At 37.7% G+C, this 288,131-nt stretch overlaps 1 protein-coding gene and 2 long non-coding RNA genes across 43 annotated transcripts; 2 read left to right on the top strand and 1 right to left on the bottom strand.

The window, feature by feature from the left end:
* Positions 1-30,695: 30,695 nt before the first annotated feature.
* LOC138923622 (uncharacterized) lies at positions 30,696-47,107 on the top strand. Its single transcript, XR_011437503.1, has 3 exons — positions 30,696-30,857; positions 33,824-33,929; positions 45,752-47,107. It is a non-coding gene; the product is annotated as an uncharacterized lncRNA (long non-coding RNA).
* Positions 47,108-69,811: 22,704 nt separating this feature from the next.
* LOC106782996 (uncharacterized) lies at positions 69,812-82,328 on the bottom strand. Its single transcript, XR_001380444.3, has 3 exons — positions 81,918-82,328; positions 76,758-76,832; positions 69,812-70,724 (listed from the first exon to the last, which is right to left on the bottom strand). It is a non-coding gene; the product is annotated as an uncharacterized lncRNA (long non-coding RNA).
* A 129-nt stretch (positions 82,329-82,457) lies between these two features.
* On the top strand, positions 82,458-284,005 carry PTPN13 (protein tyrosine phosphatase non-receptor type 13). Of its 41 annotated transcripts, none has more exons than XM_070263463.1 (49): positions 82,506-82,989; positions 135,148-135,267; positions 141,165-141,385; positions 152,235-152,413; positions 164,733-164,798; positions 166,806-166,991; positions 170,948-171,035; positions 182,139-182,705; positions 196,440-196,535; positions 196,921-197,014; positions 202,679-202,901; positions 206,125-206,199; positions 206,324-206,498; positions 208,515-208,668; positions 208,939-209,077; positions 209,818-209,970; positions 212,990-213,172; positions 215,931-216,093; positions 220,731-221,148; positions 221,291-221,388; positions 222,963-223,019; positions 230,185-230,274; positions 230,608-230,715; positions 230,890-231,021; positions 241,313-241,779; positions 242,974-243,105; positions 244,369-244,462; positions 244,961-245,046; positions 245,737-245,896; positions 247,263-247,477; positions 247,592-247,690; positions 249,538-249,902; positions 250,790-250,973; positions 252,318-252,476; positions 253,014-253,185; positions 253,285-253,495; positions 256,589-256,659; positions 259,387-259,448; positions 261,771-261,915; positions 262,570-262,707; positions 262,806-262,894; positions 269,356-269,411; positions 271,999-272,099; positions 274,097-274,245; positions 275,731-275,821; positions 277,587-277,924; positions 279,459-279,674; positions 281,344-281,406; positions 283,283-284,005. In XM_070263463.1, the coding sequence occupies exons 5-49, from the start codon at positions 164,754-164,756 to the stop codon at positions 283,376-283,378; spliced, it is 7,203 nt and encodes a 2,400-aa protein (XP_070119564.1). In that variant the 5' UTR covers positions 82,506-82,989; positions 135,148-135,267; positions 141,165-141,385; positions 152,235-152,413; positions 164,733-164,753; the 3' UTR covers positions 283,379-284,005. The 41 variants fall into 41 exon arrangements, with proteins under 41 accessions (XP_070119565.1, XP_070119590.1, XP_070119589.1 ...); XM_070263461.1 differs by having other exon boundaries at positions 242,974-243,120; XM_070263462.1 differs by having other exon boundaries at positions 82,522-82,989; positions 202,682-202,901; positions 242,974-243,120.
* Positions 284,006-288,131: the final 4,126 nt, after the last annotated feature.

Raw genomic sequence — 288,131 nt, 5'->3', positions numbered from 1 at the left:
GACTGGAGTGTTTTCACGGCAATGACAAATGTGCCTTAATCATTGATCATGAACATCTCCACTAGATGATGGGGACAGAGCAAAGTATCAACCCTAAACCCAGGGGAAATAAAACTCCAGTCCAGGGCCAAGTGGTGTGCTGATGAATTTTTAACAAGCAACTCTACTGGAGAAGAGGAAAGAAAGGCCCTGACTTGTAGTTTGACAGTTCCCATGGCATAAATACTCCCTTTAGGACCAATTTCAATCTACCAATCATCACTGAATGTCGAGTTGAGTAGCGATGCTAACAGTCGGTCTGCACACCACTCCTCCGGCCCTGTGCTTAGAGCACCCCACTCTGGCCCTCGTCTGTGCAAATATCAGGGCCTGGACCAAAGGGAAAAATTTCCTTTCCTCTAAAGATTCTATGAGGATGGATTTTCCATGAGCGCAGCTGACTTCCCGGGCCATCCCTCGCTTCTCCCTGGGGGGTGAAGAGCTGGTGCATCTGATGGTGTGTGCTGATCGGACGGAACTGAGTGTGTTAGGCTTCCTCCCTGTCTCTCTGGGATTTGCTACCTGAAGAGAGTGTGCCCTCTGCTTTGGCTGCTGTCATGGAGTAAAAGTTAGTGCCCTTATTTCACAGTTTTCCCAGGACACTCCTAGCATTTCATCCTATTAGTGCTCCATTTAACTCTCAAAAGTCTCTTGGTTTGGACAATAAATTATGTCAGTTTCAGTAAAAGGGACTACCCCTGCAGGTCCAGGTCTCAGGCAGCCAGGAGAAAAGCTGCCTATTTCTGGGTGCCGTCCTCAGAAACCCATTGTTACCACAAAAATGAGCCATATTTTGATCTTCATCTGCTTGTCTTTTTTATCCAGCTCTAATTATGTTCCAAACAAGGAAGTAACAGCAGAAGCACTATTTTGGAGACCCTTAAAACTTTAACAAACTAAGTGCCCTGAAAATTGACAGGTTGTGGCTTCTGAACAGGAAGAACATGCAAGTTCACACACAGAGATATAAGGGAGACCAGGTTATGTCAAACAAGGACCCACAAGCTTCTAAATCCACATTAAGTAAACAAAAGGTAAAAAGTTTTAGTGAGAACTGACCGACCAACAACCCTGCCATATTAAGTTTAAATTGAGGTGACTTTCTAAGCTGTAAGTCACCCACCACAAATATGTAGGATACACCAAACTACGTGTTGTTATTTCAGAATGTATCTCCAAACTACCCTCTCATCTTAAGTCAAATTTCACCTGGTGATATGTTTAGATCAAATATGGAACTTATCATTTACTTTTTAAAGGTCATATCCAATTACAAAGAATCACAAGTGGCTCATACAACTCAATAGAAAAACAAATCAAATAACTCAATTAAAAAATGGGCAAAAGACCTAAATAGACATTTTTCCAAAGAAGACATGCAATGGCCAATAGGTACGTGAAAAGACACTCAACATCACTAATCATCAGGAAAATGTAAATCAAAACCACAACAAGATATCACCTCACATCTATTAGAATGTCTATTATCCTATTAGAACTAATAAACAAATTTAGTAAAGTTGCAGGATACAAAATCAGCAAACAAAAATCAGTTGCATTTCTATACACTAAAGACAAACTATCAGAAAGAAAAATTAAGAAAACAATCCCATTTAGAATTGCATTAAAAAAATACTTAGGAATAAAATTAACCAAGGAGATGAAAGATTTGTACACTGAAAACTATAAGACATTGATGAAAGAAATTGAAGAAGACACAAATAGGTGGAAAGATATTCCATGCTCATGGACTAGATTTAATATTGTTAAAATGTCCATACTACCCAAAGCAACCTATAAATTCAATGGAATCCCTATCAAAATTCCAGTGGCATTTTTCACATAAAAACAAAAAACAATCCTCAAATTTGTATGGAACCACAAAAGATCCTGAATAGCCAAAGCAATCTTGAAAAAGAACAAAGCTGGGGGTATCACATTTCCTGATTTCAAAGTATATTACAAAGCTATAGTAATCAAAATAGTATGGCACTGACGTAAAAATGGACACATAGCTCAGTGGAACAGAAGAGTCCAGAAATAAACTCACACATATATGGTCAATTAATTTATGACAAAGGAGCCAAGAATATACAATGGGGAAAGAATAGTCTCTTCAATAAATGGTGTTAGGAAAACTAGACAGCCACATGCCAAAGAATGAAACTGGACTCCAATCCTTGACATCGGTCTTGGCAATGATTTTTTGGATTTGACACCAAAAGCAAAAGCAAAAAAAAAAACAAAAAAACAACCAAGTGGGACTACACCAAACTAAAAAGCTTCTGCACAACAAAGGAAACCATCAACAAAATGAAAAAGCAATCTACTGAATGGGAGAAAATATTTGCAAATCATATATCTGATAAGGGGTTAACATCCAAAATATATCAAGAACTCGAATAACTCAACAGCAAAAAAAAACCCAAACAAACAATTCAATTAAAAAATGAGCAGAGGACCTAAATGGACATTTTCCCAAAGAAGACATACAGACGGCCAACAGTTCATGAAAAGGTGCTCAACATCGCTAATCATCAGGGAAATGCAAATCAAAATCACAATGAGATATCACCCCACACCTGTTAGAATGCTATTATCACGTGTTGATGAGGATGTGGAGAAAAGGGGCCCGTCTGCACTTTTGGTAGGAAAGTAAATTGGTGCAGCCACTATGGAAAACAGTATGGAGGTTCTCAAAAGATTAAAAATACAACTACCATATAATCCAGCAATTCCTCTTCTGGGTATTTATCCAAAGGAAACAAAATCACTATCTCAAAGAGATATCTGGGGGCTGGCCCCGTGGCCGAGTGGTTAAGTTCGAGCGCTCCACTGCAGGGGGCCCGGTGTTTCGTTGGTTCGAATCCTGGGCGCGGACATGGCACTGCTCATCAAACCACGCTGAGGCAGCGTCCCACATGCCACAACTAAGAAGGACCCACAACGAAGAATATTACAACTATGTACTGGGGGCTTTGGGGAGAAAAAGGAAAAAATAAAATCTTAAAAAAAAAAAAAGGAGATATCTGCACCCCCACGTTCACTGAAGCATTATTCACAATAGACAGTGTCCATCGATAAGTAAATGGATAAAGAAGACATGGAATATATATATACACACACACACACCCCAACACACAGTAAAATATTCAGCCATAAAAAAGAAAGAAATCCTGCCATTTGCTACAACGTGAGTGGACCTTGAAGGCATTATGGTAAGTGAAATAAGTCAGACAGGGAAAGACAAATATTGCATATTATCAGTTATATGTGGAATCTAAAACGTAAAAAGTCAAACTCATAAAAACAGAGCATAGAATAGTGATTGCCAGGGGCAGGAGGATGCAGGAAGCCGAGAGAGGTTGGTAAAAGAGCGCAAATGTTTAGCCAAAACATGAATGAAGTCTGAGGATCTATGTATAACATTGATTATAGTTGATAATACTATATTGTAAAATTAAAATTTGCTAAGAGAGTAAATCTTAAGCGTTTCCACCAAAAACAAAAAAAAGAATCACTAGTGGATGTCCACATCCTTTTTCGATTACAATTTTGTTAAGCAAAATATTCCTTTCAAGCAAGTAAGCCACCAGCTATGCTTTCAGACTCCTCTCAATGTGTGTCTGGGGAGTGCAGAATAGGTGGACCTCAGGATAACGCACACACAGAGACACACTCATAGAGAGCACAGTACAGAAAGTGGCACAAAATGAAAGCTGCTGTGTATTCCAGGTCACTGTAGTCAAACACTGAAGAGAAGGTTTGCGCCGTCCTGGCTCTGCCCAGCAGCAGCTGAGGTGTAAGCACACCAGGAGCCTAGACTTAAGTTCACGTCCAAAGGCGGGGTGGGGAGGAGTGCAGCAAGAACACTTCCAAACCACTCTGCTGGGGCACTTGTCGATTCGGTTATTTTCTTGCCAGGGCCACACATACACACCCATAGGCGGTGCCTCCAGATCACGAAACGCAGTGGAAATGTGTCAGTTGTTCAGTCAATATCAGCAAGACAAAAAGCCAAACCATATGATTCACTGTTCAAAGAGGATTCCTTTTTTTGCTTTAATTATTGATTTTGATTTCTTACTATAGCCAAGACCACAACTAACCTCCTCAACACGTACTTTCTTCTTTTTCCTTAATAAAAGAACTGCTTTTTTATTCTAAGTACTGGTGTGCCCAGCTAATTGACGGCACTTACTAACCTTTCCTGGAGTTAGGGAGGGTTGATGAATGGTAGGTGGATCTTTACAAAAAGCTCCTTAAGACAGACAGCTAAACAATGCCTTTTTGTCCTTCCCGCTTCCTGCCTGTGACATGTATGTGATGTCTGGAACGCTAGCAATCATCTTGGACAATAAGACAACCTTGGGGACGGAAACCATATGCTATAGATGGCAGAGAAAAAAGAGAAAGAGCCTGGGTCCTTGATGCCACTTTAGAGTGGCCATATCAGTCTGGGATACCTCTCTTCATCCCTCCTTTATGAAAGAAAAACAAATAAAAATCTTGTTGAATTCGTATCTGTGTTACTAGCAATCAAGTGAAATTTACAACTGATACACCGGCTGTCTGAATCACCCAAATTACCTGAAAATTGCTCAATATCAACTTCATTTGGGGATATGGAAACAAAGCTTTAAAACTAGCTATAATAGCTATGGTTCAATTCTCAAACCAGAAATTAGGTCACACAATAAGAACAATTTGAATCTACTTATGGGAGAAGCAGATCAGCTTACTTGAAATCAGGGCTGTGCTAGAAGACCCAGATCATATGATTCTATTTGGGTTATTAAGTTGAAGCACGTTGCAGTAATCCTGACCTGATTTTCCACTTCATCAGGAAAAAGATAAGTTTGGGTACTGAGTGATACACACTATTCTAACCAGGAGCTTCAGTTTAATACCTAATCTCCAAAATTAATTTCACAAAGGTTTTTGGGACTCCTAAAATTCACATTCCCCCATAAAACTTGGGTTATTTTGTAGTAATTATACCTATGCTTCTCCCTCTGTACCCAGGAAAAAGTGTTGTTGGCACCCTTATCCTATAGAACTCAGTGCTATATATTTATTATTTGCCTTACCTAAGCCTTCTGTATCTGTTTCCCCATAAAAGGATAATAATACTTACCTTTGCTTCAAGGTGTGTTGTGATGTTTAATTAATGTTTGCAAAGTATTTAGTAAGCTGCAGATGAAAGATGCTAAAGAAGCATAAAGTAATATCATTAGTCTGACTCATCAGTTACCTTTATTATGTATGCAAAATGAAAGCCATGTTGCTGCAACTAAAATAATTATGAATACACATTAGGTCAAATATAAATCCCAGAACAACTTAAATCTACTGCATCCACAAAGCAAATACCTGAAGCTTCTTATTTTTAGAGCAATAGCCTTTTTTTTCTGTAATAAGTACTTGAAACCCCTTAGCATTTAAAAATATCAACTGATTAGAAGGTTAGGGTAATGATAAAAGCACACCTTTGATTAACATCTAAAGTTCTTTATACTTTAATGTGAGGAGAAAGATTCAATCTGTAGTGATATGAAACTCTACACAACTTGAAAAAAGAGAAAATTGATTTGATTGTTTGCAATTGAAACTGGAAATAGTAACCCGAATTTCATAGGCAATTTAAACAATAAATTGATAACCTTGAAGCTCAGATCAGCTGATGTTTCTGGAGTTCCTAGTGCGCTATGTTGAGGCACGTGCTTTTTTGTATACAGTCTTCAACAATTTTTCACTAAGTATACAAATATATTTACATAATAGTAAGTATATATTAAGATTTTAGTTTATATTTCTGAACCGAGGAATCATTTACATCATATATTCTGTTGTAGCACATAAAACTAGAATGTCATTTTACTGTGTGACACAGGGCTCTTTTTCAAGCTCAAAGAGCTCTATATCCTAATGCCCCCTCGATGTGTAGCAGAAAGAAAATTAGGAAATAGGCAGAGCCCTGCTGATGAGAAGAGCCCATTCTTCTGCAGTTAGCTGGGTAAATCCATGCTATCCATCCACAGCTTCCCCAGTGTACAGCTTTAAAGAGAACTAATAGTCTTAAGAGAGAAAACACAACACACACACACGTACACATATGCACATATATTACTGTACAGTAAAGAACAAATTCCATGGCAGTTCTGAAAGACATACCAACTGGGTCCATCACTACTTTGTGTCAGAGAATGAAATGATGACTGTCCTTCACCCGGAAGCACATACTTGAACTTTTCTTCCAACTTCCACACAATTTGGTCAATTTGGAAACTTATGATCTATCAGATTTACATGGAAGGTAAAGGAGGCTCACATCCACTTCACCCCCCAAAAGCGCAAAGTTAACATTCTCTCAAGTAGAAAGTAAAGGCTATTTTGGATTCAATTAAACCTTTTCCAAAAAAAAAAACCAGGTAGGTCATAGCATTACAGGACTAGAATGACTTTGAAAGGTCAATGAATTCAACGCAGCTTAACCAGTCCAGATACAAAGTGATCCAAGTGTTGGAAATAATCCGAAATTATTTTCTTCTACCTCTCTGATGACTATTTCTCTGATCTCCATTTCTTCTTCCTCAAATGTGTTGTGACCCATATGCTTACAAGCTGGATGTCCCCAAAATAGTCACCACCCTCTTCCATTGGCACATATTTTTGAATATATTATGTGAATCAAAAAGGAAAGAATTCCTATCCTGCATATGATAGAAAACCAGCACCTCCCACCTCATCCCTAATATCTTCAGGAATTCCAAAGGCGCTTACATTACCATGAGTCACTTCCTCAGATTTCTTGCTTCTGCTGAATCCTCTAGTGTCATCTCTTCTGAGTGTTTCCTTAGCTTTACTCCATATTGACTCAACATAGAATACATCCCAAAACACTAATTTCCCCAAAACATTAATCTCGTAAGACCTCATCACACTATAGCTGTGATCATACATCTTTATGGAAGTTTCAATGAAAACATGAGGTAAGAGGGTGTGCTATATCACAGAATAGCAGAGTAAAAGATTTAAAATTGAATGCAGTATTTTTACCACTCTAAGACACATTTTCCCTATTTTAATGTTTTTGGAATTTTGGTATATCTTACAACTAATCTGTACATTTAATGGATTGTCACGTTTTCTCCTGAAAGGCTTTTATCAAGTTGACATCACATCACATTATCCATGGTATCCTAAAGCCACTTGATTAAAAAAAAAAAAAAAAAAGAGCACCTTTGTTCTTAAAAGTCCAAAGCCATACCCACAGTCAGGAACTTTTTGCTGATCATCTCCTTAGGGATCCTAGCTCCTGGCCTACTCCAGCATCCACTCCACCCCCTCCCGCTTTTTCCTATCTCCCAATTTTTCCCAGTTCCTGGACTTCTTTATACTCTTCCTCCAGGCTGCTCTTTCAAGCCTCCTACCTTCTCATTTATGCGTCTTTATATCACCCCTAGAGCACCCTCAGCATGCTCTGGGTTGTATCTTCCACTACAATATGGCCCATCAAGGTGACTGACTAAACAAAAAGTTTCTTTTTGAGAAATTTTCTCAATAGCTGTTTTTTTTTTCCTCTTTACTTTCCTTTTTTCAATTTATAAAAATTTTTAATTGACATATAACTATGTAAGTTTAAGGTGTATAACATGTTGATTTGATAAATTTACGTATTGCAAGATGATTAAATAACGTCTCTACCATGTCACATAATTATTTCTTGTGGTGAGAACATTAAAGGTCTCAACAGCTTTTAAGTGTACCTCTCCTCCCCCCACCCCACCAATTTCTCAAATTAACTTTCCTACTACAGAGAATTCTTCCAGCACCTGTAATTAATATTTCTCTCTTTTTACATTCTTTCCCTTGGAATTCTTATCCAGTTTGACAGCAAATGGCTCCCACATTTCAATATTCAACTTTGATCTCTGTTCTATATTCTGGACTTATATTTCCTTTCTGAAGGATGTCTTTGCTAAAACATACCACAGATACCTTAAAGTTAGCACATAAAGGAAATAAAGGATTTTTGTGAGTCTCTTACGCTGTGTAGGTCATCAACATAGACTAAAGAGTAAAATAACACAGATTTATTCTAGGAAGAAGCATGGGGTCCAGTTGCCAAGACCCCCAAGGTTGTGAAGCTACTTTCTGCCAGCTGCCTGGAGTCTCAAAGGAGGGATGGCTGATAGAGGATTGTAGAACGATAATCTAAAGGGGAGGATTGAGATCAACCTAGATGTCGAGAACTTCAAAGTCATGGGATACAAAATTAAAGATATTGCCTTCTGTTCCTCACTTTTCCATCCCTGTTAATGGAGCTATGATTTTCCTAGTCACACAATTTCAAAAAATTTAGCTTTGACTCTTCCATCTCTAACCTATCCTATAGTACTTCAATTGTTCAGTTCTTTCAGTTCAGACTCTTAAACGTCCTTTCTATTCCCACCTTTGCTAACGCATAGTCTTTCAATAAAATGCGCACTTAAAATGTCTCTCAGGGCCGGCCCCTGTGGCCAAGTGGTTAAGCTCCAGCGCCCCACTTCAGAGGCCCAGGGTTTCACCAGTTCGGATCCTGGGTGCAGACATGGCACCACTCATCAGGCCGCGCTGAGGCGGCATCCCACATGCCACAACTAGAAGGACTCACAACTAAAATATACAACTATGAACTGGGGGGATTTGGGGAGAAAAGGAGGAAAAAAGAGGATTGGCAACAGTTGTTAGCTCAGGTACCAATCTTTGGGAAAAAAAGTCTCTATCCTCAGATTTTTTTCATTTAATCTAATCCTTTCCTTCCATTGCTAACAATAGATAGATTTTCATAAAGTACAACAGTGATGATATCACTTCCCTATAAACCTTCAAAGGCTCTTTCTTACCTATCAAATTGAGTACATACTCCTTAGTAAATGCCCCACTGCCAAATCCAAGGGTCAGTTCTCAGTCTTTATCTTATTCAATCAATCAGAAGCATTTGACAATTAATCTCTAGCCTGGATTTATACAATTGGTCTCCTGCTTCAACACTCACCTAATAATTTATTTCATAAGCAGCCATGACGATTCTTTTAAAAGATGTCAGGATTTTTTTTTTTCTGCTTTATCTCCCCAAATCCTCCACCCACCCCCCCACCCCCCGCCCCGTACATAGTTGTATCGCTCAGTTGTGGGTCTTTCTAGTAGTGGCATGTGGCATGCCTCCTCAACGTGGCCTGATGAGCAGTGCCATGTCCACGCCCAGGATCCGAACCCATGAAACCCTGGGCCACTGAAGCAGAGTGCGAGAACTTAACCGCTCAGCCACGGGGCTGGCCTAGATAAGTCGTTTCATGTCACTACTTTAATTAAAGTTCTCCAATGGCTTCTTCCTATCTCTCTTAGGGTAAAATTCACAGTGCTGACAATGGCTTGCAAGACCTTATATGACGTGGCTGGCTACACACTACCTCTCTGACTCATCCTCTACCACAGTCCCCCGTCTCTCTAACCCTACTCTAGCCACACCTGTCTTCTTGCTGTTACTCAAGGATAACACACACGCTCCCACCCCTGGCGCTTTGTAATACCAGTTCCCTTGACCTGAACGCTCTTCCTCTGAGAGCTGAACGGCTCACTCTGACTCATTCAAGTGTCTATTCAAATATCACCGCACTAGAGAGCTTTGCTCTCTCCACTCTAAATGACGTCCCCTCAGCCTACCCAGGCACTCCCTGTTCTCCATAACACTTAACACCATTTGAAATATTATAGTTACTTGTGTATTATTTTTTATTGTCTTCCCACTAGAATATAAGCTCTCTGACAGGAAGCCTTTGTTTCTTTTACAGCAGTATTCCCAGAGCCTAAAAGAGCACATTGCCTTAGTAGATGTCCAATAAATATAAGTTGAATGAATGAATGAATCTCTCACGGAATGGTCCTCCCTACAAAAACCCTGTGCTAGACCAGTGGAACCCAACCTGCGCGCCAAGGAGCTAGGAGGTTGGAGTAATGTAAAGAGGCCTGTGAATCCACATAATTGCAATTATTGTCCGTAAACTGAATAAATCCCTAGTATATATATACTTTATTTAAAAACAACTATTAATTTAAAATATGTTTTATTGCCATGTATTTTCTCAATCAAAAGATACTAAACATGCAGTCAGTATTATGTAGGGGCCTATCGATTTGTCTCTTATTAATAAGAGATTATCATACTCAGTAATACTAGGAACCCCACTGTGCTAGCCAAAAGAAACCACTGTATTTCCCCTGAGTTGTGTGTAAACCTTCACACCTGTGCCTTTGCTTACATTGGTATCTTAATGAGGAAACCCTTTTCCTCTCTTCCTCCTCTTCCCACCCCACGCTCCAATGGCCTTGTCTTTCCAAATCTTAAATCATCATCATCTACACCTGGATGAGCACGTCCCTGCAGGAGAGCTGGCAATGAGACAAGAGGTGACTGCCTGGGGTGAGAGATGGGTAGGAAAGAAGTGCCAGGAGGGGGAAAAGAGTTGCCGACAGACTAGTGTGGTAGAGTTCCCGAGTCCAACTTCACCCACCTCGCAGTTTGCCTAGTCCCCCCTGATTAAATGTCCCCAACGGAGACTTGCCACCAGCAAACCCCATCCACTCTGCATCCCCCATGAAGACAACATACTAATTCTTGACCAGGCACTATTTTTTCATACCAAACAAAGTCCTCTGTCCACTGCTCGCTGCCAAATACCACCCATCACATCTTCATTATGATTCAACCTTCACCCATGTCTGGAAGTTTTCCTGGTTAACCAACACCACATTCTTATCATTCCTCTCTGGCCTTCACCAGTTTAAGAAACAATTTTCCAAGTAAATTTTCTACTCTGATAACTTGTTTTGCAAAAGGTTCCTTTCTTCATTTGTTCTCTTAAATGTGAATTCCTGCCTAAGATGTAAGTGCCTCATACGTTGCTTTTCTTGACCTCTTCCCATTATATCACAGTGCCTAGTACTGTACCAGATGTAGAAGAGATACTGAAAAAGATGCTGTGGACCCACTGTTCTACTAAAACTTTCTCTATGACAGAGATAACATAGGCAATAGACTAGAAGAAAACATTTTATGTATGTGTGTTTGTACACACTGTTGCAACAGCTGTGTATAACTTGTAGGGCCCAAGAGGATATGGGTGAAGCCCTGACCACAACTTCTACAATGTACATACAAATATGTGCATATATATATGTGAGAATATATGAGGAATATGTCAGGAAAAGATTGACAAAGTAGATCAAGGAGAAACAAATGAGAAATAAAACTTTATGTATTATAAATAATACCCTTGGCAATGTTTTTAAAAGGAGCAATAATCCAGAAAAAATATTTTCCACATATATAACAAACTAATATCCTGAATATACAAAGAATTCCTACGTATCAAACATAAACAAAAACAACCCAAGAGAAATGAACAAAGAATATAAACACGGAAAGAATGAGGCAATTCTCAGAAGAAAAGATAAAATGGTCATTAAACATAAAAGAATGAAAAACCAGGGAAATAAAACTAAAAACAACAATGAAATACTAGTTCTTAGCTATTGAAATGACCAAAAAGAGTAAAAGTTTTATTATATCCAGCTGGCAAATGTGTGGACAAAGAAATGTGAAAAAAGAGACCTGCATTTCAATTGCCACTTCAGAAGGCAACAGCCAGTATCTATCAAAAAACACACATACAGGTGCCAGCCCAGTGGTGTAGCAGTTAAGTTCACACGCTCAGCTTCAGCAGCCCTGGGGTTCACTGGTTCGGATCCCAGGCATGGACCCACATACCACTCATCAGGCCGTGCTGTGGCAGCATCCCACATACAAAATAGAGGAAGATTGGCACAGATGTTAGCTCAGGGCTAATGTTCCCCAAACAAAAGGAAGAAGATTGGCAACAGATGTCAGCTCAGGGCCAATCTTCCTCATCAAACACACACACACACACACACACTATGGACCAACAATCCCACTTCTCAGTTTCTCTCCTGGAGAAATATCCATGGGCACAAGAAGGTTTACCACAGCATTGTTTATAATTCTGCAAACAAGCCTAAAAAGGAGACAGGCTAAAAAATTATGGAATACTATGTCACTATCAAAAAGAACAAACTAGATATATATGTAATATCATGGGTAAATCCCAAAGATATATTGCTAAGAGTCAAAAGCAATTGCATACAGTGGTACAGTATTTTCCTATTTGTGTAAAACATACTCGTACATACATACACTCCTACTCAAGCTCACAAAAAACTTCTATGTGTAGATTTACCTGTATGTCACAGCTTAAATAATATCCAGAAGGGTCCACAAACCTACAGCCATGGTTAGTGCTGGGAGGAAGAGAGGATTACAACTGGGGTGCAAGTCAAAGGAAAATTTAGCCATTTCTGTCAAGTTTTAATTTGGGGAGAGAAGAATTATTCATGTATCTGTGTAGTTGACACGAAATGTAAAATAATGAATGTAGTTTTTGGTGACATGTGAATTAAAGAGTCGCTCCTTGAAAGCAGGTGCCAAGGCTGATGGGTTTGCACTTCCCACGGAGCCCAGCCCAGCACTGTTGACTGGTAGGCTTGTTGAATGGATGAATGAAAGGGGATGAAACAGGAGGTTCAAGCCAGATCATGAAGGGCCTTGACTTCTGAGTTCAAGAGTTTGTAGTTTATTTGGCAGGACAAACTGTGTTAGATTTGACACAGTTCCTGTCAATACATTTTAGCTTTTATGATTAACATCGCATTTCAAGTCTATCCTGTTTTATGACCAGAAGATGGAGCTCCAAACACTTAAACCTTTTTTTTTTTTTCTTTTCTTTTTTTCCCTGTGTTGTTGGAGTCTTGGTAGAGGCTGTGGTTTTGTTTCTTTGATTCTTTTGGGGTTTTTTTCCCTTCCCCATTTAAACGCTTCCACTTTCATTTAGTTCTCAGATTATCAAAATCCAATTGCTGACTGCAGATAGGAGGAGTAATATATAGGGGAAGCTACACCCTAGGGTCTGACTTTTCCACCTCCGGGAACTTGTTTGTTTCATGCACTAGTTCCTATGTTTTTCTCCACCTCTTCCCGCCTTGCTCCTCCCTCCTCACAACGGAAAAGCCCACTGTAAATATGTGCTGACAACTTGTGCTGTCCTCGTGGGAGGGAAAATTCCAAGCCTGCTACACGTGGACTTCGTTACTATACGCAGCCATGTACTTGCGCATTGAAGGAAGAGAACATGGCAGGGCAGGGATATATACTTCGGACTGTTCTCCAGTTTCTATGCTTTTCTAACATAAGTTCCTTACTCACAGAATACTTCCTTGAGACCTCTAAAGACTCATGGGAAATAACGAATTTTCTAAATTTCTGTAACATTAACTCTATTACCTTTACGCTGATATTGTTAATACAGCTGTATCTCTACCTATTTATTCAAAATTCATTCATTTATTAACTCTTTTTTTTCAATAAGTATTTATTGATCAGAACTGCAAAAGAGTTATGGATTGGTGGGACACACACACGGACACACTCACACATGCACACACGCACCCCTCTAAGCCCTCAATATATTTAACCGAGAATACACAGGCTAAGAAGGCCAGGAGCGACTCAAGCAGGAACAGCATCACCTATTAAGATTTTTCCTTACCGTTTATTCCCTATGCTGAGAGCAAACTGTCAGGGACTCCGATAAGATTCTGCAAGAAAAATTTCTTGCTTCACCACTGCCCTGTTATACTCAGGCTTACATCACCGTTTTGAAAAAACTTATGCTGACAATACATACACCCTGTTCAAGGGGATGCTTACATACATTTGGCTCCTCTGCTTCTTGTTGAATATTTATATATTCATATTCAGAATTTACCTGGGTCAAGAACTAGGTAGATTCCAGTCAAAATCTTTCTCCTCCCTGCTGCCCAGAGTCCTCGTAGCACTCCTGTGTCTGTACCCACCAAACCTCTCCTAGGCTCTAAGCTTGTATCCCTAAATACCTACTGGTCATCTCCACTTGTAAATTCAAAAAGGCTTAAATTCAACTTATTTTTGTCCTCCATGCCTTTCCTCTCCCACGTACACCCAGTCTCCTCCCAGCTTTCTGGAGATCCCTCTCTGCAGTCATCTACTTGGGCACCTAAATTTAAAACTCTGCAGAAATTCATTTCTCCCTCGCCTCTCACATGCAGTCCTCAAGTCCCAGCCGTCTTACTGTCACAGTGTGCCCCAAATACAGTCCTTGCATATTCATTGTCAGAAACCCTTCTCTCCCACAATAATTTCAGTTGTCTCCTAGCTACCGCCATTTTCTTCTTACTCAATCTTTACAGGCTATATTAACACAATATTAGGCATGCCGGATAAAATAGAGGGCATCTGTATTTTTATTTGCTAAATCTGGCAACCCTGCACCATACTCATCTTTCTAAACACATTTCTGGTCTGTAAGGCTTCTATTGAAATTCTCCCTCTTTTCTATCGCTGAATTATTTTTTTGGTTTTTGACTTTTGTTGTTGTTTTAGTTTCCCATCCACTAGTGAATTAAAGCTAAACCCCTTAGCCCATCACTCAACAAATACTGTATCTGTCACCTGCTATGTATAAAACACTATGATTTGTGCTGTGAAGTATGTAAACTAAATAATTCATAGTCTCTGTCCTTACAGAATTTACAAGCTAAAGAATGATCACTGACATAATGAACCACAAGCAAACAGAGAGCAGTAAAATCCAATTTAGGGCTGAGGGACTTAGGGTTGAGGAGGTTCCCAGGTTTATAATCTTGTTACCTGGATTCTAACTTGGCCTTAAGCCAATGAAAACTTTTCTTAACCCCACCTACATCCTAGTCCTAAAATCCAGTCACTCAACTTCTTAACATCCACCCTTGGCCTGTGACAAAGCCAGCCCTGGCTAATGAAGCTTTTCCCCACCACAAAAAGTAGAAGAAAGCAAGTTGTCTTTATTCAATTTCATAGCTGAGAAAAGCAAGTACAGAGGTTTCATGACTTACACAGAATCCTAAATGACAAGAGGAGGCAGAAATGGAGTCCAACAGTTAGTGTTCTTTCTGAAGACAAACTCATCTCTGAACAGGACTTAAAACCTGCAGTGATGGGGGCCGGCCCCGTGGCTGAGTGGTTAAGTTCGTGCGCTCTGCTTCAGCGCCCCACAGTTTCATCAGTTCGGATCCTGGGGGCAGACATGGCACCGCTCATCAGGCCATATTGAGGCAGCATCCCACATGCCACAACTAGAAGGACCTACAACTAAAATATACAACTATGTACTAGGGGGCTTTAACGAGAAGGAAAAATAAAAAAAATAAAAATAAAAAAACCTTAAAAAAAAACCTGCAATGAGTAAAGCAATTTTATCTGAATAAGCAAAATATAAGGGGTGATAGAGGAATAAGCAAATCATAAGAAATAATTAATATAGGAATAGCTGTTTCAAATGTTCAAGATTAAAAAGCAAAACCCAGGGCCGGCCCGGTGGCACAGTGGTTAAGTGCGCACGTTCCGATTCTCGGCACCCCCCTGGGGTTCGCCGGTTCAGATCCCGGGTGCGGACATGGCACTGCTTGGCACGCCATGTTGTGGCAGGCGTCCCACATAGAAAGTAAAGGAAGATGGGCACGGATGTTAGTTCAGGGCCAGGCTTCCTCAGAAAAAGAGGAGGATTGGCAGTAGTTAGCTCAGGGCTAATCTTCCTCAAAAAAAAAAGCAAAAACCAGAGGATGTTCTGAACATCTGCTTCTGGGGAATTTCAAACACTGAGATTCAATGGGTCACAGAGAAATAACAAGGATGAGATGATGCTGTCTGGCAATAGATTTCAAAAAATAAACCTAGAATATGGAAATGTATCTAGCCCATATATTTCTTGCATATGTTCATCAGTGCTATAAGAACTATACAACCATTTTTGGAAACTTTAATATAAAGCAATTCTGTAATATTTCCAGAAAGAAACATAAGGATTGCATGGTTGGGAGAAAGGAGAACGGAAAAAACTTATCTTTTACTTTTATTCTTTTATATCTCTTGAATTCTGTAAAATGTGCAAATATAATTATTCAAAAACATTTTTTTAAACAAAACCTTGTCTATTAAGGAATATCAATTCTTTATGGATATGTAACAGTTTAATTTTCCCATTAAGTTTCCCAAACAAACACCACTTTCTTGATCCGCAAATACATCTTGCATAATTATATGTTTTTCAACCAAATATGGTTATTAAAACAATTTCATTGAGCTATTTCAGACTCAGTCCTGTTCCTTTGAACACTTCAATTGTACATTCAATAAAACTCTACCTGCCCCATGACCCAGAAAGACTTCTTCCGGTGTGAGCTCCTTTGGGATTGAGGCAGGGAGGTAAAAGAAAAGAAGCATGAGCATCTCCTCATGTGACTGGGCAAGTTGTGTTCTTCTTTCCTGATGACCGTAACTACTAGTCTGGTCTATTGCCTGTGGGCTCCATGAAGACCAGTGGTGGCTCCAAGATTCCACTCCGGTGAAAGATTTGGTTACATCTTTTGGCAGATGCTGCCTTGGTGGCTTTCCCCTGCATGTGGGCCCCTCTTCCCCGACCCCCACCCCACCCCCCCACCCCACCCCCCCACCCCCCCACCCCCACTGCATCAATCTTGAGACAACTATGGATCCCAATTTCATACATTTCTTAGAGCCAACTCACAGGTCTGCAGGCATGTGAGAACTTTCTCACCTCTACTCTGAAGGAGGAGACCCCCCTCTCCACCTAGATGTTGCTCTACTCATGCCATCTCCAGTCAGTTCTCTTTTCCCACATTCTCAGAGTACACAAGGCATATCAGCAAGTCTGCTACTTAAGAAGGTCATAAAGCCAGGGAACAAAATGTCTGTTTACTTTTCTTTTCAAGTGATTTACTTGAGCTCCCAACCCTCACATACTTGACTTGAGATAGCAATAGACTCTATATCCACTCTCCAAAAGGCTTTCTTCCTCTCCCAACAACCCTTGGGAGGGATGGGTGGTTGGGCCAGTTCTCTAACTATGGGCCTCTCAGTGAGCCCTGCGGAACGGTGGCTGACCGCAACTGCTGGTGACTGCATAAATTTAGAATACAGAACAAATTGTGTCTTTTGTCTTCAGTTTGAGTTTTAACAATAGTTATGTGGCCAAAAGAAAATTCCTACTTGAATCTTGTAATACTCGCCAATAGTTTCCATCATCCATATATGGTTCAGACACCACTGCAATTTCAGCTCTAAATGATTAGAATGTTTTTGGTAATAATGGTTCTCAAACCTAGCTGTACACCAAACTACCTAGGGGGACTTTTTGTTTTAAGTACACAGATCCATCCTAGATCCACTTGATCAAAATATCCAGGGCTAGGATCAAGAAATCTGCAATTGATTCAAATACAAGCAGCCTGACATTTAGGAAACTCTGGATGAGAACTCAAAAAAAAAACGAGAGAGAGAGATTTAGATGAAGGTCAGGAAACATTTGGGTTAATATATAAACCCCATAGACCAAAACCATATCTATCTGATTCATTTTTGTAGTTCCAACACTTAGAACAGTGCTTAGCACATAGTAGAATTTCAATAAATATTTATTTGCATGAATGAATGGATGAGCAGAACATTTCCATTTCATGGGCAACGCGACTATCCATCTCACCAACGTGTACCACAGCACATAGTGAATCTACTAAAGTAGATGTATTTTTTTCTGTAGTTATCTTAATATAAACAGATAGGTCTTTTTTGGACTGAGATATAGCTAAATTAGGTGAGATGAGAAATGCTACTTAGAGAGGCTGGCTGGCCACTTGGGTAAGACTTCTCAGGGCTGCCTCATCACCATGATGAGATCTCAACCATGCAGGATCTGGAACTGACCAGGAGGGAAGATGATCTCCATGATTGCCAAGCTAACAATCACTCACTGCATCCTCTTGCACCATAACAAAATACCACACGACCAGACCATTTAGATTTAAAGAGTGCTGGAGATTTACTGAAAAATTCTCTCTCACTGGCTACCTCTTCTCCAGATTCCATTCTGTTTATCAGATGCAAAGGTTAACCAGTCTTTGCCTAAGCAAGTTCTAAAGCAATTGATTCTATTTGAGCCTACTACATTACGGTCATGTTTAAGACCCCCTACTCTAAGAATACACTCAGATCCCTTTGATTAGAGTATGTGGTGTGTAATCAGATAAGTTAATAAGAAGAAAATTAACTCACACTTGGGGTTTGTTTTGAGGTGGTGGTGGTTGTTGTTACGGGTTATTTTACTATAGTTGTTGATATTGTATTATTGCTAAAGACTCACCAAGAAAGGATCAACAATCTCTTTTCCCCAACCCACTGCAGGAAAGAGGAAGCACTGGTTTCTAAATGTTGAGCTCCTTGTCTCTCCTTCAGCAGGAGAGAGGTAAACAGTTCTGTGTTTGAGGTAGATTGGAGGAGATTCAGCTTGCTCCCCTAGCAGAGGTGGTGCGGAGGAGAGACAGTGGAAGTTACCACCAGGGGAGGAGGGCGGAACATCTCCACCATGGAATGGGAACTGGATTTGGGGTTGTTACAGATGGCAAGTCATGGTATCTCTTGGAAAAAAGCGCCCAGAATTGGGGGAACTGGAGCTGCATGGCATGAGAAGGAGGCTGGACACCAGGCTGGGGAGCCTCAGCAACAGATCCCACCAACCAGTGAGACGGAAGGAGAAGAGACACCCCTCTTCAAAATGGATCCCAGGGACTTAGATAACAAGCTTCTGGGCCAGTCCCATGGCCTGGTGGTTAAGTTCAGCACCCTCTGCTTCGGCAGCCCTGGTTCGGATCTCAGGTGTGGACCTACACCACTCGTCAGCCATGCTGTGGAGCAACCCACATATATAATAGAGGAAGATTGGCACAGATCTTAGCTCCAGGGCTAATCTTCCTCAAGCAAAAAAAAGAGCAAGATTGGCAAGAGAAGTCAGCTCAGAGCTAATCTTCCTCAGGAAACAAACAAACAAACAAACAAGCTTCTGGGCAGTTACCAAAGATAAACTCTTAGGAAAGGGGAGGAGCCCTCAATAATGATTGACATTTGGCATCTCAGCACCCATCCCCCTTCATGACAGGTGACTTAGATCCAGATTTCATTTATTTGGAAAATGAAGTGCTGTGATTTTTCTTGTGCCAAAGTGTTATGGAGAAATTTTTACCCCCTAAAGTTTGTCCAAACTCTTTAGACCCAGGCTTACAGGCAATTTCTCATGGTTTACTTGTACAGGTGGCTAATCTACTGCTTGTGGATGATTTTATAGGATTAGCTCAGCAAGTAATCTTATTTCTATGTAACTAGGAACACCTCACTGCGCGTGCATGTGCCAACAAAAATCTTGTCAAATATAATGTTATATTCTACTGTTCACAGACAGTAGGAAACACATTTATGAAGAACCCACAGGGCCACCAACCAATCAGACAAGTCCAAAGAGAAAGTGAGAATGATTAGATTAATTTTACTTTCTGACTAATATAGACAGTACTTTCTAAAGAAGCACTAGCTTCTGTGATTTCCAAGAAAAAGAAACTATATTTGTTGGCCTTATGGTAAGTAACTTGTTCAGGATTCCACAGAAGAAAATATGCAGGAGTAATTGATGACTCATTCCTCAGCTTTTTCTTTTTTCTTCTTTCTTCCTAACCTTTGTTTTCAGCTGCCACTGAAAGACTTACTGGCATGTAAAGACTGGATAATCTGGTATCAGATTTCTCTTCAAATCCTTGCTTTCTTGTCCAGGCCCAGGAGAGAAATGCCTTGGGTTACCTCACCACTTCACTATTGTAATAGCTTCCCCACTAGTCAACCTGCCTCCATCTTCTCTACTTGTTCTCATCAGACTTAATCTTCCTAAATTACAGCCTCACCATTTTACCCCGTTCTCCCATCAAAACCCCCTAATCTAATATCATGCCATTCAAAGAATGCTTACTGAGGAACTAAGAAATTCAAGACATTGTGGTTAACACCCTAAGGAACATGAACTTGAGTGAAACAGCTCTGCCTTCAGGCAGTTTATATTCTCATAAGAGATATAGACATTTCCCAACCTACTGTAAGACAAAGTATGCTAATCGTTCTAATTAAGGTCACGATGAAGGTCACGGGAGTCAAGGCAAAGGAAAGGATAAACTGGTCCTTTTCTGATGATGTCCATTGTTTACAAAATAACCTGAATCGATTATCTAGCAATAACTGTACTCTATAAACTGGCGCCATCAACCTGTTCCTATCGCCTGCATTCTGTACACACCCTCTGCAGAGCCAGGCAAATCAGTCTATTCAGCTCCAAAAGCATCTTGCAGTTGCCACCTCTTTACCTCTTCTAATGCCACTTCCTCTGAGAAGATCATCACCCCAGTCCTCTCTCCTTATCTAAATTCTACCCACTTTATATCCCACCTTTTCTATGAAAACTTCTCCGTATCAACCAGCCGGAGTGGCCTCTCTCTCCTCAGCATCTGTGTGACTCACTGGAGTCTTTCCCTCCACCTTTCAGAATCTACAGTAACATCCAAATGCAGCATGACTCTCGGACTCACAGGATTTCGGTCCTCCCTGTCTATATCTCTGCCTCAGCCCAGCATCCTAGCTTCATATCACTGACCTTGGACCTTGTGATTTAGTCCTTCATTGCCCACATCCTACTGCTATGCCTGATCCTCAATCTCCAACTCCACCTCTAGCAGCTAGGGGTCTGGGACCTCAATATCCTGCCCCTACTTTGGCGCCACACACCCTTCCCCTCCAACTTGCATTTCATGTGTCCTCCTATTTACCTCAGGCTATGAAACTGCCTCAGGAAAAAAGCAAAAACTCAGTATAATTTTACTGTGTCTACTTTAGGAATAAAAGCAGAGCAGCACAACATGGAGGAAACTTGAAAGATATTATGCTAAGTGAAATAAGCCATTTACCAAAGGACAGATATTATATGATTCCACTTAGATGAGATACCTAAAGCAGTCAGATACACAGAGACAGAAAGTAGAATAGTGGTTGCCAAGGGCCGGAGGGAGAGAGGATTAGGGAGTAATTGTTTAATGGGTACAGAGTTTCAGTGTGGAATGGAGAATAAGTTCTAGATATGAACAGTGGTGATGGCTGCACAATAATGTGAATGTACTTAATGCCACTCAACTGTACACTTTAAAATGATTACAGTGGTAAATTTTACGCTATGTGTATTTTACCATGATAAAATAGATAAATAAGTTTTTTAAATGAATCATTTACAGCATGAAAAAGCAAAGTACAGCACCGAGAGTTTGGTAGAAAATCAAAACAGAGATGTCCATCGGCACTCATTCTTTTGAGATTCCTAACCAGCCAGCTAAAATCTCCCCCACTAAGATTTCATAAGACTGAACATTCACTTGGGATGCACCTTTGTTCTCTCTAGCTCTTGGCTCTAGTTTCTTCTAGGCCACTTTGTGGCCTGATTCTGAATAATGTACTTTAAAATAGAGTGTATAAGTGGTTTAGAGCCAAGGGTTACTGAACAAATATATTTCACCAAGGTATTTCTTCCTCCTCGTGGTCCTACTGTTTGATTTTCCCACTCTCTGTGGACTTCATGTCCCACGGACTCAACCTCATTTGCTCCCTGACTGCTGAGTATGTTTCTCCCATGAGAGAGAGAGGAACCAATCTCCTTTACTGTCTCAGTTTCTCTCTTCATCTCACAGATGCACCACCACTCCCTACTTAGAATCATGAGTCCTTGGCGCCTCTAAAGACGCAGCCCTCTACTGCTTCCTCAGGGATCCCGTTGCCATAGCCACATTTACCATACAGCTCCCAAGGCTCTACATTAATGCTCGTCCTTCCCACCATATGATGTTTCCTCGTACTATTGACCTCTTTGGAAAACAGACGGACTGTCTTATATGTCTTTATAGCCTTCGCACTGCCTCGGACTATGCATGCCACATTTTTTTGAAATGTGACTAGAATGCCATTTAGACGTTTTCAAGAATCACACCATAATTATCCATCCAGAAAAAATTACTTTTTAAATTAAGCATACAATTTCTTTAAGTATGAATCTATCTATTACTTTTAGAATTTGCTCTTGTTTACCTAAGTTCCAACAAAATTCATGCAAGCTGTTCTCAGAGTCCACTGAATTCCTTCACAACGCCCCTCAGGTATGAATCACAGAGGTTTAATATGCTGTCAGTTTGATAAATCCTGCTCACTCTAATGAAAATTTCCAAGATGATATAATGTGAGTACTGTTCTTCAATCCTATAATTCACTTAAATGCCCTTGGTGACATTTTCATAAAATTCCTCAATAGGGTGGTTTCCGGTAAAATTCCGAGACTTTGGATCATGCCTTTGATCACTCTTTTGAAAACTGTCTGAGCTCTACCTGTCTAAGTCTACCTAGGCTATAACCCATTATAAAATTTCATCCAAATATTATTCTCCAATAAAGGAACCCAGACTTTTCAGAAAAATGTTAATTCTAGGGCTGGGGTAAGACAAACACATGACAAGCCCAGAGCGTCTTGTGGTACAGAAAGCGCAAAAGACAGAAGGATAGGGGCATGTCAAAGGTACACAGAGGCCAGCCTGAAGAGTGCTGAAGGGCTAAAGCTGCAACAATTTGGGCAACTAAATAAGGTGGTAGTGGATTATAATCCAAAGTATAACATAAATACACAGGAGTCCATACTGATATAAATGAACGAGTGAATAAATAAATAAATGGGGGAGAAGAGATGAGATTTTCCTTACAGATGACTTCCAGACAATATATGTATATACTTCCCTTCCAGGAGATGAAGATTGATTCCCCACATGCCCCTTCCTCCTTGAGTGTGAGCTAGACTTAGTGACTTGCTTCCAAAGAATAAGGTTTGGAAATGGGAAGACAGTAATTTTCCAGTGGAGAAACCTGGCAAACAACAACAGATATGCTTACCATCACCAGGATCAGTCGTGTTGATGGCATGTACTCCTGATACGACGTGAGGAGAAGCGGGCTTTACCCCTGTGATATTCTTTCCAAAAACCTGTAACCTCAGGATAATCATAAGAAAAACACAGACAAACCGGAATTAAGGGATATTATACAAAATACCTGACCAGTACACCACAAAACCGTCTAATTCATGAAAAACAAGGAAAGAGTGAGAAACTGTCACAAAGATAAGGAGATGTGATGACTAAATGTAATGTGGTATCCCGTACTGGATCCTGGAAGAGGAAAAGGACATTAGTAGAAAAAAATAGTGAAATCCAAGTAAAGTATGAAGTTTAATTAATAGCAATGTACCAATGCTGGCTTCTTAGTTATGACAAGCGTACAATGGTATTGCAAGATATGATCATTAACGGAAACTGATGAGAAATACTGGATACAGAAACTCTGTACTATCTTTGCAACTATCTGTGAATCTAAAATTATTCCAAAATAACAAGCTAAATTTTAAAAATCAATTAATACTTTCTCCAGTCATCTTTAGAAGCAAATGGAAAAAGTATGACGCTGCTCATGGAAGAGGACACTTTTCTATTTGGAACTTAAAAAGCCAATACGACAGATTCATGTCCATCTGTATATACGGCTTATTACTTTTTCTCAACATTGTCATAACTGGCTTTTTGGGTCCTTGTTTCCATTTTGATTTTTGTTGGCAACAAGAAAGAAATGGCCCCTTGAACTTTGTTTCTGAGAAGGGAGCACCTGAGATTCTTCTGCCAAAGCTGGGAAATTCCAGAATAAGTTTACAAAATTCTAAAATTTACCAGAAAATAATTCAAGCTAATTACTGCCTAACTGGATTTAACAATTTATTCAAAATGGGCAACCCAAGAATCACATGAAGACACAGCCTAAGTTAACTGTATTATTTTCTATCAACGATATACTTAATTAATCCAAGAATACATTTAAATGTATGTACTGTTTATTCTATGAGATATCTACGTCTCCATAAGCTCTTTAATCTACTTTGGTAGTTAAGCAATTCTCAAAGGGAAAAGTACAAAGCAAGCTGAGCTAAAACAATTTGATCTGCCAAATTCCCAGGGTGAAAATTTTGAAATGTTTGCTCATCTGTTATAATATAGTACAGGATACTTCAAAACATTTTATTAAATATGATACAAATAATCCACAAAATTTCCATTAAGTCGATGCCCATTGTACTCTTGGAGAATAAAGGAGACCCAAGAGAATTATGGGATATATCCCAGAAGTTCACAGTGAGTCTCTAGTAATGTAATAAGGAGGAATGTAAAGGGGACATTTTCTTTCCCCGTGTCCTGAGAGACTGACAACTGTGAGGTTCCAGTCAATTGAAAACTAATATAGGAAAAACTAGAGGAGATAGTCTGGCTCAAGGCAAGATTGAGGCAATAAAAGTATCTACTAAAGAATTTAGTGTTTTATAGAAGAGCATAATCTACACCAAAAACCTCTTAAACACTCAGCAGGCAATCTTTTTACATAATACTTGTACTAGTAAATATGCTTATATAAATCCGTGCTTTCTTTGTACAGATATTAGTTTTCAATGTTTAATTTTACTTGACATAACTCAAAGAAGTGGAGCCAAGGGTAAGAAAGGGCTTTTTTGTTTATTTTTCTAGATGGAAACAGATGTGTTTCAGAGAACAATCCCTCATGAGCAACTAATGTCGTGCAGTCACAGAGCCCAGACACGATTACATTTATTCATCCCGAGGTTTCACATTTTAGCGAATAGCTTTCTCTATTTGATTTTAATTTTAAACAATTTTTTTTAAAGATTTTATTTTATTTTATTTTTTTCTTTTTCTCCCCAAAGCCCCCCAGTACATAGTTGTATATTCTTTGTTGTGGGTCCTTCTAGTTGTGGTATGTGGGATGCTGCCTCAGCATGGTTTGATGAGCAGCGCCATGTCCACGCCCAGGATTCGAACCAACGAAACACTGGGCCGCCTGCAGCGGAGCACGCGAACTTAACCACTCGGCCACGGGGCCAGCCCCTTTCTCTATTTAATTTTAATTTTAAAACTTTCCTGAGTTAAACCTTACATACTGTCTTCTTAAAAGAAAAATTCATCCTTGTTAAAAATTCAACTTTATTTTTCTTCTTTCTGCTGTAAACGAAATCTCAAACAAATTAGCTTTCTTGTTCCCAGAGATGTCTTTCTACCACTTTCATCAAAAGTAAAAACTGTCATTTATTTCAACATTGTACATTATACTAATCAAAAGGTATTTATATGGGAATATAAAGAATTATTTAGCAAATAATGATTTGATATAAGTAAAATTATCTTTAAATCGTACCATATTCCCATGAGTTAAAGAGATAATTATAAAAAATGAAAGCAGGGGCTGGCCCCTGTGGTGTAGTGGTTAAGTTTGCGCACTCTGCTTTGGCAGCACAGGTTCACAGGTTCGGGTACCTACACCACTGGTCAGCCATGCTGTGGTGTCATCCCACATATAAAGTAAAGGAGGATTGGCACAGACGTTAGCTGGGAGCTAATCTTCCTCAGCAAAAAAGCAACAATAAATTTTAAAAAATAATAAAATGAAATAAAAAAATTTTTTTAATGAAACCATAAAGATCTAGAGATAGCTCTTCTTTTCCTCTTCCTCTTCCCTTCTTTTCCAGAAGAATTGAGTCATAAAGTCGTTTGATAGAGACAAGAAGGATAGGCATTCGCACCAGGCTAGGGAAAGCTGTGGTGGCTCAGAGTGAGGTAAGATGAGCATCTGCATAGGAGGAAGGCTTAGCTTGGGAGGTGGGGACTGAGCAGGGTGAGGAGGGCGCCCACGTATGAGGGTGGCCTTGCTCAGGACATGGGAGACTGGGTAGGGTGAAGAGGGAGTCCACATGGTGTTTGCCAGCTGCAGCAGCCCTGCAGCCTAAGTGGTGTAAGGAAGTCATTGTAAGGAAGGTGGTGGTGGTGGCAGCAAAGGGAGACTAGTACATAAAAGAGAATTGATTAAACAAGTAACCGTGTTAAGGACAATGAGATCCAGGGAGAAAATGGGACTGAACTTCATGATAATGGGTTGGACCTGCAGGGTTGGTGTGAACACAATGGTTTTCAGTATTGTAGATATATGGAAATAACCATAGACGTAAATGTGTATGTATATATACGTGTGTGTGTGTAAGTACAAATATTCCCTACCTCTGTCCATAGAAAGGGAATGGGAGCAGTGACACTACAATAGCAATTGCACCCCACAAGCAGATCTTGGGTTCCAAATATAACTTTCCCCTAAAAGGAATCAGGTTTAAATGGAGAAATGGCTGATTCCAGGGCTGGGAAAAAGAAAGTGCAAATGAGCTTGAAATATCTTATTGTGGCATTAATAAAGAAGTGCTCCAAGAATGATGGGTAACGTGTTAACAGGACAGAGAAGCCAGCTAACAGGGACTCGAGTCTCAAAGCCTCCCTAAGACAGACTTACAGTTCCTAATTTGCCTAATTTTCTATCAGGTTGTTTGTATCTTTATCATATTGCTTTTCAAGATTCTTTCACTATTCTGTAAACCAATCTTTTCTAGGCTGTACGTGTAGAAAGTGTTGTTTTCTCCTTTATGGCTTATCTGGTCACTATCTTTTGATAAACAGCCGTTATTAATCTTAACGTAGTTGACTTTATCAGTTTTTTTCTTTATGGTTTGTGTTTTATGGACCTTGCTTAGTGAATTTTTTCCTACCCCACTTTCATAAAGATAGCATCCTATATTGTCCTCTCAAAGTTTAGAAGTTTTACCCTTCACAGTTTGGTCTTTAATTCACACAGAATCTTCATTTACTCATGGAGGCTGTAGAGAGACAATTCCTTTAATCGCATATGGATAACCAGTTATCCCAGCACCATTCACCATCCCAAGGGACTAAGCATTAGTCCCCCTTTTCCCACCTGAGTGTCTATCCCAACGCTAATACCACACTGTCTTAATTACTACAACCTTATAATAAATCTTAATATCTGGTAAGGCAAATATCCTTGTTTTGCTCATTTTCCTTAAGCATATTTTGGATGATGTTAGCCCTTCCATATAAATTTTAGAATAAAGTTGTACAGTTTTACATACAACCTTTTTAGATTTTGATTAGAATTGCATTGCATCCATAAACTAAATTGGCAGTAGAGATGTCTTTGCCATATTCACTATTCCTATCCCTGCACATCACACTTCATACAAATGGTAAACTTTCGTACATATCAAAATAATCGTAAAAAGACAAAAAAAAAACCAGGGGAACTGTTTCTAACGAATACAGTATTTCAAAGCTTTATATATCTGATATTGTTAACTCCCATACTAAAATACCACGGAATAATGAGAAAAGACTTGAACAGACAATTCATAAGAAACACAAATTAGAAATAAGTATATGGAAAAATACATGACAATTAACAGTAAAAAAAATGTAAATTTAAATACCCACAAGATACTATTTTCACCTATTAAATTAAAAATTCTTATTTTTAAAAAATTGTATAATAGACACATTAGCTTGAGTCTAAGTGAAAAATCAGCCCCCATCAGGGTCTAGGTCACGGGGTGAGCTTCTTAAAAACCTATTTGTATGCAAACTGAAGAGCCTCTTGGCAAAGGACACATTGGAAGGAAGAAATTGGGAATGATGACTTCAGGCCAGTGAAACAGCCGTTCTCACTAGTACAATCCGGTCTGTCTTTCAGATTTGTCTTCTAGCCCAGTTTCCCCATTTAACTCCTACTGAGGAAGGGAGAGAGGCCCTACAGAAAAAGAAGAAATAACCTGAAAGAGCAATTTCACCATTTTTGAAGCAGTGGAACACACCAGCGCAGCTGGGCCTGTTAAGAGTGACACACTGCACGCTGGGAGAGAAGGCATCCTCCTGCACTTTGCACAGAACGCTCTGAAGCTCCAAACCTCAGCTCCTGGGCTGAGGTAAAGCCAAACAAAAGAATGCTGGTGTGTAAGCACAAGAGTGAAGCCCCTGGAACTTCTAGAAAAACTTGATCACAGAGCTTAGGGAGAATTTCCAAAAGCACTAAGGGTCCCACATCCCCCTTTCTGGGTTGCAATTCAAGCTGGACACTTGTGCTCCAAATACGTTTCGGGATCTGAGAAAAGACGATACTTTTGTTCTACTTCCTCCATGAAATCCGGGAGGAGTCACTTTCAGAATGCCCACTGACAACGCAGGAAGGTATCAATGGCAGCAGGTCAGGACTAGAGACGGAAGGGGCCTGAGAGAGCCACTCGCCCCGACAAGCCCCATAGATTCTGGAGAAGGAAATAGAAGGGGGCTGGGAACAATGGGGCGGCCAGCTAGCCTGTGGGTGGGGGTGGGGGATGACCACAGCAGAGGATAAGGAGGCCCCACATTAAAGCCAGGGGCAGCTGGCTCGCAGTAGCAGCAGGGGAAGATGACAAAACTCCTGGCAGCAATCGTGCTGCGCTGCACTGCCCCTGCCAGAACATAAAGGGCGTGCTACACCAGCAGCCGACCGGCGGGGTCAGGGACCCTTGGGCAAAATCCACACAATCCAAGTCCACAGCCAGAAAAGACAGGAGGGTGACACAAGGACCAGATTCCTGTCCCCTGCTGGCAGGACGGCAGCATGAGCCTCCTCTGTCCCCAGAGGCCATGGCAGGGCGTGGGGAAGGCAGGGTGGAAAGGAGAAAGCCTAAGAGGGAGGCTGAACTTTGAAGGTAACAACGACCTAGAAGAGAGAGTTACTCTGAACTGGCAACAAACTGACTTCAGTTACAGAGAAATTTAAAGTTATTCTTTACTCATCCAAGATATGACTGTAAATTTCAAAACTAGAACATCTATATACAATGCTGTGTGGGCCTATCCAGTATTTATTCTCTCTTCTGATAAAAGCAGCTGAGTTTCCTGGACCCTATGTTTCCAAGCCTTGGGTGTTCCTTTGACTTTGCAGCCTGCCAAGAAATTCCTTTCCTTCCTTAAATTTGAAACTAGGTCAGTTTCTGTTATTTGCAACTAAAGAACGCCAGCTGATACAAAATATATAATCCCAATTTTGTAAATGCCCAAGAGCACACTGGCACACACACACACTTCTACACGTGAAAAAGATTAGAAGGAAATAAACAAAATGTTAATAATGATCACCTCTGTAATAGGATTACAAAATATCGCTACTTTCTTCTCCCTTCATTTCTAAATTTTCTACTCTTTACAACAAGTATGCATTATATTTTTATTCAGAATATAGAGACATAGAAGTATTATCCATAATGTCCGGAAAAATAGTGTAAGGAAAGCCACTTACATTAAAAAGACATGTCATAGGACTTTGTCTCTTGGCATCCTGGGCCAGCCAGCAGCCCCGATCATGTGAAAGGTAGGGCAGCACACGGCAATGGAAAGAACACTGGCTAGAGAGCCGAGAGACCTGAGTTTTAGCTCTGGCTCTGTCACTAAAGAGCTGTGGACCTCAGTAAGTCTTTCAGCCTCCCTGAACCTCAAGCTTCTTTATCTGTGAAATGAAGGGTTAAACTCCCTGTCAGATCACAGAGGTCACTCACCTGTCAACCAGACCCTAGCTCAGGTTCCATCTCCCAATATTTTTCAGAAATGTGTGTGACAGAACAAAATGTCCCAGTTATGCCTGCCCAAGTTTTAACTTTCAGAATACTTCCAAGGGAACTCTACGGACATTGCTTGTTTCGCTTCTGAGACTGAAACCTAACAATATTGCTTTGATGTTCTCCATCTTGTTTTCTTGCTGTCTGTGTCAGACAGCATTGCCTGTCACAAGAATGGGAGTGCTGCTAGGGCTCGGCCCTGACATCAGCCTAGCACCCGAATACCACCAAGCCCGATGGTGCCATACCTCTTCGTACCCTTAGCACACTGCCTCATCAGGCAGTCAGTCATCAGAACCACGGACTGGCAGGGACAGATTTATGGAGCGATCTAGTAAAGCCAGATTTGCCACTGCTGCTTCAATCTGGGAGATCGCAAAGCCAAGGAAACCCAAAGGGACGTGGCGTGATGTTTCACACTGCATCCTCAGTTAGTGGAGGTCTGTCTGGGTGAGGGACCTCGAGGGACCCAGATGAAGTAGATGCACATAGAAGAATGGAGCAGGGATGGAGCTGTAGGTAAAACAAAGACCAAACTAGCAACTTTTACATCCGTTCTAAACTAACCAGGACTTCATCAAACTACTTTCTCAGCTATATTTTTCCCTCCCATTCTTCTATTCATGTCTTTCACTTCCTCTGAGAATTTCCTTTCTCTTTTTACATATAATGCCGAAAAGTCATCTTTGGCTTGCTGAGGACAAACTCCCCATGCCCCAGAGTGACGCATGACCTGAGGCTCTCCACCCTGTGTCAGGAGACACCTACCTCGCAGGGCTATAAGGAAAATATAAGCCCTGAACCTTTTAATTCTGTACAGCAAGAAGCTACTGTTCTTTTTCCTGCTCGTCTTAATTTCTAACCTAAGAGAAGGAAACAGAATGGAAATGGGCTGGGTACTCTTGTCCAAGAAAAACTCCAATTCTTTAAACACTAAGAGGAGGAGAACTAAAATCTGAATGCAGAAAAGATACAATTAAGCACACTTGCAACCTTGGCAAGGACATGAAGGGGAGTGTAAAGGGAATTAGACTGCGTGGGAGTCAGGCTCGCTCCAAAGAAAACAGGCCCCGGAATGTTTCAAGATGGGATCTACAGAGAGGGAGTGAGTCACTAAGAGAAGAAGGGAAGAGAGAACAGAAAACACCAGGAGACACAGTCATTCCGGTGAGAGAAACCACATAACCAGCAATGAGGAAGTTTAAAGGGTAGAAATGTCATTTAAACTAGGACTGAAGAAAAGCAAAGAGGGAGAAATGGTGATTTGTCTCTTTGCCAAATTCAGTGTTGCTGAGGGTGGGGAAGAGAATGCGTAATGTGGGAGGGACTGAGGAATTCCAATAAGAAGGTTATCTCCCCCAAAGAATGCCTGAGAAGGGTTTTTTCCGCAAGAGATTAAGTCATTATTCTTAAATAACCCAAGAGGTCATTCACTGCCTTTCTGGTGCTTACCAGTATAATCCCTGAGCAGAAAATAATTTTCTAATATGAAGTGGGGGAGCAGGAGGCAATGCAGAAAGGATAAAGATCCCTCAAATTAAAAACGAGAAGCCAGTTAAATGGTTTATGGTTAAAAAAAACTTTTGGAGAAAAACTGCTGACTTTGCAGACGATGCTAACATTACAGACTTCATCATAGTTCACTGCCTACCAACTCTCCTTACTGAAAATGCAGCCAGATAGGAAGCCACAAACATCTTCTAAACATTCATTTACCTCTCTCCCTTGTAAATTACTTCGTCACAAATATATTTTTAGTTCAGTGAATCAAAGCCTCACCTACTTACATTCTCTATTTTCAAATCTATCATCGAAATTAGTGAGCAATGCAAGCTAATTTAATAAACAGAAAATATAAATAAAATAAAACGTAGCCACTTTGAGAGGTTTACTTCGGTGATCATAAACAAGATCATTTCTATTTTGTTGCCAATGGGGATTTCTGGTAGTGGGTCTATCTGATAAGCTTCAGAAACAATAGTTCTATTGAACTGCTAGAAAGGAAGTAGTTATGACCGGATTGCTTCCTGTGGTGAACAAAGGGCTTTTGCTGACATCGCAACTTGATGGTTACAGAGACAAGCCCGCCAGTTTTGTCCTTCAAAACTGAAAGTTGTTGGCTTTTGTTTTTTGGTTTTTTTTAATTTCACCGTTTCGAGAGGAAGCAAAATCTTTAGACTTGCTTCCTAAGGAACAGTTTAAAAAAGAAGAAAAGAAGGGAGAGTAAGAAAGGAGAAAGGAGAGTAAGAAGGAAAGAAAAAGGAAGCAAGGAAGGAAGCAATCAAGAAAACAATGATATGGTCATGTTCCTGAGTGTTGCTTTTTCTATTACAAAATAAGAAGACGTTGGATAATAAAGAAGCCAAAAAATGTTACAAGGCCCATGTGTGTATCATCATAAGGCTAAGAATACAAGGCAAGGCCCGCAAGGCCAAGCATGCAGGGTTTTGAAATGAGTGCAAGGATTCGTTCACCTGAAAACTTTTTAAGGCGTAGAATCAACATAGGTTAAATGGCTGAGTCTCGGGAATGGGTGCACGAAGAAACAGGATACTTTCTCCTTCATGCCCTTCATTTCTTTCCCGTCATCCTTGGTGTGGAGAGAATCTTTGGTAAGACAGAAGGAAGGGGGCCACTTTAGCGAGGTTCGGGGCAGTCCTGTGCTCTCCCCAGAGCACATTCTCCAAAACAGACATCTTTTCCACGATGGTTAGACTCTGACGAAAAGACCTCAGAGGAATTACTAAAATACCATATGAGGTTGCTCTCCAATGGCACAGTGTGGGTCTCTGTGGTAGTGGAAGAGAAAGCAAATACGTCTCGATAGGAATGTCTCTAAATGAAAATATACACGCTTGTTGCATTTTCCATGGCGGGACACGAGGGAGAGGCCTCGGGAAATCCAGGAGGAGGAGAAAGGCCCTGAGTATAAAGGAAGGAGAAGAGCGGTGTCAGTGAGAAGAAGGAACACAGTTTAGCACTTGAAACATTTGTTTGGCTTCAGCTCTGACCAGAGACGTTTTCCTTAGTGCCCAAGTACATCCAAACAGAATAAGCACCAATTTCACGTTAAAAAAAAAAATTAGTCATGCATTAGACACACATTAGAGAGTGTCTGTATCATTCTTCCTTTGAAAATAAAAGCAAACCACTGCAACAGAACTGGTTACATAATTTGCAGGGCCCAGTGCCAAATGAAAATGCTCCTTGATCAAAACTTATTAAGGATTTCAAGAGGGCAACAAGCAGAGCATTAAAGCAGGGAAGCGGCCTTGCTGAGTACGGGTCCTGTGTGACTGCACAGGTCATACACCCGTGGAGCTGACCCTGCCCTACAATTAAGGTCAGATTTGGTTAGGTTCAGTAAAACATTTCGGAAAAAACAAATCCTGGATGTAGATTCCCACTGTAAAAGTTGAAGAGGGAGAGCTTGATTATTGAAGTCAGAAGACCAGTTGTCCTCTGCTTTCCTACGAGCTGTAGAAGGTCTAGATGCCCTCAATGCTGCTTCCCACCCCAGTACTTTCACAATTCCGCTAGACCAGAGCCTGCGCGCTGCGAACAATGAGCAGGCTCCAAAGGACACCATCGATAGCGCTCAGATGTGGAAAAGGCTGAAAACATGTTCTGGGTAGTTTGGGTTCCTGTAAAATACCTTTACATTCTTGTAATACTTTGAGCCCAACTAAATCCATGCTTTCACTGTAATGGTTTACTGATTTCAGCTCTGGAGCAAAGTGAAAATACTACTGGTAATTCAATGTTTATTTCACATAATGCTAAAATCCTAGTATAAATGCTAGTGTTTTATTTTAAAATTTAAAAATCAGTGAAACTAAATATTTAATACATTTAAAATATAAACGTTTATAAATATAAAACAAATAAAAATGAAAATTTATTAAAAATATGTTAACCATTCATTATCATTGTGATAAAAATTATTCATAGGTGAAATTATTTAATAATATTTAAAAAATGTATTAAACACTATGTTTGAATTAAGATAATTGAATTAACCACGAAAAGTTGGAAATGAAGCAATACACTTTTAATTAAACGCAGTATAAAAACAAAGGCATCAGTTATGTCATGTTTAATCTTTGTGCAAAATTTTGTGTAATTTTTTTCAGCTGCTGTGAAAGTGTCATGACTGTATCTTAGTTGGAAGAATGGTGAGGAATAATTACAGGTGCCAATTCCAAATAATTTCCTCTGGCCCTTCATTTTCACTTAATCGTATGTATTATTTGGTAACTTTGAGATAAACTTTGGGACTAACTTCTTTTCAGGGACTACAATGTTTTGATTGATAATGATTGTTTTGTTTTACTGATATTTTATTATTTTTTTTCTCTTTTGTTTTTTGAGGAAGCTTAGCCCTGAGCTAACATCTGCTGCCAATCCTCCTCTTTTTGCTGGGGAAAACTGATTTGGAGCTAACATCCGGCCCATCTTCCTCTGTTTATATGTGGGACGCCTACCACAGCATGGCTTGATAAGCAATGCCTATGTCCACGCATAGGACATAGGCATAGGGATCTGAACCAGAGAACCCTGGGTTGGTGAAGCAGAGCACGCGAACTTATTAACCACTACGCCACAGGGCAGGCCACTGTTTTACTGATATTTTATTTTTATTTTTTTACTTTTTCCTTCTTCTCCCCAAAGTGCCCCCCGTACATAGTTGTATATTTTAGTTGTGGGTCCTTCTAGTTGTGGCATGTGGGATGCTGCCTCAGCATGGCTTGACGAGCAATGCTAGGTCAGTGGCCAGGATCCAAACTGGTGAAACCTCAGGCTGCCCAAAGTGGAGCACACAAACCCAACCACTCGGCCACAGGGCTGGCCCCTTACTGATATTTTAGAACAAAGTATTTTAAATTTTTTTCCTTTTTCCTTAATTTTATCATGTAGAAATAAGACTCTCAAACAGAGTTAACTGTATTACTTTCAAAATTATTATTTTTATATTCCACCTGTACAGAAAATCTTTGAACTGCACTGAGAATTGATTTTGCAGTAGAAGCCTTCCGATACCGCAGTATGGTTGCTTATTGAGACTCATAAATATAAATCTGTCTGGAGTAGAGCTATCCTCAGTATAAATTGAATTTGGGGATCATTGATCTTGATCTTAAATCATAAATGATTCAGATATCAAATATTTTAAAACATTAAAAAATGGTATTACGTGAGCTAAAATATCACTATGTAGAGGATTACAAATATCACCACGTAGAAAATTAGTAGGTTACCAAACACCAGTTTTGCCATCATTATTATGGTTCATTTGCTTTTGTAATCCAACCCTTCACATATACACAAAAATTAATTTTATTTTTAGAATTTCAAAGTTATCCTTGAGAAAAGTAGAGATACACTGTAGTATCAAAAAGCTGAAGTTAGAACTATTGTAATGAAATTTCAGATCAATGAGTAATTAATAAATATTTCCATTTTAAGACAGGAACAGTATGACAAAGAGCTAACATAAACAACTTTCCATCATCAACTCATTTCTCATTCTTTGACAGCAGCCAGCTTGGGCTATGAGGTAACCTTGGGAACAGAGGTTCCCCCACAAGGGAACAAGATGGAGGACCCTGGATCCCTGACAGTGGAGTGCCAAACTGGCCTGTACTAACTACTTCAAGACATTCATAAGAAAGAAAAACCTACTTTTAGGCCACTGTCATTTGGAGTTCTGCCACTCGGAGTCAAATCTAATACTAACTAACACAAAATTCTGTATACAAATTGAGCTGCTTCAGATACAGAACCTGAAATATGTGGCACTGGCTCCATGAAAGCAGTGGGAGTACTTTCCTACGGGCTGGAAAGGTAGCTGCCCTTGTTAAGTCTTAGCTAAACATTTAATAAAACTGCTATCTATTATAACTCGGAAGGCAGACCACTTGCTAGTTAAGAGTGTAGTACACGGGAAATGGTTAGAAAAAAATCAGAATTCCGGTACTTGTTGGCCACATTAAATTCTTACAAGCTTGAGCTAGAGCTAGGCAGACAGACTTAAAGCAAAGGTGGAAAGGACTTCAGCTCTGCTGAGAGAGGCTTACTCTGCCTACAGCCAGTAACCAGAGGAAACTGAAAATCTGATAACTTAGATTTACAAGATTTACAAAGCCAAGCATTCTCTCCCCCAACTGAAGCAGAGTTAGCAGTGTCTTAGGAACTACAGTCTTAACAGTGCATATGTCCGATCTTACCAAGGCTGCTTAAAGAGTTGAAGTGAAGACTTTGCCTTCTCCAACCAGCCCATTGCTTTAGTTGACTTCATAGCCACCATTAAGCTGAGTGATCGAAATGAGCAGGACTCAAAGGCTACTGATAGAGAACCAGAGTCTTCAGGCGAAAAATCATGTCTAGACAGGTATTTTGGTTGTGGTTACTGGCATAGGAAACTGACCAGTAGCAAATAGACTGGAAGTCTACTAAATTATTGAGAATTTTATTGCCAAAGAATTCCCACAAGTCTAGCCTGCAAAATGCTGTGATTAACTCTTAAAGCACACTGGACATCTAACTCTGAACCAGCAGAAAGTGACAAATGTGGTGCAGTATACTCTTAAATGCCTATCTCATTGTGGCTATGGAAGATAATGGACAAGGAAGAATCTCCAGAGGGCAGTGACAGGGCCTACAGAGGAGGACGGGCAAGGGACTTACTCGAAGGGAGCAGAGCCAGGGCTTCCAATGGGTGGTGGGAGGAGGAGGAGCTAACCCAGAAGCTTTGCTTCCAGAGAAGACCGGCTTCCCTGTTTCTGCATATCGGGATGTGGGCGTTGTCTATTCTCCCAGTTCCTAAATGGGTGTTTCTATTTTAGTTACCCTGTTCCTATACTACTGTAGTATAGGAAAAGGAAAACAAAAAACTTACCCTTTAATTTATGGGTCGCTGGACCGAAAGGAGTCAAATTTGGGCCTGGTGGAAAAAATTGTACATCATTTAGATCCTAAACTTTGAGACTTTGATCTGAATGACACTTTGGTATTATCTCTCTTAGAAAGATAGTAGACATGTATTATTTTTCAACATGAGTAACTATCAGGGAAATGCAAATCAAAACTACAACTAGATATCACCTCACTCCCATCAGAATGGCTAGAATTAATAAAACAGGAAACAAGCAGTGGAGAGGATGTGCAGAAAAGGGAACTCTCACACAGTGCTAGTAGGAGTGCAGACTGGTGAAGCCACTATGGAAAACAGTATGGAGATTCCTCAAAAAATTAAAAATAGATCTACCATACGATCCAGCTATTCCACTGCTGGGTATTTATCCAAAGAAGATGAAAACAGGAATACATAAAGATACATGCACCCCTATGTTCATTGCAGCATTATTCACAATAGGCAAGACTTGGAAGCAACCTAGGTGCCCATCAAGAGACAAATGGATAAAGAAGATGTGGTAGATACACCCAATGGAATACTACTAAGCCATAAAAAATGATGAAACCTGGCCATTTGTGACAACATGATGGACCTTGAGGGTATTATGCTAAGTGAAATAAGTCAGAGGGAGAATGTCAAATACCACATGATCTCACTCATGAGTAGAAGAGAAAAACAACAACAAACAAACACATAGAGACAGAGATTGGATTAGTGGTTACCACAGGGGAGGGGCGGAGGGAGGAGGGCACAAGGGGTGATTAGGCACATGTGTGTGGTGATGGATTCTAATTAGTCTTTGGGTGGTGAACTTGATGTAATCTGCACAGGAATTGAGGTATAGTTATGTACACCTGAAGTATATATAATGTTACAAACCAATGTTACCACAATAAAAAAAAAAACAGAAATGCATTATTTATGTAGAAAGAAAGGTGTACAGAAATATCAGGTGGTCTAAAGAGCAGACACTGGCAAAGACTGATGATTGTACTCCAGGAGGTTCTGTAGTAATAGAACTCTTGATTTTTCTCTAGTCAGATGGCCACTTGAAATAAAAAGTACATTTCCCAGCCTCCCTTGATGTTAAATACATGGTCATCAAGCCATGTGACTAAATTCTGACCAAGAGGATGTAGATAAAAGTGGTATATGCATTTCCAGGAAATAGCTTTGGAGGGAAAAAACATACCTTTCTCTTTCCTTCTCTTTTTCCCTGCTAGGTTGTTGCAGACTTGATGAATGGAGCTGCATCAGCCATTCTAGATTAAGAAGTGACTTTGTAAATGGAGGTCATGCAGAAGCAGCCCGGGTCTCTGATACTGTGAAGTGCCATGTCAGTCCTTGATTTCTGTCCTCTAGACTCGTGCTGTTCCATACAGCACTCCTTAGCAGTATGTGGCTACTGAGCACTTGAAAGAGGGCTAGTCCAAACTGAGCCGTGCTCAGTGTGTATAAAATACACATCAGATTTTGAAGACTTAGTATGAAAAAAAGGATGTAAAATATCTCATTGATAATTTTATATTGATTTCATATCCAATTATAATATTTGGATATACTAGATGAAGTGAAATATATTATTAAAATTAATTTCCACTGTTTCTTTTTACCTTTTTAACATGGCTAATTGAAAATTTAAAATTTCATATATGGCAGGGCTGGCCCAGTGGCATAGTGGTTAAGTTTGCGTGCTCTGTTTCGGCGGCCCGCGGTTCACCAGTTTGGATCCTGGGCATGGACTTACACACTGTTCATCAAGCCATGCTGTGGTGGCATCCCACATAGAAAAACTAGAAGGACTTACAACTTAGGACATACAACTACATACTGGGTCTTTGGGGAGAAAACAAAGAAGAGGAAGATTGGCAACAGATGTTAGCTCAGGGCCAATCTTAAGAAAAAATAAAATAAAATTCCATATATGGTTTACATTGTATTTCTATTGGACAGCACTGTTCTAAACTTTTATGTGGGAAAAGTCTTCTTTGTTAAGCTCTTGTTATTTTAGATTTTCTGTCACTCACAGTTGAACTCAATCCTAAGAAATTATCTACAAGTACATTTTTAAAAAATTCTATCTCAAGTCTCAGACCTCTCAGTTCCAGATATATTTTCTCAAATGTCTACTTAAAATTTCCCCTTGGATATCTCAAAGTCATTTCACACCTACAAGTCTCAGGCTTAATTCACGATCCTTGCCGACATACACCCTAGTCAAACCATTTTCTCTTCCACTGTAACCTCAGCGAAAATCATCGCCATCCATCCAGTTATGCAAGCCCGGGACCTAGGAGTCTCCCTTGACATCCTCCTTTCCCTCACCAGCACACCCAATCGATCATGAAATCCTAGAAATTGAATTCAAAGGATCCTCTAGTAGTCCACTTTACTCCACCACCACTGTCACCGCTCTAGTCTTAACTCCCTTCATTTCTTCTCAGGTCTAATACAACAGTCTCTCAACTGGTCTCCTTTACATCCAGCCTGGCCTCCTACCAATCCAGTTTTCACGATGGCACCAGAACATTCTGTTCAAAAACTTAATCTGGTCACATTAGCCTCAGGTTTAAAATTTTCAATGGATTCTTATTGCTCTTAAGGTAAAAACTAATCTCCATTAAAAGGACTACAAAACTACATATCTGGCCGACTCTCCCCTTACTCCCTATATTCTTGCCACACAGAATGTGCCATCCTCCCTCATGTCAGAGGGCCTTTGATTATGCTGTTCTTCCAGTAAAGAATGTGCTTCAATGCCTTTCCTTTATCCTCTGTCTGCCTAGTTCACTCTCATTCATACTTTGGAAATCAGGAAAACCTTTTCTGACCTCCAATTTAGGTTAGTTTTCTTCGTTACATGTTCTCACAGAATTATATTTCTCTCTCTTAGACTACAATCTCAGTTTATAATTACACATTCATTATTATGATGATTTGTCTGACTCTATGAAAATTGGAACTCTGTCTGTTTTTGTTCCCTATTGTATTTTCCAGTGCTTAGCGCAGTTTTTGGTAGAAAACAGGCACTCAGTGACTATTGGTTGAAAGAGTTAATGAATTTTTATTTATTATTTCCATTCATAAACGTTCTATTTTAAATACTCGGGATAAGAAAAGGATCAGAAACATTATAACATGGCATTTTAAGTTTATTTAAATAAAATAGTTTCCTCAAAAACTATATATACACCCAACCAAAAAGCACAAAAAAAAAAAAAAAAAAGAGAGAGAGAGAGAGAGAAAGGGCCTGCCTTGGTGGTGTAGTGGTTAAGTTCACATGCTCTGCTTCAGCAGCCTGGGGTTTGCAGGTTTGGATCCCAGGCATGGACCTAGCACCACTCATCAAGCCATGCTGTGGTGGCATCCCACATACAAAAAATAGAGCAAGATTGGCACAGATGTATGCTCAGGTTCAATCTTCCTCACAAAAAGAAAAGAAGAAGAAGACCTGAGACTTATTACACCCTAAATGTCAGGCCTCTCAGAACCTCTCAGGGCAGAAAATCTCACAAGTGATCTACAAGTTTTTATGTATTGTTATCAGTACCTTTCAAGGATAGCTTCCAAGCCACCACAATTGCCTGGTGTGTAGACTTACTATCTGCCTCAAGGACAAGAAACTTCTCTGTGTAAGTGCATACTAAGAGACATCTTTCTCACAATCATTCTGAGCTTCAGAAGGTGGACCAGTTCATTCAGGACTCAAGAGCACACACATACAGAACTAATATCCACACCCCCTCAAGAGTCTGGATCTCACAAGGAGATCCAATGGCATTAAAATACAACAATGCATACCTGTAATTGTTTTAGTGTGTTAGATCTACAAGGCTGATTTAGCATTCAATATGTATCAGGATTCAGAATACAAAAGATGCAGTAGCATCATTATGAAGTAGGGCTTCCATTAAAAAAAAGAAAAAGCCCAAATAGAATTAGTAGAATTAATTAATTAATTAATTAAAGTTAGTTCTTGCTCACATGAAGGCCTCTGAGGCTCTCTTTTCTTTGTGTGTTGGTCCACTTTCCAGGCTGCTCTGGCATTATGGCATCTCCTTATCGGAATGTTCTTCCGTAACACTGGTAATAAATGCTTTCCCCGGAAAGTGACATACATCACTTCTATACACATTTCATAGACCAAAGCTAGCCACATGCCTACACCTCACTTCGAGGTAAGTGCAATCGTCTTGTTTGCCTGAAAACAGAGGAGAAGAAGAAGTAAGTGAACAGGGTAATGCATTCCATAGTGTGTTACAGTTATCACATTTGTGGCAGTTCTTTTCTTTTCTAGGAAGATTAGCCCTGAGCTAACATCTGCTGCCAATCCTCCTCTTTGTGCTAAGGAAGAGTGGCCCTGAGCTAACATCCATGCCCATCTTCCTCTACTCTATACGTGGGACGCTTACCACAGCATGGCTTGCCAAGCGGTGCCATGTCCGCACCTGGGATCGAACCAGCGAACCCCCGGCCGCCGAGAAGCGGAATGTGCGAACTTAACCCCTGCGCCACCGGCTGGCCCCTGTGGCAGTTCTTATAGTTTGACCTTGATCTTCTAATATTTACAGTAAAAATGATGGATAGTTCACCAACTGTGTATGCATACGTGTTAGTCCACCAAATAAAACTATTTCATTGATGTTATTTTATAGAAATTTATGTTTTCTACTATTTAGTGATCACTTCATATATGCTGAATGCAGTAATGTGAATTTGTTAAATTTTGTTTTTGCTTTTTGTCTATAAATTTTCTAACAAGGCAAAACCAGACCAAAGAATTTCATTGTTCACTCACAACTAGAATATACAACTATGTACTGGGGGGCTTTGGGGAGAAGGAAAAAAAAGGAATTTTGTTGTGATTTTAGAAATTGTCTTCACTCAACACATAATTGTAATTAGGCTTATCTCATAACCAATGAGTGATATTTTGTCAAAAAGATCATTCCTCATTTTACCTGTTTTTTTTTTTTTGAGGAAGATTAGCTCTGAGCTAACTGCTGCCCATCCTCCTCTTTTTGCTGAGGAAGACTGGCCCTGAGCTAACATCCATGCCCATCTTCCTCTACTTTATATGTGGGATGCCTATCACAGCATGGTTTGCCAAGCGGTGCCATGCCCGCACCCGGGATCCGAACCGGCGAACCCCAGGCCACCGAAGCAGAACACGCGCACTTAACTGCTGTGCCACCAGGTCGGCCCCTCATTCCTCATTTTAATTTTCATTAAAGTTTGTAAAGTATATACTTAAAAAATAGCCTAAGTTTTCTTTTTCCTAAATATTCTCTTGCAATTTTTTGCTGCCATAACAGTTTTGGCCTGAATTTTATTTTCACAGGTTTAAAGATAGATTTTTATTTCTGCTGAATTGTGTCATTAGAGAATATCTATTATTAAAAAATAATTTTAGCAGATTAAATTGTATCTTAAAAAGGAATAAAGAGGAGGAAATAAGAAATATAAAAAGGGAGGGTTTAAGAGAGTGAGAAAGAAACAAATACTTAGAACCCACTTGTTGGGAAACAATTCTTCACGGATCTCTGACATTTCTGCACATCAGACCAGCAGAGGAACTGACTTTTTCTTTCGGGATTATCTTCTCAAGGATGTTTGTAGAGAGAACAACCTTGGAAGACAGAAGGAGCTTATCTCTTTAGAGCAGAGGGCAGATTTGGTTGCTGCAAAGTATAATTAAGATAATACTTCCCTCTGGAACAAAGGTTGGGCAGGTTTGCTTGCAGGCCCCTTAAATCGACTGGGGTTTCCTAAGCTCAGGGTTCCTCAGCTGCGACGCAAACCTGCTGCATGTGCAGCACTCACCTGGGCACGTCACCTCCGTGAGATCTGTGGGGCACAAACGACATAAATGGGAAGCTCGTGCTGCCTGGTGTGCTATGAGTAACAAAGTCCTTTTTCTCTGACCTAGGAGTCTCATGTCTTTTGCCAGCATCTCGAAAATGGTGGCAGGTGAACTTGACAACAAGAATGGGATACTGACAGACATGGCTTTCTGGAAGAGAAAGAACAAGGGATCCTAAGGACTGAGTCAAGGTTTATGAGATGATTCCCTGAGACCCAGTAGTGAAGTTCTTGCCCAAGTGGTAGGCAAGGGCTGACTAGGGAGGGGAAGTCTCCCATTGTCTTAGCTGGTCATGAATGTTTAGAGTCTGAGTGGCAAGAGGTAGGATTGAAACAAATCACCTAAATAGTGCTTTATCTGTTGCTCACTCTCTTCTGGGAGGGAAGAGAAAGGGTCAGGGAATCCCCAAAGCTGACAGAGGGCTTTGGGTGGTCTGAAAACATGGGAACGTAGTTTTGGCTGAGCCATGAGCAGCCACTAATGTGCTTTGCCTACTGGCATCGAGCCACTTTCTTCATACACACCTCCAAATTCCTCCTTCCATCGCCTCTACTCCTACCTCAGGCACTTTCAAGAAAAGGGTAATTGGAGGTGGGGTTGAGGTCTCCCTGTTCCCAAGGGGGACAAAAACTATAGACAAACTTCAAAGTATGCTGGGGAACTTGAGGGAAGTGAAGGACTCAAACTCCCATGGCTCTGGTGGACACAGACACAGCAGTCAGCCATTCTACCAGTTCCGTGAGGGGGCCAGTGCCCAAATCCAATTTACAGTTTGATCAGGGGATGCAGTAGGGATGTGACACTAATATGACCTTGTCTTCTAAGATTTCCCCCACTCCTGATTTTCCTCCTACTTCTCTAAGAGCCTATCAGTTTTATTCAATGGCTCCTTCTCCTCAGACCACTTCTTCAATTAGAAATTCTTGAAAGAAATCGTTAGAGGGGAGGAGAGTACAGGAATTGGGGGCTGTCATGGGCCTTTAAGGAGAAATTTTTGAATTGTTAATGGTTAGAGGTAAGTTGAGATTTTCATATTTTCAAAAAGAGGCATGGGTTGAAAATGAATAAGGGACATTCTCTTACATGCTGATGTTTTCCACAGTTTCATCCTTGCTGACCTTTCCTTCTATACTTTTAGATATATGATTTGATCCACATTCTAGAAGCTATTTATATGCTCAGGGTTCCCAACTCTGTTTCTCCAGTTCCACCCCATCTTCAAGTTCCAGACCAGCTTTTTCAAATGCTTGTCAACTTAGCTATCCCACAGACGCTTCAACCTACCACATTAAAAAAACTAACATAATCATAATCTCCTTAAATATCCCCATCTTTCCCATCATGGTTAATGGAATCAACATCCTAAAATCTCCCAACTAAGAAACTCATCCTGGAGTCCTTCCTCTTCTCAGCCATCCACAACCAAATGCTATCCATTTTCTTTCAGAAATCCATCTGAAATATAGCCATTCTTCCCCATTTTTACTGCCACTGATTCAATTCGGACTCTTATGGTTTCTCTCCTAGACTAATGAGACAGTACCCTATCAGGTCTCTCCTCCGTCAATCTCTCCAAAGTCCAATTTTACACTCCTGCCATAATTATCTTCTTACCAAACAGATATGATTATACTCTTCCCTTTGTGTAACCATTTCTCCTGATTTCCCACTAGCTGCCCTATAAAAGCCAAGCTCTTTTGTCTGGGTACAGTGTCCTTCAAGATATAACCCCAATATAGTGCTCCAATTTCATTTCCTTCCACTCCCCACCACAACCCTAAGCTCCAAACCACAATGAACTTCTCAGATATCTTTTCAAAACGCTTTGCCTTTGCACATTTTGTTCTCTTTGCCTCAAATGCCCTTTCTTCCTCTTCTGTATACAGCAAATTCCCATTCTGTCCTCAAGACTATCCATCATTCACCTCCTCTGTCAAGCCATCCCTCACATTCTTAGCATCTACCATAGCATTTATTTCTGTGTATTCAATTTATTTCTTTATGCATTTGCCTCTTCCACTAGACTGAAGTATTTAAGATTCAGGATCATAGGTTTTTCATTTTTGAGTCCTGGTTGCCTAAGCAGAATGTCTTGAATATGGTTGAACAAATGCTTATTGGCTTAATAACTTCATTTCTCGTGCCAAGTTAGGATCCAATGAATGCCTTAGCCTAGACTCAATTCTTGAGCAACCAAATGCTGGTACTTTACATATTTTCCATATTCTATATTACATAAATTTTATTCTTTGGACCCTTCATTCCTTGAATACTTTCATTTTGGTTATTTAAATGAACATGATGAACTACACATGGGGGAAAAAATTTTAATTTTGCTCCTTATTAAAAGTCTTAAGAGTCTGGTAAGGGGCCAGCTCCGTGGTCAAGTGGTTGAGTTTGTGTGCTCCGCTTCGGCAGCCTGGGGTTTCTCCAGTTCAGATCCTGGGTGCGCACCTGGCACTGCTCATCAGGCCATGCTGAGTTGGTGTCCCACATAGCACAACCAGAGGCACTCACAACTAGAATATACAACTATGTACTGGTGGGCTTTGGGGAGAAGAAGGAGGAGGAGGAGGAGGAGGAGGAGGAGATGGAGGAGGAGGGGAGGGGGAGTGGGAGGAGGAGGAGGAGAAGGAGGAGGAGGGGAGGGGGAGTGGGAGGAGGAGGAGGAGAAGGAGGAGGAGGGGAGGGGGAGTGGGAGGAGGAGGAGGAGGAGGGGAAGGAGGAGGAGGGGAGGGGGAGTAGGAGGAGGAGGAGGGGAAGGGGAAGAGGAAGAGGAAGAAGGAGAAGAAGAAAAGATTGGCAACAGATGTTAGCTCAGGTGCCAATCTTGAAAAAAAAGTTTGGTAAGGGAAAATATAGAAACTATTAGCTAAATTAAGGATGAGGAGCACCTATGAGTTATCCTTGCATCCCTTAGGGTTATAAAAACTCAAGAATGTGACAATCTGACCATATATGAATGTATTACTAATCACATCATTCCATAGAATATCAGCAACCCCATTACTAAAATAAAAGTGTAATTTGAAGATCCCAAGATTCTGGCTACCAAGATTATATTCTTTTTAGGGTGTGGCTTTCTTTGGTTTAGGCCACAGCCTTTTACAGTCCACTGCATTTTATCTGGTCATTTTATCAAACTGATCAAACACCTCCTGTGCCATCTCAGAAACACACAGGTGGGAAATGAGGGGCAAGGAGCAATTCATGAAGAGAGATGGAAAACAGCCAACACAACACGTGTCTCTATATTTAACGTAACCTGGTCTGTATCCTTAGGCTGATGAAATTTGAAGAAACCTGAGTTATCTACATCAGCTACCCTGAGAAATTACAAGTGCCTTGAGGACAGAGAGCTTTTACTCATCCCTCTTCCTCTCCAGGTAAAACATTCTGAATATGCCTTTGTTGAATTGTATTCATTGGAATGCTTTACTCTTTCTTTACAAAATTCTAGATGATATTCATATGGGGCAACCAAAGACCCAGAATTGCTAAAGCAATACTGAGAAAAAAGAACAAAGCTGGAAGCATCACAATCCCTGACTTCAAAATGTACTACAAAGCCATAGTTATCAAAACAGCATGGTACTCGTACAAGAACAGACGCAGAGATCAAGGGAACAGAACCGAAAGCCCAGAAATAAAACCATGTATCTGTGGACAGCTAATCTTCAATAAAGGTGCTAAGAACATACAATGGAGAAAAGATAGTCTCTTCAATAAATGGTGTTGGGAATACTGGATAGCCACACGCCAATGAATGAAAGTAGACCATTATCTCACACCATACACAAAAATTACCTCAAAGTGGATCAAAGATGAAGATAAGTCCTGAAACCATAAAACTCCTGGAAGATAATATAGGCAGTACACTCTTTGACATTGAACTTAAAAGGATATTTTCGAATACCATGTCTTTTCAGACAAGGGAAACAGAAAAAATAAACAAGTGGGACTTCATCAAATTAAAGAGCTTCTGCAAGGCAAAAGAAACTGGGATCAAAACAAAAAGACAACCCACCAATTGGGAGAAAATATTTGCAAATCATATATCTGACAAGGGGTCAATCTCTATAATATATAAGGAACTCACACAACTGAACAGCAAAAAAAGAAACAGCCTGATCAAAAAATGGGCAGAGGATATGAACAGATATTTTCCCAAAGAAGATATACAGATGGCCACTACGCACATGAAAAGATGTTCAACATCACTAATCATCAGGGAAATGCAAATCAAAAGTACACTGACATACCTACCTTACATCTGTTAAAATGGCTCTAATCACTAAGACGAAAAATAACAAATGTTAGAGAGGATGTGGAGGAAAGGGAACCCTCATACATGGCTGGTGGGAATGCAAACTAGTGCAGCCACTATGGAAAACAGTATGGAGATTCCTCAAAAAACTGAAAGTAGAAATACCGTATGACCCAGCTATCCCACTACTGGGTATCTACCCAACAATTTGAAACCAACAATCCAAAGTAACATATGTACCTCCATGTTCATCGTAGCACTATTCACGATAGCCAAGACATGGAAGCAATCCAAGTGCCCATTGACCGATGACTGGATAAAGAAGATGTGGTACATATATATACAATGGAATACTACTCAGCCAGAAAAAAGTCAAAATCATCCCATTTGCAATAACATGGATAGACCTGGAGGGAATTATGCTAAGTGAAATAAGCCAGACTGAAAGACAAACCATGAGATTTCACTCTCATGTGGAATATAAACAAACACATGGACAAAGAAAACAGTTCAGTGGTTACCAGGGCAAGGGGGTTGGGGTGTGGGCACAGGGGGTGAAGGGGAGCACTTACGTCATAACAGACAAAAAATAATGTACAACTGAAATTTTACAATGATGTAAACTATTATGAACTCAATTAAAAAAATACGTAATCAAGGGTGAAATAATCACATAAGCCAGAGGCTGATACACACTCATTAATAGTTTTTTGCTTTGTGTTGTTTTACAATTTGCAATGTGTGAAAAAAATGTAGTGTGCTTTGTGTGTGGTATTTGGTATTATAGAAAGGAAAGCTAGTATGGTAGCAGAGCCAGGAGTCAGAAAGCCTGAATCATACTAATTCTACCTCTAGCTGAATGAATTGGGAAAAGTCCCTTAATTTCCCTTTGTGTCCAATCTGTATCTGTAAAACGTGTGTGTGTATGTGTGTGTGTGTGTGTGGAATGTGATTATATGTGTAAGTATATTTGACTGAGAGATTGAGGAGCAGAATTAACAATTTCTAAGATTTTTCCAATTTCTAAAAACTATATAAAACTGAAGTTGTGCTATGTTATCCAATGTTGTTTTCGTTATCTTTTTATCAAGGTAAATGTTTCATACAGTGCAAAGCACAAATTTTAAGTGTAACTTTCAGTGAGCTTTGATTAAATTATAAGATAGATGCTAGTGAAATCAACATCACAGTCAAGATCCAAAACATTCCCACCACTCAGAAATCTCCTGGCTCCTTCCTGTCGTACCTCTCATAGGAACCATTGATCTGATTTTTATTACCAGAGGTCATAAACTCTGTTCTGAACTTCAAAGAAATTGAACCAAACAGGAAAAAAAAATCTAGATGATATTCTAATAAAGCATACTCATCTATTGTCTGATAAAATATAAAACACACATGCATCAAAAAAGAATAAAAAGCGGGGCCAGCCCGGCTGCACAGCAGTTAAATTTGAACATTCTGCTTCGGCGGCCCGGAGTTCACCTGTTTGGATCCCGGGTGTGGACATGGCACCGCTTGGCACACCATGCTGTGGTAGGCGTCCCACATATAAAGTAGAAGAAGATGGGCACGGATGTTAGCTCAGGGCCAGTTTTCCTCAGCAAAAAGAGGAGGATTAGCAGCAGATGTTAGCTCAGGGCTAATCTTCCTCAAAAAAAGGAATAAAAAGACTTGCTTTCACTCTTATGTAGTATTTAGCAAAAATAGAGAAATATTGTTAGACAATCTTGGGGTAGAGGAACCTGCAAAATAATTGCTGACTCAGTCACTGGAGATGAAAACAGTTTATTTCTGTCAACTAAAAAAGGCAGTACATAAAACAGACCCCAGGGAAAGGAGAAATATTTGTGTTTCACAGAATACAAAAATGCAATTGCAAAAAGAATCAGATGCTGAGTAAGGAAAAAGATATGGTGTTTATTTACTATGGAGCCCTTTTAAGTCTGAGACACAAAAAGAATAACTAAACCAAAAGATAACTTGGAAAATATCTCTTAAAGTCTGAAAATCCTTAACAGTTAAAATTTAACAGTATGAGAAAATGAGAACCATTTTTATAACACTGGCCAAATAATCAAGTTCTAAGATGTCCTTACAATTCCATGCTCAGTCTGTTCTCAGCTGTAACTTCCATGACTTTTATTTTCTCTGAGTGGGCAGGGCAGTGAGACCCAGAAGATTCGCCTTGTGGGCCAGAGCCATGTTAAATACAGTTCTTTGCCTACTCATCAGACACAAGAAAGCAGTGAATCATTCATCTTCTAACCAAAACTAAGCTGGTTAATTGCATGGCTATCAACCTTGACAGTTAATGTTTACATTCAAAATTGGGGGTAAAAACCAAGGGAGTTTTTAACAAAAGAAATATGAAGTGGACCATTAATGAAATTCTAACTGGAGTGAAACTAAATCTTTTTTTTTTTTATGGCAATAGTAAATGTTTTAAAGATGTAGTACTTCTTGTTTTCCAGTCTGTGTTTTCTTGACCACAGCCAGTATAGGATATAATAATTCTAAAATAACAACCCCCTAAGTTATGTTATTGTAGAGTGGTTTTACAGCCCAACCCAAGGCAGAATAAACATCAGTAACGAATTGTTCCCATGAACTGACCTAAGGAAAGACTGTCGCTACAAACTAGTACACTTTCAAAAGCCTAAGAAAGCAGAACTCTGAGGTATGACAGTTTCATTGCTAATTTATGTCATCGAAGATGTCATCCAACTGAGCAATTATTTAATTAAGAAATAATATCTCAAGAATCGTCTTGGCTCTAGCTGGAATCACTTACAAACTGCTGATAAATTTAGTGATATTCAAAGTGTAAAACTGTTTATTTACTCAGCACTAGCTATTGAAATTCAACGAAACCAAAATGTTATTTACTTTCAGTCAAAAGTAGGTGATGAATATTATTCCTTATTACAGAACGTGGAGGTGATTCATTATAATGTTTTTTTTGTTTTCATATTAGTCATTTGGCATCCGAGAAACTCAATATGTCATGGAGGGGGAGGGTGCAATAGGAGTAACTTTTCTGAAAATGAAATTGCTGTTTTCATATACTCTTTCTGTTGGCTCCTAAATTCAGGCAGTTAGAGAAATGTATTTCCTTGATTAAATGTCCTGACTCAGGCAGATTTTAATAACATCTTTATTCTAAGCTGAGTCGTTGTAACCTTGATGCTAAATGGTGGCAACAAATAAAATGTTTCGCTCTTTCACATACCCCTAATAAGCTCTTCTAGAAGCAGTCATTCTTTGGGAAAAAAACACCTGATTAGCTTATTGATGACATACAGAGTCATCAAGTAAATAAAATATATTTTTTTAACAAAAAGTAAATAAAATATGTTTTTTAAAATTCTAACTGGTTATAGTTTCTATTTTCAAACTAATATTTTCTTCAATTCTTCAATAAGCCGAGGTTGAAAAATTAAGTATACAGCATCCAAATAAAACACATTTATGAACCAATTCATAAATTTAAGTCGCATAAATCCAGAAAAGTGTATTCGTATTTGATGTTTCAGGATTTTTCCATCAATAAACGAGTTTTTATGTTCAACTTCAGGGCTAATGGCGAGGTTTTGTACTTCATATGGTGTCTTTCATCTTTGGCCTTGGAAATCCCTTATGGGACTTAATTAATTCTCACCACACCCCTCTGAGAGAGATTGGTATTATTAGCCCCCTTTTATAGTTGAGGAAACGAAGACAAAAGGAGATTAGTAGGAGATTTCCCCAGTGATATAGACCACATCAGGAACACATTGACATGAGCTACCAAACTCCTCACCAATAACCATGTTATTGGCCTCTTCACTTCCCCTTGTATCGGTATCAATATCTTAACATCCTCAACAGAAAAAGTGTCTCATTTAGCAACATAGTTAAATTGAATTACTTTCCCATTCTAAAAATTTTACATTGCCTCTTTGACGATTTATTTTATTGCTTTCTCCTTGCTACAAAATGGATTTTGACATTTTGCAACTAAACGTACAACTTAGTATCCTGAGAAAATTAGAGCATGCATTACCTACAATTAGACATAAAATTTTCAGGAAATGTCAAGCACCAATACCAGATCATCTGTAGAAACATTTTAGAGTCCACAGAGGCCATTCACCCAGAAATCTTTATGGTAATATTATTATGATATAAACTCATGAAGTGACTCATGTTGGCTTGTTCAGACTTGTGCTCTTTGTGAACTGAAGACCTGCCATAAACCCAGTTACAACTAGTTTCTCTGTTCTTGCATTATGCCTCAAATTGACTGTGAAAGTAAGTCTGCATATCCATTTTTCTGTTAGAGTTCAATGGCAAATATCTGCTACTGAAGCAAAATGAAAACAGAAAACTGACTCTTTTTTTCTAACATTTATTTTTTTCCATTTTTTGTTGAGACATCCCAAAAAGTTTATCTTCAGGCTTAACCAAATCCAGTGGCTTTGATTTTCTATCCCTTACATGACGAGCATCTCTTATTAAAAGAGAAAATGTCCATTTTTCAAAAAAAAAATTTTTTTTTTAATCACAGGATTTAAAAAATTATATTTAACTCCTTCGTGTAGCTAGGAATGCTTATTGGAAAATATCTCTATTCTTAGATTTATTCCAAGTTTCGTTTCTTTTTGCTGTTTGGTTTTTTTGTGATATTCTACTCCATTGAATTGTATCACGTCATGCTACCAACAAGTGGTCTCTCTCTCTTCACAATGAACTCTTTCTTTGCCTGCTCTACTTTGGATAATTTCTATAAAATAAATGCAATGATGACCTTTGAGGAAAAGGTAAAGAGAGGAAAGGCAAAATCGGATGATTTTAGTTCTGAAACTTTTGAAACTAAATTATTCAAATATTTTATGCTTCAGCCTCCATGCGCACTCACCTTCTTTATATAAAATTCCCAATTTTTAAATTTAGGATAACTTGTCTTATGTCATATGATTTTAGCAGTAAACATTTTGTTTTAAAATTCTGCTATACTAAATTAAATCACAGTACAGTTTACCATATTATATATAAAGTTTATATATATATGATATGTGCAAGAAATGAAGCCCTTTTGCTCTTATAGAGTTCATGTCAGAAACAAAGCAAAGCACATTGAATTCTTCTCACATTATAGTACAAGCCTATATATTTATATATATGTTGTATATATGCATTTTTTTTCCTAAGGAAAATAACAAGACTTTTCAATATGAAGAGATAATTTACTCCAAGTCTCAGCGTCAGATTCAACCCTGTCGTTAGCAAATCTCACTTGCTGAATATTTTAAATATTTTCCAAAGTCTACCAGTATGTGCCCATATAGCTTGGACATGCTACAAAATAATCTTTCCTCTTAAAACAGAAACATACTCTATATTCCTCACATGAGAGCTTTCAAAAGAAGGACACATCTTCTTTCAATATTTACTGCAACTTATAATGGAATTTCTATTCTAAGGTTTGGATAGAATTAGTTATACTCATTTGTCATATACTCCCAAATATTTATTTTAGGGAGTGGTTGATAAACCTGCTGTTCTATCTGGTAGCTTAAAACTAGGCCAATCTCACCATTTGGGGCTGAGCACCATTCATCCCCCTTATCTCTCTAACAGCCAACCTGAAGCAGTTTGGTAGAAATATATCGGCATTCCCCCTTTGAACTGGTACAGCAAGCTTTAAACTTACCATTGCAAAACAGAAAGAAAAAAAAAATTCTGTGCAACAATCCTCTCTGATTTGGAGATAGAAAGGTTGATAAACTATTTCCAATTCAAAATAAAAAAATGTAAAATCATTTTCACAGAGTTAGTGGATTCTTTCCAATACAGTGACAGGACATCATGGACTAAATTTAATGAGCTATGCAAGGAATGAAGTCTTTTTGCTCTTAGAGAGTTTATGTCAGGAATAGGGCAAGCACATTAAATTCTTCTCACACTGTAGTACAAACCCTGTTCAATTTTCTAGGTGACTCTGTCAGTTGCCGTGTATCATGACTTTTTATGATATAATGCGAATAATATAAGGCTTATTAGTAGTAGTGGTAGTATTTCTAATAATCATCCCCTCATGCCTTAATAAACCAGACTCTTATGTACTCAGGCATACTTGAGCTCGGTTTCAAAAGCTCTTTCATTTTTCACTGAGAGCAATTCACCAAAACCTCCTCCCTCTTATCCAGAATCAACTCTTCATTGTTGCTTCTCTTGTTGACTTACAGTGAAGGAAAAACCGCTGTGGTGTTATTAGGTCTGTTTTTTAATGGAAAACTAGCTGTGCTGTATACATATATATATATGCATGAAGATAATAGTCTATGCAAGACATAATTTCTTGAAAGCAGACAATACAGAAGTGGATGAAATGGATAATAAAGGAGGATAATTATTTATCATACAACATTTCTCTACGCCAAGCAACGAACCAGGCACTGGGAACACAAGACACAGATACAATCCTTGCTCTCATCCTTGCTCTCAGAAAACTGACAATCTAGTTAGAAGAAATAGAAGCTGTTTCTTCCTTTGCTATTTATGATGAATCATTCAATTTTTTTCCCCCATTCTAATTTTTATCACTTTAGTTTGGGCAATTACCACTTCCTGCTTAGATGATCACAATGGTCTCCTCTAAAACTCCAGCCTCCAATAAATCCCCCCACTAGATCCTTCCTGGATTGACTATTAGTTCTAACTTCCACTTTGAGTATATTCACAGAGGATTGTAAAATCCTGTTATAAAAGCTCAAAAATTAACATTTTTGGAATAAAGTTTTGGTTTCTTAGTCTAGAATCAATGCTTTTAAAATCAGATGGCAATCTATCATCAGCTGTAACTGTTGCAATATCCCCACACACACTGTGAGTTAAACTCTATGGCAAATCAGTCCCTATATGTGACACACACTTTCCCATGTTTCTACTTGGATTACACTGTTCCCTGTGTTTAGAATTCCCTCTATTGAAATCCTACCCATGTAAGGTCAAGTTCATATGCCACTTCTTCCATAAAGCCTACCCAGAATTCCTCCAGCTGAAACTCACTTCTCTCTCTTTCTCCATCTAATCTAAAAGCTTTAAGTTCTTTCTTTGTATCACTCTTATGACTCCTGTCAAATACTACCTTGTATTGTTGTGTTTCTTTCTTCCTTACAAGCATATAAAAACCTCCACATAACTCTTGGCATGTGTCATGTATATTGAGCACTTAATAAATAGTTGTGAGGTCTTGAATGAACACAGTGAGAGAAACAAGCAAGTGTGCAGAGATGAGAACAAATACTTAGGTGGAGATAAATACATGGAAAGCTTTGCAAAAATTAAAGAAGTGGAGCTTAAATTTAATATTGAAGAAAGGAATTTTATTCATAATTGTATCTTGATTTATAATTTCCTTACAAGAAACTTCTAATTTCTCATGTAAACATTTCATTCATTTACAAAATATGGGGGAGGTACAAAGAGATGTTGAGGTCAGTTTGTGAAATCATTATGAAAATCCCAGGAGAGAGGAAATTCAGAATATCTAAAAGAGAACTTGTTCAAAGTAGTGGTATTATTTATACCCAGACAATTAAATGATCAGATTTTATCTGACAAAATATCTATTTACTTTCTGTCTTCTACGTTTATGGTGTCATCATGGTGAGTAGGCCCATTTGGGATGAAAGTTAACTTTTCTGATTACTTGATACATATAACCTACTTCCTTCTGGTCCACAGAGCTGTGAGGTGAGTAATCTCCTGGCCACCAAAAGGTGTTGAATGTACAGTGTTTTGAATAAGAAACACCAGGAGAGAAGAGGAAAGGGGCAGCAACTGTTAGAAGTAACAGGAATTGCCTCTCCCCAAAGCAGCTGGTTTCAGGGCCTCTACCTTGCTTCCCCACTGCTGTCCTTCTCCCTTCCCACCCTTAAGATATAGTACACAATTCAAGAGGAATGCTAGCTGACCACAGAAAGAAGATAAGAAACACTTGTGGAAAGCACTTATTTGCCTGTGGATGAAGAAATGCTGCGACCCCCCCCCCCCCCCAAATGAATCTCGTTCTCCCACTTCCCACTCTGCAATGAAGAGAAGTCTGTGTGATCCCACATAGGTATTGGAGCCATGGGGAGAGATCCCTTCCCCTCTTCTATCACCATTTTAAGGACATGAAACAGGCAAATGTCCTTTAGGCTGGATTTAGGCCTCCAAGCTCTGAAAAGGGTGAATTTCCGGTAGAGCAAGATAGTCTTGGGAGAAATTCTTCAAGAATACAAGGTCAAACTACTCCGGAGAGTAACACAATAGAGTATTTGCCTAGGCTTGTGGAACAATTTGCATCTATTCAAGGCAGAGATGGTGGGGGAGGTTCAAGGGCCTCCCACACTGGAAAGAGTGCTTAATGATCTGGCGTCCTGAGAACTTATCCGGACTAGCGGGAGGAAGGCCAACCCTACGAGTGTGCTTCTGTGGGAATTCTCCTTCCAGTTCCCACTCCTGTTGAGAATGCAGCTGGCTGCACATGTGGCAGCCAGATGGCTCCCCGGTTCACTGAGAATACGAGGTGGTAGGGACAGAAGAGAAGATAGGTCGGCCTCCTACTGTACGCGAACACCACATTAGTCAAATCAAACTCGTCTATGTACAACTTCTCTTTTCAATAGCTCAGAGCAATACATTTTTATTGATGAAATCCAGAGTAGATTTTCAAATTATATACATACTCACTTCTTACTATGCTCAGAAGAATAGATCCACGTTAAAAATGAAAAAGAACTTTTAATTCCTAGCATTTTCATTACTTTGTAACGATATTGAAATAGTAGAAGGATACAACAATCTTAAATGTATAAGATATTAAGTAAATATTTCCTAACACCATGATAGACTAAAAAGATGCTGTCGAACACACAAATTTTCTCTAAAAGCTAGCACTTCAACTCATCGACAATATCGTAATAGATCCAAAAATGAGACACACAGTTGAGGCACTGAAAGAACTTCAAGTTCCTTCTGAATCATTAGAGATAAAATTGTGTTTAGCTTTTTGAAAATCAGCTCTAAGGGAAATAAAGCACAATGAAAAACAAGTACATGGAGGTGGCATTTTTATGTAGCACACATTTACGTAGCAAAAATAATCCAGTATTCCACCCTTCAGTCCAGGCGTAGATAAGATTCAGCTTCCCTCCAACACTTGTTGCCTTTCCCACCCCCATCTTCCTGTTTAAATTTCTTTGAGAGCTCACCATTTCCTACATTAAACTTCCAAGCTCCTTCACTTGGCCTTTCTCCTCGCATTCCTCCCTAACACTTCAAATGTATCTCCAACTACTTCCTTACATAAAACTCCTGCTCAAGATAAAGTGGTCTATTTATTGTTTCCTGAACACATCATTCACATTCTTTCTAGCTTCATGGTTTTGCTCAAACCCTTCCTCCAGTGTTTGATCACTTCTCCATTACGTTTCTTGAAGACGCAGTTTGAGTGCTCCCTCTTCGGGGAAGCCTTTCCCAGCCCTCTCCCTACCAGCAGCTCGGCACACACTCACTCTCGTGGACACTCCCTTCCCCGTGGGACTGCTCTGGCAGGCATTGTCTGCACCACCGCTGGGTCTCTACTTCATGCCTCCGTCCACTGCTATACTGCATATATTTATTCCCTCTTCCCAAGGTCAAGAATCATTTCTACTGTCTATTTTTATCCCCAGAAGCTAGAATTTTTTAAAAAGTACTCAATAAATACTGCTGCTGCTAACAATATTGACGTGATGAAAATGGACCTATGGAAAACAAAGACTAGGGCAGACTCTCTTGGGGAATTATTGGCCACCCAAAAAACCATGAGTTTACCTCACTGAAAACACCCTGTTGCTTTCCTAAATTCACCAGATACAAAAGTAACTTAGAGGGGCAAGTTCCGTGGCCGAGTGGTTAAGTTCGTGCGCTCCAGTGCAGCGGCCCAGGGTTCGGATCCTGGGCGCGGACACAGCACTGCTCGTCAGGCCATGCTGAGGCGGCATCCCACATCCCACAACTAGAAGGACCTGCAACTAACATATACAACTGTGTACAGGGGGGTTTGGGGAGATAAAGCAGAAAAAAAAAAAAAAAAAAGATTGGCAACATTTGTTAGCCCAGGTGCCAATCTTAAAAGAAAGAAAAAAAAAGTAATTTATAACATATTTTGACCCATAGACACCTATTATCTTCATTTCTTCCTGGTAATTACATTCATCTTGGTATGCATCTTTTAAGACTACATTTTAAAATTTGCTATATTGCACACTATACATAAAAATATTATTCAAAAGTATGGTATCTCACATTTGAAAACTCAGTACAGAACATTATTTCTAAGGATTTAAGTTGTAGTCAAATTTCTAGTGGTTTTCCCCCCTAAGTGCTATGGTAATTTCCTTATCTTTGCCAGCTCATGCTGGTTTACTTACACCTCTGAGTTTTCTGATAATTCATAATTCTTGAAATGTACAGGAGACATATACACCTGAGAATATCTGCTGTAATCCTTTGAAAACTCTCTATAGCTGAGAATCAGAATTCCTAAATTCCAATCTTGGCTCTACCACTATGTCACTTTCCAATCAGTAAAATGGGAATAATAACATTAATTCTTTTCTTATTGCAATTTAGCTAATAGACATTAGATAACAGATCTGAAAATCCCTACAGAAAAGGTAATACATAAAGTCAAGGTATTACCTGTTAAGAAAAATGTCAGAGGGGCTGGCCCTGTGGCCCTCAGGGCATTGAGCTTCAGTGATCCAGGTTTGGTTCTTGGGCGTGGACCTACACCACTCATCTACTAGTGTCCACGCTGTGGCGGCGGCCCACATACAATATAGAGGAAGATTGTCAACAGGTGTTATCTCAGGGTGAATCTTCCTCAGCAAAAAAGAAAAAGATAAATGTCTGAGGTAACCAAGACTCAAATCTCTTCATTGCTTGAAAAAAATTTCTTTTAACTTACTAAGTACCTGTAATGTGCCAGGTAGTGTGTTGCCTAAAAATCTAAAGATAAATAAAACCAAGGACAGGTCTCAGGTCTCAAAATATAGTAGAGAGAAAGAACTAAACAAATAGAACAGACATTAAGAAACTTCACTGGCTGTTTTTATAAGGCTCAGAATGGTTTTTACAGAAAAACATTTGCAATCAATTTGACGAATAGGAATACTAACTCTGAACCACAATTAAGAGAAATGTTATCCCCTCCAAAAGAATTCTATTTTTCAGATAAATATATCTGTATTACAAAAAAATGTACTCAATTGTTATTTTATTTTTAATTTTGTCAATAAAAAAATCATTAAAATTTGTTTTCTCTCTTGTTATATAAGTACCGACATAATAGCCTTGATTTTGCCTCTTGGCCTGCAAAGGCTAAAATATTTACTAACTGGAAACTTTACAGAAAAAGTAGGCTGACCCCTAAAATAATTAAACATATAAATATAATATAAGGTGGTAACAGTGATAGAGAATATAACTTGAGATTTCAAGTTATTATGAAAATATTGGGGAGAATGCCTAAATCAGCTTGGTGTAACGGTTTCAGGGTAGACTTCTGGGAGTAGATGGCATGAGACTGAATCTGAAAAGCTAAGTAAGAGTAAACAAAACAAGAGGGATGGGTAGAGGGATCACCAAGCGTGGCTGGTAGGGGAGCTTTAGGTAGGGTCAGTTCAGGTCCCCAGATAAGCAGATGCCTAGGTGGGATTAGATACAATTAATTGTAGGTGTTGATGCCTCTTAACTTTATACTCCTATCCTAGACTCGATTCCTATTATAAGCAGCTGCCTGATGGTGTTTTTAACCAGCTGTGAAAGAGCTCTGTGAGTGTGGTTGGGATCCCTACTGAGAAGGCACCATAAGTTCTATTCTTGCTATGGACATGGGTCCTTGTTACATGTTGTCCTATCTCTGTGGGCCTGCCCTGCCTTTAGTGTGTTCACTGTTCATTTTTTAAAGTTGCATCGTTTTATGTAAAAGAGTGAAACACTTAATTTTTTTTTTCGGCTGGGAAAGATTCACCCTGAGCTAACATTTGTTACCAATCTTCCTCTCCCTGTATATTCCAGTTGTAAGTCCTTCTAGTTATTCCATGTGAGCCACCACCACAGCATGGCTACTGACAGATGAGTGGTGTGGTTCCACACCTGGGAACAAAGTCCAGGCCGCCAAAGCAGAACTCACCAAACATCAACCATTAGGCCATCAGGGATGGCCCCTTAATTTTTAAGTGACAGAAGTCTGTAGAAAATAAAATGAATTAAAAATAAAGCCATAGAAGTTTTTGCAGTGACGTCCAACTTTTAGATACATATTCTAGTGACAGTGAATAGAACACACATATATGCTTATGCCTTCTCCCTCACAAGACCTCACAAAAATAATGGCAGGAAAGGCATTTTTAAAGATATAAAACCTCAAAGAAAAGAAGAACTGGAGAGAAAATGGCAGAGAGAACTGTCAAATATAAGTTGAAAGCTGGAAAGCATCTGATCAGGTAAGTATAACTGACTTCTTAGCAGACCAGAGGAGGCTGGAAGGTAAGTGCTCGTAACTGGGAAAGTCAGGAAGCAAACGGATTCATGTGGCAAAACCTGGGAAAGCCTCAGGAATTGGAGGCGCCTAGAACCTCTAAAAGGTGAGTTGCCAGCGAAGCCACAAATATGAGGCTTGGTTAAAAGTCCGAATAAAAAACAGTTAGGTCCCTCTGTCCCTAGCTCCTAACAACCTCAGGAAGCAAGGGGACCTCCATCCCACCACTCCAGGAAGACTGGAGGTTTACGCTCCGAAGATTTTGAACCAGAGGGCCTAGGGACTTAGAGTTACTAAGCACAGATAAGGGCTAGAGAGCTACACTAACAACAGGTGAATTAAATTAAAAATCTGTATTCTGAATGATGAAAATTAACCTGTTCTCCCAGTCAGCGCCCAGAATGCTGCTTGTAGCATGCTGGGATATCTGGGGAGAAATCTCCTGATGACCCTACATTGAAGCCCAACAATCGATTTCTTGGTCATACGATAAATGTATAATTTAATTTATACGGCTTTAATCATACAATTTTTTTTTAAACTTTTATTTATTTATTTTTAAAGATTTTATTTTTTTCCTTTTTCTCCCCAAAGCCCCCCAGTACATAGTTGTATATTCTTCGTTGTGGGTCCTTCTAGTTGTGGCATGTGGGACGCTGCCTCAGCGTGGTTTGATGAGCAGTGCCATGTCCGCACCCAGGATTCAAACCAACGAAACACTGGGCCGCCTGCAGCGGAGCGCGCGAACTTAACCACTCGGCCACGGGGCCAGCCCCTTAATCATACAATTTTAACATATAATTAATTTATACAGGGTCAAGTATATAATGTGTCAGGCCACTTGTTCAAAAAGCAGGAAAAAGTGTCATCAAAAATATTGAAAGATACTGGACAGCCACATGCAAAAGAAGGAAAGTAGACCATTATCTTATACCACTCACAGAAATTAACTCAAAATGGACTAAAGACATGAATGTAAGAGCTGAAACTATAAAACTTCTAGGAAAAAACATAGGGGCCGGCCTCGTGGCACAGCAGTTAAGTGTCCACATTCTGCTTTGGCGTTCCAGGGTTCCCCAGTTTGGATCCCGGGTGCAGACATAGCACCACATGGCAAGCCATGCTGTGGCAGGCGTCCCACATATAAAGTAGAGGAAGATGGGCATGGATGTTAGCTCAGGGCCAGTCTTCCTCAAAAAAAGAGGAGGATTGGCAGCAGTTAGCTCAGGGCTAATCTTCCTCGGGAAAAAAAAAAACATAGGCAGTACCCTCTTCAACATCCGTCTTAATACCATCTTTTTGAATACTGTATCTCACCAGGCAAGAGAAACAAAAGAAGAATTAAACAAATGGGACTACGTCAAACTAAAAAGTTTCTGCACAGCAAAGGAAACCATCAACAAAACGAAAAGGGAACCTAACAGGGAGAAGACATTTGCAAACCACATAACTTATAAGAGGTCAATATCCAAAATATATAAAGAACTCATACATCTCAACAAAAAAACCCCCCAAACAACTCAATTAAAAAATGGGCAAAAGACCTGAACATTTTTCCAAAGAAGATCTACAGATGGCCGACAGGCACGTGAAAAGAGATGCAACATCACTAATTATGAGAGAAATGAAAATCAAAACTACAATGAGATATCACCTCATGCCCATCAGAATGACTATAATTAACAAGACAAGAAATAAGTGTTGGAGAGGATGTGGAAAAAAGGGAACCCTCACACACTGTTGGTGGGAATGTAAACTGGTGCAGCCACTATGGAGAACAGAACACAGAGTGCTCAAAAAATTAAGAATAGAACTACCATATGATCCACCTATTCCACTTCTGGGTATTTATCCAGAAAAGATGAAATGTGTAAAGATATATGCACCCCTATGTTCATTGTAGCATTATTCATAATAGCCAAGACTTGGAAGCAAGCTAGGTGCCCATCAATGGATGAATGGATAAAGAAGATGTATATATACACAATGGAGTATTACTCAGCTATTTAAAAAAGACGAAATCTTGATATGTGCAACAACGTGAATGGACCTTGAGGGTATTATGCTAAGCAAAATAAGTCTGATGGAGAGGGTCAAATACTGTATGATCTCACTCACAAGCAGAAGATAGAAACAACAACAACAAACAAACACACAGATACAGAGATGAGATTGGTGGTTACCAGAGGGGAAGGGGGCAGGTAGGAGGGCAAAAGGGGTGACAGGGCACATGTGTATGGTGACGGATGGTAACTGGTCTTTGGGTGGTGAACATGATGTAGTCTACACAGAAATTGAAATATAATGATGTACAGCTGAAATTTATATAATGTTATAAACTGTTACTTCAATTAAAAAAAAACTAAAATATAAAACTTTTTCCTTTCTTCCTCAGTCTCTCTTCCTACTTATCATGGTATTTCCTATCTAATATTTTTCTAAGGAAAGAAAAATTAAAAATTTAAATTATTAGCTCAAATTTCACCATTCATCTATATTGTGCAATGCCAGTTTTAAACGCAAACATGAGAGTATGTAATTCATATACAGAAGAACCAAAATTACATAATTCATATTTTGTAGCTCATACATGCATCAGTATTTTGCTCTTACTGAAACAGTGGAAACGCTACATAAAATGAACTCAATTGTTTCTTTCCTTTTTTTTTCTTTTAAAGATTTTATTTTTCCTTTATTTCCCCAAAGCCCCCTGGTACATAGTTGTGTATTTTCAGTTGTGCATCCTCCTAGTTGTGGCATGTGGGATGCCACCTCAGCATGAGCTGATCAGTGGTGCCATGTCTGTGCCCAGGATCCGAACCAGCGAAACCCTGGGCTGCTGAAGCAGAGCGTGCGAACTTAAGCACTCGGCCACGGGGCCAGCCCCTCAATTGTTTATTTCAAGTCTTAATATACACACATTCTACCAACACTCTCTATTTTGGCCATATTGGCATCATCACTGTCCCCATAAGTGTTTTACTAATACTGAAAAGTAACTTGAGTAAGAAAGGATATGATAGGCTTCCTTGCTCATTTGTTTCTTAGAATAGTATTGCCTCCTTTCTACATTAGAAACAATTCTGGTTCAAACAGAAACTGTGGCTTCTAGAGGCTGTCTGTCCCCACTTATGCAGTCATAGATGTAGCTTGCTTACCTCATACTATCTCTGAGTCTCACTAAACTCTCATCCATCATGGGTCCCCTGGAATTTTGTGTTTGTAGGGCATCTTGAACTCTACACACGAATGGGGCAGCAAGTATGGCAGACATATTGCACATGTTCCAGTGCCCCAACAGACTTTAATTACAAAACACAGGTTAAAGATAACATTATTAAGAATTTCAAGGTAGCAAAAGTAGAAAATTAAACCAAGTGTGGGGCTTTTCTGAGCACGAGGCCTTATTCAGTTGCACAGGTGTCATCTCCATGAAGCTGGGTCTGACTTTATAACAAAGCACCAAGTTGTCTTCCAATATGGTTGTACCATCTGCATTCCCACCAGCAAAGTCTGAAAGTTCCAGTGATCTCCCTCCTTACCAGTAATTGGCAGTGTCAAACTTTTTAGATTTAGCCATTCTGATAGATACATAGTGATATTGCATTTTAGTTTTGATTTGCATTTCCTTAATGAATAACTATGTGCTTATTTGACACCGGATATCTTCTTTAGTGAAATGTTTATTTAAATCTTTTGCTTATTTTATTTTTACTATTTTATTTTGAGGAAGATTAGCCCTGAGCTAATGTCTGCCACCAATCCTCCTCTTTTTGCTGAGGAAGACTGGCCCTGAGCTAACATCCGTGCCCATCTTCCGCTACTTTCTATTTGGGATGCCTACCACAGCATGGCTTGCCAAGCAGTGCCATGTCTGCACCCAGGATCTGAACCAGTGAACCCCAGGCCACCAAAGCAGAACATGTAAACTTAACCGCTGTGCCACCCGGCTGGCCCTAGCTTATATTAAAATTGGGTCGTGTTCTTATTATTGAGTTTTGAGAGCTCTTTATATATTCTGGATATAAATTCTTAATCAGATGTGCTTTTTGTGGTTTGTTTTTGTTTTTGTTTTGAGGAAGACTGGCCCTGAGCTAACATCTGTTGACAATCTTCCTGTTTGTTGTTTTTTTTTTTTCTCCCCAAAGCCCCAGTACATAGTTGTACATCCTAGTTGTGAGTCATTCTGGTTCTTCTATGTGGGATGCTGCCATAGCATGGCCTGATGGGTGGTGTGTAGGTCCATGTCCAGTATCCAAACCAGCAAACCTCACACTGCTGAAGCAGAGCATGCAAACTTAACCACTCAGCCATGAGGCCGGCCCCTCAAATGTGTTTTTAACAGATATTTTCTCCTAATCTGTGGCTTATCTTTTCATTTTTGCAACAGTGTCTTTTGAAGAGCAGAAGGTCTTAATTTTGATGAAATTTATCAATTCCCTTCTTTTGTGGTTCATGCTTTTTATGTCCTAAGAAATCTTTGCTAACCAAAGGTCACAAAGATTTTCCTCTATGTTTTCTTCTAGAAATTGTTATAGTTTTAGGTTTCACATTTTGGTCTATGATCCATTTCACATTAATTTTTTTATATAGTGGAGGTAGGCTTTAGGTTCAGTTTCTTTGTATATGATGTTGAAGTGTTCCAGCATCGTTTGTTGACTATGTATCTTTCACACCATTAAATTATCCTGTCATCTTTCTTGAAAATCATTTGACCATATATATGTGGGCATCTTTCCATACTCTCTTTATCTATATCTCTTTCCTTACTCCAATACCACACTGTCTTGAATACTGCAGCTTTATAAGTCTTGAAATCAGGTAGTGTGAGACCTTCCACTTTGTTTTTCTGTTCCAAAATAATTTTGTCTATATTATGTCCTCCGCATTTCCAAATAAATTTTAGAGTATGCCTGTCAATTTCTACCCAAAAAGTTGCTTGAGTTTTAATTTGAATTGCAGGGATTCTAGAGATAAATATGAGATAGATTGACATCTTAAAAAGAGCAAGTCTTTTGATCTACGAACATGGTATATCTCTCCATTTATAAGGTCTTCTTTCATTTCCCTCACCAATGTTTTGTAGTTTTCAGTATATAATCTTCCACATTTTCCTTAGATTTATTCCATAATATTCATGTTTTGATGCTGTTATATTTTTAAAAGTTTCAATTTCTAATTGTTCATTGCAAGTATATAAAAATATAATTGATTTTTACCTTGTGACCCAGCTAAATTCACTTATTAATTTTAGTAGATTTTTTTGTGACTTTCTTGGGGTTTGTGCAAGGGACATGATCATGCCACCTGAAAATAATGATAGTTTTTTTCTTCCTTTCTGTTCTGGATGCCTTTTATTTGTTTTCTTGCCTTATTTTTCTGACCAGTGTGTCCAATACAATATTTAACAGAAGTAGTTAGAGCAGAGATCTTTCCTTTTCTCCTCAGGGAGAAGTAAACGTCTTTCACCATTAAGTATGATGTTAGCTCTGTTTTTTTTTTCCCCCTAGTTTATCAGGTTGAGGACATTACGTTCATAATTTGCTGAGTGTTTTTCTTTTAAAATCATGAATGGATGTTAAATTTTTTCAAACACTTTCTCATATACTAATATGATCATATGGTTTTTCTCTTTTAATATGGTGAATTACATTGACATTACATTGATTGCTTTTCAAATGGCAAACCAACTTTGCATTTTTTGGAATAACTCTGTTGATTATGATGTAGTAACTCACTCTTAAACATGAAAGAGCAGACAAAGATCACAAGACATTTGAAAGAAGTCTCTAACTTGAAAGATAAGAACAAAAGAAAAAAAAGGCACTTGGAGGAAACAGAATACAATGAGGAGAGAAAATATTAGAAAGTATCATTGGTACCTCCAGAGAGAGAAGAAGATATTGCATCCTAGGAAAAATAACATAACACTATATATTCTTAAAAAGATCATTCAAAGAACTTAAGCTCCTAAAGATATAAGATTACAACATCAACAACAAAAAGATGACATTAAAATATTTCCCAGAAAGTAGAGGGGGAAAGACAAAGAGAATTAAGTAGGAAGAGTATCAGAAAATGAGAGGTACAGCGTGTGATTAACAGTAACTCCACAGAGAGAGAGTAGAAATACTGAGGGACGGGGCACAGGCAGAGGAATCAACGGAGTCATATTACAAGAAAAGTTCCCGAAACTAAAAAGCCTGAATTTCCAGTGCCCAGCAGAATGATATCAAAAAGACCTATATTATGCTCATCACTGTGATATTTCAGGGCACCATGGACAAAATGGACATGGATCTCAAATGTTCCACTGAGGAAAAAGAATTTGCATATAAAGACTCAGGAACTGGAATGGCATCAAATTTTACAACTGCAACCTTGAAAGTTAAGAGATAAGGGGACAATGACTGTAATATTTTGAGGGAAAATAATTTCCAATATTATATTTAGAATAAATATATTTTTAGACATTCAAAGGGTCTACTGGAGGATGTATTGCATCAAATCAAAGGAGTAAACTAGACAGAAAAAGGCATAAGACACAGAAATAGGAGATCAAACACACAACAAAGATAAGAGGAATCTTAGGACAAAGATGCACAGACATTCCAGAGCCTACCTATGCAGTAGGCCTAGAGAGCAACAAGCTCACGCGGGAGCGGAGAATGCAAAGCTCAGGGAAGAAAGTATTCAAGGTGAAAAAAAATTTGTTAATTTGTCAAATGTGTCCAGTCCTACTGAGAGTAGATTTATGTTTTTAATCAACAGTTTAAGGATGTTTAGCTACATAGAAAGCTAAGCAAACAAATAAAAAAGAGGTAATTATTGACTCTAGGAGAAAAAGAAAATAGTACAAGAAAATGAATATACTGAATAGAAATAAATATACTGATAACACTATGTGACAGTTTTGTGTAATTACATGATCATAATCATTATAAAGGCTGAATATTGACATAAACAGAAATTGTGATAACTGTATTAGAAAAACAGGAGGAATGGAAGTCTAATGGATAAAACATAAAGCTGAAAAATTAAAAATATAATTGTATTTATCTAGCAAATGTCTAGAGAATTCTTACTGTGTGCTAGGCAGTAAGTGCTTCACTTACTATTAAATGCTATTCATTTAATTCAAATTGGTCCTATGAGTTGGTACAATTATTGATTCCAATTTGCTGACGAGGGAACAAAGTCACAGGAAACTTAGTTAACTTCCCCAAGATCAGTGGTTCTCAGCTGGGAGTTAGTTTGTCCCTCCTTGGGACATTTGGTAATGACTGAAGACAATTTTAGCAGTTACAGGTCGGGTGGGAGTGCTGCTGACATCTAATGAGTAGAGACCAGGGATCTTGCTACACACCCTACAATGCACAGGGTAGCTCCCCACAACAAAAAATTATCTGGCACAAAATGTCAGTCGTGCCTGTTAAGAAACACTGCCCAAGATGAACAAAAATGGTGAGTGGCAGAGCTGGGATCTGAATTCTAGCAGCTCTTAACCACCTCAATACGCTGCTTCTCAACAGCAGCCTAATGACGTTACTTAGAAACATGAAGGTTAATATCAGAAGAAAGAGCTGGGGCCGGCCCAGTGGCACAGCGGTTAAGTTCACACGTTCCGCTTCTAGGCGGCCCGGGGTTCGCCGGTTCGGATCCCGGATGTGGACATGGCACCGCTTGGCACACCATGCTGTGGTAGGCATCCCACGTATAAAGCAGAGGAAGATGGGCACGATATTAACTTAGGGCCAGGCTTCCTCAGCAAAAAAGAGGAGGATTGGCAGTAGTTAGCTCAGGGCTAATCTTCCTCAAAATAAAAAAACAAAAAGAAGAAAGAGCTGGAAAAGTTGAAAGTATTTGCCTCTATGGAGAGAGAACCTGGGGTGGGGAATAAAGGCCAGTAGACTTTTTTTTTTTTGAGCATTGTCTGTCATTTTTTGGGGGTTTTTTTCTTTTAAAAGATCTGAAAAACTACTTGAATTATACTATATTTATGCTCAAATGTTAAAAAAATTACAAACATTCAAATCATAGACTATTTTCAGTTTAATCATTTTTTCCAATATTTTAGAAGTATTTAGTAAAATGCAGCTTATAAGAGTTGTTTCTCAGTGAATTTCGGTTGAATGAATGAAAAATGTTCATGGAGGACAGAATATACAAAAAAAGAACTTTCATCTTGACTGACATCTTGTAGATCAAGTTCCAACTTGCAGTATAATAATGCATTTCAGACAGAAAATCCTGAAGATCCAGATTCCTAATGGAAAAGCTATTTCAGACCTTATTATAAGCAAACATGAAAAAATAGCTTTATTAGATGATAGATTACTATCATTACATATATAAAAGCATCCGTATTAAAGGAACAACAAAGTTATTTTAAAAAACATTTAAAGCAAGTAAAATAAAGATGACACTGTTATTCTTAATAACTATTTTAAAGTTCATAAATATCAAATAATCTTTTAAAATCCATATAGAAAATACAAATCTAACTTGGAAACTCACCCACTCCCCAATATCTTGTACCAGTAACAATATATCTTTAATTTAACAGGCTAACCTGCGAAGAAAAAACAAAGATACTAAGTCCATGTCACTACTATGGCAATGTATGGGATCAGCAGATTATCTCACTCTACTCTCAGAGGAAACAAGAGCTATCTGCAAGACTCTTCCCATCTCTACTTCCTTCCTCACATCTCTATTTTCTTTCCTCAGGTATCTTTTTTCCTGTTTAAGGTTCTCCACATGTGCCTTTTTTTTCCTGACTAGGTAATTTCATGTATTTCAAAAACCAAAAAGACATCGACATGTATACAGTAAGAAGTGCTGCTCCTGCTGCTGTCCACATTCAGTCCATTCCTCCCTGTCCTCTACAGGTAACCATTTTTTTCCCCCTTTTTTCTCCCCAAAGCCCCGGGGTACATAGTTGTTCATTCTAGTTGTGGGTCCCTCTAGTTGTGGCATGTGGGACGCCGCCTCAGCATGGCTTGATGAGCAGTGCCATGTCTGCGCCCAGGATCAGAACTGGTGAAACTGGGGTCGGCCGGGTGGCTCAGCGGTTAAGTTCACACGTTCTGCTTCTGGGCTGCCCGGGGTTCGCTGGTTCGGATACTGGGTGTGGACATAGCACTGCTTGGCAAAAAGCCATGCTGTGGTAGGCATCCCAAATAGAAAGTAGAGGAAGATGGGCATGGATGTTAGCTCAGGGCCAGTCTTCCTCAGCAAAAAGAGGAGGATTGGCAGTAGTTAGCTCAGGGCTAATCTTCCTCAAAAAAAAAAAAAAAAAAAAGAACTGGTGAAACCCTGGGCAGCCGAAGCAGAGCGAACTTAGCCACTTGGCCATGGGGCTGGCCCCAAGGTAACCATTTTTAACAGCATGAATCTTTTCAGTATTTCTTTATGTAAATACAAGCAAATCCAGATATATCTGTATGTATATACATATATATTCTTTTCTTATATTTCCCATATGCATTGTTCTATTTCTTGCTTTATTTCACATAACAATATTTTGGAATAAAATTTAATATGTTAGCTAAAGTCTGGCCATCTTAGAGATACTCGTCACTCAACAAATGAGAAAATTTAAACCAGAGGGATTATATTGCTATTAAAGATACTGACTACCATAATAATTATTTAACAATTATTAAATAATTATTTAACAATTTTTAAAAGGTTTTCAGTTTTCAGATACACTGAAAGAAAAATATTTTTAAAGTCAAGTGTACACTTTCTACATCTTTAGGATTTTTTTTTTTAATTACTACCTAAGCCAACTTAAGGAAAATTTGTGCTATAATAAAAAGCATGTTTGGAAACAAATTCATAATGAGACCTAAAAATATCCCTTGTATAAAAATAAATCAGTGGTTTTAAATGTTGGAGAGGATGTGGAGAAAAGGGCACCCTCATACACTGCTGGTGGGAATGCAAACTGGTGCAGCCACTATGGAAAATGGTATGGAGATTTCTCAAAAAATTAAAAATAGAAATACCATACGACCCAGCTATCCCACTACTGGGTCTTTATCCAAAGAACTTGAAATCAACAATACAAAGAGATCTATGCACCCCTATGTTCACTGCAGCATTATTCACAATAGCCAAGACATGGAAGCAACCCAAGTGCCTATCGACTGATGAACAGATAAAGAAGATGTGGTATACATACACAATGGAATAGCACTCAGCCATCAAAAAAGACAAAACCGTCCCATTTGTAGCAACACGGATGGACCTTGAGGGTCCGATGTTAGGCAAAATAAGCTAGACAGAGAAAGACAAATACAGAATGATTTCACTCATATGTGGAAGATAAACAAACACATGGACCAAAAGAACAGATTAGTGGTTACCAGAGCGACAGGCGACTGGAGCGGGTGGGTGAAAGGGGTAAAGGGGCACATACATACGCTGACAGATTAAAATTAGACTACTGGTGGTGAGTACAATGCAGTCTATACAGAAATTGATAAATAATAATGTACACCCAAAATTATACAATGTTATAAGACTTTACTATTTCAATAAAATAATTGGGGAAAAAAAGAAAATATGCTGAAATGTTAAAAAACATTAATCACATCAGGGTGGAATTATAGTGATCACCCCCCCATTCTCCAACCCTACCCTACGCAGGCCCAACTTCTTTTTCTTTTATGTACTTACCAATTTTCTATCATAAAATGCATCATTATGTTTCATAATCATTAAAAAAATTGCTAATTCCACCCGAAAAATAAAATAAATAAAAATAAATCAGTGGTTTTAATTTGGCTAAATTTTGTATCATTTTCTATACTGCTAAACAGTAATTACTTAAAATTGAAATAATATGCTGCTCTCTCAAAGATTTAACTTTCTTATATTTTAAAAAAATCATTCTTGATATAGTCAAAGATCATAAAACAAATGCTAAAAGCCTAACGAACCACATTGAAATCAAATTATTATTTTCTTTTCTGAGGCAGAGTCACCCTGAGCTAACATCTTCTGTCAATCTTCCTCTATTTTGGATGTGGCTCACTGCCACAGCATGGCTGACAAGTGGTGTAGGTCTGCACGTGGGAACCGAATCTGGGCCACCACAGTGGAGCATGCCGAACTTAACCACCAGGCCACTGGGGCTGGCCTGAAATCAAATTTTTTCAACAAGATTTTAATGGAAAGCTAAGGAGCTTAGAATTTTGTAAATAATTAAACCTCTCCACCTTTCTTTCTTCCGTCAATTTCCCAGCCCCCACCCCCATGCAACTTGGACAGTTTGGTTAGAAACACATTTGAGTGGAGCTCAGAGGGGGGACTTGGTAGAGGAGAGAAAGAAAAACACAGTGCATAACAACCGTCCGCTGAGTTAACCCAGGAATACTCCTCTTCACAGGGCTTCACAGTCGGGCTGCTTTGGCCTGGACCTGTGAAACGAAAGGAGAGTGTGAGTTTCTCGGTGGCCCTTTCAAGATTCTTCCCAAGAGCAAAGCCTGTTCTGTTCTACATTCACAGGAAAATCACTCTTCTATGGTCAAGGTGCTTGAATGAATGGTCTTCTATTTCAATTCAAAATAATATTATCTTTGAGGTATATATTAAATTTGTTGGCCCTCTTTTATTTCAGTCGAGAAATTATTTTGAACACAGGGAGATGACCTAGCACACAATCAGAAGTCATTGGACAATGTCTGTTTGAATTTATTAAGGCATATGGACATATCCTTGTCTTAAATAAAAGACTATAGAGGGGCCAGTCTGGTGGCACAGCAGTTAAGTGCGCACGTTCCACTTCGGTGACCCGGGGTTCGCCGGTTCGGATCCCAGTGCAGACATGGCACCACTTGGCACGCCATGCTGTGGTAGGCGTCCCACATATAAAGTAGAGGAGGATAGGCATGGATGTTAGCTCAGGGCCAGTCTTCCTCAGCAAAAAGAGGAGGATTGGCAGCAGATGTTAGCTCAGGGCTAATCTTCCTCAAAAAAAAAAAGTGTAAGAAATATTTGTCAGCTGTAAAAATGAAAGTAAAAACAAATATCAAATCCACTTATGAAAGAATAGAAAAGGTAAGCCAAAAGTAATCTCTAGCTCTTTCAAAGTCAAAAACAGTCCCTTTTGGAAGGAGAAATTTTAAAAGTTCAAGGCAAAATAGCTAATACATTTTTGTTTACGCTGTTAGAAGTACAGTATAAAATATTATTTTCAAGGGCTAGATGCCAAATTACTAATGTAAATATATGCTTTTCAGAGAATGATGACAACAGTAGTATGAAACAGACAAAATTAAGCGAGAGTTTTTGCACATATCGTACAAATATAAATTTAGGACTTTGGTTTTACCAAAACTATACAAACCTTAACTTCATTCATGATCATATCAAATTAACTACCTTGGTTCCTCTTTGTTGTCCCCTCCAAAACAGGCCTCTTGTGCTTTTGAGCTATTACATTTTACTTGGCTTAATCTATAACTAGAGCAAGACTGAAATAATCATCTGTGTCATCTAAAAAAAACACACTTATACAACACTGTCGGGGGGGAGAGAGAGAGGCAGTGGCCTGGCACTGATGACCATCAAACAGAAATTGGGGACTAAACCAATGGACCCTGAAAGACTAGTAATTTGACAGGAAATTTCAACAGTAACTGAGAAACCAATGATACTTTACATAAAATTTAACCTTTTGTATGATTTTTGCTTTTTAGTTGATAACATACATTTATAGTTTGATCTTACTACTGTGGGTATAGTTGAACATGTTATTAATCCAATTGTTGAGATGATAAAAAGAAATTAATATATTATTTTATAAAAACATTCTATCATTAAAAAGCAATTCATTTAAAGTTTGTTTTAGGGCCAGCCTTGTGGCCAAGTGGTTAAGTTCTGGGGCTCCGTTTCCGGTGGCCCATGATTTTGCTGGTTTGAATCCTGGGTGCGGACATGGCACTGCTCAATGAGCTATGCTGAGGTGGTGTCCCACATGCCACAACTAGAGGGACCCACAACTGAAAATACACAACTATGTGCTGGGGGGCTTTGGGGAGAAAAAAGGAAAAATAAAATATTAAAAAAAAATTGTTTTAAATTAAAATAGCTCATAAAGTTCTTGCTTGTTTACTTAAAGATTCATGGAAAAACTTATTGTTACTACATCCATATAACCTGTTCACTCTACTCTTACCACCCACTAAACCTTAACTCTGCCTGTAGTACCCCCACAGTGGGGATACTCAAGTAGCAGACACTGATGATTGCCTAAATAAACCAATATCCATTTCTTTCTTTTTTTTTTTTTGAGGAAGATTAGCCCTGAGCTAACATCTGCTGCCAATCCTCCTCTTTTTTGCTGAGGAAGACTGACCCGGAGCTAAGATCTGTGCCCATCTTCCTCTACTTTATACGTGGGATGCCTACCACAGCATGGCTTGCCAAGCAGTGCCATGTCCGCACTCGGGATCTGAACCGGCAAACCCTGGGCTGCCAACAAGTGGAACAGGCGCACTTGCTGTGCCACCAGGCTGGCCTGGTATCTCTCTTATCTTAATTAAAGAAAATGGTACTGATCTCCCACTGCATCCTCCTGCGATATTCTGCTTATCAGAGTCTGGCTGTTTGCTGAAAGAGGGGGCAGGTGATCGCTCAAAGCATCTATTTGAATGCTTTTTACATAGAAGTGCTTTTACTTTTGGCTGAATAACAGGGAAAGAGTATCTGTGTGAGTGTGTGTGTATAGGGCGATGACAGTAAAAGGACAGGCCTGGCATGGTGACTACCTTCCTTCACCTCTATTCACTTAAAATAGTTAAGTTCAGAGACATTGTGATATAATGATCACAAACATCACTGCTCCAAGAACCAGGTGACAAAGTGTGGCAGAGTGGTGGCCTTGCTTCTGCAGTTGAGCCCAGCCCAGCTCTGGCTCATCCATGGGAGCTTTGGGAGCACTGAGAGAAAATTCCCTTGACACCAACCCTGACTCTCTCAAGGAGGGCAGGAGCAGTGGTGGAAGTGACAAGCTCCCTACTGCAAGTAATGTTCAGGCATCAGACTTTCAGGAGGAGGTTTGAGTACAAGAACAAAGACAAACATTACAGAGCATGTGTGAACTGTCTCTTGGAGAATCCTGGAAATATGGGGAGTAGGTGAGGCATCTTCAGGAGTCTGGGGGTCCTATGGAACGTAATTTAATGTAGCTGGAATCCAATCCATAGCCCAAGCTGGTGAGAGTTTTAAAGACAGTGATTTTTGGCTAACAGACACTTTAACTCTTCATCTAATTCAAGTTGCCATTGGTGGTATTGAGAAGGCTTTTCCATTAAGAGAACTGGACAAGAGAAAGGAGGATCATTCAAACTACAATGAAGCAAGAGAATGCTTATTGACGGCAGAGTAATTGGAGTATATTCTCTGACCAAAGGGAATAGAGTTTATTCTTCTTTGAGTTCATATTAATGGCATAGTTTAGTAACTGTTTCGAGAGGATAGAAAAGTCTCTTTCTCTTCTACACTTCAAGATTATATATGCAATATTAGCATCTCGTCTATTCTCCCTCCCCCCCTTTCTCTCTCCCTCCCTCAGTAGAATAACAAGAATAAAGAGATCAACCAACAATCAACAAAGATTAATATTTTCTGAACACATTGCATATAAGATATTATGCCAAGCTCTTTAAGGGGATTTTTCAAAATAGAGTAGACACTCTATTAAGCGACTTTCACTTAGTCAACTCACTAGATTAACTAATGCTGGCTGTTCCCTCTGTAAAACACACAGGCTGACGCCTGCAGCCTCTGAGTGGTTACCAATGGGCTATCTCATAGTAATCTGCATATTTATGCTTCTTGCGCCTGAGTTATGACTATCAAGAGCCATTCATTCCTTGCCCAGATAGTATCTGAGTGCCTACTATGTGGCAGGCACTGTTCTAGGAGCTAGAGACACAGCAGTGAATAAAACAGGCAAAAGTTCTGCCCTTATGAAGCTTACATAAAACTCAGTTTTTAGTTTCCCAAACTCTTAATGTTAGTTAGTCTTGCTAATGTAATTAGGTAATTTAATTTCTACATACTTTATTAAATGTAAGTGCAAAAGATATTTTTCCTATTGAAGTTAAAAAATGGTTAAAGTGGTAAATTTTATGCTATGTATATTTTACCACAATTTTAAAAAAATGAAGTTGCATGCTATGGAAAGACAAATTACTGCCACAAATTAACCAGAGGGAAGAAAACTGGAATATTTTACACAAATATGGAAGTATTCTAACTTATATTATTTCATGAGTGTCCTCAAGTTCTACATTTCCTTTAACAAAAACCAAAACAGAAAATTGTAGATTTTGCATTTGGAAAGGGTTTATGTAAAAAAGGCAACCTGGAACTCTCAGCAGCAGATTCACAGTCAGGAAGGCCCTGGCCCAGCATCAAAAGATTGGCTAATGAATGTATAATGATAAGTTTTTAGTAAAAATAAAATGCTTAAGTTACATATGTATCATTTTTTATAGTTCTCTACTTTAATTTTTTAGATGGACTAAAGAACTACTCATTCTAACAGCTTCAACTCTCTAAGACGAATTTCCTTTCTTCATGTCCTTGTAAAATGGGGCAGATTCAGCATTTCTCCCGTTTATATAAATATCATAAGTCTGGATTTGGCCCTAAAGTGACGGCTAGCTTCTGTAGCTAAGACCATTTCATCCTAAGTTTTCTATTAGTCATTATAGGGGAAAGGGTAAAAATCAAGGCAATTAACTTTTAAGAAATATTTTACAAAGTGATGCTTTGTTTTATTAAACACCCCAGCTCCACCAAACAAAGCCTTTAATGATCAACTTTCTTGCACAGCAGCTCCCTCCCATCAGACCGTGTGAAATAACCCTCTTTAAAACAGAGCACAAACGAGAAAGCTTAACTTCTGATTTGGTTTCCATTTCTGGGAACACTCAAAAAAATCAAAATTAGCATCATGAATCCTAAGGCAAGTCCCTATAGGTCAGATTTAGAGACAGCGTATTCCTATTTAATTACTTTTTGTATGTTCAAACATGGATAAGTTTCAAAAAACAGAAGGGTTATGCTTGTTTGCCATACTTCCTTCAACCAAACTGGATAGGCGGTTACATAACTTGCCAGGACAAGTAGTAGAAATGAGTCAGAGACAGAACCAGCCCTAGTAAAAATTGTGAATTAGGCAGTTTGACTTCAGTGCCACACCCCTTCAGTACTACATACACTTCCCTGATCCCCTCCCTTGGTATCATCAGCCCTGGGGTCACCCTCATACCACATACCTCTCCCCCACCAAATTCCTGTCTCTCCCTCTCATTCTCTTCACTCACACCGAAACTAGTTTCCCCTCTTTCCTCCTTCCCCTTCATTAATTAAAATTTACTTCTCCAGTATCTCTCACCCTCAGGGTTTAATGTGATAACTACCTAATCTGATAAACCAATCCACACTAATGTGCAAAGCAAGCAAGCTGGAAGGTGAAGTGAATTTTAACTTGACCTTCTAAAGTTAACACCTTTGCAGTTTCACTCGTTAGGAACTAGAAGTGAGTATTTCCAGCTGAGGCATTCTGGATGAGGGAAATATTTTAGTTCGGGTAGAGCCAATAAGCACCTGCCAAATCAAGTGGGAGCAGCTGAACGCTTTTAGCCTAACATGCTGCCAGCCCTGATTAGGGTAACCAACAAGCCCTGGTCAGTTTGGGGCCGGTAGGGATAAATTGGAAAAGAGCTAAGAATCTGGTTGGCAAAGAAAAGTGAAAGTTATAGGTGCATCACAATTAAATTTTTCTGACTTCACCATTCATAGGACTAGCTAGCCCTGGTACCTAATAAATATGTTCTAAAGTTTCTCTTCAGAATGAAAGAGATTATTTAAAAATTTTTTCTTAATAAGACTAAAACACTAACTCCAAATATCTGCACAGCTTTCGTTGTTGCTGTTGTTTGATTCTTAAAAGTAGCGCTTTAAAGTTTACCAATCGTTTTCATACACATATTTCATTTCATCCTGTTGAATGCTGAAAGAACATCACAGGCTATTATGCGTGGAACATGTCCACTAGTCTTATTTCCGCACTGTATAAATGAGGAAGATGATGCTCAGAGAAGTGAAGTGGCTTGCCAAGATTTGTACTTAGATCTTCTGGTACAAATGCTGTGCTTTCATTGTACTGAGCTACCAGGCTGCCTCCCAACACTTAGTTATCTGTGCCACTGTGGTCACGTAACTCCACATCCTAGGGGAATTCTCACATTTTAAAGAGAGTTCAGCTACTACCAAAAGAAAGTAACCTATTTATTCAATGGACCTGAGGGTAACTGTAGTCCTATCTGGTTTCCATCCTGCATTTTTTCCCTAGCTAATTCTCGGTTCACTTGGAAGTGTTAGGACTGCCTCACAAAGTCTTCCTTAAGCGCCGTCAGAGTTTGTGCTCCAATTACCTGCTCATGTTTTAGTGGATAACTTATCTTGCTTCTGCTTCTCACCTGGGCCAAGTTCCCATCACAGTCCTTACTCTGTAAGCAAGAAAGGATAATATGTTTCTGGGCTTAAAGGCGGAAAACACTAACATAGTTGGTACAAGCAGGAACGCACATATTTCACACTGAGATGAACACAAGAAGCCAGCTGGGTAAACACCGCTATTTACAGATTTAGATTAGCCCAGAATTCATTTCAACCTTTGAGGGGAAAGGTGGCATGTTTAAATCATTGGCATTTAAAGCACACAATCTTAACATTTTGGAGAGATATAAATCCCTTTTCGAATTTGTCAAAACATATGGATGCATTCCCTAGAAACCTGCACAAATACACATACTTGGAATACAGTTTCCAGGGGTCCATTATGGGGTGATCCATGGGCCCCACATAAAATATTCCTGACTTAAAGTGTGTCACAAAGATGGCCCCTAAGCGATGAAGATTCTGAGGCTCCTGGGCCCCTCGGAAGCCCAGTTAAATTTGTGTTATGGTTAGCTATCTAATTTCTTTACTATTAGTAGTGATAATCCATGTTGACCTTTTCTAACAAAAGTAACACACACTTGTTGTAAAGATTCTAAATAAAAGCCTTTCAGAAATGCAATGTTTTCTGTAATTCTAATCCTGAGAAACCACTGTTAATAGTATAAATATTGCCATATATAGATACTTGTACATTTGAACAGAAATCAGACCATACTGTACAACTTGATTTTGTCACTAGATAATATATATGAGTGGACCATAGTTTATTTAATCCTTCCACTATTATGGACATTTATTTTGTTGTTAATTTTATGACTACTAACAACACTGCGATGAATATTCTTGATCATATCTCTGGTCATGTATATAAACATTTCTATAGGATAAATTTCCAAAATGGGATAAATTAAAGGATATAAACATAAATTATAAAAGACATTGCAAATGCACTCCAAAATGGAATAAGCCAACCTATAATCCTACCAACAATCATGGGACGTTATCTATTTCACATATTTTCACCAATACCAGATACAGTCATGGTCACACAATATTTCAATCAACGACAGACCACATATACAACAGTGGTCCCATAAGAATAGTACTGTGGAGCCTGGGTGTGTAGTAGGCTATACCATCTAAGTTTGTGTAAGTACACTCTGTGACGTTTGCTCCACAAGGACATCACCTAACAAGGCATTTCTCAGAAGAATCCCCATCATTAAGCGATGCATGACTGTATTGTCTTTAAAAATATTTTTCCAATGTGATAGTTATACATGGTATCCTACTTTTGTTTTAATTTTTCTTTTTCTACACAGTTGTTTTATTTTCAAATACTAATTGCTTTTCTGAATTTCTTTTGTAAATTTCTTATTCATTATTGTTTTTTATCACTATATAGAAGCTTTATATTTTACATACTAAAATTTACAAGTTCTTTTAAGGTTTTTGGAGACAACTAAGTAGCTGCTGCTACCACCAAAATAAATTTCATATGAATCAAAGAATAAACTGATCAAAACAAAGCCATAAAGGTTCTAGAAGAAAACAAGGGAGAATATTGTTGGTAACAAAAAATAAAATGGCTTGTAAGCATACAAAAAGGTGCTCATAATAGACATGAAAATTATAGCTGTAATGAGATAGCATTTTGTACCTGTTAGATTGGCAAAGGTCAGAAAAGTTTGATACTGCTGTGTTGGTGAGGGGAAGGGAAACATCGTGTTCTGTCAAACTTTCCAATTGTGCTGGATGACTATAACTTGTACTGCTTCTCTGGGGGCAGCTTGCTTTTGTCCATCAAAATGTAAAACGTGTATACTCTTTAATCCAGAAATTATACTTCTAGAAGCTCAACCTACAGCTTTATTCCACATGTAAGCCAGGATCAGGTACAAAGAAATGTATTTCACTGGTAAGGAATGGCAAAAGATTGAGACTAACCTATGTGTCCACTAAACAGGGAGGAGTTAAATAAATTACCCTACATGTGTAAAAGGATTTCAGTCTAAATGGAACTGGAGGATATGAAATGGAGAATCTCACACATGCGCCCTCAGAAGAAGGGAACGGAAGAACTCAGAGACTGATTCCTCGTAAACACCTGGTTTATAGAAGACCGAAACTTATCTCCTGACCAATGAACATCCATCAAGAATCTCTCCCCAACCTCAAGAAAATGAACTTATTGTTTGGACTCTGGCTGGACTTCTCCCTCTTTGCCTTCCTTGCCTATAAGTACAGCCTGCCCCAAACCTTCAAGGGACTCGCCTGTAGATTGCTACAGCACATGTTTCCCGAATTGCAATTCCTGTGGCATTCTCAAACTCAATTTCTGGTCATTTGAGCTTGCCTCAGTTTACTTCTTCATTTAGGTTGACACATCTAAGCAACAATACTATGGAGCCATTCAAGGAACCAGGCCCATGTACAGTATCTGATAATAGAGATCCAAGGGCTATTAGGAAGTTAACAAAAAGCACGGTATTATATGAGTATGTGAGCTAACATTTCTTTGAAAAAGGATATGTATCTGTGTGTCTGAAAAAATACACAAGAAATAGCTAGGTTTGTCAACATCAGTCATTAAATGATTCACTTTTCTCTGTATCCAGTCAACCACTTTATCTACTGCTAATCATTGTGATTCATCATTTATTTTAATATCTTTTAGTGAGATTCCTCATTTATTTTCTTTTTTAGAATCTTCTTGGTTATTTTTGAATAGTTAATCTTCCAAATGAATTTTTAAATTATTTTCTCGAATTCTGAAAAGTATTCTGTTAGACATTTGATTAGAATTCTATTGGATATGAAGATTATTTTTAAAAGATATTATAATTATACAATGTTTGAATCTCGGTATTTAATCTAAAAGTATATCTCTTCTTTATTCAAACATTTTCATGTCTCATAAGTTTATCATTTTTAAAGTGTTTTACTAATTTCCTTTAGTATTATTTTAAGCTATTTAATTTTTTGTGGTTGTAAATAGGATTATTTTTATCTTTTATTTTCCAATTGGTTATGGTTTACACATGGGAAAGCTTTTGATTTTTGCATTTAATTTTTATAACTGATTACCTTAACTCATCTTTTTATTGCTTCTAAAAGTTTTTCAATTCATCTTTGGGGTTTTCATATCATCTGCAAACAAATGAAAATCCTGACTTATTTTCAGTATTTAATTTCTTATTTCTATTCCATATCTAATTGCACTGGCTATCATTTCCGTACAGGGTATGATGGGCATTCTTGCCTTGTTCCTGACTTCAAGGGGATAATTATAGTGTTTCATTATAAAGCAAGTCTCTAGCTTTGGTATAAAGCATACATTTTTAAATTATCTATTCTAAATTCTTCAAGTTTTTATTAGGAATGATGCTGGATTTTACAAATCCTTTTCAGCATCAGTTGAGACGCTCATATAGTTTTTCCCCTTTGACTTATTAATATAGTCAACTATATGAATAAATTTTCTATTACTGAACCATTCTTTATACCTGACATAATTCCTCTTAATTTTGGCATATCATTTGTAATGTAGTTCTGGGTTCTATTTGTTAATATTGTATTTTAATTTTACATTATATTCAAAAGGAGATTAACCTGTAGATTTCTGTTTTGTGTACTCTTTATCAGGTTTTGGTATCGCAGCCATTTACTTTAAAAACAGCCTTTCAGCTCATACAAAACAGAAGGATTCCTGGTGAAAAAGCCTTGAGGGCAACCACCTGAAATGGCCTTAATGCAAAAAAAAAAAAAAAGCTCACAACACTGTGGTTTGTCTACGTTTGTGAAAATTTCCAACACTTTACTCTTTATACCTTCTTTCTGACATGAATCCACAAGCTTTTCCAAGTATTAAGGACATTGCTTTTCTTTCCAATAAAAGTGTGAACTTCCTTTCAGTGGCAAACAGGCAGATGTTCCATGAAGGTTTTATCCTCACAGACCTACCTCTCTCTCTCCCCTACATGAATCAGAACATTTAAAAACTTTCATTTAAGAAAACGGGGGAGAACTGGGGAAAGGGCTCCAATCCTTCACTTCTGTCTCCAGTTCAACTAGCCTGATCCTTTCACTGTTATTTACTTTCACCACTCTACTCCCGCTCTGCTCTTTAGTTTTATGTGTGCCCTTCAACCGTCTTCCTCATCTTTGCTTCACTCATCTGGTGACCTACCTTCAAAACCCAGTTTAAATTCCCCTCCCCCACAATCTGACTAACCCAGCCCATTCCACATACCATAGACCTTCTCTCATTTACTACTGTACTCAACGTTTGGCTGTACATTCTCGCTATAATTGTTCTCAAATTGTTTCAAGAGCAATCGTTTTCCTTCCTAGGCTCTGCGGTTAGCTCCTTGAGGGCAGGGACCTTATCTTACAATTCTGCTGTGCATTTTCTATTGCGTTTAGCACTGTGAGTTCTCATTCAATGCACATGCGCAAGGCATATTTGACTGAAGACATCCATCACAGTTATTCACTTAGTAAATGAGATAATGAAAACTCAGCGCTGGCCAAAGGTAAATCATTACTATTAATTCGCTTATTCATCATACACGTACAGCAGCCTCAGGGGCTGGGAGCCTGGGTCTGCAGCTTTAACTCTGCCTCAGAGCTCCCCACTTTGGAGCCAGCCATGAAGTTTAGATTCACCCACGGCTCAACACTAGGGGTTCAAGACTAAATTTGCCCCCTGGTCCCCTTCCCAGATGGAGGAGGTTACCTTATACTTCTGAGAATAAACTCAATCTTTTGAAACACAAACGACAAGATACCATTTGCTCATGAATTCAGCAAGACTTCCTTGAAAATCGTTGAAACCCAAATCTCTTAGCTTGCAGGATGGGAATAGGTGCTGGAGCGTGCCTTTGCCAAGCTGTAATGTATAGTCCTAGATAACAAAATGGATGTTCTTTATTTTATTCGATTATGTTAAACCTTTCAAAGTCTTTAATTTTAGGATTATCTTAGTTTCAGAGGGAAAATAACAGGACAAGAACTTACATACTGTTTTTTGGAAAAATACGAGAATTTGAGTTTTCCTGAGGGCATTTGGGGTTGATGATGTGCTGCCGCCACACCGTTGAGGATCACTTTACACCTGTGGGAAAACTCACCGAGCTGTTTTCGTTGACCCCGCCATTTCCAAGGTGCTATATTGTTGCAGGGGGTTGGCACCGCTTCTCTCTCTTTCTTTCTCTCTGTCTCTCTGTCCCTCTCTCCCCTTCTCACCCTTTCAAAGCCCGAATCCTGGAGGCAGGCGAGAGCACCGGGGAGGACGGGTTATTTAGATTGATAAGGGGGAAGAGCCAGCAGTTAGGCATTCTTCACTCTCCTTGGCACACCCCAGGGCCAAAAAGAACTGTTTCTGAAGTTGGAAGTGTGGGGGCGATCGGCTGCATTTTTAACTTGGCGTGAAATTAGGAGCCCACGCTGCAGGGGCTAAGAACTTTGCTGCCGTGCCATCAACCTGGACGAGGGGCTGGCCAGCAGAACGCAAAAGCCAGGCCCAAGGCACCGGTTGTCATAGGAACCGGGGCGCTGGTCTCCCCGGCGACTTCGTCCCTAGGGAGGGGGCGGGGCTGGAGGCCCGGCGGGCCAATGAGGCCGCAGGGAGCGTAGGGTTGGAGATCCGCGATCCTCTCGGAGCCCGGGAAGGGTTGAGTGACAGGAGCGGGGGCGGGGCCGGCGCGGCCGCTTGAGGTGGAGCCGGACTGGGGCGAGTCGCTCTGGCGGCCGCGGCGCGGCGAGGGTGACACGCCATGGTCTGGGCCCCTAGAGACCGTCGTGTTGGCGAGCCGCGCTCCCTGGCTTCCCGGTCCGCCTCAGCCTCCCGGGCAGCGCTCGGAGCCGGCTGCAGGGGCTGAGCCGCCCCGCGCCACAGGGTCTTGGCGAAGCGGTCGGAGGCGCGCAGAGCCCAGGAGGGTGGAGAAGGTGCCCGAGCGCTCGGGGGTCAGGCGCTCGGCCGGCCGGGGTCGCCGCGGGAGGGGCGTTTCCAGGCGTGGTGGAGGAGGAGGAGATGCTGCTCCGCTTCTCCCCCTCCCCAGGCTACTTCTCCGGCTCCTTCGGCCCACGCCCGCAGCCGCTTGGGGAAGAAGAGGGGGTGGCTCTCGGCGGCCGCCCCGACGCCGCGTCCCCGCAGCCCTCGGCCCGCGCTCCTGCAGCAGGACCGCGTCTCCGGACGAGCGGGTAAGGACCGGCGCGGCCCGGGCTCGGCGCTGGAGGGGCCGCAGCGCAAAGCAGAGCACACCGCGCTCGCTCGCTTCCTCTTCTCTCTGCTTTTGCTCCAGCCCCGAAAACCAACTCTTCTGGAGGGAACTTTTCTTTGGTTTTCGTGGTGGGGTGTTTTTAATGTTCGAGTGAGGGTGGGGTGACCGGGCTGGAGAAGGATGAGATAAAGTTTAATTGTGAGTTAGGTAGATCCACCTCCTCCGCGAGGGAAAGCTGGATTCTTGGGAATGAAACCCCAGAGGGGAAGTAAGAGATTGTGGGATAAGATGGAGTGACATTGCCCCATCGTGCTAGTGCAGCTCTGCTCTGTGCGTGCTGAGGGAAGGGCTCCCGGAGTCTGTTTCTAATTTCTGTAAATGATTGTGGACATGGTGTGGTTAGAGGCCGCCCAGAAGAATGTGTATATGTAAGGGCTCGAAGGAGAGGGGGTGGGGTGGTGGGGAAGGGAGGCAAAAGGAGAGACACTGTCTGATGCAAGCTCTTTTATTGCTTTTCTCCTCCGTGCTCTAGTTAACCGCCCCCCCCCCCCCCCCCCCCCCGCCCCGAGCTCATTACAGGGTATTGTAGGACAGAAAGCTGGAAAGCTAAAGTTGGGTAAAGTCAAGAAAGTTCTTAGGAAGCTTAATTTCCCTCTGCTGTGAATATAGTGGAAAAGGGGGAATGGGGAGAAATATTACCACTAAAATAGGTTTACAGCAATGCAGTTTCATTTACACATATACGATCGACGCCTCCACAAACTTCCAGCTAATCTCTTCGACCAGCCTTGTGTCATTTTCGTTTAATTGCATCTTTGAAACAACAAACGCGGTGACTTCATAGGGAGCTGCCTGGAGCTGAGTTTACCGCTCAGAAAATGGGGCAATCGGGTTTGTTTTCAAGGCGGAGATCTAAACAAAATGTAGGACACCTGATCTGTGGGTTGAGGGCATTGGTAACTAATTAGCAAGATTTAAAATTTTTATCTACAGAGTTTACTAAAGGATGGGAAAAAAAATGAAAGTCTCTATTATGAAACGAGTCTTGGTATTTTCCCAAATTCTTGATGACTGGGTTGGCAGGGGCAAAGTGAAAACTTGCTTGGTGCTATGATACGAATTATTTCTCATTTTAATATCATTAGGAGCATTTTTTATTAAGTTCATGCATATATTCAGTAAATTCATATAGGGGCAAATTGACTGCTTTATCATCCAATCCTAAATTTATTATGCTTTTTTCGTAACATTGTGTTCTAACTTTGTTCTAGGGGCTTTGTGGGAGTAGCTGTGGGGGAGAGGGTAGGATGGTAGCAGGAATTAAAAACAGAAAAATATCTAGGGTTAGTTATTAAGAAAAGGAACTAATTTGTAGTATCTTTCAGTTTTGCAATTAGAGAATTAACAACTTCCTTTTCTGTGTTGTAGGTTTGTCTTCTGAATTTACATTTGTCCCACCAAAATTTTTACTTGCGTATTTTTTGGAGGGTGATTACCAGCATCCAAAAATATTTATAAATAGCTTTTCATGTCACAAGTAACACACACGTACACAAACCATTAAAACCAGTGCTAATTAAAGGATAGCTTTCAATGCTATGACAGGAATCAAAAGTTGTAAAACTTAGATTATCTTTTCTGGAGGCGTGCCCCTTAAATGCGGGACGTGAATGTGAGAATTAGCTCGTCAGTTGTTGTGGGGTGGATGATAGGTGTCAATCTTTAAATGAATGGAATTTACATATTTTTTATTATCAAGAAAAACAGGGCAAATCCTTGCTTTATTCCACTTTTAATAGGTTAACGATTGGCTGGGGGAGCAGTTTACTCAGTTGAGTAGTATCTGTTTTTCCATCTCATCTTACTGCCCAGCCCCAAACGCACTGGAGGAAAGACTACTGGGGATAAGCTACTTGCTGCTGCTTCCTTTTTTTTGACAGAGTTTGTAATTTTTAAATAAATCACAAAACATGTTTTGTGGTATAGTTAAACTGGAATTAATACCGTTTGAAATGGAAAAGAAACACTACTATACTCCAAGCTCTGTCAACATTTCTTATTTTGGAATGTGCTTTGGGAGAAGTCTGTATCAATTGGAAGTGTGAGTTGAAGGTATTCTCCTAGCCTGCCTCTGAGGTAACCAAGTGTGACCCATTTGAGTTACTGTAACTTTACAAGGTAGGGGCCTAGCAAAGGAGAAAAGATGTTGGGTCTCAGGACAGGAGGGTTAGTGCTGATGGGAAGGGTGACAGTCTGTTGCTCTGGTTTCTCCTTTTTTCTTGGAGAACCTTTCTCTCTAAATTTGAAAATTAAGATGAGTTGATCAACTCAGGAACTGGATTTTAAAAAGATAGCTTTTAATGAATAAATTAAAGTAAAAGTTGCATATTCTCACTGTCAATATGTCACATCAAAACTGTGGTCTGTAAACTGCTCTGGGAGGAAGGAGTTCCTGTGGCCCTGGGAGTCTAGGGAGCAGAATGAAAACATCTTTAAGACCCCTGTCTTATTCTTCCTGTTTAGTGTCAGGCGCTGTGAATAAGCATCTGTCCTGTCCTGTCCGAAGAATGTGTGACTAGCTAATAACTTGTGAGGCAGTAGGAGACCAGTTGTTTAATTTAGGATTAAAAGGCAGCAACTCCTAAATGGTCTCCTTATAGAGGCTGGTATAGATTTGAACCATAGACCAACATGCTTTTCCTGGGATGTGCCATCGGGTGCTTAGGAAATACAGGAACAGGCATGCGTTTAAGTACCTCATTAAGTGCCTTTGCCTTGTCCTGTGTTCTACCACTGAATCCTGCTTTTTCTTTTTTGTTTGATTTCAGTGTGAAAATTTACTGAAACAAACTTCCTCAGAGAGAATCCTTCTGCTGAAGTATAGAGAGTGTGGATTTTATTTTATGACAAACATGTCCAAATCCTAGAGAACGTTTTAAAATTTACCTTCCACATCTGTAAATAATTTAATAATATCCACCTCCTAAGGTAATTTGAGGATGAAATTAAATAATATATGCAAAAGTGACAAGCGCAAGTTGACACTCAATGTTTAGTTTATTTCCTTCCTTTTTAATCTCTTTTATGTAGCTAACATTCAGTAATAACGAAAACTGATAGTTGTCTACCCAAATCATTCCTGAATGTTGAGAACATGTAACTCATATTTAGCCCTCAGCAGTTTCAGGATGAATCTGTGTTGTCGAAGGCCCTCTTTGCCTACCAGCAAAGAAATGTCTTGGGTTGCATTCTGCAGTGATGCTTAATAAACAGTTTCTTATTTTCTTTCTAGTTCATTGGTACTCAACCCTGGCTGCACGTTAGAATCACCTGGGTAGCTTTTAAAAATCTTTATACCCAGACTCAGACCAGACCAATTAAAGCAGAATCTTTGGGGGTGAGACTCAGGCATCCATATTTTTGGAAGCTCCCTAAGATATTACAACGTGGAGCCAACTTATGAACCAGTACTCTAGTCCTCTCTAGATGGTGAGTATGGAAAATTTGATTCCCACAAATGCAGCAACATTTTTATGTTAGTCCTTTCCTCTATATAAATCACAAGAATTAAAAAAAAAAGCCTGTGTCTCAGAGGCATCTATGTATATGCCTGTCTACAGGACTTTTTACTATTTGAATCAGAACTTAAGGTACAAATATTTCCCTAGTTCCTTAAAGCTGCACTGTCCAGTGTAGTAGTCCCAGCCACATGTGGCACATTTTAAATTAATGTAATTAGATACAATTTAAAATTCAGTTCCTCATTCCCACTAGCCATATTTAACTGCTCAGTAGCCACTTGTGGCTAGTAGCTATTGTATTGGATAGCTGAGATATGGAACATTTCTGTCACCACAGAAAGTTCTGTATTACCTAGAGGTTTTGAAATTTGTATTCTAATTTCTCATCGTCTGAAATGGAATATTATGTATATGTATAGTCATTTGTTTCAGATATATAATTTTAAATATATATATTATTTTTGAGTAATAATGGTTTAAGTGAGGAGAAATACCACATTTTCGTATTTTATTTTACCATTCTTCAATCTGTTGTACCTAGTTGTAAAGTTTTCCTTTTCAAAGTTAACTGAGAGGAGGAATTTTAGTGTCCTTGTATTTATTATTTATATCAGTATGCTCTGAATCTAACCAACGGCTTAATTGCCCTTGTGTACTACAACAGTTTCAGGTCTGGAACTAGAGAAAGTCACCATTTCAACTCAAGTGTTGGGGTTTGGTTCAAGGTATTCCTATCTGGTGAAGGTTTTTTTTCTTTTACATGTGGAGACTCTTAATTGTCCTATATGATTGAATTTTCCAACAGAAAACCGTCTTATTAATTTTAACATGAATATACAGATACATGAGAGACTTTATTATTTCCCTATAGGGGAGTCAACTCCTTCAAGAAAAATAAGGTTCCTAAACAATTTGAGATGGTTGGAAGCTAACATTATGTCATGAATTTTAATGGTGTTTGCCACTTGTTAACTTCTGATACACAGCTTAGAAGAAACTGCATCCTGAGTTCATCTCACCTGCACCTTCTCCTTAACACACCTAAAAGAAGAAAAGTTTTCTTTATTGGTTTAGTGTGTTCTGAGTAGAATGGAAACATATTATTTTCATTTAGGAATATTCTTTTTTTTTTCCTTATTGGTAGATGGTGCGTTTCCTTTTTTTTTAGCCATCCATGGTGGTCTGGTGGTTAAGATTTGGCGCTGCCGTGGCCCCAGTTCATTTCCTGGTCAGGGACCCACACCCCATGTCTGTTGGTTGTCTTACTGTAGCATCTGCATGTTGCTGACATGCTGAAAGCCATGCCACTGGGATTTCAAATACCAGTAGCGTCCCCCATGATGGAGAGGTTTCAGTGGAGCTTCCAGACTAGATCGACTAAGAAGGAGGATCTGGCCACCCACTTTTGAAAAAATTGGCCATGAAAGCCTTAGGAATAGCTGGAGCATGATGTCAGATAAAGCGCTGGAAGGTGAGAGGATGGCGCAAAAAACCTGGGCAGGGTTCTGCTCTGCTGCATACTCGATTGCTAGGAATCGGAATCGAGTCCACAGCACAAACAGCAAACATTTCTGTTTACATAAGTTACATAAACGCATGCTTTTTATCTACATTGAGAGTTATTTGTTGAAAGGATGCCTGAGGGAATGCTTTGTATACAATATCATTTTCATGTTTTCATGCTTTTTCCACTTAATTCTAATGTAGTCTCTGGGACGAAAATCAAACAATCTTGTTGAATAATTTAAATTAAGGTTAGAACGATTATGTAACCTGAAAATGTGGTAAATATATTCAAAGTTGTTCAGGTTTTTTTTTTGGAAGAAAGATACAGCCTGGGAATTTTTTAAAATAAGAGAACACTTTTAAGAAATTTAGTTTCTCTTACATACTGCTTGAGTATTACTTAAGCAATTTTTCTATAAAAGTGTAATTTTTAAAATAAACATTTAAACTATTAAAGGATGATTAATTTGTTTTATTTTATTTTATTTTGGTGAGGAAGTTTGGCCCTCAGCTAAATCTGTTGCCAATCTTCCTCTTTTTTTTTTTTTCTCCCCAAAACCCCAGTACAGAGATAGTTGTATCTCCTAGTTGTTAAGTCCTTCTAGTTCTTCTCTGTGGGATGCCGCCACAGCATGGCTTGATGAGCGGTGTGTAGGTCTGCACCCACAATCCAAACCGGCGAACCCTGGGCCACTGAAGCAGAGCACGTGAACTTAACCACTACACCACCGACCAGGCTTCTGATTAATTCTTTTAGGTCTTAGTGTAGTAAAATATCTCTTCTAGAAAATACAGTGTAATTCAGTTTATGAAATGATTCAGATGTAACGTATGTAACATATCTCAGTTTTCTAAGTACTTTATGAAAATATACCAAAGCTAAAATGTATCCTTATAACTGTACTTCATGAAAGCTGGAATGGGTATTTTGTTAAAAAAAAAATTTTAAACCTGATAATTAAAAAAAATATATATATATAATGATACAGTGGAAACCTTGGTTTGGGAATGTTCAATTATCAAATCTAAACTAGATAAAACTGTACTGCACATATGTAACATTCAGTTGAGTCCAATCAGAACCTTGAAATTCTGACACTACTTTGAGGTATATAGAAATGAATAGCAAATAGGATATGTGTTATTACATAGTATCTGGCAATACTGTTACTTCAGTTATGATTCAAGTCAACGTATCCTCCAATGTTCTTACTTATATAATTCGTACAGTTACACTGAAAAATCTAGATTATATTATTCTCCATTATTAAAATTTAATGAAAATTTCCTTCATTTTTTTTTCTTTTCTTTATTGAGGTAACATTGGTTTATGACATGATGTAAATTTCAGGTCTACATCATTATATTTCAGTTTCTGTGTAGATTACATCATGTTTACCACCCAATTACCATCCATCACTGTACACATGTGCCCTATCACCCCTTTTGCCCTCCTACCTCCTCCCTTCCCCTCTGGTGACCACCTGTCTAATCTCTGTATGTATGTGTTTGTTGTTTTTTTACCTTCTACTTATGAGTGAAATCATACGGTATTTGACTTTTCTCTCACTTATTTCACTTAGCATAATACCCTCAGGGTCCATCCATGTTGTCACAAATGACGGGGTTTCATCTTTTTCATGGCCGAGTAGTATTCCATTGGGTATGTATTCCACATCTTTATTTGTTCATCCGTTGATGGGTGCTTAGGTTGTTTCCAAGTCTTGGCTATTGTGAATAATGCTGCAATGAACATAGGGGTGCAAATATCTTTACATGTTCCTGTTTTTGTGTTCTTTGGATAAATACCCAGAGGTGGAATAGCTGGATCATATGGTAGTTCTAATCTTAATTCTTAAAGGAATCTCCGTGCTGTTTTCCATAGTGCTTGCACCAGATTATATTCCCACCAACAGTGTATGAGGGTTCCCTTTTCTCCACATCCTTCCCAACACTTGTTATCTCTTGTTAATTAAAGCCATTCTGACAGGTGTGAGGTGATATCTCATTGAAGTTTTGATTGCATTTCCCTAATAATTAGTGATGTTGCTCATCTTTTCATGTGCCTGTTGGCCGTCTGTATATCTTCTTGGGAAAAATATGTGTTCAGATCCTTTCCCCATTTTTTAATTGGGTTGTTTGTTTTTTTGTTGTTGTATGAATTCTTTATATATTTTGGGTATTAATCCCTTATAAGATATATGATTTGCAAATATTTCTCCCACTTGTTGGGTTGTCTGTTCATTTTGTTGACGGTTTCCTTTGCTGTGCAGAAGCTTTGTAGTTTGATATGGTCCCATTTGTTTATTTTTTCTTTTGTTTCCTTTGCCTGGCCAGGCATGGTATTCAAAGAGATACTGCTAAGACTGATGTCGAAAAGCATACTGCTTAGGTTTTCTTCTAGATGTTTTATGGTTTCAGGTCTTATATTCAAGTCTTTAATTCATTTTGAGTTAATTCTTGTGTATGGTGTAAAATAATGGTCTATTTTCATTCTTTTGCATGTGACCGTTCAGTTTTCCCGATCCTATTGATTGAAGACACTTTCCTTTCTCTACTGTATGTTCTTGGCTCCCTTGTCAAAAATTAGCTGTCCATTAGATGTGTAGGTTTATTTATAGCTCTTGATCCTGTTCCGCTGATGTGTGTGTCTGTTTTTGTGCCAGGACCATGCTGTTTTGGATACTATAGCTTTGTAGTATATTTTGAAATCTGGCAGTGTGATACGTCCAGCTTTGTTCTTTTTTCTCAGGCTTCCTTTGGCTATTCAGGGTCTTTCGTTGTTTCATATAAATTTCTGAATTCTTTTTTCTATTTCTGTGAAAAGTATTTTTGGGACTTTGATAGAGATTGCATTGAATCTGTAGATTGCTTTAGGAAATACAGACATTTTAAGTATGTTAATTCTTCCAATCAAGAGCATGGAATATCTTTCCATTTCTTTGTGTCATCTTTGATTTCTTTCAACAATGTTTTATAGTTTTCAGTTTAGTGGTATTTCACTTCTTTGGTTAAATTTATTCATAGGTGTTTTATTCTTTCTTCTTCAATTTTTCATTTTTTTGAGGAAGATTAGCCCTGAGCTAACATTTGCCACCAATCCTCCTCTTTTTTCTTGAGGAGGATTGTCTCTGAGCTAAACTGTGTCCATTTTCCTCTCTTTTGTATGTGGGCCGCCGCTGCAGCATGGCTTGACAAGTGGTGCATAGGTCCACGCCCAGGATGTGAACCCGTGAACCCCGGGGCACCGAAACAGACTGTGCAAACTTAACAACTAAGCCACTGGGCCAGCCCCTCTCCTTCAGTTTTTAAATAAAAGATTATTTTAACATGGCCACATAGTATATCACACTCACTGTGTAACTGAAGACCAAACTGAGCTATGTTTTTAAAATAAGGTTTCAACTGAATCTTTCTCAGTGATTATGTTAGTACATCAAGACAACTTCTGACTTCAAAGGAATTTCAAGACTGTTTTGAGAGACTAAGATTTAATTCGAAAATGGGTAATGCTATTCTTCCACCTAAGGGGATACTCAAGAATTACTCTTCGTGAGCCAAGCTAGTTTTCTAGTAGCAGTAATGATGAACCTGGACGGATCTAACCACATTCTGATGCCCAGCTCCTTTGTAATTGTTCCTTATTCAGTACATGTACATTGAATTCCCGTTCTCTGCCAGGCACTCTACTAGGCACTGATGATACACAGATAAGACGCATTTCTGAGACAGCAGATAAGTGCAATAGTCTGTGGCCACATGGCTTTAATCATCTGAGTTCATGCCTAGGAAATCGATTGATTGACAGGCTATATTGACACACAGCAGCTGTGAAGATAAAATTAAATAACATGTAACATTGCCTGGTAAAACTTTACAAACACGTGGATACCTGTCTGAATGTGTGTGAATTGTTCACAGATGCAGCTGTGCATGGTGTTAACACTCCTGTTGGGTTTGGAGAGACAGTAGAGCGTGGCCTTTAGAGCATAGACTCTGGAGCCAGGCTGCCTGGGTTTTGAGTTCTGACTTTATGCTTTACTAGCTCTATGACCTTGTGCCAGTTTCTTAACCGTGCTGCCCTTTGGTTTCCTCATCTGCAAAATAAGAATGATAACCAGGCCTCTTTTAAGGGATTGTTATAAGGACTAAATGAGTCAATACGTGTAAAGCACTTAGAGCAGTGCCCAGTGCGTGCTAAGTATTTAATAAATATTAGCTGTTATTATTTTTGGTATGCTTAGATTTGATTTATAACAGATTTTTTTTTAACACTAGGTAAAGGTAATATATGAACTTAAATATAGTTTTTTTGTTTCAAAGTTTATGGCCCTCCTTTGTTCCTTGGGCTACATGTTTCTTCTACTTATTGCTTGGGCTCGTTGATAAATTAATGTGTGCTGGATTTTGACACACTTAGTGGAACTTGTAAAAATAAACGTCGTCCTCTCCAAACTACTCATTTTTAGAACACTGCATCTCCTGTTTTGGACTACTTTTAGAGCATATGGCCTGTGGTTTTGAATATCTTTGTGAGTGGCATATCTCTTCTTGGAGAGTGGGTTTGATTCAATTAAATCATTATTTGTGTTTTAGAAAGGTGAGTAGTTAAGGAGTATATTTTGAATTAACATGAAAAATGATTATAAAGTAAAAGGAGTGATTTTTTAAATAATGCTCTAAGCATAATTAGAAAAGAGGGTCTCAGAACTGTTTTTGATAACATTATATTCGTGAACAAGGGTCTGTATCCCCTCCAAGTGACTATTTTGAAAGGGAGCGCTCTCAGACGTATAAATTCTAGTGTATATAAATGTGCATATTCACAGTCTCACAAACAAGGAGTTATTACTTAATGTTTGTGAGCCTTTTGTTGTTATACTCCCGGGAGTAAGTTTTGTGAAGCGTAACTAAAATTCTTCAGAAAGTATTTGTGGGCACATTTCGGAACTGACATTGTGCACACTTTTAGAGCCTGTGATATACTAACATGTTATGAATCTCCAAGATGATATCATATATATCATTTTTCATTTATTTGACAATTTAACCACAGAATTCATAGTACATCTCTTAGCATCTCTTGTAATAGTAGCACTGATTTGGAGAATGCTGCTTGAGATATTTTTTGTGCTTGCACTACCCACGACCACTGCAATGAGTTATTTGTTCTGTTTCTTCCAGTCAGAAATTGTATTGGGTTGCTAGTACAAGAGACCTAGCATAACATGGCCTAAAGAAGGTTTTTTATCTTTAATGTATCATTAAGTTCAGGCATAATACTCCAGAGCTGATATGGCAGTTTCCAGACATGACAGTGAACCCAGACATCTTTTATTTTTCTTCTCCACCTCCTTAGTACATGGCTTTTATCTTCAGGATGGCCTCATGGTCACAGAATGGCTGCCAGCATTCCATTGATAATGTCTTTCCTGGTAGACATAGAAGAAATGAGGAAAATGGCTAAAAGGGTATGCCTTCCAGCTGAGTCAGATCCTTTTAAATAATTTTCTGAAAAGCCTTACCTAGTGACTTCTGTTTGTATTGGTCTCTCCTACTTGCAAGGGAAGCTGGGAATTGAGTTTTTTTGCTGGGCACTGGCTGTCCCAAAACTAATTGAAGTGAGTAGATTTTGGGGATCCAATTATTGTTCTCTCCAGAGTTTCTAACATCTGATCTCCATTTATTTCCAGTTCAGTACAATTTGGTTATAGTATGCATAGGTAAATTATAGACCATGTGCTAGGTTTTTGGGGAGATGGGGTAGGGGGCTTGGTTTTATTGACTTACCACTTGATATCCAACATGTAATTTAGGCTTATTAAAGTGCTTTGACCTAGAGGGTATTTAAGAAACTGGATTTACTCTCTGTGCAGGCTTCTTCACAACCATTAAGATTATCTGGTACTTTTATACTTTGTATTGTTTAATACTTAATTCTTTGTTATAAAATTGTCTCATTCATATAATTTAAAAATTCAGTATTTGACCTATCATTGAAATATTAAATTGTTATTGTTAATCTTTAACAAGACAAAATTAATATCTTTATCTTTTAGCTTTGGTGAAAACTAAATCTAGGTGGTGTCATGTTTATTCACATTCAAACATAAAGTAGGAAGCATAATATGGGAGAAAGAGCACAGATTTTGAGTTTATCTGATAGTCCTTGGTTTGTGTTTTAGCTCTTTTACTAATTAGAGTCATTTTCGATAAATAGTTTAATCTCCGTGTCTGGTCTGTAAAATGGAAATAATAACAACTACCTCATAGGGTTTTGTGAGCTTTATTCCTGGGTCATTATACATATGAAATGACAGAGACAGCCCACTGATTCAGTGTACAAGACTTCTTTACCTTTCGCTTTCCTCTTCAGCTGTATGTATTGGAGGAAGTAGCAACCTAAGAAATAAGGTTAATAATACTGAGGCAAAAGTTTGGTTTATCCCCTTCTCACCCAGATTTCAGCGTCTCTTGTGTACATTGTTTTCATTAGGTCCCCGACTGTGCTTTGGTTTTCAGGTTGTTTTATATGGAAAATCTTTAGATGTGGTAGCTACATATAGGCCACGTTAAGATGTTTGACACTTGAAAGGAAACAAGATGGGCAAATATGCCAGGTCCCCTTGAATATGTGAAAAATACAGAAATTAGTAGGAAAAAAATACCCACAGAATTGTTTGACTATAGTTAAAGTAGCAACAATTAGAAATATTTTACAAGTAGTATAAATTTATTTTTGTTTTGAATGTCTTTTGTTTCTTATCTAAACTAACTGTACAGCTGTAAAGTATTTGACTGCTCTGTGTTTAGAATTGTTTTCTGTATTTTGAGAAGTACTGAAAAATAAAAGGAAAATGATTCCTACTAAAAAACTTAAAATCTAGATTAAAAAAAAACACAGATAGGAAAGTATGAAATCATAATATATTACAAAACATTGAATAAGTGCAATGAAAGTTTTAAGGAAGAAGGCGTGGCTTGATTTAGTCAGAGGATTCACCTGGGGGTGGAGCCCGAGCTGCCTTGAAGACATGATTAGATGTCTGGGAGTGAGCGTAGTGTATCACAGAGCAGAAAGATAGGACTAGTGAATGAATTCGGGAGAGAGGACGTGTTTAAAAAGAAGTGCTGAAGATGGCGTGTGAAGGTGAGGAAAGTAGGGGGACAGAGAAGGAAGTATCTAAAGAGTCAATGAACTAGGAAAGGGTGATGTGAAAGTGCATTAGGAGAGCCTGTCAAGGAGTATGTGACCAAGAGTGCCAGATGCCACAGGGAGCCAGAGAAAGATGACTAAAGAATTAGAAGAAGAATGGTATGATTGGTTGAATATTATTACCTTCAAAAGAACCATTTCACTGACAAGGAGGGGAATAGGAAGGAAATTGAAATTGAGGATGATATTTGGGGGTAAAATAGATGAGATTTGCATGATCTAGGAGATTTCATAGATCAGGAAAAAAATTCTTTATAAGACTGAAGATGATAGAAGAACAGATTCTATGTGGTTAAGAAACTTAAAATGCCAGAAAGAGTGAAAAAGAATAATCTCCTTTTATGAGGCTCTGTCAGGATGGGAAGGAATGAGCCCCAGGGAGAGCTGTTGGCTTTAGTCGTGAGGAGAGCAGCTCTTCTCTGTAAGATTGCAGGGAAGGCCACAAAGATGGAGGTGGGCCTGTTGATGAATGGAAATGAAAATAAGGTTCTGTAAGAGAATTTACACTTAATGCCATCAAAGGAGGCAAGTCTGTCTGCTTTTAAGTATGATTTGAGTAGTGGAGAAGAGTTAGAAGTTTGAGGAGAGAGATGAAGGTTAGAAATCATCACTGTTGGGAGTGTAGTGGGAGGTTGATAAAGAATTTATAGGCTGTATCATTTTGAAGTTGAATAATTTGAACAGTGATGGCCTAAAGCCGTATTTGCAGCAAATGAAGAGTAAAGTGGAGGGATTATTGCAATCTCTGACGATGAGCAGAACATGAGGCCTGGAGTGGTAAGGAAACCTCACTTATGCCGGGAGGAGTGGGTGAAATGGACAGCGATTTTACTCAGCACTTTCTGAATTTGCTCAGTAAGCCAACGATTGATTGAATCAAAGATATTTATCATTTGATGCTATCTGCCACTTTGTTAGAATAAACTGACAAGGGATCTTGACTCTAAGTGAAGTGTTTGTGATGTTTGTTCAACTGAAAATGCTATGTGGGTTAGTTACTGCCTGGTTCACTTAATCTGGGGTTGGGGATTGTATTTAAAATGAGCCGTCTAGACTAGAAATTCAGAAGTGTTTAAATAGAAATTTCGACCTGTTGTTTAATATTCTGCTATCATCGTTGGGTATTTTATTTGCCACTAGTGTGACTTTACTGTCAGCCTTTATACTTATTTATTATGATGATAGTTATCACTAGGATTCAAAATTTAAAATTAATTGGGAATGTTTTCTGCAAATTCTTTTGGCTACAGAAGAATTTTTTTCCCTCTTCTTAGAAGTTAACATTATACTTGGCAGATATCAATTCCTAAAAAGTTTTCAAATGTCTGCTTTACCAAGTGTGATCTAAGAAGTACAATTCAAAAATGTATTTAGTATTTTACCACCTCAGGGCTTGGTTTATTTTTTAATTCCCGAAACAGAGTATTACAAAACTTCTGGGCTGTCTACAAATACTTGGTTGATTGCCTTAAGTCACCTAGTTGATTGTTAAGTAACAGCAGAAATTCAGTGTAGGCTTCTAAAAATAGTGTCCAGGCTGGCCAAATCATCTAAAGGATTAATTGTCATTGCTGTGATAATGGTTGGCTGGTGCATTTTCCTTTTCTGCTGCTCTTTATATTACCAAATATTTCTAAGCAACAAAAATCTAGTGGAAATAATATCACTCTAGCTTATGAATTACTCCTAGTTCACTTAGTATGCTATTAAATATATTGGACCTCTTACTCATGTGAAAAAGACTTAAGAATTTCTTATTCTCTCTGAAGAAAAACAGTTTCAATGGTATATGCTGTAAACAGCAAAATTCATGTTTATGATTCCTTTAAAACTATTATTGAATCTTAAAAATTATTTAAATCCTCTTTTACAACCTTAATGAGGGACATTATAAAGATTTTCATATCCCTATCTATATTTTGACAGTTAGCTTTTTAGACTGAACAATATTTTAAAAACTACGATGTAGCAGTTTGTAAACATACATCTGTGCCATCATAATCTGTAAATTAAGCCAATTAATGTATACACAAATTACCCAGATAAATGCTTATGTCTTTCAAACCACCTAAATGAACGCTGAAAATAGTTACAATAAGTAACTATTTGTGAATTTACTATGTGCTAGGCATTATTTGAAAAATTTGACACATATTATCTATCTTTACAACAATCCCATGAGATAAGTGCTATTATTCTTATTGTGCAGATGAAAAGACTGAGCCTGAGAGAGGCTTGATGAGGTGCCTCGGGTCCCACGGCTGGCTGTGGTGGAGCAGGGATTTTGAAGCCACGTCTCTGACTCCAGAGTCAGTTCCCTTAACCCTAACTTCTCATCTGAAGAGTATCTTTTAAAATGAGCGGTTCCGAGGAGGGGCAAAAAGTTACCTTAATTTACATAGGAGATGTGAAAGAGAACTCCACAATCTATATTGAAATCTAAATTTATGAAATTGTTCCTGAGCTTTTAAACAATTGTTCTTGCGGTGGTGGTATATGTTTCCGTCAGCTTTTTTTCCACCAAGATGTCCCTCAGCTGACCTGTGGTCTTGATAGCATCAAGTTTCTATAAACCGTTGAGTAAAGTGAAGGTAATGAAGTGTTCTTTTGGAAATCTTTAAAAAATGTTTAAATGCTCATCACGGCATTGTTTGTAATGGAATAAAATTGGAAACAGCATGTAGCTTACAGAGGAGGAATGATTTGAAGTATTCTAAATCCTTACAATGGAATTTTGTGATCATCAAAAATTAGGTTAAGGTTTTTTTTAACATGGAAATACAATGTTAAATAGAAAAAAGATAAAACTTAGTAAATAAACCATGATTATAACCATAGTTTTTGTTTTGCTTTATTTTTTATGAAAACTTAGATTTTAAAAAAGGCAGAAAGAAACAAAAATGCCCCAAATGGTGATATATAAGGGAGAAGCAACCTGTTTTAAGAGTAGAAAGATGAGTTTGTGAAGAATTCATGACAGGCAGAATCTGTTCTGCTGAGTTGAGGAACAGATTATGATGTTTTGCCTGAAGATTTTTTTTTTAATATGGAAGAGGCTTACTGACTGAAAGGCATCGAATTATCTTAGCCAATGCTTTAGACACACTAGAAGATGTACTTGAGGCTGGGTTACTGTTTTGCAAGGATGCTTAGATAATAATAATGATAATACACACTTACGTACTGTTTAATGTAGTAAAAATTTAATTCCTTAAAACAGCATTAAGGTAGATACTACTCTTTTCTCCATTTTTTACAGAGAAGGAAACTGAGGAAGAGTTAGATTTACCCAAATATATAGATAGTGGGAGAGCCAGCATTTTGAATGTAGGCTGTCTGGTCCTAAAGCCTGTGTACTTAATCACTGCAGACTAGATATTTTAATAGTGAAAATCATTTTTAACTTTTAGTTCAGGGTTAGAAGTAAGGATCTTATTAAGGTGTGGTCATTAATAGTTCATGACCAACTCTCCATCCCATTCTTAGTGCATTTAAAAGTTGTCCTTTGGTTTGGTTGACAGTTCTTATCTATAGAGCCCCAAACAGTTGGTGACTGCTAGCAAAGTTTCTTTTCTTCTCCTTTGAATCAGTTCTTTCAGTTGGCTTGCATGCTTTCTGTGTGGTGGTATAAAGTGTGTCTGATAGGAGAACTACAAAAGTTTCTAAATTTTAGTTTATCATATGGTTTTAAAATTCATTCATAATATAATTGGTTGACATTTGCTTTTATTTGGAGAAGTGGAATTTCTATCCTGCAGTTTTTTGAGACAAAATTAAAATCACTATTAACTCTTTCCCTTAACTGTCATCACATCTTTTTTTTTCTTTGCACTTAAGAGTTGTAGAATATTCTTATGCAGATAGTTTAGATGATCATGCAGTTCTTTTATGAAATAAATGGTTTTGTTGCCCTCTGAAGGGGACGAGTTCTGCAGACTTTAATTATTATAGGAGATAAAGTTTAATTATTTGTAAGTATCTTATTTTTTAAAATAGGTAAAACGTTATATTGTACAAAGATTGAAAAGTAACATCTTTCTGTTCCTATCTCCAGGTCCCCTCCCTGGGGTGGTCTTCTGTATCCTTCATTTTCTACTAAAGCCAGAAGGAAACATTAATGAGTGATGTGCAAACCGATGTTTAGGTTTCCTAAAGGCGGAACTTTACATGCACCCTCTTAGTATGCTAAGAAGTTCTTTGCTTTTGAAAAAAATTTATACAAATAAAGTCGTCTTTTTTTATATATTAAATAGTACATCTTCATTTTTCTAGTTTTCTTTTTTTCCCCTCAAATTACCTCATTAGTCAGACATTTCTCATACTTGTGACCTTTTAGTCCCCATTCTTTTATTAGCAGTTAAAAATCTGTTAGCAGTAAAACGCAAACTTAGATGTCTTACCACTACAATACTGTTTTAAGTTGAAAATTTTATTTTAACTGAGGTTGACAAATATTGAGTACAGCTGAATTTGGATCATTTTACAGCTGGAAGGGAAACTTAGATCTGTTTCAATTCTCTTCTTTTATAAACCACTGAGGTGTAGAGAAACCCCAATATATAGAAATTTTTGGCATATAGAAATTTAGTGTATAGCAATTAAAAAAAAAAGTTGTTCTTCTGGTTTTCTTTTCTTGGTTGAAACATGAATACTGAAGACTAAATATAGAGTTACTCTTATTGTGTACCTAAAGTTCAGATTTTTTTTTTTTCCTGTTTAAATAGAATGCATTGGGAGGAAAAGTGTGCCAGAGCATAATTTTCTAATAATGTTATTTCAGCTCTTTCTAATTATGCTTTCTTTTGTGTACACATAAAGGAACGTAGGCAAAGTTAGGGTAGATTGTGGTTTCTAAATGTGAGTTATATTTGAATTACCTGTGAATTTATTAAAAATAAACATTTTGGGATGCTTCCTAGACACCCAGGAATCTATAGTTTAAAAATGTGCCCCAGATATAACTTCCCTACAATTGGTAGAAAATAAGGACTCTTTTCAATGTATGTTTCTAGGAATCCTATTTCCCCTTTAAAAAAAAATGGATATTTTGGTTTTGCTTTTATGTTTGTTTTCTAATTTTAAAAATAGAAGTTAATTTGTTGGGATATTGTTATACATACCCTCAATCAGGTGTCACTAACTTAAATACCTGTAGGGGCAAGAAGGGCCAGAAGTAAGGAAATCTGGTGGGGGGAGGAAGTGATCATGAGCGATGGACACTGTAGTGAACTAAAGGCTCCGACTCCAGCTGAAGTGGACATCTGCTGCCTCCCTGAGCACTGCCGCATCTTCTTTCTCCCCAGGATTTTTATATGAAATCTCCAAATTGTGAGATCTTCCAATTTATAAATATGGTCATGAATTCACACTTTGGTAAAATATGGTATGGGCCATCGCTCTGTAAGCCAAACACAACATGTCTGCAGGCCACATAAAGCCCGTGGGCCACCAGTGTGCAACCTGCGCCCTAGATTATCATAACTACCGTACACTTCCATGAACTTGCCTTATTTTGTTTTGACATTCGTTAAGGGATAAGAATGATGATAATGTTTCCAGCTGTCTGCTTCAATATTTCACCTTAGCAGATTAGTTAAGTAAAAACTGGATTTTTGTGTGGGAAGAAAGAAAAGAACAGAAGACTATTTCCGAAAATATATAGAAGGCAATGTCTGATGTGTAAATGTATCAGAGATTTGGTTTCCATAATTTTTCTTAGAAAAATTTTATTCTCAACCCCTTTTCTTCTTGAGGTCTACCATTCTTCCTTTTTCCTGCCTCCACACTCAGCATCTCCATATTCCTCCCATAAATGTTCTTTTCATTTGCAAGAATTATAAAAGAAAAATCCTTCTTATAGAAATTCTATAGGATGAAAATCACTTTGTGACTTACTTAGCTGCACAAACTTTTAGACATTCTTCCTCATAGTACTAAAATTCCTTAGCCTTAACACTATTTCTTTCAAATGTGCTTTTTAAACAGAAGAATGACTGCCTTTAAGGCAGTTAGTGAAAAGACCCACACAGAAACAATCTAGAGGGGCAGCCTCATAACCATGTAAGATTTGACCCCAATTCATCAGGGATGATTGAACTGAGATGCCATTTACAGTGTTCAGTACAGAAAAATAAACATAATAAGCTAGCGAAACTTCCACTTCTGGCCAAGATGGAATAACAGGGAGAAGATTTACCCTCCTGCCCCTAATAGTTAAAAAATGGACAAAATATGTGCAACAACAATTTCCAAGACTATTGGACATCAGGCAATGAAAGATAGTGATATCCCTGAGAGGTGGAAACAAAGTGAGCTTTATGATTGCCCAGCTTACCGCATTGAGAGAGAGTTTCTAGGCTGTGGTGCAAGATGTGGGAAACCAGGAGAATGGTGGACTTCCTGAATTCAGGAGATGTTGCTTAAAGTCTAGGGAGACTCAGAGGGGCAGCATTAACAGGACAGAGTACCAGAGAGGTGAGAACCACACAAAGAGGGAGCCTCAGAGATCTACAGAGGGTCCCTTTTGAGTGTTCAGCTGAGTACTCAGTAGTACATGCATATGAGGAAACTTCCTTTGTTGGGAAGGAACCACACAAAAGGATTAGAGGGAACAGTACTTGTGTGTGCAGGACCAGGAATAGTGCCTGTTTCCCCAAACCAGACTGGAAAACCTCAAGATTCATGGGGTACTAGGTAGAGTACACAAAAGAATTTTGCCCCAGTAATGAAGAATGATTAGCCCAAGACTGAGCATTGCTCTGGGCCAGCCTAACAAATCTTAAAGGGCCCAAATAATAATTCAAATAACTTCATCCCCTACCAAAACTCAAGAAAACATATTCAGCATCCAATAAGATAAAATTCACAATATGTGGCATCCGGTGAAAAATTTTCAGGCATGCAAGGAAGCAGGAAAATATGACCTATAATGGGAAGATAAATCAATCAAACTGACTTAGAATTAACACAGAGGTTAGAATTAGCAGATAAGTACATTAAAATAGTTTTTATAACTGTATTCCATATGTTCAAAAGTTAAATAGGAACAGACTGAAGTTCTAAAGATGAAAACTATAATGTCTGAGATGAAAATTATACTAGATGGGATTAATGACAGATTAAACATTATAGAAGAAAAGATTAGTGAGCTTGAAGACCTACTAATATAAATTATTCAAAGTGAAACACAGAAAAAGAAAAATAATTAAAAAAATGAATAGTGCATCAGCGAATTTTGGGATAACTTCAGATGCCCTTATATATATGAAATTTGAGTCCCTAAAAGAGAGGAGAAAGAAGGTATAATGGAAAAATATTTGAATAAGTAATGGCTGAAACTTTTCCAAATCTGATGAAAACTGTAAATCCAGATTCAGAATCTCATTGAACTCCAAGCATAAGAAATATGAAGAAAATTACACCGAGGCACATCATAAAACCTGTGATAAAGAGAAAATTTTGAAAGCAGCCAAAGAGAAAAAGACATACTCTGTACAGAGGAGCAAAGATAAGGATGACACTATATGTCTTGTCAGAAACAGTAAAAACAAGAAGACAGCGCAGCAAAATCTTTAAAGTACTGAAACTGTCAACCTAGAATTCTCTACCCAGTAAAAATATCGTTTAAAAATGAGGTGAAATAAAGACTTCTTCAGAGATAGAGTAGCTGAAAGAATTCATCACCAGCAGACCTGCAGTACAAGAAATGTTGAAGTCCTTGAAGCAGAAGGGCAGTGATACCAAGTGGATCTACACAATGAAATGAAGAACACTGGAAATGCTCGCTACATTGATACATATATATGATATTTTTCTTATTCTTTAAATGTCTTTAAAAGATAATTGATAAAAGGCTGAGAAAAGTAGATTAATGGTCCACTTCAGAAGAACTCCAAAGTGTAGTAATGAAATAATAATGGCTAACGTTTTGACCACTTATTATAGGCAGAGTTTTACCTATCTCATTTCATTTAATCCATCTAAGAATCCTATAATTAAGTACCATTATTGTTTTCCTATTACAAATGAGGAAAGCAAGCTATAGGAAGGTGAAATAACTAGTCCAAGATTACACAGCTATTAAATGGATTACCTGGGACTTAAACTCATTCCTCCTGACTCTAAAGCTTAGACACTTTACCATTTTTTTACACCGCCATCAGGGAAGTAGGAAATAATATAGAATAGTTGGTAGGTCAAAGAGGATCAAGTAAAGAGTCGAGGAAGAAGGAATAAAGAGGAGTTGGCAGACAGCTTGGTAGATGTCATCAATTCCTCACATATGTATCACAGATTATTTCTAGTTAGACAGTCAAGGCTATGACCATCCACACAAGTTAGGCAATTTTAACTCTAATATTTTCTTAAACTCAAAATTTATACAGATATGGGAGCCAATGAGTTCAGTTCTCCATTTCTAGCTTAACCTGGTTCAGAATGTGCCCTCTAGAGCTATGGGACGGGGAAAAAGGTATCTTTCTCTGTCCCAGGCAGGCGATGAACCCTTCCTTTAGGGAGCCAGCCCTTGCATCAACTCAGTTAAATCTCTCACCAGTTGGTTGGCCTATAGGCCTAAATTATTTAACATTTTTTCTTTTTCATTTTTAATAACAGTTGTAACATTTTAGGAATTTACTTAGAAGATTAGCTAACTGGAAGAAAAAGTTTAAGTTTGAATAATCTGATTTGAACTACTAATGGAATGGTTTAAAAAACATGTATGTCTAAAGATTGGTACTTTTTTTTTTTAAATTAAGATTATGATAGTTTACAACCTTGTGAAATTTCAGTTGTACATTATTGTTAGTCATGTTGTGTATACACCACTTCACCTTGTGTGCCTCTCCCCAGCCCCGCTTTCCCCTGGTAACCACTGATCAGTTCTCTTTGTCTATATGTTAACTTCCACCTATGAGTGGAGTCATACAGAGTTCGTCTTTCTCTGTCTGGCTTATTTCACTTAACATAATACCCTCAAGGTCCATCCATGTTGTTGTGAATGGGACAATTTTGTCCTTTTTTGTGGCTGAGTAGTATTCCATTGTATATATATATGCTGTATCTTCTTTATCCAATCATCAGTTGCTGGGCACTTAGGTTGGTTCCACGTCTATTATAAATAATGCTGCGATCAACATAGGGGTGCATGGGACTTTTGGAATTGCTGATTTCAGGTTCTTAGGATAGATACCCAGTAGTGGGATGTCTGGGTCATAAGGTATTTCTATTTTTAACTTTTTGAGAAATCTCCATACCGTTTTCCATAGTGGCTGCACCAGTTTGCAGTCCCACCAACAGTGTATGAGGGTTGTTTTTTCTCCACAACCTCTCCAACATTTGTCACTCTTGGTTTTGGATATTTTTGCCATTCTAACAGGTGAAAGGTGATAAAAATACCATTTTTTTTTTTTTGAGGAAGATTAGCCCTGAGCTAACTACTGCCAATCCTCCTTTTTTTGTTGAGGAAGACTGGCCCTGAGCTAACATCCATGCCCATCTTCCTCTACTTTATACATGGGACGCCTACCACAGCATGGCATGCCAAGTGGTGCCATGTCCGCACCCGGGATCTGAACCAGCGAACCCCGGGCTGCTGAGAAGCGCAATGTGTGAACTTAACTGCTGCACCACCAGGCCGGCCCCCTAAAGATTGGTACTTTTTTTTTTTTTTTTTTAAAGATTTTATTTTTTCCTTTTTCTCCCCAAAGCCCCCCGGTACATAGTTGTGTATTCTTCGTTGTGGGTTCCTCTAGTTGTGGCATGTGGGACGCTGCCTCAGCGTGGTCTGACGAGCAGTGCCATGTCCGCGCCCAGGATTCGAACCGACGAAACACTGGGCCGCCTGCAGCGGAGCGCGCGAACTTAGCCACTCGGCCACGGGGCCAGCCCCAAGATTGGTACTTTTTAATGTACTTATATTTTCTTATGTGCAATGAATTTTTTTTTAAGGTAGCGGACTTTAAACAAAAAACACTGGTGTAGGAGTTATAACACATGTAAAACTAAAACGCGTGACAATAGCACAAAGGTTGAGGGGGAGAAATGAAGGTATAAAATTGTAAGTTCTTATATGAAATGTTTAATATCACTTGAAGGTAGACTGGGATAAGTTAAAGATGTGTACTATAAATCTTATAGCAATGACTAAAATAACAAAACAGTTATAGCTAAAAGCCAACAAAGCAGATCAATGGAATCATAAGAAATATTGTTAATCCAAAGGCAGAAAAAGAAAAAAGGGGGAAAAAAATCCAGATGAGACAAATTAAAAAAATAGCAAAATGATAAACCCAAGTATATCGATAATCACATTTAATGTAAGTGCCTTAAACACCCCAATTAAATGGTAGAGCTTGTCAGATTGGATTAAAAAAATCAAAACCCAGCTATATGCAATCTTGGTTAAAAGTAAAAGGATGGTTGGGGCCAGCCCAGTGGTACAGTGTTTAAGTTCACACATTCTGCTTCAGTGTCCTGGTGTTCACCGGTTCGGATCCCGGGTGCACACCTGCACACTGCTTATCAAGCCATGCTGTGGCAGGTGTCCCACATGTAAAGTAGTGGAGGATGGGCACAGATGTTAGCTGAAGGCCAATCTTCCTTAGCAAAAAGAGGAGGATTGGCGGCAGATGTTAGCTCAGGGCTCATCTCCCTCAAAAAAAAGGGTAAAAGCATGGAAAAGATATACCATGTTAAAAGAAAACTAATTGAAAGAAAACTAACTTTGTTAACATCAAAGTGTATCTCAGGACGAAGAATGTTACCAGGGTGAAAAAATATCATTTCCAGTGACAGTGGGGTCAATTCATCAAGATGTAACAATTATAAACATTTGTGCACCTAATAGCAGAGCTTCAAAGTACACAAAGCAAAAGCAAAACTGTGAGAAGAATTGTTCAAATCCACAGATGTAGTCAGAGATTTAAAAATGTCCCTCTCAATACTCAACAGAATAAGTAGAAAATCAATAAGATATAGAAGATTTTAACAACACAGTCAACTCACTTGACCTGACGTTTATAGAGCACGCCACCCAACAACAGAAGAATGTGCATTCTTTTCTAGAGCACACAGAATATTTACCAAGATAGTTCATGAACATTCTGGGCCATAATACAAGTTTTAATGCATTTAAATCTATTCAAGTCATATAAAACATCTCTGGGAAATCTTTACATATTTGAAAACTAAATAACATTCCTAAATGACACGTAGCTCAAAGAGGAAATGAGAAAGTATATTGCTTGGGATACAAGTGAAAATAATATATCAATATGTGTGGGATGCAAGACTTAGGCGAAAATTGATAGCACTAAATACCAATAGAAGAAAAAAAATGTTTCAAACCAATGACCTCAGTTTTCACCTAGAAAAAAGAGCAAAGTAAGTAGTAGAAAAGTAGAAGAAAGGGAAAAATAGAGATCAGAGGAGAAATCAAGTAGAAAAAAAGGGAGAGCGAGAAAATCAATGAAACCTAAATAATGATGGTTCTTTGAGAAGAGCAATTAAGTGTATAAATCTCTAGCCAGACTGATTGGAAAAAAGAAGACACTAATGACCAGTATCAGGAATGAGACAGGTGACATCACCGCAGATTCTGCACTTATTAAAAGAATAATAGAATATTATCAATGATTTTATGCCAATGAATTTGACAACTTTGATGAAATGGACAATGCTTTGAATAATATACTGAAATACAGGCACTCTCCGACCTTAGATATTACTATTTGAAGAGATGTTATGAAATGAAAAATCTTTTGACCATATTTCTTTTATTTTCTTGCTTTTCTGGAGAAATTAAAAGAAATCCTCAAGAGTATTGCCTTCAGATAGCCCTATTTTTCTTTAACGTGATCAGCTTTTTTAGAATGCTTGGAGAAATGCTTATGAGGATTCTTTTCATTGCAAATGATAAAATACCTCATTTTAGAATAATGAACATAAGTCTGGAGGTGGGAGGTTCAAAGGTTTGTTCAGCAGCTCAGTCATGCATTCATAAGGTTCCTAGCTTGCTCTATCTTACTTTTTTTCCTCCACTACTCTTCTGAATGTTATCTTGAATCTTTCAGGCTTATCCTCTAGTAGTTGCAAGAAATAAGGCTGCCACATTTCTGAGATCGTCTCTAGACAGCCCACTGCTAGTTTGGGGTTTCCCCAAGACCAACCCAGGTTTCATGACTTAGTAGGAGGACTCACAAGTCTCAGCACAGTAGGTTTATTATAACAAAAGGGTACAAAGCAGAATCAACAAAGGGAGAAAGGCAATGGGGTGAAGCCTGGAGGAAACCAGGCACAGCTTTCCAAGAGTTCTTTCCCAGTGGAGTCACACAGGATGTGCTTAATTCCTTCAGCAGCAAGTTGTTGCAACGTATGTGAAATGTTTTCTACTGAGGAAGCTCATTAGAGACTCAGTGCTCAAGGTTTCTATTTGGGGCTGGTTACGTGGGCACCTGCCTAGCATGTACCAAAAATTCCAGACTCCCAGAAGGAAAGCAGGTGTTCAGCATAAACCGCATTGTGTATGTGAACAATTTAGACATCATGATTCACTCTTGAGTTCTGGGAATGGTGGGAACCGTCCCTAAATCTAAGTTTCCAGACTCCAGCCAGAGGCCAACTTTGCCAACAGACCTATGTTAGCTCTTTTCTGTATAACTAGACAAAGAATAAAGACATTTCCTCTCATGTACCTTTTTATTAGGAAGGAAAACCATACCTGGTTTGCCTCTCACTAGATTCTGTCTTAGTACCATTAGCTAGGTTGGGTTGTTGCCTATATGCTACCTGCAGTGAGGCTGGGAAGTTAAATATCTGGCATTTCCAGGCTCTGTAGTACAAGACAGATACTGCCCACAAGGAAGAAGAGCAGTGGAGGTGGGGAGGAGGATGTCTGTTACAAAGCTGAGTATCTTTCAACTCATAGATATATGGCTAGGAAAAGTAAGTACCATGGGCATTTACTTTGAGTGTGAAAGATAATAGCAGTAAATTTTTGGTTATTTAGAGTAGTTTTTGTTGTATTCTAATGTACAAGACATTTGCATACAAATTGTTTAATGCAAAATCTTTATCAGTAAACTGAGCAGGAAAACAAAGTCTTAGAGTATTCCCATTTCTAAACAAAACAAAGTAACCCCATTCTAAATTGCTCCTATGGTTGATTCATTAGTTTAAAAGGAATTGCTCTTTATTATAACACTGAAATTTTATTTTCACACAAGAATTATTGCCTACAATATTATGTGGTTGCTTTTCCGAATTGATGAGATATTAGTCTCCACAAAAGATCACCTTATTTCCTAGAAGAGCTTTCATCATTCCTCAGTGAAGTTATTATTTCTTGGTTTGACTTTTAAGAATTTCCTTTCCCTTTGATAGAATACTTTTGCCATGGTCAATTAAAAGTCAACTCAAGTAAAAAACGAGTAGGAATTATCAGATAAATGTAATCACTCTCAGCTTTTACAGTGAAACAAAAACCATCAGAATTCGTTTCCTGCTATGAAGGTTGTGCTGTTTTGGCCATGGATTAAAACAGAACAGTCCTGTATAAAACGTACTTAACAGAAATCTCAGTACTGAAGGAATGCTACCACTTCCAGTAAGGTATTGTTGATTTTGGAAATACTTCTAACATTAGACTGCTAAGATGTAGATTTACGTTAAGAATGCTGGAATGCCTTTTATAAAACAGCAGACTTAAAAAATATGCTTGACTTTTGAATTAGGAAAAAACCTGATAGGAATATAGTTGCACTCATTACCTAAGGTGCAATTACTAATGGAAGTAAGAGATTGTCATCCAGGTTCTGATTATTCACTAACAAGTTTGAATCTGCTACTAAACTGTGTGGTTAGTACTAACATATATTTTAGTATACAATTTGTTTTTAGGTGTTTTTTCAAGATCCTAGGAATTATTTGATCTGTTCATTGTAGATTTTAAGACCGACTCTCTCATGGTCTACTGATTGTAACTATCTACTTATGTTTTGTTGGCCTAAGTGAAATTTTAGAAGAAGGCATATGCTATTGAATTGATCTTGTTTTCCTTAACTGAATGTTTTTAAGTTATGACTGACTCTTTAACAGTGCAGATGCAGAAATTACATAGTGACTGTGCTAATAATACCTGGCAAGTCATTTTTAACTTGAAACGTAAAAATGGTTAAATATTGTCAACTTCATATAATTTAACCTAATAATTGGGTATTTTTCTGCAGTACAGGTACAGAATGTTCTTAATTATTCAGTAGAATATTTGTTAGTTAACTCTGTTTTCGTTCTCATTTTTATTGCCTGCTGTCTGTCAATCTTGAGAGTTATTACTTGTAACCAGCAGGAAGCAACTTGTCGGAAAATGACTGATGTATTAACCAGCATTCATTATAGCATTTTACAGACAATATAATGTTAGACTTCGAAAACATGTTAGAGGTCAGCTAAGGCCACCTGAGATACGAAGATCTCTCTGCTTGACTACTTTAGAACACTACCTCAGTAGTTCTTCTGTATTGTTAGAAAGTCTGTATATTGAACTGAAAACTACCTAATTTTAACTCATTCATCTCAATTCTGCATTCTGTTAGGAATCCCATAAAATTCAACTCCCTTCAGATGGCAGATATTTTAATCTTAGAAGATAGGCATACTCTGTACTCCTACTCTCATCTCCAAGAGAAACAGTCCCAACTATTTCCAATCAAATTTTAGGATTTAAGGAGCTTTTGTGATCTGATTTACAAGGTCTAGGCTGCTGTCAATGTGAATTCTACACATTGTCTGATGCAGCACCTTATAAATAATGAGCACTGAATAAATATTTGTTATATAAATGTGAGACAGAGAGAGGGTAAATGAGGTTTAAGTTTGTTAAGCCGTTCAATAAATATTTATTGAGAATCTGCTGTGTGCCAGGCACTGTCCTAAACATTTGAGGATACATCAGTTAAAAAAAGACAAAGTCTTTGTCCTCGTGAGTGTTGTTTACATTTTGATGTGAGAGACATTCAATTAAGATTAAATCTATAATATATTGTCAGGTATTGTAAATGCTGTGAAGGCATTATAGAATTGGTTAAAGGTATGAGAGAAAGGGAGTAAGTGATACTCCTATTTTAGATTGGTCAAGGAAAGCCTTTCCAGGTAATAATTGATCAAGAACTGAATAGAATGAGGAGGCTTAGCTGTGTGGATGTTTGCGGCAGGAGTGTTGTGGAAAATGCAGGGATTGAGTAGTGTGGCTGGAGTTTAATGTGTCAGGACTAAAGGGGAGAGTGAGGAGTTGAGTTGCAGTAGCCTGAGGAAAAATCATGTAGGGAGCTATTAGCCTGAGTTGGGATTTGAGGTTTTATTCTAAGTGTGCTGGGAAACCATGAAGCAGAGGAGTGACGTGATTAGATGTTCATTTTAAAAGGATCACTCTAGGTGCTATATTGAGAATAGACTACAAAGGGGCAAAAGAGGAAGCAAAGAGACCCATTATAACCCTATTGTCATAGTTTTCTAGACCTTCACTGTCCAATATCATAGCCACAAGTGGCCACTTAAATTAATTAAAATTAAATACATAAAATGAAATTGAGTTCATCTCTTGCATTAGCCACATTTCAAGGGCTTAATATCCACGTGTGGCTAGTGACTTTACTGTATTAGCACAAATATAGGATGTATCCTTATCACAGAAAGTTGCGTTGGACATCATTGTTCTAGACAATATAGAGTGGCTGAGATTATAGGGTAGCAGTAGAGGTCATGACTTGGCAGATATATTCAAGATATATTTTGAAAGAAGAGTAACAGCCTTTTCTAACAGATTGGTTGTGGGATATGAAGGAAAGATAGAAGTCAGGTGACTCCAGATTTTATGGCCTGAATAAATGGCTCAGTTTCATTTCAAAATGGGGAACACTGGAGGAGAGGTTTAGTAGTTGAAATCAAGAATTCACTTTTGGATTTCATCAATGATATGCCTGTTAGATTAGTCTAAGATGGGGATTGTTGGATTTGGCAACATGGAGCTCACTGTTCTTTAAAAATTGTTCGAATTACTAATTTTTCTATTTATTATTTGCCCTATGATAATCGGGTCTATGTACTTTTCCTATAAATGAGGATACAATTGTTTATGGTGTAAATTAATCAGAAAAGTGGTCAGACTTCCAATTTAAGAAGGTTCAACAGGGGCCAGCCGTGGGTTGGCAAGCCATGCTGTTGTAGGCGTCCCACATGTGGGGTGGAGGAAGATGGGCACAGATGTTAGCTCAGGGCCAGTCTTCCTCAGCAAAACGAAGAGGATTGGCAGCAGATGTTAGCTCAGGGCTAATCTTCCACAAAAAAAAATAAATAAATAAATACATTTTAAAAAAAGAAGGTTGAACAGATTTATCAACTTAATTTCCTAAGTCTCTGTTTAAATGAGAGTAAAGAAATTCAAATGTTACAAACTCACAATAAAAAAATGAACAGACCAGGGACCACCTGTTTCTAGAAATTTCAGACTTTTTTAAATGATCATAAAAAGCAAACGACCTGAGGAAGCAAAGTGGAGGAAATCAAGTGCAGAAAATGAACAGCAAAGAGCGAGGCCTTTTTGTCCCGTAGAACCTGGAGAGGCTTGGGCTTTAGAAACGTTCGGGATCAAGGGGAGCAGGAGTGGGATGTGCTGCTAGGGACAAGGCTGTGAAGTGAAAGATTTAGTCTGTCCTAAGTTTATTAGTCCCTCATTTTCATTTTCCTCAACCTGTTATCAGCATTTTAAGGAATATTTAACATCAATCAATGAAGTTCAAAGTATATACGGTATATCATTTTTTACGTTTATATTTTTCAGAGCGTTAAACACAAGTAAAAGACACTCCATGCCTTGACCGTGAGCTCGTTGTATGCTGAATCCCTATTTATCTTTAGTTTGAGGGGGAAAAACCCTGATATGTGTCTCACGTGACATAATTAGAAAGGGGTCGAGGGAATTAGAGTGGATTATTAAATATGAAAGAGTCATTTTCAAGTTCTTCCTCTCCCATTTCTTACCCTTTGCCTCAGACACGGGGAATTAGGAAGAATTACCTTTTAGCTACATGATTGGGCAAATTCAATACAATTATCCACCATGTCACTCTTTTGCATGCCCCCTTCCCCGCATTCTCTCTGTAATTCCCAAAGGTGAAACTGGTTAGCCTGAAATCAGACCCATTACAAAGAGCAAGAGTTATGCATTCATTTAGGGAAAATCATCTTGTAAAAATAGTTTCTTTTGTTAAATAGGGAAATATAAAATGTATATAAAGAAATACATTTTATGATCTAATTAGAATATTAAATTTAATTGAGGTGTAGTATGTGTTTCAGTATATCATCAATGTTGGCTATTTACACGTGAGGTTCTGATGAATAGTTCTGAGTCATGGAATTTGGACAAAGAAGTTCTAGAATGTTTTTGCTGTTCCCCTACACAAATAGCTCATAAGTGTTAATGAGACCATTAGTAAAGCATCTTCCTGTCATTTTCCTTTGAGAACAGAATTTCCTTAAGCTTGTATTTCCCATAATTTCTTTATTAATTCAAGTACTACCATCATAATCTGTGTCATATCTTAATGTCATTTACTTAATATTTTTGCAGTATCTCATTTTTATGCTTGATTTATTTATTTAAAAAGGAAATTTTAGATCAATGTCATTTCTTCAAATGGAAAATGGAAATGTAAAATGTTCCATAAGTAGAGGGTAAGTGCAAAAATCAATACCATTATGATACATGAAAACATATTAATGTTATTAAGTACAAGCTGTGATAGGGTGGCCTGCCTGTGCAGGTCTCTATTTGTTAAAAAGGGAGATTAGCACGTAAAACAGACTAGCATGAAACTGGGATTTTCTCCATGACCTAATCAGAAGTATTCAAAGAGAATTAAAAAACAGAGTATCTTGCTTATTGTGGAGTTCAGTTCTCTAAAATTTAGCTACAGAAATTCTCTCAACCAGTAGTATTACTCTTAAAAGAATTCTACTTTAAGCCAAATGTAATAATCAGAGATGTTAGAAAAGATAGGTAGAAATATGGAAATGTGATATGGTAATAGGAGCTGAATTTGGGTCTCTTCTCCACCTTCCCATTTCCACTCCTAAGAAATGAAAGGCTTCAGGATATTGAAGGCTTCCAGAATTGTCCCTCATTCCTATCTGTTTGTTTTTTTTTGAGGAAGATTAGCTGTGAGCTAACATTTGCAGCCAGTCCTCCTCTTTTTGCTGAGGAAGACTTGCCCTGAGCTAACATCAATGCCCATCTTCTTCTACTGTATATGTGGGACGCCTGCCCCAGCATGGCTTGATAAGTAGTGCCATGTCCGCACCCAGGATCCAAATGGGCGAACCCTGGGCTCCTGAAGAGGAACGTGTGAACTTGACTGCTGAGCCACTGGCTGCAATTTTAATGCAGTTTGTGTTTGCTTACTAAAACAGCAAACAATGCCTTTTTCTCCTGTAAGTTAAAATTTTCCTTTATATTAGATATTTAAAAGATCAAAGAGCTTGAATTTTCTTTCTTTATTTGTAGGTTAAACCCATCTCAGTCTAGTGTGATTGCAAATGTAGCCTGTGTTCTCCTTTTCTTTATCAAATTTCCATCTGTGAGCTGCCAAAAAGACTGAAAATTCCAGGGGTTTTTTTTGTATTTCTTCATTGAGATCTCTATTAATCTAATTTTTAATAACAATTACTAACATATTAGACAATTATTATGTGCCAGGCACATGTTCAGAGACTATTGCACGTTTTAACTCAGTAATCCCCATTTTTCAGATGAAGAAATTCATAGTGCTGGAGTTCACATCCCAGCTCCACAATTTGCTAGATGTGTAATCTTGGCAAGTTGTCTAATCTCTGTGCCTCAGCTCCTCATTTGTAACGTGGAATAGTCATAGTACCTACCTCGTGGCATTGTTGAGATAATACAGTGACTTCCTGTGCTGCCCAGCAGCACTGTTAAAGAGCTAAATGTCTCGTGCTGTATATACTCAGTCTGCCCATTAGCTCAATTCAGATGCCAGACCTTGTTGGTTTTTTTATGGTTTGGCATTAGAAAAATATAGTCTAGAACTTGTAAAGTTCTTACAAGACTGAAGGGAGTAAAGATCCTTCTCTTCCCTATTTTTGGAGATATTGGAAAAAGCTTCCTTACTGGCAATTTTGACAGCTTTCTTATTCTGTAAAGTTCGGAAAATAAAGAACCAAAATTTAATGATACCTTTCTTCTGAGTCTGTAATATTTGAGCTGGTACATAGATATTTGAGCTATTTAAACAATGTCAGTAATTGAGTGTTCATTCTTAGATAAACCGTTTCACAAAATTAAGTCTCTTTAACCAAAACCCAGTTTCACGTGAGGAGTTTGGAAATGAAGAACTTTAAAAAGAAAAAAGAAAATTATACCTTTTGAGCCCTGTAGTGGAATGATCTTTTATGGTATTTGCATAGTGCCCCGATTTAAAAGTTAGCTTTCTTTGAAAATGAAAATGGAACTGTTCAAGGAGAGTACTGAAAGTTGAGAACATGACCAGACATTTCATCCATGTATAGATACATGGAATCTTTGGTTTATGTGAGTGCAGCAGAGGTGTGTTTGAGGGTGTTCCATCTGTTTAGGCCATGACGTTGTTAGCGAACCAGGTTCGTTTTTGGCTGTTGCCTGAAAAGTCGAACACCGAGAGGACAAGATTGCAGCAGAGAGAGGGTTTAATCACAAGGCAGCCAAGTGAGGAAATGGGAGAGCAAGTCTCAAATCTGCCTCCCCAAAAATGGGGACTCAGGCATATATATGGGGTAGGGGGCAAGGTGGTCTCAAGTTTGGAGATAGATGATTGGAGGTGAGGAGAGGTGAGGTAATTGGTGATCTGCACAAATGTAGTCAGACTTCATGCTTGGTAGGGTGCATGTTCACAAAATGGTGAGGTTAGCGTGATCTGAGGGTGACGTCAAAAGGTCACTTATCAGGCATCTGCGCAGACCCAGTTGATGAGTTGGTGGTCTCAACTGGCCTGAACTGGACAAGGGGGTCCTAATTCCTGAAAAATAGCTCAAACACCCATTACCATGGTGATCCAGGCTCCAGGGAGATGTTATCTATAGGAACCCGGTGGGAGTCAGATAGCATATTGCCTAAACAGCACAATTAACAATGGGCGGTGAACAACTAAAAGCTATAATCAGTAGTTGCAAAAAAGAAAAAAACTTTAATTACTAGCTGCCTAATCATCCATGGCTGTTTACCAGTTTCAATGTCACTAACATTACATATGATACAAGTAACAGAAAACCGAAGATGTTAAGCATCATGTTCTTTGAATCATAATGATCATATATACTTGTTCACTTCTTGAGTAATGAACAGAACATAATTAACTCACCACTACGCTCATTAATCAAATACCAGTATTTAAGTCATGTTTATACAGTCCAGATTATTGGACCCCTAGCCATCTGCACGTACGCCTAGATATTCTCAAATAGATAAAGGCACTGCTCTGGAGGTGATTTTAGAAATAAATGTCCTATGACTATGATTACTTTGCCGCCCTCCAGCTCTGTTTCCCTTAGATTACCCGAGTGTTTACAACTAATTGATCACGGCTGAAGATGTCCCTCTTTTTGTTTAGGCATCTGTTGTCTCTGGAAGTCTCTCCTCTGTTTCTCTTGAAGCCTCTCCTGTGTGTCCCTAAAACACAGATTTACAACATACCCATCTGTCACATAGGCTACCCACTACGTCAGCTGGATCGTGTGCTTCCAGTTTCTCATGGCTTACTGAATTCCTTACACTTGAAAGGCAGACACACAGAGCCTGGGCTGTGGGCTTCACACTGCAGGCGGCGAATATGGATACAAAGTCCTTTGTGGGGGTGTGATCATTTTAACAGTTAGTGGGTCAAAACTCTTATATTCACAATAAGCAATGGAGTAATTTTTTTAAATTTTAATTTCCATTTTTAAAAAGATAGCCCTTCAATATAATCTTGACTTTACCGTATAAATTTTAATTGGGTTCAGTTCTATCCTCAAGTCCCTAGAATTATGCCGAAGTGTTCTCAAAAATAATAGAATTGTTTTTATAAAGCTAATGTGCCTCTTTAATGAAATGTATGTTCACAATCCCTTATCTGCAATTCCAGAATCCAAAAATGTCTAAAAAAAACCAAGAGTTTTTGTAACCCATTTGAAGGCAAACCTGACCTGAACTTTTTTGGTGACACAGCCTGACTTGAATTGACATGAGGCTATTTATAATTTTTATTTCTCTCACTTAGTGTGAATATTCATAGGTTTGCTGCAGAAATGTTAATGTATTGGGTTACTGGATGCTGCCCTAGACGTTTTGCAGGAGGTATTTCATTACATACAATGTGAGCCCTGCGTTACTCTTCTAAGATCTAGGAAGGTCCCCACTACTGACACACGGCTGGTCCGGAGTTTCTCATAAGTGGTTGGGACCCTGTGCATAACAAGAGTACACAGAAGAGGTAAAGCACAGCTAGATTGTTTTTTTCCTTTTTCTTTTTCTTTCTCATTCTTTTGCTGCTGCTCCTTTGTCGCTCATATTCTTCTTCTCCTTCCCTCCCTGCCCCCACTCTGTCCTCTTTCTTCTTCCTCCTAATGCACAGTCAGTAGCTATAACCCAACCAGCAATATCAAATATCCTGAGTTCTGTCTTTAGTATATTTTGCTTGACCTTACTAAGTTCTATAATTCGTTGTTTATAATGGAATCCATAACAGGCAGAACCTTAAATAAACACTATTCTTTCTTAAAATTGTCTCTGCTTTGAGTCTCCAAAAGGTTGTTTGAGTTACTCCGTGACCCGTCATTGGTCATTTTATTTTCTTCCGTCTGAATTGTGCATTGGGTAATTACCACATGGTAAAATCCTGTTAAATTAATCTCCAGACTGGTGCAGTATGGAAAGTTGGGCTATTGCCCGCTTGCATGACCTATGGACCAGTCTGAACGTAAATTATAAGTTTTACTTTTTGTCGTTTACTTTAGCTTTGATTTTTCTGATAATGTTAATAAAGGCTAATTTTTCAAAATCAGATACTGTAGTTTTGAGACAGATAGTTACAGAATACAGAATGCAGGATTATGAAGTCTTTGGTAATAACTAAGTACGTAAAATCCTTTTTAGAGTAAGCAAATGAAGGTTAGAAAAATTTTCCTTATTTGCTGTGAATTTAATTTATCAATTTCTAATGATAGGACTCTAGAGCTTAAAATGAGAGGAAAAAAATTGGACTTTGGGCCAGCCTGGTGGCATAGCAGTTAAGTGCACATGTTCCTCTTTGGCAGCCCAGGGTTCGCCAGTTCGGATCCTGGGTGTGGACATGGCACCGCTTGGCAAGCCATGCTGTGGTAGATGTCCCACATATAAAATAGAGGAAGATGGGCACAGATGTTAGCTCAGGGCCAGTCTTCCTCAGCAAAAAGAGGAGGATTTGTAGCAGTTAGCTCAGGGCTGATCTTCCTCAAAAAAAAAAACAAACAAAACTCACCCATTTAGAAAAATAAAAATAAAAAAATACACAACTGTGTACTGGGGGGCTTTGGGGAGAAAAAGGAAAAATTAAAAAAATTTCATTTAGAAATTAGACATGTAAAAAAAAATTGGACTTTAAAAGTGTAACCAATTTGTGTTCAACAAATCAATGACATAAAATAACAGGGGTTACTGTTTTAGAATAAAAGAGATGCACAGTGTGTGGATCTTGTTTGGATCCTAATTTGAATAAATAAATTTTTTAAAATAGTTTTATTCATTCTTTCTTTTACTTTTTTCTTCTTCCCAAGTCCCCCCAGTATGTAGTTGTATATTTTAGTTGTGGGTCCTTCCAGCTGTGGCATGTGGGACGCCACCTCAGCGTGGCCTGATGAGCAGTGCCATGTCCACGCCCAGGATCCAAACCGGTGAAACTGTGGGCTGCTGAAGCCAAGCACATGAACTTAATGACTTGGCCACAGGGCAGTCCCTGAATAAATAAAATTTGAAACTTACAGGGGCTGGCTCGGTGGCACAGTGGTTAAGTTTGCGTGCTCCGCTTCGGTGGCCAGGTTCGCAAGATCGGATTCTGGGTGTGGACCTAGCATCGCTCATCAAGGCACACTGTGGCAGCATCCCACATAAAATAGAGGAAGATTAGTGCAGATGTTAGCTCAGGGCCAGTCTTCCTCATACACGTACAAAAAAACCCAAACCTATACTGAGACAATTAAGAATCTCTGGAAAAGGTGGATTTGGGGCAGAGCCACTCTTACTCGGTCTCCTTTTCTTTTTAGTGTTCATTCCTCTATCCTTGGATATCTCTTCTATCTGCATGTTCTGCCTTAGAGATCTCATGGAATTTCAAAGCTTTAAAATGCCATCTACATGCTGACAAAATCTAGATATATATTTCCATTGCAGATAAACTCCAACCTTATATATCCAGCTCTCTATTTGGCATCTTCACTGGAATGTCTAATCAGCATTACAAATGTGACATGTACAAAATTGAACTCTGAAATTTTTCTTCCAAACCAGCTCCTCACAGCCTTCTCCATGTTAGTGAATGATAAGTCCATCCTGCCAGTTTCTGAGGTCAAAAAGCCTTCATATCAGCAAATCCTTTTTGTGCTTGCTTCAGAATATTTCCAGAATCTCATCACTTCCTACCTGTCCCATAGCTACCATTTAGGGCCAAGCTACCATCATTTCTTGCCTGCATTATTGCTGTGGCTTCCTAATTGTCTCCTTGCTTCTACCCTTGCCCCTAGATAGTCTGTTCTCAAAACAGCAGCTGGAGTGATCTTTGTAAAACAGGTCAGTTACCTCTCTCCTTAAAACCTTGCTTATGCCAGAGTTTTTTCAGTGATCTAGAAGATCCTGTATAGTTAGCCTTCTATGTTTTTCTTTATCTCACTCATTGTGTTTCTCCTTGCTATTCCTGGAAACATCCTCTTGCCTCAGGGCTTTTTTACTTTCTGCCCAGAATGTTCTTTCCCAGGTATCTGTATAGCGTACTCTCTTACCTCCTTCAGAGTTTTGCTCAAATGACAAATTCTCCACAGGGACTTCCTTGACTATTTTATTTTAAATGTGTGCCCTCTACCCTCCCTGGTATTCACTAATCCTCCTCCTTGAGTTATTTTCCTCTGTAACATTTGTCACCATATGAAATTCTATTTACTCCTTTACTTACTGTCTCTTTTTTTCTAATGGAAGGTAAACTTCATGCGGCCAGGTGTTTTGTCTGGTTTATTCACTGCTGTATCTTCAGTGTCTACAGAGGGTCTGGCTTGTAGTGAGTACTCAATAAATACTTGTTGATTGAATGAATAATAACCTAGTACCTACTAAAGCCTAGCACACAATGGAGTTTTAATAAACATTTGAATGAGTGAATGGTTAAATGATCTAGTTGATGGATCGTCTCTTTCTCTCTTAATCTATTTGGCTTTCTTCTAGCTTTATTTTCTTTTTTTATCCAGTCTAGACTCCCATGGTCTATCCCTGCAGTAACTCCTGGTACAACTCTCAATTCTTGCTCTTCTATCATATCCACAAAACAAAGTTTGGCTCTGTTCTTATTGGTTGCGAAGTGCAACCAGGAAAAATCTGAGATCTGACCTCTGGCTCTAGGGGCAGCCAAGAAAGAGAACACCTAGGGACCAGTATTCTCGTTAGGAGATGATGTATGATTCTATAGCTATATGCTGCTACTCCAGCAGTCCCTTTGCTTTGGTTGGTTTTCTCGTTTTCTACACTGAAAGGATACCAGTTAAAATAACCCTTTATTCATTAGTTAGTTCAAGAGTGTCCTAATTGCTGGAAATCAAGGATGAGCATGGTAAGGAAGTCCTCAGCTGGCCGATCTCTGAGTCATAGGAAAAGTCTGACATTGACCGCTCTCGTTTTCAAATTGGTATCAAGATGATAATAGGACGTATTGGAATTGAGAGTTAAAGCTTTATCGAAAGATGCTTAGTGCAGTGATTCTTTAACGTTACTGTGTATGGGGATTACCTGGAGAGCTGCAGGTTCCTGAGTACAACCTGAAAGAAAGGTAGTTTGGGGCGTATGTAAGCAAATGGACACTTGTACTAAGCATTTTGAAACAGTCATGAGGACTGCCTCACTCAGCCAATGAGGCTGTTAGGCAAGAAGTCTTCCACCGAAGTTATTTTCACCTGCACACATGCATTTTCCCCTTTGACTTCAGTGGACTTGATGAAGCATCTGAAGGGTAATCACTCTACCAACCTTTGTGACCTTGACCAGCCTTTGTCACCCCACTCCTCCTGTATCTTAATCCTCTTTACTAGCTCTTTCCCTCAGCATGTAAACACAAAGTCCCTTACATATTTAAAATCAAAGCAAACATCATCCAACCCTCACCTTCAAGTTTGTCATCCTAACTTTACTCCATTACTGACCAAGTTTCTAGAAATTAGTCAACACTTAAGATTCTGTTTGCCTCTTGTTCTACATTAGTTTGCTTTCTCTCCTACTTGACTAAACCTTCTTTTGATGAAGTTCCCTATGACATCCCCAGGGCCAAATCTATGTGCTGTTATATTACATGACTTTTCTGTGTTGTTTGAAAATGGTGATGAATAACAATTATTCATTTGTTATTCTGTGTCAGGCCCTGAACCAGTGACTTCATATGTGTCTCATTTAATTTTGGCCAATATCCTGTAAGATAGAAATGGTTAATAACTTGATTTGAGAAGAAAACTGAGCCTAGAGATATTAAATAATTTGCCAGAAGTTACAGAGCTAGTGATTTGAACCCAGACAACCTGGGACAAAAATCCACGTTCTTAGTCTTATGTTTTACCTATCTCCTGTTTGAAACTTCTCTTTCATCCTCTCCAACATAACAGTCTTTGGTTTTCTTCTTATGTCTCTAGCTATTTCTTTGCAGTTACCTTTGCAGGCTTTTTTCTCTCCTCTTAAGTGTTAAATGCTAGTGTCCTCTAGGTCTCTGTACATGGCTCTTTTTCTTTATATGCTCTTTCTGAGTGACTATATCCAAACTCATGATTTCGTCCATCACTTACATCCTAATCATTTCTACATCTGTAGTTTAAGACTTCTGTTAGTTCCACTCTATAATTGAAATGATCCTTTAAAAGTTGAAATTTCATCGTTTTATGCCTCACCCTGAAATTTGTCAGTGCTTCTCCATAAGTTTCAGTATAAAAGGCAAACTACTTAGCAATCACAAAATTAGCTTTCATGATCTGTCTCCTATTTACTGCTGTAGCCTCGTCTCTTGTCTTCCCTCCCCTTTTTCTAGGCAATCTACAGAATTTGTACACCTCCTACTGTTTCGTATCTCTCTCTTCACACACTTATTTCCTCTGCCTGGAAGACCTTGCCAGAACCGCTTTCTGTCCTGTTCATCTCCCTTCCTCCTGTTTATCCCTCCATATTAACTCAAAAGTCACCTTCCCTCAGGAAGTGAATCATTTCTAGAGTCTTTCTTTATGGTCTAATTAAATGCCCCTTTTGAAATCCCTCGCACTTTGTCCATTAGAAGATTTGACACAATGTAATACAGTCATTGATTTGTTCTCTTACCTACTAGACAATGAGTTTTTTTTAACGTCAGGCACCACGCCTTATTCAGTTATCCCAGGGCTCAGTATAAAACTTATTATATAAGAGAGAGTCACTGAACATTTAAGTAGGGAGTTAATGAACTTCTGGATAAGTTTGGAGTTTATTTGGTAATCAGTATGGCCTTAGTGGAGGTTTGTGAGGAGAATAATGATCTGATGGCAGCTCTGCTTTAGAATTGCTACTTTAGAAATGTGAAGCAGATGGGATGCAGTTTGTATGAAATTAATCTTTTTAGTTAGACTTTAGTAGATAAATCAAGAAACAAAGGCATGTTACAGTTCTAATGGTAAGTGTTATGGGCTAAGTTCTGTGCCCCCAAAATCCATATGTTGAAGCCCTAACCCTCAGTACCTCAGAATGTGACTGCATTTGGAGCTGGGGCCTTTAAAGAGGTCATTAAGTTGAAACTGGGTTCAGGGTAGCCCTAATCCAGTATGACTGTGTCCTCCTAAGAAGAGGAGATTAGGACACAACACAGACAGGGAAGAGACCATGTGAAGACAGGGAGAAGATGGCCATGTGCAAGCCAAGGAGAGAGGCCTCAGAAGAAACCAGCCCTGGCCACATCTTCATTGTGGACTTCTAGCCTCCAGAACTGTGAGAAAATTAATTTCTGTTGTTTAAGCTGCCCAGTCTGTGGAATTTGTTATGGCAGCCATAGCAAACTAATACAGTAACTAAACATAAAAACTTAATGTTAAACCTCATTAATAATTACAAAATATAAATTAAAACTACAGTGTGATACCATCTCATATGTACCAGTTTGGTACCGAAAACTCTGTCAGTCCTTGGTGCTGGGGTTTGATACACAGAGTCTCTCATGCTGCTTATTGGAGTGTAAATGGTTGATCACTCTGGAAAGCACCTTGGCTTTACCCAAACGTCAAAGATGTGCATAGTAGGACCAGGATTTCTATTTGATTATCTTGCATACAGGTACAAAAATGTCTATAGTAACTTTATCTTTATTAGCAAAAGGCTAGAAACAATCCAAATTCCAACAAGGGAATCCTAGTCAGTGGTGAAGGTGAGGAAGCAGCACAAATGAATGTGGTTGAATCTCACAGTATAATTAGGGGTGAAGAAGGCAAGTCACAGAAGCATATTTACAGAATAATGACTATTTTTTTTAGAAAAAACTCAAATATGTGTACATACAAAAGGAAGGGAAAGAATGGATGGCAAAATGAGACTTGAAAGAAAGATTAATTTGAGAAGAGATTAAGAATGAATAAGCAAGGGGAAAAGGAGGAAAAAAGAAGTCAAAGAAGAGGGACTTTGAGCCTGGTAGTTAAAGCAGTAGTGGTCCCATTAGTATGTCTGGAATAGTGAGAGTGGCTAATTTCAAGAAAAAGATTATGTTTTAGACTTACTGAATTCGACATACGAGGACAGTATTTATCCAAGCAAAAATGTACAGTACATACTTAAAATTGAAAATCTAGAATTTGGAACAAGGCTATCTCAAGGCTAGAGATATATTTAGGAATAATCTGCCGTAAGGTGATTATGTAAAGTCTTGGCAGCAGGGGATTCTCCCGTAGGAACTGGGTATAGAGAACACTAGCTTTATGAGAATGAACGGAGATTGTATGAGTAAAAATTAATTTTGACACTGAGTGGCGTTGCTTAGAGTTAAAGGAGGTGTGGTATAATCAGAAATTAAAGTCGTAATTTTGACAAGTGAATTGTAAGGAGTACATTATTCCAGTTCTAATCTGTAATACATTAGTATTAAATTTGAATAACTTATCCAAAATATTTGTCTATAAGCCAGAATTCCCTTATCTTCTCAAGTAAATAGGGCTCCTTTACTTTCACATATTAGTCATTCTTATTTATGACAGTTGCACAAGAGTATTGTGTACTTAATTAAAATGAAAATTATAGGTCTAAAAATTAGACCTTGAGAAATACATCTTTTTTATGAAGTTAGTTGGATTGGCCCCAAATAAGAAAGTAGTCCAAACCACATGGTTTGAGATTAAATTGATTAGTTCTTGCAAGCTGTGTCATTATTTAAATTGCAAGCAATTATCTAATTGAGTTGTCACAATTATGTGAAATAATATGAAAATGGGATAATGAACAACATTATTCAACATGAGATCTCGTGTTACTGCTTAGATATAAAAGTTATATATTTTAAAAATTGAAATGTATAAAATGTTTCAGGATGGAAATTGGTAATGTCAAATCATTTTTAGAATAGAACAATTTGAGTAGAAGTTCATTTTTTTTTAAATTTTTTCTTGCTTTATTACAATGGTCTCCTCAGCACTCTTTCTTTCTTTCTTTCTTTCTTTCTTTTTGTGAGGAAGATTGGCCATGAGCTAGCATCTGTTGTCAGTCTTCCTCTTTTTGCTTAAGGAAGATTGTCGCTGAGCTAACATCTGTCCAATCTTCCTCTGTTTTATGTGGAACATTGCCACAGCATGGCTTGACAAGTAGTGCTAGGTCTGTGTGAGGATCGGAACCTGCCAACCCCGGGCCGCCAAAGTGGAGCGTGTGAACTTAACCACTATGCCACTGGGCCGGCTCCTGAGTAGAAATGTCAACTGTCTCCAGATATTAAGTTGGAACTGTTGCAATTTCTGGAGTATGCCTGGATTTATTATGCTCATCTGTGACTTGAGAAGTTATTTGGGTTTACTCTTTTCATTTATATTCTGTAGAATCAAATTGATTTTGCTCCACATTAGTATAGAATGACACCTGCCACCTTATTTTATCACAGTATAAATTTACCCAAAACGTTTTAGATTTAATAGACTTGTAAGAAAGGACAAGAGAAGAAAACAGACATCACCTTCACCTTCAATATTCATCTTCTAGCATTTGCTGAGTAGATAGTGTTTGTTGCCTTCTGCCTTCTAACGCCTCTAAAAGCTGGCTTTTTGCTTATCAGTTGGCTCATAACTGCAGAAATATTGCCTGACCTTTGGAATGCTGAATGGTGGAAAATCAGAAGAGTGGCAGGAACCTCTTTAATAGGCTGTCACTGTTGGTTTTGCTTGTATTAGTCGCTTCACTTTGGAGTGGAGCAAGTTTTGGTTAACTTTCTGGACCATCTAACATTACATCCCAAACAGAATATGATCAAAGGCACCTCAGTGCAAATTGCTCAGTCAGTTACAACCTGAAGTGATAGGTTTGTAAGAAGCTTGAGGTCTAGAGAGACAACGATTAATTTACACAGAATGTTCCCAAGCTTATGAGATCCTTTTTAATAGTTTGAAAGCATTATCCAGGAAGCCTAAGAGCAGAAGTGTAATAAGGGGGTTTACTTTGTTACACACTCGCGCTTCAGTCGGCAACAGACCACATATACGACAGTAGTCCTGCAAGATTATTACCATATGGTCTAGGTGTTTAGTGGACTATGCCATCTAGGTTTGTGTAAGTACACTCTATGATGTTAGCACAACAATGAAATCACTTGACGCATTTATCAGAACGTATACCTGTTGTTAAGTGACACATGACTGTATTTGCTTGAAAATCTATGCTCTGGTTGTATTAGTTTTCTATTGCTATATAACAAATTATCACAAAGTTAGTAATTTAAAACAATACAAATTTATTATCTTACAGTTCCTATGGAAGAGTCCAGGTACAGGTTTACTGGTTCCTTTGTTTGGTTACTCCAGGCTGACATCACGATATTTGCCAGAGCTGAAACCTCACCTGAGCCTTGGGGTCTTCTTCTAAGCTCACTAGTTGTTGGCAGGATTCAGGTCCTGCAGCTGTAGGTCTGAAGTCCCCATTTTCTTGCTGGCTGTCAGCTGGGTCTGCTCTCAGCTCATCAAGGCTACCATCAGGTCCTTGCCATGTTGCCCCCTCCATAGGCAGTTCACAACATGGTTATTCGCTTCTTCAACGTCAGCAGGAGAAATCTCCCTGTGTTTGAATCTCTTTCCAGTTAGCTCCAACAGAATCTTCTATAACAGTCTAATCAAGTGATTATCCCTTGATAGTCATAGGTTCCACCCACACTCAAGGGGAAATTATACAGAACTGCTATACCAGGGGCCAGGAAGGGGACCATCTCAGAATTCTGCCTACCACTGTCTACCCTCTGGCTCCCCCCCGCCCAGTTATTCACCCCTCACCCCAACAAAATACGCTCCCTCTCACAGTTCCCAGGGTTCTCATCCCACTAAAAACATCAGTCAAAGTTAAAAATCTCATCTAAGTCATCTCAATTAAATGTGTGTCAACTATCTGTGAACCTGTAAAAACTTAAAGAGACTGTCCCAACATTCCCAATGTAACATGGTGGCACAGGCATGGGGTAACTATTGTAGACATTCTGGTTCAAAAGGAGGAAGGGAAGAATGGAAAGTAAAAAAGGAGTCACTGGTCCATAACAGTTCTGAAATCTAGGTTGGCAGACTCCAGCTGGAGTTTTTGATTAGGTTTCCAGGCCTGGGAATAATCCTTCCTGGCTCTCGTGTCTACTTTCTGTGCCTTGCTTCTGACTTCTGAATCATTCCTGTTCAAGAAGGCAGCACATGTTTGCAGCTGAGGGGTTTTATCAGCCTTCTTCCTGCCAGTAGAATTTGGGGGAATCCAGTAGCTGCTTTCCAATTTGTATTCTTTCTGTTTCCTTTTAGACCAAGCTAGAGGTGTTTATATTGAAACAATTTTCTCAAGAGCTCTAATTTTATGTGGATTTCACAGGGATTCACTGCATTAGACAAAAGCTACACCTACGAATTTTTTCAAGATAATGTTTTTTCTGTCTTTGTCTGCTGTTGAAATGGTTAAGGGACAACTTTAAAGCTAGCCCCAGGCCCTTAAAATCTTGGAAGGGTCCTTTGTGTGACTGAATCCTCTGACCTTTTGATCTTTATGAAATTATTTCCAAAGGTCATCTTTTTCTCTATTGTGTTTTTGGCAGCCATCTCTTATTTTTAGCATCATTTGCTATTTGGAGAGGGTGGGCATTTTCAAATTCATCTAGTCCTGATTCCTTTCTCTTTAACAGCACTTTCCTCAATTTATCTCTCTCCTCTTTCATTTTACTGTAAGAAGCAAGAGGAAGCCAGACAATACCTTTAACACTTCACTTGGAAATCCCCTTAGCTATCCAGCTTTGTCGCTCTTAGGTTCTACTTTCCATATAACTACGGGACAGAGTGTCGCCAAGCTTTCTGTCACTACGTAACAAGGATGCCGTTTCCTTCCCTTTCCAATAACATCTCTCATTTCCTTCTGAGCACGCATCAGCAGCATCCAGATTCAAGTCCAGATGTCTATTAAAAATCTGTTCAAGGAAAATTAGGTTTTCTCTATCACGCTTCTCAAAATTTTCTTCCAGCTTCTGCTCACTATCCAATTCCAAAGCCACTCCCACATTTTTCATTGTTGTTGCAGCAGCATCCCACTTTTAGGCACTAAAATCTGTCTTAGTTTTCTCTTGCTGTGTTAACAAATTACCGCAAATTTAGTGGCTTAAAGCAACACAGATTTATTATCTCCCACTTCTTATTGCTCAGGACTCTGAGTACAGATTACTGGTACACCTTTTCAGGATCTCACTAGACTGAAATCAAGGTGTCAGCCGGGACCTAGTGTAGTCTGAGGCTCAGAGTCCTGTGCCTCACTGGTTGTTGGTGGGATTCAGTTTCTTGTGGTTGTAGGACCATTCTCTTGCTGGTTGTTGGCTGGGGTATGTGCTGTCAGCTCCTAGAGGCCACCCTCAGGTCCTTGCCATGTACCCCCTACGTAGGCAGTTCATTACATGAAAGGAATCTTGAAGGTAATCTCATAATTCTGCCTACCACATTTATTTGTTTAATATAGTATAAGGACAAATACGAATTTTTTACTTGGTCTTTTCTGCTTTATACATATTTGTTTCCTTTAGTGGTTGCCCACTCTGAAATATTTTAAGTCTACACTTTTTGAGGAAGACCAGCAATTATCCTAATGCAATGGCCTTAACAAAAGTTGCTGGGTGCAGAGGAGGGGACATATAGAAGACAATACTCAAAACCAAAGTTCTATCATTACATTGTTTTCTGTTGCTACCTCTCAGCTAGTGAGGAAAAATAGAACACATGTGAAATTAGGAGTTTTCCCTTCCATTTTACTTTTCTCCTAAGTTTAAAGGCTACTGAGAGGGATTAGAAGAATTCCAGAGTTTTTCTTCTGGTTTTTTGGAGCTGTCCTTTGAAAGCAGGGAACAGGCATCTATGATTTCTATTTAGATAAGTATTGACATGAGCCAGAGGCCCAGAAAGGCAATTTAGACTTTGTGTTTGTTTTCATTTCTCTTCTCTCACTGGGAAGGTATAATGGAAAAATTGACAAATGTTAAGCATGCTCCAACTTCAATAAAAATGTTTAGACACAGGCTGTTTTCTACCTTGAGACAACATCCAATTAAAACTTCACTGAATTTTATCTCTTTTTCTCTTTAAAACCCTAAATCTTTCTTAGTTTTTTCTAACTATGTTAGGCACTAATTTTTTTTTCTCTACTACCTGATCTGTACGTAACCCTAATGGAAATAAATATTCATGTTTTTATTTCATTAGAGAGATTAGCTTTTAGTCTTCTAGAGCTCTATTAGTTCTTTTATTGTTTCTACTCTGTATACATCTGTCTTGGTGTTGACCATTCTGGATCAACAGTTAAAAAGTAGACTAGGGCCTGGCCGGGTGGCACAGCGGTTAAGTTCGCATTTTCTGCTTCGGTGGCCTGGGATTCCCTGGTTTGGATCCCGGGTGTGGATATGGCACCACTTGGCAAGCCATGCTGTGGTAGGTGTCCCACATATAAAGTAGAGGAAGATGGGCACAGATGTTAGCTCAGGGCCAGTCTTCCTCAGCAAAAAGAGGAGGATTGGCAGCAGATGTTAGCTCAGGGCTAATCTTCCTAAAAAAAAAAAAGGTAGAAATAATTTTACACTATTTAAAGTGTCCTGTAATTATTGTAATTATTATTTCAGCTCTAAGCGCTTTAGGAAATTAGAAGTTGAGAGAAAAACAAGAGACTGCTATCTTGATTAATGGATTCTTAAAAAAATGATTGTGTTATCAATCCGCAAATTTTAACTTTAATATGATAGAAGTTACATGGCATCTTAGCTATGCTTTGACTATTTGGGCGGGGAGGATCTCAGACTTTAGCCATGGATTTTGTTTCTTCCATTTTTTTTGTTTTTTTTTTTTGAGGAAGACTGGCCCTTAGCTAACATCCGTGCCCATCTTCCTCTACTTTATATGTGGGACACCTACCACAGCATGGCTTGCCAAGCGGTGCCATGTCCGCACCCGGGATCCGAACCAGTGAACCCCAGGCCACCAAAACGGAACGTGCGCACTTAACCGCTGCACCACCAGGCCAACCCTTGGTTTCTTTAGTTTTACAGGTTTTTTAAAAATAGAAGTTAATTTTTAGACAACAATTCCCTTTTTCGTTTCTTTCTTTTCTTTTTATAGCATGTGTTACGTGAAGCTGGGGCTTGGATTCTTCTGACAATAAAAAAAGTATATCAAATTCTGGCTTTGGTCAGGTTTAGTTAGTTTTTCCTCTTCTTAACAACTTTATTGAGGCATAATTGACAGAATAAACTATACTTGTTTAAAATGTACAAATTATAAGTTTTGACATATGTCTGCCCCTGTGAAACTATCATCACAATCAAGATAATGAACATATCCATCATCCACAAACGTTGTCTCGTGCCCTTTTGTATGTAATCACTCTCATGCCTCTCCATGGGGCAGTGCCATCCTCAGGCAACTGATCTGCCTTCTGTAACTGTAAGTTAGTTTGCATTTTGTACAAAAATAATCATAAAGCATGTACTCTTTTTTTTTATCTAGCTTCCTTTACTCAGCATAATTATTTTGAGATCCATATTGTTGCATGTATCAATAATAGTTCATTCCTTTTTATTGCTGATTTATATTCCATTGTGGGAATATACTAAAATCTGTTTATCCATTCACCTGTTGATAGACATTTGTCTGTTTCTGGTTTTTGGCTGTTAAAAGTAAAGCTGCTATGAACATTTCCATATGTCTTCCTCTGGGTATATGCTTTAATTTCTATTGCATAAATGCCTTGGAGTGGAATGGCTAGATCATATGGTAGGCTTATATTTAACTTTTTAAAAAACTGTTTTAACAAACAGTTTCCCAACCATTTTATATTCCCACTAGCAATGTATGAGAGTTCCACTTCCTCCATACCCTTGTCAGCACTTAGCGTGGTCAATCTTTTTCATCTTAGTCATTCTGATAGCTATGTAGCAATGTCTCATTGTTTTAATTTTCATATTCCTAATGACTAATAATATTGAGCATCTTTTCATGTGCTCATTTTCCATCCATATATTTTCTTTGATGGAGTGTCTTGATCTTTTGCCCATTTAAAGAAAAGAATTCATTATTTTTCTATTATTGAGGTTTAACAATTCTTTATATATTCTGGATACAAATCCTTTATCAGTTATGTGATCGGCAAATGTTTTTCTTTAATTTGTGGCTTTTCAAAGAGCAGAGATTTTACTTTTGATGAAGTCTAATTTATCATTTTTTCTTCTATAGATCACACATTTGATGTTGTATCTGAGAAAACTTTGTTTAACCCAGGATCACAATGATTTTCTCCTAACTCTTTTTTTGTGTGTGAGGAAGATTGTCCCTGAGCTAACATCTGTGCCGATCTTCCTCTATTTTTTGTGCGTGGGTTGCCACCACAGCATGGCTTGTTGAGTGGTGTAGGTCTGCACCTAGGATCCAAACCCGTGAACCCTAGGCCGCCAAAGCAGAGTGCGCAAACTTAGCCACTATGCCAGCAGGCCGGCCCCTCTCCTAACTTTTTAAAATGGCCTCTAAGGTATTACTGTATATGGAAAAGCTTATTGAAAATTATTTTTTAATATTCTTATTAAATTAAAAATTCTAAAACCTAGTTCTTAAGCTTCTAAGGTCAATTTAATTATTTTATTCTACTTGGAGATGTAAAAAATTTTAATAGCCACTTTTAAGGAGCCCTTTGATTAAGCGTATAATCTTATTTTCAAAGTTCATTAATTTAGCTTCCTTACATGTTTTTAAAATGCATTCATACAATTAAAAGCTGGTTTTTAAAGTATTTCAATTGTCTGACTGAAAAAAAAAAATCTTCCTGAGTACTTAAATAAATCTTCTAATGAATGAAAACTTATAAGTGTGCCAACACTTAAGTTCTCTTGCGTGTCCCAGTGGTATTTTGTACATTTTGAAATACAAGTCTGAACTCATTTTCTCTATTATGTTATTTAAATTGGAATCACAAGGCTAATCTGTTATTCTAACTGACCTATTTCTCTTAAATGTTATAAACACCTAAAATACCAAATATGGACGGATTCTTTAATTTAAAAAATACTAATATATGGACTTTTTTCTCTTAAAATTTTATAAACTTGTGAATCTTACTGGGTTAAAAGATGCTTACAGTTTTGGGGGTTGTCTTCTCAGCTCACTGTGGTTTCTTAATAACAGAAGAAGTCCTTAGCCAGGATTCTGAGTGGGTCTTCACCCAAAACAAGCGGCATACGCGGAGCTCTGTTTTATAGTTGCTTTGTTCTTGAAACAGGGTGCTCTTATTGCCCTGTCTCCTTAGAATTAATCTAAACATTCCTAATTCATTAGTCTCCCCCCAGACAGGCTGTTAGATGTCTTGATTGGATTCAGTTAATCTGTTTACTGTTTCATTCTGTTTGGAATCACTTTTATGTGCTTCCCATTTGTGAGTGCCACAAATCCTTCAGGATTAAAATGACATCTGTTAGAATCCCTTCTGTGGCTTTGTCTGACTCTGTGGACACAGTTTTAAGGTCATGACAATAATACTTATAACCAAAAACATAATAATGATTCTGGTTATGTAATATAATTAATTTTTCTTATTTGAAAATCTTTCCAAAAATTTAGTTATCAGGTAGCCTACCACTTTCAAGGAAATAAAAATGAATAATATGGTTATGTTTATTGTAAGGCAGGACCTTTTTGGTACTAAAATAATGCTGGTCATATATCTGTCTCCCAAGTTACCTAATACTGTGTCTAAAGGAAATAATTGAGGGAGTAAACTCTTAAGAATTTTTATAACTAATTGTTTCCCTCATATGTTTGTCGATTTCAAGGGTTTTTTACTTCACTTCCTTTTTTTCATCCCTCTTCCACTTCCGCGTTTCTTTTATTTCCCGTCTTCTCATTTCTTTCAGAGCTAATGATCTGGAGAGCTTTAATAAAGGTAAATAAAAATTAGAGAGAGATGCTGATGGTAGGCAGTTGCCAAACTTGGTGATGGTAGGCACTTTATAAGCTCAAGTTTTGTTCTTTGTTTGCTTGCTTGCTTTTTAGAAAGCAGCTTTAATATTACACTAAGTCTTGAGATTGGGTGATTAGCGGGATGAGGCCATTTTAAAAATCGTAAAGTTCTTTTCTAGCAAAACTATAAATTAAAACTATCAAATCTGTTAGCTAGATAATATTGCTTTAAAAAACATGTTCCTTCTATGTTTTGAAGTACCAACAAATTCCAACCAGAGAGGCGTAGAGATCCTACGCTGAATAAACAAAAAGTTTTTTAAAATAAAAATTAACAGGGAATTAATAAAATATAATTCAGATCTGATTGAAATAAGCAAGAGAGGTATAATTAGTGTTCTTTGTAGATACAAAAATCAAGCACTGTAAAACTTCTGTTGTATTGAGAAGTTACTTTTACTTTTTTATTTTTGTTTTTATAGGAAATAATTATATTTTAAAAACCAATTTCTTTAAAAATAAGTAAAAACCAGTATCTTAAGATTTAAAACTCTTGGGTTTGTGATATATTTATCATTTGCTTTAAATGAAATACATAAGGTGTAATCATAAGCAATTTATATTGCCCATTACTATTCTTCCTTTTCCTTCCTCCCTCCTTCCCTTCTCCTTTTCTCCCTTCCTTCCTTCCCTGCCCTCAGCCTTCCTTCCCTCCCCAAGGGAAATTCTTCGGTTGCCTCTATATAAAAACTCTGGTCCATAATTCTCTCCCTACTCTTTGATAATAATAACTGCAGTCACTTAAGTTGAAAACACAGTGTCAGTTCCATAATTAAAAGTGCGAAGTCAGTATAGTAATCAATATTTCAAACTTCGTTCCAAGCTAAAACTGTTCCCTCCCCTAGCAGGGATTAGCTATAGGTGGGAGGCGGTGTGACTGGCTTCTTGTTGCTTTTCTCCTCACTCACTTGCAAATTGCTCTGACTCTGTCAAGGTTTAAACCCGGGGAAGGAAGAAGATAGAGGGGAAATAAATTTTTTACCTGACTCCTGTTGTAAAATGGCTGCACTCTTTAAACTTGATATATGCTTAAGGCTAACCCTTCTCTTGTTTGTACTTTTGTGGGTTCTTCAGAGTCCTTCCTGTGACACTTCAAAAAATTTTTCCTCCTACCAGCCAATCCCTAATTCTTCTTCCTCTTCTGCCTCTCCCTCCCCACTCATGCTTCCTCTTCTTTCCTCCTCCTTCTGGTGGTACTCTGGGAACCTGGGGTGCTACTCTGGGTAGGAATTTTTCTTTTAACAACTTTATTGAGATGTAATTGACATACCATAAAATTCACCCCTTTAAAATGAAATGTACCTTCAGTGGTTTTTAGTGTAGGCAAAGAGTTGTGCAGCCGTTTCCACAATCTAAATTTGGGGACATTTTCATTATCTGGGTAGGAGTTCATTAGCTCCAGGCTGGCCTTCTGTGTGGCCCTGCTTTTTGCCTCTCTCCGCCCCCACGTTCTCTTAATGGAAGAGTGGCTCCCAATAGGGCGTGCTCCCTCATTCTGACTCTCCAGTGTGCCCTCCCGCCCCTCTGGCTGCTGCCTAGTGAGAGCCAAAGCCTTTAGATGCTAAAGTATCAGACCCAATCTGTAGTGTGCTCCCTAGTCCAGGGAGCACATATCAAGCTCTCCCCAGGTCTCACCGAAGACTCTTTCACTGGCTTGAGGTCAAACAAAGGCACCTTCCCACACCCCTCCCGCTTTGGGGGAGGCATGAAAATCAGCACAACTCTCTTCAAAGAAATTCTCAGTGTGCAATTTTCTCTCTACTCTGCATACCCTGGGTGTAGGCTTTAGAGCTATCTAACCGGTTCTCAGACATAAGACTTTGGAAATTTGCTGCAGGGTAGTCTTTCTCACAAGTCATGTTGGTGTCTCTTTGCTAGTAGTATCTTGATGCCTCTATTGAAACTTCCAATTTAGTAAATAGTTTTTTAGGTAGAAGGTAACTCAGATGTCTCTTAAAAAGGAATGAAGCTTCTTTTTTTCCTCTTTAGTAAATATGCTATCATATAATAAAGTACATGAGAAACCTAGAGAACTTTGGTGGTAGGGGGAGAGGTCTGAATAAATAATCACACTTCTTGTACAAGCTGAATAAAAACTCTTTTGGCTTTTTCAATGCAATATTTTATATCTTCCGTTTTGACTACCAGGTTGTGCATTTAAGTAGACACTCCTCACTATAGTAAACATTTGAAAAGGAAAGTAACAGGACAAGACTGGCCTCGTTTGTAGCTGGAGTTACTTATTTCACTCTGAGTTAAGGTATCATAAATGTAAATTAAAATAAAATATTAGTTTTTCCTGTTAGTTGAGCAAACAGAGTTAACTTTTATCTGAAACAGATTTTTTAAATAGGTTAATTTTAAAATGTAATGAAGGATATAATTACCGAAAATAAGTATTTAACATTTTTCATTTCCTCTAGATTCTTTCCCCAAACCCATCTGCTTCTACCTACCAATAGACATATATTACACATTATGTTTAAATGGGTTTGATTTGGGTAGAACTCTTAGTGGTCACTGTAAAGAGCAATTTTGTTTTCAAGGAGTGTCAATTCACAAAAATTTGTATAGGAGGTTTTTGACTAGCTGCGTTTCCCCCTTCCACAATGAAAATAGCATTATTGAGCCCCATAGAAAAACCTTGAATTTTATCTGTAGATTACCTACTGTCAACACAAATAATCCATAACCAACCTATAAATGAGAATTGAGGAGAGTTTATTATGAGCCAGAGTGAGTATTAGAACCCGGGAGGGCCTATATTCAGATTGAAGGCCATCTTGTGAAATTAGATAGACCGGGACCTCATAGTCTCTCATCGCTGATGAAGACCTCTAACTACTGCAGGAGCAGTGAAGTTGCTGACGTGTAGACCATGCTTACGTTTGTTTCCTAGGTAATATGCACGTGTCACTAGCAGAGGCCCTGGAGGTTCGGGGTGGACCACTGCAGGAGGAGGAATTATGGGCTGTATTAAATCAAAGTGCCGAAAGTCTCCAAGAATTATTCAGAAAAGGTAAGTTTAAAAAAAAATTTTTTAATTTTGAGTAACAGCTAGCTGAAAAAGAGATAAGAGGGTAGAGTATAGAAAGGAATACTTCCTCGTATCTCTCTTAGGGCTAAAAGCTCAGATCCTGTCTACCTTCATTTGAACATCTTCTGTATGCCTGATGTTGTGCTAGGCACTAAAAATATAAGTGTGATCAAAACCAAAAACATTCTCTGCCTGGAGCTTACGGTCCAGTGCGGAGAATAGCTATTAATAAAATATTTGTACAAACAAATGTAAAAAAGGCAACCATGATAAGGACTACAAAGGAAAGGATTCAGTGACTCTGAGAACCTGTAATAGGAGGGTTTGACCTGGTCACGGGGAAGAAAAGAAAGGCTTCCCTGCGTAAGTCACCCCTGAGCTAAGACCTGAAAGAAGAGTAGATGTTAACCAGGTAAGAGGGTTGGAGAAACATTCCTGGTAGAAAGAATAAGATGTGCATCCTTGTAACTCTAAATTGGGATGATGTAGCCTGAATAAGTAGTTTGGTGCTTCCCTGTAGAGGTGGCCCCCTCGTCCAAATGGTTGTGTGGCATTTTGGAGCTGGAAAAGTTAGGGAGTCATCCTTTGGTTGTCCAAAAACATTTGGTGTCATGCTGAAAAGCTCCACATGAAGATGGTGTTTGCCATTCACACCACATGGGCAACACCTGTTTGCAACAGTAGGCGAAGAAGTCAAGCTTTGTCTAAGGGAAGAATTAATCTGTGAAACCGATTTGAATGAATTAATCAGGTACAATAAGGTGACACAAATAGAGGAGGATTTGAGGGTAGTAAAGGTTTTCAAAGTGTGGTCCCTGGACGAGTGCATCAGCATCGCCTGAAAACTTATAAGAAATGCAAATAATTAGGCCCACACTAGACCTACTGAATAAGAAACTCTAGGGGTGGAGCCCAGCAATTTGTGTTTTAATAAGTCCTTAAGGATAATCTCATGCTTGTTAAAGTTTGAGAATCGTTATAGGATTGAACTGCTGAAGACCAGGAGCCATGGGAATGTTTTGAAAGATACAGGGTGACCGCTGCTTGAGTACAGGAAGTCTAGAGCACAGGGGCAGAGTGTTTGGGAACAGACGTAAAGCTTTGTTGTTGTTGCTGATGTTTTCCAGTCCAGGGACACGAACTTGAAATAGTGTTAGGGACCATTCACTTCTACTATTACCTAGATGTTTGACGATCTTTGATTAGAATTAGGATTAATCTAAAGAAAATTTATTCATTTTTATCTAATGCAGCTTACCTAAAATCTAGCTATTTTAAGTAGGTTTTGTTCCTTTGCTTCGTTTTTTTGTCCCCTTTTCTCCCAAAGGGGCACCCCCCCCGTACATAGTTGTGTATTTTCACTTGTGGGTGCTTCTAGTTGTGGCATGTGGGATGCCACCTCAGTATGGCCTGACGAGCAGTGCCATGTCCATGCCCAGGATTCTAACTGGCAAAACCCTGGGCCACTGAAGCAGAGCGCGCGAACTTAACTACTTGGCCACGGGGCTGGCCCCTGTTTGCTTCATTTTAAATTTTCAGAAAATTTGAAAGTATAGGCACTCCAGAGTATAGAGCAGACAGCCATATGCTCCAAAGGTGGTGTTGAAGGAAGTATATGTTGGTGGCTTTACTCAGTTAAGTAACAATAGTCAATTAATATTTAAGAAACATCTACTTGTGAGTTATTGTGTGGGAGATCCCAGTAGGTAGAAGGTGTTACTGTTGCCCTAAAGGGGTTCATTCAGATCATACAGATGCATGTGAAAAGTGTACTACTTCAAAATAGTGTGCCAGATGGGTGATAGAGACAATGAGTACTATAGATGTTCAGAGCAGGGAGAGATAATACCTCTTTTTATTATGCTAATGGAAGGATCACTGCCCTGGCCGTGACTCATAGAATATAAAACATCTTGCTCACTGTGAGTACCTACGGGTTTTCCTTCTTTCAAATTTCGTAATGTTAATAGAGATTGAATGTCTGAATGTAAAGCACCTGTCCCTGAGATGCAGTTATTGTGTAACATATTGGCACATTACAATAAAGAGATATACTAGATGTGATATAAAATTGTGAGGCAGCTATGTCTCCAGCACGTCCAATGGGAGCTGGTACCACAAGGCCTTCAGTCCAATTCATAGAGTAACATCAGTCATATAGAAGAATTGAATTTGGCTTCTTTGGCAGTCTGGAGACTAGACCAACTGTTGTGACTGACGATTGGAAATTTCTGTGTTTTTGGAGGAAATTCATGCTTATTTGATTTAGTTTATCTGAAATCTAAGGTTTTTCATTCTTTGTATTTGATAGCACAGTGTCCTTTTGCAGCAAGTTCTTCTCCTGACTATTAATAGCAAACTGAAATAAAATAATTAGGTTTGCTTATTTTGTAGAGGAATGGTGTTGGTCTTGGTTTTCTAGTAAACACCCTTAAGAATAACACTAGGAATGTTACCGGGGAAAAAGTAGGTAAAATACAGTGGTCTCCAAGAAGTGTGTTTTTCTAAAATGTGTTTTCCTCTCTTGGTTTTCTTTGTCTTTCTGTGTCTGTTACATAGAGCTTTGCTTTGGTTCATATGGATGGCTTTTCCCCCACTGTCTTCTTGAGCTTGTATGTTGCTCCTGTGTCTTCTTCAGTGTATAAATGCAAATTGATGTTCCTATGAATAGAATGTTAGAAATAAGCATTTCTAATGGAGAATTATTGAACACAGGTCAAGAAAAAAATCTATTTCTTCATCTTTTTGAGCCTCCTAGCAATTTAACACTTTTAGCCATTTTTAAAACAAAATTGTTATGGTTATTATTCATAGAATAATGATATCTAAGCATGACCTTGCTGAAAGATACCATATTCAAATGAGTTTCTCTTCAGAGGAGGAAAAATGTAAAACTTTTTGAAAACGTGTAATTCCAAACATTTAGATGATGATAATGATGATAATTGGTTCTCCTTGTGTTATAAGTTTCTTAGTTTTATTGTCTTATGATTATTATTCAAATGTGCAATCTGTGTGATTACTTTTTAGAATTTTTTGAGCTTTTGTTGTGGCCTTGCGTTTGGTCTCTTTTTGTAAATATTCTGTATGAATTTGAAAAGAATGTATATTTTCTGTTTCTAGGGTATAACTTAAGCTTGTTAATGTTTGTGCTTTTAAAATTTTTTATAGCCTTGTGTATTACTTTGTATACTGGGTTGTCAAATTCTTAGGGATAGTTAAAATCTCCCACTATAATGATGTTTTTGCCCATCTTCTTTTTACTGTCATTATGTGTTTTCATGCTGTTTTGTATGACACATATAATGGCTAATGACTAATTTAACTAGATTGGATTTTTTTTTTTTAAGATTTTATTTTTTCCTTTTTCTCCCCAAAGCCCCTGGGTACATAGTTGTATATTCTTCGTTGTGGGTTCCTCTAGTTGTGGCATGTGGGACGCCACCTCAGCGTGGTTTGATGAGCAGTGCCATGACCGGGCCCAGGATTCAAACTAACGAAACACTGGGCCGCCTGCAGCCACATATGAGTGACATCATACAGTGTTTGTTCTCTGTCTGGCTTATTTCATGTAGCATAATATCCTCTCTATCCATTCATGTTGTCACAAATGGAAAGATTTCATTCTTTTTATGGTTGAGTAATCTTCCATTGTGTGTATATACATATATATACATACACATACCACATCTTTATCCATTTGTCTACTGATGATACTTAGGTTGCTTCCATATCTTGGCTGTTGTAATGTAATGTAAGTAATGCTGCTATGAACATAGGGGTGCATGTATCTTTTTGAATTAGTGTTTTCGTTTTATTTGGATAAATATCCAGAAGTGGTATTCCTGGATCATATGGTATTTCTTTTTTAATTTTTTGGGGAACTTCCATACTGTTTTCCGTAGTGGTTGCACTAATTTATATTCCCATCAACAGTTCAGGAGGCTTCTCTTTCCTTCACATCCTCACCAACATGTGTTATTTTTGATAATAGCCATTCTGACAGGTGTGAGGTGATATCTCATTTTGGTTTTGATTTGCATTTCCCTTATGATTAGTGATATTGAGCATCTTTTCATGAACTTTAGGCCGTCTGTATGTCTTCTTTGGAAAATGTCTATTCAGGTCCTCTGCCCATCTTTTAATTGGATTATTGGTTTTTCTGCTATTGAGTTGTATAAGTTGTTTATATATTTTGGATATTAACCCCTTATTGGATGTATCATTTGCAAATATCTTCTCCTGTTCAGTAGGTTTCTTTTTTGTTTGTTGATGATTTCCTTCACTGTGTAAAAGCTTTTTAGTTTGATCTAGTCCATTTGTTTATTTTTGCTTTGTTGTCCTTGCCTGAGAATACAAATCCAAAAAAATATTGTTAAGACCAATGTCAAACAGTTTAGTGCCAGTACCATACTATTTTGATTACTATGGCTTTGTAGTATAGTTTGAAACCAGGGAGCATGATACCTCCAGCTTTGTTCTTCTTTCTCAAGATTGCTTTGGCTATTCAGGGTCTTTTGTGGTTCCATACGAATTTTAGGATTATTTGTTCTAGTTCTGTGTAAAATGCCATTGGTATTTTAATAGAGATTGCATTGAATCTGTCGATTGCTTTGGGTATGCCATGGGAAGCATGGCAACAAGATGTTTAGAAAAACAAGATCAGGTGACAAAAGTGACGTCACTTCAGATTCTAGAGGTATTAAAAATAATAATAAGGGAAAATTATGAACAAAGTTTTTGAAAAAATTAAATTACGTGAAATGGACACCTTAAAAGACACAAACTACCAAAGCTCATTCAAGAAAAAGTAGACAACTGGAATTGCCCTATATCTTGGCTGTATCTATTAAGATGATTAAATATATACAAAGAAAACTCCAGGCCCATATTGCTTCACTAGGGAATTCTAAAAATTTAAGGAAGAAATAATAGCAATTCTATATCAAACACTTGAAGAAAATTGAAGAGAAAGAAATACTTCCCAACTCATTTGATGAGGCCAACATTGCTATAATATTAAAATCAAAGACATTAGTGAAAATAAAACTGTAGACCAATGTGCCTTATGAACATAGAGGCAAAAATTCTTAACAAATGTAATCCAGCAATATACAAAAATGATAATACATCATGATCAAATAGATCCCAGGAATACAAGATTGGTTTAATATTCACAAATCAATCAGTATAATTCCCATTATTTACAAACTAAGAAAGCAAAATCATATGTTCATCTCAGTAGATGCAAAACATGCTTTTGATAAATTGTAACATCCATTCTGATAAAAAGCTCTCTGCCAAGTGGGAATAGAAAGGAACTATCTCAACCTGATAAAGGGCATCTACGAAAAATCTGTCGTTAACATCATTCTTATTGGTGAAACATTGAATTTTACCCCCTAAGATTAGGAATAAATCAAGAATATCTGCTCACATTACTTATATTTGACGTTGTGCTTAATGTTCTAACCAGTGCAGTAAGGCACGACAAGGAAATTAAAGCCATCCAGATTAGAAAGAAAGAGGTAAAACTGTATTTATTTGAAAATTACATGACTGTTTACATAGAAAATTTCATAGAATTTACCAAAAAAGCTACAGAACTGATAAGTGAGTTTAACAAGTTGCAGGATACAATATCAATATACAAAAACCAATTATATCTTTACATAGTAGCAATGAACAGTCAAAAATTGAAATTTTAAAAAATACCATTTAAAAGTGATAAAAATATGTAGAATGTGAATTGTGAAATAAAAAATATAAAATAATCTGGAATAAGTCTGACAGAAAGCAGTCTTCTGTGGTTCAGAGATTTCTACAATTCCTACCACTACCACTTGCCTGAGGAGTCATTTTCCTTCTTTCCTTAACAGCTGTGTTCATCTTTACTGCCACAAAACAGTGTCCTTTGATGTGAAGATATGAAGACTTGTTTAGTGAAAACTAAAAAACAATGCTGAGAGAAATGAAAGAACATCTAAATAAATGGAGATCTATGCTGTGTGCTTAGATCAAAAGACTCAATGTTGTCAGTATTCTCTGAATTGATCTATAGATTCAGTGCAATCCCAGCAGACTTTTTTTGTGGAAATTGGTGAGTTGTTTCTAAAGTCTGTATAGAAATTCAGTGGATTTAGAATAGCCAAAACAACATTGAAAAAGAACAAAGTTTGGGGATTCACAGTACCTGCTTTCAAGACTTATTTTAAAGTTACAGTTATCAAAATAGACAAATGAATTAATGGCATGTTATAGAGTCCAGAAAGAGGACCCATATTTATATGCTCACATGTTTGTTGGGAAAGATAGGAAGGGTGATCTTCTCCAGGAATGATGCTGTAACAGTTGGATGTTCCTAAGGCAGTGTGTTATGAACTGCATTTTGTTCTCTGAGAAGTCGTACATTGAAGTCCTAACTCCCAGTACCTCAGAATATGACTGTATTTGGAGATAGGGTCTTTAAAGAGGTAATTAAGTTAAAATGAGGTTATGAGAGTTGGCCCTAATCCATTATGACTGGTGTCCTTATAAGAAGAGGAAATAAGGACAGACGCACAGAGGGAAGACCATGTAAAGACACAGGGAGAAAATGACCACCTGCAAGCCGAGAAGAGAAGAAGGCGTTAGAAGAAACCAACCCTACTGGCACCTTGTTCTTAGACTTCTAGGCTTCAGAATTGTGAGAAATAAAATTCTGTTGTTGAAGCCACCCAGTGTGCAGTGTATGTGATGGCAGCCCTAGCAAATTAATACAGGCAGGATGAAAAAAAAACGTCTAGAAACAAAATACATAGTGACTAAGTTTACAACTTCACTGGAGACTTTAAACAACTGAATTACACAGATTTTCTTTTCTTTTTAAAGTTAAAATTCATAAACTGGACTAACTAATAGTGCTGAGATTACCTGGATATTAAAAATGTAAGGGGGTTTAGGTGCCTGGAGGATTGAATGAGAAGGTCCAACATACCCCTTCTGTGAGTTCCGAAGGAAGAGTTGAGAGAACGGGAAACAGGATGAGAGAATGAAAAGTATAATGGTAAAGAAGTTTTGAGAATTGACGAAGTACATAGATCCTAATACTCTAGAAGCTTAAGTCATAGTCAAAATAAATAAAAATATATCCCATACCTAGATTCGTGGGATTGGAAGTACAGAACATTATAGATAAAGAGAAGATCTTTAAAGCAATCAAAAAAAGAAAGTGGATTATTTCCAAAGAAAAAACAATTAGGCCAATAGCGGACCTTTTTTTTTTTTTCTCCTTCTCCCCAAAGCCCCCCGGTACATAGTTGTATATTTTAGTTGCGTGTCCTAGTTGCAGCATGTGGGATGCCACCACAGCATGGCCTGATGAGCAGTGCCACGTCCGTGCCCAGGATCCGAACCGGCAAAACCCTGGGCCACTAAAACGGAGCACGCGAACTTAAGCACTTGGCCACAGGGCCGGCCCTGCTAACTTCTTAACAGCAACAGTAGAATCAGAATTTGATAGAATATCATGTTAAAACTGCTATGAGAATACTTCATAATTGTTTTTAAAACAAAAAAGAAAAAATTATTAAAGAATATAATTCAACTTAGAAAAACGGTGTCTAATGGAAATATATGTCATATATATAATTTAAAATTATCCAGGAACTACATTAAAAAGGTTAAAAAAGTAGATGAAATTAATTTTAATAATATATTTAATCCAACATATTAAAAATATCATATCAATATAAAAAGTATTCATAAGATGTACACTTTTTTATACTAAGTCAATATCTATTTTACACTCACAGCACATCTCAGTTGACTCTAAATTTCATCAAAAATGTTCAGATTTCATAAAATTTACTGATGAAAAAGTAGATTTACATACTCAAGTTGTTCCAAGCATACTCTAAAAAAATTTCCAATAACTAATTAAGTATTCATTTTAAAATTTACAATAAATTTCAAATTCAGATCCTTAGTTATATGAGCCACATTTCAGGTTCTTAAAAGCCATATGTAGCTAATGGCTACTGTACTGGAATGTGTAGATAAAATTTATTGTCCTCTTAAACTGTAGTTCAAGAAAAAGGTCAAAACTAAAGCATTTTTGTACGAAAACCGACTATTTACCATCAACAAACCTTCACTGGGGAAATTAGTAAAAGTGTATTTCAGGAAGAAGGAAAGTTAACCCAGAAGGGAAAAGAAAGTTTCAAGAAGGAATGATAAGCAAAAAAAATTAGTCAAGTTGATGGTAAATCTAAATAAGCATTGGCTGTATAAAAAAATCGTGAGTAATAATGATGTCAAATTTAAAATTTTTAAGAAAATAGTAACATTTAGCCTGGGATGGAGTAGATAAAAGTTAAAACAGTTTAAGGATTTGATTCTGTTCATGAGAAATGTAGGTCTATTGACTTTATAGTTTGCATAGTCAAATATCCTTAATGTTTGTAAGGATAATCACAAAAAGAGAGAAAATGTAAAACTGTCAATCTGGTAGAACCAAAGGAGGGTAAGTAACTCGATTAATTCCTGAGAAGGGAGACAAAGCACTAAACTTCAAATTGACTTCCTGGTTTATTTGTTTTTTTAAGCCTTTATAGGAAATATAGAAAGTTTTTATGGATTAAAAGCTTTTGAGTAAATCTCTGTATAGTCTATGCAGCTTTTAAAAGACCAAATCCTAACTTGCCTCTTTATACTACATTCCTAAGTATCTACGATCATAATTCTCCTGATTAACAGGGTGTATCAGTTGTCCTTGACATGCTGCATCTTGCCTTGCCTTCTTAAGGCCAGAATTAACAGGTCCTTCAAGTTAAATGTGTTTGAATCAGATAAAATTACCCCATTTGTTCCCTAGAAACAAACTATAAAGCATGAAGTTAATTTAATGTCAGCATTCTTAAAATGAATAAAGTGTGTTGTTTAACAAGTGTATGAGTTACTTATAGTAAACCACCCCTCCCCCACAAATGCATAGTCAATACACTGTGTTTTGCTTTGAAATTCTTTTGGCTCTAGATGTGACAACATGGACCATTTTATAAATTTAAAAAGTCTTACATTTAGAGGGGAAAGTTGCTACAGGTCATGTTCTCTAGTTCCATCCTTACTGATAAATGCAATTTTACTCACTGTATTTATTGTTTTAATTTTCTAGTTAGAGATTTTTTAAAAAAGATATTGAGGTATAATGTATATGGTAAAGAGCATTATTCTGAATTGTACAGCCTGATAAATTTCATGAATGCCCACACCCATATAACCACCACCCAGATCAAGGTATGGAACACTTCAAGCACCTGGGAAGGCTCCTTCTAGTCAGTTCTTGGTTACCAAGAGCAGTCATTATTATGACATGTTGCATAGATAAGTTCTGCCTGATTTTAAACATCATATAAATAGAATCATACAATTTGAACTCTTTTGTGTCTGGTTTCTTTTACTCAACATTCAGACTGACATTTATCCACAATATGTAGCTAAACTTTTAGGAGAAAACATTTTACAATTCTCTTTTTCTTTTCTCAAATATACATATTGAATTGGGGCTTTATGCTTTGTATCATTTATCGTATATGCCTTGTATCAGTAACAGGTTAAGATTTTTAGTTTCTTGAAGTGATGTGTATCAGTCGTGGTGAACATTTTTACAAGAAATGTATCCTAATAGTTATTTTTGAAAAATGAAATAGTCTATCATTCAAATAAGCCTCCTTTTCCCTTTTCTCTTTGAAAAGGAAAAGATTTTAAAACTGTAAATGGGGGTGTGGTATCTGAAGAGTAGCAGAGGATGGCATTAGTGGTCACAAAGATATTTTTCATAAGTAGCTACAGATCATAGTTATGTGGAATCATGTCATCAGAAATAAAGCCAGTTCCTCTCTGGAAAACTATGTATTTCCTTCCTCTGGAAACTGAAAATGTACACTAATCTTCATGACCTTTTCATCCAGTTCTCCAAAAGTGAAATAAATGCCAGTCACTCTTGATATTATTGGTTTTTCGGTCTTTGTGTAAATTCCAGGTCCTTGAAAGTAAGGAGAAGTTGCTGAGTTCATTCGTTAAATTTTGTGTTCTTTTTCCCCTGACATTATGCAGAGAGCAGGGTGTAAGAGGATCTCCTCTAACTCAAAACTTTGTATTGGGGAAAAAAACACAATGTGGTGCTATTTATAAAGGGCCTTTACCATGAAAGTTTGGTGCCATTTATTCAGCTTCCTCCTTATAAATAGAGAAGAGCTATTTAGGTTTCACTTCTAATCTAAAGTTATTTCTGATAGCCATTCTGCCTTTCTAATACAAAATGATTTTATTATAATTTGGGTAAGATAGTTACTTAACACTGTCTGGCTTGCCCTATCTCTTGTAAAAAAAATACCTCACTCGTGGCTTTATGAGCTGAACAAAGCAATTTTTTAAAGCATTAGGAAAGGATATAAAATTATACATACTGCATCTCATCGTGTTCTTAGTATCAGTAAATTGACATAGAAATGGAACAAGTCCAAGGTCAAGAAGCAACTTAATTAAGCTATGACACTATTTTATTGACTGTAATGAGGGTAGTGGTTCTTGGCTGTGTGTTGGGTAGATGGATATGCACATCTGAATCTCCAGGAAACTTTTAGAAAATGCTGTGTGAAGTCCTGTGCCCCGTCTCCAGAATTGACCCCAAAATCCTGTGATTTAGGAGACAGGAGGCATGTATGCTTTCCTAATTATTTCCTAGCCCCCAAAGTCAGACACTTTGTAAATAAGTTTTTTTCAATATTCCAATTAGCAAAGCTGATACTTCCTTTGAATCATACTTGAAAAAATAACTAATAAAGAGTTGAGAATAAAGATCCAGTATATTTTCCTGGTGAATAATTAAGAGTTCCTGGTGTTTGAAAGTTGAAAGAAAACTTTGTTTTTCTTCATCATGGAGCTCCACAATAACCATTTTTTGCTAACCAGCAAAATGTAAATTGGTAAGTTATAATCATAGCAACCAGGGCAGAAGGCCACTTTAAAAGACTGTAGACCTGTGCTGTGGAGCTGGAATTGTAAACAATTTCATTTTTTCATGTATTGCAATTACATTATTGTAATGGGATTTTACCTGATCTTTAGGAAATTCATAGTTCCTGTCTTTAAACCACTTTATAGTCACAGAAAAAATCTGTGAAAACAGAGTTACAAGAGCATTTTGTTCAGTATTTTTGTGTATAATTTTTGGATGTGCAGTTTTTATTGATGAGGATAAAGAAGGTGGGTAACAAGGGTGAACACAAAAGGAAAATCAAAGAGGAGGATCTTCATATATCAGAGGAATCAAGTGGGCAGCGTCCTCAGAATATAATGCAAGGAAGAAATGAAAGAATTGCTACTATTTCTTCATGCTGCTTGGATCAGATGGCCAAGGAAGTTTGCTGAAGAAGAGAGCAAATTCTTAGAGACATGCTTCCTTCTACCCATATTGTCCAGCCGTGGAAGCCCTGTTACTTTTAATAATCATAACCAGTTTAGTTTTACAGATTGCCTGTGTTTCACTTTTGTTAAACTCAGATCTCATTGTGTTTTGTTACCAAGATGCATTGTTTGGAATTTCCTCAAGAGTCTTGCAAGTACATAACAAACAAAACTACTAGAAGCCTAATTGATCAGAAGCCATACCAAGATTCCAGTGGTTGTGGTTTGGATGAGTGGCTTGCATGTGTTTAGCGTTTAAAAAAAAAAAAGAAAAAGACTGTGTGTGTTTGTGTGAGTAAATGTCATCACGAAATAATGTCTTTTCTCTGCTATTCTAGTGAAGAAATTTATCACTAAGTTTTACTGTCAAGAAAATGTTAAAGTATAGTGGAAATATTCTAAACCATTTATTTTTTTCTGTTTGTGCATTGTTATACCAGATGATTGTTTTAACATTGTATATATTTTTATGAATACATGAACTGAATTTTTGGGAGAATTCTGTTTTATAAAGTGACTTCATCAATCCTTCAGAGTTTGGAACAGTGACCTCTGCATAGATTTTTGCCAGGCACTCTGATACAACATGTAGAATGAGAGGACTATAGTTTCTCTGCATGTGCTTAAATAGGCAAAGGGATTTTTCAGGTCAAAATGGTGTCATTGTTGTTTTAAGTCTTTAGATGATTTCCTGATCCTTTTTTGTTGTTGTTTATAAGAAAGATTGTCCCTGAGCTAACATCTGTTGCCAGTCTTCCTCTTTTTACTTGAGGAAGATTGTCCCTGAGCTAATTTCTTTGCCAATCTTCCTCTTTCTTGTATGTGGGATGCCACCACAGCATGGCTTGATGAGCAGTGTAGGTCTGTGCTCAAGATCTGAACCCACGAATCCCAGGCCGCTGAAATGGAGCATGCGAATTTAACCACTGTGCAACTGGGCTGACCCATCCTGATACTTTTGATTAGTGTTACCTTATCATACTTGTTACCTAGTTATGATTATTTCCCTAATTTTTATACCGTAATTGGAAGTCCAAAAAATAAAATGAAGGGGACAGTCTAAAGGAAATGGTAGGATCCGTTAGGAATAAAATGTGTGAATATGGATCTTCGTTTAAGGGAATATTAGAAAGAAGCTCTAAGATGTTTCCTTGCATATCAAATTTCTGCTTGTTTTTCACTTTGCCTCTAGCTGCTTGAAATTCTGTTTAAGGAACTTTTTCTGTGGAATGTTGGTAAAGGTCTAAAAATAGAACCATTTGCCAACTGGAATCAGTTCACATCAGGTTTACTCTTTCATAATAATAGCATTCTTGAGGGCAATCATCACAAAACTAAAACACTATAGGACTTCAAATTACAAGCTTCTGGAATTCCATTTTTAAATATTCTTTGGTTAGCATTCTTTGACGGATTTTTAATACATTTGCTTTAAATTCCTTCCTTTTAGTTAGACAAGGAGGGTGAATTAGACTGATTTTAGCCACAACTCTAAATTTCCTCACTTGTAGGTTTGTATAATAATTATAGGTTTACAATTATTGAAAAATGTATTTTGTTGTTTGACTGTTTTCTAAAGAATCCAGTACTTAGAATGTTGTGTGTGTGTGTTTTGGGAATTTGACAGCAATGTAGTTTATTGTCACAGCTGCTTTAACTTTATTACAAGACATTTAAAAATCACATTTGAATGAAATATGATGAAAATATTTGCATCATTTCTTTGTGTATGTGTGTTTTTTAACAAGCAAAAATATGACCCACCTTGGTAATTCTGTTTCTCACTGCTCTCCACCGTTCCTCTGCCTAAGATTCTTGCTGCTCCTTGTACAAACTTAATCATTTCCTGACTACATGCCTTTGCTTTGGCTATTTCTTCTCTTTGGAACCTCTCCCTTAACCATGGTCAAATCTTAGTCATCTTAAAAGGCCACATATAAAAAAAAGAAGTTAGGGGGCCAGTCCCGTGGCTGAGTGGTTAAAGTTCTGCGCACTCCGCTTTGGTGGCCTGGGTTCTTGGGTTTGGATCCCAGGTGTGGACTTGCTCTGCTTGTCAGCCATGCTGTGGAGGCAACCCACATACAAAGTGGAGGAAGATTGGTGCAGATGTTAGCTCAGGGTGACTCTTCCTCACCCTCCCCACACCAAAAAAATTGATTCTCTCTTCATCGTAGCTGAAGTAATTTTCTGTCCTCTAAACTCCGTTTGTATTCTCTTTTTCTCTCTAAGGTGCCTTTTTATTTTCTGTCTTGTATTTGTTTGTGAATACATTTCATCTCCCCAGTAGTACTATAGACTCTATGAACAAATGACTTGTAAAGTTGGGAAGATTATATTTAAATATGTATAGTGCTTAAAATGATATACTTTAGATGTTCAGTAAAAACGAACAAATAAACAAAAACCTATTATGTAAAGCAAAAGTTGAAAGATAACAGTTCTTGGTAGAATAAGAGTAATTTTTCTGACCTTGGCTGTGCTGGTAAGTGAATAAACCTCTTAACTTCGAAGTGATAAGCAATTACAGATTGCTTTCACCTTCAATGGTTACTGTTCTGTGCTCCCCTGTCACGGAGCGGGTAGGGTCAGTCTGTGGCCTGGGCTGAGGAGGAGGAGGAGGTATAGCCAGCTCGTTTCTGGTCTGAGTGGATACCAGCATCCAGATGCCGGGTCAAGACGTAGCGTTTAGACTTCTGTGCGTCATTCATGCCTCTGTGTTAGCTGTGATCCTGAATAATTTGTAAAGTCAAATGGTAACAGGTATACTAGAAATCATAATTCTATCCCCAAGGAAGGCTGACAGGAATTAAACATGAGAGTTAGTATCCCAGCTACCTCTCAATTACTAATTAAAATAGTGGGGCGGAGATTGGCAGTAATGAGTGAAATGAGAAGTGTGAGAGGGAAAGTACAGCACCATACTTGCATGGATGCCCAAGAGAAGAACAACCTGGAAAAAAATGCTGAGAAGGAGCATCAGTCTTAATGTTGGAGTACCCTAGGGCACAGTCCTTGTCTTGATTTCTTTTCTATCTTAACTCACTCTTTGGTGATTTCATCCAGTCACAAGGCTTTAAATAACATCTGTTAGGCCAATGAGTCCCAAAATACTGTATCTCTGATTCACACTTTTCTCCCCATCTCTAGATCCAACTGCCCTACTTGACACCCCCATTTGAATATCTAACAGATATCTTAAACTTAATAGGTCTAAAGGTAAAGTTCTAACTTCTACCACCATCTCCCAACCCCTACTTCAGCAACCTGTGCTATCCTGAGTCTTCTTTATCAGCTGATGACACTCCATCCTTCCCATTCCTGAGACCAAAATCTTGGGGTCATCCTAATTCGTTTTTCTCTCATTCCACATCCAATCTGTTGACAAATTCTGTTGTCACTATCTCCGAAATACATTCAGGTTCCAACAGGTTCTCACTGCCTTTACTGCTACCCCTGTGGTTCCAGGCCATCATCATCTCATACTGTATTAGTTCATTGCTTTCCTCATTGGTCTCCTAGTGTTTGTTCCCTTTAGTTGCTAATTAGAAAGGAATTGATTGTAGACTGTGTTATAATATCTGTGACATGTGAAATCTCAATTTTTTGTGTGTATGTGAGGAATTTTGGCCCTGAGCTAATATTTGTAGCCAATTTTCCTCTTTTTGCTTGAGGAAGATTATCAATGAGCTAACATCTGTGCCAATCTTCCTCTATTTTATGTGGGATGCTGCCTCAGCTTGGCTTGATGAGCGGTGTATAGGTCTGTGCCCAGGCTGCGAACCCATGAACCCCAGGCTGCTGAAGCAGAGCACACAAACCTAACCACTACAACACCGGGCTGGCCCCAGAATCTCCATATTTTGAATAGCGTCCTTTGACAAAGAAAATATTGTTCTGCCTTTTTTGAGTGATTGCATAGTATTTGTGCATGAAATACCCCAAAAGCTTTTAATAGAAAATGTGTAAAGTGGCCATGAAAGGCAATAATATACCTAGGCTTACCAGCTACGATGATTCATTGAAATATATTCTACCATAAGAATTGTGAGCTATGTTTCTAATAGCCAGATGTGTGGTTGGGTAGGTCTTTGAGGACCACTCGTCAGTGACTCGACTTCAGTGCAATATAAGATGTGCTAAGTGATTAAAAGGTGTGTTCAAACACATTTTCCTTTTTTAACACAGTTATTGAAGACGTGTTTCATATTTATAAAAATACAGGAGAACATATAGTTGGCTTTTTAATCTTCAAAGGAGGAATGAATTTTAATAGTTTACTGTTTTATTAACATAAGTCAAATTCTGATGGTCAGAATCTTGACCATAAGTAGAGGTTAATAAGTCAGAAAGGATGGATGATTCAGTTCTAATAGAAGTTGTTTTCAGGAAAGCGTAAACACTGTGTTTGATAAACTGTTCCATAGACTTCTGTCAATTTCTTATGATTTCACTTAGAGAGATATCACTATAACCCATTCAGATTGAATAATAATGGTAGAGACAGTCACAGGCCTTTTGTGACTCTCCTATAGCAGTTTCTTGAGTCTATAACTTAGTTCACTTAGCGGCTACCTTAAAACCTATTAATAGAGGTTTTCAACTTCCTTTTGAAATAGGACAAAATAAAATTCCCTCTAATAACTCTGTTTTGTTGAACCTAGCGTATAGCTTCTCTTTGAGGAGGAGGGCTGATGAAATCTATGGAATTTTTTTTTTAATACTCTTAAACATGAGTTCTTAGGCACCCATACTGGCAAACATTAAAACAAAAATACTAGCGACCCCATTGGTCACATTTGGTAATACATAAGCTGCCTGAAATTCTAGTGCAAAAATGAACAAATGCACACAAGACAAAATCCAAATTCCAGACAAGTACGTGTTTTGACACGGGAAAGAAATTTTCATTGTGGGTAGAAACTACTAATTCCAAATCCGATGAATTATCAAAGGAGTTATTTTCTATCAGTTCCAGAATACTGTGGTCTAAATCAGGAAATCTTAACCTGGAGTCCATAAATGGGCTATAAGGAGATCCATGAATCCTTTTTGGTGAAGAGTTTTGTATTTATGGTCAATTTCCTTGAAAGAGAGATCATAGTTTTTACCAAATCCTCAAAGAAATCCATGATCCCATAAAAAGTAAGAACTATTGATCCTTATCTGTGTCTCTGTGTCATTGTGATGAAGTATTTGAACCAAGTTTAATTCTTTTGACTGAAAATGAAAGTTCTCTATTTTTATTTTCTAAGACCTACCATCTAAGTTTTGAAAGAGTAAGCCAAATCAAGGCATTGTTGTTAATAATGCTGGGAGTAATAGGTGTATGAAACCCACTATCTTTTTGTAGCATGTTGATTTGGTATATATAACTGCATATTAACATATATATGAATAGCCTAGGATATTCGTTTATGTTTAAGTGATCTGTAGTTCCTCTGATTATGATTTTAAGCAGTTATCTTTCTTTTTTCTTTTTATTCTGTGTGGTTAAAAACCAGTAAGCATAGCTGATCCTGCTGCCCTTGGCTTTGTCATTTCCCCGTGGTCTCTGCTGTTGCTGCCATCTGGTAGTGTGTCATTTACAGATGAAAATATTTCCAATCAAGATCTTCGAGCATTCACTGCACCAGAGGTTCTTCAAAATCAATCACTAACTTCTCTCTCAGATGTTGAAAAGGTAACTGTTAAGTCTTTTTTGCTTAATTTTGTTTCTTATTTTGGTGGGGATAGAAAAAGTAAAAACACTGGGCTACCTGTGAAAAATCCATTGAGTTTAAAATGATCATGTATTCCAAGAAGTTATATTTATTTTATTGAAGAGTTTAAAACAGTTTTGTAAAAAATTTATGGACCTAAAAAACAGTATGAAAAAAACTGAGCTGTTATTCATGTTTAAAAATACTTATTAAATGCCTGCTGTGTACAAAACACTGTGCTCAGGAGGAAGATACAAAAATAACTAGATACTTGCTCCTGATCATCATGTATAGAACAATCTATAATATACGGCAGATTGAAATAAATGCTGTATAGAAGGATAAAGTATTTTGGGAGTCCAGAAGAGGAGCAACTAATTTTTAGTTTGGAATGATATCACAGAGAAGGTGGCATTTGTGTTGGGCTATGAAGAGTGAGTAGAGTTTAGAAAAGTGAAAATAGATGGAAGTGGGCATTCCACGCAGGGTTATTAGTATGTGCCATGATAACGGGTAAGAAATTGTCCACTGGGTTAAGAGAATGTTTGGTCAGACCAGCTAGGCTAGAGCGTGAGCTCCCTGGAAGGCTGTGGTTAAGGAAGGGGAGGCTGTAGGTCAGAATGAAGAGGACTTTGCCGGAACTTGAGACTTTCTTCTGAGGCACATTTTTAGGAGGGTGATAGGATGCGCTTTGTGATTTCGGAAGGTAAGTTTGATGAAAGTGAATAAGTAGGTGAGATGAATGATTGTATAGGAATCTAACTGGGGAGTTTCAGTAATCTGAGAAAAGGACTGAAAAATGTGTCATGCCTTGAGAATATAAAGGCGTGGATGAAGGGGATGCAGTGGAAGCAGAGCTGACAGTTTGACAATTCGTTTGATGGAACAAGGAAGAAGGGATAGTTTATGACAGAAGTATCCAGTCCGAGGATGCTGATGCCGTTGACTTCAGAAAAAGATTGTGTGTATGTCTGTTGGTTAAGCTAGAAGAAGGTACCTTGACTTGAGCTATTGATTGTGTATCTGAAGAAGGACTGACAAAAATTGGGAGAGAATCCCAGTTTATCTACCTTTTATATTCCGTGAGCTGCTTAAGATTTTTGGGAGGTACAAGCAAAGCAACCAGTGAAGGGAGACGATAGCTATAAGGTAGAGGGAATGCTTAAGGCATTAGCCCTAAGAAAGTTCCCATAACATAAAATGAAGTATTTGAAAGGGGCTTTGTATACTGTAGAGTGTATACATTCTGGTTGTTGTATATCATGAAGACATTCAAATGTACTGATAGTGTTTTATTAGGCTGGATAACATATATATAGTTACTCATTTTTTATTATATAAATAGTATGCATTCATTTTGTATATGACTCATTTAATAATAAACTTTTAAAAGATAGAGGGTAATTAGAACATTGGAAATAGGCATGGTGTGTGTGCAAATTAGTTAACTCTTGACATTTCTGGATCTTTATCGAGCTTCAGGATGTCTACAAATCAGTGACACAGCAGGGTAAGCTTTGTGTGTCTGAGCACTTTTGGAGAAGGGTGTCCATAACCTTATCAGTTTCTCGAGGGGCTGGTGCCCTCAGAAAAACTCAGAACTGCAGCAGAGTAAAGCCGTGGATGTCTTAACTTTAAAAACTTTTACTGAATTATAGGAGAATTTTCTCTAATTATGAAAATTTCACATAGGTGTTTACAGATTCTTTCTGTAAGGCATTTAAAATCAACAGTCAAAGGGAACAAATGCTTAGGAGAAATTTCAGGTGCACAAGTGCTCTTCTGGTTTGCTGAGGGCATCCCCAGTTTGCCCTGAGATGTCAGTTCACCCAAACAAGCACACTGCCCTGTGTTAGGTCCAGCTCTTAGACTGGGTGTTTGGAGAGGTGACTGAAGCCTCCTGATTATTAGACCAAGTGTTCAGGAGCATGTGTTGGGGGTGGGATTGTTGCCGTTACTGTGTTAAAGCTGATTTCTCTGTGAGTCTAACTGGAACTTCTAGCTTACCTCATGCCTCAGAAGCTTCAGCGTGATTCTAAATACAAAGAAAATCAAGGCAAGTTTTTTGATCCCATTACTGTTTGCAGTATAAACGAAAAGCAAAGATTGGAGGAATAGCCATTATGTCTAGTATTGTGGTTTTGATGGGGCAAGGACATTTTGAAAAAGAAAATAGTAACTGCATTCCATGACTTTCATGAGTTAAGATATGCCGTTAACTAGGACTCAAGAAATGCTTGCTGTTGATGATATATAAAACTTTTTTTTATAACATTCAACGCCTAGCACAATATTGTGAATAATAGTGGGTACTTGGTAAGACCTTGACACATTTCCCGTCATTCAGTGGAACTTGTTTTGTAAATTGTATGTGTACAGCTGTATGAAAAAAGTTTACCTTACTACCAGCTATATAAATAGCACCTTCATTTATCTGCCATAGAATTTTACTTTTCAAGATAACTTTAAATAACTAGACAGGCTTATGCAGGTCACAGTAAGCTTTTTGATCCTCTGGCTTTTCCCTTTTACTGGGTAGTCGTTTGCTTCCTTCTTGCTTGGCAGACAATGTGCTTGATTTGGCTGTTGTTTTGAAATTAGTTTGATAGCATTGGAACTTGAATCAAATTCTCATTGTGATTTCTCTTCAAGAATATTGATATGCACCAGGGATTTGTACTATGTTCCTGATAAAATAAAGGAATCTTAGCTTAAGTGCTTATCGCCACTAATTTGCACTTTAAATATCAGGAATTATGGCTCCTAGCATCTGTGCTTCCTGAAAATCAAGGGTTGTCTTTATTTTTTCTTTGTTTCCCTTTCCCAAGTGGACATGGTATTCAAAAAGATCCTTCTAAAGACCAATGTCAAAGAGTGGACTGCCTATATTTTCTTCTGGAAATTTCGTGGTTTCAGGTCTTACATTCAAGTCTTCAATCCATTTTGAGTTAATTTTTGTGTATGGTGTAAGATAATGGTCTACTTTCATTCCTTTTGCATGTGGCTGTCCAGTTTTTCCAACACCATTTATTGAAGAGACTTTCCTTTCTCCATTGTATGTTCTTAGCTTCTTTGTCAAAGATTAGCTGTCAGTAGATGTGTGGGTTTATTTCTGGGCTTTCAATTCTGTTCCATTGATCTTCATGTCTGTTTTTGTACCAGTACCCGGCTGTTTTGATCACTATAGCTTTGTAGTCAGGGACTGTGATGCTTCTAGCTTGGTTCTTTTTTCTCAGGATTGCTTTAGCTCTTTGGAGTCTTTGGTTGCCTCAAGGGTCATCTTTAGAACAATACTAGTAAATCCACTTCCCCAACCTTAAAAAAGTCTCAGCTGAACATGTTGAAAAAAAGACCAAGTGCCCTTAACCACACTATACTATACTTATTCTATGTTCAATCTTATTAATTCATTCTTTTTCCCCTCCTTCCCATTTGTTTATTCACTCATCCATAAATTTGACAAGTATACTTGTTGTATGCCGGGCACTGTATGAGTCACTACAGAAGAAACTTGAGGACTGTCCAGTACCAGAGTCCAACATGTAATAACATAATTCAATTGAAAATTTAAATACTGGGGTTGTGGAGATACCACCTCACACCCACTAGGATAGCCACTCTGAAAAGAACAGAATATAGCAAGTGTTGACAAGGATGCAGAGAAATTGGAACTTTTGTGCACCTTTTTTGGGGAATGTAAAATGGTGTAGCCATTACGGAAAATAGTATGAAGTTTCCTCAAAAAACTTAAGAATAGAATTACTATCTGATCCAACAGTCTCACTTCTGGGTCTACATCCAAAAGAATTCAAAAGGAAATCTGAAAAAGACATTTGCACACCCTTGTTAGTTGCAGCATTATTCTTAATACACAAGAGGTGGAAGCAACCCAGATGTCCATTGATGGATGAATGGATAAAGAAAATGCAGCATATGCATGCAATGGAATATTATGCAGCCTTAAAAAAATAAGGAAATCCTGTCACATGCTACAACATGGATTACCCTTGAGGACATCATGCTAAGCAAATAAGCCAATCACAAAAAGACAAACACTGTACGATGTATCATATGAAGTATCTAAAGTTGTCAAAAACGTAGAAATAGAAAGTAAAAACCTGGGAGGGGGAAGGAATTAGTGTTTAATGGGTATAGAGTTTTAGTTTTGCAAGATGAAAAAAATTCTAGAGATCTGGTGCACAACACCATGAATATACTAACACTACTGAACTGTACGCTTAAAAATGGTTAAGATGGTAAATTTAATGTTATATTTTTTACCACAATTTTTTTAAAAGAATCAAATGCTATAGTTGTATAGGTACAAAGCTATAAGATTCTAGCTCTTTTTAAAGTATCATCACTTCAACATACTATGTTCTACTAGGTGATAAACTAATTTCTGGTACTATGTGATTGAGAGCTCATGGTATAATATGTTACTCTTGTCAGGTAACATATTTTCATCATATCAGTCTATAAATACATAGAATCTTAACTTGAGGAAGTAATTCTTATGATGATGGAAACTTAGCCCCGTAAAGCGGGGAGAGAAAGAGAGAGAGAGACACATAAGGGAACAGAATGGAAACATTCCACTTTAGCAGAGCTGGGGCTATTGTACTCTGAATGGGTCTCCTCCAGAGCACGGAAGCACATTTTGGCTTGTAGTGTATGTAAACTACTGTTCCCAACCCTACAGTTGATATAGGAACAAATGAGTTGTCAGATATATTAAGATATTTGGGTGTATCTCAGAAACTAGCTGAGTGTACTTCTCAGATATATAAAGTGTGATGAAATGTAGACAGTAATGGGTGAGGGGAGATGTTACTAGAAATGCTAATTTGAGCTTTTAATATAATTTTGGGGGAGGTTCTCTTCCCCTTAGGAAATTATGAAAGAAAAGTTATGACCAAGTAAATTTGTACAATTGCTTTATATATCAGGGGATCTTAACCCAAGTTCCATGGTACCCTTAGAGGTCAAAGGAATGGGTTCAGGAAGCCATTGAAAATTTAAGAATTATATTCCCAAACAAAGAATGTATATGTATTTTTCTGCACAGAGGGTCATAGTTTTTATCAGATCTTTTTAAAAAGCTAAAAATTGGTCGCTATATGCTGCCAGCTCCTGAATTACATATCTTTAACACAAAGCTCTTGACTTAAATATATAACCACTTTTTAGATTATCTTTTCTGGAATGTCCCACAGGCATCTCAGACTCAGTAGATCCAAAACTGAACTTAGTATTTCTTCTCACCCGCTGAAGCCTTTCTCCTCTTCTGTGTGTTCCTGTAAATGAATGGACCATCATTTCCCCAGTTTGCAAGGAAGGCTCCAAAGTGTTATTCTTAATTTTTCATTCATCTCAGGCCCTCTTTCCTAAATCCAGTCAGTGATTAATTCCTGTTGATTCTGCCTCTTTAATATCTCTCACATCTGTCTGTTTCTTATTCCTCACTGCTTCTGCCTTGGTCAGTCCGTCATGAATGACCAGTGCCTCAAACACTTTCTAATAATCTCCCTGCCCCCAGGCTTGCCCCTGTGCAGTCTGTTCTTTAAACTACTGTCAGTGCATTTTTGAAAACTCATATCTGATCTGGTCTTTTTGCTGCTTAAAATTACTCAGATTCCACTCCCCTTGAAGAAACTAGATTCCTTACCATGGCCTTTGAGGGCATACTGTACCCACCCTTGTCTGAGTAGTCCTTATCAAGCTCTGTGTTTCAGCCATTCTTAATTTACTTCAATGTCCTAGGTGTGCCAAGCGCTTTCTTTCTTCTTAGGCTTTGTGTGTTCTCTTCCTTCAGCCTCACATACTCTTTCTGCACCCGATCATGCCGTCTCAGCTCTTCCTGCTTCCCTCATTGCCTGGCTGACTTTTACTGCACATCTGACCTTTCTCTTATGCTCTATTGTACTCCCTATGTACACTCTTATATGTCACATTATCCTGTTTTGCTTACTATGGAGGGTTTGAAATGGAAGGGACCCTGCATGTCCTACTCTATTGTGCCTCCTCTGCTCTATACCCTGGTTCTCAGAGTGTTATCCCCTGACCAGCAGCATCAGCAGCGTCCGGGAACTTGTTAGGAAAGCCCGTTCTCAGGCCTCACCCCAGACCTACTGAATCAGAGACCTGGGAGGTGGCAGCCTGCAGTCTGTGTTCTGTGAGCCCTTGAGGTGATTCTGACATGTAATAAATTTGAGAACCATTGCTCTATGCCAGATTTGCCACTGAGGAGGCTCTCAGCCCTTGTTGAGTGAGTAAAAGTAATTCATGATTTTTTTTTACCCAAAGATATTTATGCTTTGTTGCTGTTAAATGCATAGCCACACATTCTCAAGGGGTGTTGCTAAAAGGAGCTGTGTAGCAGAGACGAAGCAGCTCTTATTTCTTCAGAGACCCCTGAGTGGGAGGCGTCTGCATTTGAGACTGCAGTGTCTTACCCAGCCTGCGTCTGATGGTCAGTGAGCCAAACCTTTGAAGGCTTTCTGTCTCCTCGCTAGAGAATGGATGTAGAGGTGGAAAATACTCTGTGAGTCTTCTCGGTGATTCAACAAATATTTATCAAGTGTGAGTTCTGGGTAGAGTTTCTGGCTTTGTCACTTGATATATGACCTCAGGCAACTTGCTTACCTTTTTATGTCTTAGGTGACTTATCTGTAAAGGGACAATGACAGTACTTGCCCCATGGGTTTTTAGACAATTAAAAAAGAGAGTACATGTGAAGTGCTTAGAACAGTACCTATCATAGAGTAAGCACCATTTAAATATTATCTGTTACTACTATATGTTAAGTGCTGCCCTAGGTCCTGGGATAGAGTGGTGAATGGGACAAAGTCCTTCTACTCAGGGAGTTTACATTCCAGCCCATTATAACTATAAAGACAAAAACATATTTTTGTTCCCCATGAGTTATATTAATTAGCTCCCTCAACTCCCTTCTTTCCATATCACATTTTCTTTGTATCTTTATCTCTGACTCCTCCCTTTCCACATATTCACTTTGCCTGAATTTCTCAAGTCCACTTTCCAAGCCCAGCCATTATTGTCCTTTCCTCTTCAGCCCTCTTGCCAGGGCTGTGGTCAGGTCCTCATTTCCTTTTTCTTGAACTTTTGTCATAATCTCCTCCTACCTCTTATTTCTGCTTCTTGACTCTTCTCCCTGCTACTGTCAGACTGATCCCTCTGATCATGTCATTGTTCTCTTCAAAAATGTTCTGCTTTTTTTATGCAGTGAAGTACAAATTCCTTAACCAGGCCTAGAAGGCTCTCCAGAGTCTGATGCCAACTACCTTCCGACTTCTCTTTCAGACTCATGAGTTGTAGCCAGTGACTATTAAAACAAGTCCTGTGCTTTCTGACTTTACTCTTTTGCATAACAGTGCCCTTCCCCATTTCTGCGTGTCCACATCCTATGCACCAATCATTCTTTCAATGAGCATCTATTGAGGACTTATATATCCAACACTGTGTCAGGCCACTGGGATACAAAGATGAATAAGAAACCAGCAAGCTAATGGTGAGACAGACAACAATAACTAAATTAATAATAATAATGTAGAAAATACATACAATGACAGTAGATCTGTATAGAATATTAAGAGAGCATGGAGAGGGGATGCGTAACCTGCATTTAGGCTGCAGCTTACCTCTCCTTGTTTTAAATTTTTTCTCATTCCTCTATAATCAGAAGTGACCTTTTTTTGTCTCATTGAATTTCCTTAGCATAAACTTACCACTTCTACTTTGTTTACTACATGCATACATATATAGTAATATATTTTTCCTGTTCTTGGAAAGGTAATAAAGATTAAAGCAGTGATTTTCAATCAGAGGCAGTTTTACTTCTCAGAGGACACTTGGCAATGTCTGGAGACATTTTTAGCTGTCATAACTGAGAGAGGGTAGGTAAGTAGTGCTACTGGCATCAAGTGAGTACAGGCCAGGGATGCTGCTAAACATCCTACGCAGAATCAGTATGCACAGGACCACTCCCCAAGGCAGAGACCCCAAATATCAATAGTACTTAGCGTGAGAAACCCTAACTTAGAGGATAAGAGCATAGCTCTGGAGCCAGAGTTTGAATTCTGCCTCTACTACTTAACTAGCTGTGTGACCTTGGGCAAGTTACCTCCTCTTTCTGTAGTATTGAATGAGTTAAAGTATATAATGTAAGTTTGGCACACAGTAAGTATTATGTACATCCTGTCTATTAACATTCTAATATATAATGATACATATTAGTATATGATAGTAGTATTATTGATGCCAGGATCAGATATTTGTATCTTACCACAATCCCTAGCTTAGTGATTTTCAGAAAGAATGTTGAATGACTAAGTGGATAGTTAACTAGCTCTTCTATAAATGCATATTTTCTAGAACCAGCTCCTTTATCTTTTTCTAGAACCCTATGGACAAACCATTCTTATCAAAAGCACCCACCTCTACAGGACACCATCCTGGCCTGCTAAACGCTATACGAAGGGAGGGGAAGAGATCCTCTCTGTGCCATCCCTAGGGTACAGATAGGTACCAAGAGCTGTGATACAATAGGGCCTAATCAAAGATGACAAAACCACACATTCCCTGGGAAGCTAAATGAATAAGCAGAAGTGAGAGGCAGATCAAGAACATTCTTTTTAACATCTACTGCCTGATTTCTTTCAGGCCTTGGGCCTGTTGATATCTTTAATACAAGGTATTTGTTAGTTGGCCTTTCATGAGCTGTTGTTTTCACCTTTTTTACTAATTCAATGGAAAATGTAAAAACCAAATCCATGCCTGTTTTAAATAACCTTCCCTTGCCTGACCTTTCCCCTTTCTATCAATGTCTGTTAGTGGACGATAGCCCATCTATTGCTATTTACCGGATGAACTGAGCGCTCTCAGCGGTACAGCAGTGTTACCGTCTTAATTTAATCACACCCTAGTATCACTGATCTCCTTGTGCCGGCGTCTTTTCAGGCTGCACAAACAGTAGAAACTCTCAGCTTATGAATAAGGTGTGTGGAAGTATTATCCACTTTTACTCTATAGGGTATTTTGAAATAAATGTAAAAGTAAAGCATTTTTCTTTGTGTCCTATAAGAAATATTTCTCTAATATTAATGTTCCTCTAATCTTGAGTTCCAGATGGTATTATTATACATTATTTTAACAAAGATCTGACATAGTCGGAGTTATTTCTTTAACAAAATTTTAAATGATTTAAAAATATTATTAAAAGTTTCAAATCCATAAAGCACCATCCTAATGAAGTAACAATTACCATTTTTGTGTATGTTTTCTATATATTGATGTTTCATATCTATATGTATTAAGCAAGGTTCTCCAAGGAAACAAGATCAATAGGATGTGTGTGTGTGTGTGTGTGTGTGTGTGTATTTAAAGATATTTGTTATAACAAATTGCCTCATGCAATTATGGAGGCTGACAGGTCCCAAGATCTGCAAGGTGAGTTGACAAGCTGGAGACCCAGGAGCACTCATAGTGTAGTCTGAGTCCAAAGGCCTGAAAACCAGGAGAACTGATAGTGTAGTTGCAGTCTGAAGGCTAGGAGGCTCAAGACCCAGGAAGAGCTCATGTTTCAGTTCACATCTGAAGGCAAAAAGAAGCAGATGTCCTAGTTTCAAGGCAGTTAGGCAGAAAGAATTCTCTCTTACTTGGGGGTGGGTAAGCCATTTTCGTCTATTCAGGCCTTCAACTGATTGGATGAGGCCCACCCACAATAGGGAGAGCAGTCCGCTTTCCTCAGTCTACCAATTTAAATGTTAATTTCATTCAAAAACATTCTCCCAGAAACACCCAGAATAATGTTTGGCCAAATATCTAGGCATCCCGTGGTCAAGTCAACTTGGCACATAGAATTAATCAATACGCTGTGTACATGGATGATCAGCAAGTGTGCAATTTTATAACCTCGTTTTAAGAATTGTGTTAATAATTTTATATAGTTGTGCATAAAAATTATTAGCATATGGTAACTCATTTAGCGTACATAGAAGTAAATGTAATAAAGAATCTTAAAGCACTGCCAGTATCTTAAAGAATCACAAATCAAAATTGATATCTTAAGAGAAATATCTTAGCGTATTCAAGTCATCCTTTATAGTAAAGGTATGAAAAATGTTTTTCATATATGAAGCTCTTTGAAAACTTGTTCACATATGAGGTTCTTTGAATAGAAGTATAAACAGAAATGTGACACAAATAGTCTGCACTGTGCTGTCTTGAACTTCATGTACGCTTAACTGAATTCAGCAGGCATTTGTTGACTATCTGCTATGTACAAGTTCTTTCTTAGTTGCTAAGAGGAATACTAAGATGTGTAAAAAAGACTCCTTCAAGGAAGACAAACAAGGACACATCTTAACTATATTACAGATAGCATTAGTTAACTGTTCATTAGAGATACAGATGAAATAGAAGTGTATCATGTAAGAGGGAATGCTTTATCCTGAGAAGAATTATATGGCATATGTAATAGATAACGTCATCTCTGGACTATCAGTAACGCATAGGACTTTTATTGACAGATGAAGAAAGAAGTTCTTGGTAGAAAGAACTGCTCAAGAAAAATTGGGGAAAAAGAAAGATTTTGCCGACAGAGAATTATCCAGTAGTGCTGAAGTGTTTAGACTGTGATAGGAAAGGAGTGATAACAGAGAAAAACTTAAAAATCTCTCTGGAAAATGGAAGTGGAGGCAGGTCAGAGTGAGCTCGCCTATCATTATAAAGATTTTAGATTTCTTTAAAACTGGGAGCCTTGAAAATATTTGAAAAGAAGAGCAACTTTTCTTATCTGTAATTTAGGAGGCAGTGTTAGAAGATTAAAGTGCTGTGAGATTATAAGGAGTGTACCCAGTTTTATGTGTATATTCCTCACCTATTTCTAAAGAGGATTTGAGACAGTTTATAGAATTAAAAAATAAACGTGAGAAAATAAGCGCGAAGTGAAAATACAGGCAAGAAAATGAGATGATGCTGGAGTAAGATTGTGCAAAAAAATGCATATGATGAGATTAAGCAGTATTGACAGAGATGGGCTAAAAGTTTGGCTCTGAATCTCTTGAACAGAAGGAAAAATGGAAAATGATTACTTATTAACTGTTCACACTTTCAGCTGATAATCTTTTTTCATAAGAAAAAAGTAGAGTAATCAAGAGAGACTTACCCCAGGATCCCACTACTGGCTTATCCGCATAGATTCCCATATCCTCTGCCTCCTTACTACAGATGACCTGTCAGTGCTCCTCTGTGAAGCCACCTCCTTCATTGTGCATTAGCTTCCACCTCCTCCCACTTCCTCCACAGTGTTCTCCCAACCATTTCCAGTCTCTCCTGCAGGTCCAGTTTTCTCTGTTGGAGCATTCCTATCAGCATAAAAATATGTTATTTTTCCAGTCTTTGACAAGCAAACAGACAGGGGAAAGAAATCTTTTTTGACCCAGCTTCCTTCTCCATCTACTACCACATCCATTCTTAGTAAGAAAAACGCTGATCAAAACGGCAGTGAGGTTTTTTCTCTTTTCAGTTTGGCAAAAATCCAAATCTTCATAACACATTGAATGGAGAAGACTTGTAGAAAAAAACTTACATATGGCTGATAGAAATGTAAAATGATCCAACCTCTGTGTAGGGGAATCTGACAGTATGTATCAAAACTACAGATGGTTTACCCTTTTATTCATAATCTCAGAGAATCAATTCAAGAGAAATACCCGCATGTACAAAATGTCATATATCACAAGGCTGTTTGCTGAAGCATTATAACAGCACAAGTTTGGGAAAATCCCAATTGCCCATTAATCACAGATGGGTTAAGTAAACAATGCTACAGCCGCAAAATGAACTTCTGTGCAGAAGTGAAAAAGAATGAGAAGATCTCTAAGCACTGATATGGAAATACCTCTCTGTTAAATTAAAACTGCAAGGTCCTGAGTAATTTTTGAAGTTTTTGACCTTTTGTAAAAGAAGGGGGAAATAAGAATATATGTTCATATTTGCTTGAGTCTGTATAAAGAAACTTAAAATAAATAAGAACTAATTAAAATGTTTACTCATTGAAGGTGGGCTGGGGAATTGGGAAACAAAGTCTGTTCTGATCGTTTCCAGTCTTATTTTCTGTTTTAAGCTCTCACATACTTCTATGCAAAATATGAAATGATTTTCTCAAATCATGTGTTGTACTTTCTTTGGAACAAAAAGTCATGAATGTATCGTACTTGCTGAGTTTTTAAACTTTATTTTACCATAAAATGATTTTTTAAAAAATTCTATTCCTAGATCCATATTTATTCTCTTGGAATGACGTTGTACTGGGGGGCTGATCATGAAGTACCTCAGAGCCAAGTAAGTCAGGTTGTCTCGTTTGTCCGACTTAATGCTTTTGAACAAGCTCTTCCATGTATCTGTATGTGTTCTACAGCATGTCAGGCACACCAGCATTTCTGTGCTGGTTGTTCACATTAATAATGTCACACTCTCGAAATGAGGTAATAATAAAGTACTAAAGAAATTATTTTTCTTAAAATGTTCCTAGAATTATAGCAGTCACCACCGAGGTTTCAACAGTTCAGTCTGTGAAATGCAGTGACCTCTTCAAAACATAGCAAGAGAAACGGGAGTCCACTTTATTTCTCCTAATGTAATGATTGATAAGAGGGATTGTAACATTTTTGATTCATTCTTGAACTGAAAGTGATAACCTTTTTTGATGCGAAAAGTAAAGTAAGGTAACACTTTTGGGGGTCTTAGGCTCTGATGACCATTGAGCTGCTTTTAGTCTTTATTTTCTAAAATAACTCTGATTCCTGAAGACTCCTTATAAACGTAGTGAATAGTAATTCAAAATTTTAAAAATAACTATATTTCATCAAAGCAAAGATAGAGAATATAGAATTAGGTTTTATTTTAGGCATTTAGAAGTCAAAACCAAAAATAACTAGGTGTGTTTTTTTAAATCAAATTAAGAAGTAACAAGCATTTTAGGTTTTTATTCTAAGATTCAAACGTCTTAAGATCTATGCAAGGTGAATGATAGTCTTCAACTTGGTTTGGTCTAATTTTACAGCATGAAAAATACTGTGTATTTACCTTCTCTCCTAAGTTTCCATTCTATAAATATAAATGAGAAAGTTAAATTATTACTGGAAATATTGGTGTCATATGTTATACAACCTAACTTACATGTAAATTGTGATGCCAGCCTATAATTAAAACTTTATAATCTTTTCTGATAACTGAAAATGAAGTCAATATCAATAGTGTATAAATTGGAGGGGAAGTATAAACTTTTACTTATGTTTTGCTATCAGAAATCGTAATCACTTTAGAAATATTTAATATTCTAAAGTATTTATTAAGCACTTCCCTTGTGTCAGACACTGTACTAGTCACTAGGAATATAATGACCTCTGGAGTCCATTTGTGGGTACAGACAACTAAATACCCAATTACAACACGATGCAATGAGTGCTATATTAGGGAAAATAGAGAGTGCTATAGAAAACCTGAGTTGGAGCCTCTAACCAGCCTTGGAGGTTTAAGATAGGTGTATTGAGGACCTCGAAGTTAAGCTGAGATCTAAAGGATGACATAACACCCAGATGGATGACAGTGGAAGAGAAGGGTCATGGGGAAAGTGTATGCTGAAATCAAAGTGGATGTACCGGTTTAAACTCCCATCAGCAGTACTGCACTCCTCACCAATACTTTGTATTATCATTCTTTTTATTTTTAACCATTCTGTTGAGTGTGTAGTGGCTTCTTTTTTGCAACTTTAATTTGCCTTTTTTGGTATGCTTATTGGACATTTGGATATACTATTCTACAAGTTATGTCAGCTAGTTAAAAAAACTCACATCTGGCTTCTCTGTTTCACCAGCATAATGAGAATTTACATTTAAATAATCGTGAGTCATTGTAATAGTTGAAATGTCTTCTAAGTTATCATGAGAGTATCAAATTATATTTATATGTATTGAATATATTACATTTCATTGAATGTTAGGAAATTGTTGATTGCCCCCAAATGGTATCTATATAGTAACTGCTTACCAAAATATTTGAATAACCAAAGAATCTCATTTCTTTATCATATAAGAAAACCCCAGAGTTTTTCTGTAGTACTTTCTATCTTGGGAGACATATGTTAACCATCTTCTGCTAAGAATTTTTTTGGATTATGAAAAGGCAAAATGCAGTAAAGCATATATGCTACTAGATAAGGAATTCATTTCCTCCAAGTATTTGAAGTGTGTTTGGTGTGTCTCCTCTTAACTCCTGGAATGGCTTGTCTCCTGTTAGATAAGATTTACTTACACTTACCAACATGGCTTTTCCTTCCTTTATGTTCAGCCTATCAAGCTTGGAGATCATCTCAACAGCATCCTGCTTGGAATGTGTGAGGATGTTATTTATGCTCGGGTTTCTGTTCGGACTGTCCTGGATGCTTGCAGTGCCCACATTAGGAACAGCAATTGTGCACCTTCATTTTCCTACGTGAAACAGTTGGTAAAACTGGTTCTGGGAAATCTTTCTGGGGTAAGCTACAATTCCCACTGGTACATAGAGTCATATTTTAAAATCTAGCAGCATGTCACAAAATTTTCTTTAAAGATATTATATAGGTAGCGTTTTCTCAATGAAGACCAGGAACAGGAGATTGAATTTCTTGTTGTAATGTTAATTGTTTCTTTGAAACAACAGTTAAAATTTAGAAGCCCGGTACAATGACTTAGTCCCATAGATTTTATGAGAATTAGTCTTTTTTGAGAACTTTAGTCCAGCAATTACCACAGAATCACAGCATTGCTGAAATTGAATATGTCTCCTCTTGCCTCCTTTCTTGCATCTTTTCCTGAGGAGCTTTCTGCAAGTGGTTCTATCTATTGTGAAAAATGCATTGACATGCAAAATATCCGTTTAGAATTATTTAAATGCACTTCTTGTTGCTTTATACCTATTTCTTGGCTACTTATTTGTCTGGACCCTTTACGTATTCCCAAAGCCCTCCCCACCTTCTCTGAACACTGGTGCCTGCTGTCTAGAGGGGGTACGTGCTTGAATCCCTGCTAGATGCCCCAAGACCTGGACTCCTTAATTTTCTCTCTCGTCTTTGTTGTGAAGAATCCCAAGAATAACAAACTCTATAGTAGTCATACCTCTGTGTTTCTTAAGCTGTATTCTATCCTATTTGTCCTAGTTTGGGTAGTCCTTGGTTCTCAAGGTCTGGTTTAGATCTAAACTTTATCTGCACTTCCCCTTTAGGGTTGTGGTGCCTGAGTGGTGGTCCCTCTTTTTGTTTGGACTACAGATTTTTCCACTGTCACTCAGTGTTCTTGCTGGCTTCCTCTTAATTCCTCCTCCGTAGGGGTTTAGTTCTGCTGTCTTAACCAGGGTGTTATATGGCTGGCACAGGTATGTCCAGATTCCACGCACTTTGCCAGTTGATGAGAAACAGACTCATAGATTCTTCTAGGCAAGTGGGTTGTAAGCTGTACCCCATGGAGCCTTTGTGGTCCTGTAGTGAGAAGAATGCCGGTGGGAGAAGCTGAGTGAATGGAGCTCTTGGCTGCTTATTTCCCCTCCTTGACTAGAGCTACTCCAGTTTTACTTGATTTATTTGTTTATGTTCCTGCATGTCATTTTTTTGAATGAAGGTAAAGCTATTAAAATCTGAAAACCCTCTATCCAGGCGAAAGTTTCCTACGTATTTTCAGATTTTTTTTTATTTAAAAAATTCCTCTATGATCAAATAAGCTTGAAGAAAAACTCTTTAGGCGAAATTAAATATATTTTCGCTGCAGAACTTCTCAGAGCCTTTAATACACTAGACTATATTACTAACCTTCAAGAAAGATAGACATATAGGTGAAACTTTTCCCAGACTTATTTGGGTCTTTTTTCACAGATCTTCTCATAATACTAATGTTTTATAAAACTCTCTTTGAGAAATGTTGGTCTGTACTAACTCCTTGACTTTATAAATAAAGAAATTGAAACTTGCATATCTCGCAGGACTTATGTGTCCGATTAGTCCAGGAATCTTACTATTACACTGCGCCTTCTCAAAGACTTTTGTCCTGTTTGCTGATTTTACTGCTATAGTAAAATTGCTGGAAATATTTTTTCTTCTGTCTTTCCATGAAGAAATATTCCTCCATGAAATTCTGTTTACCATCCAATAATTGCCCATGTTAGATAAAAGGTCTCCATCCCTTTAAGTTTAGTATTTAGTTCAATTTATTAATTGCTGTATATTGCTCATCTACATATAAAACCGGTGCTAGATACTATAGAAGATACAAATTTGAATATTTGCTCTATCTTCTAAGAGCTCTTACTTAAAGTTATACAACCATTTACTTAACTATAAAGTGCAAAGAGAAGTATGAAAAGTAACATAATAAAAATTTTAAAAGCTGTAAGAGTTTGAGAGGAAAGGATACAAGTTATGTCTACACTGAAAAAGACTACTTTGACTAGATCCTATAGACTAGATAGAGAGAGGAATAATCTAGGCAGAAGGAAGTAAACTTGGGTAAACGCTGTGAAATGGGAAAGAGCAGTGTGTGCTGGAGGACCAGCTGTGGGGTGTGCCGTGGGCTTGTCTGGTGGGAGAGACGAATAGAAGGCTCAACTGGAGCCAGCATATAGAGAGCCTGCCCTTCCAGAGACACATTTCTACTAAGTAGAAGTGATAATGCTCCCTTCACCTTTTATCGCTCTTGCTATTCTGGACATCAGTGGACTGAAGTAAGTCCAACAGCTACCATTTTTAAGTATTTACATTGTGCCAGGCACTGTGCTAAACGGCTTTTGTGCTTTCTCACGTTTATTCATTACAACAACCCTAGGTTATAAGAGATAATTTCGTGTTCATTTTAGAGATAATGAAACTAAGGCTCAGAAAGATTAAATACCCATGACCATACATGGTAAATGACAGAGACGCAGTTGGAGCCTGGATCTCTCAGACGCCACTGCCCGTGGCTTTACCTCTTATGCTCCTCTGAAGCTGTTGTTGCTGCCCGTACCTGACAGAATGAGCTAGTCTTTCACTCAGTGTGAAGTTCATTCTAAGTGACCATAATTCTTACTTAAAATTAATTAGCTTAGAGTAAGTCAGCAGGCTAGTTGACTTATTCTGGTTCTTCCACTGATTTAATTACTATTTTTGACCTCAATTTTGCCTATCTGTAAAATAGGATTAATAATACATACCATCCACCCATATTATTGAACAGCTGTGAAGATAATTATTTCAATGTTGATGAGCTGCTTCAAGGTCCTTAGAAGTTTTCTTTCTATTTCTCCCTTTATGTGTAATATGAGGATAATAATATCTACCACATGAGGATTTTTTGAGGATTAAATAACATAAAGTATGTTAAGCGCTTAAGGTAGTGCCTGCCTTATAGTAATTACTTAATAAATGACAGCTGTTATTAATAGTAGTGTCAATGCAGGGGTTCCCAAAGATGCAGGATGCTCTTTCTTCCGTTACTGACAGTATAGTGCAAACTGAGCTAATATTTATGTCATTTGAATGATATCATTTCAGAAATATTTCCATTTAAGTCTTCTTATAGGTAGGAAACATAATGCCTTGAATACAGTTCTTTAAATGAATTTTTAATCCATACTCAAACTTAAGTTTTGCTAATGGAGGAATATTAAAATGTGTAGGTGTGTATAAACAGATATGTATGCATGCTCTTGGTGCCAGATTTAAGTAATTTCTTTTCACCATTCTCTCTCCTTCTATTTATTTCTTGACATTTCTATTCTGATTGATCATCTGAATAAACCCAGTGTTCTAACTTTTTATCCCTTGTAATGTGGAATTTGATCTAATTTGGCATGCTTTATTGTAAACGAGTACCTCGATTAAGGAGTAAAGTTATTAAAGTTTAAGACTACTTAAACATTTTGTTATAAAGGTGACTCAAAAGAATGTGGACATAAATTTAGCAATCATCCCTCAATGTGTCCATTTAGTTTAAAGCATTTTTCAAATGTGTTTTCCGGCAGGTAAAATCTAGAGAATTATTTTTTAAAATAATTTAAATCAGTACCCTCAAAGCATAGTTATAATCAGGAGAAAGCCTTACTATACCAGAATTAACATCGTTGTAAAATTATAATCTAACTTGAGAAATGAAAGTAGTTATAAGTTTAGAAAAAAAGAATACTTCAGTTTTACTCTTTTCAAGTGGAAGTCATTTTTAACTACTTTTTAGGCTAGCTTTGTTCCCTAGTTAGCAGGTGACTCTTTGATAACTGTTTCTTGCCTTTTATATCCTGAAGATGAATTGGCCAGAATTGAGCTAATGTAAATCTTATTCAAGGAATACAAATTAACAATAGCAAATGTGGAGTGTCTACTTAATGCTGTACTCCAAAAATTGTCTAACTAGTGTCATTCTGTAGACAATTACCATGAAACAAAAGGGAGATTCTTTTGTCAAACTTGATTTTTGATTACCTGTGTACAGACGGATCAGCTTGCCCGTAACAGTGAACAAAAGCCTGATCGAAGCCAGGCTATTCGAGACCGATTAAGAGGAAAAGGATTACCAACAGGTAAGAGTTTACTAATAGGGAATTTTAGGTTTAACCTTATTTCATTGTTTCCTCTATGAAATCATACTTACCTGGCTTAGAAATCTGATATTTGTGACCATAATTAGAATATAAGTATCCAAAGTGGAGGCAGGGAACAGATAGGAACACTAGCTGTATTAATATACAAATTCATTAAAGTTATGCAGAAAACCTTATTAATAGAGTCAAAACTCCCACAGTAAATCATTTCCTTTCCGATATTGTTATTACAACATTAAATCATTTATTTACTTTATCATGGCATTTTTATATTAAAAATATATTTTAAAGCAAGACGAAACAAATACATACATGTTTATGAACATAAATGCTACTGAAACAAAAGTTTCAGGAAACAATATTATTCTTACTGCACTCTGTTGTTTTTCTGTTTCTTTCTTTCTTTTTTTTTTTTTTAAAGATTTTATTTTTCCTTTTTCTCCCAAGGCCCCCTGGTACATAGTTGTGTATTTTTTTAGTTGTGGGTCCTTCTAGTTCTGGCATTTGGGATGCCAGCTCAGCACAGCTCAACGAGTGGTGCCATGTCCACATCCAGGATTTCAACCAGCGAAACCCTAGGCTGCCGAAGCAGAGCGTGCGAACTTAACCATTCAGCCTTGGGGCCAGCCCTCTCCTATTTCTTTTCTCTTTTCTTTTTTTCCTGAGGAAAATTCTCCCTTACCTAACATCTATTGCCAATCTTCCTCGTTTTGCTTGAGGAAGACTCACCCTGAGCTAACGTCTGTGCCAGTCTTCTTCTATTTTGTATGTGGCTCGCTGCCACAGCGTGGCTGCCAATGAGTGGTGTAGGTCTGTGCCTGGGAACTAAACCTGGGCCACTGAAGTGGAGCACCCTGAACTCAACCACTAGGCCACAGGGCCAGCCCCTTCTATTTCTTTTTTTTTTAATCTTAGTCACAACCCACAAAATTGATTTCATGACCTACTAATTTCATGACTAGCCATTATCAAATACTATTTTAGGTTATATGATGCTCAGTAAATAAAAACTAATAAAGAGTGTTTTTGCTCTTTGCCAATAGCATTAGATAATTATGGGTCCTATATAATTATTAATTTGATTTTTTAAGGAACCAAGTAGAAATTCCAAACACATGAAATGAAAGTAATTTTTTACATGAAGATTTATTTTTCAGTGTTGAGTTTCAAGCTTGACTTATTTATAAAATGAGCTTTTGCTTTTGATGATTATCTTTGTTCTCTTTACTTCTCATCAAGCAATATAGATAATTATGGTAATCTAAATGTGAACAAAAATATTTTGTGGGTGAAATATTTTATTGTCTTAAGTCTTGGGGCTGGGAAGAAAGAAGTAAATGTAAATATTGCTTAAACATATTCCAATGGAACATTCTAATGGATATGGTCAGATTAAAAGGCTAACTTTTTAATTTAATTAAATAATCAGAGCACAGCTGTCTTATATACCTAGTGAGAAACTCTCATTGTGAAAACTACATATAGACACTTGATTATCTGGACAATATGTTTTGCAGAATTCAGAACTCTTGTATCTGAGAGGGAAGAATGTACCCTAAGAAGTGTTCTGCTTGAGAAGTTAAGAAAAGTAATAAAATCATTTCTAATGGAGTGATTCTGTAATGGTGCAGTTACTTAAGTGTCTATTTTGGTACTTCTCTTTTACTTCTTATGAATAAGGACTATTTTTCTGAACAGGTATCTTAGCTTTCATATCATCAGTATAATCAATTTATTTCTGGTTACATAAGATTCCTTTTCTAATATATATTTTATTAGTTTATGTGGGAGCCAGAGGGAAAAGAACCAGAAGGCAGACTTTGTTTAACTTAGTTTTTACAGTGGTTTGTTGGCAGTTAAAAAAGTATTTTTAACCCTTTCTTGCAAGTGTTTCCTTATTGTACTTATGTCCCCTTATATATGTAGACACACTTTCCTCTTGTAGGTAAAAATCTGTTTCCCTTTATTTTAAGACTATACTAGGATTTGAGATTTAAAATTACTCTAGGATTTGAGATGTGTCTAGTGTGAACCTTGGTGCTAAGAATAGTAGCATTTTGTTAATCCATCAAATTTTCAGTCAGTCTCCTGTTTTAGAACTGATGATAATAGAAAATTATAGATGAATGTCAATAGCAAGCCAAAAGGGCCTTTCAAGGAGACAAAGTGAATATTAAATTCAAAGGAAATGATTTCTGTTTCTCTTATTTATCATCTTTCCAGTTTCTCCCTCCCCCCTACACCTTCCCTTCCTCCCCCGCCTCACCCTCCCTCTCCCTTTCTCCCTTCCTCCTTGCTTCCTTATTTCTCTTTCCTGTTCTTTCTCTAATCTCTTTCTAGAGTTCCATTCTATCATCTCCCGCTCTCCTTAAGTGGCCATGTTATGGAATTGAAGTTTGTTTGCTTGTTGACTTAGTAAATATAATGTTATGTTATTAATTATTAGTTATTAATTTTTAAAGACAGTTTGTGTTTTTCTTCTAAGAGGAAAAAATGTTCTTGTGTATATGATGACCTCTATTCTATTCCTATCCATCATGAATTAACAAATTAACAATATATATAAGTACGGAAAGTATAGAAAGAAAAATCACCTGCCATATTTAGTTTATCGAATTTTAAAGACTATCAAGTGTTAACATAGTTTAGATTAAATTACTTTCAATGATTGAGTCTTACTGTTACAGACATTAATTATTACGTAATATTTTAGAGGTAGTAATTAGAGATTTAACTAAATCTATACTTACTCTATAATGTACCTTAAATAACAAGTTATTAGTCATTTACATATATACATGTATTTTTAAATAAAAGCCATATACAAAAGTTAAGCATTCTGGACAGGTAGATGCTCAGGATAGGGAAAACCTATTATATTAAGTGTATTAGTTTTTGTAGGTGTTAAATGAATATTTGTTGATTGAATGGGTATGACAAAAAGTTTTATAAAAATATTAGGTATAATACAGTTTTTATGGTTTCATAAAGAAATGAGACTCTGATTCATTCTTTCTAGATAATCTATTTTAAACATTAAGTTGTATGCAAAGTAAAGAGAAAAAGTATAGTTCACCAACTGTAGTTGGCTCATCTTATTTAGACTATTTTCTTCTTATAACAACAAATAAAAGGTTTAAACCAAATTATTAATGCCTTTTGTGACTTTGTTTTTATGTTAAGAAAGATTTAGTATTATTGTCTAACAGGTCGTTAGAATTCTTATGGCTAATAGACTGTCAAAATGTAGATAATCTAGGGTTGACTGTAGTGACTTTAAGAAATTAACAGAGAAATCTTTAAATAGACTGTCCATTGATTTTATTCTCTAGTAGTCATATCTCTTTATTGGAGAGTAAAATCTCTGTATCTAAACTAAGAGAATTTGTAAGGAATTACAGTTTGTCACTCAGAATAAACCAAATTTTGTTATATTTCTATTTTGGGTAGAGTTAGAGGTCCTTATACTTAAAGAAACAATAGCCTTTTTTGAATCAAGTGTAAGGAACGATTCCTCAGCCTATCTGAGCAACAGTACTGCTCAGGGGCTCTTTTAATTCACTTTTACAGGTTTATAAAACCACATTTCAAGGACAGAATCAGCATAATATACTAACTATAGCTATTACCAGACAGAAGCAATTACTACCTAATAGTCAATGGCATATACTAATATAATATAAAAACTTCAAGATTGAAAGAAATCACCTTGTAAAGAAGAAAGACACTGCTGTTGCTTTCGTGCAGTGCCAGTTCTTAACTATCGATGGTCACTTGCAGCAAAGCAACCTTGTCATTCTACATTAGTAGGAGAATGTTCTCTTTCTTGCAAACCAGCCTAACACCTTTTTTGTAGTGATCGCTGTAGTTTGTTAGGCTCCTGAGCACAGTTTCCAATAAAGAAGATGTCGTGATGGGCAGTAAGATACAGAACTCGATTAAAGGAAGTAAGCAATTTTAGGTATAATGCCTTATATCGAAGTGATTTGATTGTTCAACTAAAACTTAACACAATTTTTTGTCTATGAATAAATGACCTTAAAAGGTCCCTCCTTCTATCTCACCTCTGAGGTCTGTTACAGAAGCCAAACCTAAACTAGTGGGCTGTCTGCCCCCACTTTGTTATTTAATACTGCCAGTGCTGATAAAATGGCTTCACTAAGCACAAAGAAATCAGACATCTCCTGCCAAGCTTAAGGTGGAAACCTGCACCACGATCAGATCACTGTGCTGGTGCTTCAGAACTTGGACGTACCAATAATATCATGTTCCCTTCTTTATGTATTTGAGCATGTTTGTGAGCACAGATGAGGAATCGGGAACCTGTTTTAATACTGAAATGTCATTTTGAAGTTAGCTTCTAAGAGATGCTGTGAATGTTTTAAGTCTGTGTGTGAGGGGAAAGGTGAATGATGGTATCCAATTAAGGATGATGTTAATCATATATAACAAAAATAGTTAAAACACAGAGTACTTTACAAGGAAGATTTTTTTCAAGTTAACTAAAGCAAATGGAATGTGTTCTATTATGAAGACTTTTTATGTTCTTAAAATCTTTTACTCTTCAAAATAGCTCTTCAAAGTTTATTTAGTGTTCCCTATTTAGTTTTTAGCAAAAAATGCAATCTCCAAAAGGAAAATGTTTATGGTTTTGTTTTAAATTTGGATGCTTAAAATTGTATGTAATCTAACATTGTCTATAAACTGTCTTTGAACTCAGAGCCTCCTCAAGAGGTGGAAAATCCGCTTGTAGTCACCACTTATCCTATTCTGAATAAGTTGATTTTTTTATTATAGAATCTAAAACTTTTGTGGAAGATCTTTTGATTTCTGGTTTCATGATTTCCTCTCAAAAGAGCTTTTAAATTCCCCCTCAGTAGGTAATTATATGCTGAGGAAAATTAAGCAGAAATAAAAGGGAGACAAAAATGGGAATTTTATGTTGCCCTTGTTCAGAAAAGCTCATAATAGCTCATGGGGTAGTTCATTTATCCTGTCATCTCTCAGAAGAAGGTATAATAAATTATATCCACATTTTTGTAGGTGAAGGAAGTGAGAAACATGGAAATTCACTGGCTTGCCCAAGCTCATGGATTGGATGGTAAAACTAGAATTAAAACCCAGGTCTTTTGACAGTCATCTTTCTGGTAGATTATACTACCTAAATTGGCTTAAGAAGGTTTCAAAAAGTTATGTAATCAATCCATTCTACAAGTATTCTTTTGGAATCTCTTTTATCAGGAACTGGAAATACAAAAACAAGACATGATTCCTTATATTATTGTTATTGTTACAGTTGGGGTTGGGGGTAGGAAAATGAGTGGGAGTAATCACAGATATATAATATAATGGATAATTTTAATGCAGTGAAAGAAATGTCCTAGTAGAGGTCCAGCATGCTCTGTGAGGATAGTGGAAGGAGCTACCAGCTCTGCCAGGATGGGGAGATATCAAGGTAGGTTCCACCTGAAATCTTGTAAGAGTAGCTCCATTGGGATTACTTTCAGAAATAACATGAATTTAATTTCCTGTGATCAAAATGGGTAGGAAGCCCAGCTATTAGGTGTACTTAATTAATAATTTCAGCGCTGTTTATTGCCTGTTAGCTAAAATAATTATAATAGCTCAAGCACACGTTTAGAAAGATCTGGAAAGCAGTGAAGAAAGTACGTTTTATCTAGTCTCAAGCACAGTTATCAAGTGGCATTGGTGGTAACAACAGTACTTGGTTTTCACTGGTCTAGCGGACTTAAGCATCTAATAAATGAGGCTAGAATTCCATGTTTCTCCTCACTTCTGTGGCCAGATTTTCTATGTTTGAACTCTCATTTTGAGTTTCCAGATTAGTGGAATTTTTTCCCTAGTGCTTTAGCAACATAAAGTAACCAGATACTGTGTTGCTATATGTGATATTATGTATGTTTTCTCCACCTGTGAAGTATTAATCAGGCAGCTACTTACCTAGTTGTGTAGTTGAGGGTAGTGAGTATCATGGACATGACAAAATGCATTGAGACTGCTACCAGTTGGGAATATGTGATTTAAGAACCGTGTGTCTGTACCAGCTGAAATCTACTTCTCTGTGTCCTACCTAAAAGATGTGTCTCCCTTTTCCTCCAAAAAGTAAACAAAAGCAGCCCTAGGCTAATAGGTCACTGGAGAAACCACTTAGCTTAAAACATTTCCTACTGCTTCCTTCTCTTCTTCAAAAGGTCATGCACACTCAGTTTCTGGCTTCAGCACTGTTGTGGCTCATAGCTTCTTACAGTTTTACTTTAGACTGTCTCTAACACGTGCATCCGTGTCACTTTGAACCTTGTTTCACACCCCCACAACTTACGCCCATTTTCCTGAGGGGAACCACTCCCCTTCCCCTTCTTCCTTCTCACTCCTCTTCCTGTTTCACCATTCCTTTCTTTGTCCTATTGGCTACCAGAAGAGACCTTAAATATGGTTCAGAATCATTTATAAGTAACAGTCATGAGATTTTAAGTTAACTATCATAATGTGATTTTCAAACATGTAGAGCAAATTGAGCCATAGTTAATGTATTTTGTAGAAACAGAGTAGGAAGTTAGTGCAAACTTTTACATGAATTATTTTCATTATAATTTTGTAGTACCTTACAGAATTTTAAATGACAGCTGTCTGGAGTTGTAATAAATATCAACTGAAATATTTTTATATCTACTAATTTGCATGAAGACAATAAAAACCTAGCATTTATAAAGCAGTAGTTATCCAACAGCCACCTAATTAGCAATTAGTTTTAAGCCTCATATGTGTGTGTGTCTTTTTTTTTTTGGAGGAAGATTAGCCCTGAGCTAACCTCTGCTGCCAATCCTCCTCTTTTTGCTGAGGAAGACTGGCCTTGAGCTAACATCCATGCCCATCTTCCTCTACTCTATATGTGGAACGTCTACCACAGCATGGCTTGCCAGGTGGTGCGATGTCGGCACCTGGGATCCGAAGCAGTGAACCCCGGGCCACCGAAGCAGAACGTGCGTACTTAACTGCTGCACCACTGGGCTGGCCCAAAGTCTCATACGGCTAGTGAGAAGTCGTGGCTCTCTTAGGCTACCATGGCCCATTCATATACTGTTAGTAAATACTAATGACCCAAAAAGGAATGATAAGTTTACCTGTTACAAATAGAATAGACTTGTGATACATTTGGAAAATGATCTATTTCAATAGTGGTCAGGGTAGGCTTCACTGAAGAAGTTACATTTAAAATAAAACTATAGGATAAGAATCAGCTAACCGTGACAAAGATCTGGAGTGGACCATTCAGGGCAGAGGAAACAGTGTATGTATAAAGGCCCTAATGTATAAGAGAGCTTAACAGAGAAAAACTTGGGGCCTAGATGGAATAAGGGAAGTGGAGATGAGACTAAACAGAATTCAAGGGGCAGACCTGAGAAGGTCTAGGTTTTATTTAGAGTACAATAGTATGCCTTTGAGACTTATTAACACGGTAGTAGCATCGTGGAATTTATATTTTGAGAAGGTCATTCTTGCTGCTGAGTGGATAGTTGTATGAGGAAGGAAGAAGCAACAGTAGGCCTGTCTAGAAGCCATGGCAGTTATCTAGCCATGTGATCATCTTAATTAGGAACAGGGCCATGCCACTGGAATTGGAAATAATCACCTGGGGTAAGGTTTCTTTGAGAATTTAAATAGCCAGCACTTTCTGATAGATTTGATTTGGGGAATAAGGAAGATGAAGGATTTCAGGATGGTGCCCATATTTCTCTTTTCAGCAATCAGTTGGATAATGGTGCCACTCACTAAAATTGAAAGACTGGGGTGGAAAGTAAGCAATTACTATTAAGCACGCTCAGTGTGCTGTGCTTTTGAGATATACTGGTAGAAGTCCCAACCGTATAAAATTGGAGCTCCCAGAAGAGATCAGTGCCAGGAATATAAATTGAGGAGTTGTCAGTGTGTACATAATATTTAAAGCTTTGGTAAGAGATGAAATTGTATGAGGAAAGAGTGAAAAGCTACGCTTCTAAAATTGACACTTGAGGAAATCCAGCATTTAGATACTCAGTGGAGGAGGAGGAAAAAGAATAGTCTGAGAAGTGGGAGGAAACCAGGCTTGTAAAGAGAGGAAAGTGGTTCTTGAAGGGGTTGTCATCACTATCAGCCAGCCCTGGTGGTCTAGTGGTTAAGATTCAGTGCTCTCACTGCCACCACTGGTATTTCAAATACCAGCAGGGTCACCCATGGTAAACAGGTTTCAGCAGAGCTTCCAGGCTAAGACAGATTAGCCCCCATTTCTGAAAAAATTGGCCATGAAAACCATATGAATAGCAGCAGAGCATCGTCTGATACGGTGCTGGAAGATGAGAGGATGGCGCAAAGACCAGAGAGGTTTCTGCTCTACTGTACACAGGGTCACTAGGAGTGGCATCAGGTTGAAGGCTTTAACCACATCATTATCAGTTGTTGGCTGAGAAATAAGTAAGATATGGATACAAAAGTGTGCATTGAATTTGGCAATATGGAGGTCATTAGTGATACATGATGAAAGTTGCCAAGGTGTGGAGGAATTGGAAGGTAACTAATGTGGGTAGAATGGTGAATGGGAAAGGAGAAATTGGAAAAAGCAATAGCTAGAGGGAAATGTGTTAATAGGGGAGAAGTTTAGTTGGTTTTTATTATGGACATATTAAGAGGATATTATATACTGATGGAAATGAGTCAATAGAAAGGGAGGATAATGAAGATGAAAGCAGAGAGGGGAGACGTTAACCAAAGAAGTAAACTCTGATAAAGTAAAAGGAGCCAGGAATTGGACACATTGAGAATTGCCTTCAACTGGTAGGAAATTTCATCTTTTGAGAACAGCATGATTGCAGACATGGGTAAATGTGTAGAATTAGTCATGGAAAAATGAGAAAGCTCTCTTTGGACAGGTTTCTTGGTAGAATGTGGATAAGATCATCAGACAAAAGAGAGGAAGGAGTTAAGGTGGGAAATTTGAAGAACAAGGAAAAGTGAAGCATTGTGGAAAGTGAGTCAACTTACTGTTAACACATGATGTTGAGTGCCCAAAGTGGTTGACCAAGAGTTTATGGTGTTGCCAGAATACCTAGTTGTTTGATTTTCTTCAAGTTTTGACTACTTGTTTGTAGTCAAAGTAGTAAAAGAAGGCAGATTGTTGAGTTCATCTGTGGTCATATGATTGTTAAATCCTTTCCATTCTTATTTTTTATCTAATGTATTCTATCAATTTTCAAGAATATCTCTGTTCTCTATTTTTTTTTTTTTTTTTACTTTTCCCCTGTTCCATTTTTTTTTTTTTTTTTATTAATGTTATGATAGATTACAACCTTGTGAGATTTCAGTTCTACATTTTTGTTAGTCATGTTGTGGGTACACCACTTCGCCCTCCGTACCCTCCCCCCACCCCCCCTTTTCCCTGGTAACCACCGATCAGATCTCCTTCTCAATATACTAATTTCCACCTATGAGTGGAGTCATATAGAGTTCGTCTTTCTCTGACTGACTTATTTCGCTTAACATAATGCCCTCGAGGTCCATCCACGTTGTTGTGAATGGGCCAATTTCGTGTTTTTTTATGGCTGAGTAGTATTCCATTGTGTTCTGTTCTCTATTTTTTAATAAAACTTTAATGAGTTTCAATATGTGGTTTAAGGATGTAATTTACCCCTGTAACAATGACATAATGTTTATCAATTTTAAATTATCTTAGATTAGAGCTAGAATCTGTGACAATCCATATGTCCGGAAAAGGTATGGTCAGTGTTCTTCATATGACATGCCCTAAGTTGATGTTATCCTTATTTGCACTTAAGTGGATCTATATTCAGGGGAAGATGAGTTGAAAGAAAAGCAAAATGCTTGAATCTAATTCTCAAGTAAGCAATTATTGGTTGCCATTCTGAAATGAATTTACTTTTCTAAGATTTTTGAGGTAAAATTTGTAGTCAGAGAATTAAAGCTTATAGTTGTTACTCAAAAGAGGCAATTGACTTCTTTAAATGAGTTAATAAGCAATTTATTATTACTAGGAGGGTTTTAGTCATTATTTGATATGTATACATAGCAAATAGGTTATCAAAGAGGGGTCACAGAAGGTCACACAGGAAATCTTCAGTGTTTATGGGCTATTAGGTTACAAACTATCAAGTATTTTTCTACATCTCTTTTTTGAATAGTGGAGCCATATATATATATATATCTGTGATTTTTTAATTGAATCTATGTACTCAAAATATTAATTTCTTGTTGGGCATTTTTGCTGGCTCAATTCATTTATAGACTGCTGCCTTAAAAAAATTAGAATGACTTAGTGGTTTTAGCTACATCAAGGACTAAAGAATAAATAAGAATTGGTACTTTATTCCAGTGGCCGAATATTGATACATTATGTTCGAGAGGAAAATCTATTTTAGTACATGATGTCTGCCATGGAAAAATTAAATTTCTTAAATAATTTAAGCACAATCAAATTATCTGGATTTCGTACACAAAGTTTCTAAAAACATATCTAATAGTAACAAAACTTGATATTTAATAATTCAAAGTGCTACAATCTTTTTTACCCAGAATTTGGCGAGAATTTTTTTGTTTCTTCCTTAAACATATTTTTTTAAATGACCAGAAAATACCAGGGCTTTATATTGAAGTAATACATATTCGAATTATACCTTTAGAAGTTAAAGGAATACATTGTTGCACTCTATGATTAGCCCAAATCATTTCATGGATAATTAATATTCTACCAAACTGGATGGGATCAGAAACTATTACCTATCTTTTTAGAACCAAATAATTCACCTTTGATGAACATAAAATTAAACTACTCAAAAAAGTAAGCTCCATATATTATTAATCTCATTAGATGAGAAACAATGGACTATGAAAAGTCATACAAACGTAGCGTCTATTTCCACTTCCACTATCATAACCACCACCATCTATTTCATCTCTGATCCTCCTCTAAGAGAATTTAGAAAATTGCTACCACTTTTGTTGTCAGTAGTAAGGTTACATTCTAGTTACTTTCTAAAAATTCTATGCATACATGATAGATTCTTATCATTCCAGGAAGAAGCTCTACTTCTGATGTACTAGACATACACAAGTCTCCATTCTCTCATCAGACCTTTCTTAACAAAGGGCTTAGTAAATCTATGGGATTTCTGTCCATCAGAGACACACAAGATGAGGAAGATTATTTCAAGGACATTTCATCAGATAATAATTCTGGACACGAAGATTGTGAGAATACCTGCTCCCCTTACCAGTTCAAAACTAGCGGCCCGGGAAAAAAAGCTACTCCTGGCATTGACGTGCTTCCCAAGAAGAAGATTTGGGCTTCATCCATGGACTTGCTTTGCACAGCTGACAGAGACTTCTCTTCTGGGGAGACTGGCAGGTATGAACACTGTCTCCCTGAGACAGTAACAGTGCGGACTTCCACTACTCCCAGAAAAAAGGAGGCAAGATACTCAGATGGAAGCATAGCCTTGGATATCTTCGGCCCTCAGAAAATGGATCCATTGTTTCACACACGAGAACTGCCCATCTCCTCAGCAATATCAAGCGCTTTGGACCGAATCCGAGAGAGACAGAAGAAACTTCAGGTTCTGAGAGAAGCCATGAATGTAGAAGGTTAGTAATTTTGTGTGTGTTTGAGAGAGAATTGAATTGAAATATTTAAAATTGTGTTTTGAAATAAAGAAGGGTTATTAAACCATTCCACAAGTCTTATTTCCCGTGGCAAACCTTTGCACCTGGTTAATCTCTTCTTCTCTGTCAATTTCCGTTCTGCCTTCCACCAAAACCCTGATCAAAGTTCACTGCTTCCACAAAGCCATCCCTGCTCTGCATGCCCGGTCCCGTCACTTTACAGCTGCTCAATGTTTGGGGCAGGATGCTTTTAAACTGTAGGCTTCTCAGGGGCAAGAGCCATGTTTTCTACTTCTTTTTAATCCTCCACAGCACCATCTGTCATGCACTATCTTGCGGGAGGCTTCCATCAAGGACTGGCTCACGGAAATGAGACGCAGTTAATCAAAATCCGCAATCCTAGGGAGGCAGAGTGGCGTGGTGATGGTGCAGCCATTCCCGAACGACCGGCTTCAAAAAACAAATTTTGGGACAGGATTCCTGGAGATTATAATTTCTTTGGTCTGAAATGAAGTTTTAAGTCAATATTTAAAAAATCACAGTCTTTAGGTTTATACAGTCAGACAGTCTAGGTTTGAATTATGTACTCCACTCAGTAGCTTTGTGATCCTCGCTTCAGCCATTAGGCTGAATCACTCCAAGTCTGAGTTACCCCACCTGTAAAATGTGCTTAACAAAGATAGGTTAATTGGGTAATGAATGTAAAGTGGTTAATAAATCAAATTACTTATTGAGAGGCATAAAATATGTGAGGCATGAGAATAGCTTTATAAATGATAAATTCTTATTATTTGCAGGGCAAAGCTCTGTTTCAAAAATACCTGATTCACACACAAAACTCAATATATTGAAGAGAATAAGATTATGTTCTAGATATGTAGATAGAGGCTTTTTTTTTTTTTTAAGATTTTATTTTTCCTTTTTACTCCCCCAAGCCCCCCGGTACCTAGTTGTATATTTTTTAGTTGTGGGTCCTTCTAGTTGTGGCATGTGGGACGCCGCCTCAGTGTGGCCTGATGAGTCCGAACCAGCGAAACCCTGGGCCGCTGAAGCGGAGCGTGCGAACACAACCACTCAGCCACGGGGCCGGCCTCGATAGAGGCTACTTTTAACATAGAGAGGTGGAAAACAAAATGAGAGAGAGTTTTCCATCTAATCCTCTCCATTTTTGAGGATTATGGTTTTATAACCTCCCTTGCCTCCTAGACAAACCATGGGACACAACTGACTAAAGTGACTTGAAGGCACTGTCCCGTTTGATGAGAGTAGGGACGTAATCCAGGGTCATATTCCTTTTTAAAGTGATTGTTCAGTAGAATATTTTTGATTCATAGATTGCCTTTAAAATACTCTGCTGAAAGGTCGTTCTGTTACTTAAGTTTCAGGCATAGTTCTAGAACTGAGCATACTCTCCACATTGTGCTTTACTTAATAAAAGAAGCGTTGCAAATTTTTTTTTCAATTCAGGAATTGCAAATTAGTAAAGAATTTAAAATTATGGAGGAAATTATTAAACACTCAATTGATTTATGAGGTTGTGTATACATGCATTTTTAAAAAACATTAGCCAACTTTATGAGATGGTCATGTATAATGTTGATCTGAAAACTTTCAAAGACAGAAAATAAAAGTCTGGAAATTTGTTTTATGCATGATTTCACTGTTTAACTCTGATCATTAAACCTTTAGAGTTGTGACAGCAAAGAATACGCACTTCCTGTAACTTTAAAATAAAGTCTCCCCTTTCAGAAGTTGTATTTTATGACCATTTAGTGTTGCACAACAGCTAGCATATGAATAATAATTTAGCCTGACCTTTTTATGAGCATGCCCTCACAGAGACATTTATGTAAAGAAATCTTGCCCATTGTGGGGGGAAAAAATCCTCAATAATTCAAATAGATAAAACCATGATGGTTTCAGAATATAAATAGTGAAGATACATACCAATCTAGATGACTATTTCCAACATTTAAAAGGTTGAGTAATGTCTTTTCTTAACATGCGAGTATTAAAAATAATTTCTAATGTTCTCATCTGTGTGTTTCAGAAGATTACTTGACTTAATATTTGGTAAATTAATAGTGCTGTGGATTAGTGAAGCTTGAGGAAAGTGTTTTTTACACTTAAACCTTGGTTTGAGAATTAAACGGTGAAGAAATCAAACAGTAATGAAAATATACTTAATCTGTTAAATATTGCCACAATAGTCTGCTTAGTATACTTTGTTTGAATAGGTGGTTTTTTTGATTACCTATAAGATGGGTATTAAGCCAAATTATGTTTAAGTTTGTATATGAGCCTTTTATCTTCTCAGGTAATGTATGCGTGTGTGTGTGTGCAAATAGACCAGCTTGTTTCCAAATGTGCATCTATATCTGCAAAGATGATGTATAATCTTTGTAGACCCTTACTTGTTAAAAACGGTAACTTGTTATAAAACAAAATCTCCAGATTTAGAAGTTTTGAATTCATTACAAGAGATAAAAGAAACGAAAAGATTTCTTTTTAAAAATAAAACACTTTGAATTGTTTGATGCAGGATGGTTTCCATCCTGAAATCTTTCTTTGCTTTTGAAGAGTTTTTAAAAGCATTTGCTCCCACAAAGAAACTGCCCATTTTCCCCCAGAGTATGTTTTATAACCGAGTTAAACAAAACCCCTTGATAATGTTGGTTTATTGTGAAAATGCTTACGCCACCTTTAGTAAACTCCCTTATTATATAGTAACTTGTAAGTAGTAATAAGGTATATTTGCTTAGACTAAAAGCATTATTCGAAAGGAATGTTTGATTTTGGAATCGAAAACAATAATTCTTACTAGTTATATAGTTGAGTAATTTGCTGGTTTATGCTCTACTGTCTTTTTCTAAAGATGAGATAATTTATGTTAGCTGTGCAAACAGAAGTGCAGATTGCTAATATGAAGATTTTAGCTAATAAAGAAGAAAAAAGAATAGAAAATAATATACATCCCATTTATCTCATTTAATTCTCATGAAAGTAGGCTGCACCAATCTGTTATGTGATAAATCAAGCAGAACAGTAGATATCACTAATGTGCACATTTTCTTGTACACATTTCTTTTTAAATATTCTTCTTTTAAAGAATTTTAAAATATTAATAATGTTCTGCACAATTTTTGTAATCTTTAAATTTGGCAGTTACTACTGGCTATCAGTAATTTCAGAATTAGAAGAGGGCATAGAGCTCAGGTTCCTGGGCTTGTGAAGATTTATTAATATAACAATTGTAAGAAAAGAAATTGCTACATTTCAGTTTGTCCTTTTGGGCATACAAGGAGGCTCATTGATCTAGTAATAGGAAAGACAGTTGTCTTCTTTAGCCTCAGATATATAACTTTTTCCTTAGCCTAGGCCCCATCATTGAAAGGAGCCTTTACCTAAATTACCTCCGCAGCATCTCCTCCAGCTGATGCCATCAACCAGTCAGCCAGCACAGGGGAGAACCAGACAGCCCTTAAAATCGTGGAGTTTGGTACTGGGAGGAATCTGGATACCATTTAAACCAAACATCTCATTTTCAGAGGTCCAGAATAGTTTGCCGAAGGAGACACGTAATTGATAATTCATAATAGAGCTGTATTTAGAATCTAGGTCTCTTGAGCTCCAGAATAAGATTTTTTCCACTCTACCATTCTCATTTCCAGCAGAGACAAGATACATTTCAGATATATTGTTGAGAAAACTTTTATCACTGCCTGGGAAGTTGGACGTTCAGCTCACTGCCTAGCAAACTGCCTGAGTCTCTTCCTAATAAAATTATATAATTTTTAATACAGTAAAACAAGATAGTATAATGAAAGAAAGGCTCAAAATGAGGCACTTTTGGTTCTTTCTGCAGTAAACCACACTGGATGGAGGTTTAGATGGAGGGAGCTCCATCGTGTCGCGGGCTTTATTGTGATAGTGTTTTGATGGGGGTTTGCCACCGTTACATCTGTTGAGATGGTTATCCTGTGGCTGACGAGATAACGGAGTAAAAACTATCAAAAAGCAGTGGTTGGCATTGAGTGCTCTGATTTCTTTGGGAACAAAATAAGAAAATTAGGAACAAAAAAGATTCCCAAGAAAGAAATTGTAGTTGAAGTTTTAAAATTATAAGATTATTACTATGATTATTAAGGTAACGCTTAACCTTTCATATAGTTCTCTATGTACATAAAGGAGTTGGGAAGGGGTGGGAAGACACCTAACAGATTTCTCTCATAGAAACTAGCTTTAAAATTTGATGTTACTCTCTTTTTGTTTTATTCTTTTCATTTTACTTTGTTTCACCTCAGCATAGGACTGTCTTATTCTTCTCTTTTTCTTTCTTCCTTGTTCCCAGTATTTTCTTTTCCCCTCTCCCTACTCCATCTCAAGATCTGAGAAACTGTCTGTTTTCTAATTGGAGTATCTGTCGCCATCTCTCTTGTGATGCAATTATCACACACTCACTGTCCATTGCTCTGTGGGTTGGCAGCACATTCCTAATTATGAGAAATTGACTTGGAAGCAGTACTGTGAGTATCGTGTGAACAGCACTCCACGCCCTGGGTGGGACCATGAATAGCATTTTGTTTCCAATAGTTAAAACTCCTCTGCATTCTGTATAATACAAGGAGAGAAAGTATGAAGAACAGATATGAGTAAATCCTACAAAAGTGACTATGGTTAAATACTACTTATTTAAGAAGTTTTAAGTCAATCTCCTTTGTATCAAAATTAAATATTGTTTCCATTCTTTCAATGCTGTGGCTTCTGTCTAGCCTCGTTTTGCTGTTCTGTGACAGGCCTGTGAATACAGCTTAAACTCTGTGTTGTGCAACTAGAATATGTAAACACTCAAGTATGTGAGCCAGTTCTCATTATTGAGGCACCTTAGTGTTTCATTTCCATGAGAAGATTGAATTTGAAAGTTCATACATTTTTATAGTTAGATTTCAGAAAAGCAAGGGGATGGACTCATAAATGTTATAGTTCATCATGTAGGATACTTTCTAGTAACATTTTATGGAAAGAGGAATTATTTTCAAAACTTGTCTCTCTTCTAAAATCCAAAACTGGTAAAGATGAACTATTCAGGTTTTTTTTTATTAAGATTATGATAGTTAACAATCTTGTGAAATTACAGGTGTACATCATTATTAGTCATGTTGTAGGTGCACCACTTCACCCCTAGTGCCCTCCCCCCACCCCCCTTTCCCCTGGTAACCACCGATCAGTTCTCTTTGTCTGTGTGTTAACTACCACCTATGGAACTATTCAGTTTTTATTTTTCACCTTATTTCTCTTTGAATAGCAAAAAAATATATACATGTATATGTGTATATATATAAAATTCAGTTGTTATTTGGATTACTCCATGAACTAAAATAAATAATTTTAATATTCACTTTCTCTTTCACTTATATAAGAAGGGATTTTATGTGATATTGGTCAAATATCACTTGTATTTCAGGAATTAATAACTTAATTATTATACTACCATGCAAATATATTTTATATCTCTGAAGAGTACATTATTATAGATGGCTTCAACATCTTAGTCAGCCAAAAAGAATCAAGTGGCTACTATGTTTCCAGGGCTGAGTTTTAAACAGATTTGTATTTTAGATCAGCATTGTCCAGTACAACTTCTTCAGTGGAGGAAATTTTCTGTATCTACAAAGTCCAACTCGGTAGTTACAAGTCACATGTGACTATGGAGCACTTGCATTGTGGCGGGTGTAACTGAGGGACTGAATATTTTATTTAAATTTCCCTAGCTACATATGGCTACTGGCCACCATGTTAGATTAGTGCAGCTTCAGACCATTCTCGTGTAAAGTTAGTCCATATAAAATATCATTATTCAATTGAAGTTTGGTTTGAGAAGCGTTTGAGAAGAGGTGTGCAATAAGTTGTTCTTTAGTTTAAATACAACTGAGAATGAATGTTTACTTCTTTTGATTTATCCAAGTGGAAAAAGTGAAATTGGTGTTTTTTGTTTTTGTTTTTTTTTTGCGGAGGACGATTCACCCTGAGCTAACATCTGTGCCAATCTTCCTCTGTTTTTCAGTAGGTAGGCTGCCAGCACATCATGGCTGCCAGCAGAGCGGTGTAGGTCTGCAACCGGGAACCAAACCCTGGCTGCTGAAGCAGAGTGTGCTGAACTTAACCACTAGGCCACCATGGCTGGCCCAAAATTGCATTTTTAAACACTAAGGAAAGTTAAACATGAAACCAATACAAACTTTCCAGCGTCTATATTCATAATAACATAATACTGATTTTGTAGTCCACAGAAATTGTAGGCTACTTTATCAGAAATTAGGGACCTCATTTAAATCTAACTCACACATAGTTAACATAGACCTAGTTTAGTTTTGACATAGACATCTTCTGAACAGCATGGATTTTGATATGTTTTAAGAAGGATTTAAAATGTATCTTTTTAACAATAGATGTCATCGCAATTTTTAAGACCCAGCAATTTTAACCTCCAAAATATTTTTTCATTCTGTCCCGTTCTCTCATTTCTCTGTTGCTCATGGGCTATAGAAATAGCTTTCTAAATCGATCTCTCGGCTCTAGTTTACCCTCCATTTCCCTGCCGTGCAAATCTGAATACATTTCTTCTCTGCCTTCAGCCATTTAATAGCTTTCCATCATCTAAGCAGGATCAAATTCTAGCTCCTTAGATCATGGTTAAAAAGGCTCTCCATGATTGTATTCCCAGTCTCATCCCTTAACATTTCCCATTTCATGCCTCACTTCAACACCATGTACATATTCTCTACCCCCCGCCCTGATTCCTCTATTTCTTCCTCTTTCCTCCCACCAGATAGGCCATTTCATATTTCCACGCCTTTATTCTTACAGCTTCCTGCCTTCACACTCAAAACTTGCCCTCTCATCTTCCCAGTTTAGGATGATGGCCTATGTTTTTTGTTGAAATTATTTATTTTGAGGAGCTTGCTTCTCCTCCTATAGAATCAGAAATTTTGCCTGGTCTAATTCATAGCTGTATCTTTAGCATCTATCACTACACCTGACATATAATAGATACTCAATAAGTGCTTGTTAATCCAAACTGAGTTTGCAGTGTGGCTATTAAAGAATTTTAATATATTTAGTGGTGCTATTTCAGATATTGGATACAACACTAGTCTCTGATGAATTATACATATAGTGAGGAGAAATCCCACCTACTTCTCCTCTGTTTTGTCCGACTCTAAGAGAAAATCACATACTTGTCAGCCATAGCCTGATTTACCAACAGCAAATGCAGTCAGTTTTCTTTAGAACTCTGTACTGTTTGAAAGTTTTAGAGGTGGCAGTGAAGTCGTAACAATGGGGGATCCTGGAGGATGCTGAAGGAGTGGTACAGCCAGCCCAGATGCGAGTCATGGCCCAAGTTTGTGGCTACAGAAGACCCCCTTGCAGGAATTTAGAGACTGTTCCTTCTTTTTGCCATTCTTACTCTGTACCAATTTTACATCTATAAAGTAATTTAGCATTTTTCTATATATCTTTCCTCATTTATATATATATTCACACTTACATGAGTTCTGTTCCTCCTGGTTAAAAATTTCATTGATTGTGTCTAGCTTTTGAGAGATTTCAGAATATATTCAATTCATATATCCGGCACCATGGTGTAATAAAGAATACCAGTGGACTCCAGTGAACACGTAAAAGATACAATCTCTCATCTCTAGAAATTAATCCCCCGAAAAGAAAGCGTGGAGAAAAGCACTTCATATATGAGTACATAATGTTACTACTTGGTTTCTCAGCTTTATTTGAAAAGTGAAATATGTTATTTGTTAGGGCCCGTCACCTTAAAAATGCAGGGTTTAAAATTTTTTTTATAGTTCTGAGCTGCAAAACCAGTCATTTTAGTGCATTTCTCTTTGAAACTTGTATCTGTAATTCGAGTCGTGAATTAAAGGTAAAGAAATGGCAAGGTGAAAGTGGTTATTAATTCCTGATGTTGCAGTTGGTGAGTCTCATTGTCTGCTTGTTACTTGTCTGAGCTTGTATATGTGTCACTTGTAAATGGTGTTTTTAGACTAGTTTGTGCTGGCTTAGATTCATTTTAATGTGAAGATTGTAGATTTGAACATTTCATCTGAAATAGCTTCATGTAAGCTCAGAAATGATGCAAATCTTCATAATCTCCTAAACATTGAAAGTGTAGTGTTCATGATCACATGCCACAACTTTGTATGTTTGAAGTGTTAAGTGTGTTAAGTGGTGGTGGAAATTATGACTCTTACTTGTCAGGAACTTATGACAAAACACTTTAGCCTGTTGAAAAGTTACTTTTTATTGTCACTTTATAAGTGGAGTCAATGTGGTATTAGAGTTGGGGTGAATTTTGTATAGAGGATTAGATTACAGTTAAAGGATAATAAAATATTTGTCAGGTCTTTGTACCTTGTATTCTGATGAAAAATAGTATACTCTTAATTATGGTAAAGTAGTGCTGGAAATTAAAAGATATCTTCAATTGTCAGAGTATGTATGATTACAGAATCTCTATAACTGGACTTCTTTCCAAATGTTAATTCTTTAAGTCATTCTTCTGTAGTCCGTATTCTTCTCATCCTCTCATCACTATTCCACAAAATGTTTTTTGGAGAGAAGATATTTCTGCGTGTTTTATGTGTCTATGTGCATATATTCACACACCCAATTTGGTGCTTCTTTTTGGTGACATGTGTCCAGGCTGATTTTACTCCCCTGTTTGTTCTTTTGCGTTCGTTATTATTTCTAACACAAAAGTCTATCTTCAGACATCATTTTCCACAACCGAAAACTAAGTACTCAGAGCAAGTCAAAGAGAAGGAAATTGTCTGGTGAAATGAGAAATAATCATGACTCTAAATGGACCCTAGTACACTGATTTGTACAATGTGGGCTTCATTTAAATGTTTACCAGCTGAGAAAATAAATCTGCAAACTAACAAATTAGATATTGAGTTTAATTTTATTTTACAAAAGGCAAATAAATTCAGTTCTGCAATTGTAATGGTGAGAGCTTAAAATTTTGCTATTACAGTTTTAACATTGCAGTGAAAGTGGCCACATGTGCATTTTATAAAATGTCTATTTGAATATTCTTAAGAGCTTCATTGTGCATGATTCAAGAATTTTGGCATTCAGAAAACTTTGCAATATTCTATAAATACTTAGAGCATCTCCTTGTTTTAAAAAAATGGTCTGACACTTTCTATGTAAAATAACAATCGCTAGGTTTTGTTGGTACTGGGAGATGGGTACATGAGGACTTGTGCTCTCTGTTTTTGTGTCTGTTTAGAAGTTTTCATAATAAAAAGTTGTGTTTTCTTTTTTTAATCACCCAATTAATAGCACATCCCTGGAATCTGGATCAAATCTAAAGTGCTGGGATTATACAGTCAAATATAGATAGAAAACATATTTGTGGTGTCTGGATCCTCCAAAAAGAGAAGTTGTTAATAGTATTAGGACACCTCATGGAAGATTAGCGATTACCCTTCTTCTGCAGACCAGAGCAGAGGAAGAAAGCTGCTGTCTGTCCACTTAGTGTCTACTGGATGCCTTTATGTAGGTCATCTCAGAAAGCCAAGAAATGTTCCTGCCCAAGTGGTCTGTAAGCATGGAAACTGTGCCTCTCCCTGTACACGATTGCAAGATGCTCTTGGTAAAGGACGTGTCATTTTATAATAATTCCTGAAACAGTTAAATTTATTATTGAATTCAGAAATGGGAAGCTCATACTTCACAGGGCTAACCTTTGTTGTAAGCATGACTGAGTCGTAAATTTTGACTGAGAACTTTAATCTGATTATAACCTTCTTAGAAGCATGACTGAGTAGTAAATATTGCCTAAGAACTTTAATTTGGTTATATCCACCATGTCCTTACATGAAAGGAACATGGCTAACGACGTTTTAAAAGATACCTTCCAGACTACAACAAGCTCACAAAAAAGATTCCTACCACTTTAATTAACATAGATACGCCACTCCTACCCCAGTCTTAGAAGAAAAAAAGTCCTCCTACCCCCTAACAGTCCTGCCAAGCCAGTCATCCAGTCCTTGTCTCTGGAGGGCTAGTGCCCTGTTACTATAAACCGGTCAAGTGTCATAAGGCAGTGCCCTCCCTCCCCCGAGGTGTGGGCCTGAGAACATTTACAGACCAATAGTTCATCAAGGGGAGATGATTTATTGTTATATTTTTCAGAGAGGTTTGTCAAAATTACATTAAGTTGTCTTGCAGAAGGAACCCAAGAATCGAAAAAGTTTACTGGTGTCAGAGTAAACTGAAGAAAAAGGAAACAAAACATAGGCTAGCAAGAAAGAGGGAATGTGGACACATGAAATAATATAAGAACAATTATAAAGCACCACCAAAGAATGGAAATTCAAATTTATTTACTATCTTACAGCCAGTTGGCAGAAATAGTTATGAAACAGTAAATTTATTTAATATGGGACATAAAATTGGTATTGCATGGCATAATATCCAAGTGACTGAAGTTCTCTGCTCTGTCTGCTGAGTAGATTTATTGTGACTTCCTACCTTTCTTTGTAAGGTAAAACCTCATTGCCTCTCTAAATTTAGGTCCTCTCCTTGGCCTTGGTGGTTTCGCTGTCTTGTACATTGCAATGCCGAGTTTGTAATTTGGTCATGTTTCCTTGGGAAAAGCCCACAAAAATTTAGCATGGGCATGCTGTAACAATAAAAAAAAAGTTCTTCAGTGCTCTTGCAAATAGCAGTTCTTCTTAAGTAACCATTTAACTATGTTCGTTAAATTTAAATAGTGTTAGATAAAACTGTTGTTTGAAGTCTTCTACCATCTTTTCAAATCACGTTCATCTCAGACCAGAGGAATTTTTTAAAAGTTATTTATTTTACCATGAGACTTCCTTGTGGTAGAATGGAGTCATTTTTAAGAAGTACTGGTAAATACTTGGATTTTTAATTCCAAAACTCTTTCCATTAATTATAGTATTGTTTGATACTCATGTTCACTGTATACAAAGTTGGACAAAGTAGGAGTCTCCTTAAATTATGCCTACTTCTCCAGGTGAACATTGTCATAAGAACAATGCGCAGCTTGCTCTCCATCAAGTCCTTGGCCGCTCATTTATCCTTCTACTCCTCTCATTTATTTAAAGTTTTGTCTCGGCATGACTCCTGTCCTTTGTCTCAGCATGACCTTGTGATTCTAGCAGCCCATAATCTCCATCCTGGTTCTACAGCCTGGTTCCTATGGTGCTATTTAACGATTTTATTCATGCATTCCTCTCTTTTTCTTTTAACAATCGCTAGTGAACACCCTCTAATACAAGGAATAATTTGTTTTCTGAAGTCTGGGTCCTCAAGTTTGCAAACTAGTGAGAAGGAATCCCTCATGTACCTTATATCTGCTGCCATGTATCCCGTATCACTCTTCAGTTCTAGGTATTTCCCATGATCTACTTTCTCTAGTGCCAAGAAAAAGCTACAAATCAATTTTGATTTATTCCAATAAAATGTATGCATTCTAGCCTAGTCTAAACTCTCATGGCCACATAAAAGCTTTCATGTGGTTTTTGCTGACTCATCACATTGTTACAGCAGAATTTCTTTATTCTTCTCAAGATCCCAGCCAAACTGGCTCCCCAGAAGTGATTCACTTTTTTAAAGTGCTAGGAGTAAGGCAGCTTTCTTATATGAGTATCTTGGGATTCCCTCTGTATTTTCACCATTTTCTTTGTCCATCATTTCTTTCTCTTAGGAAGAAAAGGTTCTTCCTCCTTGCCAAACTAACCATCCCGTATGTGTTGGGGTTTTTTTCATCTTTGCGTATTTCCTTCAGCACATTTTTCCATCAATTTTCCCCATTGTCATTTGCAACTTCAGTCTCCTCCAATCTACAGGCTTATTATCCTCTACCTAAAATCCTGCTCAGACCCTCCACTTTGCCAAAAAGACCCTGATAACTCATTGTCTATTTTTTTTAAATCTTTTTCCTTTCTCAAACCCTCAAACTTGAAAGAATAGTGTATGCTCATTTTCTTAATTTATTACCAGCTAGTCCTTTTTCATCCCTTCCTGATATGGCCTCTGACCTGTCTGTACAATGGAAATGGTCCTCTTAGAGGTCATCTGGGACTTTGCATAATACTCCCATTCATCTGTTCGTTCATCCATTCATTCATAGTCACTCAGAAAATATTTATTTTGTGCTTGCTATGCACCAGACACTTGCTAGATAGTAGAGATACATCTGAAAAAGGCAAAATCCTTTTTGTGAGAGAGTTTATAATTTAGGTAGAGGAAACAAACAGAGGAGGAACTATTAGGCAGTGGACGAGTCGCAGTTAGTTGTGCATAAGGCAATAATAAAGTAAGAGAAGCAATGTCCAACAGCCTTGAGGTGTTCATGAAGGCTTTTGTGTAGAAAGTGAGGCTTCTCTTAAAGGAAAAAGAAAAAGTATTCAGGTAAAGAAAAGGGGATGGATGGGAAACAGCATTCCTAACAGAGAGTGTGTTTCAGGAAGGAACCTAAAAGTGTATATGCTTTTGGTTGTCTGCAAATTCAGTAACATGAGTACAGAATTTGTCTGGGGAAGTGGGTGGCAATGAGGCCATGGAAAAAGGATTTTTACCTGGATTGAGTTTTTAAAGTTCTGTTCACATGTTTGCATATATGTATGTTTGGGGAGAGGGAGGAGAGAGGTCTATACTCTTCATCTTATTCCAACAAGTGAAGCTATGATTTCACAAAATGAAGAGCCACTGCTATAAATGTAGTCGGGGACCAGGTTGTGAAAGGCTTTGAATACCAAGGCAAGGAGTTTTTAAGCTGTATCTTGAAGCCTGTAGTTTGAAAAAGTTTAAGAAATATAGCAATATGCTCAGATTTTTGTTTCTGGAAAGTTTACTCTCTGTAATGTGAGTTATAATAAGACGAGCAAGACTGCAGAAAGGGGGATCTGGGACACATGAAGTATTCCAGGTGTGAGATGAACAGTGATCTATGATTGTGATCCTGAGTATGAAGAAGAGCGGACGAGCCAGAAACATTCAGAGGGTAGAATTTAGTTTTGGGGAGGCCCTGTCCCCTTGTACAGGGCACACACTGTGCAACCCTACACAATCGCACCCCATCCCCCCGTGCTTGTTCATCTCATTCTGGTGGAACTAAACATCCTGTCTTGAATTAAGTATTTTGTATTTCTACATTTTAAATTATTTTGAGCTTGGGACTGTATCTTTGGTTTTTCTATCCCTTATAGCACCTAACACAGAATTACACATAGTAAGCATTCAAAGACTGCTGGTTAATGATGATGTTTATGTAGCATCCACTCTGCTTTAGGAGCTTTGCAGACATGAGTTCATTTATGCTCACAACAAGCGTATGAGGGGTGCACTATTATTATATCCCCTTTTGACCTGAAGGAGATGAGTCACAGGAAGGTTAAATTCCCTTCCTGAGGTCACACACATAGCAAGTAGTGGAGCTGACATTCAAACCCAGGCAATCTGGCATCAGAGTCCAGGCTCTTAACCAGTATGCCACACGCCTCATCGTGGGAGTCACGTTGTTTGCGTGCCATCCAGCAGTTGGTGAAATTAAAGCAGTATATAAAATGTTCTGGTCTCACAAGAGTAAAATAATATTTTATTTGATTCGTGTGGAACAGGTAATGAGTTTGCCCTCTAATATTTTTGTTTTAATCCTTTTAGAACCAATTCGAAGATACAAAACTTACCACAGTGATATCTTCAGTACCTCCAGTGAAAGTCCATCTATTATTTCCTCCGAATCAGATGTCAGACAAGGTGAGAAGCATCTGAACAAGCAAAGTGTTTTTAAGAAACCATGATTGTTCTTCTTTTTCAGTAGCAGTGTCAAAAGAATAATTCTATATAAAATTTAAAAAATCATAAAAACCTGCCAGTTACTCATTTTAACAGTACTATAAAAGCTTAATAGCAGTTTCATCAAACAACAATGTAGTCAGTTTTCTAATAGAGGAAATAATTCATTGTCTTTAAAAATAACATGACTTACCTGTAAAGAGTTTACTGATATTATGTCATTAATTTGGCTGTATGAATATGATTTGTAAGAATTATCTTATAAGTCTGCTAAATGCTTCAGTTTTTAAGTAAGATTACTTCACATATTTATCACCCGTGCTATTCCTTTTTCATTCACAATTAGTGAGAAAAAGTGAAGCTTCAAAGCGGTTTGAATCCAACACTGGTCTCCCAGGGGTGGATGAAACCCCCAGTCAAGGCCAGTCACAGAGACCGAGGTATGTGATAGGAAAAAATAGTAATAATACATTTCCAGTGACGGGGGGTGGGGTGGGGTGGGGTTGTTTATTCAAATCAAGGAGAATTTTTAAAAATTATCCTCTTCTATTTTCTCCATTTTCCTTTTCCTTTCCTTCCTCTTTAAGTTCTCACAAATTCATTCAATTAATTGAAAGACATTGTAGTTTGAGTTATTGGGCTCTTTTAAAATTGGACTTGGCTGTGATTGGTTATGGTTTGTGCTTGATTTTTTAAATTGTTCATATGAATATAAAATAACATTAACAGGAACTTCTGAAGGCATGGCATTGAACATCTGTGAAACGATAGAAAACCTTACATTTCTAAGACGATGGTACCTCTTTTGAAAGGTTAAACAGACTCAACAACAGGCTTTCAGTATTATTTGTTGAATGAGTAATGAGTAGGTTACTACTGAGTAACCTATTATGTAAAAAGTTAATTATTCACTTCATCATTCCTGGCTTAAAAGAGGTTATCTTGTGTGTTTTTTAAAGCCCAATTTGGCCTATTTAGAGTTGAGTTTCAAACTGAAATATTCAGCTTTCTTAGGAGGTGTTAGATATTATTCTTGTGCTGGGCTTAGGGTGGTGGTATTATAGCTTGGTATTGGTTTACTTTGTTTAAACTGAAAAGTGTCAAATCGGTAGTGAATATGTTGATATGTATCCTTTTCATGTGTGCACAGATCCCTTCCATGAACAAAAGCATGTTGTTAGTGTTAAGCAATAATTTGAAATTTGTAATGTGAAATCAGAGAACCAGAGGTTGTTTCAGATTTTACTCCCAAACTATGGGAATCCTTTTAAATTTCATATCTCAGTTCAACTAATTCAAGTGCCACCATATACAAAAGAATCATTTGAAAATTAATAAAAGCTTTCCCTTTAGCTAATTAATTTTGGAAGACACCATTTCACACCTGTAAACTATTAATAGACCAGGTAACCCTAACCATGTGATTAAAGCTAACAATTTATCCAGGGTTTAAACTCCAAGTAATTAAATACATTGCACTAAAATTATTCCTTAATGTTCCAAGTTTTATTAAATTTATGTCTTTTTCTCTTCTTTCTTGTGGCTTTTAAAATAGTCCGTGATACTTTTTTTTTATTTGAGGAAAGCTCTAATAAGTATTCATTTACCTAAAGTGATGTTATATTTGCATAGCAGCATTTTATATTACTATGACCCCACTGTAGTAATAGTAATTGTGATGACCCCGTTTTGGTAATTTTGAACAAAGAGGTAAGTGACAAAGACAGATCAATGCTTGATATTACATGGTTTTTTAAAAGTATTTGGGAACCAACAGCAATAAGAAGCAAATACTGAATTACACTAAGCTCCATGTTTGCTTGAAGAAGTCACACTTTATGTACTTTGTAATTTGGAAAAAACTTATAAATAGTTAATTAATATAATATGATGTTAAATAATATGATGCCCTTTTAGCTTGATCAAAAGCAAGAGTAGAGATAACAACTGGAAGAATTACTGGGATTATGTGTTAAAAATTGATTGATTATAGTCAATCAAAAAAAAATCTTAGTTTTGACTGTTTCCAGATTTTATTTTAGGAAACATTAAGGCCACCTTAACTGATCAAATCATGTTTTAGTGATAAACTATCTTTCGTACTTTAAGAGGGGAAAAACCCAGTATGGTGTTCATAGCATCTGAGTTAGATAAAGGTATAGGTGAAAGAAAAATATTTCAAGGAGAAATAGGTTGTTAAGTCTGAGAATATGTTATATTTAATGTAAGATGCTAAACTCTACTTCTTTTTAGACTAGTCCTATCTCCTTTTTCTGCCCGCAGAAAAACACATGAACTAAAATACTCTCTAATTTCCTTATTCAAGTACAGAATTTTCTGAATGTGTACAAAGGTTTCTGATAATATCCTTAACATGCTGGTGCACAGTCAGGAGATCCTGTTTTGTTCTTTAGGTCACATATTTGTGAGATCTATGAATAGTGCTGTATTTAGACATGTTGCATGCTTCTTTATAAAAGTTTCCACTCCCTTTAGTTAGAATGAAATGGAAAGACAGATCCAGACGGTGCTATTGATTTGTATCATAGCGGGTGGGGGCATTAACAGGAAATTATGAGTCAGATGCAGCAGAATGAGTAATTTTTGGATTCTGAGCTATCAAAAGTGTCTTTCAGTGATCAAAAGGGATATTCAAAGCTGTTTTCCAAAGGGCGTCTCTAAGCTTTTTTCTGTGTTAACTTTTGAAGAACAGTTTATACATAGTACAATTCCCACTGCTTCTGTTCCTGTCCACTTGATAGATAACCTTTGTTTTGTGACTCAACCTGTATATTCATTCCTAAATGATCCAGATTTTCTGAATTTTTTTGTTTATTTATTTGTTTTATCTTTGGTTTTTTTCCTCTCAGAATTTTCAGTCTTTATAGACCCTTCTACCAGATATTGCATTGGAGAGCTAAAATGATACATAAGTCATCTTTGCTACCTGTTTGTAGCTCTGGTATAAAATAATTTGAGTAAGAAAGCTAATATATTTGATGAAAATAACAGGTGTAAGTTAAAATGGATAGATTCAAATTCTTGTTATTTTCCTTGACCCCCATTAAGTGAAACGAGCCATAAAATTATATTCAATTATTTGCTCAACAAATAATTATTGAGCACTTACCATGTGCTGGGTACATGAGATACCCAGGTACTAGGTACTAGAGATCAGAGTCATGAACAAGACAAAAAAGGCCTTTCAAGGGCCTTTCTAGGGCAAAGAGGTGTCCAATAAACCATTAAAAAAACAAGTAAATGATGCACCATCACATATGATGGTGCTTTGAAGAAAAATAAATCAGGCTAAAAGGATAGAGGGCAGGGGTCTGATGCCCAAGTTCTATTTTACATGGGTAGGGTGATCAGAGGAGGCTTCTCCCAAAGGAGGACATTTGAACAGAAAACTATTTGAATGAGGGAGGGGGTGAATCGTGCAAGTATTAGGAAGAAGAATGTTCCAGACAAAAGGAACAGCAACAGCAGAGGCCTTGAGGTATGGAAGATGTGTTGTAAGTTAGATAAATAGCAGGAAGGGCAGCGTGGGTGCAGCAGAATGGGCAAAGGGCAGAGTGGATGTTAGCCAGACCAAAATCATGTCAGAGCTCAGAAGCTAAGGTGAGCACTTTGGGTATTATTCTAAGTACAATGGGAAGACATTGGATGGTTGAAAGCAGAGGGAGCCATGATCTAATTTACATTTTAATGGTATTACTCTGTGAAGAACAGATTTCGGGAATAAAGAGCAGTTAGGAGGCAATTACAGTACTCCATTTGAGGGGGATACAGTACAGACTACTAGGTTGTTAGTGATAGAGAAGAGTTGGATGTAGATATCTTCAAGATTGTGCCTTCAGGATTTGCTGCTTGATTGGATGTGGGATTTGCAAAAAAGAAGAATCAAGAATGACTCCAGGTTGTGTCCTAAGCAACTGGTGAATGATTGAGAGAAGATTGGATGTGGAGAAAAAGTGTCACTAATTTGGTGTTAGACATGTTAGGCTAAAGATGCACATTAACATCCAAGTGGAACACCCACCTAGGCAGGTGAATAGAATTAGAATTCAGGGGAGAGAGGTGGAGTTAGAGGAATACATAAGTACTTAAGTCCATGTGACTAAATGAGATCATGTAGGTATGGAGTGTATGTGGAGACTAGAAAAATCTGGAGGTCTGGTGAGCACTGTTGTAGTCTAACATTAAGAGATTAAAAATGAGGGAAGATCCAGCAAAAGAGACTAAGAAGGAGGAGCAAGTGAAATAGAAGGAAAATAAAAAGAGCATGGTTTCCCAGAAGTCAAATTTTCAAGAAGAGGAAGGATTGAGCAACTATATCATATGATGCTTAGAGCTCAGGTAAAATGAAAATTGAGAATTATCCTTTGGCTTTGATAACATAGAGGTTGGTCGTTTTTGTGACCAGTTTTGGTGGAATGGTAGGAACTAAAACTATTGGTCTGAGTCCAAGAGAGAGTGGGAGATGAAGTGGAAATAAAATTTAAATGACAATTTTAAGAGATTTACTCTAAAAGAAAAATAGGAGAGTCTAAAAGGGGCTTTGGAACTGAAGGAGAATTTCTTGTTCTGAGTAGAAGATAGTACAGCATGTTTGTATGTTAGTGAGAATAACCTAGTGTATGAGATTATTGATGCATGGGAGAAGATAATTGAAGGAGCAAAGTCTTTGAGTAGGAAAGAGGGGTGGAATCCCATGCCCAGTAGAGGTTTGGGGCCTACATAACTGTGCAGGAGATCCATCCATTGTAACAGAAGAGAAGGCAGACCGTATGGGCGTAGATTTGCAAAGTTTGGTGGTAGACAGTTGAGGAAGTTATTTCCTGATTGCACCTTATTTCACCAAGAGGACTCTGGAAAAGTCATCAGTTGAGAGAGAAAGAGGCAGAGAGTATTGGAGCTTTGAAAAGAAAGGAGAAGGAAGATAGAAAGTAGTTCTCAAAGAAAATGAGTCGCCAGGCAGTACCGAGAGCCTGGTGAGATCAGTCAGCATGGTTCTGCAGTTTCATGAGAGTTGAGGTTGTATGCAGAAGAGTAATTCTAATAGTGGGCTTTAGAATTTAATTAATATAAGAGCAAGAGAGGGATCATAGCCAGAGAGAAAGTGGGGAGTCAATGGATTAAAATTCCTGATAGAGGGGCCCAACTCCAGTGGCCTAATGGTTAAGTTCAGTATGCTCTGCTTTGGAGGCCTGGGTTCAGTTCCCAAGCGCAGACCTATACTGCTCAGTTAGTAGCCATGCTGTACTGGCGACCCACATACTAAAAAAAAAAAAAAAAAATAGAGGAAGATTGTCACAGATGTTAGCTTAGGGCGAATCTTCCTCAGCAAAAAAAAAAAAAAAACAAAAAAACAAAATCCTGATAGAGTCAATGAATTATTTGAAGAAGGATATTAGAGGAAGTGAGCTAGAAAAAATAAGGAGCTATAGAGAGGGTACTGGGTAATAGAAATAGGGGATTTCAGAGGCAGTGCCGTTACTGTTAATGGCCATGATGACCCTGGGAGTAGATTGCTGGCTGCAGTGGAGGAGGCAGGGTATTGGAGGACTCCTCAGTCTGTGTAACACCACCATGAATGATGACAGGAGTTGTGATGGAAAAAAAGACTGAGTCAGGCACTTAAATCTTTAATGAATAAGGGGGCATCAACCAATAGGATATTACGTATCTAAAGCAAAGTTTCATAGCATGTACTTCAGGAAAGCTGGGGACGATTGAGGGGTCAACAGTGGTCTAGAAGCTGAAATAAGAATTAAGGGGAATCTCTACCCCCATCTCCAGGCTCAGTGGTACAGAACCATAAGAATAAAACAGGCCTTATCTGAGAGATCTGTGGGGGAAGTAGTTTTCAGAGGATGCTGGGAAGTTCAGAGAAGGGGTGGAGGATAGATCCAATCAGTGAAATGGGACAGCAGGCTGTCATATTAAAAGTAAGACTGAAACGTGACTGCAAGGGTTTTCCTGAGATGGAAAAATTAAGTGGTTTAAATTCTTAATACTTGACTTCACATGGTATTTTCTTGATTAGACTTAAAATAATTGTTTTCTTCCAATTACTTAGTTTTCTCTGCTTTTCTATTTAGTAGACAATATGAAACATCCCTTGAAGGCAACTTAATTAATCAAGAGATCATGCTAAAACGGCAAGAAGAAGAAATGATGCAGCTACAAGCCAGGATGGCCCTTAGACAGTCTCGGTTGAGCCTGTATCCAGGAGACACAATCAAAGCTTCTATGCTTGACATCACCAGGGATCCCTTAAGAGAAATGGCTCTAGAAACAGCCATGACCCAAAGAAAACTGAGGGTAAGCCCATTCTCAGGTTACTGCAGCTAAATTTGGTCTCAGAGGGAAATGCTATGCAAAGTACTTTTAAAAACTCTATAGGTATCCTAAAGTTGCCTGTAGATGAATTTGGAATCCCATATTAATTTCCGTTGGTGTTAAATATCCTGGTTGATATTAAATATTTAGCTGTTTTCACGATTTCTTTTTTAAAACAACATAAGGTGGATTTAGAGTATTTTAACTCTATGTTTAAAAAGTGTATTCATGATCCTTAAAGTCAACTGGCTTTATTCAGTATTATGGGGGATTGTTTTTCAATTTTAAGAAATCTGTTATCCCACAAACCAGGAAGATCAGAGATAGAGAGTTCAAGGTTGGTTCAGAAGCTCAAGAATGTTATCAAGTACATTCCATCTTTCCACTGCCATTCTTAGAATTTTGACTTAATAGTCAAAAGATGACCGCATTAGCTGCAGGCATCGTATCCTCCCTCATGTTACGGTAGCCAAGACAAGAAGGAACAAATCTGCATCTTATACCTGGGGGGATTTTTTTTAAATTTCTTTAAATTTTTTCTTTCAACCTAAGTCCTATATATTTTTATAAACAAGCTCAAATGAACATAGTCTTCTTTTCTCATGTAAAATATGATGAATATTTTACAACTTCTGTAATATTATTGTTAAGGGCTGTAAGGTACTCCATTATGTGAATTTCCAAGTACGATCATTTCTGTAACCAGTTTCCAGTTGTTGAACATTTGTAATGTTTCTAATTTATTGTTGTTGCTATTGCAAGCAGTGCTCTGATGAACATCCCCATAGCTAAATCTTTGCAGGTAACTTCCTCCAAGTAGAATAGACAAGTCAAAAGCAAGCACCTTTTAAGACATTTGATCCTTATTGTGAAATTGCCATTCGGAAAAGTTTGTACCAATTTATGCTTCCTATGGCCATGCCTATTTCATCACATTCTTACCGACTCTGGATATTACCTTTCTTTTTTTATCATGAGATGAGGCAGTGGTATCTCATTTGTGTTGTTCCTTTACAAATACTTCTTCAAAATCAGAATAAATGTTAGTAAAGGTGATAAAATCTAGAATGAACTTTTTCCTTTTAGTTCTGCACTAAGAAAGTGTATTGCCCTGTTCTGTTTTGTTTTTTGTTGCTTGTTTCAAAGAATTATCTTAAAAGCATATTTGTATGCCCCAAAGTTGATAGAATTCAAATTTTCCTCTTAGTTTTCTAAAGAGAAGAAACAGTATCGGTTGGTGAAAATTGCAGTGAACTACAAATTAGAAGACTTGGATTCTGTTGCTAATAATGCTGTTATGTGACTTTATGTAAATTTTTAAACCTCTTTTTGCCTCATTGTGTTAATTTTTGAAATGTGGAATTGTTATAATTTATAAGACTGTCCAATTTTAAAGTTATTAGATTTCAATAAAATATAACTGAATTTATTTTAAGCTAAAAGGAAGATACTCAATAGGGCTTCATCAGTTTATCATTATAACCAATACCTTTGTCAAAATTAAGCAGTAGGCAGGATATCATACAAAATAGTGTGGGCTTCCAATAATTAAAGGCAAACACAAAGCATAAAGGGCACACACGTATGTACATCTTTTTCCTAAATCGTTTCAGAGAGCTAATGCAGAACTGGCTAATTGGAGATTCATAAATGGTAGTCTGTACCTTTACAATATGCCACTGTTATGTGTCATCTCACTAAAACCCTGTGTTTCCTATTAGGCGATCTGTTTCTGACTGTTTCAGAAACAGATGTTTCTTCGTCAGAGACATGCTACGTCAATGACTAGAGAATTTGAAGTACTGGTCATTAAAGAACGATAGAGTGTTTTTTCTAAAAAGAGCAGGAAGGCTGAAAATGTTTTTGAGGCTGAAAAAGAGTACTACTATTTGGAGGAACAGTTGCACAATTGAATTAATGTTCTTTCCCAAAACATAAATTTTTAGGTTAGTTTTTTTTCTGGTATTACTTTTGATGCAAGCACATTTTAACTTGTTCATGCCCTGTTGCCTTAGTTGGTCTGTAATACGTTCTGTGTCTCCCATGGCAGATCATTCCCTATTTTCTAGTCTATTTCAATTCTATTTAAAATGCATCCTATTGGTTCGTTGAGTATTAACAAACCCGTAATGTTTAACTTTTACTTAAATGGTATCTGTCACATGTTCCACACTTGGTTAATTGGATAGAATTCTCACACCAACCAACCAAATGAGCTGTACAACCAAATGCAAAGAAGAGACCAACAAACATAAAACTCCAGTAACCTCTATTAGTTCAAACACATGCATGCATGCGTGTGTGCACGCGCACACACACATACCACCTGCCTTTGGCCTCAAGATTAGCCATGCTTTCATTCTACTTTTTTGCCCATTTTAACATAATCTTTCAGACTGTTCTGAATCCTGCTCCCACCTGGAGTCTAACTTGTTTTAAGTTATCTCCTCTGCCGGACTCCCTTTTGGCAGAAACCTCTGGATGTACAAGAGGTAAAAGGAAGGAGCAGATTGAGAAGCAGTAAAGACAGTGTGCAGACTCCACTTTCCCCAGCTCCTGCGTCCCCCCAGCTCCTGAGATATTATTTTCTTACTAGAGGCAGCAATGGGGAGCAGAGGCTGTGATACCTATACCATCCCTGGTCGTCACTGTTGAGAACAAAAAGGTACGGCATCACAGTGTTCCAAGAACATGATTACAGATGGATATGTGTTTTTTGTAATAGCCAAGTAGATGTCCTTTAACCGTGACTTGTTTTAGGACAAATTGAATATCACTCTGAAACAAAGAGATTCTGTTCAGTCGCTTCGCACATTAGCAATACTAACCCAAATCCTTATAGAGTTGATAACTCTATGTCACTTCAATAATTTAGAGTAGTATTTTTTTGGAGAGTCTTAATCTGTCTGGAAGCCAAAAAATGAAAAACTTGTAAAACAGGATAAAGCAAGGCTTTACATTTGACATCACTGGTAGAAAACGAAGCTGAGGAGAAACTTTTGTTCACACTTAGTGTAAGGCACATTCCATTCCTGTTCTTGGCAAATTCCACCACACTTCTTTATTGAAAGTTTCTGCATTTGTTTCGGATCACTTTGTTCTAATCAGGTGGCTTTACATGTTTATTATTATTATTACATTATTTTCCTTTCAAGGAAAGAGCTAGAATAAATGGTAAAAAATATTGATTTTATGTGATTTGCAGAATTTCTTTGGCCCTGAGTTTGTGAAAATGACGATTGAACCATTTATATCCTTGGATTTGCCACAGTCTATCCTTGTAAGTAATAAAAGCAATTTGTGTTACTCTTAGAAAATAATTTCAGTAATGATTTTTTTAAAAAAAAGTTAAAATTCTTATAATATTCACTTTACTAGATGCCATTCATTCTTTTCAATTGTAGACCAAGAAAGGAAAGAACGAGGATAACCGAAGAAAAGTAAACATAATGCTTCTGAGTGGGCAGAGACTGGAACTAACATGTGATACCAAAACTATATGTAAAGATGTGTTTGATATGGTTGTGGCCCATATTGGCTTGGTGGAACATCATTTGTTTGCTTTAGCTACCCTGAAAGGTACGAAGACATTTTAAATTCAGGGTCTCCTATGAAAAATTGGTAGCAAGCTGACTTTCTGTACCTGTTATGCCTGACCTTGTTCTGGGAAATATTAACTACATGTACATATCAGTATTGAGAATAGGAAGTAGGAACTCCCTTCCTTCTCCTAACTAGGTGCTTTGTTTTAATAGTAGTGTCTTTTAGCATCCTCTGCACCTGACCATGAAGATTTTTATTTGGCTTCGGCTATATAAAAATAGATTTTAGGGGACCAGTCCCATGGCCAAGTGATTCAGTTCGAGTGCTCTGCTTCGGCGATCCAGGGTTTCACCAGTTCGAATCCTGGGTGTGGACTTGGCACCGCTCATCAAGCCATGCTGAGGTGGCATCCCACATTCCACAAATAGAAGGACCCACACTGAAAATACACAACTATGTACTGGGGGGCTTTGGGAGAAAAGGAAAAATAAAAAAATCTAAAAAAAAAGAGCGTTTTAATTGTTATTTTTTGGAGGACCATATATATGTCAGTTGCCTACATACGTACTCTAGAAATTAGTATCCTGCTAATATGCCTCTGAATATATAGCAGGACCCTATTTCTGAAGCTCCACATCAGCTTCTTTAGCCTACTATCCTAGTGGCAGTGGCTTTTTTAAATGTTGTCAGTTGTTGGTTGAAAATATCATTCCCCTGTTTTCTAAGCCCTGTGTGCACTGAACTCTGCGATGTTCACAGCCACAGTGGTCTCAGAGCACAGCTTCAGTAAAAGTCACTCCTATTTATCAATTAGAATTGCCATAGCAATATTAGAAGCCCTTTGGAGTTGGGCTTTAATTAATCTTTCTTTAATAAGTCATTATATTATAAATTATTCTTCAATACTTCAGATTCTTGTTTACCTCTAAATTTAACTTAGAATTGAAGGATCAAATCATCCTTAAACCCCACAAGATCAAGATAATGTTGTCTTTGTCAAAAAGAAAGATTTCCTTCAACTTAGTTTGAGTTTTTATTCCTTAAAAACTAATAATTCATTTTGTAGAGTCATCCAGTAAATATTCAGTTAGTGCCTATTGATGTTCTGTCACTTTACTAATTACAATTTTAGACTAATCAAGTAATACTATCTATATGAAGATATTCAATTAATCACAATTTCTATTTATAATACACTTAATTTCTTAAACATTATGGTTAAGTCAGACTTTATTGAATAATCTTGTATTTGGAGGCAATACTATTTAGGTGATGGCATTAAAAAATAAAATAACTTTTGTTCCTTCTAGGTTTCAGCTGATAGCTCAAGAATAATAAATAATAGCTAATATTTATTGAATGCTTACCACGTGCCACGTTCTTTCCAAGTGTTTTGTTTCTATTATGTCATTTGATCCCGGCAACAACCCTATAAAGCAGAAATTACCTCTATCCTGATTTTATTTATTTATTTATTTTTTAAAGATTGGCACCAGAGCTGACATCTGTTGCCAATCTTCTTTCCTTTTTTTTCCCCCCCCCATTCTTCTTCTTCTCCCCAAAGCTCCCCCATACATAGTTGTATGTTGTAGTTGTAGGTCCTTCTGGCTCTGCTGTGTGGGACACTGCCTCAGCATGGCCTGATGAGCGGCGCCACGTCTCTGCCCAGGATCCGAACAAGTGAAACTCCCAGCCGCTGAAGCGGAGCACGTGAACTTAACCACTCGGCCCCGGGGCCGCCCCATCCTGATTTTATAGACTGGAAAATTGACATCTAGAAAGGTTAAGAAATGTTTTCATTGTCACACAGGTAGTAAATGGTGTGGCCCGGACTTGAATCCGGGCCTGTCTCAGAGTCCTCCTTAAAAGACTGAGTCGTGTTGCCACCCATCCACATGCATTGCCTCAGAGCTCTCTGCCACACTTCTTAACAATCTTGTTTCCTTCTCATGTGAGACTGTTTTGTGCAAGTCTGACAAAACAATGGAAGAAATCAGAAGAAAACATTAAAGTATTTTTATTTTATCTGAATGTTTTCTCATTCTCTTTTAGATAATGAATATTTCTTTGTTGATCCTGATTTAAAATTAACCAAAGTGGCCCCAGATGGATGGAAAGAAGAACCAAAGAAAAAGAGCAAAGCCACTGTTAATTTTACTTTGTTTTTCCGAATTAAATTTTTCATGGATGATGTTAGTCTAATACAGTGAGTACACAAGGGTTTTTGTTTTCCTCTTTTTGGCCCCTGGTCTTTTGACCCTTTAGTTTACTGATACTGAATTATTTGATTCTGATCAATGACAGTGTCTTTTTTTGTCATAAAAGAAATACTTCCTTCAACATATTTTATTAAATTCTCGTGCCTTAAAAGGTTGGTAATAAACCATCTTGGAAACTAAACATACACGCCAATAATAAAAATCACCCCAAGATTCAAGATCAAAAGCCTCAATGTTTTGTGTATTTATTTTTCCAGACATACTCTGACCTGTCATCAGTATTATCTTCAGCTGCGGAAAGATATCTTGGAGGAAAGGATGCACTGTGATGATGAGACTTCTTTACTGCTGGCATCCTTGGCTCTCCAGGCTGAGTATGGAGATTATCAACCAGAGGTAGGATTTATTTTTTTCTCCAGGACCGCTTTTGTATTGGTCTTCTTATCCTCAGCATAATTAAAGACTAAACCTGGTTGAGGTGTTTGCTGTTAAGATCTGGAGATTTTTGAGGCTAGTTTGGTGCCTCAGAATGATCAGGTTCCCCATGTACATTGGTTATATAAAATCTTATAGTGTGGGATTTCCTTTTTGCTTTTATTTTTTGTTTCATTTGTTTGGTTTTTGTTTAAAATTATTCTGTTTCACAGTTTTGGGATATCCAGCACTTACTCTTCCTTCTCCCAATTTCTAACTAATAGATACTAGACACAAGGGTTATCAGGCAAATCTGGGTCAAAGGAGTCTTCTGCCTTCCACATGGATCCATACGGTGATGGCTGAGAAGCTAGGAGAGCTCACCGTATGGAGAACGGATGTTCAAGGCCTATTGGTCTAGAATACAAGTGGGTCTAGGAGGAAACAAGGGGAAGAGACTGTGCCACTCAAGCAGCAACCTTTACATTAACCCTTAACAATAGTGACATTTGGCCCTTCACTGTCAGTCTCTCCTCAAGCTTGCCAGTCAGTTCAGCCTTTCTACCTCCCTGAATAAAAGAGAAAGACAATGCCTTTCCTCTAAAACTCACTCCTCAGAGAGAAGTATAAATAGAAATATCTTATCCCTTAGTTGATGCAGGGACTTTAAGATAGGAGGAAGAAGGCAAACAGAATTGCTTACGAAAGCATTCTCTTTCTAGGTTCATGGTGTGTCTTACTTTAGACTGGAGCATTATTTGCCTCCCAGAGTGATGGAGAAACTTGATTTATCCTATATTAAAGAAGAGTTACCCAAATTGCATAATACCTATGTGGGAGCTTCTGAAAAAGAGACAGAGTTAGAATTTTTAAAGGTAAGTATGCAAGATTACAAATGATAAACTTTGTATCTTTTTCAAAGTAAGGAAGAAGTGTTGGAGGACATACATGTAAAAGATGCCAGTAGTAGGAATAACTGATGCTATGCCTTATCTCATTTATTCTTGACTAAAACTATGGTATTTTAATTCTCATTTTGTAAAAGAGGGAACTGAGGGGCTGGCCCTGCGGCATAGTGGTTAAGTATGCTGTACTCTGCTTCGGCAGCCCAGGTTCATGGATTTGGATCCCGGGTGCGGCCCTACACCACTTGTCAGCTGTGCTTTCGCAGCAACTCACATATAAAGTGGAGGAAGATTGGCACAGACGTCAGCTCAGAGCTAATCTTCCTCAAGCTAAAAAAGAGGAAGATTGGCAACAGATGTTAGCTCAGGGCTAATCTTCCTCAGCAAAACAATAAAAATACAAAAAGAAGGAGTAAGGCTCAAAGAGGAAATGTAATGTTTCCAGTCAATGGCTGGTATGTGGGACAAAACTAATTTGGACCCATATCTACCTGGATGTGGATTCTATGCTTTTATCCTTTTCCATATTCTCTAAATCAAGGTATGTTATAAAAAAGAAATAGTTTGATTTTGTGACTGGATGGATATGAGAGGCAAGTTCATACTGATTCTGGAATTGTTTTGCCTTGTTTTTTCCTAAAAGGCTAAAATTCAAGTACACTCTTTAAAAATGGTCTTTCCACTCATGCCAACTAATTCATATTGGGAAAGTTGGCTGATGCTTTTAGTTCCGTCACCAGCTTCCTGTGAGACATTAGATAAGTACCAAGGCATTTATAATCGGGAGAGATGGTACTGTGTAAATCTGCAGTGTGAATGGCAAATATAAGAGAGTATTCTACTGAAAAGAGAAAGCTTCAGAACATTCTCCTGTTTCAGCTCCCTAGGATGTAACAGTCTGCCTTCCAATTGCTGCTCCATTTTGAAGGGAGCCAAGTTTCTCAGCTCTAAGAATATCTATAAAGGGGTTTCATTCACAGACTTACGCCACCTGTTATCTGGGATTTGTGGTAAGAAAGGCAAGGCAGTTTGTTTAAGTTGAGTCTGCATTTAAAGACATTAAATTATGTACTTATGTTTTTCCTCTGTTATTACATTTCTGTACCTGTAGGAAGTAAATATCAAATTATGCCTGTAGGAATAAATGTAGAAAGCAGATTAGCACAGTGGAAAGAATTTGCATGGGGCTTTGTAGTCAGACAGTTTTGCATCTGAATTCTTCTTTCACCCAGCTGGGTGAACTTGAGCAATGTACTCAACCTCTCTGAGCTTCAGTTTCCCCCTGTAGGTAGCATGCTTAATGCGTAGTAGGTTGCCCTACTCCTGATAGTGTATCCTGTTACTCTTTTTTCTTTAACTTTAGCATCTTTCTTCTAACCTAAGAAGTTTTTTTAAAAAATTTCTTTAATACACCCTTCTAAGGTTACACTTCCACTATATTTCCTCTTGCCTTTAAAAACTTGTATGTCTTTCTTTAAATCTGCTTTATTGAGGTATAAATTACCTACGATAAAATTTACCACTTTTAAGTGTTTGATTCAGTGAGTTTTGAAAAATAGATACAGTCAAGCAACCACTTCCGCAAAGTGATCAAAAGAACAAGGGTTAGCAAACTGGCTTGCTTGTTTTGTAAATAAAGTTTTATTGGAACTGGGCCGTACTCAATTGTTTCTATATTGTCTATATCTGCTGTTATATTACAACAGCAGCGTTTAGTTACAACAGAGGTCATATGACCCACAAAGCCTCAGATATTTACTGTGTGGCCCTTGAAGGAAGAGGTTGCCAACCCCTGATCGAGCACATTTCCGACACTGAAAGTTCCCTCCCGTCCCTTTGTGGTGTGTTCCCTGCTCCATCTCTCACCCCTCATCCCTGGCAACTACTCATCTGCTTTCTATCACCACGGTTTTTTTTCCCCTAGAATTTCATATAAAGAATACTGTATTATGTAGTCTCCTGTGTCTGGCTCTTTTTACTTAAAATAATACTTTTGAGGTTCGTCCATGGTGTGGTGTGTGTCAGTATTTTGTTTCATTTTTTATGGCCGGTTAGTTTTCCTCTGTACAGATATACAGTGATTTGTTTATTTTTTTTTTTTGTTAGTTGATAGATGTAAAGCTGCTATAAACATTCAAATACACATTTTTGTGTAAACATGCAGCTTTTATTTCTCTGGAGTAAATACCTAGCCAGTGGGTTGCTGGGATCTATGGTAAACATATGTTTAACTTCATGAGAAGCTGTTCCAAGGCGGTTGTATGATTTTACAGTGTACAGTATGCAGCAGACAGTAGTGTATGAGATTGCCGTTTGCTCCACGTCCTCAACACCACGTGGTAATTCGGTCATTTTCACTTTAGCTATTGAAATAGGTAAGTAGCAGTATATCATTGTGGTTTTAATTTAATCAACTATTTATGTTGAGCACCCTTTTGTGTCTTCATTTGCCATTCATATATCTCCTTTGTTGAAGTGTCTAATAAAATCTTTTGCCCATTTTTGTTTCTAGTTATATATTTCCTTATTTTTGAGAAGTCCATGTTCTTTTTATCTTCTGGATACAATTCCTTTTATCAGATATATGTTTTATATATATTTATCTCCCAATCTTGGCTTGCTTTTACATTTTCTTAGCATTGACTTTTGAAGGGCAGAAGTTTGTAATGTTAATTAAGTTTGTTTATCAATTTTTTCTTCTGTGATTTGTGCTTTTAATGTCCCATCCAAGAAATCTTTGTCTAACCCACAGTCACAAAGCTTTTCTGAGTTTTGTAGTTTTAGCTCCTATGTTTAGGTGTGTGATCCATTTGGGGTTCATTTTCATATACCGGGTGAAGTAAGGTTGCGATTCATTTTCTTGCCGTGTGAATATCCACTTGTTCCAGCAGCATTTGTTGAAAAGACTGTTCTTTCCATGTTAAACTACATTGGTACAACTTCGATATCTTCCACCTTTTAGCAAGGTGCACTGCTGTTGTTCCAACAGGTCTGCCAAAGACTGACAGAATATGGGGTTCATTTTCACCGGGTGCACCCTGAGAAGAAGTCACAGACGGGGATACTGCTTGGAGTCTGTCCTAGAGGCGTCCTCGTGTTTGAGGTTCACAACGGAGTTCGCACATTGGTCCTTCGCTTTCCGTGGAGGGAAACCAAGAAGATTTCTTTTTCCGTATGTCCATTTTAACCCCTTATGGTTATATTTTAAAATAGATGTTGTCAAGTTCAATTTCAGTGTTACATATTAATTGACTTTCCTTAAGTAAATTTTAGACCCTACCGTTCAGTAGGGCGAATATTCGCCTCTTAATACTATTTAACTCTTCTTTCTTAGTTGTAGGAAGAATTATTGAGATTTCATTCATTTTTGGTTTTCTCAGGAGGTGATTTTTAAAAGAATCTTATACATTCCTAGCTGGTTATATGCTCAATTAATTTTAGTTAAATTACAACTAAGTTGACAACTCTGTTAATTCAGAACTTATACTACGTTCTACTTTCTCACGTAGAGAAACCGCTCTAATGTTTTTAAGATAGATAATTATCTTAGCTCCAGTGAACTTTGTCTAGCTCAGTGATAGTTCCCTCACAGCAACTGTGTTTGAATCTCAGTGGTCCAGAGATTTACTGGATTTTATGAACTAGTCTCAGGACTTTCTGCAGTTTTAAGTTTTAGTGTATGTTCTCTGGGGATAAAGTTAGAAACGTGATTTTTAGAAAATCATGTTTGTGAAACATAGCTTTTTAAAGGCATGTTTTGATTTTGGACATAGTTGGAGTATCTGAACGTTGAAATACAATGGTCAAACCCCAGAGGTGAATCAAAAATGTGTTCAGGTATTTGTTTTCCTAATGGTATTCAGACACTACTGACATTTTTAGTTCCTATCTGGGCTGAAGTGTGGTCTCACCAGAACAGCGTTTATAAGGATATCAATTTCAAGGTCCCAGCTGACTCTGGATAATCTTCAACCTAGAGACTTTTGAAATCAGTTCTAGACCTGATGGTTGGTTGGTTGGTTTCCTATGAAACCCAGAGGTACCACTAAGACCACCAGGTAATAATATGTTCTCTCAGGAAAGCCGAGACCGTTCTCATTTTCCCAGGATTGCCAAGACCAAGAAATTACCTGGGTTTAATTTACATTCTCCAGTGTAAATTCCTGGCAGAGCAAATGTCTGGAGGAAACCTTAGATTAATTAAATGCAGATTTAATTTGGATTGGTTTTGAAAAGTCAAGAAGTCAAATAACCATTGAGCATTCAGCTCCGTGTCATTTGCCAATATGCCGTATATAAAACTAGCTGTGATTAGCTCATTTTTAAAGATCTCTGGTAGTAGAGAATAGACCACATTCCCATGCAAACTGTTCCTGTGTTTAAGGGCACTTGTTTATCCTGAGTTCTTTCTCTAACACAGAACTCTCTTTTTTAACCCTCCTTTTTTCTTCCACTAGCCTCTGGGGAGACGGCAAAGTCACTTTTTGCCCTTCTCATCTCTCACAACTGAATGCCCTTGGACACGTTTCTTGTCCAGTTTATCTGTTAACACTTAGAAAGAATCAGATATTCTTCTAATTTGTTTCAAACCTGTACAGCTTTACAACTGTGGAGTTTCAGCATCCTTGGGAATTACTTGACAGTGGTTAAGTGGTATGTTTGTTAGGAGAAAATTCCCCAAGTAGGTATACTGCTGATAGTCAAGATGGTACTAGTTTGATGCTACTGCATCTCAAGCTCCTCTCTAATACTTGCTGATTTCTTTTTTTTAACAAAGAGAGAACAAGGTCCCAGAGATTTCATTGGCAACAACGTCTAGCTAGAATTTAATAATCTTATTTTTTTATTGCATTGATTACATATTTTTATAGCTGGATTGTATTTATAGTAAGTGGTACTAGTTTTCTATTTACAATTGTGATATAAAGTTTCTTTAAGTGAATTTATGTAAATAAGCAAAGTCAATTTAAAAATTTATAAATAAACGAGACTATAAATTATGAAGATGGCACCTGCGTGACTGAAGTTTGAGTAATACTTTGTTGTTGTATCTTTTGTGAGCGTACCAAATTTGACTTTTCTATGCCTGTTTCTGCATTTGAAGTAAAATCAAGGGATGTGAAGTAGAGGATATAATCTGCACAGTCAAAGAAGCCAAGAGCTAGAGTAGAATCTAACTAGACTGAGCAATTCTCCAGAGACATTAGTCTGAGGTCCCCGGTGTGTTGAATGCTAATCTTTTAAGCCGTATGGATGGCCTGCAAGCCTCACCACACAGGTGGCAAAATTTTGTTTTTCAAGAAACATCAAGGAGATAAAACTGATTTGTGGTTCTCCTCCTTGCCCTGAATTTGGCAAGAATCACTGTCTCTAAATATTGATGTGTTTCATCTCTCAGCCCAGCAGCTGTGTTATCCAGTGCCACTCCATTCTCAGTATTTTTTTTTAACTTCCCACAATTTCCGTCCCAGCCTTCATACCACCAAGATTCTTCTTGACTGAATCACAGCTCTTATTATTATACATTAATAAATCAATTTTTATTGAACTTCATTTTCTTTACTCAAGGAAATACAACATATATTTCTTGTCATTTCTTTTTTCAAACAGTTTTGGTATTTGTACACATTGCAGAAAACTCACAATATCAATAATCTCATTAAAGGAAACTTTCCCTTGCTGGTGGCTGATAGACATTCTGATTTAGGCTGTAATTTCTGAAAGTGGCAAATAATACTTATTTCCTGAACTTGTAATAATACAGGTTTATATTTTTTATATTTATATTAGATGTAGGTCAAGGAATAGCCACGCCTAATAATGTGAAATAAAAATAGCTCTACTTGTTAATTATTGTTTACAGAATTTGGTCGTGTAATAAAGTGATAGGAAAACATCCTAATTATCTATACCCCTGATTAATATTGTAGAAAAAGAAAATCACATTGCAGAACACATCGGATGGAATAAAACACGCCTTCCAGACAGACAACAGTAAGGTATGCCAGTACCTGCTGCAGCTCTGCTCTTCCCAGCATAAGTTCCAGCTGCAGATGAGAGCAAGACAGAGCAACCAAGATGCCCAGGACCTGGGTAAGGAGAAGCAAGCTGTGTCAGAGGACTCCAGGGCAGATGCATGATTTCTGTCACAAATTTTGAATGCACTTTCTCTTTTAGGATGAAAATTAACAAGGTATATAGATTTTTAAATGACTAAGTCAAGTTTATAAAGATGTCACAAATGAAGCCAAGATTTCAACTTCATATTCATTTTGAAAACAGCACCCCAGATCAGTCAAGGAGTATCTGTTGACATGTCTATGTTGTGCTTATTGTTAGGCTACCTGATGTAAATACTGTAAAAGTTTGGATCATATTCTCTGCCCATGGTAAACTTGCACACTATTTAGGAAGGTACAACCATCGTGCATGAAACAATAATACACAATAGAAGGTCCCGGTTTTAATAACAGGTTATATCATACAGACTCTATGATCTACACCACAAGAGCAGAGGGAGATTAGAGGCTAGAGTATTTGAGTGGTGGCACTTGAATTGGAATTTAAAAGACAAAAATAACTAGTAGGTTGAAGATAAATGGGAGGACTTTCCAAAGGAAGGAAAGAGCATGGGAAACAAGGCAAGGGGCAGGGAAAGTGTGCACCCAGGATGGTGAAGTTATGCTGTCACAGTTGGGGTAGGGGGGCAGGTTTCCCACCTGTTGGTTTTACTTGGGTGTGTCCCTGTTCTGAGACTGAGATGAATAACCACAGTACCCAATATGAATGGTCAGGAGAGTGTTTTCAGTTCCTTTTGAAAATGAACTAGCAGAAGAAACTAATTCAGCTCTGAAAAAATATATCAGCCAGAACTGAAATATTTAAAACTTACTCTGCAAGACCACATGTAGAAATTAGAGTTGCCCTGATGACCTTGTGCAACAGAGCCCTATGGATTCTTATCCAACCTTTCTCACATCCTGAAGTCTCATGGAAAATATGTTCCCCATAGGATTAGAGTGGGGTCATGGCAACCTATGAATAGATGTTTCTCAGCCTTTAAAAATCAAGATGGTAGGGGCTATTTGCTTATTAAAAATGAAGATTCCAGGGGGCCTGCCCAGTAGCGTAGCAGTTGAGTTCACGTGCTCCACCTCAGCGGCCCAGGATTCGCCAGTTCGGATCCTGGGTGGGGGCCTACGCCCTGCTTATCAAGCCATGCTGTGGCAGGTGTCCCACATATAAAGTAGAGGAAGATGGGCACAGTTGTTAGCTCAGGGCCAGTCTTCCTCAGCAAAAAGAGGAGGACTGGTAGCGAATATTAGCTCAGGGCTGACCGTCCTCACAAAAAAAAAAAAAAAAATGAAGATTTCAGAAACCTACCTGAAACTTAGTGAATCACAGTCTTTGGGCATTGGGTCCCTAGAATCTGCATTTTAACAGGCTTTCCACAGTAATGATTTTTATGCATTCTAAAATATGATACCTACTGCTGTAAAATAATCTTATTATTTCTTTCCTTTACTCTGCTAAAAATTTGTATGGCCTTATATATTTTCAAAGTATAGTGAAATATCAAACTTAGTAGAGCTATCAGTATTCCTACTTGGACTAATACTCTATTCAATACAAACCAGAACTGAACAGTTACAGATGTAGTGTGGTATGCTATCGTGAAAGAGTCAGAAGACAAAACTGTGAAGCCAGCCTTCCATTCTCACCTTTCTTATACTGAGGAACAATAGAGTGTAGTAGTGAAGAGCATGAACTATGCAGCCAGACTGCCAGTGTGCAAACCTTGCTCTGTTACTTACAGCTCTGAAACCTTCGCAGGTTACTGAAACTCTCTGCCTAGTTCCCTGACTATAAAATGATTATTATAATGATAACACCTACATCATGAGGTTGTTGTGAAGGTTAAATGAATTCATACATGTAAAGTACTTTAAAAGTGTCTGGCACGGAGTAGGTATTGAATAAATATTCATTATTATTTTCATCATCACCATCATCATCGTTTTACCACCTCTAGTAGTACTAGTAGTGGTAGTAGTACTAGTAGTAGTAGTCATAATAGTAGCAGTGGGATGACCTTAGGAACATAACTGACTTTTGGAAGTCTCTTTCTCTTCATTGATGAAGTAGGAATGCTCACGTATCTCACAGGTTTGCTCCTAGGAGCACAACAGCTGTGCCTCCTTGAAGTCGTATGTGAAAGCACTTTAAGGTAGTGTTATCTACATCTTTTCCCAGATTTTGGTAGATCTTCAAAGGAATGATTTTCTGCTTAGAATTGGCTTAGAAGTAACTACCTGCCTACTTAATTGTCTGTACTAGACGAGTGAAAATAATTGATGTTATCTGTAGGAGGTTGATGAGCTAACAAATGTCTGTTACTTCTTTAGAATTTTAGAATGTTGGTGCTAGAAAGAACCTTAGAGGCCATAAAGTCCAAAATTTTACTGATGAGGAAACGGATTCACAGAAGGTAGTGTCTCTCGCCTAACCTCATCGTTAGAGGTAAAACGAGGCTGGAACCCTGATCTAATTCCTAATCCAGTGCTCCTTCTGTTTGTTGAGTTTCCAAAAAACTAAAGTGAATGGAATTAAATTGATTGATAATCATTTATTGAGCACTTACTACTTGTAAGACACCATGGTAGGTGCTGTAGGGTAACAAACATAAACGAAGTCCCTCTTCTCAAATAGCATAGAATTAAGTTGATAATATAAAGAAATACAAAACAGTACAAGAGACTGAACAGTAGCACAAACAGATTAGGACGTGTGGATTGCAGACTTAGTGGGGAACTAGCAAGCCTTTGAGTTCAAATCTGAAACATTAGTATTGGGATATAGGCTCATTCTAGTGTCCTTTCCCATCCTCACCGTCCATACTGGACTCCTTTCCAGGTGAAGGACAGTAGGAAAGACCAGGTAGGTGGATGGTTTATGATCCCATCCCAAAAATACATGCAATATTTTAAGTCCTACACAGAAGTAGGCTGTGAATCGATTTGACTAGCATAATCCTTGATATGTTTACAAAGCAGATATGACCTAAACCAAATGGGCTGTCCCTACTCCTGCCGAAGTTTGGTCCACATTTCCCTTCGGCTGAAGAGGTCTATCGAGTGTAAAGGCATTTCCTGGTGATTGAATCTGTATAAGACTCGATTTTGCATCTTTGATTAAAATCTACTCTCAGAGTGAAAAAATAGAAATAATGTTAGATACTCTAATAAAAACTGTATTTTAAGCTAAAGATCATTCTGGGAATTTTTAAACCGAAATCTTCTTTTCATTATTGTGTTTTAACGTGGTGTCCACTTCTACTTCAGAGAAAGAACGTTGAATTTTCCTGGTGACAATGAGACTTGTTTACTTAAACTTCATTCTGATGCATGAATATTAAAAACCTTCAGTGTTTTCCTATCTGTTTATGCCTGAGATGAAATATTGATTATTAATCTTCCTAGGATTTAGAAGATAAACGAAATAGTATCTAAAGATCTAAGTCAGCAACATTTGACATTTTCTTTTATAAGGAAGTTTTGCCAGCTGTTTTACATAACGGTTGAGCTGTATAATAGAGCGCAGCACAGGATCGGTACTTTCTGTGGGGGACAAGACGGGGTGTCTGGTGACGTGGATTACTAATACATGAACAACTAAATCATTTGAAATTCTGTGCTCCTGGTCCTTTATTTACATGAAAGGATTTTGAAGCTAAAATTCTGTGGTGGAATGCTTTTGATTATAGCCTCAAATGTTCAAATAGTGCCATGACATTGGTTCTCAAAAAACAGAACAGCCAACCACTCATTATAAAGTATCTCTAAGTTTAGCCTCTAAAGGAAGACTTTGGGTGTGTATTTAGGAGTGAAAGGAATTGAAGCATAAAGACAGCCCCAGCTCTTTGATCCTGTTAATTAACAGAAACCAAAACAAGAGAAGACAAGTAATATTTGATTCTCCCATGGCCTCTGTGCCTCAGTTAAATCATGAAAAGTCAACAAGGTGGGAAAGTGGGATTAGCATAGTAATGAAATAACAAAAGAAATAATTTGCTGTGAAGGTGCTTTTTTTTTTGGTAACAGTTTTATTGAGAGATAATTGACATACCATACAATTTATCCACTTAAAGTGTACAATTCAGTGGTCTTTAGTATATCACAGAGTTGTGCAACCATCGCCACAACCTGCTATAAGCTTTTAATGATACAATAATCAAGAACTTTTTCTCTGGGCAAAACTCTCTGCACAGCTTCTTTTTCAGGCATGATCTCACCCTGTCGTCCTGTCCAGGTTTCATCTCTCCCTCTCCCCATCCTTGGATGGCTGATGTTTTAGTAGAGACACTACTAGTCTTGAAAATTTCTCTCTCAAATGTCATTCTCATTTCTCACTGAAACACGTAATTGGAAATTTGGGGTCAGCAAGCCTGAAGCCCATACATTATTAGATCCAAGAGAATCATCAGATGAAGTAGGAAATGCTGACCAGGCTCTGGCTGTGAGAAAGCTACAAGGATGGAGAGATGGTATGAAAACCAGGACCTTCCAACCTCTTTTTGAAAACCCTTGATTGCTGCACTTTGACAGCTCCCCGCTTATGCTGGCAATCAAAGCAATTCAAAACTGCATGCTGTATTTTATTTATTAAAATAACTCTTCTCATAAAGGTACTGCGGTGTTTCCATCGTGTAAAGCAATCCTATTTCCTTGTAGAGAGAGCTTCGTTTAGGAGCCTGAACCTCCAAGCAGAGTCCGTTAGAGGATTCAATATGGGACGAGCAATCAGCACTGGCAGTCTGGCCAGCAGCACCCTGAACAAACTTGCCGTTCGACCTCTGTCGGTTCAAGCGGAGATTCTGAAGAGGCTCTCCTGCTCAGAGCTGTCGCTTTACCAGCCATTGCAAAACAGTGCAAAAGAGAAGAGTGACAAAGCTTCCTGGGAGGAGAAGCCTAGAGGGATGAGTAAATCATACCACGATCTCAGTCAGGCCTCTCTCTTTCCTCATCGGAAAAATGTCCTTGTTAACATGGAATCCCTGCCACAAACCGTTGTGGAGTTGGTAGGAAAACCATTTCACCAGACGGCAAGATCTGATACAGAATCTTTGGCAGGATTCACAAAACTTAATAAGTAAGAACATAATTACCTAACCCAACTACATATTTGTAAATTCTACATTTTGTACATTTATTTTTGTTTTGATGTTTTATTATTTTCACCATATTTTTTTACGCTGACACTTCCCCCTCCTACCTTCCTTTTCCCTCTTTAGTTCAAAGTCTGTTGCAAGTTTAAATAGAAGTCCTGAAAGGAGGAAACAGGAATCAGACTCCTCATCCTTTGAAGACCCTGGTCAAGCATGTGTTATAGGTCAGCATAAACATGCCTCCCTTCTTTCTCCCGTATCGTGCTCATATGAACGAGATCATGTTAATGACCAAGAAATGATTTTCGGTTCTATGTTCTAATAGCCAAAACTGTGAATATAGAACTTTAGGCTGCTTAAAATAGATCAAGTCAAATCAAGACTTGGCTTAATCTGTGATTGCTTCATGGCACAGACTATTTCTTAGCTTTCTCTTGATCCCGGTTAAAAGCTATGACCATCTTTCTGAGAGAACCCAGACAGTTTGATACCAGGCTTCGAATAGGCTTTCTTTGGGTTTTCCTTACAAGCCTGTGAGAGTGGACTCCACGAATGCTATATTTTTTGAGGAAAGGTTTATTTAGGGTACTTTCAGCTTAGCATGAATGGAATTGTCTCTAAAAATGGATAATTTTATGAAATGTGCTATGGTTGATAGGTAGAAATTCTTAGTTGATTTAAGTTTTTTCAAATTCTCCCAGCTAGCTGGGGCCTATTAATTATTTAAGTATAGAAGTTGTGTGTGTTTATAAATACAACACTACCTTATAAGATAAACAGTTCAGGTTTCCTGTTGCTTTATGCATTGTAAAAGGGAAACACACTGGAATCAATCTTTCAGAAGAGTCGATATTTAAGCACAGAGGTCTGAACGACTACTCAAAATAGGAAACAGCTGGAGAGACAAAAAGGAAACAAAATTTAGGCTGTTGTTTTGCCAGATAATACTAATTAACTCTCCCTTAGATGAAAGGTTGGTCATTTAACCCCAACTCACAAAGTTAAAAAGTATTTTCTCATTGTGTAATTGAATTGGGGATATGTGGAGTAAATGAAGCCAAAAGAAAACTCTACACTATAGTTGATAAAATTAATAGAAAGCAACATTACTTTATTAATGTAGCTTCTACAACTTTCAGAGATTATGCTATCATCAATTTGAATTGGTTAAAAAAAAAACTAAACAGTTAAAAGGCAAGATTTTGTCCTATAGGTCACCCTATGTGTTGAAAATAGCCTAAGAAGACACTGATTGAATCTTTTAGAAAATACTTTTCAAAATATATTCACATAAAACAGGATCTCTTTTAGATTCTAAGCTATTTTTATTAATAAAAGGGAGGCTTTGGTCTACATAAAAACTCATCACATATCAGATGCAGAGTAGTAAACATTCCATAGAAAAACACAGATAAAAGAAAACTCACCAGTGAAAGAGAACTTATTTTCTGCGTTTGTTTTTTGATTGATTATTCATTCTTATTGAATTTTCTTTGAACAAATGCTTTTAAAACTCATTCCAGTTTCATCATTTCATATTTGACATACCAAAATGTCGTTGTCAGAAATAATACATTTGTGTTTAAATTTATTCTGCAAAACAAGTTGATACTCTTCACTTGGACGTTAAAAATAATACCTATGCCCGTTGTGGGAAGACGGATTTTTCTGAGTGTAAACAAAAGAAAATGTTGCTGCCTTAATGTTTTATTGATTTTTATGAGTTTATCAGAAGTTACTTCTATATCTAGTATATGACCATTTTATAAGCTGTCTAATAATTTAATTTATACCACAGGAATGACTTTGCATAGTTCTGGAAATTCTTCATCCCAAGTACCCTTAAAAGAAAATGGTAGGTTTATAAAATATTTTTCCCCTCATTTCCATCATATCTTTTCTCTTGCACCTTATGAGATAGTCTTAGACCTAATAATGAAGAGTCTTCATTGCCAGTCAAACTGTGCCAAGGATTTTAGGCCTCACATTGGAGTCAAAGGAGAGTTGTACTTTTCAACATCATGGTGATATGATGGGACCTGTAATTTAGGCTAATGTTGATGAACTAGGGAGATGACAAATGAGAGATAAGGACACTAGTTGGGAAGCTAAGATAGTAGTACAAGTGGGAGGTAATTTTGATTAAAAAAGAGTTTATTCAGGCACAATGGTGCAGATAAGCATTCCAGACCCAGGGCATAGTGTGGTCGGAGACATGGAGACATGTGAGAAGAGATTCAGTGACCTGCAGGAGTCTCAGTATGGAGGCATGTGGGGGCCATGGTGAAGCTCGAGAACTTTATAAACAGGGACTAGCTTTGTGTCTTATCCTAAATATTATGGGAAGAGTTTGAAGACTTTTAAATGTTGAGGTTTGTAGTTTAGAAGGAGTCTAATTGTAGGAAGAAGCTTTTTGTAGTGACTTGAAAGTCAGTAGATTCAAAATTTTTAGAATTTAGGTTACAAAATACTTTCATGTACATACATTATCTTATTTGATCTTTCTAACAACTTTCATATGTAGAAAGAACGTTTTATTAGTACGTATATACTACTTTCCTCCAAAAATGTTTGTGTCTTATCCTCAAACTCTTCAAAGTTGAAATAATCAGAAGCCGGATAAGAAAGAAGCAAATATGTTAATCAAAAGTGTAAATATAGTTAAACTTGATAAGGCTTTAAGTTTAATTCTAATTTTCCTGGAGCCAAGGCAAAAATGAAGGCATGAGGAGGTGAACCACATGAAACTGCTGTTTCTGTAGGTCCAAACTGTCAAACACCAGAGTGCTATTTGATATAATTCTCATTCTCTAGTAGAAATACGCCTACCAACTCTTCAAGAGAGGAAAATGTTTCTTGGAAGTAAAATTGTGTTGAAAAGTGAAAATACATAAAATATCTTAAATACTCATAGCAAATGAAGGATTTTTTCATCTCTCTCTTTTTTTTAATGTATCCTCAAAAAATCTGAGAGCACATCATTAAAGAGAACGTTAGTGAACTTATTTGTACTACTTGGGCCTGGGTTACTAAGACCCTGGTGTATAGCTTTATGATGATCAGATGTCTCATGTGGACTGTTTAGAATATCTCTGTACCTAAAATAGCTCAGTTATTAACATGTTCATCATGGTGGTAATTATTGACTAATAGTTACAGAGTGTTTACTGTGTGCCAGACACCATTCTAAACACTTTTTGTTTATCTCTCTTTTAAGCCCCACAACAATCCCATGAGGTGGGTGCTAATGTTATTTCCTTTTCTCATAGGAGAAACTAAAGCATAGAGAGGTTGAGTTGTGCAGAAGGTGATGGGGCTGGCAAGTGCTAGAGCCATGGTTTGTGTGCAGGAAATCTGTTTCCAGAGCCCACACTCTCATCCACTCTTTAGACTGTTTCCTAGCATAATAATGCCTAATTATTCATAGATATTATTTCTCCCAGCTAAACTTTTGAAAGAAGCTGGATAATAACCGCTTCAAGGATGAGAACCTGAAGTGTATTTTAACCTAGGGAAAAGCATATGGATTTACATTGGGTACCAAAGGAGCAGCCTGTGCAGGGTAATGTCTCCGTTTAAACCTTTAAAAACCTCATCTTCCCACCTGTCCCCTACAGAGAAAGAGCCAGTCCACCTTCCTATGGAGGTGTGCCCACTTGGCTTGCAGACAAGTCTAGGTTTTTTTCAAAATTCTCTTTAAATCTGCCCAAGTAGCCCTGAATTAGTGCTCTGTTGAGAATTGAGTGTTCGTATAATAGAGCATGGCTAACATGTTTTTCTAAATAAGCTAACTGAGGATCAAAAAGCTAAATTACTTGCCCATGAGTCAGATATAGGATGACTTAGTCTAATTTCAGTGTTCTTCCTTGCTGGTCAAGATTATTAGAAGAAAATCAGAAATGAGCATCAGTTAATATTGAATTATTCATCACTTAATACAAGGACCAATGAATAAAATTCAATCTTAACCTTTTACGACTTTGAGGGACCGTTAAAGAATGTGAAGCTTGAAAGAAAAAAGAAAAAAGGCATCAATCTTCTAATCTTAGGAAACAGATATGGAAAGGATTCCAATCTTTTCATTAATAGTGATTTCCAAGAAAAGGCTGCTTAACTTTCAAAATACCCACTTCTTGTAATAGTCCTTCCTAAGAGAATAAAAATCAGAAAATATATAGAACCTATGCAAGAACTTTGTAAAATTGATTTTCATGTTTCTTGTTTTGCTATAATTCAGGATTACACAATTGAAAAATAACTTTTAGCTAGACTTGTCATCTTTTTTCCTGTCCAAACCACAAAAATGGGGTCAAACACGAGACTCTTAACCAAAACAAACAAAAAATTCATGTAAAATAGGCTGTTCTGGGGCTGGCCCCGTGGCCGAGTGGTTAAGTTCGCGCGTTCCGCTGCAGGCGGCCCAGTGTTTCGTTGGTTCGAATCCTGGGCGCGGACATGGCACTGCTCATCAAACCACGCTGAGGCAGCATCCCACATACCACAACTAGAAGAATCCACAACGAAGAATATACAACTATGTACCGGGGGGCTTTGGGGAGAAAAAGGAAATAATAAAATCTTTAAAAAAAAAAAAATAGTCTGTTCTGATGCAGAGTAACTTGGTACAGACACTGAAATAAGCTGTTTTCCCAATATTAAAACTCATTATTGTGTTTATGAGCAATCTTAATTCCAATTAATAAAATGTACAAACAGAAGTAAAATTTTAAAACACACTTTGTTTAGTCAGGTATCAATGAGCAATGTCATTTTAAATGCTAGTTTTTTCCATCTAAGGTTTAATTAGAATACATACAAGGTTGAAAATTATAGTAAAAGAGTCCAAACTGCTCACAAACAGATAAGGGAATTAACCAGCAGCAAAAAATAGAGTCAACTGAATTGAGAACTGAAAGGAACTTAAAAGTTTATCCAAACCAAGCTTTTTCATTCCATGGATGAGTTAAATGAGTCTCAGAGATGTTATGTGGCCCCAATTCACTCAGCTGATTAGTGCTGGCACAGAAATAAAAACACCGAAGTTTCCATCATGATCCCCCTTACCAACCATCGGAGCAGTTACTATATTAGGTAGTATAACAATGAAAAATACCTCTCTTTATTTTTATGCCAATATGGTGCTACTGACCCGTCCTTGTCTGGATTTGAAGTGATTCATTTCCTTAGAGTGAGTGATGGATTCATCCAGAGTCTCCTCTACCTATTGTCCAGTTTCTCTTAGAATCAGTGGCACGGAGCTGCCTTATAGTTGACAAGGGTCTATATCTTTTACCAAGAAAATTAGTTTTTCTTGCAGAAAAGTGTTGACTCATACTTACATAGATGATATGGCTTTGACCTTATCAGAAATATGCTCTTACTAGGAAATTCAATTAGTTTACTCACAGAAATATCTATTATTGTTGTCTACAGTTATTCTAGTTGGGGACTATGTATGTCCACATGAACCTGATGAGAGATGAGAAAGGCAACATTGGAACAACGGTTTCTAATGCAGAGAGGGTATACATTTAACTTCTAAATTATACATTTATCAATTATTGTTAAAATATTTCCCAGGTAAACATTGTTGGGAATGACACCAGCATGTATTAGTTAAAGAAGTGAACATTTCAAGTTGAGGTTCTTTTTCACTTCAAACTATTTGCAGAATTTGCTGTAGTCATAGAGTATATTAGTGGGAAAAGAAAATTTCTTCTAAGGATTTAAAAATATATACTCTGAATATTAATGCTTGTTTTGGTGTAGTAATTCAAACAACTCAGAAATATCTTGGTGCTTGAAATATCTAGCTGCCTCACTTTCAGAGATTCGTAAATTCTATATAATCGTCATTGAATTCTATAAATATCTTTATGTTTACTTTGGTTGCCATGTACTATATACCCTTAGGTGCTTCCTCCTCCCCCTTTTGTTTTAAACCAATGGAGAAGTATTTTGACCATCTGCATGAATAGAATACAAAGGTAAAGAGAAACTCATGGTACATAGGACCATCTAGTAACACATAGCTGCACACCAACATCTATCCTTCCTCCTTTTGTCCTCACATTAATAAGTCACTTTATATTGGGGGAAGAGAGAGAGAAAAATCCATCTTTTTATAAACAGTGGATTAACTAAGCTTCCCTCCCCAAAAGAATATTCAACTCTGCCCTACTCAATCTTGTACTCCAGCCAAACTGATCTATAACATTTCCCCAGAACCCTTTCTGCCTTCTTTCCATCTCAGCTTTTGCTAATGCCTTTCTTATTTCTGTATAACCATCTCCTTAATCCACCTATTAAAATCCTACCCCGTTTCCTTGAAGTCTTCTTTATTTCTGGCAGGAAGAGCCTCTCCACTCTTAGAGATCTGACTCATGCCTTCGTAATGCAGCTATTTCATTGACAGTCTTAATAACATTCTATTTACCAGTCAGGCCAGATCTTTGCTCTTCTTGCCTGATTCAGCTCACATTTACTGTGCTAGCAGCTGTCATATACTTTATGTCATTTTATTTTCCTGAATTGCCTAGTGAAGGACTTTGACAGGAAAGTTGTTCAGTAAATATTTGAAAGATGAAAGAATAATTGAGTGAATGAATGAATGCTCAAATCTCACTGGTGAATCCTTGACTATAGAGAGCTTAATCTATTGCTTCAAGTTAATGAACACACAAAAATATTGCACATTTATTTTTGTGTGTGTGTATATATTCCAGTAATGTTTACCTTCGAAATACACACACACATACACATACATACACGCATATACACATATACTTTTTAGCCAAATAATTAATCAATCTTGTTAGTGCCTGCGTTGGAAATGAAAATAAAGAAAATGGCATTTTTATTCTTTGACTCAATACCTTTAGCTTCTAGCAGATATTCCTTAGGAACATTGAGAATGTTGATCAATTTTATAGTTGAGAACAGAAACACTGTATAGAGCAAATGGACTTTGTCTTTATAATGGTGACAGAAGTTTACATTTAATACCTAACGTGACCTCACTCCTTTGTTTTATTTTATGGGTTTTGTTCTGTTGTATTTTGTATTTGGTTCTAGCTGAAAATTAGAGCTAATTGTCTGTTAGAGAATAAAAGTATCTTGGATACTTAGATGATAATATTAAGCTAGGCATTAACTAATTCATGGATTTTATGCATATATATATGTCTCTCTAATATATAAGGCTCTTCACACCATTGTCCAGTGATTTTTTTTTGAATCTCATTAATTAATTAGAAATACTGAATTACTACTACCCTTATTGATTATAACTAAGTTTTGCCCAAAACAAAACAGCAGAATAGGGTCACGTATGCTACGGGGAGCTGGCAAATTGGCATTAATACTTAGTGTTTAAGGGACAAGGTTAATTCACTCTGAAAAACAAGTCATTTTTGTTACTATTTCCTGAAATTAAAGGAGTTTATTTCTAGAATATAAAGTATCACATTTGCATCATTTAAACCTTAATATAGGTTGTATATTACTTGTTATATAACATTTTAGTACAATTTTAAATCATTGAGTAGTCATATGTTGGCAGATAATCTGTAATTTTCAAAAAGCTTCAATATGCTTGAGAACCATGTGGAGATGAATTTGAAGGCTTAGTTAAAATATCTTTCTGAGTATATTGAACTCATTTACCACCACTGCCACCGCCTCACACATCGATGAGTCTGAACCATCACATTGTAATTGACGCTAAGAAGTGGATTGACTGGCTAGAGCTGCCATAACAAGGTCCTGCAGATTGGGTCTCTCAAACAGCACAAACTTATTTTCTCACAGTTCTTAAGGCTTGGAGTCTGAGATCAAAGTATTGGCAGCATTGACTTCTTCTAAGACCTCTCTCCTTGGCACCTGTAGACACGTGTGCACGTGTTTGTATCCAAATTCCCTCTTCTTCTGAGGATACCAGTTCTATTGGATGAGGGCCCACCCTAATCCAAGACCTCATTTTAACTTAATTGTCTCTTTATGATGCTGTCTCCAGATATTCTTAAGTTCTGAGGTACTTTGAGTTAGAGCTCCACCATATACATTTGGGTTGGAGGAAAAGGGGCACAGTTCAGCCCATAACAAGAAGAGTATGTGTGTGTTCAAATGCTCGGATTGCTAAGTAAATAGTGTAATTTTATTAACGTGACAATTAAGTGACGTATTAATTGATTTAACTTAGGAGATATTTGTGAATGATCAGCCTACTTTAAAAAAAAAAAGTAAGTGCAAATAAGAAAAAGTAAATTCTAGTTCTAATGCTAACGTTCACTCAGTTTATCTAACCAGCATTTATCAAGTACTGACCCAAGGCATCTTGCTGGGCAGTGATACTAGCTGTAATGTTGAGCAAGTCACAGATTGCTATTCCTCATCTGCAAAACAGTGATTAAAAATCTCTTTACCTACCTCGTGAGGTTGTTCCACAAATGAAATAAGAAATAAATGAAAGTCCTTTGAGAATGTAAATGTGCTAGCCAAGTCATTATTAATGGGATTTAAAAAAAATAAATCCAGTTTCTTCTTGTTGCTATTGTACTCCAGAACTCACCATAAATATTTTACTCATTATAAATAAAAATGTCAACCACTTATTAGTGGGCAATTCTTAACATATTGAGCATTGTCAAATTCAGGACATCAACTGCGATATAATAGACGTGGAGTCAGAAAACCTAAGTTTAAGCTTCAGGCCTTGCCTGTATTGACTGAGTAAACCTGGTCAAACCATTTAACTGCTTGAGATTTATTTCCTCATTTGTAACTGAAATATGCTTATTTCATAGGGAATCATTTATGAGGAATTAATGTGATAACATATAGTCATTTTGTAAACTTAAATCACTATCAAAATATAGGATGGTGGTATTATTTAAAATATAATTTTAAAGTGACTGAGTAATCTATTAATGAGCTTTAACATTTAAATTGGAAGAAGTAGACAGTCTTAATGCCTGAGCATGTTATGTTTATTTTATCTTAAAATTATATATTTCCCATAGATGTGTTACACAAAAGATGGAGCATAGTATCTTCACCAGAAAGAGAGATCACCCTGGTGAACCTGAAAAAAGATGCAAAATATGGCTTAGGTAAGTCACTGTGAGATTCTTAAAGGTCTGTGAGAATTGAAAGAGAAAAAAATCTTTAGTATGGCATTGGCATGGAGGCACCAGCCTCCTCCTTCTCACAATACTGCCTGCCTACCCACAGTCCCTTACCCTACCCGCCCAGTCAGGAAATGGCAAGATGAAATGCCTACAAGCAATATTTCCACCAAATTTAACATTCCCATCTCACGTGTGTTACGTGTAAATCATATTTCATATGAGAGTAGCCACACTTCTGTGTGTCAAGCAGGCTAATCATTAGTCATTGAAAGCACCAATATCATGAAGATCTTTTTAAAATGTGCTGTTTCACAGGATTTCAAATTATTGGTGGGGAGAAGATGGGAAGACTGGATCTAGGTGTATTTATTAGTTCAATTACCCCTGGAGGACCAGCTGACTTGGATGGATGCTTAAAGCCAGGTACTTTCATTTAGGTAATATCCTGAGTACTTACTGACAGGCATAAACTTGCACAGATAGCAAAAGGGGAACTTGGGCAGAGCAAAAATAATGGGGGTGGGGAGGATGAGGTTTCTAAGATGTAGCATAAATTTCTCTTTGTTGTTGAAAATACTGGATTGTCTCTTTTTATAGGAGATCGTTTGATATCTGTGAATAGTGTAAGTCTAGAGGGGGTGAGCCACCATTCTGCAATTGAAATTTTGCAAAATGCACCTGAAGACGTGACACTTGTTATCTCTCAGCCAAAAGAAAAGATATCCAAAGGTAATGTTGTGAGTGTCTCTTAGCTGTGTATTTTGTTCCATTTTTTTACAAAAACTTCAGTACTTTGACCCAATACATTGGATTTAAGCTCCTTATTTCCTTTCTGGAAATTTGATACATGTAGTTCTGATTGTTTTAATGTTATACATCAGTGTAACTTTTTCATTCATCACTTCCAAGATTTTCTGTCTCATTCCTCTTTAGTAATGTAGGCATAAAAATGGATTCGTTATGTAAAATCAGTGTCACTTAAGTGAATTCTGAGTATTTCGTGTATTCCATCACCTCTTAGGCCAAATCAGAAATAAAATTCTTTATCATTGTCTAGTTAATGTAATTATATAATAGTTGTCTATGAAGTTCTTTCCTGAACCAGATTATGAAATGGGAAAGTATAATATACCAGAAATTTCAAAACAAGACCATATCGTTTTGTCTTGTAATCCCTCCCGTTAGCATGTTGTGGGGAAAAGGCACTTGGTGAAGATAGATGACTTGAGTTTGAGCCATACTTGAGCCACTTAGTAGCTGGATGACTTAAGTCCTCTTGAGCTGTGGTGGTTTTTCTTTGTTTAAAGAGGAGACAGTGACCTCGGCCCTGCCTTGTCTGTCTTGCACAGAGTTGTTATGAGGATCAAGTGGTGGGGCCGTGTTTGTGAAAGAAGCACGTGAGGCACATGCAGTGTAGTGCAGTGGGCAGGGCTCCAGAGTCCAGGGTCGTTCTGTCTCCACTGATTAACACTGTAGACCTGAATAAATCACTTGCTAAGCCTCTCTGTGCTCATATGTCAAATGGTGGATATAAAAGTGCTTGTCTTGTAGATTGTGAAAGTTAAATGACATAATACACGAAAGAATTAGCACATTCCCTGCTGCATATTAAGCACTTAAATGTGAGTGTTAGCTGTCATTATTAACAGTATTTTTCAAAAACATGTAATTGGATACATATAAGTTATTTTCATCCCAAAGATATGGGAAATATGTAAAAGAATTAGTAAACTACTGCCTGAAAACCAAGTTTAGAGAGTAGATTTTACACATAACTTTAGACAATTATGATAAAATAGAAACAACATAAACATTTTGTACAATATATTGTGACATAAAAATGTCTTAAATTTTACACAGATGAATCATAGGAAATGTAAAAATTTCTTATATTTTATACAGATGAGTCATTTTGACTTTGGTTTCTTCTTGTATTCACTAAATATTATATATATGTCGTGTGTATATATATATGTAAGATATATACATATATAAATAGTATTTTCAGCACTTGTTTACAGTGAACAAACACAACAGATAGAAAGCACCACCACTGCCCAAAAGAGCCTTATAGTCTATTTGTAGTCTAGTCGTCTTAAGCAGAGGAAGACAGCTGCAGTTGCAAATGTAGTAGTGTATTCCTGAGTTTCAAGCAGCCAAGACCAAAATAAAAAAACAAAAACAAGAAGTAGAACATTGGGTTCCATTCTCACCATGATTTTGGCAAAAGAAGCATAGAATTCAGAAGAAACTCGTTTTCCCCCTGAATAAAGCTCTAGGGTACTCCTATCTTAATTTTGTTTTCAATAGATGCTTTATAGAAAATTTAGACAGTTCTTCAACAGATTTTTATTGAGTGCCTGTGATGCACAAGACACAGAACCTCTGCCCTCGTGGAACTTACATCAAAGGAGACAAGTAACTAAACAACTAATTAAGCAACTAACTAAACACGTAAATGTTTAATTATAACTATGATTTAAGTGTTAGGAAGAAACCCAAGGTGCCAAGAAAGCATTTAGCAGAGGAACTTTACCTAGTATGGGGATCAAGAAAGCGTGTCTTTGCAGCAGACTTTCATGTGGTTATTTTATTTTTTACTGTCCATTCTCAATAAAAGTTAAAAGTAAATGTTACAGTATAGTTCTGTGAAGTTGTTTCTTCAGAAAGCTAGATTAATCTTATCATGGTGTGCAGCTATACTGCAGTGTAACTTGAAAAGAGAAAAAACTTCAAGAACCCAGAACACTACCAGTATGTACCTCAGGGTATCCCTCGCAATTATCAATCACCAAAGAGGAAAGTTTCTGTTTTTCTTTTTGTTTGCTACTTTTTTTTTAAAGCTATAAAATGTGTACTAGTTGCTTAAAATGAATTCAGTTTATGCAGAAACCTATGAAGTAAAAGCTAAAAGTCCCCTTACTGCTTTTCCTAAGAAAACTCTATGGTATATATGTAGCCTGATGGTATAGTATAGATAATTTAAAAAAATAATCCATGTGTGTGTACATACACATACATATACATGCTTGTTTCTTTTTCTTTTCTTTTTTTTTTTTTTGTTTTGTTTTACTAAAAATACATTTATTTTTTTATTTCCTTGCCACTGACTTTGAGCTTTGTTTGCTCTTCTTTTTCTAGTGCTTTTTGGTGTAGTGTTCGTTTGTTGATTTGACATTCTTGCTTTTTTGAGGTGGGCCTATATTGCTACTTTTCTCTTAGTACTGCATTTGCTGCATCCCATAGATTTTGGTATGTTGTGTTTCCATTTTGATTTGTCTTCATGTATTTTTTTATTTCTTCATTGATCTAATAGTTTTTCAGTTACAATTTTTTTTATACTCTGTGTCAATCTATAATATGCTTAGAATATTCTGGACATCCATGAAGATACACCTTTTCAATGTGGTATCATATTTCATATTATGAGTGTGTCGAAATTTATTTAATTTTTTTTCTATTGTGCATCCAGGTTAGCGATAATTCTCTTACAAATGTTGCTCTAACAAATACACTTGTTTACACATTATTGAAAATGTACGTATTTCTAGAGGTTAGATATCTAGAAGTAGATTAAGGACAATGCACATATAAATTTTTGGCAAGTGCTACCAATTTTCACAAATTTTATCGGTTTACAATCAGTCAAGTATGTAGGACAGTGCTCTTCTCCTCACACCATCAGGCGTGTGAGAAATTATCAGTCATTCTCATTTTTGTCAGCCGAGTAGGTAGAACACTGCATTAAGCTGCATATCACTGGATGACAGTGAGAATATCTTTTTATATATTTATTAGTTATTTATGTTTTACTCTGAATTTCCAGTCTACATATCATACCCTTGTCCTTGCAGTATCATACCTTGTTACCTTGCAGTAACAGTGGTTTATAACACTGTATAAATTTCAGGTGTACGTCATTATATAGCTCGATTTCTGTATAGGTTACAACATGTTCACCACCCAAAGATGAATTACAGTCCATCACCACACACGTGTGCCTAATCACCCCTCTCACCCTCCTCCCCGCCCCCCCCCCCCGTAATCACCAATTCAGGCTCCCTTTCTGTCTGTTTGTCATTGTTTTTATCTTCTATTTATGAGTAAGATCATTCGATATTTAACTTTCTCCCTCTGACTTATTTCACTCAGCCTAATGCCCTCAAGGTTCATGCATGTTGTCACAAATGGACAGATTTCATCATTTCTTATGGCTGAGTAGTATTCCATTGTGTATATATACCACATCTTCTTTACCCATTCGTCCCCTGGTTGGCACCTAGATTCCTTCCAAGTCTTCGCTAGTGTGAATATTGCTACAGTAAACATAGGAGTGCATGTATCTTTATGCATTCCTGTTTTCATGTTCTTTGGATAAATACCCAGTAGTGGGATAGCTGGGTCATATGGTATTTCTATTTTTAATTATTTGAGAAATCTCCATACTGTTTCCCATAGTGGCTGCATCAGTTTGCATTCCCACCAGCAGTGTATGAGGGTTCCCTTTTCCCACGTCCCCTCCAACATTTGTTATTTTTTGTCTTTCTAAATATAACCATTCTACCAGGTGCAAGGGGATATCTCATTGTAGCTTTGACTTGCATTTCCCTAATGATTAGTGATGTTGAACATCTTTTCATGTGCTTATTGGCCGTCTTTATGTCTCATTGGAAAAATGTCTATTCATATCCTCTGCCCATTTTTTGATCAGGTTGTTTGTTTTTTGTTGTTGTTGAGTTGTATGAGTTCTTTACATATTTTGGATATTAATGCCGTGTCAGATGTATGATTTGCAAATATTTTCTCCCAGTTGGTGGGTTGTCTTTTCATTTTGTTCCTGGTTTTCTTTGCCTTGCAAAAGCTTTTCAGTCTGATGGAGTCCCATTTGTTTATTTTTTCTTTTTTTCCCCTTCCCCAAGTAGACATGGTATTCAAAAAGGTCCTTCTTAGACCAGTGTCAAAGAGTGTACTGCCTATATTTTGTTCTAGGAGTTTTATTGTTTCACATATTACCTTCAAGTTTTTAATCCATTTTGAGTTAGCTTTTGTGTATGTTGAAATATAATGATCTGCTTTCATTCTTTTGTATGTGGCTGTCCAGTTTTCCCAACAGCATTTATTGAAGAGACTTTCCTTTATCCATTGTACATTCTTGGCTTATTTGTTGAAGATTAGCTGTCCATTGATGTGTGGTTTTATTTCTGGGCTTTCAATTCTATTCCATTGGTCTGTGTGTCTGTTTTTCTACCAGTACCACGCTGTTTTGATTATTATAGCTTTGTAGTGTATTTTGAAGTCAGGGATTGTGATGCCCCCAGCTTTGTTCTTTTTTCTCAGGATTGCTTTGGCTATTTGGGATCTTTTGTTGCTCCATATGAATTTTAGGATTCTTTGTTCTGTTTCTGTGAAGAATGTATTGGGATTCTGATTGGGGTCGCACTCAATCTGTAGATTGCTTTAGGTAATATAGACATTTTAACTATATTCTTCCAATCCATGTGCATGGAATGTCTTTCCATTTCTTTATGTCATCATCAGTTTCTTTCAATAATGTCTTATAGTTTTCATTGTATCGGTCTTTCACCTCCTTGGTTGAATTTACTCCTAGATATTTTATTCTTTTTGTTGCAGTTGCAAATTGGATTGTATTCTTATTTTTAAAGATTGGCACCTGAGCTAACAACTGTTACCGATCTTTTTTTTTTTTTCTGTTTTTTCTCCCCAAATCCCCCCAGTTCATAGTTGTATATTTTTTTGGTTGTGGGTCCTTCTAGTTGTGGCATGTGGGACGCTGCCTCAATGTGGCCTGAGGAGCGGTGCCACATCTGTGCCCAGGATCCAAACCAGCGAAACCTGTGCTGCCGAAGCGGAGTGCGTGGACTTAACCATTTGGCCACGGGGCAGGCACCTAGAATTGTATTCTTGAGTTCTCTTTTTGTTGGTTCATTATTAGAGTATAGAAACGCAATTGACTTTTTTAAGTTGATTTCGTACCCTGCAACTTTGCTGTAGTTGTTGATTATTTCTAGTAGTTTTCCGATGGATTCTTTACGGTTTTCTATATGTGGAATCATGTTGTCTGCAAACAGTGAGAGTTTCACTTCTTCCTTGCCAATTTAAATACCTTTTATTTCTTTTTCCTGCCTCTTTGCTCTGGCCTAAACCTCCAGTACTATGTTGAATAAGAGTGGCGAGAGTGGGCATCCTTGTCTTGTTCCTGTTCTCAGAGGGATGGCTTTCAGTTTTTCCCCATTGAGTATGATGTTGGCTGTGGGTTTGTCATGTATGGCCTTTATTATTAGGTTGAGGTACTTTCCTTCTCTACCTATTTTATTGAGTGTTTTTTATCATAAATGGATGTTGGATCTTGTCAAATGCTTTCTCTGTGTCTATTGAGATGATCATGTGGGTTTTTTTGAGGAAGCTTAGCCCTGAGCTAACATCTGCTGCCAACCCTTCTCTTTTTGCTAAGGAAGACTGGCCCTGAGCTAACATCTGTGCCCATCTTCCTCTACTTTATATGTGGGATGCCTACCACAGCATGGGTTGTCAAGCAGTGCCATGTTGGCACCCGGGAGCCGAACTGGTGAACCCTGGGCTGCCGAATTGGAACATGCAAACTTAACCGCTGCCCCACCAGGCTGGCCCAATCATGTGGTTTTATTTTTCATTTTGTTAATGTGGTCTTATCACATTGATTGATTTGCAGATGTTGAACCATCCCTGTGTCCCTTATATAAATCCCACTTGATTGTGGTGTATGACCTTTTTAATGTATTGGTGTATTCAGTTTACCAATATTTTGTTGAGGATTTTTACATCTATATTCATCAGCGATAATTGGCCTGTAATTTTCCTTCTTTGTGTTGTCCTTGTCTAGCTTGGGGATGAGGGTGATGTTAGCCTCTTAGAATAGGTTAAGAAGGTTCCATCTTCTTCAATTTTTTGGAACGGTTTGAAAAGGATGGGTATTAAATCTTCTTTGAATGTTTGGTAGAATTCTCCAGAGAAGTCATCTGATCCTGACTTTTATTTTTGGGGAGATTTTTGATTACTGTTTCAATCTCTTTGCTTGTGATTGGTCTATTCAGATTCTCTGTTTCTTCTTGATTCAGTTTTGGGAGGTTCTATGAGTCTAAGAATTTATCCATTTCTTCTTGGTTGTCCAATTTGTTGGCATATAGTTTTTCATGGTATTCTCTTATAATCCTATGTATTTCTGTGGTATCTATTTTAATTTATCCTCTTTCATTTCTAATTTTTTTTATTTGAGGCTTCTCTCTTTTTTTCCTAGTGAGTCTGGCTAAGGGTTTGTCAATTTTGTCTATCAGAGAACCAGCTCTTCATTTCATTGATCCTTTCTACTGTTTTTTTGGCTTCTATTTCATGCATTTCTGCTCTAATTTTTGTTATCTCCCTCCTTCTGCTGACTTTGGGCTTTGTTTGTTCTTCTTTTTCTAGTACTGTTAGGTGTAGTTCAAGATTGCTTATTTGAGTTTTTTCTTGTTTGTTAAGGTGGGCCTGTATTGCTATGAATTTCTCACTTAGGACTGCTTTTGCTGTATCCTGTGTGAGGTGGTATGTTGTGTTTTCATTTTCATTTGTCTCCAGATATTTTTTGATTTCTCCTTTGACTTCTTCACTGATACATTGGTTGTTCAGTAACATGTTGTTTAGTCTCCACATATTTCTCACTTTCCCAGCTTTTTTCTTGTAATTGATTTGTAGTTTCATAGCATTACGGTCAGAAAAGATGTTTGATATGATTTCAATCTTACTAAATTTATTGAGGCTTGCCTTGTTTTCCAACATATGGTCTATCCTTGGGAATGTTCCATGCACACTAGAAAAGAATGTTATTCTGCTCTTTTTGGATGCCATGTTCTATATATATATATATCTGTTAAGTCCATCTGCTCTAGTTTTTCGTTTAATTCACTGTTTCTTTGTTGACTTTCTGCCTGAATGATCTATCTATTGATGTAAGTGGGGTGTTGAGGTCCCCTAGTATTATTATGTTGCTCTTAATTTCTCCTTTTAGGTGTATTAATAGTTGGTTTATGTACTTTGGTGCTCCTGTGTTAGGGGCATATATGTTTATAAGTGTTATGTCTTTTTGGTGCAGTGTCCCTTTTATTAGTAGTATACACTGCCCTGCTGTGTATCTCATTGCCTTTTTTATCTTGAAGTCTGCTTTGTCTGGTATGAGTATGGCAACACCTACTTTCCTTTCTTTGCCATTAGCTTGGAGTATTGTCTTTCATCCCTTCACTCTGCGCCTGTATTTGTCTTTACAGCTGAGATGTGTTTCCTGGAGACAGCATAATGTTGGGTCTTGTTTTTTCACCCATCCAGCAACTCTGTCTTTTGATTGGAGAACTTAGTCCATTTATATTCAGAGTGATTATTGATATATGAGGGCTTAATACTGCCATTTTGTCACACGTTTTCTGGTTGTTCTGTATTTCCCTTGTTTCTCGTCCTGTGTCTTTCCAACTGCCAGTTCAGTTTGGTGTTTCTCTGTGATGGTTTTTTCAGTTTTCTTTTTATTTATCATTTGTGTCTCTGTTCTGATTTTTTGTTTAGTCATTAATGTGAGGGTTGTATAAAAGATCTCCTGGATGAAATAGTCCGTATTCTAATAGTCTCTTATTTCCTTAGGCTAAGCAGGTTCCATCCCTCTCCTCTTCCCCGTCTAAGTTATTGTTGTCATAACTTACTCTGTTTTGTGTTGTGAGTTTGTGATTAAAATGAAGTGATTATAGTTATTTTTGATGCTTTCCTTCCCTTTATCTTTAATGTTATAATTGTTTGCTAACTTGTTCTGATAGAGAGCTGAAATTTTCTGATTTTGTCTGTCTATTTATCGCTTTACTTAAGGCTTTGTAAAGACTTTCTCTTTTTTGCAGGTATGAGGGCCTTCTTGATCATTTCTTATCAGGGGGGTGGGTCTTGTGGCAGTGAACTCCCTCAGCTTTTCTTTATCTGGGAAAGTTTTTATTTCTCGATCATATCTGATTGATTGTTTTGCTGGTATAGTATTCTTGGCTGAAAGTTTTTGTCTTGCAGTGTTGTGATATATCACTCCACTCTCTCCTAGCCTGTAAGGTTTCTGCTGAGAAATCTGGTGAAAGTCTGATAGGGCTTCCTTTGTAAGTTATTTTCTTCTGCCTTGCTGCCCTTAATATTTTTTCTTTCTCATTCACTTTTGCCAGTTTTACCACTACAGGCCTTGGAGAAGGTCTTTTTATGTTGATGTAATTAGGAGTTCTATTAGCTTCATTTACATGTAGTTCCAGCTCCCTCCCCAGGTTGGCAAAGTTCTCACCTATTATTTCTTTAAACAAGCTCTCTGCTTCTTTCTCCCACTGTTCTCCCTCTGGAATACCTATAATCCTTATGTTGTATTTCCTAATTGAGTTGGATATTTCTTGGAGAATGTCTTCATTTCTTTTTACTCTTAATTCTCTCTCCTCCTCCATCTGCAGCATTTCTGTACTGCTCTCCTCTAAATTACTAATTCTGCCTTCCATAATGTCAGCTCTGTTTTTTAAGGATTCCAGATTTTTCTTTATCTCATTCATTGTGTTTTTCATCTCCAACATTTCTGATTTTTTTATAGTTTCAGTCTCTTTTGTGAATTCCCTCTGTTCATTAATTTTATTCCTGAGATCATTGAACTGTCTTCCTGAGTTTTCTTGTAACTCATTGAGTTTCTTTATGATAACTATTTTGAATTCTCTATCACTTAGACTATAAATTTCTGTGAGTTCATGATTGATTTCTGGGCTCTTGTCATTTTCCTTCTGGTCCTGGGTGTTAATATACTTCTTCATGCTATTTGATGGCGTGGACATTTGCCATTACTTAGCAGTAGTATCTTCTTGCAGATTCCACCTGCCACCACTGGCAGGGGGGCAGGAACTGTGTTTTCTGAGCCCACTGTGACCTCTGGCAGATGTGACCGTCCATTGGAAGCTGTGCTGATAGGGCCCATCTTTGCTTGCTCACTGGCTGCTGCTGCTTTACATGCAAAGGCTCCGGGACTCTGGCAGGGATCCCCTGCTCTGGCCTACTGGCCAAGCTGGTGCACCAGCAGGGAGGTGCTTTCTTTCTTGTGCGCTGTCCCACACACTCACTCTCTGCCCACTTAGACTTCTCAGCTTGATGTGGGCACCTCCATGATTGCTTAGCCACCTCGTTGTAGAGCATTCCCACAGGCTGGGAGGCAACTCCAGGAGCACAAGCATTCCTGTAGAGGGCTGCCTTTTCCCCCTTCTCCTCTCAGAGTTGTGTGCTGGCTGCCCCGTGAGGTCCATCACCCTAGATTGCTGCCATTCAGGACTGAGAGGAGATCCACTTACCTCCTTCCACTGCCTCACAGGGGGGCCCAGCATCCCTGCCTTCGGACGTATGGCTGTGTGGATCTCGCAGACGTCTATTGTGTTGTGTGAATGTCCTCTGTTAGTTTATGAATGTCTTTTTGTTGTATCTTAGCGAGGAGAGACTAAGGAAAGAGCTCACTCTGCCATGATGCTGACATCACTCTGTTAAGTGACTTTTGATAAGAATTATATGTAAGGAATTTAGAATTTCCTTCTTTGATAACTATTTGGAGTCCAAAAAATGCAATCTGGTAGGACAATATAAAACAAGTATATAAATAACCGTTAAATAAGGGTCAAGGATTTGGGAGATTCAAATTCTCTCTAGTTAGAGAATCAAGAAATTCTTCACAGAGGTGACTCCTTTGAAATAGATTTTGGAGAATGGAAATGGGCAGTTAAGTTGAAGGTGGTACACATTTCAGTAGAAGTTGCTGCAGGAATGACCAAAAGAGGCAATAAAGGAAACAGAAATCATCTACTACATTTCTTGAGTCTTTGTCATGCTGGGTTAGACGGTGTGCCTGTGTTTTCCTATGTAAAATACTCCCAACAATTATCAGGGAATATTGTGGATGTGTATAAGCATGTGTGTCACTGACCTGTTATTCTCATTGATGGATTTTGACTTTTAGTGCCTTCTACTCCTGTGCACGTTGCCAATGGCATGAAAAACTACATGAAGAAACCTTCCTACCTGCAAGACATTGCTCTCGATTCTTCTTCTGAGGATCACTGCTGGCCACATGGTACCCCAAGGCACATCTCAGAGAACTCTTTTGGGCTGTCTGGGGGCCTGCGAGAGGGAAGCCTAAGTTCTCAGGATTCCAGAACTGAGAGTGCCAGCTTGTCCCAGAGTCAGGTCAATGGTTTCTTTGCCAGCCATGTAGGTGACCGAACCTGGCAGGAATCACAGCATGGCAGCCCTTCCCCATCTGTGATATCCAAAGCCACTGAGAAAAAGAGGACTTCTACTGACAGTAACAGAAGCAAAGCTAAAAAACCAGGCATTTCTGATGCAACAGATTACTCTGACCGTGGAGATTCAGACGTGGATGAAGCCACTTATTCCAGCAGTCAGGATCATCAAACACCGAAAAAGGCATAGTTCAATTTTTTTTGTTGTTTTTGTTTGTTTTCTAGGGAAGTGTAATTGACCTACAATATCATATTAGTTTCAGTGTACAATATAATGATCCAACACTTATATGCATTACAGTGTAATCACCACGATAAGTCTAGAACCATCTGGGCATAGTTTAATTTGAATCTTTGTTTTTTTCATTTAACAAAGGAAACAACAGCAAATAAATTACAGAGCAGAATAATCTATAAACTTCTTGCATTATTCTGGATAGGGTGATTAGTTTTTATATTATGCTACTAACTGCTGCTGCATTTGATGCTTTCAGAGAAATTAGCAGCTTTGAATACTAACTCTAAAATGGCTATTATTCTGGGAAATCGGTACCTGATGACACAAAGGAATGAATAATCAGATTGTGATTGTTATCTACAAGTTGTTCATCTCTTGCATACTTAATGTTTATATTAATAAGAGAATTTAATATGTGAAGAAGTTCTTCCTAAATAGTTCACATAATGGACAGTTCACTCTACTATTGATAGTCAAAGTTCTCCTGAAGTTCTGAATGCATGACAGTAGTAAGAACAACGGCAACATAGAAAATTGCTCACCTCCTAGAAATGACAGAAATTAAACTCTCATTCACAAGCAGATTCAGAAAAGAACCTTAAGCCCTTTGTTCCCTGAAAGACCAGCATTCTTCGTAAGAGGGTAATGCCCTTGTGAACGGGGCTCAGCTGTTGTGCCTGTGTTTATACTGGATTTGTAAACGTATACAGAGTAAACATGAAGCCTACTCATCTTAGAGGCCCAAGTTGAAAGCTACTGCTTGATATCTATTGATTTTTAAAGGAAATGGAAATACCTTCTAAATTTGGGAGTGTAAAAGACATTGGGCAAAGACTATGTAAAAGCCAGGTTTGAACTAGATCCTGGGCTTCCCTCTACCATATCTAGCTGTTTGACCTGAAGCAAACGCTTTAATCTCTAGAGCTCAATTTCCTCAACCATAAAATATGAAGGCATTGGAGTAGAGGATCTCTAAGATCTCTTCCATACCACCTGATCTTTGATCTTTGAATCCACTCTAACCCTTTATATCTTGCTTTTTCTTAATTTTTCCAAAAAACACCTATTGATCTTCCAGTAATAATTCATTGTGACTCTAACAAGAAATCCTTTTTTGTTTGTTTGTTTTTCTTTGTTAAGGAATCTTCCTCCTCAATGAATACATCCAACAAAATGAATTTTAAATCTTTTCCTTCATCACCTCCTAAACCTGGAGATATCTTTGAGGTTGAACTGGCTAAAAATGATAACAGCTTGGGGATAAGTGTCACGGTACTGTTTGACAAGGTTTTCAAATGTTTTCTCTTCTCCATTTCCAGCAGCCTGTTGTATGCCAATTTATTAATTTAATTATTTTGCTTCAAAAGGGAAACTTGTCAGATATTTCCAAAATTGGAAATTGAATCATATCTTAAATTTTTTTTTAAAAAGTGAGTGTGCTGGTCACTTTTTCCTGTGGTTTAAAAGAAATTAGACAAATGCTACCTTTTCACCCGTAGCTTTCATACTTGCTTAATCTGGATGCAAGACTTGGAAAATATAAAATTAATAAGTATGCTTTGTATACATATCTCAGCTTCTGCATGAGCATGGAACAGTACCTTTTAACCCACATCATAAATAATTAAAGTCTAATGTATATTTATATGCTCTTTCTCTCCAGTAATATATATGAAGTTGTAAACATGATTAGTATTTTAAAATTAGAGCTTCCCAAGGAATGTATGTACTTTTAAGATAGTTAAAATAGGGTCGTAAGCATGATTTGATCTAAAGTAATTTGATAAAATTACTGTAGAATTCTGTTAATGAATATACTATACCCTAAATTGTAACATTGTCATTTATGACATTTGAAGGGTACTGTTAGTTATTAAAAGCCATGTAGAAACCTGGTGGAAATAGTACTATTAACATATAGAGATCAAAAAGAAAACCTAATTTTCTAGCACTTTTAAAAATAATTGAACGCTTTTGCTCTTCGGCCGTAACCTCTTTAGAATTTTATTATCTTATTGTGAAGAGAAATAAAAGCTCAGTATTCACAAGAGATGGAAAATCACCCAGTAGATCTCATCTACACTATATCAAACCTTCTCTACCAAAGCCTTTTAAAATGAAAAAAAATTTTTTCCTTGATTCGTATGATTTGCTTTCAGATTAGCAAATATCATCTGAAGTATATTATTCCATCTGCTGTTTTTTCTCACAGTTATGTTCTCACACTAATTTTGCATAGATGGATTTTGCTTTCTGCTTGCTCATAATGCGTGGTGTAGACTTACAAAGGAAGAACAATTGCTCATGTAGTCAAATCTGGCATGTTGTTATTTTCCGAATAAAGAGTTTTTCTAAAAGGTAACTGCTTTAGCATTTGGAAAACTTAGCTAGAAATATTCTTGGGTATTGAAGTAATTGCTGACATGGTGCTGCTGCTTTGGCTGATGAATGAATGCTTTCTAGGTCTTAGATTTGAAAGATGGAGTGCGAAATTTTTCATATTACACCTTGTTGATTTTGCCTTTTTCCACTTAGGGAGGTGTGAATACCAGTGTCAGACATGGTGGCATTTATGTGAAAGCTGTTATTCCCAAGGGAGCAGCAGAGTCCGATGGTAGAATTCACAAAGGTAGAGTGTTTGTGTGTGTTTGGGAATTACATATAGGATTATCACTTCAACAAATAGATAAGAAACCGGAACATTGATATAGACCTTCAGATTATTTTTAATATTAAATAAGAACATACACTATTTTAAGACTACAGCATTAAAAAAACTCCTTGATATCATTCCAAAAACTCTTCTTTCCAGGTTGTTCTCTAGTATCAGGAAATATCTTAACAGTGTCTTAGTTCATGGTTTGTACTTTCTAAGAAACAACTTGCCAGAGAATGGGAAAGGGATCGTGCCCTTGTGAAAGTACATCTGCATTTCTGTTCTAAAATGTACCTAAGATTAGAAAGAAATTAAATACAGATTAAAGAAACTCTGTGACACAGTTTTGTCCAGAATTTGTCTGTCTCTCCTCAAACAAATCAATACAAAGCACGGCCACAAGATATTCAAGAGCACGCAGGAGCTTTATTTTATGACTTGCTTCTTTCAACATTACTGCCTGATTTGTAGGTGATCGTGTCCTGGCTGTCAACGGAGTCAGTCTGGAGGGAGCTACGCACAAGCAAGCTGTGGAGACGCTGAGAAATACAGGACAGGTAACAGCTCATTTTACCAACCTTTTAAGATACCTTAGAAGAATATAATAATGTGTGAATAAGATCAATCTCGTTGACATTTCCAAATTTGTTAGTCAAGAAACCAAGCCTATTCATGTAAACATTCTGGTATATTTTTTCTTCCAAACTGGAAAGCAAGTATTAGGACAAGAGGTTTTTTTACTGAGGGAACTGACTTTCTATATGACGTGTCGCCCTAATATCACCAGAGACCTGACAGGAAGAAGAGTGAAGATTGCATTTTTAAAATTTTTCCTAAATGTCTAGTGATTTTCATGTCTAGTCCTTCTTCCGCCCAAAGGCTAAACTCACTTTGCTCTAATACATCTGAGTCACAGAGTTCACCAAATTATTTAATGGTCTTTATATAATAATAATATAGCAGTGATTTTATTCTAATACCCAAATTTCCTATATCATATTTATGTTATTTTTATAATAGAATTTTTTAAATCATTTATCTTTTTATACAGAAAATAGTAAAAATTTGATTTTGAAATTTTCAGTCCCTTGCTTTTGTCCCTCTACTTTTTTCTCCCTTTACCTTTATTTTGGTGGACAAAGTAGTTACTTTAAATGATTTTATGCCATCAACTATACAAAGTCCTGAAAATTTATCTATTTTCTTATAATTCCTTTTAATTAATGAAGTGCTATTTCATTGTTCAGGTGGTTCATCTGTTATTAGAAAAGGGACAATCTCCATCATCCAAAGAACATGTGCCTGTAGCCCCACAGTGCGCCTTTCTAGATCCAGATGCCCAAGGTCAAGCTCCAGAAAAAATGAAGAAAATGGCTCATGTCAAAGACTACAGCTTTGTCACCGAAGGTCAGCCCTTGGGAGACTGTCAGCTCGCCTCTAACTTACTCCTGGCTTATTCAAAATTTGACTTTTGCATGCTGGATCACAGTTCATGCCTGAGTCGTCTTAGTTATTCTTCTTGTCAAGTGTAAATAACAGTCTGATGCAGCATTATACTGAATTTAAAAATAAAAACATATTTGCAGCTCTTAAGAGTTTAAAAGACTTTGGATAGTGAAGTCATGCATAAAACAGATTATGGTCACTTACAAGTACCTTAAATAGTTGTAAAATTCAAAATGAAATTTGTAAGGAAAAAAATAAATATAAATAATTGCTGAGAGTGGCTTCAAACCCATATGAAATCTTGCCTCTTATTTTTTGTATTTATGTGTATATAAAATATATTTTTTATATTTCTATTTAATTTTATGGGCTTGTCAAGCTAACCCTGGGCAGAAATTCATGTAATAGTTCCCAGATACTGATCTTTCTTACAAACTTTGCCAGCCCTTGGACATACCATTAATTGGTAGTAAAATAACAAAATTAAGAATGATGTCGTAGTGAATTTTTCATAAGGGTCAATGTGTTCATAATACAGAAATACCTTTTATTCTGAAATTCCATCTATCATCCTTTTAAAGGGCATCAGTGTCCTTTATTTTATAAATGATAGTGGTGGTGTATAGTCATTGTTTCATCTTTTATTTTAAATCCTTATTTGATTACACAAATGTTAGCCATTCTGAATTAGTCCCCAAAATAAGGAAAAAAAATAGCCCAGCATATATTATTTTTCCTGATTATGAAAATAAGATTAGCATACCCACTTTATCTCACTGCCCTATGTTCTTTAAATAGGTTTTTCATTCTTTAGTAACCATTGGTCTTTTAATTTCTTTTGTTGATGAGAATTTTATCATTATGTCATTGCAATTTACTGAATTAAATTATACCTCACCAAAACATTAGAATGTCAACTTACTTCCACAAACCCTCTCTAACATTTGCTTTGCTCTTACCGTCTCTCTCCCCTCGTGTACCTAAATTTCTCTCATTCTTCTCTTCCTTTGGCTTTTTCCATCTATTTCTCTGTTATTCTACAATCTTAAAACACATGGGATTAAGTATAATTTCATTTTCAGAACACTCTTTTACGTTCCAGCAGCTTGTTAGTTCATGCAACTTAGTTCATTAAGTTAAGTTTTCATAATGATAGAGAGTATGAAATAGGATTTGAGTATAGGCTAAGAGTGCGATAGTGCCTAGAGAACTATAAATATTGTGGGGAAATAGGCTTTTTAAACTGTGTCTGAAAGTAAATATGTATGTTCATATATATACATAGCCTGTTAAGAATATTTAAATTTTTTATATCTTTTTTCTGCAGAGAATACATTTGAGGTAAAATTGTTTAAAAATAGCTCAGGCCTAGGATTCAGTTTTTCTCGAGAAGATAATCTTATACCCGAGCAAATGAATACCAGCATAGTAAGAGTTAAAAAGCTCTTTCCTGGACAGCCAGCAGCAGAAAGTGGAAAAATTGATGTGGGAGATGTTATCTTGAAGGTGAATGGAGCCTCTTTGAAAGGACTGTCTCAGCAGGTGAGCCCCGGCATGGGGTGCAGCATTTTTAATGATGGAACGGGTTGGCCTTCCAGAAGGATTTCGTAATGCTGGTTTAACTGTCTCTTCATTTCTCGTTCCTGACACTCCCAGGAAGTCATATCTGCTCTCAGGGGAACATCTCCGGAAGTGTCCTTGCTTCTCTGTAGACCTCCACCTGGTGTGCTACCGGAAATCGACCCTGCTCTTTTGGTGAGACCTGTGAAAAGTAATTTATATTTTTTTAGAGTAGCGATTAAGGATTAATGCAGCTGTAATGGTGGTTTCATCATGGATTGCTGTCCTGAGTTTTACTTCTTTAGCTAGGAGTATTATCTTGTGTGCATCACTTAACCTCTGAGTGCATTCTATATTTGTAATGTAAAGTACTGTAATTCAATTCGCTTTCTCTTCTCTCCCTTCCAATTCCAGAATTCTAGGATTCTAGGATTTTAGGAATTTGTTTTCTAAGCATAAATAGAAAAAGACATAAAATAATGGTTAAAGAAACCTTTTGACTATTTCTTCATTAAACCAAACTAGATAATGTGATTCTCATTCTAAGCTAGTTTGGATGAAAACGAAAATTATTTAAGATTTTTTGCCCTTTTTTTTTGAGAAAGATTAGCCCTGAGCTAACATCTGCTGCCAATCCTCCTCTTTTTGCTGAGGAACACTGGCCGTAAGCCAACATCTGTGCCCATCTTCCTCCACTTCATTTGTGGCACACCTACCACAGCATGGCTTGCCAAGTGGTGCCATGTCTGCACCCGGGATCTGAACCGGCAAACCCCGGGCCGCCGAAGTGGAACATGTACACTTAACCGCTGTGCCACTGGGCTGGCCCAGATTTTTTGCCTTCATTTTTAACACTGGAAATCACAGAATAAGCAAATATGTTTGTCCATTTCACTTTCTTATGTCAAGGAATAGCTAAAGGATCCAAAATCTATTTTGGTGGTTATTTATAAATTGCACACTGATGGGTGGGAATCCATACATAGATGTGTAATAATATAAGTGAAGAAGGACAGCCTCTGGCCTGTCTACTTAAAATAGTGTTCCATTGCCAGTGAGCATGACTCCTGGGTATGGAAGCAGGAGTGTCTGGCCCCTGGAAACTTTAGCCCTTATGTCAGGGAGAGGGGGAGTGTTACAAGGATGTTAATAGGAAAGTAACGTTTCTGTAAGAAAGGTTCATTATAAATAGCATTTTAAGAGACTATGTTTATTTGGGGCACCAGATAGAAAGAACTGAGTGGAACTCTCTTGATGAGTATATAAATGATACAATCTTTCTGGAAAGCAGTCTAGAGATATTTAACAAGGCCTTTAAAAACATCCTATCTGCTGATTGTAGAAAATTCTATTTCTGTTACATAGGAAATTACAAGGAAATAATGAGAAACTCAGGTGAAAGTCTACATACTAAGAAGTTCTCCTAGATTTCTGTTAATGATGAAAAGCTAGAAGCAATTCTGTACCTAATAAAAGGAGAATTCTGAAATAAATCAAAGGTATAGCCATCTGTAGGATTTTTATACAGTTCTATGCAGTTGTTTTCAAAGCATATTTAAAGGCCTCAGAAAATAGGCATGATAGAAACCTAAATTTTGAAAGGACACAAAGTACAATGTATACTATAACTCTAATTCTGATTTAAAGCATAAGTCGTACAATATTAACAGTTGTTATTTTTATATGATTTTTTCTCTAATAAACATAAATTACTTTTTTTAATCAAAAAGTTAATTGAATATTTTTGGGGCCAGCCCGGTGGTGTAGTGGTTAAGTTTGCGCACTCCGCTTTGGCAGCCTGGGGTTTGCAGGTTCGGATCCCGGGCGCAGACCTACACACCACTCATCAGGCCATGCTGTGGCAGCGTCCTACATGAAAGGTAGAGGAAGACTGGCATAGATGTCAGCTGAGGGATAATCTTCCTTAAGCAAAAAAAAATTTAATAGAAAGTGCTGTTATTCAACATGTTTGTTTTTAATTAAGTGTTCTAAAGTTAATATAAATTGTCGCACTCTGATCTCTTTAAATGTGTTCATTACAGACCCCACTGCACTCTCCAGCCCAGGTACTTCCAAACAGCAGTAAAGACTCTTCTCAACCAGTAGTTGTGGAGCAAGGCACCAGCTCAGATGAAAATGAGATGTCGGACAAAAGCAAGAAACAACGCACGTCCCCATCCAGGAGAGACAGTTACAGTGACAGCAGTGAGAGTGGAGAAGATGACCTAGAGAAAGCTCCAGCAAAGATACCAAATATGAGCTGGAGTTCAGCTTTGCATCAGACTCTGAACAACATGGTATCACAGGCACGAAGTCCACACGAAGCCCTCAGGAGTCAAGAAAATACCATTTGTACCATGTTTTACTATCCTCAGAAAATACCCAATAAACCAGAACTTGAGGACAGGTATTGTCAGTATTATCTGTAGCACTCAAAGCAACTGGCTGTTGTTAGTAACCAGAGCAGCAACCTACATTTCTCTGAGAGAGAACTGTGTCTCTATGTGAACTTCACGATGATGAGGCAGATGATGAATATTGAATATCTAGCTGGTGTGACTGACACACTGCTCTCTTGAGCATCTCTACTAGGAATTAGGAAAGTTCTTCGTATTTCACCGTCATCCATATTACTTAACAGAAAGAGAAGAGACATATTTAGATAGTGATGAGATGGGAGAGAAAGGAATAAAAACAGAAGTGGTGGGGAGCAATGCAGTAGAGAGTTTGGAAAAGGTAAGACTCAAAAGAGTGCAGAAGGACGGGGAAAGAAGAAATGATTGACAGCATAGAGGCATAAAAAGACAAAGACTCCATCTATAAACCTAGCAGTTGTTCATACACTTTACTCTGGTTACATCTTTGTGTATATCCAGGTCCAACCATATTTGTTCAAGTTTTGTTTTCCCTGTTGTATGATCCAAAATAACCATAGGAATAAGACCTTTATTCTTTTCCTATTTTTTTTTCTTCTTATGTTGAAACACACATTAGGCTTCTGTAATAACATTAGCCTCAGCCTTGAATTAGCAACTAGGAATCAGGAGTATATTTATTTAACCTGTTTTACTGATTTACGCAGCTTAAAGAGCTTCAAAATAGAACCTGGACAGAGAACTGTCATTTAGCATTAGCAGATGTGAAATAAATTTTTAATCCAGAGTCAGAAGGTAGCTCGGATCTCAATCAAGAGCAGACATGAATATTTGTAAAGCATTTTCTGTTTGTGGCACAAACTTACTGTATTGACATTGAAGTGTATTTGAAAATAGTCTTGCTTCCTTGTCTTTGTAGTAATCCTCCTTCCCCTCTACCACTGGATGTGACCCCTGGGCAGAGTTGTCAACCCCAATCAGAATCTGCTTCCACTAATTCAATGGATAAATATCACATATATCACATTTCTGAGCCAACTAGACAAGAAAGCTTGACATCTTTGAAAAATGACTTGGAAAACCACCTTGAAGACTTTGAACTGGTAGGTTATTTCCTCTGTATTAAGAAAATTCCAATATTTTCTCCAGTAAGATGTAGTTGCACACAGTTTCCCTTTAGGGGAAAGGCTGTCTTTTAGAGGAACTTCATATCCAAGTCAGGTAAATAGATAATATATCTGCTATGTTTGTCTGCTAAGAATTAGGGAAAAAGACTTGGGTACAAATCCTGACCAGACCACTGACTTGCTGCAGTTTGGCAGATGCCTGTGGACAAATTACTTAATTCTTCTAAGTCTTAGTAGTTTTGGCTAGAAACTGGGACTAGTAACCTCATAGGATTGTGGTGAGGATTAGATGAAATGACATGTGTAGGGTACCCAATACAGTACCTGTTATTTCCCAAATTCTGAGGGGTTACCTGTTTAATTTTTAATCAAGTTTGAATGTAATTTCTTTCTCCTCTGCATTTTCCTTTGTGCCAAATGGAATCCTTTACGTTATACGAATAGCCCTAGAACTTCTAAACCTAAGAATTCAGTTTGGAAGCCAAATTTCCAGGAATAATATCCTGTACATTCGTTGAAAGTCAGCCTTTTTCAATGCTAGTTTTATTATCCAAGTAATAAGTATTTATTATAGGAAAATTAGAAAACAAAGAAAAAGAAGATTAAAACCACCTATAATCTCAACACCCAAAAACTGTAAACATTTTGCAGTTAATCTTTCCAGATACTTTGTTTGCCTGTAAGTGTGTATGTGTGTGTCTGTGTGTGTGTGTGTGTGTGTGTGTAGCGTCTATATCTTCAGTTTCATTCTCAGCAGTAGAGTGAAAACAATCTTTGATAATGTCCTTAGAAATCTGTCATTACCCCTATAAGCTGTAGGCAGCCTTTATGTCTCAGTTGAACTCTTAAAGAAATGTTTTTACACAACTAAATACATGAAGTTGTGATACTTAATCACCCAAAGACTTCATGTTTTTACCCCCCAAAAATCTTTCTTTTGTGGCTCTTGCCACCAAGATAGTTGTTTAGAAATTTATGAAGAATTTTTCTAAACCTTCCCTTCAAAATGTATTCTTTGATCATCAAAATATAACCACTAATATGTCCTGGTTTATCGTGAAAATACAAGAATTGAAGCCTGAGTAAGTTCTGTTTCAGCTATCTGTAGACAGACACGTAATGTTGTATTTAAACCCAGCTTTTACATGGGGGGCGTTCTGTCTAGAGTTGGATAGACCTGGCTTCTCCATTTGAGCGAGGTAAGTAACCTTTTAAGTTTTGGGTTCCTCCTCTGTTATTCAATGGAAATAATAGTCATCCTTCTGTTTGTCTGTAGGGCAAAATAGACAACCTAAAGGAATCACTGTTTTCTTCCCTTAGGAAGTAGAACTCCTCATTACCCTAATTAAATCAGAAAAAGGAAGCCTGGGTTTTACAGTAACCAAAGGCAGTCAGAGTATTGGTTGTTATGTTCATGATGTCATTCAGGATCCAGCCAAAAGTGATGGAAGGCTAAAACCTGGGGACCGGCTGATAAAGGTGAGACTTTTAGTGGAATGGGTTTGTGGCATGTCACCAAAGAGCAAGCCAGGCTGGAGAAGGAAGAACAAGAAGGTTGAGTTAATATAACGCTCTGTTTCTCTGCTTGGTTTATGTTTTGCTTCTCCACCTCTTAAGAGTAAAGGCCTTTATATAGTTAACCGTTTGGGAAATGTTTAAAGTTCCCTTTTTAATTTGGAAGTCTCTCAAATCTCAGTTAAAGCATTAGACAAGCTATCTTGAGTCTCAGAGACAGAAAGTTTCTGAAGTTACTATGAAGATAGATTTCCGATATCGGCAACATAATGATGATTTGTTAGGTATCTTACGTTATTATTTCACTTATTAATTGATCATTGTGCTTATGATTTCCACAATAAAGAGAATTACCAGTAACTTAGAGACCACACTTTTTTGTGACTCTCTTAATGGCTGATATATATTATATAAAAAGTTAAAGAGATTACTGTATTTTCTTGGCAACTTCTCTAGTTCCAAAAATTGTAACCCTACTTTGCCGCTTTCTCATTTTTGTAGGTTAATGATACAGATGTTACAAATATGACTCACACAGATGCAGTGAATCTGCTTCGAGCTGCACCCAAGACAGTCAGATTAGTTCTTGGACGAGTTCTAGAATTACCCAGAATGCCAGTGCTGCCTCATTTGCTCCCTGACATTACATTAACGTGCAACAAAGAGGAGTTAGGTAATGCAAATTCAAGCTTCATGCAGTGTGATTTTCTTGGCTACATTAAAAGTAAGTACTCTTAAGACTAAGGAAACAAATATTTTCTGTTCCCTGAAGGTTTTTCCTTATCTGGAGGTCACGACAGCCTTCATCAGGTGGTCTATATTAGTGACATCAATCCGACATCAGGGGCCGCCATCGAGGGTAATCTCCAACTATTAGACATTATCCACTATGTGAATGGAGTCAGCACACAAGGAATGACCTTGGAAGAAGCCAAGAGAGCATTAGACATGTCACTTCCTTCAGTGGTGCTGAAAGCAACAAGGTACTCTGCAATTATTTGTGGGTTTTATTTGTGTGTGCACATGCATTTTGGGCCGTCGGTGATGCTTATGTTCTCTTAAAAAGATATTCCTGAATTAGTAATTCACAGACTAAACTGGCAGAAGTTGATAAAGCTAGAACAGACTTCCTGATGGACAAGAGATTCTGAGAGCACTTGACCTGGATTAACGTTTGGATACATGTTTGCAGCTATTAAAGGGTGGTTACCACGGTTGTCAGTTAGGAGGTTTGCAGTTGCAAGTAACAGAGAATACAACTCGACTTGGTTTAAACAAGAAAGGGAATTTACTGGCTTAGAGGATTAAAAAGTCCAAAGATAAGCTAGTCATCAGGTGATGTCTGATCAGGGCACTGGCTCCATTTCTTTGCTGTTTTCGGTTATTCTCTCCTCTGTGAATGTTTTTCCTTCGTGATAGTCAGCTGGCTGTGTCAGTTCATGCCTCACACCTGCGTACCACACCACCCAGAGCAGTCTTCAGACAAAAGTCTCACCAGTCACCATGGGAACACGAGGGCTGTGAGCTGATGGCCTTAGACCTAAGTTAAGGCCAGTCCCTAAATTGAGGCAAAGGGATAAGACTGTGGTGGGGCCTCAGCCAGTCCTGGCCCATTCCCAGAGCTGGAACAGAATTAGTCCTACCCAAACCTCATGTCTACAACCAGTGAAGCAGGGAATTACCACACCCACCAAACCTTATTACAATTTCACATTATAAGAAACACTAATAGCAACTTTTCTTTCACTTAATAATGGAAATAAATGTAAAATATGTATTAGTTTCTAATTACTACAGATATAGTGGCTTAAAACAGCACTGGTTTGTTAATAGTTCTGGAGATCAGAAATACAAAATGCGTCTCAGTGGGCTAAAAATCCACGTGTTGGCAGGGCTGCATTCCTTCTCTAGGCTCTGGGAGAAAATTCATTTCCTTGCCTTTTCCCCCTTCTAGAGACTGCCCGTATTCCTTGGCCCACGGCCCCTTCCATCTTCAGAACCAGCAATCACAGAACTCTCCACTTCTGTCATCACGTCTCTTTCTCGACTCTGACTCTCCTGCCTCCCTCTTTCACTTACAAGGACCCCTGTGCTTACATCGGGCGCAGCCAGACAAGCCAAGATAATCTCCTCCTCTCTAGATCCTTACCTTACTCACATCTGCAAAATCCCTTTTGCCACGTGAGGTAACATGTTCACAGGTTCCGAGGGTTAGAATGCAGACATCTTTTGGGGGCCGTTATTCTACCTGCCACAATGGATGTAAATCCAGGCTTTCTAGATTACAGACGTTTGTTATTTTGGGAAACTTCACATTTGTATCTAATACATGGTGAGCTTTACGTAGGTGTCTTTCAAAATATAGGAACTATTAATTAAATCATTTGATTATCAAGTTATTTGTTCCTTCTAAACCTTTAAGTTAGATTGTCTACTTTTTTCCTTGAACATCAAAATTGGATTGGCGTACAGTTATTTTCATAGGTGTAGCTGAATGTTGATTAGCCGGGGAGGAAAGTGTTCAAACAAACTGGAAAATATTTTTGTGCAAATTAGCATCTCTCCTAATCGTAGATCTAGCTGAATTTTTGCCTTAAAATCAGAAGAGCACCCTCTGCCCTAGCCCTGAAATCGCTTTCCTTTGTCTTTCCACTTTTATCTCGGCTGTCGTCACTAAAGGTATAGCAGTGGCAGTCACCATTGCTTTCCCCTTCGTCCCTCTTCCAGCTCTCTCGCCACTGTTGTCCATATCTACCCTCTTTAAAGTCCACAGGCAGCAATAATGAAGGCAGGTGTGCTTGTTGTAATTATCTGTACGTCAACAACTGTAAACGGTCTGTGATTTTACCCTGCTTGCAAGCTAATAAGCTAGCCAGTTATTGTTTCATGGGTGCTCATAGAAGATATAAAACTCCCAGATCAGACACAAAATACTTGATGACTAGTGACACCTACAGCAGCCTGGGCATGGTATTGGTGTCAGTTCCACGTCCTCTGAGTCCCATGGAGGTGACACAGTGGGCCTAGTGGATTCACGCACGTGCTGTGGGTTGTGTTACAAGAGAAGAATACTCTAAGAAGAGCCTGGGCACCCACTCCTTTACGGCAGCCTATGAGAAGCCTGCTTTTTGTTTCAGAGGAGAGATTACATCATCCCTCAAGCTTGCACACTGCAACATAGCCTTAGAATTGGCCCAGGTAAAAAGCAGTCAGGGCCTTGCAATTCTGGGGTACCCAGGAAGAATATACAGGGATACTGAGGGCCTGTGGCAAATTGCTTCTCCCAACGCCATATACTTTAGGCAACCGCCCTTTTCTCTCAGGTATTAGCAACAATAGAATTGCTTCCTAATCCTCTATTTCCAAAGCTCTGTCCTTTTGGCTGTTTTTCACATTGGGTGGTACCATTCTTAGAATCCTCTGAATATACAGTCATACACCGCATAACGATGTTTCAGTCAACGACGGACCGCATGTGCAATGGTGTCCCCATAAGATTAGTACCATATAGCCTAGGTGTGTGGTAGGCTATACCATCTAGATTTGTGTAAGTACACTCTACGATGTTTACACAATGGCGAAATTGCCTAAGGACACATTTCTCAGAACGTATCTTCATCATTAAGCAATGCGTGACTATACATATTTTGTCTAAATTTTCACTTTAAATAATTTAAAAGAAAAACATGTATCAAGGCCTTTGGATATATAAAACTCAGTGATCTATGGTTTCCAAGTTATGTTATCTTTGAAGTATCCCCTGAGTGACAGTGAACTAAGTTATTACACCATGAGTATTACCAGTGTTTTAAATGACAGGGAAAATATGGTGATGGGTTGAACTGAAACCCAAAGAAAGATTATGTAAAGAAGTGAGTCTTAATCTTTTTTGGGTCAAGAATATCTTCCTCTAGAAATAACATAGATAAAGACTCATAAAATTTTGTCTACAGCTTCAGGGGGTGCCCATGCAAAATGAAACTCCTAAGGCTAAGTAGTTAACAGATGGTTTGAAGGAAATTTAAACAAACATCTTAAATAATTTGCACTTGCCTTTTCTTTCTGTTACAACACAGAGATGGTCATCCAGTGTTCCCAAGTTCCAGGAGGTCTGCTGTTTCAACTCCGAAGTCAACCCAAGCCAATGGTACGAATACATTCATTTTATGACACAAGTAGTTATGGAGAGGTAACTATTTTTTTCCCCAAAAGCAAGTTTGGAAACTATCATTAAAATGTTTTTATTGCTCTATCAGAGTGTTTACAGGGTCTCTGTAAGTGAAAAAATTACATTTAAATAAAAGCATCTCTAAAATTCAGTGTATAATGGGAAATAGTAGAGCAGCGTGGACCCTGGGATTTGGAGCCAGATAGACCTGAGTTTCTGCGTCCTGTGTGATGGTAGCAAGTTACTTGATGCATATCTAAGCCTCTATTTCCTACCAGTAAAATAAGAACGTTATTAATATCTACTTTGTAAGATTATAATGAGGCATAAATACAAATTAATTCATGTGAAACACTTATCACAGTGATTGTCACATAATAATTTATTCAGTCAGTCATTGAATTTCTTCTCTGTGGCAGGCACTGTTCTGGGCATTGTGAATATGACAATGAGTAAACAAAGTGTCTTCTTACATCCAGCATAATAGTAGAAATTGTAGTATTAGTAGTTGCAGCAGCAGTTAATGTTAATTTAATGCATATTCTGTGCTAAGCATTCTTGTAAGTGCTTTAGTCCTCACAACAACAGCCCTGTGAGACTAGAGTTACTATTATCCTCCTTTTATAGAAGGGGAAACTGAGGCACAGAGAAGTTTGATAGCTTGCCCAAGCTCACAGAGTTGATAAATGGTAGAATCAGAACTTGATCCTAGAATGTCTGACTCCATGCTGTCATTTACATATTCAGGCTCAGTAAATGTAGCTTTTAGTGCTAGTATTAATATAATAAGAAGAATGTTGGGCACAGGGGAATGTGGTTGAAAGTGGTGTTTTTGTAATGTAAATCCAGTACTTCGTACATAACCAGACTTTTAGGTTATCAGGCAGTGGTATCTAAATACCAAAAGCAGCTGAAAGAAATCTCACTATTGCAGTTTCAGTTTGATTATCTTCTAAAAGCTAAAGCACATCTGTTACTGTCCTTCTCTATTGTTGGCTTGAGTGCCTTGAGTGTCCTGCTTGCTGCTCTCTCCTGGTTCCAGTTCATGTTAGAGTCAGACCATGTCACACAGAATAATCAGGAGAGCATTTTTCTAGTGACCTCTGGGAGGACTCTTGTTTATAACTTTCAAAGCTAGAGGGAGTAGCTGTGCCTTGCCCCTAGTGTAGAAACTGCCTAGTGATCCGTCTTTACCGGATTCTTGGACTTAACTCCCATAGAACTAATTTCTTTATGAGTTCTGACAATCATGTAGTATCAATAATAGGAACTCTCTTATAGGGATAGGAATGTAAAATGGTACAACCAGTTTGAAAATTTCTTAAAAATTTAAACATATACCACCATATGTTCCAGCCATTTCCACTCCTATTTGTTTACTCAAGAGAAAGGAGAGCATATATACATACACAAAAGCGTGTACAATAATGTTTTTAGGGGCCAGCCCAGTGGCACAGCGGTTAAGTGCGCACGTTCTGCTTCTCGGCGGCCTGGAGTTCGCCACTTGGCACCACTTGGCAAAAGCCATGCTGTGGTAGGCATCCCACATATAAAATAGAGGAAGATAGGCAGTGTAGTATACTATTCCAGTGTGATTTTTTTTGAACTAGTGGTTGATTATTGGTATACTTTCTCATTACTTTTCCTAAGAGTTTAACAATGAATTATATTTCCTGAAAGTAATATTAAATGGCATTCTTGGGCTTTTTGTAATATCATCCACATAATTATAGAAATTTATCCCTGAAAATTCTATCCCAACCTTCATCTTTCTAAGTGGAATTATTCTTAGGTCATTCTCAAATAGAAGTCCTTGCATACACTTACCTCTATTTCTTTTTTTTTTCTTCTCCTTTCTTTCTGTTTAACTTTTCTAAACTCTACCATATCTGTCAAATCTCTTGAAAACATAATTTAATGAGTCAAATTACTTTCAAATTGTTTTCACTGTAAGACAGTCTCACTTTAATGTATGTATTGATTTTTTGTTCTAATGGCTAAGAATAAAAATAAACATTTGTTTTAGACATGCATTAAAAGTCCTTTCTAGGGGCCAGCCCAGTGGTGCAGCACTTAAGTGCGCACGTTCCACTTCAGCAGCCCGGGGTTCGCCGGTTCGGATCCCGGTACCAACATGACACTGCTCAGAAGGCCATGCTGTGGTAGGCATCCCACGTATAAAGTAGAGAAAGATGGGCACGGATGTTAGCTCAGGGCCAGGCTTCCTCAGCAAAAGGAGGAGGATTGGCAGCAGATGTTAGCTCAGGGCTAATCTTCCTCAAAAAAAAAAGTCCTTTCCAGTTGTATTCATAACTTATTTTACTGTGTTAAATTGATTGCCTTTATGAAATGGGATAAAAGTCTTGCTCTCTTCCCTTAAATAGTGAAGTGAATATAGTTCAGCACCTGTAATGTCTCTTCCCTCCGGTTGGGATAATTTATATTCAATATCCCACACTAGAACTTTTCAGCCCAAAATGAGCTTTTATGCACACTATTTTAAGAAATTGGCTTTTTCCTTGGAATAATCCCTTCTCCAATATTTGATTCTGTCCAGTTGGTTTTGAATCACTTTGTGATACACCTCTCTTAGTGTACTAATGCAATAAGAACATGCACAGCAGTGTGGGTTTGCTTGCGTTATTGTGATGTCCCTGTTGTGGTTCTGACTGGCTCATCCCTTGCTTTCGGTGTTGTTCCTTTTAGGTCATCACACGGTGGAGCCTTGTGGCAAGACTGCCCTCACTCCTAATAATTCATTCTCTAAGGTAAATAACCGGCTGCTTTCTGCATGTCATACGTCCTTATCTATGGCTTGTTTATGTCTTGAACAAAACTGTTTTCACATTTAAATATTTGCCCTTTTAGATGCGTGTATTGATAGTGGGAATATATTTTAGTGCACTAAAAGGCCTGCCCAAGTAAAACACCCAACGTAAAGCCCCACACAAGTAACTCTCCATCATTTGGCACCTACTCAGCTCTTAAATAAGCTAATTACTTACGTAGATAGCCTTAGTGCTGGGATTTTTTATTAATGTGCACAATTCTCTTGATTGTCTCTTAGATACCCAGAAGAGAAGAAAGTAATTGAAAGTGAAATTGGTCCTTTGGGTTAAGGTTGACCAGCAGTGACTGTCAAATGACAGCTCTCTGCTACTAGTGAGGAAAAACAGTAGCAGCAAAAGAAATAGGTTTACTTGCGTTTTGACATGTCGAAAGTGCTTTACCACATAATAATTTGAAAGAACCTACATCATGTAAGATTAGGGCAGAGAAATCTGGGGGTGACGTAACAAAAGTGTTTTAATGCGTAGCTACATTCCACGTCAGGCTCTCTTTAAGGCTACATGCATGCCCGTTTGTTTGGCTAACCGTTCTTTTTATGATTTTCTTTTGGCCTGTAATGTACATTCTAGAATGATCACAGCTAGATCTCCATGTTGTGGAATCATTTCATCTCCCACACATCCCATACAGTCCATTCTGAACCTCACTATTTGAATGTCTTCCCATGTAAAATCCAGAGCTGAGGCATTGCTGTCCTAGTAACCTGAAAATCTTACCGTCTCAGCAAGGTTTCTGGACATGAGCTGCGTTTAGTCTAGGAGGAGAAAATGAATGTAGTGACCAGAAGCCCAACATTCTGTGCCTTTCAGTTCACTACATTAATTCAAACTTGTGACGTGGGTTATTTAGCAAGTCCTGAAAAGATACTGCAGCAGAAGAATTCCAAGGCAGAAATGATCAGGACAGGAAAATAAAACTTTGTTGGTATTTGTATGTTTGTGGATTGAGATTCGGCAGCACTTGCTGTTCTCTGTTTATTCATAAGGTCTCCAGTTTCAGAGAGCTGGAGCAACTGAATTTTCATATATTTCTAGTGTTAGTCATACGGTATAGTGCTTATTTTCAGCATGTTGTTGAAAGGGAGACAGGTTTCTGTTTCTGTTTAAATTAACATAAAACCCTAGAAACTAGGACTTTGTTTTCATGGTTGCAAACATTTTTTGTTAGAGTTAAAATCTTCCAGGAAGTCTCTCAGACAACATTCTGTCCTTGAATCCTAATGTCTGCACTATGAATTTCTCATGAAAATTGAAGTGTCACAGTCCAGCGACACTGTTTAACATTCTGTAACCACTCTTTCGAAGAAATAATATTTTGGAGAAATACCGGATTTGGATCCTGGGCGCGGACCTACATACCTCTCATCCAGCCATGCTGTGGCAGCGTCCCACATAGAAAATAGAGGAATGTTGGCACAGATGTTAGCTCAAGGACAATCTTCCTCACCAAAAAAAGAAAGAAAAGAAAAAGTAAAATCTTCAGAGTAAATCACTTTTATTTGTATAAAATTATTTTAATTTATTCTAATCATTTAATTTTGCATTTTTGCCCAAATCGTTTTTCTTTTAATAGGCTATGCATCATGAAGTGCTTTATAATTTTACTATTAAATTATAAAATTACATTCTATTTAATAATTACTTTATAGTTAGGAACTCATTGTTATTTTTCTTAAATTGAGATGAAATTTAGACTAGATTTGAAAATCTTCATACCTAACAGTTGATCAGGTCCCTGTACTGGAGTCTATGTCCGTGTAACAGCTTCACAAATACTTAAAAGATTGATTTTTTTTTTTTCTTTTCCCTCAACTTCTAAATTTAGTAATCCCATTAAACTTTTCTAAAAAGCTCTATGGAAGACAAGTCACATAAAATATGCCTCAAAAATGAGGTTTCTGCAGTCAAATAAGGTTAGGAAATACTATATAACAGATTTCTCTTTTGGCAACTCAGAATTTACATTAGCGTTGTGATAATTCTTGGAATAAAAGTATTGATTTAATGTTGTGTAATCTAGTGTTTCCAGACGTGTTTGATGATAGAAAGTTTCATCCCCTTTGCACTTTTCATTGCGCTGATATTTCCTAGAAACACTGATCTAAGGTGGGGAGATAGGAAATGGATTTCATGCTAAGGAGGAAGGGGAGAAGGACAGAGAGGAGCACTGTGCAGACGCTCCCTAATCCTGGAAGTTAGTAAAATAGGAAACTAATGATTTGCTTTGAATTTATGTTTTAGGTTAATGGGGAAGAAATAATTGAAGTTTTGTGCGCTGAAGTAAAAAGCTCTACTTATCAGATGAAGGGATCAGCAAATTTGAGTCTCTCCAAAGATGATTTTCCAGATCAGTCATCCAGTTACTCTAAATGCCCTAATAATTCAGGTAATAAAGAAATCTTAGGTATCTTCTCTATGTGCCTTATATGTTCCTATGGCTTTAAAAGGGAAGATTATTGTTCCAGAAATAAAAGAACAATGTAATATTAATTATTGTTGACTGTATTACTGTACATATGTCTAGTATTCCTTCTCATCTCTAAGTTTAAAACTATTTTTAGATGATTGAAAAGATAGCTGTTTTGCTTGGTAATGTTCTTGTATTCTTTGAAGCAGCAATTCACAGGCTACCAAATAATTTAGAAGATTTTTCTTGGGTATGTTTGGACTGCTCTGTTAGATCCTTAATCTTTGTAACATAATCTCTTTAGTTGAATTTCTTTCATGAGTTAATAATTTGGGATTAATTTAAGAAAATAAGCTTTAAACTATTAATGTCTTTTGGAAAGGTGTATCACAGGCATTGGTTTTGGCTTATTTTTGTCCGTTACATCTGTGTGGTGTTGTGTCCTAGCAGCCAGAGCAGTTCTAGAAGTAACAACAATGAGGTCCTGTCAGCATAATCTGCTTTCCAGTCATGGCTGCTTTTCAAAGTAGATGCTTAAAATTTGAAAGAGCTAGTATATTCTGTTTGACACATTGTCTCTTTCTCATATCAATATTTTTAAGTAAAACTCCATGTAAATTACTGTTTTTCAAGAATCTGATATACAAGAAGATGACATTTGTGATGATCCTCAAGAAGCTGAAGTCATCCAGTCTCTGCTGGATGTCGTGGATGAGGAAGCCCAGAACCTTTTAAACCAGAATAGTGGAGCAGGAGATGCCTGTGCTCCAGGTAGATGAACCACAATGAATACATTGATACACTAAGGAGAACAGGAAGGCCTCTAGGGAGCATTTTAATTCCTGTTGGCCTGTTCATTTCTCTCCCAGGTGCATTGAAAGCCAATGAGAAGTTATCTGAAGAGAGAACAGAAGATACAGACTGTGATGGTTCACCTTTACCTCAAGATTTTATGGAGGTAAGGATACCTAAATAAACACTGTACTATATCTTGTTAGAATTATATATCTCCTCACTTAAAACTTCCTTTCTCTGCTGAGGTCTTACCTCTGCCTACCTCCCAATTCCCCTCCTAGACGTGAGGTAAAGAAAATATCCCCGTGGCTGGTTAGTAACCTCAGTAAGAGCTAGAACGGATGTCATTTACTCATTTTAGAGAAAGAACTTACCTTTACATCTCTTTTGGTGAAGGTGTCCATTCAGGAAAAGAAGATAACAAAAAAATCTTGATTTTTTTTTTTTAATCTTTAGTTATTTTTACACCAAATAAAAGTTGAGAATTCCAAGATCCCATTCCAGTTAATACCTAACCTAGGTAGAAAACTTGATTTTTATCCTTGAATGCTCCCTCCTGCCCCTCATGGGTCCTTGGTCTTAATTATCATGGAAACATCTAGTTTTTCCAATTATTCCATGGATTTTGCTGTGATTCCTCTGAGATTTTAGTTGAAATTTGTTTTAAAAGACTTGGACAACTGACTGATTCCTAATAGACTAGAATAGTTGGATTCAAACTAATAAGAATAAGGTGTACAGGAATTAGTGCTCAATATATATTATATAAATGTATTGAAATCTTAAAAAAAAAAAAACCGGAGGTTAGAATCACCGAGATCATTTCCTGTTTTACTAAAAAATTACATTTAGAGGGAAAAGAAGGGAATTTTACTTATTACATTTAAAAGTCATTTTATCCTGGTAAAAGAATTATTACTCAAGTTTCCTCAAACAAAAAAAAAGGAAAGTTTAAAAAAAGTATTGATAGACTTTTCAAATTCTTATTTAAGACTTTAAGATTTTGGATCTTCTGGGACATCAAGCTAAGAAAAAGCATGAAAAGGTGGATAAATTATATGTAAGGCTGCTCAAACTAGGCATCATCCTATTTCTATAAATCTGGTCTGGCTCAGTATTGTAGGATAATTTCCCTCACAATTGTTACTCTTCCTACTGAACATATTCAAAATTGTCAAAACCAAGCTGGTTTGGATTCTTACAGTAGTTACCAGGCACGTACCCACACACAATCTCATATACATGTGATTATGTTCATTAAACATTTAAAAATAATGTGTATAAATACAAGGAAACTTACATCCATTGACTGTGTGTGTCTTAGTCTAAAAAATGATTACACAAATATCGAGTATCTCAAACTGTATCATACTGTAGTGGTTTTGCTTAAGATGTTCTTTCGTACTATCAGAATATTAATAATTATAAGGACAATAAGCTCTTTGAACAAGATTTTCTGAACATTTTAAGTCATACTAACTTTAATTATATTTTTCTTAATAATAATATTTAAAGTGCCTCTTGTATGTTCTGAAGTCTCTTTTAACTAAGAAAATAAAAATCTTTAATCTCCATCTTTAAAATGTTATATCCAATACCTTTTCTTTAAAAAAAACCTTGTTAACATAATGTAGATTCTCATTTATACTAAGCTATAATAACAAAAGTTTATACCAGACAAATTCATTCAAGTTGCTTTTTTGTTGTTTTGATTATGAAAATACTACATCCTCATTGTAAAAAATCACTTCCGACAGAATCATCTAAAAATGCAGGTTCCTTTTTTGACCCGTCCCCCATCTTCACCTGAGGTAGCTATTGTTAACATTTTAGTTTTTGCCCTTCCATCATGCTTATGAAAACGTAGGATTTATATACAGTCATGTGCCGCATAGCAGCGTTTTGGTCAACAATGGACCACGTACACAGTGGTGGCCCCGTCAGATTAGTACCATACGGCCTAGGTGTGGAGTAGCCCATATTATCTAAGTTTGTATTGTACACTCTGTGATGTTCACACGACGAAACTGCCTTATGACACATTTCTCAGAATGTATCCCTGTCATTAAGGGACACATGGCTATACTTATGTAATTTTTTTTAGTATAAATTTTATCACATGGTTCTAAATTTGGTTCTCACTTTACAATTGATCATTACCCTCTTTCCACATGAGTGCATAAAAATCTGCCTGAAACTTTTTAGGCCCTCCTGTTATTCTATTGCATAGATATACCATGATTTATTAAATTGGCTATCTACTGAATTTTAAACTTCTTACTATAAACCACAGTGCAACCATGATCCCTATTTCTCTATACTGTAAACTCTCAGGCCTCCCTGACAGAATTGATTTTACAAAATGTAAATGATTTGTCTGCTCTGACCACTTCTCCATAGACTCTACTTCCTATTTCCTATTCTTCCCTCATTCCTGTTTCCCGGCCCTCCTTGCTCCCACCCCTCACCCTGGGATTTCAAAGGTTTATGTTATTTCTCTGGTTCCTGCTGGCGTTTGAGTTTGCAGTCTGTCCTAGTCTGCCCGGGCTGCCATAACAAAATACCATGCACTGAGTACCTTAAAAGACAGAAATTTATTTTCTCCAAGTTCTGGAGGCTGGCAGTGCCAGATTAGGGTTGGTTTCTGGTGAGGCCTCTCTCTGTGGCTTGCAGATGGCCGCCTTCTCACTGTGTCCTCACATGGCCTTCCCTTTCTGTGCATGCACTCACGGTGTCTCCTCTTCTTTTAGGGACACCAGTCTTACTGAATTAAAGCCCATCCACATGACCTCATTTAGCCTTAATTACCTCCATAAGACCTCCGCTCCAAATACCATCACATTGAGGACTAGGGCTTCAGCATGTGAATTTTGGGGGGATACAGTTCAGTCCATAACACAGTCTTTGCTTTAACCAGTTATAAAATATAATTAAATAAAATTTCATTCACAAGAACAACAAAACAAAAGCCTAAGCATAAGTTCAATCAAAAATGTACAAGATCTATATTATGAAAACTTTAAAACTCTACAAAGAAGCATAAAAGAAGTATGAAAAATATTTCTTGTTCTTTATTAGAAAAACCTAAAATTTAAATTCCTGCTAGATTCACAAAGAAACTAAATATGATCTCATAAAATATTTTGACTTTTTTTTTTTTAATGAGAGGCAGAGTAGCTTGGTAAAATCGTTCTAAAGTTCACATGGAAGAATTAAGATGTAAAACTACCCAGGGCAAATCTAAAAATTAAGGTTTGTGGAGGGAGAATATCCTCCCAGTTAGAAGAAATACAAGTTGTCCTGCCACCAAATTACAGATAGATCCCACAAATTTATGCCTTGAGAATTCAAGATGTTTAAGACCAAATATTTTGGGCCAGTCCATTCTTAAAAATAGTAAATTAGCAACTTGAATAGATGAGAATTCTGCTTTGGAAGAGGTTTTGACTAATGGTAAACAGAACAAAGTGAAAAAACAGATTTAAGAATAAAAGAAGACAAGGTACTAAGATAAAAACATGAGGAAGTTTCATTTGTATCAAACTCTAAATGTGTTAAAATCACTATGGAAATTATAAGCAGACAAATTCAAAAGAGACAAATATAACTAATCTCCATAGCCAGAAGGAAGGCTGAGCCAGTATTCTGGAAGAGTTTTCTGTTTTGTCTTCTATTTCTAGAACATTGCCTACATTTCAGTAATTTAAAAAGTTCCTTAGAACTTCTGAAAATGCTCAGTGTTTTGTAAGTGCACCACGCTGGGATCACCCTAAACAAATTGTAGGTTATTTACTGAATTGATTCTTAACAGGATATTCTACAGCCCTGAAAGTTTTACCATGTGCCAAACGTTAAGCTGCTAATCGTTGGTATTATAAAGAGTATAGAAGTGTCTTTCTTAAAAGGAGAGATTATCCCTCTGGTAGTTAGATGTGCACAGTCATCAAATTTGTCACTTTATTGCAACTGTCTCTACACTTGACTTCCTCTTAGTGAAGCACCTCAGACCAAAGTCTGTCTTATTTGTGAATGAACGAATGAATGCCGGTCGTACACATTATTGTAAATTATTGTCTAAAGTTTCAAACTATTCACTTAGCTATTGCTGAACTTGTTTGACTGCTTATGGTGTATCTCCACCATAACAGGGTAATAAGGGACGTCGGGGTTTCTGTCCTAAATTTTGCTTGTACAGTCTAGCAGTCAATTTGGGAGATATACACATGTAAATAAGTAAATGTAATTTTAAAAAACTTTAATAAAAACGTATCCTGATAATGTTTATATGGAGTTCAGAGAGAGTTATAAAGAATTGGGGAACGATAGGGGCTACACAGGAGTAGGTACGTATGGTTATTAAAACTTCCTAGAGAATTAGCATTTTAAAGATAATTAATAGGTGAGATAAGATAAGGGAAAGCATGCCATACAGAGATGCTGCTTAGCAAAGACCTGAAGTCTGGATCAGCCTGGACCATTCAGGGAACTAAATAATTGCAAGTAGGGTATCACCTGGTATCTTGAAAGCTAAGGCTGAAGAGATAGGCAGGGATAAGGTCATGAAGTGACTTAGACACCATGCTAAGGAATTTGGTCTTTCCACATCTCGGAGCGAGCAACTTTCCTGAAAGCGAGAAGTGCTTCCCCATGAGATCAGAAGAGCCAGGATGAAGAGAAGAAAGGCACGTCCTCTGAAGACATGGCGTTGCTGTGCTGAAGTGCATCAGGATGCTTCCTGTGTTATTTGTAATTCTGGTTATTCTAAAAAAATTTTTTAATGAAAAACTTTCAGTACCTTCCCATCACCTATAAGATAATCCTGCTTTTAGGATCCAGGCAAGGCTGCCTTTATGAGCAGTTACCCAGTGCAGTCACACACAGCCCAGTGCTTAGAAGGGCTCCATACTTATTTATAAAATAATGCTGTGCCATCACTGTCTTGAAATTCTTAATAACTTTTTAGCAAGAGATCCCATATTTTCATTTGGCACTGGGCATTACAAGTTATGTAGCTGTTCCTGGATCCAGGAGATATCTCCTTTACTCTTCAAGTTGCTGGATCTGGATTCTTTGAACAATAGGATTGCAAACTAACCTTGAAATGGCTGGCCATGATAAAAATTTTAAACCTTTTCCTTGAGACAGTACTATAGCTGTCTCCACTTGCAAAGAGCCTACTATCCAGAATGAGGAGACTGAGGCCAATCTCCTTAACCCCACCCTCCCCAAAACACAGGTGAACTTTGCAAAAATAGTTGGAAATCAGTTAATACAAGTATCACTGTAGTTTATTTCCGGTTGGGCTTTCTCTTACCATTTTAATGTTAATAATAGCGTTTGACCCTTATAAAAGACTTTATACTTTTCAAAATTATTGCACACATAGTAGATTCTGAGACCAGGGTTATGATGGGAAATAAGAAATCCAAATGACTTTACTTGGGGAAAAAAATTTAACCCAGGCTAAAATTATCACCTTCTACAAACAGATAAGGTCTAAGAAGCTTCCTTTTAGTTGTCAGTGGATAAAAATAACCTACTTTTTTTCTTCCTCCATAGAAGTTCTGCATCTCCCTCAAGTAAATTGAAATTGCTATCAGAATAACTTTATTGTAAACTTTTTAACCTACAAAGTCTGTAACTGGAAGGTCATATTAAAGGTTTATATTTTTGTTAAGTAAAGGAGACAGCCTTCTATGGCTCAGGCATGAGCATGTGTGGGCACAAAGTGGTAAACAGACATCATTCCTGTCCCCAGGGAGCTTACAGTCTAAAAGTATCTTCCATAGGAAGAGCTTTGTGGTGAAAAGAGATGAGTGATTTTGGAGAACTGAAAGACAGAACCATGGGTTTGAAGCCTGTTAAGTGAAGAGGACAGTAAAACCAGAGAGATATGGGTTATAGAGGTGGACAGAGGCCAGATAATTCAGAGTCTTGAAATGAAAAGAATTTCCCATTTGTTAAAATAATTTGTCCTGATAAAGATTGAAATGTAAGATTTACTAACCATGTAAGAATGCAACTTGGCATCTCCTTCTAATTGTAGCTAACCGCTCCTGCAGTATTTGGGTCTCTGAGCACCATACTCAGTTAAAGTGCGGGCTGATTGATCTGTGTTCCCTGTGGAGAGACCCCTCACGTTAATAATAAAAAGGCAAAATAATTTAACACATTGGAAATTACCAAGATTTTTCTTGAGTGCCCATTTTCAGATTTTAAAGTTGAAGTAGTATAAAAACATATGCTAAATATGCATATCTAAATAATTGTTACTTTAGATTTTCATTTTGCTTTCTCCTTATGTCTGTACCATTAATATCCCTTAATACTAATTATTATACCATTAATAACCCTTAATATAATATTAATGTACCGTTAATATTATATAAGAAATGAGAAGTCAAGGTGCATGTGAAGGTGAGGCACTGGAACCTGCAGAAACTCTTGGGCCCCTGAAGATGCCTCAGCCGCAGTTTGACGTGTATTAATTCAGTGTCACATGTGTCTTTGTAATATGAGGATGAGCAATAACAGTAAATACAGGAAATAACAGGAAAAATTGAGTATTATGAGATTGATTTTTTTATAATGGGTTAATTTCATTTTGATTTGTTTTCATTATAGTCTACCAAAATGAATGGCTGTGAAGGATGTTGTGAAGAAAAAGTAAAAAGTGAAAGGTAAGAAAATAATTTTTTCAGAAAATTTTGTAAAGTATAATAATTCCATTCTTTTTTAGAAGTGCTCTGAAGATTTCCATTTAGATGTTGCTTTTAAAATTAATTTGTTCTTTTCTACTAAAATGAGAATTGAGTAAATTATGGAACCATAGTTGAATATTAAGAATGTTTTAAAATTATTTTTACAAGGAGGTTCTAGTGACATATGAAAGTGTTTTTGTTATAACATTGCTCCAAAAAAGCAGTATTCTCTTAACCATGGGGAAAAAAATGGAAGAAAGGTCTAAAAGGAAATGTGCCAACAGTGATGATAGTAATCTTCTCCTGATAGGATTAAAGGTGACAAATTTTTCTGTTTCTCTATTCTTCTATACTTTACGATTTTTTTCTCTAATAAAATAAAACCAGAGAAGATAAGAAACATTTCTAAATCACACAAGTTTTTTTCTTTTTGAAAACAGTTTCTAATATAAAATAAGATTTTTTTGTAACACTAAACGGTGTATCAGGAAAAATTATCTGTATATGGTTGGCCAACAAAGTGGTTGTCATAAATTTTGCTTCATATTAGATAATGACCAAACAGTCAAAGGGAGCTATTTGCGTTTTCCCAGACAAGCAAATTGACAGTGAATTTTTCACTAAGTGGAGTTAGACAAGGGTGTACCTATTATTAATGTAGAAATGCATACAGTTTTATACTTAAAAGATTTGCAGGTATCTGGGCCAGCTGCCAGTAAATGTAAAGATACAGGCTCTGCCCTGCTCGGGAGGGGAAGGGGGAGAGGGAAGGAAAGGTAAATTAGTGTTAATTTCTTTGGGTACAGTTGGAAACACTATTAACATACAAATTTTATTTGCATGTTACTAATTCTTGGTATACTTTTTTTTCAATTTTAACATCTCTGAAATCATGAAGAGTCTTAAAATTTCAGCCATCGATATTATTTCTTTCTTAATGTAAACAAAATAATAGCGTACCTTACAATGATGAGTATCATAGATTCAAGGAACTGTGGTACATACCCTTTGACCTAGCAATTTTATTTCTAGAAATTGGTCTCACTACCATATGTGTACAAAGATATTTCTACAAGAATATTCATTGCCACCTTGTTTATAGTAGTAAAAAACCATAATAGACACAAAATAAATTAGCGTGTACTGTACTCGTACAATGAAATACTAAGCAGTTGTGCAGAAGAATGAGAAGGAAGGAATGCCTGATGGAAGGATTTCAAAAATACATCCTTGCAGACAAAGTATACTTACTAGAAGACAAAAACAACCTCATGGATTCAGAACTTACAAATCAAATGTTAATTGTGACCCACAAGTAGTTGAAGCAGAGGAAAACATCCACCATAAAAGCAGTGTAATTGCTGCCCTGTTACTGACATTTTGGGAGCCTTAGTACATGTCCTGCTTTGATGGTGTGCACTAATGTCATCAGACAAATGGACTCTGCTTTGTTCCCCTGAATATCAGAAAGTAGAAAATGTATTCAGGCTTCTACATTTTCCTTTTTCATCTCGTCTTAGCACTAAACATTGTTCTCCTACCTAGTTTCATTTCTAGCCATCCACCTTACCAGAGAGGTGGCATCTGCTATGCACCCCTAGAATAACGAGAACTTGTACTGAGTTTTATTACATTAAGTGAGTACCCAAATACAGGAGTGTTCTTTTAGCCCTCAACGGTAGCAAAAGACTGATGTCATCCATAGGGACTTCTGTAAATAAATTAAGATACATTCATACAGTACAATAGTAGGCAACTGTTAAAAAAAATAAAAGAGAGAGCCAGCCCTGATGGCCTAGTGGTTAAAAGTTTGGCGCTCTCACTGCTTCAGTGGCCCCAGTTAGTTTCCCGGTTGCAGAACCAGACCACCCGGCTGTCAGTTGCCATGCTGTGGCAGCAGCTCACATAGAAGAAATAGAAGGACTTACAACTAGGATATACAACCATGCACTGGGGCTTTGGAGATGGGGGAAAAAAATGAGGAAGATTCACAACAGATATTAGCTCAGGGCAAATCTTGCCATGCAAAAAAAAATGACACAATTGTAATCAGTCATCCATGTTAAAGGGTGGAAACAAACCACCACCTTCTCAATCCCCAAGAAGAATCCTTTGTCTAAGTTTTAGAGACTTGGGATTTTTTTTTTTCCTCTGAGGAAGATTTGCCCTGAGCTAACATCTGTGCCAGTCTTACTCTATTTTGTATGTGAGCCGCCACCACAGCATGGCCACCACCGAGTGGTGTAGGTCCACACCCAGGAACCAAACCTAGGCTGCCGACGTGGAGCGCGCTAAACTTAACCACTAGGCCACAGGGCCAGCCCCAAAGACGGGATTTGTTTGAGGATAAATATTAAGCTGTTTTAAACAATTCTGTACCTCAGTTTAATTTACTTCTGCCAATAAATTTTAAGAATTGTGGGCTTGAGTTTTTTTAGTCAGGTAATCTATTTTAAAATACCATAATAATTGTAGATGAAATAACTTGTTTGAAGACATAATACTTAGATTTATTTCAGCGAAGATTATATGAAGAAAATAGTACAAATGTGTTTTGTTGTCATAGCTTAATTCCGAAATCACAGGAAAGGAAGACTGATGATGAAATAACATGGGGAAGTGATGAATTGCCAACAGAAGCAACAAACCATGAAGATTCCGAGAAAGGCAAGAATTTTATTAGCAATTTTTTTCGTCAAAATGGATAGAAAAATTGTGTTTGAAAATTACAATTTTCAGAATATATGGATCTGTTATTTCACCATATGTGTGCACTCTGTGGTTCTATATGTAAAGTTAGTCACATAGACAAACATCAGCATTCATTTATATAACCAGATATTGCACAGTTATAGGCTAAAATTCTCAGTGGCTTTGAGTAAAATGTGCAAATAAACATATAAAGACTTTAAATGGAAACACAAAGTCACATTTTGCCGTTTAGCCATTCTGGAATGAGAAGTCAGGGAGCACGTTTAGTTTATAGTAAAGTAGGTAGAATAGCTCAAAGATGGAAAATTATTACCCGGGAGTCTCAACTTCATTTTTAAGAGTGGGAGTCAGTCGATCTGTCCTGACTCTTCCTGCCTCTCTCATCTTATAACAGAGCCAGTGCAGAAATTAAGTTCTGTCCAGTGTTTCATGTCTCTTTTTTCATATAAGGAAATGTTATACTAATGCACTGAAAGAACATGGTTTTGTAATTTGAAATCTTAATTGTTAACAGAAATTAAAGAAGTTGAATTAATACTTTTTGATTTAGGGGCCAGCCCCATGGCCAAGTGGTTAGGTTTGTCTGCTCCGCTTTGGTGGCCCAGGGTTTCGCCAGTTCGGATCCTGGGCACGGACATGGCACCGCTTCTCAAGCCATGTTGAGGCAACGTCCCACATGCCGCAACTAGAAGGACCCACAACTAAAAAAATATATACAACTATGTACTGGGAGGCTTTGGGGAGAAGAAGGAAAAATAAAAAATTTAAAAAAAAACAACTTTTTGATTTAGGTAGACTGTTAGTGTCAATGACGGTGCTCCTGTCAACTCCTGTAGCTCATGCTCATCTCCCCAGCCTTTGAGCTCCTGTTCCATTCTCACTGAGTTGTCTAAAACGTTTGCAGTTATTTCATATGAGTGAATTTTGTGTTCACAGCTAGGCTTCGCCCCAGCCAGATGTTCAGCTTCTTCAGGTGTCTTGTACAGCTTTGTGTCCCCACAGTGCCTAGCATTATTGCTGCCTCCATCGTAGCTGCATCATCAAAATGCCTTAAATAACAGATTGACATAATTAAAGCTGCACCTGTGCAGACTGTAGCAAGAAGTCTCTCCTACCTTTTCCTAGATATAGTTGCCTTCTGTTAGGAGCAGTTTCCATAGAACAGGTACTAAATTAGATGCGTGTCTCTTCTAAGACACTGATATCACTTGTTTGATAAACTCCTGAAGACCCCAGCATTTCGTGTGCATGAGGAAAGCTGTCACCTGCCAGAGGTACTGGTCCCTGAGATAGGAGCAGAAGGAATTTCAGCTACAGACAAAAAAAGGATTTTGTATCCCATTATGGGAAAAGGGTTGATGTGTTTTACATCCTCTTCTTGGAAAACGTTTACATGTTTTTGGTTGTACATGGATAGCTGTATCACGTCAGGTGGAGGGAAAAGGAATTTCAGCAACAGACAAATGCAGGGGTGGGGAGAGAGAGGAGACGTCAGTGTTTCTGGTGCAGTGTCGCATTGTGAGGAATCTCTGAAGCACCTCCCTTCATCTTTCCCCCATGTGCTTGGAAGAGAATTTAAATGCAGAGTAATAACAGGACTAGATACATTTTTGTCAAGAAAACAGTGCCATTTGAGTCAAGACAAGTGAAAAGAAACAGTTTAAACTCTTTTAGAAACTGTAGGTAAATGAGAGCCAAGAGCCTTAAGAACTTGTGGAACAGTCAGTGAGGTGTTTCCTTAAAAGTTGGGTACAGGGCCTTGCTGTGGCCAAGATATTCCTGTTTGATAGTGGTTATCTGCCTCCCTATTATTTCTATTGCCTTATCAATTCTAAAGACTCTCACTTTTGTAAAAATAGATGAGGTGAGACTAGGCTCCAGTTAGTTCCCTTAGTGGCTGAATCAGTTCCGAGAGAAATCTGTTTACAAAATCAGCTGCTGTCTTCCGTTAGATCCCCCCTTCCTGAGCAGCGAGGAGCTCGCCGTGCTGCCCGTCGTCAGGGTGCTCCCCTCAGGCCGCTACACTGGCTCCAAGCTGAAGGCAGTGCTCCGGATGTTGCGGGGTCTGCTGGACCAAGGCATCCCTTCTAAGGAGCTGGAGGTGAGTGGCTTCTGCCAGTGGTTCTCTCCCAAAGTTACATGCAAGGTTAGGAGAAATAGTGAGAATTTTGAAAATGTCCATTACTTTACTACTTTACCTCCAACTATAAGAGCACCATCTTGTCATATCTAGCAGTGAATTAATTTTTTAATTAGGACCCTAATAGTATTGATTTAAAGGGATCTCTTGAGCCACTTTCGAGCTGAGTAAATCTCCCTGAAGATCATCTTCCCTGCTTCATATGTAGGGACAAAGAGGGTTTTTAAAGAGTCAAGTGTCAATTCCAGTCACTCACTAAACTTCTCAGTTGATACACTGCAGGTGTGGTTCGTCATTAGCAACAGTTTCTGATTTAATACGGCTCCAAGAATGTGCCCCTCGGGTCAGAGCAGCAAAGGTTCAGAGCCCTTGCTCCCGGGATCCTGCTGGCACTGTCCATATTTACCACTAGGCGAAAGAGAAACATAGCACCACTGTGGTTTGGGTTTACCCTGCCCATCTCCTGCAAACCATCTGCTTACTTGCTTGCTTCCTGAGCCTTTTGAATCCACTGGAGTGAAAGGAACTAACTTCGACTGAGAGCTTCTGTGGTGTGCTATGTGCTTTGTATTTAATGCTCAAAATGTATAAATCCCATTAGATAGATTTGGAAACAAGCTCGCAATAGTTAAGCATACTCTTCCTCTCCATTTTGTGGAAACGATTTCTTCTTTAAGGCCTTAAGTTTAAAGGTCACCATCTCAGCAACCTTCTATCACAACCCTATAAAAAGTAGATCTTCATTTTTCTTTATCACAGTAGCTTCTTAATCTCTTCAAAGCATATATCACAATATTTGTTTGTTTACTTTTTTACTGCCTCTTTCTCCCAATGGACTATAAGCTTCAGGATAGTCAGAATCATATTTTCTTTCTCACCACTGTATTCCCAGCATTTGTTACAGTGCCTTGCATATGGTAGGCATTTCCAATGTATATTAGTTGAATGGATGGATGGATGGATTAGCTAATCAGTGAATGAATTGAAGTGAAAAAGAGTTGACTTTAGAACATAGGAGATCTAACCACAGTTCTACCACATGGAATATTCTATGATCCCACAGACAGTATAGTCAAGAAATTCTGCTCTAGTTTATTCGTTTAAGCCAAAGTTGTTTTTATAAGTTGTATTTTTTTCTAAAATATAACTATAGACGTCTTTAAACTGATATTTAAAATTAAGGTGCAAAGTGGTGCCTCGCAAAGTTAATTGACTACAACATGTTAAATTAAAGACATTTGCAACAATAAATTTCAAGAACTGGTGTAGCAAATGAGCATTGGAATTTTAGGCTTATTTGTCTTGACAGACATATATTTCTTAACACTCAAAGTCTGCCCTGATCAATAGCCAGTTTTGCACCCAGCACATTTAAAGCATTTGCAGTTATTACTGAGTTACTGCTTATCTCAAGAAATTTAACTTTGTTTCCATTTTTGTTTACAGAATCTTCAAGAATTAAAACCTTTGGATCAGTGTTTAATTGGGCAAACTAAGGAAAACAGAAGGAAGAACCGATATAAAAATATTCTTCCTTGTAAGTTCCAATTTGGCTTCAAATCAAATGTATATTTAATATAATTTGAACTGATTTAAAACTTATGCTAGTTTACCTTTTCTGTCTCTCACGTAAGTTTGTATGCACACACACATTCAGAGATTTACATCAGTAACAAATAAATTTAGATGTACAATGAGAATTCTTTTTAAGATTGTCTGTGCATTTCAAAAATCAATCAGAGCAATCTTAAATATTTCTTCAGACATCCATGAATTTTTATTAGCATAGTATTAGAAATTAATCAGTGATGCTAAAACAGTCATTTTAAGTCTTTAAAAATATGAATTGGCCTCTGGATGAGGAATTTCTTCGTCTATCACAACCAGCATCTGTTTATTCCACTCATTTTAAGTTTAGAGAAATGACTATGATACATGATAGCCATGTACATGCGTGTAGCTACAGTGGTACTACCAGGCTGCAGTATACTTTGAACTGTTTTAGATACCAGAAGGAAAAAAAGGCAGTTCTTTTTACCCACGTTTTACCCATTTCACCAATCAACATGTGATTTTTTAAAAATTATATATGAATATATGTATTAGCCAAACATTAACATCTAGAAAACTTCTTCTAGTAATCATCAGCCGCATTTATAGACATTAGCACATTGGATTACACTGTATGACACACTGACCCCGTCTTTGCCAAGAAGTCATAAATAACAGAACCAATAGTGTCAAATCACGCAGTAAATAATAATACAGTTGAATTTTTTCATCAAGATGGAATAGACAAAATTCGTTTTGGGAAGCTTCCTGTAAGAAGTAAATCTTAGCTTTTTAAAAATAGAATAGATCATGGTTTGTCATAAAGGAGGTGAGAATTATTTCAGGCAAAAAAAAGTGGCCAGACTGGCATCTCAAAAGTCAGAATGGGAAAAGCCATAAATCCAAAGCTCCTGAGTGGATTTGTTTTTAGTAGTGGATCAAAACTACTGAAACTACTGAGTGGACTAAGAGAGAAGCCAAGTAGGAGAAGGGCAGTTGATGAAGGATTTTGAAACCTATTCCAAGGGAAATGACCTCCAATGTAAAAGTACATACAAATTAATTCTCTTGGATAAGATGGCTTATATATACCTTTCTGTGGGGCAATCTGGTTTGGAAATGTGTATTTTGACTATATGAAATTACTATTAGACAAAGACAAGAGCCTGTGTGCCTGGAGAGTCAAGTGAGCTACCTGTTTGTTTATTGTTTATTATTTGGGCTGCTTGTTAAAAAGAATCTAATTTAATTCGATGAGCAAGAGTTAATTATGCCAATTGTATTTGTAATAAGTACTTTCATAGTTTCACTATAATATTAATTTTTGTTTTGGGAAATAATTTTTAGCCTTGTCATTCGTTATTAAATTCATTATTATTGTCATCATCATTGAAGATGGAGAAGAGTAGCAAAGTTGTGTTTCTCTAGTTACTTATTAAGAAATTCTAAGTTCATTTATTAATTTTAATTTCTTCAACCAAATCTGTGTAAATAATAAATACTGAGTTTTCTGTCAGAAAGAAACTCACTGAGTTGACATCTTAGATATGCTTGTAACGTGAGTGAAATGAGTAAATATAAAATGGTTTGACTGTACTACAAGTCAAAAATACACCTTTATTGAAATGTGTTTGTGATTTCATCTACGGTTATGAGGAGTTTCTCATAATCTTTGACTCACCTTGTTTATAAGGCTCTTGTTTCGAAATGCCTGACACAGATGCCTCTATTTTGTGGTGGGAAATTCACAGATGATGCTACAAGAGTTCCTCTTGGAGATGAAGGAGGGTACATCAACGCCAGCTTCATTAAGATACCAGTGGGGAAAGAAGAGTTCATTTACATTGCCTGCCAAGGACCTCTCCCTACAACTGTTGGAGATTTCTGGCAGATGATCTGGGAACAAAAATCCACAGTGATCGCCATGATGACCCAAGAAGTAGAAGGGGAAAAAATCAAATGTCAGCGCTATTGGCCTAATGTCGTAGGCAAAACAACAATGGTCAACGACAGGCTTCGGCTGGCTCTTGTGAGGATGCAGCAGCTGAAGGGCTTTGTGGTAAGGGCGATGGCCCTAGAAGACATTCAGGTCAGTGAGTTCAGTCTTCCGTTTACTAAGGCGTATCTACTAGTTAGACTTTGGGCCTGGACTCTTTCTGTGATCGCGTCAGCGTATCTCTAAATAAAAACCTGTGACTTCTTGGTTCCCATTTCACCAGAACTAATGCCACCTATTAATTTTTATCTAATATAAGCTTAAATGTGAATTCATGAATTCTGCCAAACTGTTTCCGCCAGTATGTGCTGTATTAAAATGAAAATGAGAAGACAGGACTTTTAATGTGATCATCCATCATCCTTTACTGAGAAATAGAACAGAATGGCTCAGAAGCTATGTGCAGGAAAGTCATTTTTTTAAGGTCAAACCTCTAAGTAGACTCAATAAAACTGTTTTAAAATATCTCTAAGTAGAAAATATTCCCCCTTAAAGACCACATATTTGGTAATACATGGACAATTGTAGCATAAATGCTTGTCATTCAGGTTGTTCCCACTGTGGGCGCCTAACCACTGAGTACATGTAGCCTCAATTAGAATAAGTGAGTCTCCCTGAAGTAGAGCTGCTGCTGTGTCCTCACCTCCACACCCCTCACGTTATTTCTCTCTTCCCCCCAGGAATGCTAGCTGGGTGTGAGAAACATGTTTCCTCTTGGACTTTTAGCTTTCTTAAAGAAACAGAGAGTAATTTTATGTTCATAGAAACAAACCGTACTGACTCAGTTCTATTGGTGGCATGTAAACTTGGCCTGAGAATTTCCTTCATGACTTGTGATTTGTGATTTTATGAAGAACTAAAGATTATACTTCCTTATTCGTTTACACCGGTCTATCCATTACTTACGTGAGCACAGTTGCTCAATATTCCTTCAGTGATTTGCTTATTTAATCAACGCATGTTTACAGAGCTCAGGCCCTGTAATGGAATCTAGGGATTCAGCAGTTAACACCACAGACTAAAAGAAATCCCTGCCCTCATGGAGCTTACTCTCTAGTGAGGAGACACTGGTGTTGATGGTGCTGTGGAAGAAACTGTGACGGTGTCGAGTGAGCCACAGGGATATCTGGGGAAGCATTTCTGTCAGAAAGCGTAGTGTACAGGCCCTGAGACTGAACTGTGCCCAGTGTTTGTAAAGAACCACAGAGAGTCCCTGTGGCTGGAGCGAAGCTGCCGGGAGGAGCAGGTGAGGTCTGAGAGGGAGCTGGGCTAGATTACGTAGGGCTTAATTTTAAGCCATTGCAATGACTGTGGGTTTTATCTGCAGTGAATTTAAAATGGGGTCATAAAAAAAGGTGGTTATTTATATAAAAATGTAATTTGCTTTTAGGGTTTCCAAAAAGTAATTTTTTACCTATGTTTAAAATGTGGATCTAGCAACCTCCGTGATAAAGGCCCTCTGTGTGTTGTTTGATGGAGTCTTTCTGTCTCTTCCACTTTTCCTTTGATCTGATCAAAGTCATAATTTGACAGGTCGTAATTTGAAAGGACAAAATAATATTAAGAACTAATTGTGTGTGAACAATGTAGTATGCCTTTTTCTACTTATTCTATTGTACAATTTCAGACAGGAGAATTGCGACATATTTCTCATCTGAATTTCACCGCTTGGCCAGACCACGATACACCTTCTCAGCCAGACGACTTGCTCACTTTTATCTCTTACATGAGACACATTCATAGATCGGGCCCCATCGTCACACACTGCAGTGCTGGCATTGGACGCTCAGGGACCCTGATATGCATAGATGTGGTTTTAGGATTAATCAGTCAAGATCTTGAAGTGAGTACAAGATACAGGCTGAACGAACATTTGACCAGAAATAACAATGGAACCTAAATTTTTAATAATGTCTTGTGATCTTGGGATTTTTTTCTTATTTATCGGTTTGGATGAATGCCTTAATTATCTTACTATATAAAATTGTATTTTAGTAAACGTTCAAAACTGCATAGACTATAATCAAGAAGAAATAATATTTCAAACTTTGTTTAACTGAGCTTTTGTAACCATGTGCTCAAAAGTCCCTTATACAGCCTCGCATTGTATTCTTTGTGGTCTTGAGGCTTCTGTAAGATATAGTCAGCATTATAACCACACTCTAGGGATAGAAATATTGAAGCACAAAAGAAAATCTGTTTCTGAAATGAAAAGGCTTATATTCTTTTTTTGTCATTGTTACCAATAGGTGGGAAGTGTATATTTTGTTAAACAAATTGATGCTGAATAGTCTGTGTCTAAAAATTACTCCCAATTAAAAGAATTATTACTTAAACAAAGCTAATAAGAGTATAATGTTGGGGCTGGCCCAGTGGCACAGCGGTTAAGTTCGGACGTTCCACTTCGGTGACCCAGCATTCTCCGGTTCAGATCCCGGGTGCGGACATGGCACTGCTTCACAAGCCATGCTGTGGCAGGCGTCCTACATGTGAAAAAAAAAAGGTAGAGGAAGATGGGCACAGCTGTTAGTTCAGGGACCATCTTCCTCAGCAAAAAGAGGGGGATTGGTGGCAAATGTTAGCTCAGGGCTAATTTTCCTCAAAAAAAAATTAATATATATATATATATATATATATATATATATATATATATATAATCGTGCTTAAAACTTAAATTAGTATAAACCTTACTTAAAATATTGGAATATCTTACTATACATAATATATAATTAAAATAATTGTCTCTTAAATAATTTTAGTTAAAAACGGCTCAGTCTTGGGGCTGGCCCCGTGGCCGAGTGGTTAAGTTCGCGCGCTCCGCTGCAGGCATCCCAGTGTTTCGTTGGTTCGAATCCTGGGCGCGGACATGGCACTGCTCATCAGACCACGCTGAGGCAGCGTCCCACATACCACAACTAGAAGAACCCACAACGAAGAATATACAACTATGTACCGGGGGGCTTTGGGGAGAAAAAGGAAATAATAAAATCTTTAAAAAAAAAAAAAAGAAAGAGCTTTTTAAAAAAAAAAAAAAAAAAAAAAAAAACGGCTCAGTCTTGCTCTTCACAGTCTATTATATCTACCGTAAAAATTGAGGGAGGACAAAGCAAAATAGTCTTTTTCTCCCTTGTTTCAAACTGTTAAATATTGGTGAAAATAAAAAGATCAGGAATTTTATTCTGAAAGGCAAAATGTAGGAAAAATAGTTTGCCTTGTTTTTAAAAACGGTGATATTAGAAATCAGTCCAATTTCAGAGGGAAGAGAATTTTTGGTAGAGATTTTCAAATAGAATAACCCTCCCTAATTCTTAGAAAGCTCATAAATAAAATTATCAAATGATAGCAGTCAGTTCACCAACTTATTTTGTTCAGAACAGTCTCCCGAGACTGCTGGAAGGGGAAAGGGAGTGGGGAGTACAGTAATCTGTAGACACCACTCCTCTCTGAATGTTTGGGGTTCAAATTCGGTTGCCCTTTTTATCTCACATATCGACGCTTGTTTCCTTTGGCAGTTTGACATCTCTGATTTGGTGCGTTGCATGAGACTACAGAGACATGGAATGGTGCAGACGGAGGTGAGTCTTGGTTGGTGTCTTCTAATGAGGATTTTTGTGAAGTTTCTGATATTTTAAAAGTTCTGTTTAAACCATTTCTCTTTTTTGAGGGTTCCCACACTATTGCATAAAACCAAAGATTTATGGTAGTGAGTGACTCTGAACTAATTCAGAAAAAAAATGAAAATATTTCTAGGGTATTTTGTTTAAATATTGCCTTTTAATTTAAAAAAATAAGAAAATGCAATATCTGCACTGAATAGATTCAGAGAATGGGGCGGCATGTTGGGGGCAAAAATTTGTGGTGGTACAAAATAGCAGGTAACTGGTGGCATTCCTTCCCCACTTCCAACCTAAGAAAGAGAGAGACGGTAATATTCTTGCTGCAGAAATTCCCCAAGTGAATAAAGCGAAGACCCCTGCTAGAAATACAAAGATCTTCCTGTGCGGTGGTGAGGAGGAAGGCAGGTAATAAACACCTTCGATAAGTGAATTATATAGGGTCTTTGAAAGTGCTAAGTGCTTTAGAGGGAAAAAGGTACAGCCGGGTAAAGAGGATGGATTGGGGGTGCAAACTTACATTGGGGTGGCACCACCAGGAAAGTAACACATGGACAGAGATTTGAAGGAGGGGTCGTGTAGACATTTGGTAGTGAGAGCCCCTCCGGCAGACAAAACCACCTGTGTGGAGGTCCAAGGTGGGCGTGGGTCTTGTGTATTTGAGAAGGGTCATGGCCAGAGTGGCTGAGGTGGAGGGAGAAGGAGGGGAGGCGGGTGGGGCAGAGCCAGGGCTAGGGCTTTCCTCTGAGTGAAGTGGAGCCACTGCTGGATTGTCAGCATGGACTGCCCTGATCTGACTCACAGTGTAAAAGACCACTCTGGCTGCTGCCTTACAGCAAGACCCGATTTGGGAGGAGCGTGCAGGGTTAGAAGCTGGGTCGTCAGTTGGATGGTAAGCAGTGGTGGCCCAGACTGGAGTGGGGGTGTGGATATAGCGAGTAGAGGACGTGCGTAAAGTGGGTTTGCTAATGGGTTCTTTGTGACCTGAGAGAAAGTCAAGGATGAACGTGTAGAAAATGGGACAGAGTTCAAATACAAATGAGCAAAAAGGAAATAAAAGGGTTACTTGTATTCCTGCTCCGCAGAGTTGTTAACGTTTTAGGCAACATTCTTCCATCCTTTGGTCTAAGCACATGTGCGCAGGTGTGCGTGCTCACACGCATGTAGCCATTTGAAATACGACTCCGCTGCAGTATTGTTTTACTTTCCCTGTACTATATTGTGAATTTTTGCTATTTATTTTCAGACTCATTAATTCCTTGCCAAATAACAGGAAAACTCAGGTCCCTGCACCATCAACTTACTAGAGAGTAATATCAACAAAAAAAATTTAATTTTCAAAAAACTTTGATTTCCATATTCTTCCAAAATATTTAAAGAAAATTCTTTCATGTAGTTTCTTGGATATTAATTTCTTAACATTTCAAAACATCAAAATGAGTTCAATAAATCTAGAAGAAATTTTCTAGGAAGTTTATTTTTCCCTTATAAAAGCAAATCATAAATATTACCAAAGCACAAAAAATAGAAGCGGCCCACCAATCAAAGACAACTTCACTTAGCACTCTGGGATATTTCTACCCACCCACCCCACCCACCCCCAAGGCTTCTTCCCACCTCGTTTGTCAATCTGGTTTCTGTTTTTATAATTTTTATGACAGTGCACAAATTCTACATTCTGCTTCTTACATTCCACATTATAACAGAATTTTTCCATATTTTCAAAATTACTCAAATATCACTTCTAAGAGTGGTGAAACTATGTATATATGTAATATATTCACATTATACATCTAACATCTCTCCCTCTCCATCTCTTTTTTTGGGGGGGCCATAGGATCAATATATTTTCTGCTATCAAGTCATCCTTTATGTCCTGACGCGTCTTCAGGCTGAAGAAGAGCAAAGAGAACAGCCCCAGCCTCTGAAATGACGTGAAAAGAACAGCTTCTGGCTGCCTTCCGCTTCTCTCCTGACCTCCAGCAGATGCTCCTGCTCTCTGTTTAAAATAAAGGTCGGAGGGCAGCAAGTCCATGCAGTATCGCTATGCTTATTCCCTCTACCTGAGAGGGGCATTCTTCATAACAATAAATATTGTTGAAATGCTGTATTTTTACAGCTACTTTAACCTGTGATAATTATTAAAAGATTTTTAACACTAACTGAATAATGCAGATCTTAGAGATGATTGAGGCAGCATCTGATTATAGTTGACGTTGTTACATAGACACACCGAGTCTGTTTTTAATGCACCAATCTTGTATATAGCAAAATTCTGTTTCCAGTATTTTAATAGAGTTATTTTATAGGGGATACTTGAAACCAGTATTTAAGCTTTAAATGACAGTAATATTGGCATAGAAAAAAGTAGCAAATGTTTACTGTATCAACTTCTAATGTTTACTATATAGAATTTTCTGTAATATATTTATATACTTTTTCATGAAAATGGAGTTATCAGATGTTTGTAACTGCATCATTTGTTATACATCATCTCACTTTGTAAATAAAAATACACCTTAAAACATGAACAAGCCAACGTGTGTGCAGACAAATTAAACGTTTTCAGTGTGTTATTTCTTAAAAACACCCAAGTTCCTGGGAGGGCAGGAAGTTCTGGATCCCAACTTCCCACCTCCCCGCCTTATCCCGGTCGGGCCGCCCAGGGACTGGGGGTGCTTTCAGAAACCCTGGGAGATCATCAGGGTCTGACATGAGGGTTGGGTACTGGCTAACAGTAGGGAGAAATTCGGTCCCTCTTCCTTCTGCCTACTTGTGGGTGGTGCCAGCCTAACCAATACAGAAATGAGAGTATTTTCCAGTCCTAGTTGTGGTAAAACTCAGGATGTCTCAGCTGACAAGGTAGTGAAGACAAGATCACACTCCCTGGGGGGTTTGCATTTGGTTCTGCCTGAAGCGGGGGAGGTGAGCCTCAGAGAGCCTGCTTCTGACTCGGTACTGAACGGGTTTCGCTGAATCCTGACTCTGACAGCAGTCGTCCATTCAGCTGTGAGTGGTGCCATCCCGAGATCCAGGAAACTGCTTGGTTCCTCATCACGGGATCAACCCATTCTGAGCTGGTGAACTTGGATTTCTGACCTTACCCAAGTGCAGCAATTTGCTGGGACCTATTCCTAAGCATCTGAGGCTAAGGGTGGAAGACGGTAGATCAGGGAATGCTGGGGGCCCCACAGTGATTGTTTGACTCCCCACCGGGTCAGAAGTAGCTCCAAATCTGGCAGGAGGAGCATCACCACGACCATTTCCACTTCAATCAATAGTTTTTATCGATTGGGTTGTAGCTGATTTCATTTGGGAAAAAGGTTTCTGTTGCTTTAAGAGAGCTTTGGAAACCCCTGGCCTGCGTGAGTTGGAACCGTGAGACCTTTTCCTGTCATAAGCACAGGAAACTGGGCCAGCAGGGCTCTGGGAGCCAGTACAGCTGGAGGTGATTAGCTACCATCGCAAGTCAACAGAGATGCAAGAAGGGAAAGCTGAAGAAGGATCTTTTTCTGGAAAGAATGTAGCTAGGAAATGGAAACTGGGAAGAAAATGTGGGTTTCAGTTTACAACCCCTGAATGGAAACTTCATTCTAGTAAACATGCTACTGCCCTCGTCTGGGACCTGGCTTTGCTGCATGCAACGGGCTGAGCCAATTGCTAGGGCCGCTCTGGTTAGAAAGTGTGGCAAGGCCACAGAGCCAGGGGGCACCTGGAGGCACTCAAATATCAAATGAATGAATAAATGCAACTTAGCTCTTAACACACATTAGATAGCTAAGTTCTATAAAACACACATCTGAACACATAATGACTCAAACGTAGTAGAAGCTTATCTCTAGCCTCCCTCACAGTTCTGGGCAGGTGAACAGCTCAGCATGGCCGCTCTCCTTCCTACAATTTTTAGGACCCCAGGCTGATGGAGGTTCTGTAATCAACACATAGCTTCCAAGGTCATCCTAGAATTCGTCTCCAGTCCCCCAGGCAGGAAGGGGAAAGAAGGCGGAGCGCCACCTGTGGGGATTTTACGAGCGGGCAGGCCTGGAAGAAAGGCGCATAGTTGCCACTCATTCCATCAGCAAGAACTGGCCAGACGGTGCCCCTGAGAACGAGGAAGCTCGGAATGAGCTGGCCGAGCAGCTGTTTCCCATGACAGACAGCTCTGTGCTGTAGAAGGGGATGCACAAGTCGTGGTGGAGTCTATACAACTGTGCTAAAACTGTATATTCTAAAGGAATGGTGTCTTTGTATAGTCCTGGGCATTGCAGGGTTAGAAACATCATTTTTGTTCCCAAGTCAAAACTTTTGTAGATGTCATCAGTAGAAATATTTCTGAATTATCATGATAATAAGGAGAGAAATGGCTGTTGAGAAAAGATCAGGTGTTCACATCTGTGGTTTCAGATAGCCTGCTAGAGCTCTTGGTTTTGAAATGACTAGTTACCTAAATGCAATGTGATAAATTCAAGAAATTAAAGGAACAGCTCACCGAACCTATCCTCTGGTTGTAGACATCTTGACAGAGAACATGCTCCCCTCTTACATAATTCACAAATATTCAAGGTCCCTTGTTATGGTGGAGATGAATATAATTGTGCATTGACCTGCATAATATTTTAAAGACAACTTTAAGTTTTAGTATATCAGTTTGGCATTGCATTTGACTGCAAGTAACCAAAAACCAAACAAATGGGCTTACACAAATTAGAGATTTCTTCATCAAGAAAACAAGTTCAGAAGTAGGCATTTGCTGGGACTTACTCTACAGTTCAAGAATGTCAACACATATATAATTATCCTGGCCTTTCCTTCATGGTCTGGAAATGGCTGCTGCAGTTCCAGTTATTACATCCACATTCCAGAAAGGAAATGGGAGGAATTGACAAGAAGAAAGGATCAGTCAGTGCCCAGGGCAAGAAAGAAAAATTTTCCGGAAATCACAAGCTGACTTCCACTTCCGTCTTATTAGCAAGAACTGTGTCACATTTCCATCTCTCTTTAAGAAAGTTCTTTTTAGCTAGGCGTATTGCAGTCCTGAGCAAAATCTTAGCTCTGTTAATAAGGACAAAGGAAACAATAGACATTGCGCAGTAGCAAGCAGGGCGCGCCTTTCCATTTCTGCCAGTTTCCACCACTCTGTATTAGCCAACACTGTGTCAGTCTTTTCAGATCTTCCTGCCCCAAGAAGCATCTGAATTTGTAACTGTTGTAAAGAGGGTCACAGATAGAAAATGTTTAAAAGTAGTCTTCAGTTTTCCGAGTTTAGGAACATAATTTTATCCATTCACCCCAAATTAGCTATATTCTAAAGGTTCTGCTAGGCAAACTCTCAGGATACTTGCTGATAAACCATGTTGCCAACTGTTTTAGCTCAGCTCTGTCCAGCAGAATGGGTAAGCCGGACACCCAGGTAGGGTTCCTCCCGGTGCGTAAAGTACACACAAAGGCTGGTCAGAGGGTTGCTTAGAGGCTAAGAAGTGATTCATTCAACTGGGTTAGGCTGAATTACCTTGTCTATGCTAGGCCTAATTGTGATTGCACAAGGAACGAGAAGGGGACAGAACACTTAGAGTGCATGCATCATACCAGGTGTTTTCACATTACCTACTTTTCCAGGTGTTTACGATTGAATGTCATCATCCTTTTTAAGAGAAGAAATTGAAGTCCAGAGGGATTGTCACTTGCCCAAAGTTGCCCAAATAACAGAGCTGGGACTCAATTCCAAGTCTGCCTGTCTTCAACCCACAACTCCCAAGGCGCCCTAGCGCCCGTGAGTGGAATCAAGGAGCTGCAAAGCCCGTGCTCCTTCCTCTATACTCTGCTGCCCCAACCCTCCAGCTGGCTCTTTTCCAGACGCAGAGCTGGACTCATTCTGCTTAACATCATTCCCCTGGCCCCACATCTTCTGAGCATCACATAGTCCCCAGCTTTTTTTTTTTTTTTTTTTTTTGAGGAAGATTAGCCCTGAGCCGACTACTGCCAGTCCTCCTCTTTTTGCTGAGGAATACTGGCCCTGAGCTAACATCCGTGCCCATCTTCCTCTACTTTAATATGGGATGCCTACTACAGCGCGACTTGCTAAGTGGTGCCATGTCCGCGCCCAGGATCCAAACCGACCAACCCCGGGCCTCCGAAGCGGAACGTGGGCACTTAACTGCTGCACGACCAGGCTGGCCCCAGTCCCCAGCTTTTATGAACTCATGATTATTTAGATCAGCTAGAATACAATTTATTCAGTTAGAGCTTTTTTTAGTTACATTCTTCAGCCTCAAGACAATGTGTGGCCTCCTGGACAACTTGACTATTTCCAGTTCTTTTCGGTAACACATTTACAAACTGTCTCTGGAGATGGCAGTCTTCTGACATGACGACTTTCAAACCCGTACATTGGTTTGTGTTATTTCTGTCTTAACGGATGGCTGTTGGTGGTTCTGTCCCCAGCCTTGTCCTGACTGTGGTACACAGTAACCATGTAGTTAGCGCTTTCAGAATGGAGCATTGGATTTGGCCATTTTGTGTTAGGTGCCAATGTAAAGAAACAATTTAGAAATTCATATTTTGTGGGTTCTTTAAAACTCATGGTAATGCTCGTTTTAGAGGCGGGAATCTGTTATCGCACGACTCTACTGTGTTCATTGCAGTGGTCTAGTCCCCACTGAACCATGAGGGCAGGAGCCCTTCCTGCC

Source organism: Equus caballus, chromosome 3 (assembly GCF_041296265.1).
Source record: "Equus caballus isolate H_3958 breed thoroughbred chromosome 3, TB-T2T, whole genome shotgun sequence".
Classification (NCBI taxonomy): Eukaryota; Metazoa; Chordata; class Mammalia; order Perissodactyla; family Equidae; genus Equus; species Equus caballus.
Note: the sequence above shows the minus strand (reverse complement) of the source record. Positions and strands in the feature narration are given on the sequence as shown.

Bases quoted from the DNA above. Each gene is read 5' to 3' on its own strand.
- PTPN13 (XM_023637763.2), top strand. From the start codon at position 135,153: ATGCACGTGTCACTAGCAGAGGCCCTGGAGGTTCGGGGTGGACCACTG. The intron at 197,015-202,678 runs GTATGTGATAGG...TTTTCTATTTAG, and splicing joins GGCCAGTCACAGAGACCGAG to TAGACAATATGAAACATCCC. The intron at 241,780-242,973 runs GCATAGTTCAAT...TTCTTTGTTAAG, and splicing joins ATCATCAAACACCGAAAAAG to GAATCTTCCTCCTCAATGAA.